We start from the raw sequence: 263990 nt of genomic DNA, 5'->3' as shown, positions 1-263990 counted from the left end.
CTCTATGGTTTTTTGTGCAATTGTGAATGGGATCACTTTCTTGATTTCTCTTTCTGTTGCTTCATTGTTGGTGTATAAATACGCAACCGATTTCTGTATGTTGATTTTGTACCCTGCAATTTGCTGAATTTCGGGATCAATTCTAGTAGGCTTCTGGTGGAGTCTGTCGGGTTTTCTATGTAGAGTATCATGTCATCTGCGAAAAGTGAAAGTTTGACTTCTTCTTTGCCAATTTTGATGCCTTTGATTTCCTTTTGTTGTCTGATGGCTGATGCTAGGACTTCCAGCACTTTGTTAAACCGCAGTGGTGAGAGTGGACATCCCTGTCGTGTTCCTGATCTCAGGGGGAAAGCTCTCAGTTTTTCCCCGTTGAGGATGATGTTAGCTGAAGGCCTCTCATAGATGGCTTTTATGATGTTTAAGTAAGTTCCTCCTATCCCGACTTTCTTGAGGGTCTTTATTTAGAAGAGATGCTGTATTTTGTCAAATGCTTTTTCTGCATCTATTGACAGGATCATATGGTTTTTATCTTTTCTTTTGTTGATGTGATGTATCACGTTGATTGATTTGCGAATATTGAACCAGCCCTGTAACCCAGGAATGAATCCCACTTGATTTTGGTGGATGATTCTTTTTATGTGCTGCTGGATTCGATTTGCAAGTATCTTGTTGAGGATTTTTGCATCTGTATTCATCAAGGATATTGGCCTGTAGTTCTCTTTTTGCTGGATCTCTGTCTGGCTTGAGAATCAGAGTGATGCTGGCTTCATAAAATGAGTCTGGAAGTTTTCCTTCGATTTCTATTTTTTGGATTAGCTTGAGAAGAATTGGTATTAATTCCGTTTTAAATGTCTGGTAGAACTCCCCTGGGAAGCCATCAGGTCCAGGGGTTTTATTTGTTGGGAGATTTTTGATAGCTGATTCGATTTCTTCACTCGTTATGGGTCTGTTCAGGTTTTCTATCTCTTCCCGTGTGAATTTTGGTAGTGAGTGTGTGTTTAGAAATTTGTCCATTTCTTCTAAGTTGTCCAATTTGTTGGCATATAATTTTTCATAGTATTCCCTGATAATTACTTGTATTTCTGAGGGGTTGGTTTTAATAAGTCCATTTTAATTCAAGATTTTGTCTATATGGGTGCTCTCTCTTTTCTTTTTGAGAAGCCTAGATAGAGGTTTGTCAATTTTGTTTATTTTTTCAAAAAACCAACTCTTGGTTTCATTGATCTGTTCAATTGTTTCTTTGGTCTCTTTGTTGTTTGCTTCTGCTCTGATTTTTACTGTTTTCTTCTTCTACTGGGTTTGCGGTGCTCTTGTTGCTCTGCCTCTAGTTCCTTTAGGCGAGTAGTTAGATTTTGCACTTGCACTTTCTCTACCTTCTTAAAATAGGCCTGGAGTGCAATGTACTTTTCTCTTTGGACTACCTTTCCCACATCGCATAGAGTTTGGATTGTTGTATTTTCATTTTCATTTGTTTCCATATATTTTTTAATTTCTTCTCTAATTGCCTGATTGGCCCATTCATTCTTTAGTAGTGTGTTCTTTTACCTCCATGTTTTTGGAGGTTTTCCAGACTTCTTCCTGTGATTGATTTCAAGTTTCAAAGCATTATGATCTGAAAGTGTGCATGGTATGATCTCAATTATTTATATTTATGGAGGGCTGATTTATGTCCCAGTATATGATCTATCTTGGAGAATGTGCCACGCGCACTTGAGAAGAAAGTGAATTCCTTGGCCTTCAGGATGCAGAGTTCTAAAAATATCTGTCAGATCCATCTGGTCCATTGTGTCATACAAGTCCATTGTTTCTTTAATGATATTCTGTCATGTTGATCTATCCATTGCTGTAAGCAGAGTATTAAAGTCCCCTGCTATTAGCACATTCTTATCTAAAAGGTTGTTTCTGTTTGTGATTAATTGGTTTAAATATTTAGGTGCTTCCATATTCGGTCCATAGACATTTATCATTGTTAGTTCTTCCTGATGGAAGGGGCCTGTAATTATTATATAATGCCATTCTTCATCCCTTGTTATTTTCTTTAAAGTCCAGTTTGTCCGATATAAGTATAGCTACTCCAGCTTTCTTTTAAATTCCCGTAGCATGATAGATATTTCTCCATCCCCTTACTTTTAATCTGAAAGCATCTTCCAATCTAAAATGTGTTTCTTGTAGACAGCAAATCGATGGAATTTTTTTTTTATCCATTCTGCTACCCTATGTCTTTTGATTGGAGCATTCAGCCCATTGACATTCAGTGTTATTATTGAAATATGTGGGTTTCAAGTCATTGTGTCCTTTGTGGGATTCATGCTTCTAGTGGTGTCTCTGGTATCTTCATTCCTTGCAACACTTCCCTCAGAGAGTCCCCGTCAGGATTTCTTGTAGGGCTGGCTAATGGTGACAAATTCTTTGAATTTTTGTTTATTTGGAAACACTTTCATCTCTCCTTCTATTTTGAATGTGAGGCTTGCTGGATAGAGGATTCTTGGCTGCATATTTTTTCTGTACATCACATTGAAGATCTCCTGCCATTCCTTTCTGGCCTGCCAAGTTTCAGTAGATACGTCTGTCACCACTCTGTTAGGTTTACCTTTGTATGTTAGGGCCCTTTTCTCCCTAGCTGCTTTCAAAATTCTCTCTTTGTCTTTATATTTTGCCATTTTCATTATGATATTTTGTGCAGAAGATCGATTCAAATTACGTCTGAGGGGAGTTCTCTGTGCCTCTTGTATTTCAACATTACTTCCTTCCCCAGGTAGGGGAAGTTCCCTGCTATAATTTGTTCCAGGACTCCTTCAGCACCTTTCCCTCTCTCTTCCTCTTCTGGGATTCCTATGATATGGATATTGTTGCGTTTGACTGTATCACTGAGCTCTCGAACTCTTCTTTCATGTTCCTGGATCATTTTGTCATTTTTTTTTGTCAGCTTCTTGTTTTTCTATAATGGTTTCTTCTAAATCACTTATTCTCTTTTCTACCTCTTCAACCCATGCATTGGACACCTACAGTTTATTATTATTTCATTTATCACATTTTTAAATTCATCATGCCTATTTTTGTTCTCCATGTTGTTTGTAGCCATAGTTTCTTGGATGTCCTGTATGCTTTTTGCCAGCTCAGCGATTAATTTTATGATTATTGTTCTCAAATCTTGTTCAGTTTTGCTGCTTATATCTGTTTTGAGCAGTTCATTAGCTGTCAATTCTTCTTGGAATTTCTTTGGAGGAGAGCTCTTTCGTTTCATCATTTTGGTTAGCTTTCTGTCTCTTGCTATTTTTAAAGACTTGTTATGCTCTCTGCAGTTGTGAGCGCTAGTGTACCCAATAAGACTCTTTGCTTGTCCAGGGCCTATCCTTTTCAAAAAGTGTTCTTTGAATGGTATCTCATGGTCTCTCTTGTTGAGACCTTGGTTATTTTATTTTCCTACTCGTAGTGGTATTTGGGACTCTCCACCATGGGTACTTTGGCTTGTTTCTTCAGGTAGCCCTGGAGAAGAAAACAGACAAACACACAGGGAACAGAGGGACACAAACTCACATACTAATCCAACAATCACTCTAACTTAGAGGGTAAACTTAAATTTAATTATAAAAGATTGAGGATGGAAGGTGAATGATAGAAAATAAAAATACATAAAAAGGTCAAAAAGAAGAAAATAAAAGGAAAAAAGAAGAAAACCGATAGACAAAGATCGATTTAAAGCATATAACCAGATTTCCCAGCTACAATTAAATAGCTGGGTGTATGCAGTGCTTGTGGAAGAGCATAGAGAAAGATATGATAGGGCGGAGATGAGGCAAAATTGGAAATTAGAATGAACAGGCAGAAGGTATAAGAAGCTATTTTCAAAGAGCTAACGGGTGGAATAGGGTTGGAGAGGTGAGAGAAAGATGGTGGTGTTATCCAGAGAAACTAGTGTGATTACTCCTGAGAGGCTTTGTTATACCGCCATTAACAGTTCCGCTGGTCGCTGCTTCCCTGTTGCCGGGGGTTGAGTGGAGTGGTAGGGAAGTGTCGCAGCCTCAGATCCGCTGGGGTCAAGCAGCAATACAACCCGAGTGTGTTTGGGGAACGTGGCAACTTAAGGTCTGCAAAGTCCGCGTCGCCTCACCCCGCCGCAACAGCTTTACTGGCCGCCGTCGCTTCAGCAGGCAACTTTTCGTTCACGTAGCCGCCGCTTCACTGGGCCCCGGCGTCACTTCACCAGGTCGCCAACACCGCCACTTCAGCGAGCCAATGTCGCGCGCGACTCTGCCGCTTTACCCAGCGCCGGGACCGCCACCGAGGCGTTGCCGCTGCTTCACTGGCCACCGCTGCTTCAGCAGACAGCTTTCGCTCTCGCAGCTGCCACTTCACCCGGCGCCGGCGCCACTTCAGCGGGGCGCAGCTGCTGCGGCTTTAGTGGGCCGATGTCGCACGTGCCGATGCTGCTTTACCCAGCGCCGGGACCGCCTCCGTAGGCGTTGCTGCCGGTTCACCGGGCCGCCGCCGCCATGTATGGTGCCAGGCGTGCCGCAGTTCAGTTTTTCCTGGCGCATTCTGGGACCAGGGCACCTAGTTTAAAGTCAGCACCCCAGCCAGAGCTAAAAAAAATACGGTCTTTCCAAGCCGAGGTTTTTTTTCCCCCCTCTTCTCCAGGGAAGGTTCTATGAGTAATCTCAGCTTTTCTTTTCTTTCCCCTGACCTGGCGGCAGCTCCCCACCACTCGCCTATCGCAGTTGCACCCAAGCCGGGTTTCCTCCCCTCCGTCCGTATCTCTGGGTCCCGTCCCGTTTTTATCTGCCCCAGTTCGCACTCACGCACTTATGAGTTTTCCTTCCCAATGTACTCTCTCTCCTTCTCTTCCCAAACTACTGTGGCTCAGTGTCCTACGACTTCAGGCCTTCTCTGTTTGAGAGATAAGGGCATGCGAAATGTCAGGTGCTCCCTACTTCTCCGCCATCTTGCCTCCACACTCGGTATTTTATGTTTTTTGATGCAATCTCCTTGTGCTGCTTCATTATTGGTATATAGAAATGCAACCGATTTCTGTGACTTGATTTCATATCCTGCTACTTTGCTGAATTCATGGGTCTGTTCTAGCATTTTTTTAGTGCGATCTTTTGGGTTTTCCGTATAGAGTATCATGTCATCCGGGAATAGTGAAAGTTTGACCTCTTCCTTGCCGATTTGGATACCTTTTATTTCTTTGTGCTGTCTGATTGCTGAGGCTAGGACTTGAAATATTATGTTGAATAACAGTGGTGATTGTGGACATCCCTGTCATGTTCCTGACTTTAGGGGAAAGCTCTCAGGTTTTCCCTATTGAGGATGATATTAGTGGTGGGTCTTTCATGTGTGACTTTCATGAGCTTGAGGTATGATCCCTCTATCCCTACTTTCTTGAGCGCTTTTATCAAGAAAAGATGCTATGTTTTGTCAAATGCTTTCTCTGCATCTATTGAGAGGATCATGTGGTTCTTGTCCTTTCTTTTATTAATGTGATTTATCACATTGATTGATGTGTGAATATTGAACCAACCCTGTATCCCAGGTATAAATCCCCTAGATTGTGGTGAATAATTCTTTTAATGTATTGTTGGGTCCAGCTGGCTAGTATCTTGTTCAGAATTTTTTCATCCATGTTAATCAGGGAAATTGTTTTGTAGTTCTCCTTTTTAGTGGGGTCTTTGTCTGGTTTTGGAATCAAGGTAATGCCTCATAGAATGAGTTTGAAAGTTTTCGTTCTATTTCTATTTTTTAGAATAGCTTCAAAATAATAAGTGTTAATTCTTCTTTAAATGTTTGGCAGAATTCCCTTGGAAAGCCATCTTTAGTACGATGTTTTTCTTTTTAAAAATTTTAAAATGTTTTTTATGTATTTCTGAGAGATACAGCATGACCAGGGGAGGGTCAGAGAGAGAGGGAGACACAGAATCTGAAACAGGCTCCAGGCTCTGAGAAAGCTGTCAGCAAAGAGCTTGATGTGGGACTCGAACCAGTGAACCGTGAGATTATGACCTGAGCCAAAGTTGGATGCTTAACTGACTGAGCTACCCAGGCAGCCCTAGTAGGATGTTCTTTAATCTCCCAGTATTTGTTGTCTTTCTAAATTTTTTCCTTTGGTTGATTTTGAGTTTCATAACGTTGTGGTCTGAAAATATGCATAGTATGATCTCAATCTTTTGTACTGTTGAGGGCTAATTTGTGCCCCAGTATGTGATCTATTCTGGGGACTGTTCCATGCGCACTTGAGAAGCATGTGTATTCTGCTGCTTTAGGATGAAATGTTCTGAATATATCTGTTAAGTCCATGTGGTCCAGTGTGTCATTCTGAGCCATTGTTTCCTTGTTGATTTTCTGCTTTGATGATCTGTCCATTGCTGTAAGTGGGATGCTGAAGTCCCCTACTATTATGGTATTATTGTCAATAAGTTTCTTTATGTTTGTGATTAATTGATTTATATATTTGGGTGTGTCATGTCGGGGGAATAAATGTTTGCAGTTGTTAGATCTTGATGGATAGACCCCTTAATTATTATATAATGCCTTCTTTATCTCTTGTTACATTCTTTATTTAAAAATGTAGACTGTGTGATATAAATATGGCTACTCTAGCTTTCTTTTGGCGACCATTAGCATGATAGATGTTTCTCCATCCCCTTACTTGCAATCTGAAGGTGTCTTTAGGTCTAAAACACGTCTTTTGTAAACAGTATATAGATGGATCTTGTTTTATTATTCATTCTGTTACTCTATGTCTTTTGATTGGAGTGTTTGCTCCATTGACATTTAGAGTGAGTACTGAAAGATATGAATTTATTACCATTGTGTTGCCTGTAAAGTTGGAGTTTGTGGTGGTGTTCTCTGGTCCTATATCTAGTCTGTGTTGCTTTTGATCCTTTTTGTTTTCTTTTATCTTTTCTCCCCGCAGAGAGGCCCCCTTAAAATTTCTTGCAAAGGTTGTTATTGGTCAGGAACTCCCTTAGGTTTTATTTGTCTGGGAAACTCCTTATCTCTCCTTCCATTTTGAATGACATCCTTGCTGGATAAGGAATTCTTGGAAGCATATTTTTCTGATTCAGCACATTGACTATAACCTGACAAGTTTCTGTGGTAGGTCTTCTGCGAACCTCATCTGTCTTCCTTTATAGGTTACAGGCTTTTTTCCCTTGCTGATTTCATAATTCTTTCGTTGTCTGTGTCTTGTGAATTTGACTATAATATGCCTTGTTGATCATAGGTTTTTACTGAATCTAATGGGATTTCTCTGTGCTTCTTGGATTTTGATGTCTGTGTCTTTTCCCAAGTTAGGAAAATTTTCCTCTATGTTTTGCTCACATATACATTTTACCCCCTTTTCTCTCTCTTCATCTTCTCAGATATCATTCTTTTTTAATGAGTCACTGAATTGTCTATTTCTTATATAATACTCTTTTGCCTTAGTTTTACTCATTTTTCTCTGCTTCATTATTCTCCATAATTTTGTCTTCTATATTATTCACTTGCTGCTCTGCTTCATGGATCCTTGCCACCACAGCATCGATTTGAGATTGCATTCAGTTATAGTATTTTTAATTTCGTCCTGACTATATTTTACTTCTTTTATCCCTGCAGAAAGGGATTCTGTACTTTTCTCAACCCCAGCTAGTATTCTTATTATTGTGATTCTAAATTCTAGTTCAGACATCTTGCTTATATCTGTGTTGATTAGGCCATGGCTGTCATTTCTTCCTGTTCTTTCTTTTGGGGGAAATTCCTTATTTTCATCATTTTGGAGGAAGGGAAAGAATCAATAAAATAAAACGTTAAAATTAAAAAAATTAAAAAACAACACAAAAAATCAAATAATGGAAGCTGGATCCTAGGTGTGGTTTGGTGTGGTTGTTGAAAGAAGCTTGATAAAATAGAGAAAAAAGGGAAAGAAAATAAAAGAAAAAATAAGAAAACGTTTCAAATTGTATACAATAAGATAGAATAAAATAAAATAAAGTAAAATAGACTAAAAATTTTTACAAAAACTATATAGTAAAATTTTTTTAAAAATTTAATGAAAATGGGAAATAAAATGTTTTTCTCTTTCTGTATCTAAGAATAAGAAAAGGAAAAAGGAGAAAAAATTAATAAATGGACCAGGGAAGATAATGAAATCTGAATGAAATTTCATCCAGTTTACCCTAGAAGTCAAACTATGAAGCCCTTTATAGTCCTTACACTAAGCAGGGGGAAAGGCTTATGGTCATCCTCTAGGGCTTGTTTGGCGCAATTGGACAGGGCTTGGTGTAATGGCTCTGTTCTCAACAAGGTGGCACTGGTTAGCTTATTGATGTGGATCAGGGTGGTGCATGTGTGCGCGCGTGTATGCACAGGCATGGGAGATGTGAAAATGGCCTCACCGAGCTTTCCAGTTTGTAGCTTCAGAACTCTGTGCTCTCACCGACAGGCCCTCAGGCACCTCTCCTTTTTCTCCAACTTCTGTCCACTCTCTGTTTCTACACTGTCCATGACCAAGCTGTCAGCCTGCCAAGTGGTACCTCCCATCATATGGAGCTGTGTTTCCAAACTCCTCATTTCTGAGAGCCCTGTGGCTTGGACCCACTCTGACCTATGGGGGAGGGTCTCACTGAGCAATGGATGAGTTCTGGCTTGCCCCTGGGAACACTCATGCAACCATACCTTTGCAGAAGCCCAGAGATTGCATCTGGGTGCCAGCCTGCCCCAGAAGGTTTGTGTGATTGTGTAGCAGCAGCAGTTTGAGGGACTATGGCAAATCACAACACACAAGTGGTGCCAGGTTTCACTACACCCTAGCGTCCTTGTTCCAACACCAGCAAACATTGCTGTTCTCCAGGGTCCACTGGGACCTTTTCCCATGGGGATGTCCCATGGCCTCTACCAAAATGTCCTTCCAGCAGGGGAACCACCTCTCCCTATGTGGCCCGAGTACTCCTCAGACATCACTGTCTTCTCCCAGGGAAATCCCCTTCCTTCTTTTCTGCTTTGTTCATCTTACCCAGCCAAGGCCTATTGTCTTTTCTTCCTATGGTTGCTACTATAGGTTGTGTCTCTGTTATTTTATATATGGACAAGGTTGACAGCCTCATTAATTCATTCTTTAAATTCAACAAACATTCATTGAGCACACACTATGTGTCAGGTACTGAGCATACAAAACTATTTATGACCCAGTTTCTATCTTTTAGGAATTCACAATCTCATTGGGACATATAATAGTTGCTAATGGAATATAGTAGGGCTAAAAGAGGAACTGTGTTGAAATAGAGAGTAGAGCAACAAACTGAGAGATTGGGAAATGTGGAAGAGACAAGAGTGGAGACGTTTCAGGGTAGTGAGTCAGAAATGAATGGTAGAACAAAAGAAATTACATTTGAACTGAGTCTTGAAGGAAAACAAGTTCAACCAGTGATCAAGGAGAAGAAATGTATGAAACATTGGGAAAACATATATAAAGTCATGAAGGTATGAGAAATCAAGGTATTCAATATGGCTAGAACACAAAATATGCAGGAAGGAGAGAGGGAAGATGAGGCAGAGAATCTAAATTAGGGCCATAATTCTAAAGAGCCACGTAGGGCATACTATTTGTTAGCAGTTCTGCACTTGAATTAAGGGATTTTATTTTATTTTATTTTATTTTATTTTTTCTTTTATAGTTTATTGTCAAGTTGGTTTCCATATAACACACAGTGCTCATCCAAACAAGAGCCCTCCTCCATGCCCAACACCCTTTTTCTCCTCTCCACCACCCCCTTCAACCCTCAGTTTGTTCTCAGTATTTAAGAGTCTCTTATGGTTTGCCTCCCTCCCTCTCCTTAACTATATTTCCCCTTCCCCTCCCCCATGGTCCTCTGTTAGGTTTCTCCTGTTCCACATATGAGTGAAAACCTACAATATCTGTCCTTCTCTGCCTGACTTATTTCACTTAGCATAACACCCTTGAGTTCATTCCACATTGCTACAAATGGCCAGATTTCATTTTCTCATTGCCATGTAGTATTCCATCATATATATAAGCCACATCTTCTTGATACATTAGTTAATTGATGGACATTTAGGCCCTTTCCATGATTTGGCTATTGTGGAAAGTGCTGCTATAAACATTGGATTAAGGGATTTTAAGCAGAGCAATAACATGGTTAGATTTACATTTTAGAATATTCACTCTTATAGCCAGTGGGAAGAATAGATTGGAGATGGTAAAACTGGAGAAAGGAGATTAATACAGACAAGCAACATGGGAATGTGAAGTAAAATAATTGTATGGAAGCTAAGAATAAGAAAACGCAGTGGAAAAGTGACAAGGAGAAGACTGGAAGCAGAGAGACTAGGTGGTATGAGGACTGAAAAACGATTTGTCAATTTGGTGGCTTTAGCAAATGTGGTGTCATGTAGTGGTAGAGACTAAAACCAGGTTTCAATGAGAGAGCTGAGAAATTAGAGGAAGGATAGAAAAATATGTACAGGCATGTGGAATAAAGAATACAAATTAGGATGAGATTTATAGGGAAAAACTTTGGTGAAATTGGCCTTTTTGTTGTCTTGATATTATTTATTAGATGAGAATTTAGGGTATACATTCACTGAGAGGAAAAGTCCATGGAAGCAAAGAGGTTGGCTTTACAAAAGAGAAACGGGAGAGTTGCAGGAGAAGGACTACAAAGAGGTGGGAGGAGATAGTTGAAATGGAGCCCTCTCAGGATAGTGGTGCAGATACTGCTTACTCTCAGACTATACTAGTTATAAGGTGATCTCGTAATCAAATAACACTAGGTTCAAATCCCAAATCTGCCACTTGCTATCTGGGAGAACTTGACAAGTGCTTAACCACTCCAAGCCTCAATTTTCTGTTACAAATTGTGGATAACTAAAACTTTCTCACAATGTAGTTGTAAGGATTACATGAGACAGTAAGTGCTCAAAATTGTACTTATCATTACTAGGGAGGACAGGATAGGGGCAAGCTAGATATATATTTAGCAATAGAGAGAAAAATGGAAGGCATTCCTAGATAAGTCCTTTACCTTTCTTTCAATAAAGGTCGGTTGCTGAAAGCAAGCGGTGGGGGTGGGTTAGGGGCTGAAGAAATTTGTTAAAAACCTTGGAACCTGCTGAGATGAAGGAGAGAGGGATGTGCTGAGGAACAAGATTGCTGAGCAGCATCAATGGCTCTGACTTGTCTCCTGCCCTTCAGTCCTTTACCCTCATATCCATCTTGCACAATGGTACATGATTAATATTCTCAAAAGGATACATCCATCATGTCACTCCTATATATGTTTGCTGAATAGAGTCCATACTTCTCTGTGTGGCATTTCAGGCCATCTGCATTCAGATATCTTTCTACTCTGCCAGCTTCTGCAAGTCTACAAGCCAGCTGAACTCTTTATTGTTTCTCCTACATGTATTGTGTTCTCAGATCTGCACTACTGTTTATGCTGTTCATTATATTTCCAATATGAAGTTCATTCCAAAAGTTTATAAAGTACAGACTTCAGAGTCCTAAGGAACTGACTTTTAATTCAGATTCTACTACTTACCAATATATGTCCTTGGGCAAGGGGTGTTGCTATGCCTCAGTTACCTTGTATAAAATAGGGATAATAATAGTACAATTTGTGTAGGATTATGGACAGGGTTGCACTAAAAGATGTAAAAAAAAAAAAGGCAATAGTAGAGTACCCTGCATAATAGAAACTCAATAAATGGTAGCTAGCATTCATGTACTTATTAAACATTTACAGAGCATGTCTTATATACTAGGCACTGGGTTAGGCTTCATGGGTACAGATTTGAACAATACACTTGGAAACCCACAGGTCCAGTGAAGAAGCAAATGCTTAATTGAGTATAGGAGTGTCAAGGATGGCCTCACAGAGGAGTTGGTATTGGAAGTGAATCTTGAAGAATTTGTAGCTATTGTCAAGTAGTCAAAATATGTAAGTGGGATACTGTAACTTCCTGAAGAGCTTCTGAAAAGATTATGGGGCAATCAAAACCTGGCTTATCTGCTATGTAACACAAACAGATCATGGATTTGTTGGAATTGTTATTGTAACAAAATGAAACTTAATATAAAGCAGAAAATATGTTTATTAAAAGAGTACTCTTGGTTTCGTTGGTCTGTTCAACTGTATTTTTGGTTTCTATATTGTTTATTTCTGCCTTGATTTTTATTATTTCTCTCTTCCTACTGGTTTTGGCGAGCTCCTGAGTTGGTTTTTTGAACAAATAAACAAAATTGACATACCTCTAGCCAGGCTTCTTAAAAAGAAAAGAGAGAGCACTCAAATAGACAAAATCATGAATGAAAAATGACTTATTACAACGAACCCCTCAGAAATACAAGCAATTATCAGGGAATACTATGAAAAATTATATGCCAGTAAACTAGACAACCTACAGAAATTCCTAAACACTCATGCAGTACCAAAATGCACACGGGAAGAGATAGAAAATCTAAACAGATCCATAACTAATGAGGAAATCAAATCAGTTATCAAAAATCTCCCAACAAATAAGAGCCCTGGGCCAGATGGCTTCCCTGGGATATTCTACCAGACATTTAAAACAGAATTAATACCCATTGTTCTCAAGCTATTCCAAAAAGTAGAAATCGAAGGAAAACTTCCGGATTCATTTTACGAATCCAGCATCACGTGGATTCCCATGCCAGACAGAGGCCCAGCAAAAAAAGAGAACTACAGACCAATATCCTTGATGAATACGGATGCAAAACTCCTCAACAAGATACTTGCAGATGGAATCCAACAGCACATAGAAAGAATTATCCACCATGATCAGGTGGGATTCATTCCCGGGCTACAGGGCTGGTTCAATATTCCCAAATCAGTCAATGTGATACAGCACAATAACAAAAGAAAAGATAAAAACCATATGATCCTGTCGATAGATGCAGAGAAAGCATTTGACAAGATACAGCATACCTTCTTAATAAAGACCCTCGAGAAAGTCGGGATAGAAGGAACTTACCTAAACATCATAAAAGCCATCTATGAGAAGCCCTCAACTAACATCATCCTCAATGGGGAAAAACTGAGAGCTTTCGTCCTGAGATCAGGAACACGACAGGGATGTCCACTCTCACCACTGTTGTTTAACATAGTGCTGGAAGTCCTAGCATCAGCTATCAGACAACAAAAGGAAATCAAAGGCATCAGAATTGGTAAAGAAGAAGTCAAACTTTCACTTTTCGCAGACGACATGATACTCTACATAGAAAACCCGACAGACTCCACCAGAAGCCTACTAGAACTGATCCATGAGATCAGCAAAGTTGCAAGGTACAAAATCAACGTACAGATATCGGTTGCATTTTTATACACCAACAATGAAGCAACAGAAAGAGAAATCAAGAAACTGATCCCATTCACAATTGCACAAAAAACCATAAAATACCTCGGAATAAACCTAACCAAGGATACAAGAGATCTGTATGATGAAAACTATAGAAAATTAATGAGGGAAATTGAAGAAGACACAAAAAATGGAAAAACTTTCCATGCTCATGGGTCAGAAGAATAAATGTTGTTAAAGTGTTATTACTACCCAAAGCAATATACACATTCAATGCAATCCCAATCAACATTGCACCAGCATTCTTCTCAAAGCTAGAACAAACAATCCTAAAATTTGTATGGAACCACAAAAGACCCCGAATAGCCAGTCATATTGAAGAAGGAAACCAAAACGGGAGGCATCACCATCCCAGACTTTAGCCTCTACTACAAAGCTGTAGTCATCAAGACAGTATGCTTTGGCACAAAAACAGGCACATAGACCAATGGAATAGAGTAGGAAACTCAGAACTGGACCCACAAATGTATGGCCAACGAATCTTTGACAAAGCGGGAAAGAGTATCCAATGGAAAAAAGACAGCCTGTTTAACAAATGGTGCTGGGAGAACTGGACAGCAACATGCAGATGAATGAAACTAGATCATTTTCTCACACCATACACAAAAATAAACTCAAAATGGATAAAGGACCTGAATGTGAGACAGAAAACCATCAAAACCCTAGAGGAGAGAGCAGGAAATAACTTCCTTGACCTCAACTGCAGCAATTTCGTACTTGACACATCCCCACAGGCAAGGGAATCAAGAGCAAAAGTGAACTATTGGGACCTAATCTAAATACAAAGTTTATGCACGGCACAGGAAACAATCAAGAAATCTAATAGGCAACTGAAGAAATGGGAAAAGATAGTTGCAAATGACATATCAGACAAAGGGTTAATATCCAAAATCTATAAGGAACTCACCAAACTCCACACCGAAAAACAAACAATCCAGTGAAGAAATGGGCAGAAGATATGAACAGACACTTCTCCAAAGAGGACATGCAAATGGCCAATAGACACATGAAATGGTGCTCAGTGTCCCTCATCATCAGGGAAATAGAAATCAAAACCAGACTGAGATACCACCTCATGCCAGTCAGAGTGGCTCAAATGAACAAATCAGGAGACCCTAGATGCTGGTGAGGATGTGGAGAAATGGGCATCCTCCTACACTGCTGGTGGGAATGTAAGCTAGTGCAACCCCTCTGGAAAACAGTATGGAAGTTCGTCAAAAAATTAACAATAGAACTCCCCTATGACCCAGCAGTAGCACTGCTAGGAATTTACCTAAGGGATACAGGAGTGCTGATGCATATTGTCACATGTACCTCAATGTTCATAGCAGCACTCTCAACAAGAGCCAAAACATGGAAAGAGCCTAAGTGTCCATCAACGGACAAATGGATCAAGAAGATATGGTTTATCCGTACAATGGAATACTACAGGGCAATGAGAAAGAATGAAATCTGGCCATGTGTAGCAACATGGATGGAACTAGATGGTGTTATGCTGAGCGAAAAAAGTCAGGCAGAGAAGGACAAATACCCTATGTTTGCACATATACGTGGATTAGGTGGACGTTAACAGAGGGCAAAGCAGAAGAAGGGAGGAAGTAGTTGGAGAGAGGGAGGGAGGCAAACCATGAGAGACTCTTGAATGCTGAGAACAAACTGAGGGCTGAAGGGGGTGGAGGGGAGGGGGGAGATGGGCATTTGTGGGGATGAGCACTGGGCGTTATAGGTAAACCAACTTGACAATAAACTATTAAAAAAATAAAGTTTACTGACCTCAGAATTGTAATGTTTTTAAAAATTTTGATTAAAGTATAATGTGCATACAGAAAAGCATATGGGTGATAAAGTCATTAAACAATCACAAGTTGAACACATCTATGTAACCAAAATTCATATTAAGAAATAGAACATTGGGGCACCTGGGTAGTTGAGTTGGTTAAGCGCCTGACTCTTGATTTCTGCTCATATCATGATCTCATGGTTGGTGAGACTGGGCCTTGCGTTGGGCTCCATACTGACAACACAGAACCTGCCTGGGATTTTCTTTCTCCCTCTCTCTCTCTGTTCCTTACCTGCTCACATACTGTCTCTCAAAATAAATGAATGAATGAGGGAATGAATGAATGAATGAATGAATGAATAAACAAATAAATAAATACACAAACTAATTAACTAAAAAAAAAGAAATAGAACATTATCTTTCCCCATACCCGATTCCCAGAAGGCCTCCTGTGCCCTTTTTTGGCACTATTACTGACTAAGGAAAACCACTCTTTTATTTTGAGACCATATATTAATTTTGCCCACTTCTAAACTTTATATAAATGAAATTATATACTGTGTACTTTTTTATGTCTTGTAGCTTTTGATCAATTTTTTTTTTTGAGTTCTATCCATTTGTTTCAGGCGGGTGTATATGTCTCCATTTTCATAATCAGGTTAGTATTACAGTGTATGGCTAACAATATATGTGTCTGTTCCATTATTGATTGTAATGAGTTTAGAGCTGTTACAAATACACTGTTATGAACATTCTTGTGTGTTCTTGTCTTTGGGTAAAAGTGATTATATTTTTTGCTTGTATAATTTTCACTGAGTGGTTGGAGCCGATGACAAGGCAGAGGAATAGAGGTAGAGAGAGCAGGTAGACTGTGACAAAATACCAAGCATAACATATTGATGGTAAATAAAAGTATGGTAATAGTGGAACTGGAAAGAAAGGGGTATGAAAGGAAGAGATAAAAATGACCCAAAAATAGCGCTGCTAGGAATTTACCCAAGGAATACAGGAGTGCTGATGCATAGGGGCACATGGACCCCAATGTTCATAGCAGCACTCTCAACAATAGCCAAAACATGGAAAGAACCTAAGTGTCCATCAACTGACGAATGGATCAAGAAGATGTGATTTATCTACACAATGGAATACTACATGGCAATGAGAAAGAATGAAATTTGACTCTTTGTACCAACATGGATGGAACTAGAGGGTGTTATGCTGAGTGAAGTAAGTCAGGCAGAGAAGGACAGATACCATATGTTTGCATGTATAGGTGGATTAGGAGGAACTTAACGGAGGACCATGGGGGAGAAGAAGGGGAAAAATAGTTGGGGAGAGGGAGGGAGGCAAACCATGAGAGACTTTTGAATGCTAAGGACAAACTGAGGGCTGATGGGGGTGGGGAAGAGGGGAAGAGGGGTGATGGGCATGGAGTAGGGCACTTGTGGGGATGAGTAGTGGGCGTTATATGGAAACCAACTTGACAATAAACTATTTAAGGAAAAAAATGCTTATATATAGATATCAATTGGCACTAGAGACTAAAGGCAATAGAGAAGTCAAAGATGACACTAACATTTTAAATCCTCTTTTAAAGAGGAAAGAAAGTTGGCTGAGAATGCTTATTTGCAGGGGGAGCTTACAAGTCTGGTTCTGAAATGTTCAGTGGATGAGGAGGAAATGAATATCTACATGGAGTGTCTATGGGAAATCTGGAATCAGAGAAATAAAGCTGAGAGGAAAGGGGGTGAAGAAATAAAACCATAAGACAGAAAATTTTCTGGAGTGTGGTGATTATGATGTAGCGGGCCAAGATCATACGTGGGGTATCATCACCAATCTGAGGAGAGACCAAAGAGATGACCGTGAAGAAGGCAAAGAGGCAGGAGGATCTGGATAGGGTTCTATTATGGAAGACTAGAAAGGGAAGAATTGGGAAAGTGTGTGTGTAAGGAGGGGGTTTGTTAAATTAGATTCAGGATAGACTAACAAAGAACAAGTTTCTGAGGAAGGGCCTTTGAATTTTACTGCAGGAAAACTTTCAAAAGAGCAGTTTCCATAGAGTTCTGGTAGCCTTGCAGAATTCTGAAAGCAGTGGGTGATGAGAGAATGCCTATGGGTGCTCCAAAGACTCATTTAAAAAGAGTGGTAAGAAAAGTCAGTAGGCTAAAGGAAAGATTCAATGGAAAGGAAGAATAAATGATGTGTATGGGATCTGAGAGGGTAAGGTAACCGATGGAGCAAGGTCTCTGATAACATATAATAAGATGGGATATGACCGAGTTGATTTATTCATTTAACACATATTTATTGAAAATTCTTATAAGACAGGTACTGTGCTAGGAGCTGGAGATACAGAGATTAAGAAATGATGTCTCTACCTTCAAGTTACTTGTATAGTGGGAAAAACACTAAGGTATAGTGTGGTAAGTACAAAATAAGAGTAGAGGATGCTATAGAATTTTACATAAGAGATAGTCCTATAAAGGTTTCATGGAGGTGCAGACATCTGAGCTGATACTTGAAATTGTCAAAGAAAGATGAGGAAATGGCATTCCGAAGGAGAAGGGCGTAGCTTTTGCAAAGACATAGAATTTTTGGAAAGCTCTTCATAATTAAGGAAATGCAAGGATATCAGCATGGACAAAGGTTAAATTCCAAAGAATAGTGCCATGACTAGCACAGGCAGAACCTGAGAAAGAAGGCAGGAGGCAGATTCTGGAGATCTCAGAGGCCAGTCTGTTTTACATGTCTTTAGACTTAACTTGTGTAGGCATTTGTGAGCAACTAAAGAGTTATTATTTTAGCCTTTATTGAGATATAATTCACATTGTATACAATTTACCCATTTAAAGTATACAAATCAATAGTTTTTAGTAAATTCACAGATGTGTACAGCCATCATCACAGTAAATTTTAGAACATTTTTGTCACCTCAAAAAGAAACTTTGCACACTTTATAACCATCCTGTCTCTCCATCTCCCTCACACCATGAAGTGTAAAGAACAACTAATACGTTTCTTGTGTCTACAGATTTTCCAAATTTGAACTTTCATATGAATGAATCATACATATGGTCTTTTGTAAGTAGCTTCTTTCACACAGCACAGTGGTTTTGATATTCATCCATGCTGTAACATGTACTTCATCCTTTTTATGGTTGAATAATATTCTATTGGGTGGTTATATCACATTTTGCTTATTCACTTATAATTTAATGAGCATTTGGGGTTTTTACATCTTGACCTTTTTCAGTAATACAACTCTAACATTCATGTACAAATTTTTGTGTGGGGATATTTGCTAACCCTATTTAATCATTTGAAGAACTACCAGACTGACTTCCAAAATGGCTGAATAATTTTACATCTCTACCAGCAGTGCATGAGGGTTCCAAGTTCTTCACATCTTCATCTACACTAGCTTTTAAAAAATTTTCTAATCTGTTTTATTTTATTTTTAAAATTTATTTATTTAAATTCAAGTTAGTTAACATACAGTGTAATATTAGTTCCAGGAGTAGAACCCAGTGATTCATCACTTAGATATAACACCCAGTGCTCATGCCAACAAGTGCCTTCCTTTAATGCCCATCACCCATTTAATGTACCCCCGCACCCATCTTCCTCCAGAAACCTTCAGTTTGTTCTCTGTATTTAAGAATCTGTTATAGTTTGCCTCCCTCTCTGTTTTTATTTTATTTTTTCCTTCCCTTCCCCTATGTTCATCTGTTGTGCTTATTAAATTCCACATATAACTGAAATCATATGATATTTTTCTTTTTCTGCCTATTTTGCTTAGCATAATACACTCTAGTTCCATCCACGTTGTTGCAAATGGCAAGATTACATTCTTTTTGATTGTCAAATAGTATTCCATTGTATATATGTATATGTATATATACACATTTTCTTTATGTATATATGATATGTATGATATATGATATATATGATATGTATATATATCACATTTTCTTTATCCATTCATCAGTTGATGGACATTTGGGCTCTTTCCATAATTTGGATATTGTTGATAATGCTGCTATAAACATTGGGGTGCATGTGCTCCTTCGAATCAGCATTTTCATATCATTTGGATAAATACCTAATAGTGCAGTTGCTGGGTTGTACGGTGATTCTATTTTTAATTTTTTGAGGAACCTCCATACTTATTTCCAGAATGACTGCACCAGTATGCACTTCCATCAACAGTGTAAAAGGGTTTCCTTTTCTCCACATCCTTGCCAACATCTGTTGTTTCCTGTGTTGTTAATTTTAGCCATTCTGACCGGTGTGAGATGGTATTCCATTGCGATTTTGATTTGTATTTCCCTGGTGATGAGTGATGTTGAACATCTTTTCAATGTGTCTGTTCACCATCTGGATGTCTTCTTTGGAGAAGTGCCTATTCATGTCTACTGCCCATTTCTTCACTGGATTAATTGTTTTTTGGGTGTTGAATTTGGTAAACTCATAGATTTGGTTAATAGATTTTGTATAATAACCCTTTATTCGATATATCATCAGCAAATATCTTCTTCCATTCCATAGGTTGCCTTTTAGTTTTGTTAATTGTTTCCTTTGCTGCGCAGAAGCTTTCTCTCTTGATGAGTTCCCAATAGTTCATTTTTGCTTTTATTTCCCTTGCCTCCAGAGACATGTCAAATAAGAAATTGCTGTGGCGTAGGTCAAAGAAGTTGCCACTTGTTTTCTCTTGTAGGATTTAAATTTTTTTTAATATTTATTTATTTTTGAGGGGGAGAGAAACAGAGCTTCACAAGCCGTGAGATCATGACCTTAGTCAAAGTCAGAGGCTTAACTGGCTAAGCCACCCAGGTGCCCTACTCCTGTAGGATTTTGATAGTTTCCTGTCTCACATTAAGGTGTTTCATTCATTTTGAGTTTATTTTTGTGTATAGAGTAAGAAGTGGTCCAGTTTCATTCTTCTGCATGTTGCTGTCCAGTTCTCCCAGGAACATTTGCTGAAGAGACTGTCTTTTTTTCCATTGGAAATTCTTTCGTTTTGTCAAAGATTAGTTTGCCATATATTTGTGGGTACATTTCTGGGTTCTGTATTGTATTGCATTGATCTATGTGTATGTTTTTGTGCCAATACCATACTCTCTTGATGATTACAGCTTTTTAACACAGCTTAAATTCCAGAATTGTGATGCTTCCAGCTTTGGATTTTTTTTTCAATATTACTTTGGCTATTCAGGGACTTTTTTCATTCAAAACAAATTTTAGGATGGTTTGTTCTAGTTTTATGAAGAATACTGATGTTTTTTTGATAAGGATAGAATGTGTAGATTACTTTTGGTAGTATCAGCATTTTAACAATATTTATTCTTCCAATCCATGAACACGGAATCTTTTTCTACTTCTTTGTGTCTTCTTCAATTTCTTTCATAAGTTTTCTATAGTTTTCAGTGTACACTAGATTTTATCTGACTTTTTTTTTCTAGTCATCTTAGTGGAAATGAAGTGGTAATTCGTTGTGTGTCTTTTTAAAAAATATTTCTTGATGACTAAGGATGCTGAGCATCCTTTCATGTGCTTATTGGACATTTGTATATCGTCCTTGGAGAAATGTCTATTCAGATCTTTTGTCCATTTTTAGTTAAATATTTTGTCTTTTTATTATAGCATTGTAGGAGTTCTTTATATATTCCTGATACAGGTCCCTTATCGTATATATAATCTACAAATATTTTCTCCTATTCTCTTGGCTATATTTTCACTTTATTTATATCCTCTGAAGCACAAAAGTTTAAATTTGGATAAAGTTTATTTTTATATTTTTTTCCTTTTGTTGCTTATGTTTTGGTGTTATACCTAGGAATCTTTTACCAATCCAAGTTCATTAAGATTTATTCCTGTTTTCTTCTTGTAGTTTTATTTGTTACGTTTACATCTTTGATCTATTTTGAATTAATTTTTAAAATATGGTGTGAGGCAAAGATCCAAAACCATTCTTTTTCATGTAGCTATCCAGTTGTCCCAGCACCATTTTTTGAAAAGACCACTTTTCCCCCATAGGATGTCTTTGTAACTCTAGTGAAAAATCAGTAGATCATAAATATATGGGTTTACTTTTGGATTCTAGATTCTATTCCATTGATATATAGGTCTACCCCTGCACCAGTGCCATACGGCCTTGATTATCATTGCTTTATTTATTTATTTATTTATTATTATTTTTTAAATGTTTATTCCTGAGAGAGAGAGAGAGAGACAGCGTGAGCAGGGGAAGGTCAGAGAGAGGGAGACACAGAATCTGAAGCAGGCTCCAGGCTCTGAGCTAGCTGTCAGCACAGAGCCCGATGTGGGGCTCGAACCCACAAACCATGAGATCATGACCTGAGCCGAAGTCGGATGCTCAACCGACTGAGCCACCCAGGCACCTCTTATTCTTATTTTTTAATAATCATTCTAATTTATAAGTCAGTTTTTGTGTACATAACTGTCAGAGTGATATCTTAAGTTATTTTTTTTCCAAATAGTTCATTGTCAATTTGGTTTCCATATAACACCCAGTGCTCATCCCCACAAGTGCCCTCTTCCATGCTCATCTCCCCCCTTCTCCCCCCACACCCATCAGTCCTCAGTTTGTTCTCAGCATCAAGAGTCTCATGGTTTGCCTCTCTCCCTCTCCCCCACTATTTCCCCCCTTCTTCTCCCCCATGGTCCTCCATTAAGTTCCTCCTAATCCTCCTATATGTGCAAACATATGGCATTTGTCGTTCTGTGCCTGACTTACTTCACTCAGCATAACACCCTCAAGGTCCATCCATGTTGCTACACATGGCCAGATTTTTCTTTCTCATTGCCATGTAGTATTCCATCGTATAGATAAACCACATCTTCTTGATCCATTTGTCCGTTGATGGACACTTAGGCTCTTTCCATGTTTTGGCTTTTGTTGAGAGTGCTGCTATTAACACTGGGATACATGTGCTCCTATGCATCAGCACGCCTGTATCCCTTGGGTAAATTCCTAGCAGCGCTATTGCTGGGTCATAGGGGAGTTCTATTGTTAATTTCCTGAGGAACCTCCACACTGTTTTCCAGTGGGGTGCACCAGTTTCCATTCCCACCAACAGTGTAGGAGGGTGCCCGTTTCTCCACATCCTCGTCAGCATCTAGAGTTCTCTGATTTGTTCATTTGAGCCACTCTGACCAGCATGAGGTGGTATCTCAGTGTGGTTTTGATTTGTATTTCCCTGATGAGGAGGGATGCTGAGCATCGTTTCATGTGTCTGTTGGCCATCTGGATGTCCTCTTTGGAGAAGTGTCTGTTCATCTGTTCTGCCCATTTCTTCACTGGATTGTTTGTTTTTCGGGTGTGGAATTTGGTGAGTTCCTTATAGATTTTGGATATTAACCCTTTATCTGATATGTCATTGGCAATATCTTTTCCCATTCTGTCAGTTTCTTTTTACTTTTGTTGAATGCTTCTTTTGCAGTGCAGAAGCTTTTTATCTTGACGAGGTCCCAATAGTTCATTTTTGCTTTTAATTCTCTTGTCTTTGGAGATGTGTAGAGTAAGAAATTGCTGTGGCTAAGGTCCCGCTTTCTCCTCTATGGTTTTGATGGTTTCCTGTCTCACATTCAGGTCCTTCATCCATTTTGAGTTTATTTTTGTGTATGATGTAAGAAAGTAGTCTAGCTTCATTCTTCTGCATGTTGATGTCCAGTTCTTCCAGCAGCATTGGTTAAAGAGACTGTCTTTTTTCATTGGATATTCTTTCCTACTTTGTCAAAGATTAATTGTCCATACATTTGTGGGTCCAATTCTGGGATCTCTATTCTATTCCATTCGTCTATGTGTTTGTTTTTGTCCCAATACCATACTGTCTTGATGATTACAGATTTGAAGTGGAGGCTAAAGTCTGGGATAGTGATGCCTCCTGTTTTGGTTTTCTTCTTCATTATTACTTTGGCTATTTGGGTCTTTTGAGGTTCCATACACATTTTAGGATAGTTTCTTCTAGCTTTGAGAAGAATGCTGGTACAATTTTCACTGGGATTCCATTGAATGTGTAGATTGCTTTGGGTAGTATTGACATTTTAACAATATTTATTCTTCCAATCCATGAGCATGGAATGTTTTTCCATTTCTTTGTGTCTTCTTCAATTTCCTTCATCTTTTGACTTCCAGTAGCATAATAGACAATTCTCCATCCACACACTTCCTGTCCTCAGGTCTAAAATGAGTCACTTGTAGATAGCCAATAGATGGGTCTTTTTTTTTTTTTATCCATTCTTATACCCTATATCTTTTGATTGAAGCATTCATTCAGTGTTATTATTGAAAAAGATGGGTTTAGAATCATTGTGTTCTCTGTAGGTTTCATGCTTTTAGTGATGTCTCTGGTACTTTGTGTTCCTTGCAACATCCCCTTAGAATCTCTTGTAGTGTTGGTTTAGTGGTGATGAATTCCTTCAGTTTTTGTTTATTTGGGAAAACTTTATCTCTTCTTCTATTCTGAATGACAGGCTTGCTGGATAAATGATTCTTGGTTGCATATTTTTTCTATTCATCACATTGAAGATTTCCTGCCATTCCTTTCTGGTTTGCCAAGTTTCAGTAGATAGGTCTGCTACTACCCTTATGTTTCTACCTTTGTATGCTAAGGCCCATTTATCCCTAGCTGCTTTCAGAATTCTCTCTATACTTGTATTTTGCCAGTTTCACTATGATATGTCGTGCAGAAGATCGATTCAGGTTACGTCTGAGAGGAGTTCTCTGTACCTCTTGGATTTCAATGTCCATTTCCTTCCCCAGATTGGGGAAGTTCTCAGCTATGATTTGTTCAAGTACCCCTTCAGCCCCTTTCTCTCTCTTCTTCTTCTTCTTCTAGAATTCCTATGGTATGGATATTGTTCTGTTTGATTGTATCACTTATTTCTCTAAATCTCCCTTCATACACTGGATATTTTTATCTCTCTTTTTCTCAGCTTCCTGTTTTTCCATCATTGTATCTTCTAATTCACCTATTCTCCTCTCTGCCTCCTCAATCCATGCTGTGGCCACGTTCATTTTATTTTGCACCTCAATTATAGCATTTTTAAATTCATTCTGGCTTTTTTTTTAAGATCCTGGATCTCTGCAGGAATAGAGTCTCTGCTGTCTTCTATGCTTTTTTCAAGCCCATAGATTAATTTTATGACTATTATTCTAAATTCTTGCTCGGTTATGTTGCTTATATATGTTTTGATCAATTCTTTAGCTGTCACTTCTTCCTGGAATTTTTTTAAGGAGAATTCTTCTGTTTCATCATTTTTGGTAGTTTTTTGTCCCTTTTGAGTTTTAAAAGCTTGTTATGTTCTCTGCCCCTGCGAACACTGCTATATTAAAGGGGGATCATGCACCTTTCAGGGCCAGGCCATTCAGGAGGTATTTTTTGGAGAGTGTTTCTTGCTCTCTCTTGTTGTGACTTTGGTTATTTTATTTCCCTACTTGTAGTAATGTTTTGGACCCTCCACAAGGTATGCTTCTTTTTCTTCTTTGAAGTAGCCCTGAAAAGAAAAACAAACAGACAAACAGGAAACAAAAACACACAAACACACAAACAAATAAAACAAAGAAACAAAAACAAAAAAGCAAAAACCAGCAACACCAGCTACAAGTAAAGAACAGAGTGGAGGTGGTGCTGATGGGAGAGCACATACAAAGAGAGAAATGACAGGAGTGGGGAAAAAGAGAAAATAAACATTAACTAGACAGAGAGACTAAAAGGTTTAATCCACAGAGAGAGAAAGGAAAATAAGGAAGAAGGCAAGGAAAAATAAATGAAGATAAAGTTGCTCAGAGAGAGAAACTATATGTCTTGATTATTCCATGGAGAGGGAGAAAGGAAAGTAAAGAAGGAGGTGTAGAGCATGTATCAAGAGAATGGGTTAGATATGTCTGTTTAAGCAAACTAATAACAAGATTAACTAGCCTAGAGGAGGAAAGAGATAAGAAGGAGAAAAGGAAGAATATATTTAAATAACAGGAATTGTCCTAGAATTAATCCAAGCAATGGCACTGTACTGTCTGGAGGAGGAGATTGTCTGGTTCCTCAGCGTCTGTCCTGCTGTAGTAGATAATGCAAATCCCAGATGAAGAGGGGCATGGTTTGGTGTAGGCTAGTTCTGCCTCCACTGTGGGCCCTTTGGACTGATCCCTGAGGCCCCATGTTGGTGGTGATGGGGAGAAAAATGACGACCACCCAGTCTCTTTTTCATGGACCAATTGACTCCGTTAAGCTGTCTTCACTGTGCCACAGGTGCAGACTGGGCAGTCTTTCTCAGTCTGCTGACTCCCATGCCCCACCACTTGGCTGGAATTTAATCTCCTGCTCCATGCGCCCTGGCACTGGGGAAGTGCTTCCCTATGCCTCTCGATATGTTTTCCTGGCTGGTTTTGTCCTGTGCTGAAGCATTTCAAGGGGAAGGGACTGGTTTCTTCTGCTGCATACTGCGCCTCTGACCTACCACCGAACCTGGAGGTGGCTCCCCTACTCCCCCGATGTGTGAACATGGCAGCAGACCCCAGTTGCAGAAAGCTCTGCAGTTAGAGATGAGATCCCTCTCCAAAAGCCCTGCAGTTAGAGATGGGATCCCTCTCCGTCCTGGTCTAAGGTTTTTCTCTTGTCCAGACGTAGTCTTATATTTCCCCAGCCAGTCTTTCTCATCCCTTTGTCTCTCCACAGAAGGGGATCCCTCCCCTCTGTGCCCACAAAGCCCATTGTATCTCCCCTAGTTTGCAATCATGCACCTAGGGGCTGTTAGGTTGTTCCAGTTTCTTTCCTTTAGACTCGGTCTCTTTTCCTCCCAGACTCTTGCGGTTCAAAGTCCTTTGGCTTTAACCTTTCTTTGTTTGAGAGACTTGGGAAGTACGGATCCCCCTACTTCTCCACCATGTTGGCCCCTCCTCTCACCAAGAGCCAAATTCTACATTTAAAAGACAGAGTGTTTGAGTGGATTAAAAAAAGTGAATCTATATATTTCCTACAAAGGATTCACTTCAGAAGTAAAGACAGCAATAAAAAGATATTCTATGCAAATGAAAATTCAAAGAAAGCTGTTGTAGCTATACACATATCAGAATGAATAGAATTCAATACAAAGATTGTAATAAAAGACAAAGAGGTACACTACATAATGAAAAAGGGGTTCGGCCAGCAAGATGATATAACATTTATAAATATATATGCACCCAACATAGGAGAACCAAAATACATAGAGAAAATATTAACAGACCTAAATGGAGAAATTGACACCAATACAATAATATTAGGGTTTTTTTTTTCCACTTACATCTAGACAGAAAATCAATAAGAAGACATCAACTTTAAAAGAAACATTAGACCAGATCACCTTAATAGATACATATAGAACATTCCATTCAAAAAGCAGCAGAATACACATTTTCAAGTGTACATGGAACATTCTCCAGGATAGATCACATGTTAGGTCACAAAAAGTCTTAGTAAATTTGAGAAAACTGAAATATCCAGCCTCTTTTCTGACCACAATAGAATGAAACTAGAAAATAATTACAAGAACAAAATTAGAAAAAAAAAAAAAGGAGATTTAACATTACATTAGTGAACAACTTCTGGGTCATAGAAGATATAAAAAAAATGCCTGGAGACAAATGGAAGCAGAAATATGACACACCAGAATTTATGGGATATAGCAAAAACAGTTGTAAGAAGGAAGTTTGTAGAAATACAGGTCTACCTCAAGGGGCGCCTGGGTGGCACAGTAGGTTAAGTGTCTGACTTCAGCTCAGGTCATGATCTCATGGTTCATGAGTTCAACCCCTGCACTGGGCTGTGCAGTGCCTGCTTGGAATTCTCTCTCTCTCCCTCTCTCTCTGGCCTTCCCCTGCTCGCTCGCTCTCTCTCTCAAAATAAATAAATAAACTTAAGAAATAAGTGAACTGCAGCCTACCTCATGAAATAAGAGCTATATGAAATAAACAATTTAACTTTACACCAAAAGAAACTAAGACAAGAACAAAAAGAGCCTAAAGTTAGTAGAAGGAAGGAAATAATAAAAGTCAGAGTAAAAATAAATGAAATAGTAAAAAGATAATATAAAAGATTGATGAGACCAAGGTTGATTCCTTGAAAAGATAAACAAAATAGACATTGATTTAACTAGACTCATCAAGAAAAAAGAGAGGGCTCAAATAAATAAAATCAGAAATGAAAGAGAAGTTATCACTGATAACAGACATACAAAGGATCATAAGAGAATACAATGAACAATCGTATGCCAACAAATTAGAAAATCTAGAAGAAATGAATAAATTCCTAGAAACATGCAATCTTCTAAGACTGAATCATGAAGAAATAAAAAATTTTAATAAACCAATTACTAGTAAGAACATTGGATCAGTAACAAAAAACTTCCCAAGAAACAAAATTCCAGGACCAGATGGCTTCAATGGTGAATTCTAACAAAGATTCAAAGGAGATTTAATACCTATATTTTTCATGTCCTTCTAAAAACACTTCAAAACTCATCTTATGGGGCTAGAATTACCCTGATACCCAAATCAGACAAGGACACCACATTAAAAAAAGAAAGAAAGAAAGAAAAAGACAAAGAAAGAAAATAAAATTATAGGCCAATATATCTCTGATGAACATAGATGCAAAACTTCTCAACAAAATATTAGCAAACTAAATTAAAGAGTGCCTTAAAAGGGGCGCCTGGGTGGCTTAGTCGGTTAAGCGTCCGACTTTCGCTTAGGTCATGATCTCGCGGTTCGTGGGTTTGAACCCCGGGTCGGGCTGTGTGCTGACTGCCAGCTCAGAGCCTGGAGCCTGTTTCAGAGTCTGTCACTCCCTCTCTCTCTGACCCTCCCCTGCTCATGCTCTGTCTCTCTCCTAGAAATAAATAAAAAAATATTTTAAAAAAAGAATGCCTTAAAAGTGTATCAAATACCATAATCAAGTGGGATTTATTCCAGATATGCAAGAATGATTTAATATCTGTAGATCAAGCAACATGATACACCACATCAACTAAATGAAAGATAAAAATAATATAATCATCTCAGTAGATGCAGAAAAAGCATTTTACACAATTTTGTATCCATTTATGATTTAAAAAAAAAACTCTGAACAAAGTGAGAATAGAGGAAATGTGACTCAACGTAATAAAGGCCATGTATGACAAAGCTACAGGTAACATAATACTAAATGATGAAAATCCAAAAGCTTTTCCTCTACGATTAGGAACAAGACAAGAATGCCAATTTGTACCACTTTTATTCAACATAGTATTAGAAGTCAGAGCCACAGCAATTTGGCAAGAAATAGAAATAAAAGACATTAAATTGGAAAGGCAGAAGTAAAACTGTCACTATTTGCAGATGAAATGATACTATATATAAAAAATCCTAAAGACTCTACCAATCCTAAAGACTCTCTGTATCATGGAATACTACTCAGTCATAAGATTGAATGAAATCTTGCCATGTGCAACAACAAGGACAGACCTTGAGTGGATTTTGCTAAGTGAAGTAGATCAGACAGAGAACAATAAATACTGCATAATTTCACTTATAGGTGGAATCTAAAAATAAAACAAAAATGAGACATAATTATCAAAGTAAACATATTATGAATCATGTGTTGTACACTTGAGACTAATGTAATACTGTATGTCATTTCTGCCTCAATAAAAGGTAGATTTTTAAAAATGTTTTGTAGTTTTCAAAATATGTTTTGCACTTCTTTTGTTAAATTTATTCCTAAGTATTCTATTCTTTTTGGTGCCGTTTCTTTAATTTAATTTTTGGAATGTTTGTTACAGATGCAGTAGAAATACAACTGATTTTTGTATATTGATCTTGTATCTTGCAACTTTGTTGAACATATTTATTGTTCTATTTATTTTTTAATGGATTCCTTAGGATTTTCTATGTATAAGTTCATATCTTCTGGGAATAGAGATAGTTTGCTTCTTCTTTTTCAATCTGGTTGCCTTTTTTTTCTTAAATAGCTTATTGTCAAGTTGGTTTCCATTTAACACCCAGTGCTCATCCCAACAAGTGCCCTCCTCCATGTCCATCTCGCCCCTCCCCTCCCACACCCATCAGTCCTCAGTTTGTTCTCATCATTAAAGATTCCGTGCCCATCACTCCCATTCCCATTGCCCCCACCCCCATTAGCCCTCAGTTTGTTCTCAGCATTTAAGAGTCTCTCATGGTTTGCCTTTTACTTCTTATGCTTGTCTAATCTCCTTGGATAGTAAATTTTGAATAAAGGTAGTGAGAGCAAACATCTTTGTCTCATTCTTGATCTTAGAGAAAAAGGATCTAGACTTTCACCATTAAGTATGATGTTAGCTGTGGGATTTTCATAGATACTCTTTTTTATATTGGGAATACTCCTATTTTCAAAATTCCTGTTTGTTGAGAAAGTTGGATTTGGACAAATGCTTTTCTGTTTCTAGTTTCTTATTCTTTTGATCTGGTGCATTATATTAATTTATTTTGGGATGTTAACCTAATCTTGTATACCTGGGGTATATCCAACTTGGTTATGGTATATTATTATTTTTTGTGCTTCTGGATTAGGTTTGCTTCTATTTTGTATCCATTTTCATAAGAGATGTTGGGCTGTAGTTTCTTTTTCTTTGATATTTTTGTCAGGATTTAGAATCAGGACAATCTGGCTTCATAAAATGAGTTGAGAATTGTTCCCCCCTTCTATTTCTTAGAAGAGCTTCAGAATAATTGACATTCTTTAATTGTTTGGTAAAATTCAGCATTAAATCCATCTCAGCCTGGGATTTTCTTAGTAGGTAACATTTTTTATTAGTAATTCAATCTTTTCACTTGCTATAAGCCTATTCAGATTATCTATCTCTTCTTGAGTCAGTTTCAGTAGTTTATGTTTTGCTAGAAAATTTCCATCTAATATTTTATGGGTGGAATTGCATCCTCAAAAAAGATATGCTGAAGTCCTAACTTCTGGAACCTGTGAAGATGACCTTATTTGGAAATAGGGTTTTGCAGATGGAATCAATTAAGATGAGATAGTACTGGATTTGGATGAGTGCGAAGTCAATTACTGGTGTCCTTATAAAAGGAAGAAAATGTGGACACAAACACACAGGGAGAATCCTATGTGATGCCAGAAGGGGACATTAGTGACACGTCTATAAACCAAGAGGCATCAAAGGTTGCAGGCAACAACAAGAAGCTAGAAAGAAGCAAGTAAGGATCCACCCCCTAGAGCTTTAAAAGCATGGCCCTGCTGACACCTCAATTTCAGGCTTCTATTCTCCAAAGAGTAAATTTTATTGTTTTAAGCCACCCAGTTTGTAATACCTTGTCACAGTAGTACTAGGAAACTAATACATAATCTAAGTTTTCTAAGTTGTTTGCGTTCATATTATTACTTCTTAATCTTTTTTATTTCTGTAAGGTCTTCTGTATATCCTCTCATTTCTGATTCTAGTAATTTGACTTTTTTTCTTGGTCAGTCTAGCCAAAATTTTGTTAATTTTGTTGATTTTTCTAAAGAAACAGCTTTGGCTTTATTGATTTTCTCTATTGTTTTCTATTTTATACTTTATTAATTTTTATTCTGACATTATTATTTCCTTCCTTATTCTTGCTTTAGGTTTATGTTGCTCATCTTTTGTCAATGTTTTAAGGTGGAAGGTTAGGATAATAATTGTAGATTTCTTTTTTCTTTAATTCCAATGTAGTTAACATACAGTGTTATATTAATTTCAAGTGTATGATATACCGATAAAACAATTCCATATATTACTCAGTGCTCATCAAGAAATGTTATTCTTAATACCCTTCACCGATTTCACCCATCCCCCCACCTACTTCCCCTTTGGTAACCATCTGTTTGTTCTCTATACTTAAGAGTCTGTTTTTTGGTTTGTCTTTTTTTCCCCTTTGTTTCTCTTGCTTCTTAAATTCCACATATGAGTGAAGTCATGTTTTTCTCTTACTGAGGTATTTCACTTAGCATTATATCCTCTAGGTCCATCCATGTTTTTACAGATGACAAGATGTTATTCTTTTTACAGATGAGTAATATTCCATTGTATATATATCACAATTCATTATTCATTCATTTGTCAATAGACATTTGGGTTGCTTTCATATCTTGGCTACTGTAAATAATGCTGTAATAAACATAGGGGTGCATACATCTTTTTCAATTAGATCTTATGGCCTGTTGATGGGAATGTAAACTGGTGCAGCCCCTCTGGAAAACAGTGTGGAGGTCCTCAAAAAATTAACAATAGTACTCCCCTATGACCCAGCAAGAGCACTGCTAGGAATTTACCCAAGGGATACAGTAGTGCTGATGCATAGGGGCACATGTACCCCCGATGTTCATAGCAGCACTTTCCACAATAGCCAAATCATGGAAAGAGCCTAAGCATCCATCAACTGATGAATGGATCCATCAACGAACGAATGGATCAAGAAGATGTGGTTTATCTATACTATGGATTATTACATGGCAATGAGAAATAATGAAATCTGGCCATGTGTAGCAACATGGATGGACCTTGAGGGTGTTATGCTTAGCGAAATAAGTCAGGCAGAGAAGGACAAATATCACATGTTTGCACGTATGGGAGGATTAGGAAGAACTTAACTGAGGACCATGGGGGAGAAGAAGAGGGGAAATGGTGAGGGAAATGGAGAGAGGCAAACCATGAGATACTCTTGAATGCTGAGAAACAAACTGAGGACTGATGGATGTGGGGGGCAGGGGGGAGATGGGCATGGAGGAGGGCACTTCTGGGGATGAGCACTGGGTGTTATATGGAAACCAATTTGACAATAAACTATTTGTAAAAATAAATAAATAAATAAAAATAAAAAACAAACAAAAGAAAGAAGATGTGGTTTATCTATATAATGGAATACTACATGGCAATGAGAAAGAATGAAATCTGGCCATTTGTAGCAACGTGGATGGAACTTGAGGGTGTTATGCTGAGCGAAATAAGTCAGAGAAGGACAGATACCATAAGTTTTCACTTATAAGTGGATCAGGAGAAACTTAATAGAGGACCATGGGGGAGAAGAAGGGGAAAAAATAGTTGGGTAGAGGGAGGGAGGCAAACCATGAGAGGCTCTTGAATACTGAGAACAAACTGAGGGCTGATGGGGGTGGGAGAGAGGGGAAGGGGTGTGATGGATATGGAGGAGGGCACTTTTGGGGATGAGCACTGGGTGTTATAGGGAAACCTACTTGACAATAAACTATGAAAGAAAAATAAATAAACTTAAAAAATAAATTTAAAAAATTAGATCTTATGGCAATTCTATTTTTAATTTTTTGAGGAACCTTCATTCTGTTTTTCACAATGGCTACACCAATTTCCATTCTCATCAGTAGGGCATGAGAGTTCCTATTTGTCCACATCTTTGCCATCATTTGTTATTTCTTCTCTTTCTATTTTAAGCATTCTGACAGGTGTGAGGTCATATCTCATTGTGGTTTTGAGTTGCATTTCCCTGATGATTAATGATGTTGAGAATCTTTTCATGTGTCTGTTGGCCATCTGTATATCTTCTTTGAAAAAAATCTAATCAGATTATTTGTTTTTCTGATGTTGAGTTATATAAGTTCTTCCAATATTTTGGATATTAACCCCTTATTGGATATATCACTTGCAAATATCTTCTCCCATTCAATAGGTTTCTTTGTTTTGTTAATAATTTACTTCTCTGTGCAGAAGTGCAGAAACTTCATTTTGGTGTAGTCTCATTAGTTTAATTTTTCCTTTGTTTCTCTTGCCAGAGGAGGAATATCTTGAAAAATGTTTCTGTGGCAAATGTGAAAGAAATTACTGCCTATATTTTCTTCTAGTTTTATGGTTTTAAGACTCACATTTAGGGTTTTAATCCATTTTGAGTTTATGTTTGTATATGGTGTAAGAAAGTGGTCCAATTTCATTCTTTTGCATGTAGTTATTCAGTTTCTCAAACACCATTTGTTGAAGAGATTTTCTTTTTCCCATTGGATATTCTTAATTCTTTTGTCTTAGATTAATTGACCATAAAAGTGTGGGTTTATTTCTGGACTCTATTCTATTCCATTGACCTATGTATCTATTTTTTTGCCATTACTATACTGTTTTGATTACTATAGCTTTGTAGTGTATCTTGAAATCTGGTACTGTGATATCTCTAGCTTTGTTATACTTTTTCAAGATTGTTTTGATTATTCAGGGCCTTTTGTGGTTTCATACAAATTTTAGGTATACTTGTTCCATTTCTGTGAAAAATGTTGTTGGTATTTTGATAAGAGATTGCATTAAATCTGTAGATACCTTTAAGTAGTATGAAAATTTTAACAATATTTGTTCTTCCAATCCACGATCATAGAATAGCCTTCCATTTGTTTGTGTTGTCTTCAATTTCTTTTATCGATGTTTTATGATTTTTGGAGTACAGATATTTCACCTCCTAGGTTAAATTTATTCCTACATATTTTATTATTTTTGTTGAAATTATAAATTAGGATTATTTTCTTAATTTCCCCTTCTGCTACTTTATTATTACTGTACAGAATGCAACAGATTTCTGTATGTTGATTTTATACCCCATGAATTTACTGAATTAATTTATCAGTTTTAGTAGTTTTTTAAAAAAAATTTAATGTTCATTTATTTTTGAGAGAGAGAGGGAGAGAGTGTGAGTGGGGGAGAGGCATACACAGAATGCAAAGCAGGCTCCAGGTCTGAACTGTCAGCACAGAGCCTGATGCGGGGCTCAAACTCACGAATAGTGAGATCATGACCTGAGCTGAAGTCGGATGCTTAACCGACTGAGCAACCCAGGCGCCCCCAGTTCTAGTAGTTTTTTTTTCTTTTTTTTAAAAATATTTTTATTTATTTCTAGGAGAGAGAGAGAGAGACAGCGTGAGCAGGGGAGGGTCAGAGAGAGAGAGGGAGATACAGACTCTGAAATAGGATGCAGGCTCTGAGCTGGCAGTCAGCACAGGGCCCAACGCGGGGCTTGAACCCACGAACGGCAAGATCATGACCTAAGCGAAAGTCGTACGCTTAACCAACTAAGCCACCCAGGCGCCCCCCAGTTCTAGTAGTTTTTAAATGGAGTTGTTAGAGATGTCTATCTACAGTGTCATGTCATCTGCTAATAGTGGAAGTTTGACTTCTTCCTTACCAATTTAGGTGCCTTTTACTTATTTCTGTTATCTGATTTCTGTGGCTAATTGCATAGGACTTCCAGAACTATGTTAAATAAAAGGGGTGAGAATGAACATCCTTGTTTTGTGCCTAATCTTACAGGAAACTTGATCATGAATATTTTTAATGTATTATAGGCTTGGTTTGCTAATACTTTATTGAGAATTTTTGCATGTATGTACATCAGAGATACTGTATTTTCTTTTTTGTAATGTCTTTATGTGGATTTGGTATCAGGGTAATGCTGATCTTGTGGAATGAATTTGGAACCTTTCTTTCCTCTTCTATTTTTTGGAATAGTTTGAGAAGGATAGGTATTAACTCTTCTGTAAATGTTCAGTAGAATTCACCAGTGAAGCTATCTGGTTCTAGATGTTTATTTGTTGAAAAAAAAATTTTTGAGTACTGATTCAATTTCATTGCTAATAATTGGTGTGTTCAAATTTTCTATTTCTTCTTGATTGAGTGTTAGGTCATATGTTTCTAGGGATTTATCCATTTCTTCTAGTTTGTCCAATTTATTGGTATATAATTTTTATAATATTCCAATTCTTTGTATTTCTGTGGTGTCAGTTGTTATTTATCCTCATTCACTTTTGATTTCATTTCTCTGAGTCCTGTCTCTTATTTTGTTGTTGTTGTTGTTGAGTCTAACGGTTTATCAAATTTTTTTTAACTTTTCAAAGAACGAGTTTTTGCTTTCATTGTTTTGTTCTATTGTTGCTGGAGTCCAGCTCCAGCCAGTCCAGGGGTCCCTGAAGGATGGACAGTGTTGGTGAGAGAGTGATAAGAGAGCCCTAAGATTCTTTCTGATCACCAGGCCGGCATCTCTGCTCAGTCTGGGTTCTCAACTTTATTTATATGTGAAGGTACAGGGAACAAGTAAAGTGGCATTTGCCTTAGTAGATGAATAACATAGATTTTCCAACATTTACGCAAAAGTAAGATATACAATGTTTCCAGCATAGCCTTGAGAAAAACCTTTTACCAAGAAGCAAACAGAATTGTATACGTAAAGGTCAATTTTTTTATGAGTAAGGGTCATTAGCCTGTTTATAGCTCAAGAGAAGTATCGAGGAAAACAGGATCTGCCAGAGACACAATGTCTGCTCTCACAACCTCAAAAGAAGATATTTTTAGCATTAGCCATAGGGCCCATAGTTCCTACATCGTCATCCATATACCCAGGAATAGCATGTTACTCTATATGGGAATATTATTTTATTAATTGTTAAACAAAGGGTGGGATCTGACCTTTTAGAGTAATCAATTGCTCAGCTCTAGTCATAATTCCCAGGCCACTGAACATCAATGTCACTCCATATCACAACAAGTCCCTAACCAGGTGCAATCATCATACCAGGGCCAGAACGAGGGGACAAGTCATTCCTGATCTCAACCAACAAAGCACTCCGGGGTACGGTGCTCAAGCAGAAACGTTAAGAACAAAGGGGCAGCTACCGGTCGCCATCTGACGGCATGAGACCTTGCAAAGTCTGCCTTAACTTCACAAGGAGTATTCTCAGCTAGTGAGTTCAGAATGCCTCCCAACATATTTTTTTTTAGGCTCTGTTTCATTTATTTCTACTCTAATCTTTGTTATTTCCCTCCTTGTACCTGCTTTGGGTTTTGTTTGCTCTCTTTTTTCTAGCTCCTTTAGGTGTAAGATTAGGTTGTTTATATGAGACTTTTCTTGCTTCTTGAGATAGATCTGTATTGCTATAATCTTCCCTCTTAGAACAGCTTTTGCTGTATGCCAAAGATTTTGGACCATTTTGTTTTCACTTTTATTTGTCTTCACGTGTACTTTATTTCCTCTATGATTTCTTCAATGACCATTGTTTATAGTAGTATGTTATTTAGCCTCCATGTGTTTGTGTTCTTCCCACATTTTTTGTGATTGATTTCTAGTTTCCATTATGGTTGGAAAAGATGCATGATATGATTTCAATCTTTTTGAGCTATTGAGACTTATTTTGTGGCCTAACATGTGATCTATTCTAGAGAATGTTTCATGTGCACTTGAAAATGTGTATTCTGCTGTTTTAGAAGGAAGGTTCTGAATATATCCATTAGGTCCCTCTGGTCCTATGTGTCATTCAAAACCACTGTTTCCTTGGTTTTCTGTCTGGATGTTGTATCCATGTAAGTGGGGTGTTAAAGACCCCTACTATTATTGTATTACCATCAAATTATTCCTTTATATAAATTAGTAGTTACTTATTTAAATAAATACTTTTAAATAAATACTTTCATGTTGGGTGCATAAATTTTTTTTTACAAATAGTTTATTGTCAAATTAGTTTATCACTAGTTTTTGCCACTTTAATTATTATGTGTCTTGGTATGAACCTCCTTAAGTTGAGTTTCTGGGAGGCTTTTTATGCCTCCTGGATCTGGCTGTCTGTTTCCATCCCCAGATTAGGAAAGTTTTCAGCTATTATTTCTTTAAATCTATTTTATGCTCCCTTTTCTCCCCCTTTCTCCTTCTGAGGTTTCTATAATGTGAATGTTATTATGTTTGATGTTGTCTCTGCATTCCCTTAACCTATTTTCATTTTTATTGTATATATATACATATATTTGCTGTTCAGCTTAGTTGCTTTCCATTACTTTGTCTTCCAGCTTGCTGATCTGTTCTTCTGCATCCTCTAATTAATTATTGATTTCCTCTTAGTATTTTTAATTTCAGCTCTTAAGCTCTTTATCTCTGGTTCTTATTTATATTTATATTATATCTATCTCTTTGCTGAAGGTCTCATAGAGATCCTCCACCCTTTTCTGAAGTCCAGTAAGTATGTTTAGGATCATTACTTTTAATTCTTTATCATACATATTGGTTATCTTCATTTCATATAGCTTCATTGCTATGTTTTTGTTCTTTTTTATTTGGAACATATTCCTATTTCTCCTTATTTTGTCTCATTGTCTGTGTTTGTTTCTATGTATTAGGAACATCAGTTATGGCTCCTGATCTTGAATGTAGTGACCTTATGAAGAAGAGATCTGCTGGTGCCCTATGGTACAATGTCCCTTGTTCACCAGAACCAGGCCGTTCAGGGGTGTGACCTATGTAGATTGCATGGGCCTACTGTTGTGGTTAAATACTGTTTGCCTTCATTCTAGTAGGCTGCAATGACCCACTTTGCTTGTTGTGAGCCTGGGTGGTCTCTGTGCTGTTAAAGGACCAGTATGGGGCTGCTGTGGCCTTGTAGTTGTGTGGTGTCAGCAGTCAGACCAAATGCCTGCCTTCAGCTCCAATTATCTTTCTGTTATTAACTTTTAGTCTTACTCTGCTGTGGTCCGAGTACTGACATTGTATGATTTAAATAGTTTGTTTTTTAACTTGTTAGGGTGTATTTTATGGCCCAATATGTGGTATATCTTGGTGAATAATCCATGTGAGCTTGAGAAAAATGTGTATTCTGCTACTGTTAGATGAAGTAGTATGTAGATGTTAGTTACATCTGGTTGATGATGCTGTTGAATACCTGTGTGTCCTCACTGATATTCTGCCTGCTTTATCTGCCCATTACTGGGAGAGGGTTGCTGAAGCCTCCAACTATGATAGTAGGTTCATCTATTTTTCTTTGTAATTCTCTCAGTTTTTGCTTCATGTGATTTCATATTGTGATATTAGGAACATACATGTTAAGAATTGTTGTCTTCTCAAAGAACTGACTCCTTTGTCTTGATGTAATGGCTTTCTTTATCCCTGACAATTTTACTTTGAATTTTGCTCTGCTCGAAATTAATATACCTGTTTATATTTTCATTTTTATTTTAAAATTTTTAATGTTTATTTATTTTGGGAAGAGAGAGAGAGAGTAGGGGAGGGACAGAGAGAGAGGGAAACACAGAATCTTAAGCAGGTTCCAGACTCTGAGCTGTCAGCACAGAGCCCAATATGGGACTTGAACCAACGAACTGTGAGATCATGACCTGAGACAAAGTCAGATGCTTAACTGACTGAGCCACCCAGGCACCCCCCCTATTTTCTTTTGATTAGTGTTAGCATGGTATATTTTTCTCCATCCATTTACTTTTGATCATTATGTATCATTATATTTAAAGTGGGTTTCTTATAGTCAACATATAGTTATGTTGTGTTGTGTTTTTTGATACACTGACAATCTTTGTATTTGGTGCATTTGGACCATTGATATTCAAAGTGATTATTGACATAGTTGTATTAATATTTATTATCTTAATCATTATTTTCTATCTGTTGCCTTTGTTTCTCTTTTTGTCTTCCACTCTTTTTCTGCCTTTTATTGCTTTATTTGAGCATTTTATGTAATTCAATTTTCTCTCCTTTCTTAGCATATCAGTCATACCTTTTTCTTATTTGGCAGAAATTTATTAATTTTTTAATCTACATCCAAGTTAGCATATAGTGCAACGATTTCAAGAGTAGATTCCTTAATGCCCCTTACCCATTTAGCCCATCTCCCCTCCCACAACCTCTCCAGTAATCCTCTGTTTGTTCTCCATATTTAAGAGTCTCTTATGTTTTTGTTCCCATCTCTATTTTTATATTATTTTTCTTCCCTTCCCTTGTGTTCGTCTGTTTTGTATCTTTAAGTCCTCATATGAGTGAAGTCATATGATATTTGTCTTTCTCTGACTGACTAATTTCGTTTAGTACGATACCCTCTAGTTCCATCCATGTAGTTGCAAATGAAGATTTCATTTTTTTGATTGCTGAGTAATATTCCATTGTATATATATACACTAATCTTCTTATCAATTCATCCATCGATGGACATTTGGGCTCTTTCCATACTTTGGCTATTGTTGATAGTGCTGCTATAATCATTGGGGTGCATGTGTCCCTTTGGAACAGCATACCTGTATCCTTTGGATAAATACCTAGTAGTGCAATTGCTGGCTCATAGGGTAGTTCTATTTTTAATATTTTGAGGAAGCTCCATACTGTTTTTCAGAGTGGCTGTACCAGTTTGCATTCCCACCAGCAATGCAAAAGAAATGCTTTTTCCCCACATCCTTGCCAACATCTATTTTTGCCTGACTTGTTGATGTTAGCCATTCTGATGGCTGTGACGTGGTATCTCATTGTGGTTTTGATTTGTATTTCCCTGATTATGAGTGATGTTGTGCATCGTTTCATGTGTCTGTTGGCCATATGGATGTCTTCTTTGGAGAAGTGTCTGTTCATGTCTTTAGCCCATTTCTTCACTGGATTTATTTGTATTTTGGATGTTGAGTTTGATAAGTTCTTTATAGATTTTGGATACCAACCCTTCATCTGATATGTCGATTGCAAATATCTTCTCCCATTCCATTCTGTCAGTTGCCTTTTAGTTTTGCTGATTGTTTCCTTCGCTGTGCAGAAGTTTTTATTTTGATGAGGTCCCAATATTTCATTTTTGTTTTTGTTTCCCTTGCCTCTGGAGATGTGCTGAGTATGAAGCTGCTGTAGCCAAGATCAAAGAGGTGCTTGCTTGCTTTCTCCTCGAGGATTTGGATGGCTTCCTGTCTTACATTTAGGTCTTTTATCCATTTTGAGTTTATTTTTGTGTATGGTGTAAGAAAGTGATCTAGGTTCATTTTTCTGCATGTTGCTGCCCACTCTTGCCACTGTTATCTAAGATAGTATTGGAAGTCTTAGCCTCAGCAATCAGACAACACAAAGAAATAAACTCAGCTAAGAGGAGGTCAAACTTTCACTCTTCGCAGATGACATGATACTCTACATGGAAAACCCAAAAGATTCACCAAAAAGCTGCTAGACCTGATCCAAGAATTCAGCAAAGTGGCCGGATATAAAATCAATGCACAGAAATTGGCTGCATTCCTATATACCAACAATGAAGCAACAGAAAGAGAAACCAAGGAACTGATCCCATTTACGATTGCACCAAGAACCATAAAATACCTAGGAATAAACATAACCAAAGACGTGAAAAATCCATACACTGAAAACTATAGAAAGCTTGTGAAAGAAATTGAAGAAAACACAACAAAATGGAAATATATTCCATGCTCTTGGTTAGGAAGAACAAATATTGTTAGAATGTCAATACTACCCAAAGCAATCTACATATTCAATGCAATCTCTATCAAAATAACACCAGCATTCTTCACAGAGCTAGAACAAACAATCCTAAAATTTGTTTGGAACCAGAAAAGACCCTGAATAGCCAAAGAAATCTTGAATAAGAAAACCAAAGCAGGATTCATCACAATCCCAGACTTTAAGCTATATTACCAAGCTGTAATCTTCAACACAGTATGGATGGTACTGGCACAAGAACAGACACTCAGATTAATGGAACAGAATTGAGTTATACTTCTTTAAAATTTTTTTAGTGGTTTCCCTAGAGTTGGCAATATACATTTACAACTAATCCAAGTCTACTTTCAAACAACACTATACCACTTCATAGGCAGTGTACCTTATAATAACAAAATATAATCCTAATTCCTTCTTCCTAGTCTTTGTTTCAATATTGTCATTATTTACTTATAAGCATACATAAGTATATATATATATATATATATATATATATATACACATAAGACACATAAATTAACATACATAGTTAAACACTGTTGCTATTTTTATTTTGAATAAGCTGTTACTTCTTAAATCAATTAAGAAAAATAAAAAAGTTTTATTTTACCTTCACTTATTCCTTCTTCAGTGCTTTTTCTTTCTTTATGTAGATCTGAGTTTCTGACCTATGCTATTTACCTTCTCTCCATAAAACTTCTTTTATCATTTCTTGCAACCAGGTCTATTGGTAACAAATACTCTCAATTTTTCTTTGTCTGATAAAGCTCTTATTTCTCCTTCAGTTTTGAGGGATAATTTTGCAATGTGCAGAATTCTAAGTTGGTGGCTATTTTCTCTTCATACTTTACGTACATATTTGACTCTTCTTTCAACTTCTTTCATGGTTTCTGAAGAGAAATTGCATGTAATTCTTATCTGTGGTCTTCTACAGGTAAGAGTCCCCTCCCCCCACTTTGGCTTCTTTCAGGATATTTCTTTATCTTTGATTTTCTGTAATTTAAATATGATATGTTTAGGTATAACTTTGTACATTTATCCTGCTTGGTGTTCTTTGAGCTCTCTGGATCTGTGGTTTGGTGTCTGACATTAATTTGAGGAAATTCTCAAACATTATTTTTTTAAATATTTCTTCTATTCTTTTCTTTTTTCTTCTTCTGATATTCCCATTATGTGTATGTTATACTTTTGGTAATTGTTCTACAGTCCTTTGCTATTCTGTTCTGTTTTTTCAGTCTTGGTTTTCTTTTCTAGGTTTTTAAGTATTCTATTCATATATTCTCAAGCACTGAGGTTCTTTCCTCAGCTACATCCAGTCTACAAATTAACCTATCAAAAACATTTATTTTTAGTAGTGTTTTCTTATCTCTAGCATCTTTTCCCTTAGGACTTCCATCACTCTGCTCATATTGCTCGTTTGTTCTTGCATGATATCTACTTTATCCATTTAAAGTCCTTAACAAATTAATTTTAGTAGTTTTAAATTCCCAGCCTGATAATTCCAGAATTCCCTCCATGTCTCATTCTGTTGCTTGATCTGTCTCTTCAAATTGTGTTTTTTACTTCTGTGCCTTGTATTTTTCCCTTGATAGCAGAATATAATGTACCAGGTAAAGTAAACAGCAGCTAACAGGACTTTAGTATTGTGGTAGTGAGGTGTGAGGGGAAGGGGATGCATTCTATAGTTCTATGATTAGGTCTCAGTCTTGTAGTAAGCTTATACCTCTGGACTTTGAATTTCACAAATGTTACTCAGTTTTTGTCTCCTTTCTTAGTTGGGAGAGGATGGCTAGACATAGGTAGATTTGGATATTTCCCTTCCCCTGCAAAGCTTAACTTTTCAGTTAAGCTCTGATATACTCCAGCAGCTTAGACTCTGGTTAACTAGATTCTCCTGAGGGCGGACTTTGTTTAGAGGAATAGAATTCTCTGGTGTATTTCAAAATGGTCCCTTTTCCCGTCTCCCTGCAGAAGCCTAAGGGAATTTTTCTTTGATACTTACCAAGGAAACTGGTCCAGCTCCTGGAAGTATGTCTCACAATATTGCGAAACCCTATAACTGGGTCCTTGTGGACTTTTTAACTCTCAGAGATTTAAACACTTGGCCTCCAGCAATTCATCAATTACAGTTCAAAATTTCCTATCAGTACTCGTTCTCCTGGTGATTTCAGCTCATGAGTCTCTACTCTGGAAGGTTGTGCCTATCTGTCTCTATGACCTTGGGGGAAGCAGTTTGCCTATGTTCTCATATCTCTTATGAATCCAAGATTTGTTGATTTTTCAGTCTGTCCAGATTTTTGTTGCTAGGATGGAGTGGCAATTTCTCAGTTCCCTATAAGAAACTGGAAACAGGAAATCCAATTATACTTTTTTAAAGTTTATTTATTTTGAGATGAACAGAGAGATCATGAGTGGGGGAGGGGCAGAGAGAAAGAGAGGAGACAAATGATCTAAAGCAGACTCCTTGATGCCAGTGCAGAGCCGAAAGTGGGGCTCAAACTCAAGAACTGTAAGACCATGACATAGCTGAAACCAAGAGTTAGACACTTAACTGATGGAGCCACCCAGCTGCCCCAAATTATTTATTATACATTAAAAAAATTTTTTTGTTTTATTTTTGAGACACAGAGAGACAGAGCATGAGCTGGGAAGGGGCTGAGAGAGGGAGACACAGAATCTGAAACAGGCTCCAGGCTCTGAGCTACTGTCAGCACAGATCCCGATGCAGGGCTTGAACCCACAAACCGTGTGATCATGACCTGAGCCAAAGTCGGATGCTCAACTGACTGAGCTACCCAGACACCCCCAAATTATTATACTTTTAATGTCCAGAATTTCCATTTTCTCAGAAGCAATAGTTTCTGAGTTTAGTGCTTGATATTTGTTCTGATCTCAGGAGAGCTCCTGCCAGCTGTCTTATTCTCCAATTCTCTCCTGAAAACTATCTGGCCTACAGTCTAGACTGTATCTTTATTATATCCATGAACCTCTTCCCAATCACTTTTCATCACATCCTCCACTGTTCTTGAGAGTTTCCTTAAGCTTGTACCTCTTCAAGCTCTGTTGAAATAAATTCAGTCCTTTGGTAAGAGATTAGGTTCTCTGAGCCAATGTTCTGGAGCTGGGAATGAGAAGATGACCAGTTTCTCTCTAAGTAATATTCCCACTCTAGGAGCTGATCCCTTGGTGTGGGGAGGTAGTTAGTAACCTGAGATTCTCTTAGCTTTCCTCTCCTGCCATGTAACTACCACCTCATGAGGCAGGGAAATGGTGATCAAGGTCTTAGTATTCTTAGCATGCCTCACCCAAGGCAGTCTTCATTCCATGAGTGGAGACTGGGTAGAAGATGTGAGACACCTCTTGACCATAGTCACCCAGACTTGGCCTTAGCAATAGGTAGCTGGAAATAGGATGAGAAATGCTGAAGTCCTACTTTTCATGGGAAGAGAACCCTCTGATTGGGGGCTGGTGGAAAAGGAGCTGTTTTTCTCAGCTGCAGAGGTCTGAAGTGGAAATCTCCTGCTGAGCTGGGAGGAGGATGGAGGGAGCAGTCTTGGTTCAAACACCACAGACTCCCTCCTTTCTTACTGAATTTTTGCAGATTTTCTTTAATAGATTTTTTTCATTTGCTGTTTGCTCTTAGAACAATTTACAGAGATTTAAATGATTGTTTTAAAAACATTTTTTTACCAGTTTCCCTGGGTTAGTGGAGCTCTTCATACTGTCACAATGGAAGTCAACTTTCATGGAAGAGTTTTTAAGTTTGATAATGACATGGTGAATTTTGAATTTCATTCTAGTTATTTTGTGTGGAATAGATTCGTAGGGAGTTATGGTGGAAATACTGGGAGACCAGTTAGGAGATTGTCATTATGTTCTCAGGATGAGAGAAAGAAGCCTAAACTAAGGCAATAGAGGGGAAAAGAGGATAATAAGTTAGACTTTAAAAAGCTTAGGAATGTTGGGTAACTTAGAAAGAGAGAGAAGCCAAAGGTAATTCACAGGTTTTGGATTGAGAGACTAGTGGTGCCATGTATTGAGATAAGGAAAGCAAAGTGTGAAGTAGACTTTAGACAGTGGGAATTGATGGAAAATATAGTTATTGAAATGTGTTGGAGATGCCTGTTAAAAATTAAAGTAGAGTTGAATTGTTGTCATTTGTGTACATATGTCTGATATTTAGGAGAACAATCTGGGCTGGAGACATACGTTTGGGAGATAGTCACATGGGAGCATTGGTGCTGGAGCCTACTTGTAATGGCTCATGAGATACTGCTAAATTTTCAAAGATTAATGAGCTTGTTGTCATACATAGCAACTATTAAAAATTAAGTTATATAAAATTATAATTAAATAAATTATATTAAAAACAAGGTAAATACTCAAAACTCATCACCTCCTATTTATTTTATCATTATCTATGCTCTTGAGGTAATTTAAATGTATCACATTTATATAGTGGAAATGTTATATAATGTTATGCTATTGTACATCTCCTCCCATCTCTGTGCTCAGTGATATCATGCTGATAACTTGAAATCTGCCATGGTGGAAATATTTACACAAGGGAAATTAGCAAACACTACATATAAATCAGGAAGTATTTTTTCCTCAGAGCCACTGTTTAAATGTTTAACAGTGCACCACTGCATGGGAGCCATTCACATAGAAGCTCTAATTAAAATTATGTGAATGGATGTGATCCCCTAGGTAGAGTACAGGGTGGGATGGGAAGAGGGACCATGAATTGGACTAGGAAGAGAAGCTTCAAAACCTTAAGTCAGAGTCTTCCAGTAGTTCTCAGACCAGTAAAAAGGAGGAAAGTTACACTTTTCCCCCTATATAGCTAAGGCATCTGGTCAGGAAGGCAAAGTGTTAGCAACTTAGGTTAATCAGTGAGTGAGAAATGAGCAATTTACCTGGGGAAAAAAAAATCCCACTGTGAAACTGAAGTCTTGTTAAGCTAAGCTATTAAAGAGCAAGAATGCCTGTATTGCCTAATTAGGCAGGAGGGCAGCTGGAAAGAGTCTTTATGTATGAAAAACAGCTAGCAATATGACTTCTTTATTCACAAACTTGTATGTCTCCACAAGGATTTATTGAGCACCTTCTAGGTTCCAGGCATAGGTCAGAGACTGTGAACACACAGTGAGTAATATGTTCAGACAGGAAATAATGGCAAATTGTGATGATCAGATAAATCTTTTTTTAATTTAAATTTTCATTTTAATTCCAGTTAGTTAACATACACTGTTATATTAGTTTCAGGTGCACAATATACTAATTAAACACTTCCATATATCACCCTTTGCTCATCATGACAAGTGCACTTCTTAATCCTCATCACCTATGTAACCCATTCCTCCACTTACCTCCCCTCTGGTAACCATCGGAATGTTCTCTATAGTTAAGAATTTGTTTCTTACTTTGTCTCTCTCTTTCTTTTTTTCCCTTTGCTTGTTTGTTTTGTTTCTTGAATTCTACATATGAATGAAATCATATGGGTTTTTCTTTCTCTGACTGACTTATTTTGCTCAGCATTATGCTCTGTAACTCCATCCATGCCATTGCCAATAGTAAGATTTCATTCTTTTTTATAGATGAATTGCATTCCATTGTGTGTGTGTGTGTGTGTGTGTGTGTACATACATACATACCACAACTTCTTTACTCATTCATCAATGAGTGGACACTTACGCTGCCTTCATATCTTATGTAAATAAGATATGTAAATAAAGCTGCTATAAACATAAAGGTGGGTGCACATTTTTAAATTAATGTTTTTGTATTCCTTAGGTCAATATAAGGTGATTGCTGGATATTAAGGTAGTTCTGTTTTTAACTTTTTGAAGAACCTCTTTACTGTTTTCTCAAGTGGCTGCACCAGTTTTTATTCCTACCAACAGTGCATGAGTGTTCCTTTCCCTCTGCATCCTCACCAATACCTGTTGTTTCTTGCGTTGTTGATTTTAGCCATTCTGACAGGTGTGAGGTGATATGTCATTGTAGTTTTTTAAGTTGATGTATTTATTTTTGTATTATGAGAGAGAGAGAGAGAGAGAGAGAGAGAGAGAGAGAGCTCACGCACCATGAGATCTTGACCTGAGCCAAAATCAGGAGTCAGATGCTTAACTGACTGAGTCACTCAGATGCTCCTGTCACTCAGATGCTCCTGTCATTGTAGTTTTGATTTGCATTTCTCTATCGGTAAGTAATGATGAGCATCTTTTCATGTGTGTCTTGGTCATCTGTATGTATTCTTTGGAAAAATGTCTATTCATGTTTTCTGCTCATTTTTAATTGGATTATTTGGTTCTTTGGGGGGTGTTGAGTTTTATAAGTTCTTTACATATTTTGGATACTAGCTTTTTGTCAGATATGTCACTTGCAAATATCTTCTCCCATTCCATAGTTTATCTTTTAGTTTTCTTGATTGTTTCCTTCGCTTTGCAGAAGGATTTTATTTTGATGAAGTCCCAATAGTTTATTTTTGCTTTTAGTTCCCTTGCCTCAGGATACATATCTAGAAGGAAGTTTCTCTGGCCAATGTCAAAGAGGTTACTGCCTGTATTCTCTGCTAGAGTTTTTATGGTTTCATGTCTTACATTTAGGCCTTTAATTAATTTTGAATTTATTTTTTTTGTATGGTGTAAGAAAGTGGTTAGGTTTCATTCTTTTGCATTTAGCTGACCAATTTTCCCAACACCATTTGTTGAAGCCTGCTTTGTTGAAGATTTATTGACCATAAAATTGTGGATTCATTTCTGGATTTTCTATTCTGTTCTATTGACCTATGTATCTATTTTTGTCCCAGTACCATACTGTTTTGACCACTACAGCTTTGTTATATATCTTGAAATCCAGAAATGTAATACCTCCAGCTCTTCTTTTCTTTTTCAATGTTGCTTTGGTTATTCGTGGTCTTTTGTGGTTCTATACAAATTTTAGGATTGTTTTTTCTAGCACTGTGAAAAAAAATGTTCGTATTTTGATAAGGATTGCATTAATGTGTAGATTGCTTTGGGTAGTATAGACGTTTTGACACAATGTTTGTTCTTCCAATCCATGAGCATGGAATGTCTTTCCCTTTCTTTGTGTCATCTTCAATTTCTTTCATCGGTGTTTTATAGTTTTCAGAGTACAAGTCTTTCATCTCTTTGGTTAGGTTTATTCCTATGTATTTTTGTTTTTTGGGTGCAATTGTAAATGGAATTCTGTTCTTAATTTCTCTTTCGGCTGCTTCATTATTGGTGTATAGAAATGCAATAATTTCTTTACATTAATCTTTGTATCCTGAGACTTTACTGAATTCATTTATCAGTTCTAGCAGATTTTTGATGGAGTCTTTAGGGTTTTCTATTTATGGTATCATGTTATCTGCAAATAGTGAAAGTTTTACTTTTTTCATAAGCAATTTAGATTCCTTTCATTTCTTTTGTTGTTTGATTGCAGTGACTAAGACTTCTAGTACTCTGTTAAACAAAAGTGGTGAGACAGGACATTCTTGTCTTGTTCCTGACCTTAAAGGAAAAAGTCAAAGAAATCTTAAAGGATGCAGGGTTTGAGGTGGGCTTCATGAGTTAGCTAAGAAGCACCTGACTAGAAAGAAGAGGGTGGGGACTATTCTTCAAATAACGTGTAACAGAAATAGGAAAATCTCAGAGCTAGGAATAATAATTAACACTTCAATAATTCTTACTCTATTCCAAACATCATTCTAAGATATATGTACACTATCTCATTTAATCCTCAAAACAACCCTGTGATCTAGAGACTATTATTATCCAGATTTTACAGATGAGGAAACAAATTATCCCAATTCACACAAGGAAGTGACAAAATATAACATCATGAATCCAGACAACCTGGTTCCAGCACCTACAGCCTTAATTAATAATCCACCTACCTACTGGAGTGTGCATGGTTTTTTAATGAAGACGTGTGCTGTTAAAAGCACAACTAGAGTACAGACACTGGGAAGCCATGAGACAGGAGAGGGTGATAGGTAAGGAGGGAGCCAATCTCAAAGGATCTTGATTTCTAGAGACAGTTATATCAATTGTAGAACAAGAATGGCAGATATACCTTTAAATCCTGAATCTGACATTGATTAGTTATGTGACATAAGACAAAATCAGTGGTAGCCTCCATTTCCTAACCTTTCCAATGGGTACGTCATGCCATTCTGTAAGGCTGCTTTGAGGAACAGATTGCTACCCCCACTCATCCTCTCTCTCTCTCAAAAATAAAATAATAAAAATAAAAACCATTTCTTCTCCTCATAGCTTGTGGACAATTGGACATTCTGCAGCCTTGGGTTGCTGGTACTTTTCAGTTGGTTTGAGTTAGGGGAATTGTTCCATATGTGTACTCACCATTCCTAAGAGGTAATGCTCCCTTTGGGGTGCTACCATTGGGGTGAGGACAGATAGAGGGGAAGGAAGCTATGTCTTAACTTCTCTTCTTGATATTGGTCCACATGTCACTGCTAGACTCTAGAGATGTCTGCATTGCTCAGTCTCTTTTATCAAGATCAGTCTAGTTCTGGGAAGATAGCAATGAATAACTGTGAAACACATGGTCTGGCATCTTGCTGGAACTTTGGCCTCTCCCCATTTGCTAGTACATCTTCTTTCCTCCTTAATGAAGTGTCATTTTATTTTTTGGTTTTGCCAAGGAAACTCTTAGTCTGCCTGATATCTTCCTGGAAATGCAATTGTTAGAGGTACATAATTGAAAGCATGACTAGAATTAGCTGCTATTCTCAAGAACCTTAAAACTGCAAATCCTAGTAGTCAAAACCAAAACTCAGAGAGAGGAGGAGCAAAACCTTTTACTTTTCACGTGTCTCCAAATATCTCAGTGTACAGCTGTCACCTAAATTAGAAAACCAAAAGGTTTTCTCTTTTGTAGGTTCTAAATGTCTGTCACAGGATCTAAGGGACTTCCTAAAGATGACCTATAACTGAAGTAGGGTGAATTCTTTCCTCTGAGATTCTGTCTGCACACTGTCAGATAGGTCTCTGATGACCATCTACAAGAGATTCCAGGAGAGCCACACTATTTCCTACTCGGGCCATAATGGCTGCTTCACCCAGGAGGCAAATGAGCACATATGGCCTCCAATTTCAGAATTTTCTCCTTTCTTGCAGTGGTCCTGGGGCAGGTAATGAAGGTTAGGATAGGGAACACTAGGCCACATTGCTCACCTTCACTACAGTGACTCAATGATTCTACTGGCTTTAGCTCTTTCCCATGATTCCCTACAGGGCAGTAGTCTCCCTGGAGGATCCATGGAGTTGGATTAAAACTGGGACAAGAAGGGAGGATGAAAATTAATGGCAGATGCTTGGTCAAAACAATTTTTGGGCCCAAAAGAGAGAGTGCTAGAGGAGTGTGAACCAGACATTCTTGACTCCTCTCTCTCTCACGCCTCACAACTCTTCTTCCCTTACAACTGGGTAATTTTCTACCTTCAAATTTTCTCATAAATTGATCACTTTTTCATCCTTTTCACAACTATCACTTTGTTCTAAGGTACTGTTCACTCATTATAGCCTCTATATTCATCCCTCTCTTTCTACCATTGCCCCTCTACCATCTGTTTTCCTTATAGTACTCAGAGGAATGCTTTTATTTCTCAAGTCAGATCATATCACTCCTCTACTACAAATCCTCCAATGACTTATTATCTCACTCAGAGAAAAATCAAAGACCTTAAAGTTGCTTACAAACCCCTGCATGATCTTTGCTCTATAACATTGGCTTCTACTACTTTGTCTCATGCTCACTCTGTTCTAGCCATCTTGCCATCTTGGTTTCCTTGCTGGTCCTTGGACATACCAGACTTTCACTGCCACAGGGGCTCTGACCAGCTGTTTTCTCTGTCTGGAAAAAAAAATCTTCCCCCAAATACTTAAATAATTAACCCCTTCACATTCATATATTAATAAAAACAATGCCCTTTCAGTGAGATCTTCCCTGACTGTTCTATTTAAAGTTGAAGCTACCCCTATACTCCTTTTTCCTCTTCTCCAGTTTATTTTTCTTATAGTACTTATCAACTTTTAATATATTATATTTATTTTATTAATTTCTTTATAATCCATCCCTTCCCTGCAGAATAAGCTTTATTAGGGTAAGAGTTTTTGTGTTTTTTTAAACTATTTATCTCTAGCACCTAGCACAGGGCCTAGCATTAGTAGGTACTCAATAAATATTTGTTAAATGAATTTTTTAAAAGATTCCCATGGTTCAGAAAAATGTTCCTTTCCCTAGATAAGTCTTAGTTTCCCCCATTGATAACATAAGAGGGTTGTAATGGGTGGTTTCTCAGGTCTTCTGCATCTCTATGACAAAGTCTAGAGATCTGGGTAAAAGCACAATCTCTGGAGCCATATTTCTTACGATCCTTTACCTACTACTTTGAGACAAGTTACTTTTTACCTTTCTGGGTCTCTTAGTTTTCTTCCTTAAAAATAAAGATGATAAAAATAGACCCTGTCTCCAAAAGTTGCTCTGGAAGTTAAATAAGATCACCCCTATATAAGTGCTTTAAGACAGTACATGACATCCAATAAATATTAACTAGTGTTTTCAGGGTGATCATTAGCAAATAGCCACATTAACAGCCTTTTAAGGAAGGCCTAAAGGCTCAAAAACAGGTTTGGTAGCTGATGGTATAAAAAAAGCAAAACACCCTCCATAATAACAAACTCACCTGAGGTTCATATGCAGCTCATATGCAACTCATATGCATACAGCTGGTCTCTTCCCCTTCCCCCATCCCATTACTAAGACAGAAAAACAGCTTGTTCTCTTGTAACCTGATGTCCCTGGATAAGAAGGAGGGGGAGAGAGGCAATGTGTGATTGCCATGGCCACCCGCTGCATCTCTGATTCCACAGAGAGAAGCAAGGAATTGGGGCTTATTCACAATCACCCACAAACCTGACCCTGAGTGGTTTCAAACCAGGGTGTATGGAATATGTGCGGTCCCAGTGTCAGGGGCTCTTTACAGAGGTTCTGCTAAGAGGGCAAAGGATAATGTGCAAAGCCATCATCAGAAAACATGATTCAGACAGCTGGCCTGGTCTTTGGGGCCAGTGATGCGTGGGCTTGCCAGAGTAAGAGGTTGTGGATAGGTTACCAGAATGGAAACTAGAAAAGGTAACCAATGAATAGGTCTAATAGTAATGATGATAATATTAATAATAGCTTACATTTCTTGTGTATTTATTGTGTACCAGGTGCTTTATACATGCTTTCATTTAATTCTCCAGTGAACTCATTAATTCTCAACCTTAGCTACACATTGGAAAACTTGAAAAACACTGAGGACTGATGGGTGTGTGTGTGGGGGGAGATGGGCATGGAGGAGGGCACTTGTGAGGATGAGCACTGGGTGTTATATGGAAACCAACTTGACAATAAACTATTTGTAAAAAAAAAATAAACAAATAAACATTTAAAAAATAAAAAAAGAAAAGAAAAACAATATCAGTGCCTAGTCTTCACTATACCAATTAAATCAGAATTTCTGGCAAAAAAATTAATATCCACAGATAATCATAATGTATAACCAGGGCTGAGAACCACTGCATGAAGGGTATATATATATATATATATATATATATAAAATTTTACAGATGAGAAAAATTAAGTTCAGAAAATATGCACCAGGTCACCCAGTTAAGAACCAACAATAGGCTACACTGCCTTGCATTCCATACCACATACTGTGTGCCACAAGGAAAAAGCTTGCACTCAGGACTTGGAGGCAAAAACTCAATTTTATCAGAACAGGTGCATTGTGATGGGGCCACGTGTGGCTTGGGATGAGCCTCTTGTACCACATAGGCATCCTGAGGTCAAGTCTGGGATGCCATATTCCAGAGACTGGTCATGCAGTACCATGAGAAACTGCTGCTGTTTAGGGACTTCCTGTCTCAGTCAAATACCTGCCTTAGTGGTAATAATCCCAAAGATATCCCACTGCCATTCACTCTCCCTTACTCCTCTGCCCATCAGATCCAGGCTTCATGCAACAGCATCAGTATCATTAGATAATTATTTCCTTACACGTGGTATATATACCACTGGAGGTTCACAAGATGATTTAGGTGGTAAACTGATGAGCGTTTTTATTAGAATAGTTATGTATTCATCTTAATACATATATATAATATTTATATATCTCCAGTACATACAAGCCATAATTTAACAAATACTGCTGGGGCGCCTGGGTGACTCAGTCAGTTAAGTGTCCGACTTTGGCTCAGGTCATGATCTCACAGTTCGTGGGTTCGAGCCCCGCGTCAGGCTCTGTGCTGACAGCCAGCTCAGAGCCTGGAGCCTGCTTCAGATTCTGTATCTCCCTCTTTCTCTGACCCTCCCCTGCTCATGCTGTCTCTCTGTCTCTATGTCCCTCTCTCTCTCTCAGAAATAAATAAAATATTTAAAAATTTAAAAAAACAAAAAACCAAATACTGCTTAGAACAAGACTAAATTGATTTAAAATATTGCAAGTGACTTGAGTTAGGAAAAATATTAAGCAAATAATCAGTGAAGGCAATTAGTACAAAAACAGGTCTCCAAAATTCAGAACAGGAGAAGTGAATGGCTGAAGAGGAAAAAAAAAAATCACTGCTTAGAGTCATTCATTCATTCATTCATTCGTTCAATCATTTATTTATTCAACAAGCATTTTCTGGATAACAAGTATGTACCAGGAATTATGTTAGACACAATATAGATGAATAAGAAATGGTTTTTGCCTTCAAAGAGTTCACATAAATGTAAATATACATTGGCAATTCAATATAAATAAGCACAGGGAATAAGTAGGAGTTATAAGGGTGCCTGAGTTATGGAGACATGGACAGGGGAGATTTCCCAAAAGAGGTGATTTAGCCATGTAAATGGGAGAGGAAGAGTGGGCCAAATTGAGGACAGTAGGAACAAAGTATAGAAGTGAGAAACAGCAGGGTATAAATGTCTAATGGTTGGCTGAGGGAAGTAGAAGATAGACGCTCAAATCCTAGTTCAGCTACCTTTTTCTTTCTTTCTTTCTTTCTTTCTTTCTTTCTTTCTTTCTTTCTTTCTTTCTTTCTTTCTCTCTCTCTCTCTCTCTCTCTCTCTCTCTCTTTTTCTGTGTATCAGCCGGCAAGTTACCTAACCTTTCTGAGCCTTAATTTTTTCATCTGTCAAGTGGGAAAATTAATAGTACTACTTTCTTTTTTTTTTAATGTTTTATTATTTATTTCTAGGAGAGAGAGAGAGAGACAGCGTGAGCAGGGGAGGGTCAGAGAGAGAGGGAGATACAGACTCTGAAACAGGGTCCAGGCTCTGAGCTGGTAGTCAGCACAGAGCCCGACGCGGGGCTCAAACCCACAAACCGCGAGATCATGACCTAAGCGAAAGTCGGACGCCCAACCGACTAAGCCACCCAGGCGCCCCAATAGTACTACTTTCTTAGCACTAACTGTAGAAGGTTAAATGATATCTCATTTATAAATCACTTTTCATAGTGCTTGGCACACAAAGTAAGTCCTACTCTTTGACTGTTCTTCCCTAGGTTTCCTCTTTAGAGAGCAGCATGTGTTTATAATATGAGCAAGACTGTATTACTCTCTCATTTCATCTCCATATTCAACAAACTTTTAAAGAACATCTACCATATAGCAAACCCTTTACCTATTTTATTTTATTTCACTTAATTTGCACAACAGTCCTGATGACAGGGTGACTGTGTGGTGAAAAGTCAAGTAAAAAGAGCAGGGCTGCTACACTGCCCTGAGTTCAACTAGAGCAGTTATGCTTTGCTTTTCCCACAACACTTAAGGTGCAATGGGTGCCACATTTCTTTTTTTTTTCTTTATAGCTAATAAAACATGAAGAACTATTTTCCCAAATATGTAGGAGGAAAAGGAGCTAAAGACATAGGGTCTATATGCTAGGAATTTGCTCCAGTGATTTCTGCTAGCCTGTGAGTCTGGAGTCATTGTTGGTATTTTTCAGAATTTAGCTGTTTTGTCTCCCCAGATTCATTTTTTAAAATTTGGTAAAAAACACGTAACATAAAATTTATTTTCTTAACCATTTTTAAGTGTATAGTTCAGTATCATTAAGTATTTTCACACTTTTGTGGAATAGATCTCCAGATTATTTTTTAAGCAAATAAAATACTATATGAGAATGCTCATTTTGTTCATTTACTAGTGTATAAACTTAAGATTCGTTCACTTTTCTGTGTGTTATACCTCAACAACTTTTTCTTTTTGTAAGTGACAATATTGAACAAAACCTCAATGTCTCTCAGTTAACTTATTGGTGAATAATTCAGCTGGTGATAGAAATGGGAAATGATGTTAAGTTTCTTAACTGGAAAATATGAACAATATGTTCTAAAATGTTTTATACAATTTAGAAGAGGCACGAGATTTGTTCAATGCTAAGACATCTTAACTAGCATAAAAAGGAGTACAGAGGTCTTCTGGTCCAAATAAGATGGAATAGAATCATTTTCCCTACTCCTACTTACTAGATACAACTATAAATAGTGGAAATAAAACACTTTATTCCTGTGGTCCTTGAGACCCCCCGTTCTCCACTGAGAGGCCTTGGGTAGCCAGGGAATGTCCTGCAATTGGAATCCCTTCAGAACCATCCTGGAAGTGAGCCATCCTGGAAGTTTTTTGTGTTCAATGGTCTAGTAATCACTTCCCCCACACAGAATGGCCAGGCTGCCCTAGGAGGAGGGCTCTGCCACAAAAATGGCCAAGTGCAGAATGTGCTCCTCATGGAAACTCCCTTTCCCCACCTAGAGGCACCACACAACCTAGCCTCAGGAAGCATCTTCTGCCTTCACAGGCAGACCAGCACAGACCAGTGGGAGCCCCAGAGATACCAGATAGCCTAAGCAGATCAAAGCACAGCAAAGGCTCTGAAAATTAAACTGTTACTGAGACCACAGCACATAAAAGTAGGCCAGGATCTATGTGCTAAACCTAAACAAGGAGATTGCCTGCTAAAATAGAGGATTTATATAGAACTAAAGTTTCCTAACACAATAGCCAAAATATTCAGGATACATTAAAAAATCACCTGTCATACCAAGAATCAGGAAAATAACTCGAATGAGGAAAAGACAATCGAATGACGCCAACACTGAGATGAATCATGTTGGAATTATCTGAAGAAGATTTTAAAGAAGCCATTATAAAAATGCTTCAGCGAGCAATATGAACATGCTAGAAACAAATGAAAAAAAAAAAGAAAATCTCAGCAAAGAAATTGAAGTTATAACAAAAGAGCCTAAAGCAAACTTAAAAATATATTAATAGGGAAAAAACCACCAGGTAATTATGTTGAATGAAAAAAAAAAGCCAATCCACCAAAGTTACATACTGTGTGATTCCAGTTAGTTAAATGGTTGAAGTGGCAGTATCATAGATATTGGGAATAGTTTAGTGGTTGTCAGAGCTTAGGGTTTTAGTTCAGGGAAGGATTACTGAAAAGATAAAGAGCAAGGTAGTAGGACATTAATTGAGTAGAGTATTGCCCTGCCACACACATAAAAATTTCATTTAAAAAATGGGGGTGTCCAATGCCACAGAAATCTTGAAAAATATCAATCCCGATGATGCTAAATATCCATTTTTGACTATAGCTGAGTTTTCCTAGTAGGTGTTTGGTTGTTCAGCTTAGGTTCTAAGTCAAGCATCATGGGTCTCCAGGCCCTGAAACATAAAGATAAGCTGAAAATGTTATTGGAGGAAATGTTGCACAATTGCAGAGGAGTAAATTCAGAGGTAATTGTCAATATATGTAACAATTGGTTTAGCCTGGGCAGTAATCAATCGGAACAGATATTAGTGCTAGAGTAAGGTTCCTTAAGCCCCTATTGAACTGGATCATGGCAGAGTCTAGGAGATACATATGGGAGGCCCTAGGATAGTGTTGGAGGCAGTTGGAGAGCTTGAGTATTAAATAGATATTTACTGGTTGCTATGAAAATGTTTCAATATTTTTACAATCAGTATGGCTACAATACTGCATGCCAGCTTCATATAAGCCCTGGATATATTTATCATTTTCTTCCTCTCTGCTGGTGCTACTTGTTAAACAGTGTTTGCTACTATTAACAGTCATAAGAGGATTTCTGTAAAACCATTTCCTATCTTGAAGTTAGTGTAGAATTTTTCCTTTGCTGAGGTCAGTTCAGCTCAGACAGGTACTTTGATAGGTGCTGAGGACACTGAATATCTGCTTTTAAGGAGCTTGTAGTCAGTGGGGGAAGCTAATGTATAAACAGACAATGATCATAGAGTGTTATAATAAGTGCTATAATCAAGGAAAGGATTCGTAGACCAGCCTGGGGTTGAGGGTCAAGGTTCAGAGTAACCTTCCTAAAGCAATTGTTTGAATGTAGTTCTGAAGCAGAAATAGAAATTACACCGATGAAAAGGATTAAGGAAAAGGAGGCCAAGGAAAGGGCATTACAGGCAGAGAAAAAAAGCATAGTGTGGACAGGGAATTCTGAGCATTGGTCTTTGTTGATAGAACATAAGATGAAGGAAAGGAGTTGTTGAGGCCTAGATCATGGCGTACTTGAATGGAATGTAAAGAGCTTGGAATTTATCCTTTAGCTGATGGGGTGCTATTGAAGAGTTTTAAGTAGGGTATTAACATAACCATATTTGCATTTAAATAACAAAATCAGTTTTGTTATTAGGGCCACTACATTGCACCTTATGAGTAATGTTACTTGGAGTTATGCAACGTGACAGCCCTGCTTTGCAACATTATGAAGGATGGGTTTGAAAGACTAGAAGCAGGATAAACTTTTAAAGAGGATTACTGCAACATTCTATACAAAAGATAATGAGGAGCAGAACTAGCAGCAGTAATGGAGATAAAAAAACAATTTAAGGAAATAATTTTAAGGAAAAGGTAGAAAGTTTAGGTGGCGGGACTGAGTGTAGAAAGGAGGTGAAATGAAAGACGGCTCTGGGTTGGGTTCTGGGTTGGGTGACCAGATTTTACCATTGACTAATGTAGAGAAGAGATGTTACCATTGACTGAATGTAGAGAGGAGATGAAATAAAGGATGGCTCTGGGTTGGGTGACCAGATGTTACCATTGATTAAAGATAAGAATATCAGAATATTAGGGACATTGAGATAGAAGGATATGAGTGCAGATTTGGACAAAGAGAGATGGAAGTGTTCAATGCGAAGTTGGATATATGTCAGAAACTTAGGCAGGACTAACTGTATAATTTGTAAGCCCTAGTGTAAAATTAAAATGTGAAGCCACTTGTTCAAAAATTATTAAGAATTTTAAGGCTGTGACAGCAGAGCTTTAAACCAAGCACAAGGCCTTTCTGAACACGGATCCCTGTGAACCAGTACAGGGTTCAGACCCATGAGACCAGTCCTGAATTTAGCAGAAAAGTCAGAGTAGTAGGTATGGATTTGGAAATAATTGGCATATAGATAGTCTTTTAAAATCATGAGAGTGGACAAGGTTATCTAAAGAGCAGAGGGTTAAGGATAAATTCCAGGGAATGCCAACAGTTAAAGAATGACAGAAGAAAAAAAGCCCTCAATGGTGAATGTGTAGGCAAGGGAGATAGAAATTAAAAGAACAGATTTTGGATTCAGAATATCTAGTTTCAAATTCCACCTCTGCCACTTAGCTTGGTGACCTTAGGTGTTTTCATTACTTTATTTCTAAAGATGCTGGCAATAGTATCTATTGTATAAGGTTGTATGAGGATTAAATAATTTAATATATGTAAGTGCTTAGAATTGCCTAGGATGTAGAAATATATATATTGTTAGATATATAATATATATATTCTTGTTAGCTAAAAATATATTCCTTTTTGTAGTAGTAACATTAGAAGCAAAAAGAAGCCAAGGGAAGAGCAGTGCTTTTACTATTTTTTTTAAATTTATTTTATTTTAAATTTTTTTACAAGTAGTTTATTGTCAAATAAGTTTCCATATAACACCCAGTGCTCATCCCCACAAATGCCCTCCTCCATACCCATCCCCCCCACATCCATCAGTCCTCAGTTTTTGTCAGTATTCAAGAGTCTCTCATGGTTTGCCTCCTTCCCTCTCCCCCCTATTTTCCCCCTTCTTCTCCCGCATCATCCTGCATTAAGGTCCTCCTAATCCTCCTATACGTGCAAACATATGATATTTGTCCTTCTCTGCCTGACTTATTTCACTCAGTATAACTCCCTCAAGGTCCATCCATGTTGCTACACATGGCCAGATTTCATTGTTCTCATTGCCATGTAGTATTCCATGGTATAGATAAACCACATCTTCTTGATCCATTTGTCTGTTGATGGACGCTTAGGCTCTTTCCATGTTTTGGCTATTGTTGAGAGTGCTGCTATGAACATTGGGGTACATGTGCTCCTATGCATCAGCATTTCTGTATCCCTTGGGTAAATTCCTAGCAGTGCTATTGCTGGGTCATAGGGGAGTTCTAGTGCTAATTTTTTGAGGAACCTCCACACTGTTTTCCAGAGGGGCTGTACCAGTTTACATTCCCACCAACAGTGTAGGAGGATGCTCGTTTCTCCACATCCTCGCCAGCATCTAGAGTTCTCTGATTTGCTCATTTTAGCCACTCTGACTGGCGTGAGGTGGTATCTCACTGTGGTTTTGATGTGTATTTCCCTGATGAGGAGGGATGCTGAGCATCGTTTCATGTGTCTGTTGGCCATCCGGATGTCCTCTTTGGAGAAGAGTCTGTTCATATCTTCTGCCCATTTCTTCACTGGGTTGTTTGTTTTTCAGGGGTGGAGTTTGGTGAGTTCCTTATAGATTCTGGATATTAACCCTTTATCTGATATGTCATTTGCAACTATCTTTTCCCATTCCGTTGGTTGCCTATTAATTTTCTGGGTTGTTTCCTTGGCTGTGCAGAAGCTTTTAATCTTGATGAGGTCCCAACAGTTTATTTTTGCTCTTGATTCCCTTGCTTTTGGGGATGTGTCAAGTAAGAAGTTGCTGCGGTGGAGGTCAAGGAGGTTGTTTCCTGCTTTCTCCTCTAGGGTGTTGATAGTTTCCTGTCTCACGTTCAGGTCCTTTATCCATTTTGAGTTGATTTTTGTGCATGGTGTGAGAAAATGATCTAGTTTCATTCTTCTGCATGTTGCTGTCCAGTTCTCCCAACACCATCTGTTAAAAAGGCTGTCTTTTTTCCATTGGATATTCTTTCCTGCTTTGTCAAAGATCAGTTGGCTGTATACTTTTGGGTCCACTTCTGAGTTCTCAATTCTGTTCCATTGGTCTATGTGTCTGTTTTTGTGCCAATACCATACTGTCTTGATGATGACAGCTTTGTAGTAGAGGCTAAAGTCTGGGATGGTGATACCTCCCGTTTTGGTTTTATTTTTCAGTATTACTTTGGCTATTCGGGGTCTTTTGTGGTTCCATACAAATTTTTGGATAGTTTGTTCTAGTTTTGAGAAGTATGCTGGTGCAATTTTGATTGGAATTGCATTGAATGTGTAGAGTGCTTTAGGTAGTAATGACATCTTAACTATATTTATTCTTCCTATCCATGAGCATGGAATGTTTTTCCATTTCTTTGTGTCTTCTTCAATTTCCTTCATAAGTTTTCTATAGTTTTCATCATACAGATCTCTTGTATCCTTGGTTAGGTTTATTCCGAGGTATTTTATGGTTTTTTGTGCAATTGTGAATGGGATCAGTTTCTTGATTTCTCTTTCTGTTGCTTCATTGTTGGTGTATAAAAATGCAACCGATTTCTGTACGTTGATTTTGTACCCTGCAACTTGGCTGAATTCTTGGATCAGTTCTAGTAGGCTTCTGGTGGAGTCTGTCGGGTTTTCTATGTAGAGTATCATGTCATCTGCGAAGAGTGAAAGTTTGACTTCCTCTTTGCCAATTCTGATGCCTTTGATTTCCTTTTGTTGTCTGATGGCTGATGCTAGGACTTCCAGCACTATGTTAAACAACAGTGGTGAGAGTGGACATCCCTGTCGTGTTCCTGATCTCAGGGGGAAAGCTCTCAGTTTTTCCCCGTTGAGGATGATGTTAGCTGAAGGCTTCTCATAGATGGCTTTGATGATGTTTAAGTAGGTTCCTTCTATCCCAACTTTCTCGAGAGTCTTTATTAAGAAGGGATGCTGTATTTTGTCAAATGCTTTTTCTGCATCTATTGACAGGATCATATGGTTTTTATCTTTTCTTTTATTGATATGATGGATCACATTGATTGATTTGCGAATGTTGAACCAGCCCTGTAACCCAGGAATGAATCCCACTTGATCTTGGTGGATGATTCTTTTGATATGCTGCTGGATTCGATTTGCAAGGATCTTGTTGAGAATTTTTGCATCCGTATTCATCAAGGATATTGGCCTATAGTTCTCTTTTTTTGTTGGATCTCTGTCTGGCTTGGGAATCAGAGTGATGCTGGCTTCATAAAATGAGTCCGGGAGTTTTCCTTCGACTTCTATTTTTTGGAATAGCTTGAGAAGAATTGGGATTAATTCTGTTTTAAATGTCTGGTAGAATTCCCCAGGGAAACCATCAGGTCCAGGGCTCTTATTTGTTGGGAGATTTTTGATCACTGATTCGATTTCTTCACTCGTTATGGGTCTGTTCAGGTTTTCTATTTCTTCCCGTGTGAATTTTGGTAGTGAGTGTGTGTTTAGGAATTTGTCCATTTCTTCTAAGTTGTCCAATTTGTTGGCATATAATTTTTCATAGTATTCCCTGATAATTGCTTGTATTTCTGAGGGGTTGGTTGTAATAAGTCCATTTTCATTCATAATTTTGTCTATTTGGGTGCTCTCTCTTTTCTTTTTGATAAGCCTGGCTAGAGGTTTGTCAATTTTGTTTACTTTTTCAAAAAACCAACTCTTGGTTTCATTGATCTGTTCAATTGTTTCTTTGGTCTCTATGTTGTTTATTTCTGCTCTAATTTTTACTATTTCTCTTCTTCTACTGGGTTTAGGGCGTTCTTGTTGCTCTGCCTCTAGCTCCTTTAGGTGAGCTGTTAGATTTTGGACTTGTGCTTTTTCTAATCTCTTGAAATAGGCCTGGAGAGCAATGTACTTTCCTCTTAGGACTGCCTTGGCCGCATCCCATAGATTTTGAATTGTTGTGTTTTCATTTTCATTTGTTTCCATATATTTTTTAATTTCCTCTCTAATTGCCTGATTGGCCCATTCATTCTTTAGAAGGGTGTTCTTTAACCTCCATGTTTTTGGCGGTTTTCCAGACTTCTTCCTGTAATTGATTTCAAGTTTCAAAGCATTGTGATCTGACAGTGTGCATGGTATGATCTCTATTCTTTTATATTTATTGAGGGCTGCTTTATGTCCCAGTATGTGATCTATCTTGGAGAATGTGCCATGCGCACTTGAGAAGAAAGTAAATTCCCTGGCCTCAGGATGTAAAGTTCTAAATATATCCGTCAGATCCATCTGGTCCAATGTGTCTTTCAAGTCCATTATTTCTTTAGTGATTTTCTGTCTGGTTGACCTATCCATTGCTGTAAGCGGAGTATTAAAGTCCCCTGCTATTAGCACATTCTTATCTATAAGCTTGTTTCTGTTTGTGATTAATTGTTTTAGATATTTAGGTGCTCCCATATTCGGTGCGTAGACATTTATGATTGTTAGTTCTTCCTGATGGATGGACCCTGTAATTATTATGTAGTGCCCTTCTTCATCTCTTGTGATTGTCTTTAATTTAAAGTCCAGTTTGTCTGATATAAGTATCGCTACTCCGGCTTTCTTTTGATTTCCTGTAGCATGATATATATTTCTCCATCCCCTTACTTTTAATCTGAAGGTATCTTCCCGTCTAAAATGAGTTTCTTGTAGACAGCATATTGATGGATTTTGTTTCTTAATCCATTCTGCTACCCTATGTCTTTTGATTGGAGCATTCAGCCCATTTACATTCAGTGTTATTATTGAAATATGTGGGTTTAGAGTCTTTGTATCTTTTGTAGGGTTCATGTTTGTGGTGGTGTCTCTGGTATCTTTGTTCCTTGCAACCTTTCCTTCAGAGCATCCCCCTCAGGATTTCTTGTAGGGCTGGCTTCGTGGTGACGAATTCTTTCAATTTCTGTTTATTTGGAAAGGTTTTTATCTCTCCTTCTATTTTGAATGACAGGCTTGCTGGATAGAGGATTCTTGGCTGCATATTTTTACTGTTCATCACATTGAAGATTTCCTACCATTCCTTTCTGGCCTGCCACGTTTCAGTAGATAGGTCTGTCACCACTCTGATAGGTTTCCCTTTGTATGTTAGGGCCCTTTTGTCCCTAGCTGCTTTCCAAATGCTCTCTTTGTCCTTGTATTTTGCCATTTTTACTATGATATGCCGTGCAGAATATCGATTCAAGTTACGTCTGAGGGGAGTCCTCTGAGCCTCTTGTATTTCCACATTGACTTCCTTCCCCAGGTCGGGGAAGTTCTCTGCTATAATTTGTTCCAGGACTCCTTCAGCACCTTTCCCTGTCTCTTCCTCTTCTGGGATTCCTATGATACAGATATTGTTGCGTTTGACCGTATCGCTGAGCTCTCGAATTCTTCTTTCCTGTTCCTGGATCAGTTTGTCTCTTTTTTTTGTCAGGTTCTTGTTTTTCTATAATGGTGTCTTTTAAATCACTTATTCTCCTTTCTGCCTCTTCAATCTGTGCATTGGAGGCCTCTAATTTATTATGTATCTCATTTATCGCATTTTTAAATTCTTCATGCCTATTTTTATTTTCCATTCTGTCTGTAGCCATAGTTTCTTTGATGTCCCCTATGTTTTTTTCAAGCCCAGCTATTAATTTTACCATTATTCTTCTAAAATCTTGTTCAGTGATGCTGCTGATATCTGTTTTGAGCAGTTCATTTGCTGTCATTTCTTCTTGGAGTTTCTTTGGAGGAGAGCTCTTTCGTTTTGTCATTTTAGTTAGCTTTCCGGCTCTTGTTGATTTTAAAGACCTGTTAATGCTCTGTGTATCTATGGGCGCTGCTATATCCAAGAAGACTCTTTGACTGTCCAGGGCCTATCCTTTCAGAGAGTGTTTTTTGAATGGTATCTCTTGGTCTCTCTTGTTGGGACCTCGGATATTTTATTTTCCTATTTGTAGTGATATTTGGGACTCTCAACCTTGTGTACTCTGGCTTGTTTCTTGAGGTAGCCCTGGAAATGAAACAGACAGACAAACACATAGGGAGCAGGAGCACACAAACGCACAGGCTAATTCAACTAACATGAAAAGCGAGTGGGAAAACGAAAAAGTTAAAAGAAAAGTCGGAGGAGGGAGGGCGAATAATAGGGAGTATAAAATACATAAAAGGGTCAAAAAGGAGAAAAAAGGAAAAAAGAAGAAAACCGATGGATAAAGAAAGGTTTAAAGCATATAACCCGATTTCCCAGCTACAGTTAAATAGCCGTGTGTATGCAGTGCTGGTTGAAGGGCATAGAGAAAGAGAGAGAAGACAGAGCGGGGATGAGGCAACATTGGAAATAGAATGAACAGGCAGAAGGGATAAGAAACTTTTTTCAAAGAGGTAAAGGGTAGAATATGGTTGGATAGGTGAGAGAAGGATGCTGGTATTATCCAGAGAAACTATATAGTCTAATTACTCCTGAGAGAAAGAGATGAAAATGTCGATAGGTGTAGAATTTACATCTACAGAATGGACTCGTTGTGATTGTTTAAGCAAGCTGACGACCAGAGTTAATCAGGTCAGTGTTCTGGGGAAAAAAGAGAGAAAAAAGAAGAAGAAAAAAAGAAAAAATAAAAGGGAGGAGGGCAGCTTTCAAGCAGGGATGGGTGTGGCGTGATCCAATGCCTCAGGCGGGAGTTCTGCCTTGGCGGTTGTGGGGAGGAGAGTGACGGTGCTCCAGTCCCTTCTTGAACCAAGCGCTGCACATCGCTTTTTTGGGTGTGTAAACTCCCCGTACCAGGGGCGCAGCCGAAGTTGGTTGCACTCTTCAACCCAGGCCAGTTCCAGTCTACAAATCCCTGTCCGCGTGCCCCGCTGAAATTGCCTTAGACACAGCTTCCCAGGCAACCCCCTCGGGGCAATTCCAGAGCTCCCGTCTCGCTCTGGGGGCGGAGTCAGAATTGCTGCTTCCTTCTCTGGGTCGGGCTGGTGAGCATGGGCGGGGGCTTGCCTGCCGGGGGCGCCGAGCCGGCTGGAGTGAGGAAAACCAGGTCCCTCTATGGCTCGTCACCCGAAACACGAACTCACAGGCAAATTTCCCAGTGTTTAGCTCTTTGCCTTCCCTCCAGAGCCCCAGCCAGCCAGGAGCGCGGATGCCCCGTGCCTGTGCGGCGCTTCCAGGGGCCCAAGCCCGCCGGGAGGACAATGGCGGCAGGCGTGCCGCTACTCTGAAGTCCAGCCAGCCAGAAGCCAGCAGAAAGAAGCAGTCTGTGCGCTCAGCGCCCCCCCACCCCCTCCGGGACCAGTTGGTGCGAGGGGACCTGGCGTGCACGTATTTGGCAAGTACGGTCTTTCTATGCCCCCGAGCGGAGGTTTTTCCCCAGAGTGGAGGTTTTTTCTGTTTCAAATTCTCTCTTTTTCCCCTCTCACTCCCCGCAGAGGGGGATCGCCTCCTACCCTGGAGTCTCCGATCCTGGCCCGATTTTATCTTCCCCAGTTCGCACTCATGTTAGAAGGCTTTCTCAGTGGATTCTTCATCCTTTTTCTCCCAATCTCTCAGGTTTTGTAAGGTTTCCAATGGCTTCAGATCTTTTCCGTGTGAGGTATGGGCGGGAGTGCAAGTATAGAGCTCCTTACTTCTCCGCCATCTTGCCCCCTCCTTACTAATTTCTTTTTAATGTTTTATTTATTTCTGAGAGAGAGAGGGAGGGGCAGTGTGAGCAGGGAGGGTCAGAGAGAGAGAGGGAGACACAGAATCTGAAACAGGCTCCAGGCTCTGAGCCCGACATGGGGCTCGAACCCACGAACCGTGAGATCATGACCTGAGCCGAAGTCGGACGCTTAGCTGACTGAGCCACCCACTCGCCCCAAAAGAGCAGTGCTTTGGAAACCAAAGAAAGAGAAGATATAAAGAAATTTGAAAACTATTATCAAATACATGGGGCACCTGGGTGACTCAGTCGGTTAGGCGTCCGACTTGAGCTCAGGTCCTGATCTCACAGTTTGTGGGTTCGAGCCCCGCGTCGGGCTCTGTGCTGACAGCTCAAGCCTGGAGCCTGCTTCCGATTCTGTGTCTCCCTCTCTCTCTGACCCTCCCCTGCTCACGCTGCCCCCCACTCAGAAATTTAAAAAAAAACTATTATCGAACACAATAAAAAAGGGCCAAAAAGATGACACCTGAATCTTAGCCATTGGACTTGACAATTAGGAAAGAGGTCATTGTTGAACTTTAAAAACGGGGCAGTAAGATGAAGTGTGAAAACCAGACTTTAACTGAGAAATGAAAATGAAGAAAGTGTGTGTGTGTGTAAATTAATCTTTTAACGTTTGTGAAAGGAGGAGGGAGGTGGAAAGGCAAAAAGAAGAAGGAATAAAAAGAGATGGGGCATACTAGATTGTTTTAGGGTACTTATAGAATGAATCAGTGGAATGAGGGTGGTCGAAGATGTTGGAGAAAGAGGAATAATTGGTGATGAAAGGACTCAGGACACAAGAGATACCTTATTCTTTTTTTTTTTTTTTTTTTTTTACAAATAGTTTATTGTCAAATTAGTTTCCACATAACACTCAGTGCTCATCCCCACATGTGCCCTCCTCCATGCCCATCCCCCCCCCCCCCCCCATCCATCAGTCCTCAGTTTTTGTCAGCATTCAAGAGTCTCTCATGGTTTGCCTCTCTCCCTTTCCCCCACCATTTCCGCCCTTCTTCTCCCCCTTGTTCCTCCGTCAAGTTCCTCCTAATCCTCCTATACGTGCAAACATATGGCATTTGTCCTTCTCTGCCTGACTTATTTCGCTCATCAGAACACCCTCAAGGTCCATCCATGTTGCTACACATGGCCAGATTTCATTGTTTCTCATTGCCATGTAGTATTCCATGGTATAGATAAACCACATCTTCTTGATCCATTCGTCTGTTGATGGACTCTTAGGCTCTTTCCATGTTTTAGCTATTGTGGAGAGTGCTGCTATGAACATTGGGGTCCATGTGCTCCTATGCATCAGCACTCCTGTATCCCTTGGGTAAATTCCTAGCAGTGCTATTGCTGGGTCATAGGGGAGTTCTAGTGTTAGTTTCCTGAGGAACCTCCACACTGTTTTCCAGAGGGGCTGTACCAGTTTACATTCCTACCAACAGTGTAGGAGGGTGCCCGTTTCTCCACATCCTTGCCAGCATCTAGAGTTCTCTGATTTGTTCATTTTAGCCACTCTGACTGGCGTGAGGTGGGAGATACCTTATTCTTGAAGGTAGAAGGGAAAAGGCAAGTATTGGTATAGATATAGATGCATTTAGCAGTCAGGGAGTGGCAAGCTGAGAAAGTTTATATCAGATCACCTCCATTGTTTCTTTCAAAGGTTTTTAAAATAGTGAAATTTGAGTATCATACAGCAAATTAACATAAATCATATAACTTATTGAATGGTCACAAAGTGAATACATATGTGTAACCATCACTCAGGATAAGAAATAAAACAGCACCCATAAAGGGCCTTCTACCTGTACCTCTTTCTATCACACATTCCTCCATACTACTAAAAGAAAAATAAAGAAAAATATGATGTGACTTTTGTGGTAATCGCTTCCTAGCATTTCTTTATACCTTTAGCACCTAGGTGTGCATCTCCCAACACTACAGTTAAATTTTGTATTTTGAAATTTTTATGATTGGAATAGTATACACTGTCTTCTTTTGTAGCTGACTTCTCTTGTGCAAGATTACATTTGTGAAATTTATCCATGTTTTGTGTACTGTAGTATCTTTATTTTCTCAGCTATATAGTAGTTTATTATATGAATACATAAAAGTTTATCCTTTGACATTGAAAGAAATTTAGATTGTATTTAGTTTTGGGCTGTTATTAGTAAAGGAGTATAGAATTTTTGTGTATTTTCACACATTTCTGTCTTGTTTATTCACCAGGATAAACCTTTTGGGTTATAGTGTAACTATATCTTCTATTTTAATTGGTAATGCCAAACTGTTTTAGAAGGTGTTTGTACCAATTTACAGTCCTACCAAAGTGTATGAAAGTTACCGTTGATCCACATTCTCTCCTATATTTGGCATTTTTCATACTTTTAAGTTTTAGACCTATAGATGGGTTTAGTCTTATGTTTATTGATTATTTGGATTTCTTCCTTTGTGAAGTGATTTCTTAAGCCTTTCATTTTTCTATTGGGCTATTTGTCTCTTATTGATGTGCAGGAAATTTGTATTTATCTCTCTATCTATTTGTCTCTCTGTCTCTCTCTCTCTCTCTATCAATCATCTTCTGAATACAAATCCTTTATGGATTATATGTTTTGCAAATATTTTATTCCCATTCCAAGGATATGAAGATATTCTTCTATATAATTTTTAAAAGCTTTCTAGTTTTTCCACTTGCTTTTGGGTTTTTAATCAATCTGATGTTGGTGTGAAATAAGCTTCCATTTGATTTTGTGTCATATATGAATATCTCATTGCCCAGCACTATTTATTAAATAAAATTTCTTCATCCACTGCTTTGTAGTGCCATTTTGTCATAAAACAAGGGTCCACATATGTGGAAGTGCTTTGGTGTGTTCTGTTGTGTCTCATTGGTTTAATTGGTTTACTTGCTACTTGTGTCAATACCTCACTATAATGACAATAGCTCTATAACAAATCTTGGTATCTGGTAAAGCAAGTCTTCCCACTTCATTCTTCTATGTTAAGATTGTTTTGGATTTTTTTGTCCCTTTTCATTTCCATGTGTATTTTAGAATCAGAGTGTCAATATCTCAAACACACCAACCAAAAATTCTGATGGTATTCTTATCGGATTTTCTGTACATCTATAGATCAATTTGGGGAGAACTGACATCTTTACAGAGTGATGCAATTAATGAATATGGTGTATCTTTACTTAATGAGGATTTTTAAGTTTATTTATGTATCTTGAGAGAGAGAGAGAGAGAGAATTTCAAGCAGGTTCCACGCTTTTAGCATGGAGCCCGAGGCAGGGCTTCATCTCACAAACATGAGATTATGACCTGAGCCGAAATCAAGAGTTGGACACTTAATCAACTGAGCCACCCAGGTGCCCCCATAAGGATTTTTATTATGCCTGTCTTAGTCTATTGGGGTTGCTATAACAGAATACCATAGGCTGATTGACTTATAAACAACAGAATTTTATTTCTCATAGTTCTGGTGGTTAGGAAGACCAAGATCAAGGTGCTAGCAGATTCAGTGTCTAGTGAGATATAACTTCCTGGTTATCTATCTACTGTCTTTGGTCCCATATGACAGAAGGGGTAAGAGAGATCTCTGGGGCTTCTTTTTATAAGGGTGCTAGTCCCATTCATGAGGGCTCCACCTTCATGACCTTATAATTTCTCAAAGGCCCCATCTCCTAATGCCATCACATTAGGGATTAGATTCCAACATATAAATATTGGGGGAACACATTCAGTTCCATAGGAATACTTCCCAATTAATTTTCATAATTTTCCCTTAAGTGTTACTGCATATCATTTGTTAAGTTGGGTACTATGTCTTCAGTATTTTTTGATCCTGTCATAAGGGTATCTTCTAAGAATTTTGTTTTTTAACACTTTGTTGATGGAATATAGAAATGTAGGGGTGCCTGGGTGCTCAATAGGTTTAGTGTCCAACTCTTCATTTTGGCTCAGGTCATGATCCCAGGGTCATGAGCTTGAGCCCTACATGGGGCTCTTTGCTGAGCATGGAGCCTGCTTGGGATTCTCTCTCCCTCTGCCCATCTTCCTTGCGCACTCTCTCTCTCTCTAAAAAATTTAATTGATTTGGGAGTGTTAGTCTTAATGTAGATACAATAAAAGTTACTATTTTTGGTGTACAGTTCTATGAATTATGGCAAATGTATAGTGTCTAACCACCATCACAATGAAGATACAGAACAATTCCATCACCCCCCAAAAATATCCTTGAGCCTCTTCTTGTAGTTCCACCTTCCTCCCCAACATTTAACCTCTGTCACTAAGTAATACATTCTCCATTCCTACAGTCATGCCTTTTTCAGAAGATTATGTATGTGGAATAGTACAGCATGTAGCCTTTTAAATATGATTCCTTTTATGTATCACTAGTTTCTTCTTTTTTTATTGATGAGTGATATTCTATTATATGGGTGTACCACTGTTTGTTTATCTATTAAAAATTTGAGAGATAGTTGGATTGTTTTCAGTTTGGGGCAATTAAGAATAAATCTGCAATACACACTTGTATACAGATTTTTGTGCAAACATAGGCTTTCATTTCACTTAGGCAATTACCCAGAAGTGGAAATGCTGGGTTGTGTGGTAAGTAAATGTTTGATATTAAAAGAAATTGCCAAAATGTTTTTCAAAATAACTATCACTATTGAGGCACCTGGATGGCACAGATAGTTAATTGTCCAACTCTAAATTTCAGCTCAGGTCATGATCTCACGGTCAGGGGGCTTTGAGCCCCACAATGGGTTCCTCCTCATTGGAAGTGTGGAGTTTGCTTGGGATTCTCTCTGTCTCTCTCTCTCTCTCTCTCAAAATAAATATATAAACTTAAAAAATATCACTTTTTCATTCCGACTAACAATGTGTAAGAGAGTCTAGTTGCTCTTCAGCCTTGCACTACTTGGTATTATTAGGTTTTTAAGTTAGCCATTCTAATAGGTGTAGAGTGGTATTACCACTGGTTTTAATTTGCATATCCCTAATGACTACTGGTATTGAATTTTTTTTTCACTTTGCCAAACACCCTTATAGAAAGGCTTCAAAGGTAGGGGCACCTGGGTGGCTTAGTCGGTTAAGGCTCCGACATCATTTCAGGTCGTGATCTCATGGTCCCTGAGTTTGAGCACCACATCAAGCTTTGTCCTAACAGCTCAGAGCCTGGAGCCTACCTCAGATTCTGTGTCTCCCTCTTTCAGCCCCTCCCCTGCTCACACTCTGTCTCTCTCTCAAAAATAAATAAACATTAAAAGAATTTGTTTTTAAAGTTGTCAAGGTAGTACGGAGGATTCCCATATGTTCCATACCTAGTTTCCCCTACGATTGACATCTTACATTAGAAGGATACATTTGTTACAATTAATGACTTAACAGTGACACATTATTTGTAGGTAAAGTCCTTACTTTATTCAGATTGTCTTAGTTTTTGACTAATGTCTCCTTCGGTTCCAGGATATCATCTAGGATACATTTTATTCAGTCATTTAGGTTCCTCCTGGTTGTGATAGTTTCTTAGATTTTCCTTGTTTTTGATGAAGTTATCCATTTTGACGAGTACTGGTCAGATATTTTATAGAATGTCCCTCAGTTGGGATTTGTCTGATGTTTTTCTAATGATCACATAGTTTAGTTTTATTTCTTCCTTTACATTCTGTATGCCTTTTATTTCTTTCCCTTGCATTATTGCACTAGTTAGGACTTTCAATAAGATGTTAAATGGGAGTGTAAAATTAAGAATGCTTGACTTTTTTGTGATGTTCAAAGTATTCAATCTTTTCTAAGAATGATTTTAGCTATAGATGCACTTTATGAGGTTCAAGAAATTCCTTCTCTTCTTAGCTGTGAGTTTTAAAAAACAGTTTTGTTGGGGCGCCTGGGTGGCTTAGTCAGTTAAATGTCTGACTTCAGCTCAGGACATGATCACACGGTTTGTGGGTTTGAGCCCCGTGTTGGGCTTTGCGCTGCTGGCTAGCTCAAAGCCTGAAGCCTGCTTCAGATTCTGTGTCTCCCTCTGTCTCTGACCCTCCCTTGCTCATGCTCTCTCTCTCTCAGAAATAAATAAAAAACATTAAAATTTTTTAAATAAATAAACACAGTTTTATTGAGGTGTAATTTGTATACCATTAAAATCTACTTATTATAGTATACATTTCAATAATATTTAGTAGACTTATAAAGTCATATAACCATCACCAAATCTAGTTTTAGAATATTTCCCAACACTCCCAAGTCCCATTTTTGAATCCATTTGTAGTCATACTCTGCTTCCATCTCCAATCTCAGGCTATCTACTTTCTTCTCTAATAATTTGCCCTTTTCTGGATATTTTATACAAAAAGGGAAATATTGCCTATACTTCCTGTATTTGGTCCTTGTGGTAGGATTCCCCACTCCCAGTGTTGCGAAGACTTTTAGTGTCTCTAGATGGATGAAGAGGATCTTCAACCAGAGAATACAAAGAATGTTTTCTAGGATGGGCCACTTGTTGTGGTGGTATTCCCCCTACTGGTGCCACTGTGGCCATTGAGACTCTCTAGGTAAGAGAAGGAACTCTCTGGCTCACAGAAATAAAGAGTAGTTTACCTGGCAACTTATCATTGGAGGTTTCACTTGATCACCCACTGTGCCACTGGGCCTAACTGGAGTTGTCAGCGGGATTCCCATTAGATCTGGAGAAGGCCTGAGCCTACAAGAGTCAACATCATCTAATATATTAAGGTCAGGAGATGCTAGGCCTAGGTCACCTTCTGTTGCTGGGTGAGGGGTTGTAAGATGCTTAGCTGCTGTATTTTTCCTTCACTACTGGGATCTCTGGCAGTCCACTTCCTCTCTCTACCATTCAGAGTCCTCTTATGGTTGTTTCTTGTGTTATGTTACAGTTAATTACAACTGGTAGCAAGGAGAAGTAGGGAGAGATGGGCCTATGCCATCTTGTGGATCAAAGTCCCTAGACCATTTTTATTTATTTATTTATTGCCTTTCTTTTTTAAAATTTTTTAAATTTTTTTACAAATAGTTTATTGTCAAGTTGGTTTCCATATAACAACCAGTGCTCATCCCCAGAAGTGCCCTCCTCCATGCCCATCTCCTTCCTCCCTCCCACATCCATCAGTCCTCAGTTTGTTTCTCAGTATTCAAGAGTCTCTCATGGTTTGCCTCTCTCCCTTTCCCCCACCATTTTCCCCCTTCTTCTCCCCCATGGTCCTCAGTTAAGTTCCTCCTAATCCTCCTATACGTGCAAACATACAATATTTGTCCTCTGCCTGACTTATTTCGCTAAGCATAACACCCTCAAGGTCCATCCATGTTGCTACACATGGCCAGATTTCATTGTTTCTCATTGCCGTGTAGTATTCCATGGTATAGATAAATCACATCTTCTTGGTCCATTTGTCCGTTGATGGACACTTAGGCTCTTTCCATGTTTAATTTAATGTAACTATTGATATGTTAAGGCTTAAGTCCTTCATTTAGTGTTTGTGTTCTTTTTGTTCCCTCTGCTCTTCACGTCAGTTTTCTTTTTGCTGATTTCCTGTGGGTTATGTCAAGATTTTTTAGAATTCCATTTTGATTTATCTAGTATTTTTGAGTACATTTCTTTATATAGCACTTTTAGTGTTTGCTATAGGTATTACAGTATACGTACATAACTTATCAAAGTCCACATGTTGTGTAGACATTTAATTAGTTCAAATGCGTTACAGAAAACTATTTTCTTTTAAATTCCTGCACCTTCCCCATTTATAATTTCCCCAAATATTTTCTCTATATACCTTGAGAATCACATCAGACAATATTATAATTTTTATTTCAACTATAAAACATAATTTAGAAAACTCAAAAGAAGGAAAGTCCACTGCATTTACTTATAATTTTATTCTTTCATTGTTCTTTCTTCCTGATATTTAAGGTTTCCTTTCTCATCATTTCTTTTATACTTCAACTTCCTTTAGACAGAGCATAAGTCTACTGGTGGAAAATTCCCTTAGTTTTCTATCGTCCAAGAATGTCTTGATTTCTGCTTCATTCCTGAAGGATATGTTCACTAGATAATAGAGATCAGCCTGTGATTTCCCTATCTTGTCATGTAATTGTCTTAATTTTCCTTTGAAGTGGAACTCAAAGTCTTTTCAGGGCTGTAGTCTAGAATATCTAGAGATATAATTTTAACCATGCTTTATGTTGTATTCTAGGATGGCCATTCTTATATGAGAAAGTTCCTCTGGAGATGTACAAGGTGTTATTTCTCAGTCCATTGCTGAAAATAAGAGGGTTTGGAGGGGCTTGATGAGTACGGTGGAGATTTGAATAGATACTTAACAGATAGAAGGGAAAGCTGAGGAGTAAAGAGCTGAGTGGTACTGAGAGCCCAGGTGAGAAAAGAAGCCATCTGTTTGTGGCAGCTTCAATTTGCTAACTGTGTGGTTTTCTTTAGCAGCCTGGAACAGAGAGCAGTTGGAGGCAGTAGTGAGAGGATACATTTAAGGAAAGCTTTTGAAGTTTGCTCTTGTATTTCCTCTAATTGTCCCAGTATTTACTTTATCTACCCCTTCACTACAGAAATCAGTGGAAACATCCCAAACCACAGTTACCAGTGTCTGCAAGTATATTAGAGTATATCAGGGTAGCAAGAACTCTGTTTGGTTGAGTAGGAGGTTGTTTAAAATAAATGGGGACTACCTCGTTGGATATTCACTCTTCCATCCCTTTCAGATCTCCGAGACTGGTAGATTATGACTTAGGGCATTGACTTCTCACAGTGCTGCTTCTTTCAAAGGGTTTCAAGATGAAAACTTGATCATAGTAGTTGCCTATGGAGTTGCAGCAAATGGGATGATCAGCTTCTGTGGTACCTGGTGTTCTTGCCATTCCTCAAAAACATTGTGGCTGACACTGACTAGGAAATATAAGACATATATATGTATATGTATTTACAAACACACATACACATATTATAATAAAATTTAATAATATCAGAGACTTATCAAAGCTCCCAGATAGAAAAATAAGATTCTCAGGGCACCTGGATGGGTCAGTCAGTCAAGCAGCCAACTTTGGCTCAGGTCATGATCACATGGTTCATGAGTTTGAGCCCTGCATCAGGCTCTGTGCTAACAACTCAGAGTCTGGAGCCTGCTTTGGGTTCTGTGTCTCCCTCTCTCTCTGCCCTCCCCCCACCCACTATATGCCTCTCTCTAAAAAATAAATAAACATGAAAAACCAAAATTCTCTAAAGGAAATAATTAAATTGATAAGATTTCTTATCAGCAAATTTGAATATAAGAAGATAACAGTAATATTTTAAGGACTGGACCTATAATTTTAAAAGAACTTTGAACTTATAATTTTACTTTCAGCCATTTTTCATTTAAATGTAATAAATAATAAAAAAATATTTGAAACATACATTGTCTCAGAAAGTTTGGCACACCTTCTGCCCAGGAAATTGTTGAAGACAATTTTGGAAGAGGTCTTTAAGTGAGAATAGAGAAAAGAGATGCTACAAGAGATATGGAGGTAACATTGATTAAATATCATGGTATGGTTTATTGCTGATATGAAACAATACTGGACAGAAAAGAAGAAAAAGCATACTATGGAGTAATCCAGATCTAAATATTTAAATATGATCAGAATGATAGGGAAGGTGTGATGGGACCCAAAGGACATAGAACAGATTCAAATAGTTGTATTGTTAACAGAAAAATACAGATATTGATAAACTGACAGTTAAATATACATGGATGTTGAAGGAAACCACAGTAAGAAAAAAAATAGAATGTGTAACTTTTAAACCAAAAGTAGAAAATTCCATCTATCCTAAAGAAAGCAGGAAAGAAGACATAATAAATTGGTCAAAAAAGATATACAATGTGGACTTCCTCTAGGTATTGAAAACATCCACTGTATGGTCATGGGTACTGGCGGCTAGAGTGAAATAGAATTGAGACATTCAACAGAACCGAGATGCTAAGGTGCTGAATCATGACATGTCTGCATGGATCTAACTGCCAGAGATGAGACATTTTATCTTCTCTCAAGACTTCTGTTTTTGGGTTTTCCCATCTTCTACCCTTTTTGCCAACGCTTATAATTTATGGGTAATAGAAAATAAACAGATTTCCTAGAAGGGGGAGTAAAGAAGGTAGAATCCTCAGGGGAATACCAGTTCTCAGTTAAGGAATGATTAATAAAGAGAAACAGCAACAATATTTCTATATATTTCCATGGGCTGAGCTTACTTTACTGTGCAACAGGGTTTCAGGGAGGACTGTGAAAAAGTTTTAAAATTGGAAAGTCAATAATAGGAAAAGAATGGAATAAGGAATTCATGATTAGAATTGGAGGGTAGGAAGAGTATAGGTGATGGTGCAGGGAGGTGCTTGCTTTTGGGTGGTGTCTGGCGATTATAAGGATGAAAAGCATAGATGAAATTGGTTGCCCCAAAACTCTCCAACATTGGAGTACATTGTTGAGCTGAATTGCTAGATAGTAACCTACCTGATACCAGTACCCCTGAACCACCCCTCCTACTCCCTCACCTAGCTAACTTGCTATGTTCAAAGCAGCAATAAAGCCCCCTCCAGACTTATTTCTCATTCCATCTCTTTTCTTCCTCTACCATTTCCCACTTCTCTCTCACATCCTTATATCACATTACTACCTACTACTTTTTACAGTTAGATCACTAGACCAGATGTACTTATAACCATTGGTCAACTCATAGGACTTTAGACAAAGGTTGCCACCTTGTGGTTGGAAACCAAAATAACCAAGATGGGGCTTGGATAAAACAGATTGTGACTTGAGTTTGGGGTCTTATATTTGAGAGTGTGTCAGAATCACCTAGAGGGCTTGGTAAAACACAGTGTTGGACCCCATCTCCATTGATTCTGATTCATTAAGTCTGAGATGAGACTCAAAAACTTGCATTTCTAACATGTTGCCAGGGGATGCTGCTGTTGCTGCTTCAAGGAGGACAATTTGAAAACTGCTTTAGACAAACCTCATTCAGGATAGGCAGACCCCCATTTTGGCCATCCAAGATTAGTAAAATTAGAGTTTGAACCCAGATCTATTTAACTCCAAAATACATTAGGTTTTTGCTACACTATTATTAGGAAATGCAGGTGGTACTCCTTGGTCAGCAGTCTGGTTTGTATTCTGTGTCTCTGGGAAAGGTAATTACCTACAAGAGGAAGAAATGGTATCCATTATTCCTGCATGGATTAAATTTACCATGGTATAATTAACAATTCCCCTACAGTTGGAAATTTAGGTTGCTTCCAAATTTGCACAATTATTTAAAAATTTTAAAGTGAACTTCTATGTTCATAAACCCTTCTCTTGCTATTTACTGATCCCCTCTGATAGAATAATTCTGATATAGTTTTAGGATGTTAACAGTCTCTCTTCTCACGAGGGATGAGGATATGTGGGTACAAGGGGGATGTGGGAACTAAGAGTCCTATTCCACCAAATGTACTACTATGAGCAGAACTGGACATAGGCTCTTGTTCTTCTGGAGATTACAGTCTGGCATAAGACTCAAACATTAATCAATTAGTCATACAAATAAATGTGAAATTGCATCTGTATAAATGTTATGAAGGAAAGGTCAACAGTGTGGTAGGCAGTGTGACAGTGCTTGGGAATTTTGTTCCCAGATTATAATGATAAACTTTAAAAAATTACTAACATTTTAATAATTTTATTATGTTTAATATTTTGATAAAATTTCCAATTTATTATTGTATTCTAGAATTTGAAAATATATGAAGATTTTTGGATTTGGTCATAGCTTTGACTGAATATTGATTTTGATATCTGTCCAAGCAGCATTTGGCTAAACTGGATTAGGTGAACCTCTACCACTGACCTGGCACCACCATGCCTCTCTGTGATGGACAGATTTTGAGGTGGCCCCTTATGATCCCCATCTCCTGGTATTCACACCTGTGTATAACCCCCTTCACTAGAACATGAGCAGAAACTGTGGCTTGCTTCTAACCAATAGAAGATGGCAAAAGTGATGGGAAGTTACTTCTTTGAATACATTATGTTATGTGAAACTCCATCTTGCTAGCCAACTTGTTTTAGAGTGCCTCTCTCTCTTTTCATTGCTGGTCTTGAAGAAGCAACCTGCAATGGTTCCTAAAGCCACAGGAAAAGGAACTCTGACAAAAACTGGAATGAGCATGGAAATGGATCATTCCTTAGTTACTGAGCCTTTAGATTAGAGCCCAGTTCTGATTATGACCTTGATTGCAGCCTTACAGAGAACTCAGCTAAACTTTGACTCTTGACACATAGAAACTATGAGATAGTAAATGAGTGTTGTTTCAACTCATTAAATTGTGGTTGCATTGTAAGTGAATTCACCTTCCCTGCAGCACTTCAGCCCCTCTATACTATGACCTTCCCATTCTTTTATATGCCACTCCCTCTACCTGGGATCTTTCTCCACCTTCTTTACTCCACTTCTGCCTGGATAACTCCTTTGGGTCTTAGCTGAATCATCACTTCCCTTGGAAATGTTTCATTAACCTTCATTTTGTATATTTTTCTTCCCTGAAAAATTTGAGGTGGCAAAGTTGGCTTACAGGTTTTAAGCCATCGTCATAAGTTGTGAAAAATTCCCACATAAGTTTTTTTCTTGAAAGAATAATGAAATTAATTACTAAAAGTTAAATATATATTTAAAGGTTATTTTGTTTAGTGTTATAAATATTAATATCTTAAGAAAGCATACAGTTTAGAATTATAATATACTTGGATCTTTGTTTATGAAAATTAAAAACATACTGTGCAAAATTGATATCGTATTTTTCCTAAGGTTTTCTAGCGAGTACTCTCTTGAGTGTTTATATTAACTACCAATCTACTTCCCTATTTACTGTTTTAAAGCTTTTAAGTTTTATGGAGATAAAATTAATAGTTCTTATAATCACCATTAATTTTTGTTGTATTTTGATTTAGCAATACTAGATACACATTTATCATTCAACAGACAGATAGAATTAAAACACATAGAACATATGATGATATTTTCTTTCCATGTTACCTCTAGAATTCTTATCTACATTTAAAGTTAATATTAAGATATTAACAATAAATCCAGATGACTTCCTTTGTCCATATTGTTGTCATTGCTATGCTAACAATGAACTGGACCTTTCTTACACCAAACAGAAAATAAAATAAATTAAAGGTGGATTAAAGACATAAATGTGAGACCTGAAACCATAAAAATACTAGAAGAGAACACAGACTGTAACTTCTTTGACATTAGTCATATCAAATGTGAGATAATAAATATGTATTGTTGTAAGGAACTGTTTTTGGTAATTTGTTAGAAAGCAATATATAACTAATATAGCAGACATAATATACCCCAACATCAAAGCAGAAGTTTTAAATATCCTTTCATGGTTTGGTTCTGTATCTCTTGAACTTTAACTTTCCAACAAGAAAAGAGTGTGCCCAAGAGAGTGGCAGTTATTTTAGCTAGGGTCCCTAAATGAAAAGATTCATGAAGCCACCTGAACCCAAAAAAGTTCAGCAAAGCTATAGGTAACACTTAGCCCCCATATAAGATGAACAGGAAATGTTTGTTGTAACAAACTGAAATCTAGGAATTATTTGTTGCTGCAACAAAAGCTAAGCAATTCAAAGTTGAAGAAGATATTTGGCTATTCAGCCTTTAAATATCAAAGCCAAAGCTGAGGAATGATATCACCAAGATAATGAAGTAGGAGACCCCAGACTCTGTCCTTCCACAAAAATCAACAAATTACATCCAAATTCATGAAGCTAATGGGTTATCCCATAATTTCAATCTAAATCAATATTCTCTAAGACATATTATAATAAAATTATCTAAAATTTAATACAGAAGAAAATTTTTAAAAAGTAAGAGAAAAAAATCTCATACAAGGGGATCCCCATAAGGCTATCTCAGCAGAAACCTTCCAAGTCGGGAGAAAGTGAGATGATCTATTTAAAGTGCTGAAAGAGAGGTGCCTGGGTGGCTCAGTTAGTTAAGTGTCCAATTCTTGATTTCAGCTCAGGTCATGATATCACGGTTTGTGAATTCAAGCCCCACATTGAGTTCTGCTGAAAGTGAAGAGCCTGCTTGGGATTCTCTCTTTCTCTCTCTTTCTGCCTTTTCTCCACTCCCTTTTTTTTTCCCTCTCTCTCTCTTATTCTCAAAATAAATAAACATTTGCAAAAAATAAACTGCTGAAAGAAAAAAAACTGCCAACCAATAGGAGTGTACCCAGCAATGCTGTCCTTCAGAAATTAAGGCAAGATAGACTTTCCCAAAAAACAAAAGTTTACAGAGTGTATCTCCACTAGACATGCCTTACAGGAAATGCTAAAACTTTAAGACATTGATGAAAGAAATTAAAGGAGATGAAAATAGATGGAATGACATTCCATGTTTACAGATCAGTGTAGTTAATGTTAAAATATCCATACTATTCAAAGTAATCTATAGGTTCAACGCAATCCCTATCAAAATTCCAATGGCATTTTTCACAGAAAGATAAAAAAAAAAATCCTAGGAAACATATGGAGTTACAAAAGAGACCAAATAGCCAAAGCAATCTTCAGAAAGAACAAAGCTAGAGAGGAGCCATCACATTTCCTGATTTCAAACTATATTACAAAGCTTACTATATGAACATAGTATGGTATTGGCATAAAAGCAAGACACATAGACCAATGAAACAGAATCAAGATACAAGAAATAAGCCCATGGGTATATGATCAACTAATATTTGACAAGGGAGCCAAGAATAATCAATGGAGAAAGGATAGTCTCTTTCATAAATGGAGCTGGGAAAATTGGATATTCACATGCAGATAAATGAAATTGGACCCCTATATTATACCACTTACAAAAATTAACTTGAAATGGTTTAAGGACTAAAACATAAGGCCTAAAACCATAAAACTTGTATAAGAAAACATAGGCAGTCAGCTCTTAGACATCAATCTTGGCAATGATATTTTTGGATTTGATGCCAAAACCAAAGGCAACAAAAGCAAAAAATAACAAGTGGGACTGTAGCAAGCTAAAAATCTTCTACACAGCACAGGAAATAATCAATACAATGAAAAGGCAACCTATGGAATGGGAGAAAATATCTGCAAATCATATATCTGATAATGGATTAATATTCAAAACATGTAAGGAACTCATACCACTCAATAGCCCCAAAGCAAACAATCTGATTAAAAAATGGGCAGAGGGCTTGAATAGACAGTTCCCTAAAGAAAACATACAAATGGCCGGCAAGTACATTTAAAAGTGCTCAGTATCACTAATCATGAGGGAAATGCAAATCAAGACCACAATGAGATATCATCTCACACCTGTTAGAGTGTCTATTATCCAAAAGACAGGAGATAACAAATGCTGGCAAGGATGGGGAGAAAAGATAATTTTAGTACACCGTTGGTGGGAATGTAAATTGGTGTAGCCACTATGGAAAGCAGTATGGAGCGTCTTCAAAAAATTAAAAATTGAACTACCATATGATCCAGCAATCCCATTTCTAGGAATATATCCAAAGGAAATGAAAACGCCATCTTCAAACGGTATCTACATCCCCATGTTCACCACAGCATTATTTACAATAGCCAAGAAATGGAGACAAACTAGTGTCCATTGATGGATACTATGGAAACAATGGATAAAGAAAATGTGATAGGGTTATATCTGTGATAAGATATGAATCTTATTTTTTTAATGTTTTATTTATTTCTAGGAGAGAGAGAGAGAGAGAGAGAACGTGAGCAGGGGAGGGTCAGAGAGAGAGGGAGTCACAGACTGAAACAAGCTCCAGGCTCTGAGCTGGCAGTCAGCACAGAGCCTGACGTGGGGCTCGAACCCAGGAACCACGAGATCATGACCTAAGTGAAAGTCGGACGCTTAACCGACTAAGCCACCCAGGTGCTCCAAATCTTATTAAGCCAAAAAAAAAAAAAAAAAAAAAAAAGAAGAAGAAGAAGAAGAAAAATCTTGCCATTTACAACAACATGGATGGATCTTGAGGGCATTATGCTACATGAAAAAAGTCGGAGAAAGACAAATTCTGTACAATCCCACTTATATGTGGAATCTAAAACCATCAAACTCATAGAAATAGAGAGTGGAATGGTAGAGTAGAGGAAATCGGGAGATGTTCAAAGGGTACAAACATTCTGTTGTAAAATGAATAAGTTACAGAGATCCAAGGCACAGCATGTTGATTATAGTTGATAGTACAATATTGTATACTTGAAAGTTACTATGAGAGTAGAGTTTTAATGTTTTCAGCATAACAATAGCAACAGCAAGATGGTAAATGTGTAAGGTAAAGAATGTGTTAACTAACTTTATTGTGGTAAACATTTCACAATATATACATTTATCAGATCATCACATTGTACACCTTAAACTTACACAATGTTATATGTCTATTATATCTTGATAACTTGGGTGGGTGGGTGGGAGTGTGAAAGCCATAGCTGAGCCTATAAAGAAGATTAGGCCAGATAATGAGGTTGAAGCTGAAGTGATGCATCCTTAGACATAAGAGCATGAAGGGCCTCATAAGTATTGGAAAGGGCTTTGGAAATTATTAAAATTATTTAAGCATGAGATGGGGTGACATGGTCATATTTAGATTTTGGCAAGTTCACTCTGGCTACAGCATGAAGAATAGACTATAAATGGCAAGAGATGATATAGGAAAAATAGTGAATGCTGTAGTTTAGAAGGTAATAATTGTGGAAAGAGAAGTGAATAGATTTGAGACATATTTAGGAAATAGAATTGACAGCACTTGGTGATGGATTCTATATGGAAGGAGTGAGACAGAGGAGGATATCTAGAATCAGTCTAATATGTCTGGCTTTCCTACCTGGTTGGATAGAAGTATCATTCACTTAAATATAAAGAACACTGGAAGGAATTAGGTTTGGGAGGGAAAGATCACATGTTGCATTTTGGACACATGGGGTTTAGTGTCATTGAGTCAAAGATATAAAGCTTTGGAAACTAAGAGAAGATGTAAACTATAAATATAAATTTGAAAGTCAGCTTTATGTGGGAGGCAAACTGTAAACATGGTATGGATGAATTTTCTGAAGGGAGCAGGGTGGGACCAGGCTTAAAGATACTCCAACATTTAACAATTGTGTCAAGAAGGAGAAGTTAGTGTAAAGTATCTCCAGAATATGAAGCCCACAGCAAAGGCATCATGAATGCAGGTCTCTCATAAAATATTACCACCTTATATTCCTGAAATGTTTACAATGAGCTAGGGTCACTGTGCTAGTGTTGTAAATGAGTTTCTGCTTTCAAGAAACCCATAGCCTAAAGAGAGAGGTAGAAAGCATAAATACTTAACTTACCCAAATATCATATGCTGTTATTAGTATAATAAAGGGATGTTTCTGAAGGAGGTGAAGTCTTAGTTGACACCAAAGGGCAAGCTGGAATTAGTCAAATAGGGGAAGCTGGAGTAGGGATTTTCAGGCAGAAGAACCTACATCTCTGAAAGCAGAGGGATGATATTGTCATGGTATTATTTGTAAAAACTGGCTGGAGCTAAGGATGAGTGTGGGGAGGTGTCAGGAGTCGTAGCTGGAGAAGTACATGGGAGATAAATCACAAAGTGTCTTGTGTGCAAGGAGTCAGGACTTTATCCTGTGGGCAGTGAGTCCAGTTAGAGGATGTTAGCCTTGGATGCTATTTGGGGACCAGGTTTGGAGAGTGTTATGTGTACCCTATGCTCAGAACCTGGAGCTAAGAGGGATATTACTTCTTCACTTTAATAACCACATAAGTATCCCCATCATAGAACTGATAAAGGAACACTAGGTCTCAAAGCGAGGACAGAGATGATTCTAAGTATAAGGGTGTTGAGTGTCATTCCAGCAAGGTCCAGAAGACACAATTTTCTTCATTTTCAGATTATTTAACTATGTTTGGCCAAAACTGGATTTGATTGCAGAAGGTTTTAGTAACTGATTCTCACAACAGGCTTACTTATTAGCTACAAGGCTCTGGGAAAGTGACCAAAATTTTGTTCTAAATGCATAGTATTACTTAATTTATCCAGTCTCATTATTCTCCTCTATCTGCTTCTTACTCTTACCACTGCCTACTTTTCTAAAAGAAAACTAAAGCTTTCCAGTTTGTAAAAGGCATTTAAATGCATAGTCATTTATGAAACTTCTAAACAGGAGTGGTTTAAGCTTAGCCAAAATAGGAGTTTTCTCTCAATTAGAAGTTATCATTTGATGCATTTACTAATGGGTTTGGTCTGCTATTATGCTTTTATCAAACTAAAAAATGTGTACAAATCAGGGTACAAATTGTTATTTTCTAGGCACTTTAACTTATTCACATTTAACCTAATGCATTTTCAAGTTAGAAAGATTTTTCACTTGTGGCCTTTTCTCAAATTATTTCCCCTGCAAAAAAAAAAAAAAAAATACAACCAACTCAGCACCTGAGGAAGTGAATTCCATTAATTACTCTCTTTTAGATAGAAAAGCAGTAGCTGGTAGGAAAATGGGAATTCAAAACCATATGGTTTTACTCAGTTAACAGCAGTGAGCAAATACTGGATGAAGGGCCATATTTAAGAAACTTAAAAGGTTGGGATGGGGGGGCACTTGTGGGGATGAGCACTGGGTGTTATATGGAACCAACCTGACAATAAACTATTTGTAAAAAAAAAAGAAATTTAAAAGGTTGAAAAATAGAGCGTGGTCTCTAAAAACAAACTCTGAAGGTTTACATTACCCAGTTGGGGAGAAATTTTTGCCAAAGCTCTTTAGCTTGTGGTCATGTTTGAACCATGCAAAAATGGACAAGATTTCCACGTGATATAAGTTGGTTGTCATTATTATTAAGTACGGAATTCAACCTTTCTGTTTAAATGATTTTTAAATTCAACTTCTTCAGTGACAAGGGATTTCCATCATTTTACTAGACATTAAAAAAGTTCCATTACAAATTCTATTTAGTGAGAAAATAAGAATATCTCTGCTGAAAATTAATGTAAAAATATTTTAGTTATTGCAGTAACAAACTTTAGCCTATTGCTAATGGCTGTGTAATCAAGGAGAAATCTGTTTTGCTGGGATGTACTAGGGTAAAAATTGATTATCTATGTGTGTGTATTTTTTAATGTTTTTAATGTTTTATTTATTTCTTTTTTTTTATTTTTATTTATTTTTATTTTTTTTTATTTATTTATTTATTTTTTTTTACAAATAGTTTATTGTCAAATTAGTTTTTACATAACACTCAGTGCTCATCCCCAAAGTGCCCTCCTTCATGCCCATCACCCCCTCCCCCCACATCCATCAGTCCTCAGTTTTTGTCAGCATTCAAGAGTCTCTCATGGTTTGCCTCTCTCCCTTTCCCCCACCATTTCCGCCCTTCTTCTCCCCCTTGTTCCTCCGTCAAGTTCCTCCTAATCCTCCTATACGTGCAAACATATGATATTTGTCCTTCTCTGCCTGACTTATTTCGCTCAGCATAACACCCTCAAGGTCCATCCATGTTGCTACACATGGCCAGATTTCATTGTTTCTCATTGCCATGTAGTATTCCATGGTATAGATAAACCACATCTTCTTGATCCATTCATCTGTTGATGGACACTTAGGCTCTTTCCATGTTTTAGCTATTGTGGAGAGTGCTGCTATGAACATTGGGGTACATGTGCTCCTATGCCTCAGCATTTCTGTATCCCTTGGGTAAATTCCTAGCAGTGCTATTGCTGGGTCATAAGGGAGTTCTATTGTTAGTTTCCTGAGGAACCTCCACACTGTTTTCCAGAGGGGCTGTACCAGTTTACATTCCCACCAACAGTGTAGGAGGGTGCCCGTTTCTCCACATCCTCGCCAGCATCTAGAGTTCTCTGATTTGCTCATTTTAGCCACTCTGACTGGCGTGAGGTGGTATCTCAGTGTGGTTTTGATTTGTATTTCCCTGATGAGGAGGGATGCTGAGCATCGTTTCATGTGTCTGTTGGCCATCTGGATGTCCTCTTTGGAGAAGTGTCTGTTCATGTCTTCTGCCCATTTCTTCACTGGGTTGTTTGTTTTTCGGGCGTGTAGTTTGGTGAGTTCCTTATAGATTCTGGATATTAACCCTTTATCTGATATGTCATTTGCAACTATCTTTTCCCATTCCGTTGGTTGCCTATTAATTTTCTGGGTTGTTTCCTTGGCTGTGCAGAAGCTTTTAATCTTGATGAGGTCCCAACAGTTTATTTTTGCTCTTGATTCCCTTGCTTTTGGGGATGTGTCAAGTAAGAAGTTGCTGCGGTGGAGGTCAAGGAGGTTGTTTCCTGCTTTCTCCTCTAGGGTGTTGATAGTTTCCTGTCTCACGTTCAGGTCCTTTATCCATTTTGAGTTGATTTTTGTGCATGGTGTGAGAAAATGATCTAGTTTCATTCTTCTGCATGTTGCTGTCCAGTTCTCCCAACACCATCTGTTAAAAAGGCTGTCTTTTTTCCATTGGATATTCTTTCCTGCTTTGTCAAAGATCAGTTGGCTGTATACTTTTGGGTCCACTTCTGAGTTCTCAATTCTGTTCCATTGGTCTATGTGTCTGTTTTTGTGCCAATACCATACTGTCTTGAGGATGACAGCTTTGTAGTAGAGGCTGAAGTCTGGGATGGTGATACCTCCCGTTTTGGTTTTATTTTTCAGTATTACTTTGGCTATTCGGGGTCTTTTGTGGTTCCATACAAATTTTTGGATAGTTTGTTCTAGTTTTGAGAAGTATGCTGGTGCAATTTTGATTGGAATTGCATTGAATGTGTAGAGTGCTTTAGGTAGTAATGACATCTTAACTATATTTATTCTTCCTATCCATGAGCATGGAATGTTTTTCCATTTCTTTGTGTCTTCTTCAATTTCCTTCATAAGTTTTCTATAGTTTTCATCATACAGATCTCTTGTATCCTTGGTTAGGTTTATTCCGAGGTATTTTATGGTTTTTTGTGCAATTGTGAATGGGATCAGTTTCTTGATTTCTCTTTCTGTTGCTTCATTATTGGTGTATAAAAATGCAACCGATTTCTGTACGTTGATTTTGTACCCTGCAACTTGGCTGAATTCTTGGATCAGTTCTAGTAGGCTTCTGGTGGAGTCTGTCGGGTTTTCTATGTAGAGTATCATGTCATCTGCGAAGAGTGAAAGTTTGACTTCCTCTTTGCCAATTCTGATGCCTTTGATTTCCTTTTGTTGTCTGATGGCTGATGCTAGGACTTCCAGCACTATGTTAAACAACAGTGGTGAGAGTGGACATCCCTGTCGTGTTCCTGATCTCAGGGGGAAAGCTCTCAGTTTTTCCCCGTTGAGGATGATGTTAGCTGAAGGCTTCTCATAGATGGCTTTGATGATGTTTAAGTAGGTTCCTTCTATCCCAACTTTCTCGAGAGTCTTTATTAAGAAGGGATGCTGTATTTTGTCAAATGCTTTTTCTGCATCTATTGACAGGATCATATGGTTTTTATCTTTTCTTTTATTGATATGATGGATCACATTGATTGATTTGCGAATGTTGAACCAGCCCTGTAACCCAGGAATGAATCCCACTTGATCTTGGTGGATGATTCTTTTGATATGCTGCTGGATTCGATTTGCAAGGATCTTGTTGAGAATTTTTGCATCCGTATTCATCAAGGATATTGGCCTATAGTTCTCTTTTTTTGCTGGATCTCTGTCTGGCTTGGGAATCAGAGTGATGCTGGCTTCATAAAATGAGTCCGGGAGTTTTCCTTCGACTTCTATTTTTTGGAATAGCTTGAGAAGAATTGGGATTAATTCTGTTTTAAATGTCTGGTAGAATTCCCCAGGGAAACCATCAGGTCCAGGGCTCTTATTTGTTGGGAGATTTTTGATCACTGATTCGATTTCTTCACTCGTTATGGGTCTGTTCAGGTTTTCTATTTCTTCCCGTGTGAATTTTGGTAGTGAGTGTGTGTTTAGGAATTTGTCCATTTCTTCTAAGTTGTCCAATTTGTTGGCATATAATTTTTCATAGTATTCCCTGATAATTGCTTGTATTTCTGAGGGGTTGGTTGTAATAAGTCCATTTTCATTCATAATTTTGTCTATTTGGGTGCTCTCTCTTTTCTTTTTGATAAGCCTGGCTAGAGGTTTGTCAATTTTGTTTACTTTTTCAAAAAACCAACTCTTGGTTTCATTGATCTGTTCAATTGTTTCTTTGGTCTCTATGTTGTTTATTTCTGCTCTAATTTTTACTATTTCTCTTCTTCTACTGGGTTTAGGGCGTTCTTGTTGCTCTGCCTCTAGCTCCTTTAGGTGAGCTGTTAGATTTTGGACTTGTGCTTTTTCTAATCTCTTGAAATAGGCCTGGAGAGCAATGTACTTTCCTCTTAGGACTGCCTTGGCCGCATCCCATAGATTTTGAATTGTTGTGTTTTCATTTTCATTTGTTTCCATATATTTTTTAATTTCCTCTCTAATTGCCTGATTGGCCCATTCATTCTTTAGAAGGGTGTTCTTTAACCTCCATGTTTTTGGCGGTTTTCCAGACTTCTTCCTGTAATTGATTTCAAGTTTCAAAGCATTGTGATCTGACAGTGTGCATGGTATGATCTCTATTCTTTTATATTTATTGAGGGCTGCTTTATGTCCCAGTATGTGATCTATCTTGGAGAATGTGCCATGCGCACTTGAGAAGAAAGTAAATTCCCTGGCCTCAGGATGTAAAGTTCTAAATATATCCGTCAGATCCATCTGGTCCAATGTGTCTTTCAAGTCCATTATTTCTTTAGTGATTTTCTGTCTGGTTGACCTATCCATTGCTGTAAGCGGAGTATTAAAGTCCCCTGCTATTAGCACATTCTTATCTATAAGCTTGTTTCTGTTTGTGATTAATTGTTTTAGATATTTAGGTGCTCCCATATTCGGTGCGTAGACATTTATGATTGTTAGTTCTTCCTGATGGATGGACCCTGTAATTATTATGTAGTGCCCTTCTTCATCTCTTGTGATTGTCTTTAATTTAAAGTCCAGTTTGTCTGATATAAGTATCGCTACTCCGGCTTTCTTTTGATTTCCTGTAGCATGATATATATTTCTCCATCCCCTTACTTTTAATCTGAAGGTATCTTCCCGTCTAAAATGAGTTTCTTGTAGACAGCATATTGATGGATTTTGTTTTTTAATCCATTCTGCTACCCTATGTCTTTTGATTGGAGCATTCAGCCCATTTACATTCAGTGTTATTATTGAAATATGTGGGTTTAGAGTCTTTGTATCTTTTGTAGGGTTCATGTTTGTGGTGGTGTCTCTGGTATCTTTGTTCCTTGCAACCTTTCCTTCAGAGCATCCCCCTCAGGATTTCTTGTAGGGCTGGCTTCGTGGTGACAAATTCTTTCAATTTCTGTTTATTTGGAAAGGTTTTTATCTCTCCTTCTATTTTGAATGACAGGCTTGCTGGATAGAGGATTCTTGGCTGCATATTTTTACCGTTCATCACATTGAAGATTTCCTGCCATTCCTTTCTAGCCTGCCAAGTTTCAGTAGATAGGTCTGTCACCACTCTGATAGGTTTCCCTTTGTATGTTAGGGCCCTTTTCTCCCTAGCTGCTTTCAAAATTCTCTCTTTGTCCTTGTATTTGGCCATTTTCACTATGATATGTCGTGCAGAAGATCGATTCAGGTTACGTCTGAGGGGAGTCCTCTGAGCCTCTTGTACTTCCACATTGACTTCCTTCCCCAGGTCGGGGAAGTTCTCTGCTATAATTTGTTCCAGGACTCCTTCAGCACCTTTCCCTCTCTCTTCCTCTTCTGGGATTCCTATGATACGGATATTGTTGCGTTTGACCGTATCGCTGAGCTCTCGAATTCTTCTTTCCTGTTCCTGGATCAGTTTGTCTCTTTTTTTGTCAGCTTCTTGTTTTTCTATAATGGTGTTTTATTTATTTCTGAGGAGAGAGAAAGAGAGAGAGAGAGAGAGCGTGAGCAGGGGAGTGTCAGAGAGAGAAGGAGATACAGAATCTGAAACAGGCTCCAGGCTCTGAGCTAGCTGTCAGCACAAGGCCCGACGTGGGGCTCAAACCCATGAACCGTGAGATCATGACCTGAGCTGAAGTCAGACGCCTAACCGACTGAGCCACCCAGGCACCCCAATGTGTGTGTATTTTTATATATAAAGTATTATGTCATTGTTTAAATCTCTTTCATTAGGACAGAAGTCCCATGAAAGTGAGGCACTTCTCCTATTTTGATTAATTCTGAATCTCCTGAGCATAAAACAATATCTGATATATTAGTTGAATAAATGAATGGATGGCATTACGCACTTACACCCCTTTTGTTTAATTTACAAACAGGAAAAATGCTGCTCCATAACGTTACAGAGCTGTTGTAAAGATTACATTAGAATTTTTGTTTAAAAAGTTGTATGTCTAGGGGTGCCTGGGTGGTTCAGTCAGTTAAGCAGCTGACTCTTGATCGTGGCTCAAGTCATGGTCTCACGGTTTGTGGGACCGAGCCCCACGTTGGGCTCTGTGCTGACAGAGTGGAGCCTGCTTGGGATTCTTTCTTCTTTTCTCTCTGACCCTTACCCATGTATGTGTGTGCTCTGTCTCTTTCTCTCTCTCAAAATGAATGAATGAATAAATTTTAAAAATTGTATATTTAGACTTTAAAAAAATAGTGGGAAGTAAAGCTATGTGAAAAGTAAGGAATTCAATAACACTTAAGTTGACCCCAAATCTAAAGATATTTGAGAAAATTAGAGTTCCTTAAACCACCCTCAAATTCAAGCCCAAGTAATATACAGCTGAAATAGTTCCCTACTGTTCTGAATGCAGCGTTTTCTTGGGACTACAGGTAGTCATCTTGCTGGCAGGTAATAGATGACATTGTCCTGAAACATTTTCTCTGCAGGCCCCCCAAAATCTTGGTGCACAGAAAGGTCAGGCAAGGAGAGGAATCACCATTTACTGAGGACCTACCACATGTCCAGCTTTACTAAGGATCTCATTTGTTTCCTACTTTAGCTTTATAATAATAGTTAATACTCATTGAGCACTTACTCTATGTTAGGTACTTTACATGGATTAACTCAATAATTCCTCACACCAACACAGGGAAGTATTTTTGTCACCTCCAATTGACAGAAGAGGGTATCCAAGGCCCATAGAAGTTAAATATGCTCTAAGTCACACAACTTGTAATTCGTGGGGCCGGTATTCAAACTCAGGTGGTGTGGATTCCAGAGTATAGGTTTTAAACCGCCTCCCTAGAGGAAAATTATTATCTTTATTATTACATAGGAGCTAAGGTTTGATAAATAAAGTGACTTCCCAAAGGCGCTTAGATGGCTCAGTCAGTTAAGCATCTGACTTCAGCTCAGGTCATTATCTTATGATTTGTGGGTTTGAGCCCCACGTTGAGCTTTCTGCTGCCAGTGCAGAGCCTGGAGCCTGCTTCAGATTCTGTGTCTTCCTTTCTCTCTGCCCCTTCTCCATTCATTCTCTCTCTCTCTCTCTCTCTCCCTCTCAAAAATAAATTACATAAAATAAAATAAATAAAAATAATGTGACTTCCCAAGGTCATACTAACAGAACTGTCTGACTCCAAAGTTGAGGGTGCTTTAGTTTTCCTTATATTGTTTTGGTTCAATCTCACCTCAATACATACAGTAAATATAGCAGCTAATTTTTATTGACTACTTACTGTATGGCAGGCATTATTTTAAGTGCTTCACATGGATTATCTCATTGAATCTTCATACTAACAATTTAGGTGGTGCTTTTATTAGCCCCCTTATACAGCAAAGGTTGAGAGGGTCAAGTAATTTATAAAGGTGACATACTAAGTTGGTGGAGTCAAGATTTAAAACCTGGTTTATTTGCCTAACGAGTTGAAGTTCTTAACCACTCTACCATACTACCTGCCTAGAAAGATTGTCCCTCTTCACCAACAGGGCCTGTCCCTATTATTCATGCTGAAGTCAGGAGACAGAGCTGAGACCACTCTTAATCCTTTTCTTGCTTGGTTGTCCAGATCTGAAAGGGGAAGGAAGTGATGACAGGCTCTCTCCCAAAATTCAAATGATCTGAATATTGTACCTTTTGGGCTCAGGCACGAACTACATCCTTATCATCAATTCAAACTTTGTCAAGAGGAACGAGACTAAAAATAAGGAAAAGTTTTTTTTAAACACCTTTATTAAGAAATCAAATATACAGCTCACCCATTTAAAGTATACAATTCAATGCTTTATGGTACATTCAGAGTTGGGCAATCATGATGACAATCTAATTTTAGAATGTTTTTATCATCCCAAAAAGAAACCCTACACTCATTAGCAACTGCTGATGATTTTCCCCACCTCTTGAGCCCTTGGCAACCATTAATCTGCTTTCTGTCTTTATGCATTTGCCAATTTTAGACATTTTATATCAGTGGAATCATACAATACGTGGTCTTTGTTGACTTACTTCACTCAGCATAATGTTTTCAGGGTTTATCCCTGTTGCAGTATGTATCAGTACTTCATCCCTTTTTATGGCTGAATAGCATTCTGTTTTATGGCTAGACAAAAGTTTATCCATTACTCAATTGATGGACATTTAGGTTGTTTCCACTTTTTGGCTGTTATGAGTAATGCCACTTTGAGCGTTTGTGTACATGTGTTTTTTTTTTTTTTTAATGCCTGTTTTTTTTCCATGCTAAGCTTTATTCTTTTAAAAAAGTTTTTATTGTAATTCCAGTTAGTTAACATACAGTGTTATATTAATTTCAGTTGTACAGCATAGTGATTCAGCATTTCCATACATCCCCCCGTGCTCATCAAGACAAGTGCACTCCCTTAATCCTTATCACCTATTTAACCCATCCTCCCACCCGTCTCCCTACTGGTAACCATCAGTTTGTTCTAAGAGTCTATATCTTGGTTTTTTTCTCTTTCTTTCTTTTTTCCATTGGCTCATTTGTTTTGTGTCTTAAATACCACACAGGAATGAAATTACATGGTATTTATCTTCTTCTGACTGACTTATTTTGCTTAGCATTATACTCTCTAGTTCCGTCCATGTCATTGCAAATGGCAAGATTTCATTCCTTTTTATGGCTGAATAATATTCTATTGTATATACATATACCACATCTTCTTTATCCATTCATTAGTCGATGGACATTTAGGCTGCTTCCATAATTTGGCTATTGTAGCTAGTGCTTCTATAAACATTGGGGTGCATGTATCCCTTTGAATTAGTGTTCTTGTATTCTTTAGGTAAATGCCCAGTAGTGCAATCCAGTGGATTGCTGGATTCTAAGGTAGTTCTATTTTATTAAATTTTTATTTAAATTCCTGTTAATAAACAGTATAATATTAGTTTCAGGTGTAGAATATGGTGATTCAACACTTCCATACAATACCCAGTGCTCATCACAGCAGGTGCACTCCTTAATCTTCCTCATCTATTTTTCCCATCCCCCACCCACTTCCTCCCTGATAACCATCAGCTTGATCTCTACAGTTAAGAATCTGCTAAGGAGCACCAGGATGGCTCAGTCAGTTGAGCATCTGACTCTTGATTTCAGCTCAGGTCATGATCACAGGATTTTGGGATCGAGCCCTGCATTAGGCTCTGTGCTGAGCATGAAGCCTACTTAAGATTCTCTCTCTCTCTCTCTCTCTCTCTCTCTCTCTCTCTCTCTCTCTCCCTCCTTCTACCCCTCTCCCCCACCTGTGCTCTCTCTTCCTCTCTCTAAAATAAAACAAGTCTGTTTTTGTTTTGCATCCTGCTCTCTCCCCCCACCTTGGCTCATTTGTTTTGTTTTTTTAAATTGCACATGAATCATATTGTACTTGCATTTCTCTGATGGACTTATTTCACTTAGCATAATATACTCTAGCTCCATCTGCATCACTGCAAATGGCAAGATTTCATTCTTTTTGTATGGTTGAGTAATATCCATTATATATAAATATAAATATATATCATTTCTTCTTTATCCATTCTTCAATCAATGGACATTTGGGCTACTTTAATATTATGGCTATTATAAATAATGCTTCTATAAACATAGGGATGCATGTATCCCTTTGAATTAAAATTTTTGTATTTTGGGTAAATACTGAGTAGCACAATTGCTGAATCATAGGGTAGTTCTACTTTTAAATTTTGAGGAACCTCCAGATTGTTTTCCAGAGTGGCTGCATAAGTTTTTGTTCCCACCAACAGTGCAAAGAGGGTTCCTCTTTCTCCACATCCTCACCAGGACCTCATTTCTTGTATTGTTGATTTTAGCCATCCTTATAGTTGTGAAGTGATATTTCATTGTGGTTTTAATTTGTATTTCCCTGATAATCGGTGACGTTGAGTATATTTTCATGTGTCTGTTGGCCATCTGGATGTCTTCTTCGGAAAAGTGTCTATTTATGTCTTCTGCCTATTTTTAATTGGATTATTAATATTTTGGATGTTGAGTCTTATACATTCTTCATATATTTTGGATACTAGCCCTTTAGTGCATATGTCATTTGGAAATATCTTTTCCCATACTGTAAGGTGTATTTTAATTTTTTTAATATTTATTTTTTTTGAGAGAGAGAAAGACTGTGCAAATGAATGGAGGCAGGGCAGAGAGAGAAAAGGAGACAGAGAATCCCAAGCAGGCTCTGAGCTGACAGACCCAACATGGGTCTTGAACTCACAAACTGTGAGATCATGACCTGATCAAAACTCAAGAGTCAAATGCTTAACCCATGGAGCCACTTAGGTGTCCCACCTTTTAGTTTTGTTGATTGTTTCCTTTGCTGTGCAGAAGCTTTTCATTTTTATGTAGACTTAATAGTTTAATTTTTCTTGTGTTTACCTTGCTTAGGAGACATATCTAGAAAAAAGTTGCTATGGCCAATGTCAAAGAGGTTACTGCCTGAATTGAACGCCTGTTTTCAGTTCTGTTTAGTATATGTCTAGGAGAAGAATGCTAAATCACATGGAAACTATGTGTCTAACATTTTAAGGAACTGTCAAATTATTTTCCAGTGTGGCCACAACATTTTACATTCCCACCAGCAATGTAGGACTGTTTCAATTTCTTTGCATCTTCACCAACACTTGTTACTGTCTTTTTGATCATAGTGTATGAAGTGGTATCTCATTGTTGTTTGATTTGTATTTCCTCAGTGTTGAGTATCTTTGCCTGTGCTTATTGTCCATTTGAATTATTCTTTGTAGAAGTGTCTATTCTGATTCTTTGCCCATTTTGTAGTTATTTATTTTTATTATTGAGTTATAACAGTTATATGTTATAAATAAAATATATTTATATATTAGATATGTGCTATATAAATATTTTCCTGATTATTTGGATTATTTTTTCACTTTTTTGATGGCATTGTTTGCAGCATAGAAGTTTTTACTTTTAATGTACTCCAATTTATTTATATTTTCTTTTGCCACTTGTGCTCTTGGAGTTCTAATTAATCATTGCCAAGATTATTTACTCCTATGTTTTCATTTTAGCATTTTGTAATTCTTTTGTGAAAGTAATTCTTTAAGTGTTTGTTTGTTTATTTTTGAGAGAGGAAACACAAGCAGGGGAGGGGCGGAGAAAGAGAGAGAGAGGGAGACACAGAATCTGAAGCAGGCTCCAGCCTCCAAGCTGTCAGCACAGAACCTGATGCAGGGTTTGAACCCATGAATCATGAGATCATGACCTGAGCCAAAGTTGGATCCTTAACCAACTGAGCTACCCAGGTGCTCCATGTGAATGTAATTCTCACATTTAGGTTTATAATCCCTTTTTAGTTGATTTTTGTGTGTTATAAGGAAACAGGTCAACTTCATATTTTCTTTTCTTTAAAAATTTTTTAAACATTTATTTATTATTGAGAAACAGAGAGAGACAGAGCATGAGCATGGGAGGCACAGAGAGAGGGGGAGACACAGAATCTGAAGCAGGCTCCATACTCTGAGCTGTCAGCACACAGCCTGATGCGGGGCTCGAACCCACGAACTGTGAGATCATGACCTGAGCTGAAGTGGGATGCTCAACCAACTGAGCCATCGAGGTGCCCCAAACTTCATTTTTTTCTATGTGGATACCCAGTTGTCCCCACATCATTTGTTGAAAACCTATTCTTTCTTTATTTTTTTTTGTCTTGGCACCTTTATAAAAAATTAACTGATTATACATATAGGGCTTATTTCTGTACTCTCAATACAATTCCATTTATTTACATGTCTACCCTTGTATGTCTACCACACTGTCTTGATTAGCTTCATAATAACTTTTGAAATTGAGAAGTGTGAGTTCTCCAAGTTAGTTCTTTTTAAAGATTGTTTTGACTATTCTGGGTCCCTTGCAATTTCATATGAATTTTAAGTTTGACTTTTCAATTTATGCAAAAAAGACAGCTAAGATTCTTATAAATATTGGATTGAATGTGTAGCTCAATTTGGGGAATATTGTTATCTAACTACTATATATAGATTTTAATCTAAGTACTTTTTTAAAAAAGATTTTAATTTTTTTCAACAATATTTTTGTAGTTTTCTGTGTGAAATTCTTACACTTCTTTAATTAAATGTATTCTTATTTTGTTCTTATCGATGCTATTGTAAGCTAAATTAAGTTTTATAATTAAAAAAATATTTATTGTGAGAGAGAGAAAGAGAAAACACAGTGTGCTGGAGTGCATGAGTGGGGAAGGGTCAGAGAGAGAGGAAGAGAGAGAATCCCAAGCAGGCTCTGTGATGTCAGCATGAGGCTTCATCTCAAAACTCTGAAATCATAACCTGAGCCAAAATCAAGACTTGGATGCTCAACGGACTGAGCCACTTAGGTGTCCCTATTTTCATAATTTTTAAAAATGGAGTTGTTTTCTTAATTTTGTTTCCAAATTGTTGATTACTAGTGTGTAGAAATACAAGTGATTTTATGTATCAACCTTGTATCCTGCAACGTTGCTGATGTCATTTAGGCAGGTAGTTGTGAACAGTATGAAAAGATTAAAAATGTCCCTGGGATTAGAAAATAATGAATTGGAATAAATCAGGACTAGAATATTAGGTTGTTACTATGTACTGAGCAAGTTTATGACAGGTTAGTGCTTCTCAACCTTTAATATGCATATAAATCTTCTGGGAATCTAGTTAAAATGCAGATTGTAATTAGTGGTCTTGGGGTGGAGCTGCGTTTCTGTCTTTCTAACCATTTCTCAGTAGACTGCTGGTAGTTTTCATTTATTATTTTTAAGCCACAACTATGCAAGGTACATATTATTATTCTCATTTTACAGATAAGAAAATGAACCCAAAAGTTGAGCAAATAACTCAGGTTCATAGAATAAGTGGCAAAACCAGAATTTGAACATAGTTCATTTTAATGACAAACCTGGGCTCTTTCCGCTCTACCACACTGGAAATTTAGAATGGGAGATCAGTTGGAATATAAACAATTTGTAGACTGAGAGAAAATGTATAGTTTTCAGGGTCAGAGTTGCTGCCTGGAGTGCATTTAGGTCTGAGGCTTGAGGTTATATTGGAGAGCTGGTCAGTGAGAACCTTGTTTTCCAGGTTGCTAAGAGGGAAGATAAAAGACTGGACTATCAGGTAGAAGATAATAATAGTAGAACTCAAGATTGGAGGAGGTCTAGAAAGTGCCTCAGCTCTCTGACTAGGCTAGACTCCAGAACAGGACTCTGTATACTGCTGAGGTCTATACTTGAGATTACACTTATTGTTGAGTTTTCCTGAATTCTGAATTATTTTACTAGGCATATGAATGGTATAGCATCAGTGCTATCCCTGAAGGGCCAGGGTGAGAGTTTAGGGATGCGGGTAAGGCTCTGGTCATATGGTTACATATGAAGGATTATTGATAGGTGACCAAATTGTTTTCTAATATTTTTCAGCAGAATATTAGAGAATTTGTATCACCTCAGTCAAAATACACAAGATAGATCTTTTTTGTCCTTAGCACCTTTTATTGAAGTATAACCCTTGATGACAATCGGCAGGCATATCAATGTCAGCCAAGAAGGGAGTGGTGGAGGACACAATTTCAGAAACAGTAAGATTCAGAAAAATAATAACTTCACATGGCATAGATGACCCCTAACAGTTGTACAACAAACACTGGTTTTTTTATCTATAGAAACTGCCCCCTGCCCCACCCCCCTCTAAAGATCTACTAATCTTCAAAAAATACAATAGGCTGCTACAGAAATATTATTGGCATAGACAACTCCTTTGCAAAGACAGTGGGAGTCACCAAGCTCCAGACAGGAGGAGGTGACCATAAATGTGCCCAGCTTCCTCCATCTGGGACTTGCTACTGACAGAGAAGCACCTCCAGGGAGAAGGGGGGTTAAAGGTTGTGGCTCTAATGCCTGGGCAACTTTTTGACACTTGAAGTTAAATGGAAAACAGAACCTGACCCTGGCCTTTAAAAAGACTTTTCATCTTTCACCCCCTCAGTTCCTCTGTTTCCAGTCTCTCCCTTCCTAGGGCTTTTAGTGTGTCTGCCTCTTTCTCTTGGATTCCCCTTGAGCATTTACCACTATACCTTGGCTGAGTCTGCAGTCAGTGGGACTCAAGGAGACTCAATTACCCAGGGTTGGGGAGGGGGAGTAAGAAGGGACAAGTGATAGTAACTCTTGTACTGATTCCTCTCTCTAGATCAACCTATTACCCACTGGGGCCTATCCAAGTATTTGAAGAGAGAGGGTAAAAGTTAAGACCAATAACTGTCTTTGGGGAAATCCCTTGGCCTGCCTTCCAAACTGCTTACCCCTGGTAGGTTTTGCAAGAGGGCTGAGCCCAGGAAACGAGATCAGAGGAGAGACACTGCTTCGCAGCTCTGAAGCACTATCAGTCACGATGGCACTGCCACTTCAGGAGCATTATTTCCCTTTTGGAGTTCACTCTTTTTCTGTGTGAAAATGAGCATCCTTGTGCTCTGATTCCAACTCTAATTTTTGGTGGAATGAGGGACAAAAATTACACAATCAATAGTACTTTTAGTGTGAGAAATTTAATGTACAACCAGTCTAACACTGACTAGAAAAACCCAGACCACAATCATCATGCCCGGGCAAGTGACCACTCTTTCCTGGGCCGGTGTTCCCCAAAACAGTTCCGGCCCCAGAAAAATCTTAGAAAAATGGACTACATTGGCCTCAACCCCCAGTACCGGACATCTCAACTTACTCATTGTTTATCCTAGAGCCTGTTTAAGGAAAAATTTAAAAAAAGATGGCAACCACAGCCTCTATTCATAGCACTCCCCCACCTTCCTCAATCTTGCTAGCATAAGCCTAGCCATTTACAAGCCATCAGCCTTCCTGAATAGAGTAGACCCCCCCCCCCCCACTTTAGAGAAGAATGGCAGGTTAACATTTTACAGTGGTTCTGACAGCAGCAGTGTACTAACAGCATAGCCAGGGCTCCCCTCAGGACACCCTGCTGGCCAAGATTCTTCCATTGTTTCCAAATACAATGAAGAGGAAACGGAAGCTAGAGACCAGTATTTGTAGCAGCTGCAAAGTTCTTTGGCAAATTCTTTGGTTGAATGAAGCATCCCTGCTGCTACAGTTAACCTAAAAAGGACCCCAAGGAACTCAGCAGTAACTAGAAGAGATGCCCAGGTTTGTTGGGCAGAGCTGTGCAATACCAACTGCCGGTGCCAGTGAGCAAGGAATGGGGAATTAAGCTGAATAAGAGGCCAGAGTTTGGCCACAACTCCCTTCCTGCCATCACCCTTCTGAGGGATTTTCCAGGACAGAAACTGGCTAGTGGTGTCAGGGCGTTGGCAACAACAGCAGCATTAGTTGTTTGTGTGCCTAAGATACTGGCTGGATCATAATTTGCTCTGGGGGGCTAGCTTCCAGCTACCATGACTTTCTGTTCCCTGAGTCAGGCCATAGGCTGAGAAAGCAATTGTGAGATAGAGGATCTTCTCCTGAGCTCACGTCTACCCATTTCCCTAGATGGGAGATGGTAGAGAAATGGGTGATGAACCTTTGTCAGTTTTGGATTTCTTTGGTTTTGAGAAAAAATATGTAAGAAAAAACTGAAATCTACTGGGGAATGCTAAACTTATGGTCATTGCTGACTTCAGTATAGGGTCAGGCCATAGTAAACTGAGTTCAAGATGAGAACTCCTTTCTTAGATACTTGTAGACTTCAAGGCCTTGGCATTTGCTCATCTAACCATGGTGAATTCAGGCTGATCTGCAGAACATGCTTTCCTTCTGGGATTACTTTTCCCTTTCCACCTCCCCTCTTCTCGCCTTATTAGTTAAAAAAAGGGGAAAAAATAAAAAATAAAAATAAATAAAATCAAATGGCCATTTAAAATACAACAAACAACCCCTCACCCCAATAATGAAATGTGTATCCAGAAGTTAGTTTTAGCAGAGCTATTAATGGCCCATAGTGTCAAGCCCTTAGGGTAGGCACTGGTGACCCCTGGTAATGAAAAGGCAAGATGGGACAGGAAGTGGTAAGCCAGAAGTATGAGGACAGGAGGAGGGCCACACTAGCCAGAGTAGGCCTCTTCCCCCTCAACTAGATGCTGGGGCCGGTGGAGGTGGAGCCCATTTGTTTAAACCCAGCCTTCAGTAGGGCACCTAGGGATTCCCGATCTTTGCTCACATTCTGTTTAGTGTAATTTCTCCTTCTGTGCTTCCCACTATAAAACTTAGGTAAGGACCATCACTGGTGGGAAGTGATGACCTCAAGACAGCCAGACCTCTCTGGGAAATGGCTGGGCTGCAAGCCTTGGGCAAAACGGAGCTGCACAGGCAGCTTCTCTCTGATCCTTGAGAGGCTGATTGTGGTGTGGGTGGGTGGTAAATGCATGGTGTCTTTGCAGTCCTTGGGCCAAAAAGAATGAAGTCACATTGTTGGTTCTGCATGCAGTGAGCGCTTGCCTGTGCAAACTGTGGGAAGGGAAGTGTGGCTGTATGGTCACCCCTTGCTGCAGGCAGCTCCTAGATCTTGCATCTATTCCCTAGGGTAGAGGCTTGGAGGCCTCCTCAGGAACTTCTAGCTGGTTGGGAGCAATGCTAGGTAAGGGGCAGTGAGAAATGTCCAAGGAAGAGGATATGGAACAAATTGCTAACTAAACTGATATCTACTTGCTAACAAACTTCTAACGAAGACTGAAAGCACTTCCCATTGTGGCTGGGCAGGGATTGTGTGGCAGTCTGCTGGTGGAATTAGAAATTGCTGGGCCCCAGGAGTAGGCTCTCCCTGAGACATTTGAGCTGCTCTTCCCCAAGCTTGATCTTCTCTTCCAGCTCTCTCTGTTCGATGATGAGAGCAGATTTCATCTTCACAAAGTGCTGGTAATCTTGGAGCTGGTCCTGAGGCAGGTAGCGTGAAACCATGCCAAACACCAACTTCTCCCGGCGGTCTACATGCTCCTTCAGCTCCTTGGCATCTGCCAACTGCCCTGTCAGCTGCTGCTTCTTCTCTATCAGCACCAGCTGGGGAATCAGATAGACCAGTTAAGAGCCATCCCAGTTACTAGTCATCTGCCTAACCCACTGCTCCACAGTGGAGCATAGCAGCTCCCCACTATGCTAACTGATCAGTCCTAGATTTCCTGCCCTGAAGTTCGCCTTCAGGCAAAAGCCCTTTTGTCCTATAGCAGGGGGGGAGGATAAACACAACAGTGACTCTGGGCAGGGGTATATGCATTTACCTCTTTTCATCTCTAAGCTGTCTTTAATCCATGGACCACCACTGGGGTTAGGGTGGAGGAGGGCTCTGACAAAGCTCAGGCCCCTTCCACCTGGAGAAGAGGTATCACTGTGACAGTGCTTTCAAGATGGTGTCTCTATGTGGATGTACATGTGTGAGTGTATGTGTCCATGTGTGTATGTACATGCATGAGTGCTTCTTATTGTGGATTCAAATTTATGTCCCAAACCACTTGAATATAGAAAGGGGATGCAGGTTTGGTTTGGGAATGTACGCAGCACAACCCATGGCCTTACCCATGTAACTGACAGACTCCCAATCTCAACTACTTGGTGAGACCTCCTCCTCCACCTCAGAGAGAATGTGAGGTGAAATTGCTGCTGCTGCTGCTGCTGCTACTACTACTACTACTACTACTACCACTACTATTATTACCACTACTACCACCACCAATATTCCCACCACTATTCTACTACTGTTACTACCACCATCAGTACCAATACCACTACTACTATTACTACTATTATTGCTATCACCACCAATACTACTACCACCACCACTTTGCTATTATTATCATTATCACCTCCAATACCCCCACCACAATTACTACTACTACTATTATTGTCGCCTTCAGTACCAATAGCACTAGTACTACTATTACCACTATTACCACCACCACCACTACCACTACTACTACTACTACTACTACTACTACTACTATTACCACCACTATCACTATCAATACTGCCACCCACTACTACTGCTACTACTACTACTGGCAGCTAGAACTGATTCAGTGTTTGCCCCATTCCAGGCCCTGTTTTGAGTAATTACTGTGTGCTAACTAATTTAATTCTCACAACCCCAAGAATTAGGTAGTGTGTTCACGCCATTTTTGAAGAGAATGAGATAGAGTAAGGTTAAGTAAGATGCCCATAGTCACAGAGCTAATTATTGGTAGAGCCAGAACTGCAAGGCAGTTAAGAGTGCCCACACTATTAACACTATGCTTTACTATCTCCAAGATGAGCCAAACTTGAAAGAGGGAGCCCTTAGAATAAACCAGTGACATTTCCCTCCATCTACACCCCAGAGAACCCAATTCTACCTTCTCCTGATTGGCCTCTGAATCGATGCTATTGAGAGCATTCTCCACCCGGGCCAGTCGTCCAGAAAGTGACAGCAACAGGTTAACTACTTTGTCCAGGTCCCCGATAAACAAACGATATTTTTCAAACTCATTGGATTTACAGACAGCTTTCAGGTTGGCCTCCACCTCCTCCCCAAGGGCAGAATTGGCACTGATATCCTCTAGCAGTCCTCGCTGGGCCTCCCGCAGGACAGACAGTTTTCTGCCAATGCTTTCAATAAGCTGTATCTAGGAGAAATAAACAGGAGAAGGCAAAGGATGAGAATGGGGACTGGTAGAAACTGATCTGTGCCTGTAACCTCTGTTTTGGGATCCACAGAACAGATGGCAGGCTCTACCCATCACCAGAAAGAAAGGAAACCCAAGCAAGTCATGAGCAATTCCAGTTTTCTGGACAGCCACCCTCTTTCCCATTTCTTCAGATCTGGTAGGAATCAGTTACCACCAAATTTCTTGGCATTAGATAATGGTACCCATGGGCTAATTCTCATTTGCCAGATGTAACTTAATAAACACTTGCGAGACTATTTTTTAATAGCTAGTCTTATTTAATTTATACTTACTGAAATCTGCTATATTTAATTTATACTTACTGAAATCTGCTATATTTTCAGAATAAAATTGAATCAGCATATATATGTATATATATATATATTTGTTTTTTCTTTATATACTTTGTATTCTTTATTTTTTATTCTCTTTTTAATTTAAATCCAAGTTAGTTAATATGTAGTGTAATAATGATTTCAGGAGTAGAATTTAGTGATTCGTCACATATACATATAACACCCAGTGCTCATCCCAACAAGTATCCTCCTTAATGCCCATCACCCATTTAGCCCATCCCCCTACCCAACATTCCTACCAGCAACTTTCAGTTTGTTCTCTGTAGTTAAGAGTATCTTATGAATTGCCTCCCTTTCTTTTTATCTTATTTGTCCTTCCCTTCCCCTATGTTCATCTGTTGTATTTCTTAAATTCCACATATAAGTGAAATCATATGATATTTATTTTTCTCTGATTTATCTTACTTACTCTAATACACTCTAGTTCCATCGACATTGTTGCAAATGGAAAGATTTCATCCTTTTTGATCACCACACACACACACACACACACACACACACACACACACAAAACATCTCCTTTATCCATTAGTCAGTCAATGGACATTTGTTTGGGCTATCGTCATAATTTGGCTATTGTTGATAGCGCTGCTATAAACATTGGGGTGCGTGTGCCCCTTTGAATCAGCATTTTTGTATCCTTTGGATAAATAAGTAGTAGTGCAATTGCTGGGCCATAGGGTAGTTCTATTTTTAACTTTTTGAGGAACCTCCATACTGTTTTCCAGAGTGGCTGCACCAATTTGCATTCCCACTAACAATGTGAAACAGTTTCTCTTTCTCTGCATCCTCACCAACACCTGTTCTTGCCTGAATTGTTAATTTTAGCCATTCTAACAGGTGTGAGGTGGTATCTCATTGGGGTTTTGATTTGTATTTCCTTGATGATGAGTGATGTTGAGCATCTTTTCATGTGTCTGTTAGCCACCTGGATGTCTTCTTTGGAAAAGAGAGTATTTAATAAATAGGAATTGGAATGCTTATGAGAGTGCAGGTTGGAAAAGCATTGTTGTCAAATATTTGCCCACAGCTTCATTCATTCGCCTTCAATCCACTGAACTATCTCTAGTGTGTATGGCACTGTGCTAGATCTTCACTCCCTCCATTTGTCCTCTGAGGCCTTTTGGATAAGGCTGTGAGTTCTGAAGTCCTGATGACTAGCTTGGACTACTAGCTCTGCCAATTTCCTGGCTGTGTGACCTGTGTGAATGTCTTGGTGGAATTTTACTTTCTTTATCTGAAGAATGGGTACAAATTGCAGTACCCACTTCGCTGAACTATAATAAGGACTGAATGAGATGATGCATGCAAAGGACTTAGCATGGATTAATGTTTAATAAAGGCTGGCTGCTATTGTTATTATTCAGCCTAGCCCCACCCTGCCATTCCAATCTCAGGACTCTGAACCTTTCAGCATTAGCTCCTCTTTCTCCTATTTGTTCACCACATTGCCCTGGTGTTCCTGATTTGCATTATGCAGTTCTATCTGCTCTCAATCTCTTCTTTCACTTTAGCTATTCCTATTCTTTTTTCAGAGCCCAGCTCTCCTCCCAACCTCCCTGCTGGAAGCTTCTGCTTCCCTACCCGTTTCCTGAATGATTTCTTTCTTTTATGAACTCTCCCACCTTTAAGAAATAGAACCTATAGTGTAATTTGAAGTGGCTCATTCCCTGTTTCATGTGGGTATGTCTGATCCCTCTCCTATTGATGCTAAATTTCTTAAGGGAAGCATTGCCTGTGTCTCCTGATTTGTCTTCTCTGTAGGTATAACAAGTTCTAGAACTCCACTCCCAGGAAGGTAGTGTGGTAGAGTGGATGAATGGAGTCAGAGATGCCTGGATTCCAATTCTGCCTCCTCCAAACTGTGACCTTGGGCAAGATACCCAACTGCACTGAGATTTCTGTTTCCTCATCTATAAACTGAAGAAGTGTCTCTCCTCCCCCACCCTGCCAGTGTGGTGAGGGTTAAATGAGATCATAGAAGTAAAATGCTTAGTCTTTTGCCTGACACATTAAGTGCTCAATACCTGTTTGCTGCTGCTGCTGCTGCTGTTATTATTATTACCAGGCACTCTGAGATAATAGATGCTTGTCTAGTGCAAAGTCCTAATGAGAATTGACCTGCCCCAGTAGGTCAGCATCACATCGTAGTTAAGACCATGAACTCTAGTACAAGACTACTTGGGTTTGAACCCTAGTTCTGCCGCAAAGCACTGGTGTGACCTTGAGCAAATTACTCAATCATTCTGTGTCTCAATTTCCCCATCTAATTTTTTAAATGTTTATTCATTTTTGAGCGAGAGAGAAAGAGCGAGAGCAAGAGAGAGAGAGAGAGAGGGAGAGAGAGAGAGGAAGAGAGAGAGAGTAGGAGCAGGGGAAGGGCAGACTGAGAGGGAGACACATAATCTGAAGCAGGCTCCAGGCTCTGAGCTGTAAGCACAGAGCCTGATTCAGGGCTCAAACTCACAAACTGCAAGATCATGACCTGAGTTGGAGTCAGATGCTCAACAAACCGAGCCACCCAGGTGCCCCTCAATTTCCCCATCTAAAAAATAGGACAACAATAGCACCTACCTCATAGTATTGTTCTAATACAGGTTACATGCTTAGAATAGTATTCTGTATCTTGTATGTATGTACTGAAGTTTGCTTCGGTGTTTGTTTTAGTATTCCTGCCCAGGGACTCTGGGACCATACATAGGCCTGTAGTTTTCTGGCAGGTGCTCCTTTCTAATAGTTTATTTAGACATGTCCAAGGTGACCAAGACCAAGAGAGACTGCTCTGGGTCCAGGGCCTGTTATCATATTTGAGAACTGGCCAAAAGTCAGTAGATCACCATGATCTTAAATCTGAAGTGTCATAGGTTTACATTTAGGGGAAATTCTAAAACCTACTAGGAATTAAGAATCAATGATATGAATGAGGCAACACAATTAGATACCACAAGGCTCCCAGTTGTATACCTACCCTCTGCTCTCCCAAACAAAAGTCAGTGCCAGGGACAAGGGAGGACTGAGGGCCAAATGATCAACTTGGAAAATCACCTACCCACCCCAGCTCTTCAGTTCCTAAGATCTGAAGGGATGCAAAAAAAGAGCCTTTTATTTCTCGGCACCTGGGCTTTGCAACCTGAACTTCAACCCTGGGGTAAGTATACTGGATAGAGCTGAAGAGTCATCACAGACCCTGTCAGAGTTGAGTTACTTTTCTAGGATATTGCAAATCAGTGACCTTCTTTACCTGCCCTCAGAGACAAAAAATGTCCTAGCCGCCCCGTCCCCACCCCAATCACTTCAAATCATTATCTGCTGTTCTGTGCTTTGCCATTTCTGATCATTTTTCTCTTTTCCTCATCAGACTCTTGTTAGTTTTGCTCCTAATAAAAAGGTCCTGAGTAAGCTGGGAGCAGCCTTGCCATGCTCAGGGAACATGGAATCCAAGGAGGCAGGCATCTGGATCAATAAAACGTTGATACCCACGCGTTCAATTCTTTTCCTGACATTTTGCTTCAGATTTGAAAGTGGTGGGTGGTCTCTTGCAAATGGCTTTGAGCTTTCCTACAGGTCATGTCCTGAATGAGAATTATGGGCAGAGGAGCAATTTGTGTTGAGTTTAGATGTCCACAAAGTGGTAAATTGGGCCTTTGGAGTTGCCATGGAAACCCTATTTGCTTATGAAATAAAATGGGTAAGTGCAGGGAGGGCAAAGTGATTCCAGGAATTTGATTAGAAAACTAGCCTAGTGATGCTTAGAGGAAGAACGGGCGGGCTTTGGAACAACAACATCATGTCTGTTGATTATTCTAGTGTTTTAAAGAGATTATTGATTATTCTTGTAAATAAATACTAAAGTTTACCAGGCTATAATTTCTCCTTCTTTTGGTTAGTCAATCTATTCCATCTTCTAGAAAGTTATACAGGGAGTACAATCAGTGGCTGCTATTGATTAGAGCTCATTGGCAAAAACTCTGAGTGTCAAGGGCAGCAAGTTACTTGCAAGGCTGACTTATTTCATAGGGGGATGTAACAATAAAGTAGACAGTGAGAGAGTCTTGACTTCAAGTCTTAGATCTACCACTTAGTCTGTAAACCTGGGCAACCTAATCCTCTCAACTGGTAAAAAGGGGATTGTTGTTGAATTGAGAGACACAGTGATGATGATTATGATTTCTACTATCATTACTGTTATTGGCTGGGTCAAAAAGAGACTGGAGTCGCATTTCTGAGAAAACTGGAGAGGCTATTTGATTTCCATACTGAAAATATGGGAATATACCAAGTTGTTCTGGAGAAAGGTAGAGGGCAGATCAACTTCCAGATAATCAAACAGACTGCTGAAAATCTATGGCATATCAAAAAATGTCACCTTTTTTTGAGCCAGCTCATGGTCAACTTCTTCTCCCAGGCCAATCTCTGCCATCTCAGGTTGGTCTTTCAACTTGTTCAACAGCTCTGCCTTAGCCACCGAAATATTATAATAAGCTGAGTAAGAGGTAGGGATCCCTGGGGCCCCCAGAGGAGGCGAGAAGTGCTGAAATTCTTGTCTGTGGAAACAAAGAATGACCATTTGAGCACCTCCATTGAGAGGCTCCTGACCTTTATACTTCTTGATTTCCCCATTTGTAAAAATGGGACCTTGCTTCGCCAATGGAGCTATGAAATAAGGAAATAATGGACCAGGAAGCACTGTTGAAATGTAAACAGGCCACATGAAGGTTTCCTAGAAGCCAAGTCAAGGCCAACTTTGAGAATGAGGGAGGCTATTTCTATACCCATGACTTCCACAGGTAGGGGAACTTCTTAGGAGATGATTTGGTTTGGTCATCACACCACTAGGATCCAAAAAAACTGGAAGGTCCCCAAAATTCTGGGCTTCTGATTTTCCATGATTCCCCTGGGTTCATGGCTCCAGAGTATGAATCTCCAGGGAAGGAGTAGGTGGTAGAGATATGGCTGAGACCTCAGCTATTCATCCTCCAAGACTGTTGACCTCCCTCTTACCCACCCCAGACCCCCACCTGCTCCTGCTGTATCTAGTCTGCTTGCTTACAAAGGCACCCTGTAGCTTTCCTGGACACTCTCATCATTTCTTCTTTCTTGATGGTGCCATTTCTGCTTGAAACGGCCCCTCCATTGCAGATCTCCCACAGCAAAGAGGTCACCCATGACCTCAGCAGTGGTCACCATGTTGGAGGCTGGGGTTAACACCCCTGCCAGGGACTTATCACGGCCTACCACATCTCTCATGAGCTCTTCTGAGACTCCCTGTGAGGCAGGCCTTCGGCCTGGGAAGGGATAGCATCTCTCCACTTCTGGCATATCCCCAGTGGCCCCAGCCTCCTCCATGGTTGCAGAATGAAATGGGGAAAAATTGGAACCAGTGGCACCCAGGGGCTTGACAAGTGGAGTGGCAGACCCTGTTGTCTTGGGTTCACTGAAGCCCGTGGGGCTAAGGTGCTGTTTCTCAGAGCCCCAGCCCGTGAAAGAGAACTGCTCCTCAGGGAAGAAGTAGCTCTGGCTCCATGCTGGCTTGGGTTTAGAATCTTCTGCCATCAAGGCTTCTGGTCTGGCGTGAGGAAGGAAATAAAAAAGAAATACTTCAATGTCAGGTTTCAGTGATGGAAGGGCAAATAATTCCACCCATGGTTTATGCAAGAGGGATGCCCACCCTCAATATATTCTTGTTGTCTACCAGTCACCCCTACCCTCCACCTGTCTGTGTCACTGCCCCTTTGCTAACCTCTAGCTGTTTGAAAGGAAAAATAGGAGAAACTCATTAGTCATTTTTGCAGCTACTTGCAGCTCTTAGATGAAGGTCAAAAATAATGGTTTAAAAGGCGCCACAGCTGTTTACGGATTCATGCTATGCTGTTTCCTAATTCATCACACAAAAGAAACTTGGATATGCCAATATTTCTCATCTGAGGTATTCATTTTACATGTAGGTTTTTAAGCTAATAACACTAATAGATGAGCAATAGTAGCTACTATTCACACAGTGTGTACCATGCCCTAGAAGCTGTCCTAAGGTGTGTGTGTGTGTGTGTGTGTGTGTGTGTGTGTGTAGATATAGCTATAAAATTTAATGGTCATGACAACCATTTTATAGATAAGGAACATGAGACACTGAGAGGGAAAGTGAGTTCACCACCGTCACCAGACACTAAATGATAGACCCATGATTTAGACTAGGTGACCTAACTCCAGAATCTATGTTTTTAGCCACAATGATATACTGCCAAAGGGACAACTTGATATCATATAAAACTTTTCATGTAAGGGCTTTTCTGGCTGGACTATATCTATGTTAGCAGACAAGAAAGAACATTCTGGAGGCAATATGAATGTATGAACTTAAGGAGTTCTTATCTCTAAGAAAAAATACTTAGGACATGTGTGAGAGTTCTGGCTCAGAAATTCCTGAAGGAAAGCACAGAATTAAGGGGAAAAGGATGAGGCTGTATGTCAATTATATCTCAATAAAACTGGAATTTTGTTTTGTTTTGTTTTTGGTGCACCTGGGTAGCTCAGTCAGCTAAGCATCTGACTTCTGTTCAGGTCGCAATCTCACAGTGAGTTCAAGCCCCACGTTGGGCTCTGTACTGACAGCTCAGAGCCTGGAGCCTGCTTTGGATTCTGTGTCTCCCTCTCTCTGCCCCTCCGCCACTCACCTCTCTCTCTCTTCTTTCTCTCTCTCCCTCTCTCAAAAATAAACATTAAAATTTTTTTAAAAACTGGAAATATTTTTAAAAGGATATGCTAATTATAGACTCAGTTCACAGCAGACACAGCTCTGCACCATGTTACAGTGTATCATATTAGGCACCACGTGTCCTAGTGCTACTTTCCTCATAGTATCCACTAATAGGGCAGGGGTTACAGGAGATCTTTGAGACCATAATCTGCATTTGATAATGAACATTGAAGCAAAAATCAGATTCCTCCTGCAGAATATTGAAAGGAAATACATGGAGTTCAGGAAGCATACTATACCTATACTTGAACCAGAGTTATGAGACTTAAGCAACACTTGGGAATTCCACTAACCCGCTCCTACATGTATCATAGTGTTTTGTAACTCAGTAGTAGGTGGGTTACAGAGATACTCTGGTTTGATTTGGCTGAACTTTGGATGTTTTTGGATTTTTTTTTTTTTTTTGCATTTTAGATTCAAAATATGTATCTACTTGATCCTAACATTTCTCTCTTATGGAAGCTTTTTTGTTTAGTTTTTTAAAAATGTTTACTTATTCTTGAGAGAGAGAGAGACAGAGCACAAGTGGGAGAGGGGCAAAGGGAGGGAGACACAGAATCCGAAGCAAGCTCCAGGCTCTGAGCTCTCAGCACAGAGCCCAACACAGGGCTTGAACTCACAGACTGCGAGATCATGACCTGAGCCAAAGCTGTACACTTAACTGACAGAGCCACCCAGGTGCCCAACAATTTTTTTAAAAATTTTAAATTATTATTTTCAGAGAGAGAGAGAGAGAAGGCAAGCACAGGTGGGGGAGGAGTGGTGAGAGAGGGAGACAGAGAATCTGAAGCAGGCTCCTGGTTCTGAGCTGTCAGCACAGAGCCTGATGCGGGGCTCGAACTCAAAGACTGTGAGATCATGACCTGAGCGGAAGACAGACACTTAACTGACTGAACCACTCAGGTGCCCCTCCTTTACAAAATCTTTTTTTTTAATTTTTTAAAAATTTCTGAGAGAGAGAGAGACAGACAGCATGAGTAGGGGAGGCTCAGAGAGAGAGAGAGATACAGAATCTGAAACAGGCTCTAGGCTCTGAGCTAGCTGTCAGCACAGAGCCCGATGCGGGGCTTGAACTCACAAACTGAGGTCATGACCTGAGCCACAGTCGGATGCTTAACCTACTGAGCCACCCAGGTGCCCCCCTCCCTTACAAAATCTTAAAGCCACTTCCTTCTGTTTAGAACCCTATGTTCTCCAAGGGTCTGGAATAAGATCTTGAAGAGCCCAGAGATCCTATGAGGATGCAATGGGCACAGTGAACCAGACGGCCTGGGTTCTGGCTACCAGCAATCTTCTGCAGGGTCCTTGTAATTCCTCATTCTAAAAGATGTAGCACACCAATGATATCTATTTCATAGGTTAGTTGTGAAGATTAAATCGATCAACACATAAAAGTGCTTACTTTTAGAACAATGCTTAGCACATAGTAAGCAGGCCAAAAATATTAGTTATGTTGGGAATATTGCTGTTCCTTAAATCTACAGCATTGAAAGAAGCATCTATAATTGAATTTTTTGCAGCCACAAGCGAGGGCTGTGTGCAAACAAATGTTTCCCCTCACATCCCATAGTCATTAAAAGAAATAAATCTCTGGAACAAGTTATAAGATCTCTAGTAACAGCAGTTTTCTTCTCTCTGGCCAAGGGGCCAAGGTGAATGGAGGTACATGAAGCAGGAAGGACTAGGAGGCTCAAAGGGGCAAGTCTGGGGCCTGCAACTACTACCTGTTATACGCACTGCCCTATAGGAGGCACGAAAGCCTGGTGAAGTCCCAGCCTACTGCAAGAACAAGATCTCTCTGAGAGAGGCTGCCTAGGGTGGCAAATTAAGCATAGATTTTTGAGCCATACAGATCTAGCTTTGGAATTTTGTCATGCAATTTTGAGTTAGTTAGTCCCTTAACTTCCTTAGCTTTAGTTTTCTCCTCTGTCAAATATGAATAATTAATGGTCCACAGTCATATGAAATGACTAGCAGTGTCTGGCACACAGCAAATGCTTAATACATATTCGACCATTCATTTATTCATTCTTTCTTCTGAAATGTTAAGTGCCTACTATGTGCTAGGTCACCTTCCCCTCTCTCTGCTGTGGCCATAACAATCACAATCACTTTCCACAAAATGTTTTCTAATTACAGTAAGAACACTTCCTGGCTAGATGGACACTTGAGAAGCAGCTGCTAGGGATCTGATAAGAGATTCTCACAGTGTCTAGGAGCCAAGCCCTGTAGTGCCTTGCTGGTGGCACCTTATGCCAGAAAACTTCTCACCTAGCTCTAGATAGCCCAGATCCCAGTAAAGGATTTGTGTGTCAGTAAAAGACATGATAACAAGGTACTTCTAAATGTTTTATTTATTTTTGAGAGAGTGCAAGAGGGGGAGGGGCAGAGAGAGAGGGGACAGAGGATCTGAAGCAGGCTCTGCGCTATCATCACAGAGCCTGATGCAGGGCTTGAACTCACAAACCTTGAGATCATGACCTGAGCTGAAGACGGAAGCTCAATGGACTGAGCCACCCAGGTGCCCCAACAAGGTACTTCTAATAGCAACAAGTCTCAGGCAAATTCCTTCTGTAAAGGGATTTAAAGAAAGCACTTCTGGGATAGATACTGGACACCCCCACCCCCACTGGAGCATGGGCTGAGTTTTCAGCAGGATGACTGTCAGAGTTGAGGCCCAAGCTATTCTGCTTTGGACCCAAGCAGACAACCAGGCATTACAGGGCATGCAGATGAGCACTGGCACAGAGAAGTGGACACCAGTAGTCCTGGGGCTAGACTACACTTCTGCTTTGGCCTCCCTGCCCAGGCAGCTCACCCCATCAACTACCACCTATTGCCCACTGAGGTAAATGCAAATAGGTGGGGGTACAATGGTGGGGGGGAGAGTGGAGAACATGGAAGAGGAAAAGAGTGCCCTTAACTGTTATAAGGAATAAGCAGGGCATAAAGGGTACAGCCCCAGGCACACCTTTGCTGCTGGGGATTGGGGAAGAGCTTAGAAGCAGAGGCAGGTCAGGTTGTGAGCTGGTCTCTTGTTCTAGAGAGCAAGCAAAAGAAAAAGGCAGAAAAGGGCTTGAGCCAGGTTTTTGGGAAATGCCATGAGAAAACAAGGGTTTATGCCCTCTGACTCAGGGTCACCTGGGTGGCTCAGTTGAACATCTGACTTTTGATTTCGGTTCAGGTCATGGTCTCTCAGTTTGTGAGTTCGAGCCCTGCATTGAGCCCTGCATTGAGCTCTGCATTAAGTGTGGAGGGTGCTTGGGATTCTCTCTCTCTCCTTCTCTCTGCCCCTCCCCTGCTCTCTCTCTCAAAAATAAACAAACTAAAAAACTTAATGCTTAAAGCCTGAAACTGATGCATACCTTAAAGACAAACTAAGGAATAAGATAGCATTTTGATAGTGATATTTAATAACACCAGCAACCACCATTTACTGAGCACCTACTATGAGCTACATGTGGGGCTCTCTGCTTTATATAGATTATCCTCTATTTACAGCAACTGTGTAGAATAGGTATCGTCATGCCCATTTTCCTGGTGATAAAAATGAAGCTGGGAACAGTTTAATTCATTGACTAAAGGTCATACAGCCGGCAAATTATGGAGGTGAAAGGCAAACTCATGTTGCAGCCTCTTCTTTCATAAGCACTTACTTGGGGGAATCAGTGGTCTCCTTCTCTGATGTCCTCCAAAGCCCACCAATACCATAATAGCAAGGGTGCTGAGCCTTTTCAGGTTGAGAGCCCAAGTGGCCCCTTGTTGAAGGCAGGAAATCGCTGGAATGGAGACCAAAGGACTCTCGCTCTGTTGAGAGGCTTTGTGAGCCCTGCCTTGAAGCCTCCAGGTTGCCAAAGCCTGAGGGTTGTGGCTGCTCTAGGACCTCTTCAGGATTGAGGGCACCAGTACCAGTGGTTTCTGAACTGAAATACTGGGGTGGCAGCTCCTCCTCCTCTCCCTCCTCTGCCCCTTCCTCCTCTTCCTCCTCTTCTTCCTCCTCTTCCTCCTCCTCCTGTTGCTGCTGTTGTTGCTGCTGCTTCTGCTGCTGCTGGGCTGCACGGAAAAGCCTGTACTTCTCCCAGTTGGGAGGAGGAGGGCGAGGAGGAGGAAAGGCCTTCTTCCTGGCTCCCAGAGGATCTGGCTGGGTCTCAGCTTTGGTAAAGAGCTCCCTCCTATGCTGCCCCCAGGCCCGGGAGCTCTGGGGCTCCAAGCTGATATGGCTCTCTGAGAAAGCACGGTTGCGCAGCGGGCGGGGCATGGAGGCCATGGAGCTCCCCTCCTCATAAACAGAAGTTTCCTCTGTTTTTTTTGAGGAGTGCTTGAAATCTCCAAGAAGGTCAAGGGAAGACACTGCTCGGTAGCTTGACAAGTCCAGTGCTGGGTTTTCAAGGCAAGGATGGAAAGGAGTTGCCCACGAAAAGCTAGCCTTGGGATGAGCCATTTCCCTGCAAAACAGCAAGATGAGTATTGTGTAAAACAAGCAAGTTGCAGATGGCCCCGTATTTTGGATAAAATCATTTATTTATAGTTTACAAGGGCCTGAAAACAATGCAAATATACGTGGTAGATGCAATAATAAGAATAGTAATTCTAACACATAATATTGATAGCTAACACTTATTTTTTTTTTAATTTTTTAAATGTTTTATTTATTTCTAGGAGAGAGAGAGAGACAGCGTGAGCAAGGGAGGGTCAGAGAGAGAGGGAGTCACAGACTGAAACAGGCTCCAGGCTCTGAGCTGGCAGTCAGCACAGAGCCCGACGCGGGGCTCGAACCCACGAACCACGAGATCATGACCTAAGCGAAAGTTGGACGCTTAACCGACTAAGCCACCCAGGCGCCCCAGATAGCTAACACTTATTGAGTATGTACCAAATGCAGGTACTGTTTTAAGTGATTTCCCTGTTTTAACTTAGTTAATCCTCACAATAACCCTAGAAGGTAGCTATTATTATTGTCCTAATTATATAGCCAGGAAAACTGAGGCATGGGTTGTTTAAATTGCTCAAGGTCGTAAAGCTAGTAAGTGGTAGAGTTAGGATTTCAACCTGGACAGTCTAGCTCCAAAGTTTGGATACATACACTGTGCCCACTCTGTAGCACTCAGATGGAATGTGTTGTACAAGTCTGATTATCCTGTTATATTGTTTTTGTTTTCTTTGTTTTTAATCATAAAAATTTTTAAATATTTAGAAACAGAGATTGCTATAATAAATATTCATGTTCCCACCTACTGACCACGATTAGCACATTTTATACCCTACCATCTATACTTTATGATTTTTAAAGAAATTCTAATAGCCTTTGTTTCACTCCCCACTTCTATTCCCCTGCTGCCTCTCCAGATGCAAGCTATATCATGAATATGACGTTTTCTGTTCATGCTTTTTTTTTTTTTTTGATGTTTTATTTATTTCTAGGAGAGAGAGAGAGAGTGAGCAGGGGAGGGTCAGAGAGAGAGGGAATCACAGACTCTGAAACAGGCTCCAGGCTCTGAGCTGGCAGTCAGCACAGAGCCCGACGCGGGGCTCGAACCCACGAACCGCGAGATCATGACCTAAGCGAAAGTCGGACGCTTAAGCGACTAAGCCACCCAGGCGCCCCTGTTTATGCTTTTATATTAGCACCAAAAAATATTAAACAGACAATTCACAAATGTCTGTTACTTGGGGTTTAAAATAGATCCTCCTAATGCAATTCTCATTAGAATTCTCAACAGGAATTTTCAACTATAGCATTTTTTATTAACCTGCAAAATAAAGTAAGATATAATATTAAAAAGTATTTTGCTACAGAAGAAATGAGGGTAAAGGATTAAGCATATTATAAGGCAATTATAATTAAAACAGTGTGTACTGATGAACAGAATGAAAACTCCAGAAACATATCAAGCTATCTATAAAAACATAGTATATAATTCACCTTCCATAACAAGGAGATAAAGAATTATATTTTAAAAAATGTTTTGAGATAACTGCAGAGCAGTAATATTTAGAGCTGTACCTTCTATTATATACCAAAATAAATTGCGGCTTCAAGAATTAAGTGTGTGTGTGTGTGTGTGTGTGTGTGTGTGTGTTTTAGTAGATGTATGTGTATACATGTATATATAGTATATGTTTATAAGAAAGAAACACTATGAGAAAATTAAATCACGTGTGAGGCAAAATGAGATTCTTATAAGCAATAGAAAAAATATTCATAGGTAGGTCCCATTCTATTCACCTCTGTCAACTGCAGATTGTCTGGGAGCTACATTAAATATGGTAAAAGGAAAAAAGTAAAAAATTTATTGTAATAGACAAAATTGTACCACTTCAACATGTGTTGTTTTGAAAAATACATTGTTTGAAAAATCTCAAACAAATATTCAAAGAAAGAAGTACAGGTTTATTTAAATATGTGTAAAAAAATATTAAATATGTGTAAAAAAAATATAAAAAGGCAAACCTCTGCCTAATAAAGAGTGACTAAAGTCAAAGGACATCTCTTTAGTCTCAAAGTATAAAGAGTTAAGCACTCTATACCAGAAGATCTGGCTTCCTGCTGTAGCCTGTGAGCAATCAACATCATGCTAAGTAAGTACTGTCTAGTGACAGGAAATTCCAGCAGTTCAATTAAATCATCAGACAGAATACCCATTCAATAGTCATGTTGAAGACTGAGAATATTTCTTTAAAAAATAATAATACACAAGTTCAGATACAATGAAGAACAAAATTTCTTTCACTTAGCTAATCTCCAGTCCCCATCCTGGCTAGCTCATCACTCACATGGATCAGAAATTCACATCTATAGTCTCTTCTCATTTGGGCCTTTGCCACCCTATCATTATTTAGGATTATAACAACTCCTTATGTGCAAACTGTTCCACCTGCCATTTTCTCCATCGGAAACAAACAAACATAGTAGTGACTGGAAAATAAAAGAATGGCAAATGCTATAAGCAGCAGTCTTTCCTGACCACCTTATCTAAACTAGAGATGACTTATCCTTAACTATCCTTTTTCTATTTTGTTCTTTCTCAGGACATATATCCCCACCTAATATTATATCACATGCCTAATTTTACTGGTTTATTTTGTGCTCTACTAACTAAAATGTAAGCTTCACAAGAGCAGAGATCTTGTGTGTTTAATTTATCTAGTATCTAGTGCCTGGCACACGGTAGGTATTTAATAAATATTTAATAAATGAATTAATGAACAGGAATACCATATGATCCAGTAATTCTACTACTGGGTATTTATCCAAAGAAAATGAAAACACTAGTTTGTTTTCAATATATGTACCTTTATGTTCACTGTAGCATTATTTACAATAGCCAAGATATAGAAGCAAGCCAATTGTCTTCAGTATGTGAATGGATAATGAAAACAGATAAATGGATAAAGAAGATGAATGGATAAAAAAAGATGGTACGTGCACACACATACACACACACACACACACACACACAGGAATTTTACACAGCCATAGAAAAGGATGAGATCTTGTCGTTTGCAACAAGAGGGAGCTAGAGGGTATTATGCTGAGTAAACTATGTCATATAGAGAAAGATAAATATCATATGATTTTCTTCATATGTTGAATCTAAAAAACAAAACAAACAAAAAGCAGGAATTGACCCATAAGTACAGAAAACAACCTGATGGTTGCCAGAAGGGTGCAAGTGGGGGTTGAGGGGATGAGCAAAATGGGTGAAGGAAAGTGGGAGATACAGACTTCCAGTTACTTTTGTGAGCATACCATAATGTATAGACTTCTCAAATCACTTTGTTGTACACTTGAAGCTAATGTAACATTGTGTATCAACTATACTTCAATAAAAAATAAAATAAATTAATTCATGCCAAAAATGAAAAAACAACATCCATGATATACATAGCAAAAAAAGTTGAATTAAAGGGAAAAATCAACAAATAAGACAAAGAAGGGTGCTATAAATTAGTGGTTAGAATGTACGATTAACATCTAACTACCCTGAATATTTATGTATCAAATAACATAGGATCAAAATTCAGAAAGCAAAATCCATAGGAAATGAAAAGGCAGAAGAAATGAGAAACTATGAGACTGTTTCAGCTGATGACAGACATGGCAGTCAAAACAAAGATAATGGGAACATTTCAACTTCTTTATTTTCAAGGGTCAATTGAACCTTTTTTAAATTGACTACATATTAAGCCAAAAAGTGAAAGAAGTACGACTACAGCACCTACTCACAACACAATACTAGAAATTACTAACAAAAATGAGAAATTTTTCTATGTATTTCTAGTAATAGAAAATAAAAGGGAAAAAATATCCTCCCCTCTAGTCAAAGAAGTTCTCATCTGAAATTGTAGAATGCCTAGAAAATAACAACAAGGAAAATATCAGAACCTAGAGAATATGACCAATTAAAGCAGTGGTCAAAGGAAAATATGAAGCCTTTGATGCTTACACTAATAAATAAGAAGAATTTAAAATAATTGAATTAAGTATTGAGCAAAAGAAGTCAAGAGCCACAAAGATCAACCCAAATAAAGCAGAAAGAAAACTGATAGCAGAAATTAATACACTGGGAAATAAATGGTAGAATTAATAATTAAAGCCAAAAGCTACTTCTTCAAAAGAAAACATAAAACAATAAAAAAGATAAACCACTTGCTAATCTAATTAAAACCACCAAATGCACAAAATTAGAAATGGAGAAACAACCACGGTTACAGAGTAAATGAAAAGAGTAGGAGAATAACTTGCTCTACTCTCGAAAACAAATTTGAAAACTTAGAATGGTTTTCTAGGAAAACAAAAATTACCAAAATCGATTGCTGAAGAATGAGGGTATCTAAACCCACCTGTTAACCATAGGAAAAATGTTGATAAATTTGACAAAAGAAGATAGCACACTCATATAGTCTTGCTTTAATTCTATCAACCTTCAAGGAACAGACAACCTCAATACTATTTATACTTCCTAGACTCTGAAATCTATTGAGGGAGAAGAAAAGAATCCTGTGTAATGTCAGTACCCAAACCCAAAAACTAGAACATACATAATGAAAAACTGGAAACAATTTTTAGCTAAGAATATGAATGCAAAAGTCTCACCATTTTTTTCTATTTAAAAACATAAATATTAGCACATTAGTACATGTCAGGAATTTCTTTATAAAGTACCAACATATATTAAAAATGCATCCTCAAAAAATTCTTTCTGAAAAGAGTGCATGATCTAAAAGGCTGGAAAACACCAGTCTGGAACAGCTGTTCCTCATCAAAGTGGCTCCTGATCGAAATTACCTGGAAAGGTTGTTTAAAATGCAAATTCACAGGCCCTTCTCCCAGAAATTTGGATTAAGTACCTCTGTGGTGGGGCCCAGGGACTTGCATTTTTAAGAACTGCCCCCAAGAGATTCTAATACAAGTGTTTCAGGGACCAGCCTGTAGAAACAAAAATCCAGGGTAAAAAGAATGGGAGTGCTGTGGACTGGGCTGGAGGTTTGGGGGCAGAGTTGTTTGTTCCAGTTGGGTTGGTTTCCAATCTATACAGCCTGTCTTCCACCCCTCACCACACACATTCCCGTGTCCTTTCCCTGCCTCTCTCCCTCTTCTTCATCTTCATCTCCAATCTAGATCTTATGAAATGCAGGTGGCAGCCACATCGCCAAAGGCGCCTGATGGGCTGATGTCCTACAGCTGTGGTAAGAATCCTGCTGCATGATAGTACTCAAATTTACCACTCTTTCCTTTTCCCTTGCTAGGGCACAGGAAAGGCAATAGAGCAAAATGGAAAGAACACAGTGTCAGAAAGACTTGGGTCTGAATTCCAGTAAAAATTTAAAATCTGGCTCCATAACACAAAAGCTGCATGACCTTGAGCACAGTATTTAATTTATGTCAGTTTCAGTAAAATATTTATCTTACAAAGCTGCTGTCAGGATTAACTATATAAAAAGGACCTAGCAATCTGCTGGGTACGTGTAAAGGTGATTAATAATGACAGAACTATGTTATTGTTAAAATGAAGTCCCTTACTCAGGGCCACAGCATATTGTTGTGCAAGTTGTGCATTGTACAACCTTCACTGCTGTGTGCTTCAGCCTTGTTCCTCATTCTCATCAAAGGAGTTGGACTGCACTGTCCCCTGGTTAATAGCCAAGAAACCAGGAGATTTTGGGTCTCACCTGCTCAATAGCCAAGAAACCAGGAGATCTTGGGTCTCACCTCAGCCACATGGAGGCCAGGAGGCCCTCGCCAACCAAGAATTTTAACCCTGGGCTCATTCACTCACTTTTCTCATCTACTAAAAAGGGACAGATAATAAAAGGCAAGTTGAGGCTTAAGAGTAGTGTGAAAATCAAAAGGATTAGATATTCTAAGCTGTCTAATTTGGGCACCAATTGCTTATGTCAGCCTTACAGAATTTACCTATAGGTATCCAACTCCAAAATAAGTTGGAAGAAACATACAGTGCCCTTCTAGACATTTGATGTCTCAATTTGTGGCACTGTAACCTTATCTGGAGGCACTGGCTTCTGACAAGGCAACTGGGAAATTGCTATTCTCTGCATCAATCCTGATTTTAAAGGCACTCGCCTCTCCCTACTTACAGGGCCAACATGAGCCTTGCAGAGTCACTTCTGTCAGGGGAGCAGAAGTGGGCATGACTCCACAAAGGGAAAGGAGTACCTTCAATGGGATCAGCTGGGTCAATGAGCACATATTCTACTGTGCAAGGTGACCAGATCAAAGTGGAGCAAAACCGATGTAGCCCCTCCCTTCCAGGCAATACAGATGAAGCAGGCTGGTGAACACAATGCTGCCATTGAAATATGTCAGGCTTAAAGAAGGCTACTGGCCTCTAGAGGTCTTATTTTCAGCGGGCTCAAGCCATCTATATGCACAGAAATCTACAACTGTGCTTTGGGACTAAGTGGAGTAGAGTGAAGGATAAGGAGTTTCACGAAGGGAAAAATAACTGTGGTTTCTTACTTTCAAGTGTGTCTTAGGCACTGTTTTAGGCACTTTCATGTATGTATTTCTATTAGTCTTCCCATCAACCCATTGAAGTGGTTGCCATTATTGCCAGTTGGCAGATAAGAATCCTGAGGCTTTGAAGGGGTAAATCATTTTCCCAGCTAGTAAGAAGCAGTAGTGTCCAGACTGGAAATTGCCTTATCTGACTCCAAGGGACAATCCCATTGAAGCAAGGACTCCTAAGGTGAGGCAAAAGATACTTGCACAGCAGTCATCCCCAGGTATCCACAGAGACATTAGCTCTTTGCATGGAATCATGAAAGCTAAGTCTAAGAAAGGGCTTTGTTGACACCAGCAAGGAGACTATGTCTCAAAAACAAAAGCAAGTTGCCTGACAAGACCTGGGCTGTTCTGCTCTTTTCTTCTTGGCACAGGCTACCTGTGCAAAATAGATTTGCCACTTTGGCTAAAATCTTTTTTTTTGAGCCTAATAATGATCAAAAATGAAACCCAATATTTGTCAAGACTGAAAAATCTCCCCCTGCCTCTTCCTCAGCTCTTCTGAAGTTTTCTTGTTTGGAAATTTTACTTTTAAACCCACCACAATAGCTTGGCATTCCGGGATCTTGGCAGCAAGGGCACACAGGTCAACCCCTCTCCCCTTTCCCTTTCCTGGGCAGTCAAAAGATAAGACTGCTCCAAGAGAAACAGTCACTCCCAGGTTATTGCTGAAGGAAATATTTGCAAGATCCAGGAAGTGAGACACAAGGAGGCTTGCAGAGGGAGGGGAGAAGGGCCAGAGGGTTTGTTGTTGCCAACCTTCTCTGCCTCTGGGACCACAGAACTTCAAGTAAGGAACAATTCATCTGGCAATGACAAATGAAAGTGGCAAGCCTCACCCTGAACCTTCTACACCACCCCCCCGGGGGGCTGTTGCAAAGTGTCCTTTGAAGAGATCAGAGAAGTCCTTGGATTATTGGGGCTGTATTGGGTAAAGCCTAGTTCCCTTTCTCCAATCGCCCTAACACCAAATTTTCAAGAAGGTCTTCCCATTACTCCTCTGGATTTTACACAGTGTCATGGACATGGTGGCAAGGGATGATAACAATCGGTCTTGTTTACTGAGAGTCTGTCATGCATCCGGCACAGGGCTGGACAGCTGGACAGACCTGATTTCATTTAACTCTCGAGACAACCTTCTGGCATGGGTTTTCTCTTGCCCATGTTAGAAATGAGGCTCAGAGAGGTTAAACAACTGGGTGAACACAAAGGGAATAGGGTCCAGGAGAAGTTACAGCTGAGGTTTTTCTGACTCTGATGATACCCATGCTTTTGCTAATGCAACATGCTGCCTCATCAGGGTTCTGATAATCTCTCAAGAGATTTAATAAAAGGCATTGTAGGAGTAAATAACACAATGTCAAGGGACCTGGATGGTCTGATATCCACAAGAACAGTTCCGCTGAGGATCAAGCTGGCCAAAGTTATTAAGGCTCTATTCTCTGATATCCAGAGGTTCTGAAACTTGGGCATGCATCAGAGACACTTGGAGGGCTTATTTAAACACAGGTTGCTGGATTCTATCATCAGAATTTCTGGTAAGTCTGGGGCAGAGTGGAGAATTTTTGTTCCTAACAATTTCCCAGATGAGGATGGTACTGCTGGTCTGGGATCACACTTTGAGATCTACTCCTTTAATCAGTCATTACTATCAGGTTCCTAACTCATCAGGGTATCTTAAGAGGTATAAAAAAAGCACTTGAAAAAATCAATTTCTCAAAACAAAATTCATTCAATTAACTGGGCTGGAGTTAATATATATGTGTGTGTGTGTGTGTGTGTGTGTGTGTGTGTGTAACATCCATGTGACAACTGGGCTGGAGATTTACAAAATAAAATAATGGGAATACTGGAGGTCCAAAAAGTTCTAGGAATCCTAACGTCCTTCAAGGGAATTTGGTGCCCAACCATGGTTAAGCAATGGATGGGTTAGGGAAAGAGAGGGCATGTTGTATATTTGAGTCCTCATGTATACCAGACGTTAATACACTGAATTTTAAAGAATACAATGGGAGAGAGGCAAACCATGAGAGACTCTTGAATGCTGACAAAAACTGAGGACTGATGGATGTGGGGGGGAGGGGGGGATGGGCATGGAGGAGGGCACTTTGGGGATGAGCACTGAGTGTTATGTAGAAACTAATTTGACAATAAACTATTTGTAAAATAAATAAATAAATAAATAAATAAACATTAAAAAAATAAAGAATACAATGGGAAAGATTTAATATCAAAATTATAAAGAACATGATTCTATCTAGAACACTTTAAAAGACATTCTTGGGGCACCTGGGTGGCTCAGCCAGTTAAGCATTCAACTTCAGCTCAGGTCATGATCTCGACGTTTGTGAGTTCCAACCCCATGCCAGGCTCTGTGTGACAGCTCGGAGCCTGGAGACTGCTTTGGGCTCTGTGTCTCCCTCTCTCTCTGCCATTCCCCTGCTCACACTCTGTCTCAATCTCAATCTCTCTCTCTCTCTCTCAAAAATAAACAAACATAAAAAAAAATTAAAAATAAAAGGCATTCTAGTTGCTCAATTATTAAAGTGAATTATTATTATAGAGTATTTCTCTGGGATGCATGTATTTAAGATTTTAACCCTTTGAGAGGAACCCTAAAGATCCAGGAAATGTAGTAACTGGTTGTTGTGCAAAGGGTATGAATTTGACTTCAAAGGCATTACAATACTGGCTTATAGGACAAGTCATCTAGCAAAGGAGAGCCTAGTCAACCACTTGGCACTGCCATTTCAATGTGGATTGGTGGCTGTCTATTTGCTGTCAAAGTACACAGGGACAGTAACTATGGCAGAGAGAAAATGGGTTTCTTTTGAATAAGGGCACTGAAATGCAAACTATCTGCAAGCTAGTGCTGGTGACAGATGGAAAGGTCTTAAGAAAGTAATGCTTCTAAGCTAGATAATATAATGTTATTTGTGGGGGTGGGGAGGTTCCATGTTGGGGTGGTAGTGACAGATTTGGAAATTTGCAAAGGTCTCTTGATGTACACCCTCAGAAACGTCAAAGCTCTCATAGACTTAAGTAAGTGAAAATGTTGGTTGATGGAGAATTCTAGCAAACCCAATTCTAGTTAACAGTGAAATCAAACATGTTTAGTAAGTAACATTGTCTATCTGTCATTAGTATGTGGATCTTTCCAAAGTCCTTGATTTTTAACTTCCCAGGCCTATATCAAACCAACCAATCCTTTTCCTGAGGTTTTCTTTTTTATTATAAAAATCCAGCAATTTGACATGTACTAAAAAAACAACATGTGCATTCAATTCCAGCTACTTACAGTTTACCAGCTGCCTTTTTGAATTTTCTTTGTGTATGGCTACTATCAGATTCAACATGTGATTTAGGACTTAGCCTTTTTTTGGTTAATATTATTCCAAATACTAATTTCTGTGCAAGACCCAACATTTTACACCTACCATTGTTAATGGGTATATTCTGTTCCATCATGATGATACATTAGATTGGTAAATCTTCTTCCCAATTATAAGTAGCACTACTATGAACATCTTTAAACAAATCATTTTTTTCTTGTTTAGGTTATTTTCTTGAGAATATGCTGGGTCAAAGAGTATGAAAAAACAGCTTTATAACTCCTGTCATATATTTCTAGATTGTCCTCCAGGAAAACTGACCAACATATACTGCTCCAAGAACAGTTTCTCCACAAGCTTGTACTTTTCCATGCAGTGATTTTACTGCTTTTATGTTCTCACGTATAAAGTGCCTGCCCAGTTTCCTTGCCTTTTATGAATCTGAATCTGAAAGCTGACCTTCTATATATATATATATCCATTATTTGTATTTTTTGGACAGTCAACTCTTATCAGTGATTCTGGCCCCAGATTTTCCTCATTCTGTTGTTCAGCTTTTTATTACATTTTGTTGTCCAAAGGTTTCCATCACCCTCACCAACTTTCATATATTTAAAATCATCCATCTTGTCTCTGATGATATCCTCCATTTAACAGACACAAAATTATCTTCTATCCCAAGCTGGAATAAATACACTATTCCACTGTCTGCTTTCTGGAATTTACTACGGAGTAAAGTGTGTACTATGGATCTAGGTTAATCATTCTCGGGCACCTGGGTGGCTGAGTTGGTTAAGTGTCCTACTTGGGCTCAGGTCATGATCCCGCGGTTCATGAGTTCACGTCCCGGGTCGGGCTCTTTGCTGACAGCTCAGAGCCTAGAGCCTGCTTTGGATTCTGTGTCTCCCTCTCTCTGTCTCTCCCTTGCTCATGCTCTGTCTCTGTCCCTCAAAAATAAAATAAAAGTTAAAAATTTTTAAGTTAATTATTCTCCATATTGATACCTAAAATTCCAAAATTTATTAAAGAAAGAGTGATTGCTTTCCCCAGTTCAGGGATGCTTCTGGTGCTCTATATTCTTAGAATAGCTTGAACTATTCCTAGAATATCTTTTTTAAAACATTTCACTGTTTGCTTTTTTGCAACTCACTATCATATGGTTTTGATATTTGTCACTTTTATGACAGGCTTTAAATTCTGATAGGGTAAGTCTACCATCATTGCCTTTTTAAATAAATGTATTCTTTTTTTTTTTATTTTTTTTTAATGTTTTATTTTTATTTCTAGGAGGGAGAGAGAGACAGACAGACAGTGTGAGCAGGGGAGGGTCAGAGAGAGAGGGAGTCACAGACTGAAACAGGCTCCAGGCTCTGAGCTGGCAGTCAGCACAGAGCCCGACGCGGGGCTCGAACCCACGAACCGCGAGATCATGACCTAAGCGAAAGTCGGACGCTTAACCGACTAAGCCACCCAGGCACCCCTAAATAAATGTATTCTTTTATATTCTTGCCCACTTGTTCTTCCATATAAATTTCACTATGAATTTGACAAGTTCTATAAAGTATTCCACAGTGACTCTGATTGGTAGTGCATTACATCTATATATTAACTTAGGGAGTATTATAATCATTGCTATATTTAGTCTTCCCAAATTGAAGCAGAGTACAGCTATGCATTTATTCATGTCTTTATTTCTCCCATTAGAGTTTTATAATTTTTCTTCGACAAATTTTGTGTGCCCAGGATTAAATTAATACCCAAGTATCTAAATTTTCTTTGTCACGCTTTTGACAAATTCTTCCATGCCTTGGAAGACTGAATTCTTCTTAGGTGGCAAAGCCTTCCTGAAAAGTGTACTCTTCCTAATACAATGAGATTCAACTCTGAATCATCCATTTTCTTTCACTCAGTCGGCAAATAGGAAATATGTACTAGATATTCTACACTCTGCTCATGGTGTGGTTTGAAAAAAGGAAGGAAGAAAGCCCTAGGCTGAGAACTGAAACACCTGAGTAGTAGTCCAGTTTTGTCACGTACTTGCTTTATAATCCCAGAATCAAAGGGCTCTGGAGTCAGATGTCTGTTTGACCTTAGGCCAAGGACTTTAATCTATCTGTAAGTTCCCTTGTCTGTAGAATTGGGTCAATAAGTGGTAACTATATCGTGGGGACATGATAAATGAATAATGCAAGGGAAATGCTTATAGCAGTGCCTGACACATAAGAAACACTTAATAAATGTTAGCTACTATACTTTTCGTTGTCATTGCTAATAGTAGTATAATACTACCTGTCCTAAATCTCAGTCCTTATCAGTGAATTGGGAAAAAAATAAGGTTTAACTGCATAGGGTTGTTGTGAGGATTAACTGTGGCCATGTGTATAAAACACTCTACACATTTTAAAGCTCTGTGCAAAGTGGCAAAATGGAAAGAATCACAGGAATCAATCGTAGGTACAGAAAACCAAAAGAGATAATCTGGAAAATACTTTTTTTTTTTTGCTTTTAAATACATCACTTATGTATATAGCTTTTTCTCCCAGCAGAGCTACTCACCGCTGATTTTCCCTCCTGCTAATATTATAATGCATTTGCATTATCTGCACAGAAACCAAATAACAGTGGAGGGAGACAACCAAGAGTGTAACTACCTGGAATTAAAATTCATTGCAGGCTTCCAAGCAAAGAGAGTGGCTAAAGAAAATACATTTGATTTTCCCAGCTACACCCATCATTCCAATTGAGACAAAAATGACATAAGAAATGTTTAAAATGTGTGTTGTCGGGTTTGGAGGGGAAGGTGAGCAGAAACTCCATCAAGATTTCTCCTCTTAAATGTCACCTCTGCCCTTGACCTTCTCATTTTCCCTGAGGTCATAAGCTGCCATCCGTCTTAAGCACCAATACTCTTTTTCTTTCCATTGACCTCTCTTTTCTGGTTTTAAATTTAAACCAGTCTCCCAGATCCTGACCAAACCTTCACTAAAACCAGTGGTTCTCATCAGTAGCTGGAACCAGAATCGCTTGCATGGCTTGTTAAAACACAGACGTGGGGGGCACCGGGGTGGCTCAGTCAGTTGAGCATCTGACTTCAGGTCAGGGCATGATCTCAAGGCTTGTGAGTTAGAGCCCCTCATTGGGCTCTGTGCTGACAGCTCAGAGCCTGGAGCCTGCTTCAGATTCTCTCTCTCTCTTTGTCCCTCCCTTGCTCACACTCTCTGTCTCTCTGTCTCTCTCTCTCTCTCATATGTAAATAAACATTAAAAAATTTAAAAAGAAAGCACAGACTATGGGCGCCATCCTGGTTTCTGATTCAGTAGGTCTGAGTAGGGCCTGTGAATTTTCTTCCCTGACAAGTTCAGAGGTGATTCTGAGGTTGCTGGTCCTAGGAACACATTTTGAGAACCACAAACTTAAACCTCATTGCTCCCTCTAATTACCACCCCGTTTCTCTCCTTCCTTTCCCTAACCAACTTTTTCTTTTAGAGCATTTGAAGTGTTCAAATTCTTCTTTTAAAATGTTTTTAAAATCACATGGTCACCCTAACACATAATCATTGTATTAAAATTAATGAAAGGAAACATAAACCTTCCTATGGCGCTAGGAAATGTGAAATGGTACAGCCACCTTGAAAAACAGGCTGTTCCTCAGAAAGTTAATAAATTACAATATGGCTCCCAAAGCCCACTCCTAAGTATATACCCAAGAGAACTGAAAATATGTCCACACAGAAACTTGTACATGAATGGTCACAGCAGCATTATTCACAACAGCTAAAAGGTTAAAACAACCCAAATGTCCACTAATAGATAAGTGGATACATAAAAAGTGGTATATCCATACAGTGGACTATTATTTGGCAAAGAAAAGGCATAAAATACTGATACATGCTACAACATAATGAACCACTAAAGCATGCAAAGTGAAAGGAGCCAGACACAAAAGCCTTCATATTGTATCATTCCGTCTACAGGAAATGTACAGGGCAGGCAAATCCACAGGAATAGAAATTAGATTTGTGGTTGCTTGAGGTTGATGGTGGGAATGGGGAGTCACTGCAAATGGGCACAGGAGATCTTTGTAGGGAGATGGATAAGTCTAAAATTGGACTGTGGTGATGATTGCACAGCATCATGAATTTACCAAAGCTCACTGAATTCCACACTTAAAATAGGTGAATTTATGACGTGTAAAGTTCTGTATATTTCTCTTCTATGAATCTCCCTCACAGACCATCATGCCATCTACTTGCTATGCCCACCGCTTTACTAAGTTTGATTTCTTGAAGGTCACTTGCGAGTCCCAATTGTCACAGCCACTAGCGGTTCTCTCTGCATCTTCTGTGATAGTGCGGTGGCCAACTTTTTCTGCCATGCCAGCTGCTTGCCCATTCAGTTTCCTTTGCTGATTCTTCTTCCTCATCCTACCCCCTGCCTGGATGATTGACAAATATCCTGCAAAGAATCCACCGGTCTTCCTCACTAACTTCAAGTTCAACATATCTCAACTCGAACTTATCTTCTGCACCAAACTAGCTCCCCTCTCTCACCTGTCCCAGCTAAGTCAATAACTTTCTCCAGGTCCCCTGGGGCTCAGAGTGCTGTTTTTGTGCTCAGAGCTATTTTTGACTTATTTCCTTTCTTCCCCAAATTCCAGTCACCAGTTCTCTCTACTTTTCCCTCAAAAGGAGTCACTTATTTGTAAGCAAATCATTTGAACAGACAATTCACTTGAGAAACAATGCAAATATTAAATAAACACACGAAAGCATTTCAAACTAGAATAATCAAAGTAAGCCAATTAAAATTATAAAAGGTGCCATTTACACCCATTGCATTAGAAACATTTTCCACAGATGGCAAGATTTGGCGGAAACTGGTGTTCTTATATATTGCTAATGGCAGTGTAAAATGTCTCCTGGGAAAACAGTTTGGTGAAATCTATCAAGAACAAGAAGAATAGTCATATTGTTTCAACTAGTAATCCCAACTCTGGATAATTATTTTAATGAGATAATTCAAAATAAGAAAAAGGTTACAGCTACTCGAAATTTTTCTGCATTACTTTATAATAGGAAGACATTGGAAACAACTTAATTATCCAACAATCTGGGAATGATTAAGCAAATTACAGCACATTAAGCTGGTGAAATATGCAGCCATTAAAATTTATAATGATTGAGGAAGCCTGTATAGTAACATGAAAAATTGTTTACCAAGTAATGCCTAGTGGGGAAAAAAGAAGCCGGACACACAAAAATCACATCTACATAGTTTTTATATAACTATGCTCCCCCCCCCGCCAAAAATATCTTCATACCTATAGATAAAAGTTGGTAGGGGAATAAAAACAATCAGGGTGTTGGGTGGTAGGAATAAGGCTACTTTTTCTTCCGTTTTTAATTTCCTGTAATGTTGTTTTCACAATAAATATCCTCCCCAATATCACACATATTTATTTATCTCTTCTGCTTCATTCCTACTACACCTCCACCTTCCCAATCCAGGACCATCCTCTTTCATGCCTGGATCACTGACCCTAATTGTTCTTCCTTCAACCTATCTAGGCTACAAATGCAGCCAGGTTGCCTCAGTACCACGTTTATTATTTCACTTACCTGATTGACCACCTGCAATAGCTTCTGTATTTGTCATACTATATAGTTTTCAAGGTCTACCTATCCTGATCCAATACTTCACTCTTCACCCCTTTCCTCTACTGTTATTGCTGCTGCTCCCCCTATTCCTCTTTATTATTACAACTAACATTTACCGAGGGTTTGCTGTCCCAGGTTTTGTTCCAAATGCTTTGTATATATTTTCTAATTTAATCCTGGCAACAATCACCTGAGCTAGGTACTCTTACCCCATTTTACAAATAAGGAAACTGATGGGGAAGAAAAAGGGAGAGCCAGCCACTTGTCAAGTTCACACAAGCTAGAGAAAATAAGAATCTGGATTTGAACCCAGGCAGGCTGATTCCAAGGTCAGAACTGTTAACCCACAAAGTTTATTTCTCCAACATACTCTGCTTAGCCCCTCCTGGGTCTTTCCTCCTGTAGGTCCCAGCCTTCAGTTTTCTTACTCTCCAGCAAAATTAAATAGAAAACAATTTATCATGTATTGGCCCCTTACCATGTGCCAGATGCTTCTTGTTAAAACCATGTATTTGACACTTTTCATCTTACAACAACTCATCTGAGTAAGCAAAAGCTGAGTTTAAATCCTGGTTTGTTCCTTTGGTAGCTGTGAGACCTTTAGGAAATTACTATAACTTCTCTGAGCTTCATATCTTTCTCTGAGTCAGTGGTTCCCAAAGTGTGATCCCAGGACCAGCTGCAGCAGTATCACCTGGACAAGCTTGTCAGACATGCAGATTTTGAGCTTTATTCCATACCTATTGAATCACAGTCTCTGGAAGGGATTGGGCGGTAAGGGTAGGCTCCACTTATCTGTGTTTTAACAAGCCCTCCAGGTGTCTCTAAAGCACATTCAAGTTTGAAAACCACTGTTCTAGTTATAATAATATGTACCTGACAGAATCTTAGAAAATATAAAACATAACATAATATGTGTAACTTAGCTTGCAGCACATAGGTTGCTTTGTAAGTGGTAATTTATGATTATTGCTTCTTAACTTTGTGTGGGTTAGGCTTCCTTGCTCAAACTGTGGGTGGACAGGCATTGTGCTTCTTAATGCTCATTCTCTAATACTCCCCTGCTTGCCTAGAAAAAAGGCAGTGTGTACACCAGGGTTTGCATAAAGTCCTCTTACTTCCATGGCTGACTGGTAAGAGAACCATTTCGAAGAAGCACTATAGTTGAGTCTAATGTCTCTAAAGGTAAACTACCTGAGTCTAATAAACTTACACCTGTGGGATTTTAGGCAAGTGAATTTATCTGTGTATGCTTCAGTTTCTTCTGTCAGAGACACTAATAATAACTACCCCTTAAGGTTATGGTGATAAACACAGTTGACCTTTGAACAACATGGGGGTTAGGGATGCCAATCACCATCCCCCATGCAGTTGGAAATCCATGTATAACTCTCAACTCCCCCCAAAACTTAACTACTAACAGCCTACTCTTGAGTGGCAGCCTTACTGATAACATAGTCAATGAGCTCATATTTTGTACGCCCTATATATTGTATGTCATATTCTTATGAGAAAGTAAGCTAGGGAAAAAAATGTTATTAAGCAAATAATAAGGGGCAGGGGCACCTGAGTGGCTCAGTCAGTTGAGTGTTTGGCTCTTGATTTCAGCTCAGGTCACGATCTCATGGTTCTTGAGTTTGAGCCCCATGTAGGACTGTGCCCTGACAGCGTGGAGCCTGTTTGGGATTCTTTCTCCCTCTCTCTCTCGGCCCCTCCCTTACTTGCTCTGTCTCAAAATAAATAAACAAACATTTTAAAAAATCATAAGGGAGAGAAAATACATTTACAGTACTGTATTATATTCACTGGGGAAAGAAATCTATGTATAAGCAAACCCATGCAGTTCAAACCTGTGTCATTCAAGGATCAGCTGTAAATATTTGTAAAGGGCTTTGGATGGTGCCTAGAATAGGGCACTGTGTTCAAGAAATGCTATTTAGCATTACTATTTTTGTGTCATTCCACCATTCAATGGTGGCGGAGGCTCTGTTTCCTCAGTTGGTAAGCCAATGGTAAATACCTCTTGAAGGACTTTTCTGTGTCAGGCACTACATTAGGCACAGAGGATAAGTCTCTGTGGTAAGAGGATAAGGCCAAGACATGGTCTCCTCTCTCAAAGGTCTCAGTCTAATATGGGAAACTCAGCAGATCTACATCAGGGAATCAGACCAGCCAGAGAGTTCCATAGGCCTCAGACTTCTGAGACAGGATGCTGAGTGATCCTTTTGAAAGGTTTCCTTGGGGATCCTAATTGATGCAGTTGTTAGGAGAAAAGCATAAACTTTGGGTCAGACAAACCTGGGTCCAAATTCTGGCTCCATTGCTTATTGGTTGTGGGACCTCAGCTAAGTTATATACTCTCTCTGGACCTCATCTACAAAATAGGTAATTAAATGAATTGTTGTGGAGAATAAATGAGATTACGGGTTAAAAAAGATCCAGCCCAGTGACTGACATTTAGCAGATTATTCATAAATGTTGGGTTCCTCTCTTTTCTCATGGCCAGCCAGGAACCTGGTGGGTGTCCCAAACTTTGGAGTCAAAAGAAAGCCAAAATCATTCCTGACTGTATCATCAAATTACACGGGGTCAGGAAACCCAGATTCTAGTCCACTCCCTTGGTGCCTCTACAGAGGCATAGCTAAGGGCCTTCTTCCCCTTTCATTTCTAGAGTTTGAGTTAATCAATATAATTTTGGGGTATCTTGTATAATTTGGCCTAGAGAAGAACTGGCTAAAAGAACATATCAAGTAATTTCACAAAAAAGAAGATCATGCCAGGCTGATGGAGAGCAAACTGGAAAAGCTAACTGAAGCCACTCCTGCTAATCACCTATGGCAGGTGGGGTCATCTCTAGGGAGCATGAGCGCTGTGTGCCAGGCTCCTCACATTACAGGAGTGACTCTCCACTTTTTTTTCCTTAAGTGTTTTGCCCAAGAAACTCTGTTCCCTCTAGTCCAGGCCATATGTGCCATTTGAAAAAATGTTCCTACCTTCTTCCAGGAATTTTAATCTATTGTTAGCATGAACTGCCCCTGACTTGCCTTAAGTTCTTCACCCTTTAAGCCATGTAAAAAGAAAGGTGGCAGAGGCCAAAAAACAGGTGATTCCAGCAATGGAGGCAAAGGCACAGTGGTAGCTGGACAGTCTTACCTCCTCTCTGTCTTCTCCAATTAATTGTCCAGTGGCTGCTGGGGAGGTGAGTATAGTTTATGCCATCTCATCTTTATTTCAGCACAATCTGCTCCCACATGTCCTTGTGGACAGGCAAGTCTGCCCCAGGCCTCTGAGCTGATGGGCACACTGTCCCACAGTAAACTACCTGACTACTATGTATTCCAAAACGTCCTAGTGATCAGTTTGGTCTGTAGCCCAGCTGCCTGGGGGCAGGCTAGATTATATCTGTGGTATCAAGTTCTTGGTATGGACACATCAGGCCAGGCTCCTCAAAGGAAACTGAACAAACAGAAGATCTCAGTAATTCCTATAGAAGCCTCAGAGACATCAACGCACCCCAACTCCCTGAGTGATCACTTACCTCCCTGACTGGCTGGTCTTCCTGTTTCCTGTTATTGGTTTCCATTTGTCCCCAGGAAATTCCTGCAAAGCAAAATTCTGATAAGTTAGGGAGCTCCAAGCATTGAGGTATCCAGATGGCCTAAAAAATGTAAAGAGGTCAGAAGCCTGTCCCTGGCTAGACGCCCCCAAACACACACACACTTGGTTTATTCTACTCTCCCACATAGGCAAGAGAAATATGTACCTGGAGCACTGCCTTTCTGTCCGGAGGCCTGGTGAACTGCTGGGAGCATGCAGAGACTAATAGAGTACTCAGAGACCTGGATCCTGGATCATGTGCTCTAGAAACTCTGTATTTCTCTCTCTTTCTCCACTCCCCTCCCAAACTACCTTGTAAACCAGTTTAGCACGTTTGCTGTTTGCTCTGGCTCTTGTAAAGGAGGTCTTTTTGTTTGTTTTGCCAGGTGAACCTGCTCATTCCTCTTGCCTCTTCTAATATAGAAAGCATCTTCTTTGAAGTCCTCGCCCTTGAGGGGGCTTTCAGGCCTGGAACCCTCTGAAGCTGTAACCTTCTCCCAGGGTAAGGCACACAGAGAGCATGCATGCCAGCACACCTCTGTACTACAGGGGCCTTTCCTCCTCCTCCCAGATCCTCTGGCAGGGGCTGAGGTGGGCTCATCTCTGGGGAGCATGAGTCCCAGGTGCCATGGTTCCCATATTACAGGAGCATGCTCTCCACCCTGGCCATTTTTTCCTTAGGGAATTACCCAAGCAACCTGTAACTCAAGCCATATGTGCCATTTGTAAAAATGTTCCTCCCTTCCTATTCTAGCTCCAAACCTGATGCAAATTTGCATTCGACATTCTCTCTGACTTTGCATCCAGTATCCTCTACCCAGCAACCCAGAGCTTAGCTCAATAGGAAAGCACAATTTTTCCTAAACTTCACCGATTTCCCAAATTCCCTCTTCCTCCAATGCTATATCATTGATCCTATTCAAAGTTTTATTAACCTTCGCCCCAGTTAAAAAAAATTACTCCCTTTTGGGGTAAGATACTTGGTGTTAGTCATACTGGCAAGACACTTATTAGCTGTGTTGTCTGAGGGAAGTTACATCACCTTTCTGAACCTCAGCTTCCTATCTGGCAAATAAGGACTATGCCATCAAGCTTTGCTACCTTCCTGGGAGTGAGGACAAAATGGGATATGCATAGAGAAGGCCTAACACAGTGCTTGGCGTGCGGGAGGCTGTAGATGTTAGCAGTCAGGAAAGATGAGGTTTTATAGGTTTCCCAAAACCAGAGCGTTCCATGCCTGTACCTGTTATGTTAGAGCAGCTCTGACCACTTGTTAGACTTCAGACTCTGCCTCAACACCCTTCTGAGATGTCCCTGCCCTCAAAGACACTATTACTCATTCAGCCACAGTGGGAGCAGGATTTCCTGTCCATGCCCTGTGGAAAGTGCTCAGTAAATAGCAGTGGCTAAACCAAACAAAGTCCTGTCCCAATTTGCAACCTCCTTCTCAGCGCCCCAGTATCACCTTACTTTTCCTTGAGCCACTTAAGTTGCTGTAAATTGCCTGCACTCTATGAACCAACAAGGTAGGGATCCCTACAGCTTGTCACAGACGGGGTTCAATTGCTGCACCAATCAAAGTTATACTGCTAGAAGGCATCTTGTCATACTGGAGAGGGCCTAGGCTTTTCTTTTTCTTTTCTTTTCTTTCTTTCTTTTTTTTTTTTTTTTGTATTCCAATTTTCTCCTAATTTAATTACCCCAGGTAAAACTTAATGAAAATCCTAAATATTAACAAGGTTTTGGGGAAGATGAGCACTGTCTTCAGAAAGAGTTTGACAATATCCATCTAGGTTTTTAGTTTTTAAAATAGCATATTCTATTTATCTATTATTTTTAATATAATTTATTGTAAAGTTGGCTAACATAGAGTGTATACAGTGTGCTCTTGGTTTGGAGTAGATTCCCATGATTCATCACTTACATACAACACCCAGTGCTCATCCCAGCAAGTGACCTCCTCAATGCCCATCACCCATTTTCTCCTCTTCCCTGCACCCCCCACCCCATCAACCCTTAGTTTGGGCCTGGGATTTTCAATTATAATATGGAGAGGCAGTTTAGCACAACTAGGAGCTTGGCCTCTGAAGCTAGGTGACATGGATTCAAATTCCACACCTGCCCTTCCCTAGTGGTGTGATCTCAGGCAAACTACCCAGCTTCTCTTTAGCTCATCTCCCGCAGCTATTTAATAGTGACATCATCAATAATAACAGTACCTTATTCCCCAATTGCTTCCAGGGCTAAATGAATTGATACATGTAAAGCACCTAGAATAATACTGGGTGCACAGTGGATACTCAAATGTCTATTATGGTTATGTTGTTCAAGTTTTGCCTTTGCCACTTGCTAGATATGTCACCTCTGTGAGCCTCAGCTTCTTTGGCTATAAAATGGGGATCCTGCAGGCGCCTGGGTGGCTCAGTTGGTTGAGTGTCCAATTTCAGCTCAGGTCATGAACTTGTGGTTTGTGAGTTCAAGCCCAGCATCAGGATCTATGCTGACAGCTCAGAGCCTGGACGCTGCTTCAGATTCTGTGTCTCACTCTCTCTCTGCACCCCCCTCCCCCGCTTGCAGTCTGTCTCTTTCTCTCTCTCTCAAAATTAAGCATTGAAAATAAAAACATATTTAAAAATGGGGATCCTATTATACCTTAAACTCAAACAATTGGTAAATTAAATAATCTGATAATATGTGCAAAACTAACTGGTATGAAGTATTAGGAATGTAAGTACATGCTGATTTTAGTTCTTTTTATTTAAAAATTTTAAAAAATGTTTTATTTATTTCAGAGAGAGGGAGGGAGAGAGAGAGACAGTATGAGCAGGAGAGGGTCAGAGTGAGAGAGGGAGATACAGAATCTGAAGCAGGCTCCAGGCTCTGAGTGAGCTGTCAACACAGAGCCCAACATGGGGCTCGAACCCACGAACCATGACATCATGACCTGAGCTGAAATCAGATGCTTAACCGACTGAGCCACCCAAGCACCCCTGATTTTAGTACTCTTAACAGCAGTAAAGAGCTAATTATCTCCCTAACCTCTTCCAGGGGCCATAAGGAACAGGATCTCAGCCTTACTTCAGACAGCCACCATCACAACCACCTTAGTCATCTGAGCTGGGGTGTCTTATCCCATATTGCAAGTTTCCTTTTGTCTGCATGTATGCTTGTGTGTTCAGGTGGCTGGGGAAGAAACGGACATGAAGTGACTCCACATATCTGAAAGCCTAGTGTCTAAGCAGACCTGCCAAACTGGTCTAACTGGCATCAGGAACCCAATGTGTCCCCTTCCTTCAGAGTACAACAGGAGAGGCATGGTGTGGGCAAAGGCACACCTGCATTGCTGCTACCAACTGCTGCAACCTGCACATTTCACCTCCTTCTTTATGGAGCTACCAGCTCTGGGGCGACACTCCTGCAATCCATCATGTCCTTCCCCCCAACTTCAGCCTCTACTGTCTACTCGCAGGACCTTCTTTCAGCAAACATTTCAAGCTAAGCCCAAATCTCCCTTTACTTTAGGAAACAATAACTCACACTCAAAAGATGATAACTCTCTTTTAGTCACTGTTCTAAGCGCTTTACCCATGTTTCACCATTTAATCCTCTCAACCAACTTATGAAATAGGTAAAGTAGGTACTATATTACCTGCGTGTTTTTTTTTTTTTTTTTTTTTTTCAGATGGGGAAGCTTAGGAATTTGAATGGAGGCAGTCTGGTTCCAGCATCAGTGCCCTTTTAACCATTACATTATATTTCCTCTCCTCTTTGCTTCAATATTTTGTCATAAGTATTTTCAAGCATCCAGAAAAGTTGAACAAGTTTACAATTACCCATATACCCACCACTTAGATTCTACAATGATTATGTTACTACCTCTACCTGATTCCATACATATTCACTCCCCTACCCACCCACCAATCCATCTTACACTCTTGATGCATTTTTAAAGTGACAAAGAGCTTTATCGCCATAAATTTGAAAACTTAAAGGAAATAGATTTTTCTTGATGAATTAACAAAGCTCACTCAAGAAGGAAAAGGTAACCAAAATGACCTGTATCTATCAAAGAAATGGAATTCGTAGTTTAAAATTATTCCACAAACCAAACTCCAGGTTCCGATTACTTCAACGATAAATTCTAAACATTTAAGGAGGAAATGATACCAATTTTATGCAAACTCTTCTTGAAGATGGAAGGGGAGGGACTACCTCTTGACGTCTTTGGTAAGGCCAGCACCTTGTCATGAAAACCAGGCAAGGACATTAGAAGAAAACTACAGACTAAAATCCCTGATCATCATAAACAAAAATATCACTAACAAAATATTAGCAAATCAGATCTAGTAATATATAAAAAGGACACTATGTCATGACCAAGTAGGATTTAATCTGTCAATGCTAATCTTGTTCTTATTTCAAAAATCAATCAATAGAATTCACCATATCCATAGAGTAAAAGAGAAAACTTTAGGGTCATTTCAATAATATAGACAAAGCATTATAAGAAATCTAGCATCTGCTCCTGATGAAAGCTCTCAGCAAACTAGGAATGAAAGAAAACTTCCTCAACCCATCAAAGGGCATCTATGGCAAACCTATAGCTAACATCAAACTTAATAGGGAAAGATAGGGACAATGAAACACTAGCCACACTTAACTATTTCTACTATACATTGTGTTGGAGGTCCTAGACAGTGCAATAAGGCCCCCTTCCCCTAGAAAATGTATACACAATGGAAAGGAAGATAAAAATACAGTTTTGTTTGCAGATGACATGATTGTCTATGTAGGAAATCTTTTAAAATCTACCACAAAGCTACTAAAACTAGTGAGTTTGGCAAGGTTGAAGGATACAGGACCAATATACAAAATTAAATTATATTTCCATATAGTATTAACAATGAATTTTAACTTGACATTAAGAAAATGATACTATTTACAATAGCATCAAAAACGGGAAATTCTAGGGGTAAATAGCAAAATATGTGCAACATTTGTATGCTGAAAACTATAAGTTGTGTACATCAATATACTTCAAAAACTTCAGCATACATACTAAATAAAGTGTGATACTTGTTTATAATGTTTTTAGGTAAACTTTACTTGCAGGGAAATGCACAAATATTAAGTGCACATTTGTTGAGTTTCAGTGAATGCATACACCTGTGTAACTCAAACGCTTATCAAGATACAGAACATTATCACCATCTGATAAAGTTCCCTCATGCCTTTTCCCGCTCAATCTCTGTGGCACCTTCTGTAGGTAACCACTGTTTTCTTGTTTCCCACAGAATAGCTGTTATAGAATGTTACATAAAAGGAATAGCATATACTCTTGTGTAAAGCTTCTTTTAACCTTAAGGTTCCTTTTTTTTAAAGAATGTGTATTGAAAAACTCCATACACTAAGTTATTCAGAAGTGTCTACCTCTGCAACAATGGTTCAACACAGGAATTAACTTCTGATTTTAGTGCAGCAGCCAAAAGGTGGCACTAGGGAAGCCATGGGGAAGGAATCTGACAGTGAAGGACATAGGGGATCCTCCCAGTAGTCCCTTGGGGGATGGTGGTAGCCTGTGTTTGGGGGGGTGTAGGTCACAACCAGGGTATAGCAACAGCTAGTCTAGACCTGGGTCCATTACAAATGTAGGCTGGAGAAGGGCATAAGGATTTGTTCTTTAGAAAACCTGAAGGACATTTGCAAATTTTGCAGGTGCAAGTAGTTTTTTAAGCAGGAATGAGAAAAGAATAAATGCTATTTTCTGTCAGGCACTAGACCTGCTTGATCTTCACAACTGATCTATGAGGCAGCCATTATTTTCCTCCACTTTAGAGATGAGGTAATAAGACTTTTCTCAGTATTGGCCATTTTATAAGGTAAAAACTCTGTTCCCCCCCCCCCCATTAAAATCATTTAACTGGGGGACACCTGGGTGGCTCAGTTGGTTGACCATCTGACTTGTGGTTTTGGCTCGGGTTAGGATCCCATGGTTTGTGAGTTCAAGCCCCACATCGGGGTTTATGCTGACAAAGCAGAGCCTGCTTGGGATTCTCTCACCCCTCCATGCCCCTACCCTGCTCATGCTCTCTCTCTCTCTCTCAAAGTAAATAAATAACATTTTAAAAAATTCAGGTAATGCAAGTTTTGGTGGTTAAATGACTTGCTCAAGGTCACTCAGATACCAATTTTACAGTCAGGATATACATCCCAGTTCAGTCCATTTTGTGAGGCAAAAGTCATTTTCATCTAAAGATGGGTTAACTGTGATTTTGGTGGCTGAGTGTCTTGCCCAAGGTTACTAAGCTACCACTTGGAGAAGGAATAGCTTCAAGGAATTCTTATTCCTTATTCTTATTCCTTATTACAATTCTTCAAGGAATTGTAATTTTATTTTCCAATGATTTACCTTGCTTTCTCCTCACTGAGAGAATAATGGAAGCAAACCCATCTAAGAACCAAGTCCTCACCTGCACTGTTGGCTTCCTAGGTTTCCAAGTATTGCCAGGTGCCAAGCTGCCATCCTCAGGACTACTGTGCTGTGGATTATGATAGCAAGCTGAACACCGGATGCATTGGTGGTGGTGGCACCGACAGTTGTAGCAGTTTGGCATCATATTTCTCTTTCGCAAAGCAGGGCAGATTTCCCCAGAACAATACATGCAAGGGTCATGGACTACGGCGCCCTGGACACTGCAGGAGTAGGAGCAGGTCCTGCGGTAGTCAAAATCCCCACAGTGCAGCGGCTTACAGCACATGGATTGTTCTAGACCTTTGCTTGCAAAACATTCTGAGTATGTAGGAGTTTCTGACTGAAGGGGTGACATCGAATGATATGATTTGTCTGTGGCATGATATGGTTGGTCTGTGGAATGATATGATTGGTCCATTGGATGGTGCCTCAATTCCCTATAGCTAGAGCTCATTGGCTGGAAGTTTTGGTCTATAGGTTTTGGTCTCTGGGTAAAAGTCTTATTGCTATGAGTGGTTAAACCTGGCAAATGTGATGTAGATAAGGATTTGCTACTCTCTTCAAAGAACTTTCTTCTGTCTGCAAAGGGCAGGAGGATGGCTTCATCACCAGCTTGGGCAGTAGAAGCCTTCAGTTCCTTGCTGTCACTTGGGTTAGAAGGGCCTTCCATGGCTAGTGCCACATGTGGCTGCAGGTTGTGCTCTGGAGACCATCTCCAGTGACCTCCATGGACTCCACGGTGAACATTTGTTTTCTCAGGGTCTGAGGAAGATGGGTCAGACGCTTTCCACCAGGCATTCAGGCCCAAAGAAGGCTGGCCAGGCCTCTGGCCAGGGCTTCTTTGTCCCTCTAATCCTGTCCTAGATTCATGGCTCTCAGGGGCTTGGCTGAGGCACTCTGAAGACCTAGCCCTGAGTATCATGCTCTTGTTGAAGAGCTTGTCCCTGGGGCTAGGTGGTTTTTTACATGAAGACAGAAGAGATGAGTTTGAGGCAGGAAATGAAGTACTTTCTAGGGGCTCCTCAGTCTCTTCCACTGGCTCCTTAGTGTCACACAGCTGTGACAAGGGATTCTTGCTCTTCTGAAGCTGGGCCTTCCTCCTCTGAATCTCATTACGCAGATTGGTAGCAAAACGCTCACTCTTCCGCCGGTTTTGGATTGAGCGGCCCCGGGGCCCACCATTTCGTCTCCCACCCACCCGGCCACATTCCTTTGGTTCACTGTCCCCTTCTTCAGTAGCCTCTGTGCTGTCAGCTACTTTAGTGGTTGAAGAACAATCCCTGGTTTGTTGAACAAGGGAGCCAGAGGCAGAGGGCTGCTGGCTGGCTAGTTCACTGCCTGCTCTGCAGGCTCTGTTTGGGTCCTGGAAACCTCTCTCTGGAGGGTGTCCATCAGCCTCTCCATGTGGGGAACTGCTCAAACTCTGGTGCCCTGAACCCAGAGGCCTGTCATCCACTTGCCTGGTCTTTCTCTCTTTGATGGGCTGGTCCTGAGTTCCTCTTGTGGGGTGACATGGACTTTTCTTCCCTGTGTGACTGTTATGCAAAGGTGACAGAGTCCACTCATGCCCATCCTGTCCAGTTGGGAGCTCCATCCCCTTGCTGCCCCTCATATCAAGGTGTACATGCTGTAAGTGGGATGCCAGAAGCTGTTCAGGGGCACTATGGCGATGCCCCATGGGTCCTGTGAGGTGTGAAGGGCTGCCAACAGAAGCAGCCTTAGCTGGCTCTGGTGAAGCCTTGTTGAGTGGGCTGGAATCTATGCTGAAAGTTTTGTCATACACTTTTGGGAATCCAACAGCTTTGGCTGAGGCCTCCATCAGTAGATTCTCAGAGTCTTGCTGGCTAGATTCAGGAGCTTGGCTGAGCTCACAGTTCTCATGGCCCTCATTTGTCACTTGGTCTTGCCCGCTGAGGCAGCAGAATCTGTTAGGGTTCCTTGGGGATAGCACAGTGCCTAAGCTCACTATCTCTTTCTGTTGCAAGGAGTCCACAGGCTCAGAGGCCTGGCGCTGTTCTCCATTGAGGAGCTGGGCTCTGGAGGCCTGAAGACTGTCTCGCCTCACTGGAGGCTGTGGTGGGCCTCTGGTAGCCTTGGCAGGCCCAGAGTGGTGGGACTCCTGTGGGCGGGATGACATCTGGGAGCTTGGAGTCATGTAGCCCCCATTGGTGCGCCGGCTACCTCCGGAGGTCTCAGCTACATTGGGCCGGCCATTGGGGGCTTTCGTTGGCCCCGGGCCTTGCATGATGCAGTCTGCAGAGCCTGGGTCCTCTGGCCTGAGGGAAAGGGCACAGTCAGAGGCATTTGAGCTGGCTGAGAAGGAGCTATAGGCTGAGTCACGCTGGTTGGGGTACATGTTCTGATCCATGGGCAAGAGGTGGCCCTCGTAGGAAGTTTGGCCTGGTTGTTCCAGGCTCTCCATGCTGCCAATGGAGCTGCTTTTCTCAGTGCTGCAGTGCCGGGAGAGTGGACACCACTGCACACACACGTCACTGCAAGACACAGGGCATACTGGTTAGTTAGCCAAATTACCACATCCCTCTCCCGCCTTGGCCAGCCCTGCCATGGGAGAAGGCAGAACAACCCAGAGGCACCCGTGCCACAAATAAGAAGGAGATAAGGCCAAAAAGAAAGAAGGGAAACAGTGAAAAATATGGACACTGGGGCACTGGAGAGATGTGGTAAAATGGGAGACAAGACAACATATGGAAACGGGAGTGGGCAGGATCCCAAAGACTAAAAGTGTAAGAACTCCACTGGGGCTTATGTTCTGTTTCCCTGCCGCCAGTGAGTCTAGAATTGTTTCTGGCCTGTCACTGTCCTTAGGGAGTCAGCATGTGGCTCTCTGCCAGGAGAGACAATCACAGAATATTAGTATTAGAGAGGGACTCTAAAGGGTTGATTCAATTTCAGCCAGCCCATTTTGTAAATCAGTGGCTGTCAAATTTGAGTGTGCATCAGAAGCACAGGGAGGGCTTGTCCAAACAACACAGGTTTCTGGGCCCCATCCCCAGAATGTTAGGTCTGGGTGGATCTTGGGAATTTTTGCCTTTGACGAGTCCTCAGGTGATGCTGGTATTCTTTGTTGGTCCAGGGACCACACTTTTGAGAACCCCTGAAGTAAAGCGAGCCCTGCAAAAGGAAGTGATTTTGAGGAGGTGATTTTCTCAAGATCACCCAGCTGTAGCTTGTGACCCAGACAGGCCCAGAATTTAGGCAACACCCAGTTCTCTTCTTGGTAGCAGTGATCCTGACCATTTACCAAGGACCTACAATGTGCCAGGCACTTTACAATGTCTCATTTCAGACTGAAGGGGATAGATTATTATCCGCACCTCCCCCCCACACACACAACTGAGAAAACAAGCTTAGCAAGGTAAACTGACAAGCTTACAAAGCTGCTAAAGAAGCAAAGCTGGAATTTGAACCCAAGCCTCTGTGAGTACAATGTCTTAGCTCTTCTGCTATACTATTTGTTAAATGGGAATTATAATAATATCTGTATTAATAATAATAACATAATACCGGTTGCTTTGTGTGTGACAGCAATTAATAAATGTAAAACTCTTGTCGCAGCCCAGACACCTAGCAAAGGTTCAATACACAGTTAACTGCTCCTTTCTTGCTTTTTGTTTTAATTGCTGATAACAATAGCAATTAAAACAAAAAGCAAGAGAGGAGCCACTAGTGTTGATATTACAGTTGGCCTTGTGTACCCATCCCTCCCTCTTCCCTCATAGCAAAGCCAAACCAGGGAGACCAAAGAAGGGACCGGGATCAGACACAATCTTGAATTTTAAGTACCATTTCCCACAAACAAAGTCAAAGTGAGCCAAGTCATGCCAGTAACTCCCTATGCCTAGAACTCCTGAAGTCACAGACTGTTCTCAGAAAGGCCACAGTTCAGAGAGCCATAACTGAGTGGTGGCAGGGGCTCCCAAGACTCTCAGATCAGCCACCCTTCATACTTGCTTCCTGCCTTGCCCCTTAGCCACTCTGCTCACTTGACTTCTGGGCTAAGAATCCATCAATTCCTTGTTGGCAAGGGAACCTGCCACCCACTCTACCACCCTTCCTGCTGCAGGCAACCACACCCCCACTCAAACAGGAGCCAAGCTCAGAATGTGTTTCAGTGTATTCTTCCAGAATAAAACTGCCTCTGCCTGGAACTCCTGTATTTTGGTGCCAAATAAAGTCATTGACTGGGGGCAAATTCAACCCTTAGATTCCCTGAGCCTCATCATCAGAAATTCCTTCTTAGAGGGCAGTTCTTTTTGTGGAAGGGAAAAGGTAGCTGAGGCCAGCAGCCCTCTTGGCTCTGAGTTTGCAGAAAAAGTTATCTGTCCCTTTTGGGCAGCTATTTTGACAACAGACAATACCAGGCCCCCCAAATTGAGAGAGCCTCATGGCAAATAGACCCTGTTCTTCAGGGAGGTGCCCATTCTGAGGGCTTTGGCCCTGTGACAGAGCTGATGAACTCTGGATGAGATCATCAGTGAGTCACTGTAGCTAGAGAAGAGAACCAGAACCGAGCCACGGTGCCCTCCTGCATTAAGAGACCCGGGGGAGGGGGTGGTGGGCAGTGATGATGAGGAACCAGGGAAATAGACTGCAAAGGAGCAGCCACTGAAATAGGATGAAAAGCAGGGGAGTGTGGTGTCTTGCAAGGCAAGTGCGATGAGTATTTCAAGGAAACATTTTCTAGAAGGAAAGGGACTGTCCCAAAGTCACAGAGAATTAGCAGTAAGTAGCCTAGGACTAGAACCCAGGTACTATGGGTTCCCACTCCATTTTCCATTATAGTATTCTGGGTTCTATAGCGTGCAGCTGGGGACTTTAGTAGACGAGGAGTGGCCAGGTCATCTACCCTCCAGTCCATCTTGAGGGGGAAGGTTCTAGACTCACCTTGTGTTGCAGCCGGAATGCCAGGATAAACTGAAGGCTTCAGAAGGGAAATGCATGGTGGTGGCTGCTTCAGGGCATCCCTCCAGCAGCTTGGCCACATGCCATGAGTGTGGCCTACTGACAGGGGCGTTTCTCCTACAGCAAGAAAGGGACAGGAAGTCAGCTTAGGGAACCAGAGCTGAAATCACTTCCTATGCAACTTCCACCCCCACCCCCTCTTTCCCTTAAATGAAGTAGAACATCTTGCAAGGAGCTGGTATGGGAATCTTAGTGGCCCTCCTCGGCTCCCAGCACTTAAATCTCCTTTGTGCTGATGATGAGGCGTGTATATATAGAATGTTAGCTTCACAGGGCTGTCTTGCTCATGGGTGTATCCCAGGCACACACAGCAGTTCCAGACCCATAGTAGATGCTTAGTAAGTATTTGTGGAATAAATGAGTACTGCTGCCCAATCAACAGTGAGCCTACCCTAAGTTTTCTTTGAGAAAAAAAAAAAATCAATCTGGCCAAACTTCCCATTTTTCTCTAAGAAAAGAATAGGCAAATGATTGAGTAGTTCAAAGAAGTCAACACTAGGTTGCAAATCCTCCAATTTTCACTTGTTCATTTGATAAACATTTGTTATATGTTTACTTCTTCACTATGTACCGTCTGTGCATAGCTCTGGGGATACAGAGATGAATCAAACATAGTCTTTGCACTTGAGGGCTTACAGATTAGTGGGAGAGAGAGCTAGTTCAAATAAAGCATGGTGAAGGCACTGAGAGAGTGAAGGACAAGATGGGCACGGAGGTGAGATGCCTGAGTTTACAGGCAAAGAGGAGGGCAAGGAGCCCCAACTCCTGCCAGGGAAAACAGCATGAAATGGTGAATGTTGCAGTGCTAGGCTGACACAGAGACTGGCTGCTTTGCGTGGCAGGGGTACATAGAAGGAAACAGGTCTCAGGCCAATGCCCTGAAAGCAACCACAGGATCTGTCTGGTGCTGGAGGCTGAAGCCATACTCTTGCACTGACTGAATTAGACAAGACCCATCCCTGTCCTCTGGTATATTCTCCATGAATACATGCCACCCTTGCAAATGAGGAAGAATAATATGGGGAAGAGCACACGTGGAGCCTGGGTAATGGAGCAGAAGATAAGGAGAAGATTGATGAGGAAGAGAGGGAGGGTGGGATGGGGAAAGGAAAGAAAGAAAGAAAGAAAGAAAGAAAGAAAGAAAGAAAGAAAGAAAGAAAGAAAGAAAGAAGGAAGGAAGGAAGGAAGGAAGGAAGGAAGGAAGGAAGGAAGGAAGGGAGGAAAGACAGACTAGAGATAAGAGTGGGGGGGGGCATCTGGGTGGCTCAGTCAGTTAAGTGTCCAACTTCAGCTCGGGTCATGATTTCACAGTTCATGAGTTCAAGCCCCACGTCAGGCTCTGTCCTGATAGCTCAGAGCCTGGAGCCTGCTTCAGATTCCCATTCTCTCTCTCTCTCTCTCTCTCTCTCTCTCCATCCTTCCCCCACTCATTCTCTGTCTCTCTCTCAAAAATAAATAAACATTAAAAAATTTAAAAAAGAGCGAGAAGGGAAACAAATGACAGAACAGGAGAAAACAGAGAGATTACAGAGAAATACATAGTAGAGAGAAATGGGTGATAAAGAGATGAATGACAGAGTAAGAGGATGACAAATAATTAGATGAGAGAGAGAGAGATGATGATGATGATGATGATGATAACTTCCTTAACTTATTCAATCATTTACTGCTGCAAGCTCCATACAAGGGTGCAGAGCTGACTAAGATAAGGGCCCCTGTTTTGAACGAGCTTGTCATCTAGTGAGATGATCAGCTCTCTACCTCCCAGGAGCAGTAGTGGATAGACTTGAGCTGAATTCCATCCTAGCTGGGAATGCCCCTCACCCTAACAGAAACACAGAAAATCCCAGCAGTGCAAGGCTCTAGAGGCCCAAGGCCCAAATAGGCAGTCCTGAGGGGAACAACCTTGCTAGGGAAAATAAGGGTAGAGTGGTAACAGGCCAGACACGGACAAGGAGTTGTAAGAGGAAGGGCAAGGGAAGCTGCTTATCAAAGGTCAGGAACCAGAGCCACAGGTCAGCAGTGCTGGCTAGGATTTATGGGAAGGAAAGCCAAGTGGGGCCCCCACTTTTAACCATAGTGTTCTATAATGGGTTTCAGAGTGCCCAGCAGGGAATCTGGAGGCACAAGAAGACCTCAGAGCAGGAGGAGGAAGGGTGCCTGTTCCAGAGTCTCACACACAAAGCCATGTTGGTAGAAATCTTTCCAACCACTATTACCTGGTAGTCATCCAATAACAACTGTGGATAAAGCAGCTCACAGAAGTACTATGTACTGCTACATACTATGAACCATGTGTGTCTACTGTGTGCTATGCTTCCAGGCACTGAGGATACAGTGGAGAACAAGGCACCTCTCATATTTTGAGCTCTTCTTCCACATCCAGAATTTCTGAAAAGTCCAGGGTTTAAAATGTGGGTGGTCACCCTTAATACCACCTTCCCTCCAGCCATCCAATCCTTCATTGAGTTCTACTGGGTCTTCTTTTGTATCTTGCTGGCTTTACCTCTCTCTCTCTTTCTTTCCCTCTCTCTCTCTCCCCATTTCATTGACACTATTCTATATAATCACACTTCTCCACAGAGCTCACCACCAACACCTTCTGTTATAGTCCAGGCCCTTAACACTATAATGTCCAAAATCCTGTAAGTCTGCCAGCCAGTCTCTCTTTGTTCCATCTCCAGTCATTGCTTTTGGATCCAATCATGTCAAACACCAATTGAATTGTGGCACTTGCCCATTCAAGAATCTTTCCTGGCTCCCTAATTCTTCCCCTGTCCTGCCTCAAATATAAACTGGGTGAGATGTTCAAAGCTGTAAATAAGCTATCTTTACCCACCCAGCCCAATTTCCCATGTCTGTGCTCCAGTCATGTCCTGCAACCAACTTTGTGCCTTTGCTGTTGGTTTTCCAATAGAATCTAACACAGACTCTGGAGATGGGCCACCTTGGTTTGAATCCCAGCTCTCTCACTTATGAGTTCCATTACTTTGCCCAGGTGACTTCACTTCTCAGAGCTCTAGTTTCCATGGCAGTAAAACAGGGATAAAATACCTAATTCATGGGGTTGAAAAGATCACATGAGACAATGCATTTCAACTGCTTAGAAAAAGGTCTGGTAAGCCATCAGCCTATTTAGTTATTACTCTGACTATTCCCTTCATCTGGAATCCCCCTCTCATTTTTTTTTCAATCTGCATCCCACCTATTCTTCAAGGTGCTGTTCAAGTACCATATCCTCCAGGGTGCTTGTCCTTAGTTATGTAGTCCTCACAATTTATCCCATAATAATATGATGTTTTATATTGCACATCACCATTTCATGTATGTCAGTCTCATCCCACCACCTGTATCAGGCTGGTAAGGAAGGAGACAAACATGAGTGAGATGGATCTCATTTCATATCCTAATCCTACCACTTTGGATGTATGATTCTATGCAAGGCATTTAACCCATCTGAGCTTTGGTTTTCTTATCTGAAAAAAAAAAAAAAGGAACAATAATCTACCTGGCTGGGTTATTGTGAGGATTAGGAATAATATTCTCAAAGCATCTGAGACACAGCCTGATAGATAACAAGTGGTCAATAAATAGTACAAACTATAATAAAGGTTATTGGCTCAGACTTGTCGCTCTGGATTGTTCAACAGTACTCCCACCGGATTTGTCTACACGCTATCAAGGTTCGGCTACTTGCTACTCCCTTGCCACACGTTGAAATGTAGCTTACAAAGGCCCCTACTCTCAAGGTTGTCTTCAGGAGTAGGAAACAATCCCAAAGGAGACAGAAGCAAGGCAATAGGGCTTTGGGACCACTGGGAGAAAACCAGAAGCTACTGGAAGGAAAATCCTAGCAGAGAAACTGTAGCAAGAGCTGAAGTCTTCTAGCCCTAATTTGGGAAAGGAGAGGAAACTATCAATAGGGTCTAATACTCGGTCTAGTATTATTGTTAAACCTCCCTAGACTTGGAGACAGTCTGCACTGATATTCTACGCCTAGCTGTGTGACCTTGGGCAAGTCACTTTTCTGAGTTGTAGGTTCTTTGTCTGTAAAATGAGGAAGAGAACTATCCCTTACTAATTATAGCCTGGATTAAATGCAATCCTGTGTGTGAATGCAATCCTATGTCAGCTTAATGCCTGACATACCATGAACTTTATAAAAACAGAACAGGGACCATTCACTGACCACTTTAGACGTGCCAGGCACTAAGCACTTTGCATATATTAGTTAATTCAGTCCTTACTCCAACCTTATCAGTAAGAGCGATTAGTATCCCCAGTTTAGAGACGAGGAAACAGACACACAGCTGAATTGCTTTGCCAAGAGCACACATAATGAAGATGAGGCTCAGAATCTCCAGCCCTTTCTAGGATATCACAAGACCTCTCCTCCCCAAAGAGGGACTTGGCTCAACAAGCTTGTATATCTGAGGCTTCTCCTAGCCATTTCTACAAGAAGCGGTCAGAAAGGGAAAGTCTCAGTGGTCCTTGAGTTTAAACCAAACCTTCTCCAGGCAGTGGGGAAGAGGGATGAAGAGAAGGAAGCAGAGAGGCGAGAAAATGCCAACCACCAACCATGTAGCTCAAGGCCTAGCCATGGAGGGAATGGCGCCAGTGCCTACCCTTTCTCCCAAGGCTGGCTCAGTTACTGTCATTAACACATACCTTACCATTCTCATTACCTCAAAGTTCCTTTCTTAGGAAGCAAAAAGAGGGGTGCCTGGGTGGCTCAGTTGGTTAAGCGTCTGAATTCAGCTCCGGTCATGATCTCACAGTTCGTGGGTTCGAGCCTTACATCGGGCTCTGTGCTGACAGCTCACTTGGAGCCTTGAGCCTGCTTCAGATTCTGTTATCTCCCCCTCTCTGACCCGCTCATGCTCTCTCTCTCTCTCTCTCTCTCTGTCTCTGTATCTCTCTCAGAAATAAACATTTAAAAAAAGGAAGCAAAAAGAAAGGGATACTGAAGAAAGAAAGCAGAAGGGGGAAGAGGGGCAGCAGCCATGGCTACCAGCAGTACCTACCATGGAAGTTGCTCCTGGTGGAGAGATGGCTTAGGAGGAAAGCTGGGTATCCAGCCAGCTCAGGTGCTAAAAAACCCCTCCAACCAGCCCCCAGAGCTTCTGCAGGCTGGATCTTCCCCTAGCTGAGACCCATCTGCCTTCCCGTTAAGACCTCCTGAGATGAGGGGCCATCAGCCCAAGCTCCTGAGTGTGATCCAAGAGGCTCAGGCACAGTCAGGTCCCAGTTCCAAGAATAGAGAGGAGTATTATTGAAGGCAAAGTATGGCCATCAACTGTTGGACCCAGATGTGGCCACAGCCGTAGGAAGGAGAGCCAGGAGTGAAGACACTGCTCCAGAAACCAGCCAGCACCCTGGTGGCACAGGGAAGGATGAAAGGCAGTGCCAGCAGCATAAACAGCCCCCCTGTTCCCTACTCCAGCCTCCTCTGAGTCCTGGCCCACCCCCTTCCACAGCTCAGGGGCCAATAAGGAAGCTGGGTCCCCAGCCACTGCTAGAACTCAGGAAAGGAGTAAGGAAATGATGTTTGGGAAAGATAAAGCGAGTGTCTAAAAAGAATTTTTAAAAATACACGTAAGTGAGAGAGAAAAATACCCCAGACACATACACTTAAAAGAATTCCTGTGCTTCCTGAACTGAGCTGACCCCACCCAGCCATCTCTGTAGGTCCTCTGGACCCCAGAAAAGGAAAGTCCAGAGCAGCCAAGCCTAACAGACTCCAGATCCAGAAGAGCAAGTAGTAAGAACAACAGCTTATTTTACATGGCTGAGGGCAAGTAACCTAGATATTTTCCAGGGTGAAGGTCCTGCTGAGCTATACAGACTTACAAACCAGTCTTGGTCACATTTACAGGGTCTGCACTTCCTATGGGCACCTGAGCAGATCCAAAGAAAACTTCACTTTACAGCTGAGACTCCAACTCCAGAATAGTAGTGCTTGGAGTCAGCATCCCTGGCCCTGCCATGAATTTGCTCTGGCCTCTGACAACTTACTCCCCCTCTCTGAGCTTCTGTTTCCTCTCTGCAAAATAAAACATTGGACTCCACTGTCACAAACAACCCTTCCAGCTATAGCATGTTATGATGTAATAGTCCTAGGCCCCAATATGGGACTTCAAATGATGTCCTTATTGACCTGTGTGACAGCCAGAAACCAGAGTGGCCCCACATGATTTTGTTGCATATCCCAAGCCCAAAGTCAGGCATTAGGGTTTAATTTCTCTCAGGGATTTAGGGTTGGGGGTTCCTTTTGTAATACTCCTGATCCCCACCTCAGGTTCCCTTGGCCTCTGATCCTAATTTCAGCAATTTCTGGCCAAAGAAGGCTTAAGTGATATCCCTCAGGACAAGAAGAATGCTTAGGCCATTCCTCTCTGGGGAAATCATGCCTTGAGGCCCCTTCCCTTCTCTTTTCTCTGTACTGCCTAGGGAAGTCTGGTTGACTTTTGTCTGTTCCCTAAAAGGCAGGTGTCATCCAAGTAAGCCCATAGGCCCTCCTTTGGTAGTACTGTATGGGGAAAGTTTTGGGATTTTATGGGCATATCAATCTGGCTTAGAGTTTCAGATTTGTCACTCACTGCTTGTTTGGCCTTGGGCATGTCATAGAGCCTTCATTTTCTCATCTGCATGCATTCAACAAATGGTACCTGCTGTTAATATTATCTTCTACCCAAAATAATAATGGGCAAAGTATTGTTAACAGCAAGAAAAAAAAAATGACTTCTTCAATCCAAATGAAGTTTAAAGAGAAAGGACTAGTTAAAAGAAGGTTCAACACTGATGGTTACCAGAGGGGACGTGGGGGGATGGGTTAAACAGGAGATGAGGATTAAGGGGTGCACTTGTTAGGATGAACACTGGGTTATGTATGGAAGTGTTGAGTCACTATATTCTACACCTTAAGCTCACATAAGGCTGTATGTTAACTATGCTGGAATTAAATTAAAAAGCTTAATTAAAACATTTAAAAGAAATAAAGAAATTTCAAAAGCCAAACATAGTACTCTAGAGCAGAGCTTCTCAAACTTTAGTGGGCATACTAATTACTGTGATCTTGCTAAATTGAAGATTCTGATTCAGTAGGTCTAGAGCAGTCTCCAAATCTGACTTTGTAACAAGCTCTACTGTAACGCAAATGCTGCTGGTGTGATCACCATTCTTTGATTATACACTTAGACAATACAGTACCATTAACAGTATACTAAAGAATAACCCCTGGTCTGAAAACGCATAAGGATAAACGGTCTCTTCTAATGTCATCCCTCAGGCCTGGGTGCCCAGCCTTCTCTAATCTTCTGGTTACCATATGCCTTCCTCCTTCCACTCAGCAACCCAGTGTGAAACAGTGCTTCCCTGATGAGGCCTGCTGATCCCTACTTCCTAACAAAATAAAGAACAATGAGTTTGATAGCAGTTGGACCCTGTCTGTAGCCAGGTGAGGCTGAGAAAATTATGAGCAGAGGAGCAAGCATGTTCATGGGACTTGCTGAGGTACAGGTGGGGTGGGCAGATAAGATGTGGAATCACCAGATGAGGTGATATGACAGGCAGGTGGGCACAGGTGGCATATACTTGAAAAATTCTTGGGCAAAGGAAGATAAAATAGGAACACAAGCAGTGTGGCCAATTTAGGATTTGGAAATGAGGCTGGGGGCTGGGGTGGGGATAAAAGGGACACCCTCTCATTTAGCAATGCTGAGTTCCAAATTACATGACCAAGTATAACCTCTTATGTTTGGGTGAAGGTAAAGATGACTGCTTCTTCCCAAGCACTCAGAAAATAAGAACTTGGCAAGGGTGCAAGAGGAGGATGGGCACATGAAGGTAAAAGCTAGCTCCCAGAAGAGTCCTCTGGTAAAGACTTGTGAGAGATGAGGAGAGGGAGACACAAAAATTCTGGAAGGAGTGGCCTAGTGCACTGTTGCCCCAGTATCTTCTGACAGAATTACCCATCTCTGATTCTGGCTCCCAGCAGATCCATTAAGTGAGACTTAGAGGCAAATGGGGAAAGAGAACCATGGCTCTGTCCCAACCCAGGGAAAGAAGGAAAATATGGCCTGTGTTGCTTGAGATTGTGCTTAATCCGAGGTCTGGGCCATAAGTTACTGTAGGCTTTTTCCTCTTTTGAAAGTGTTTAGATAAGGAGAAGCACAAAAGAGTGTCCTTGATTAGCTCTGTTTACTTTCTGTGGTTCTTCCAGCCTCCCCCTGAACAGCACATTCCACCTGCCCCACATGAAGGAGTCCAAGCTCATTCTGGCCAGCTCTACAGGAAGGGAAGCCTGCACACAGACCGGTGGAGAGAACAATGCATGGCTTGTTTATCTGACAAAATAGGGGAAAAGCTGCTTGATCACCATGGAGGTATACAGAGCTACTAAGGCCCCACAGTTAGTGGGGGAGCTTACATCCTGGTGATCCAGAGACCCTTTCTTATTATAGACCAAACCAAGGGGGAACATGTATATATGTATGTATGCATGTATGCGTGTGTGTGTGTGTGTGTGTGTGTGTGTGTGTGTGTGTAATTTTAAAGACAACTTTTACAACAGTGGCTTTCTTGTCAGTCTGGGAAAGTCATAGTTTTGGTCATCTGAAATGTGGGTATTTTATGTAGAAGCGGCTTTGGTTTAGTTCTGCCTCCCTACCTCCTCCAACCTCCCCTTGTCTCTCTGAACAGTCAGGTCAAGCTCCTTCATGGAAATCTGCTGGATCCTCCCTCTCCACCCTCCACCTCAGGATCCATCCCTGGCTAAAAGAAAATCCAGGGCAAGGAATAAGAAAGGGAATGTTGCAGTGGAAATAAAGACTCCCTCAAATGCTGTTGTGTGTGTAAGGAGGTACCTTTGGGCTCTCCAATTAGAGAATGATAACTTTATCTGATTAGGGTCTTTATATTTGACCTTCTGTTTTCATGTACCCATTTTCACATTGGAGTATTTAAAACATGGGGACACTTCTTTTTCTAAAAAAGGCTGGAAAGAGGCAACCTATGAATGATACAGGAGAGCTTTGCAAATATTAGGGGCTAAAAATGCTTAGTATTTTAGAAACACAGTACTTGGCATTCTCTTTCAGAGTGGGGTAGAGAGCATATTTTAGTTTTTCTATGTACAGTCTAGTAAGACATAGCCATCATAGACTGTTTCTTGACAGTGATTCCAAAGGCAAGGAGACTGACAGTGCATATTTCATGGCTTGCAGAAGCAAGGAGAGCAAATAAAGAATCTGAATAATGAAAGAAAGTTTTTCTCACTTCCCTGTATATACAAAAGCTAAGAGTGCAACACCAGAGGGCTGAGGTAGAATTCAGGAGAGCACATAGGAAAAATGACAACAGGTTCACAGAGAACCATCTGTTGAGTCAGCTTCTGCTGTGATGCCCAATTTCCTAAACCAACACCCAGAGTGATAAAGAAGGTGGAGGATGTTTGTCCTCCGGCTCTGGTTTCTATTAATAATATTCGTAGTATCCTTTGGGAAGGAGGATATGGGAATAATACAAGATTTCCTTTCTTCTCCCTTTAAGCCAAATATTTTCTTCAGCTTAAACTCAGTATTGGAGATGTCACTTTTTCAGGGGGATGGTGGAACCCACAAAGGTTTTTCCCAAAGTCAAGTCTCAAAGCCCTTACAATTACTTCTGGGTAGTCTTCAACTCACCTCCACTACTAAAGACATGGAACCCTACAACAATAGCCAACAATAGTAAGAACCCTGGTAGAACCAACAGTACCGACTCCCTCTGCTTTGTGCAAACATGACAATGAGGAAGGGCCAATGCTCAGCAGAGCTGGACCACAGTGAGCTAGGTGGACAGTAGCGGGAGATGAGGTTGGGAAAATGCCAAGACCACATTGTGGAGTTTTCAAAGGCCAAGGTAAGAGGTATGCATATAATTCTCAGTGCAATGGGAAGCTGCTGGACATTGTTAAGCAGGGGACTACCATGATCGAAGTTCTATAAAGATATAACTTGGATGATGGATTTAAGCAGGATGAGAGTAGAAACCAGGCAACCATTCAAAATGGCTCTTGTCAGTAAGAGATAACAGTGGTTTGTTCTAGGGAAGAAGCAGTAGGGTTGAGAAAAGTTTGATTTGAGAGATCTTAAAGAGGTAAAGCTGACAGTACTTGTTGATGGACTGAATGTGGAGAGTGAGGGAAAAAGAAGAAGCCATGACATTTGGGTCACCTGGCATCTGTACTTTCTTAGCACAGAATTCATTCCCGAAACTGAGTCATTAGTAGTTCTTTAAAAAAAAAAAAAGTTGGAAGTCTTCACCATTCTTTTATTCAAGCATTTATGGAGCTTCCATCCACATTTAAGGTGCTTGAAGAGGTACTATGGAGCATACTAAAATGAAAATGATATAATCCCTGTGCTTAAAGAATTTACAGTGTGAGAGGGAGTGAATAGAAATACCTAAGTAACCACTAAACCCTAACCAGAATGTCATGTCTGAAGGGAATGCTAACAAAATGAGGTTTTAAAAAAGGAGAAAGCACAGCTGGTTAATTAAGGAAGACTTCACAGTGCCTTTGAGCTAAATCTTGAAGACTCAGTTTATTTATTGGTGTTTTTTTAAATACAATTTATTGTCAAGTTAGCTAACATATAGCGTATACATTGTGCTCTTGGTTTCAGGAATAGATTCCCATGACTCATCGCTTACATAACGACACTCAGTGCTCATCCCAACAAGTGCCCATCGCCCACGTTCCCCTCTCTGCCACCCGCCCCCGCATCAGCCCTCAGTTTGTTCTCTGTATTTAAGAGTCTCTTATGGGTTTTCCTCTCTCTCTGTTTGAAACAATTTTTCCCCTTCCCTTCCCCCTGGTCTTCTATTAAGTTTCTCAGCTTCCACATATGAGTGAAAACAAATGATATCTGTCTTTCTCTGACTAACTTATTTCACTTAGCATAATACCCTCCATCCAGTTCCATCTGTATTGTTGCAAATGGCAGGATTTCATTCTTTCTCATTGCCAAGTAGTATTCCATTGTATATATAAACCGCCAGGTTTTGCATAAACAAGAGTGGAAAAGCCAGAATATTCTGAATGAAGAACAGATAGTTTCTATAAGGCACACAGGAAGTAAAGTCAAAATGATGCAAGAAAACGGTGGGCTTTAAGTGTCAGGGTAAAGTATTTACCTCACATAACCCAATAGGCAAGAGAGAGGCTTCAGAAGATCCAGGATAGGAGAGCAACATGGTAAAAGAAGTATGTTGGTAAGGTTATTTTGGTAGCCATGTGTAGATTGAATCGTGTGGATAAATACTGAAAACATGAAGTGAGGAGGCTTGAGCAATAGATACAATAAAAGGTAGAGCTAGAGCATGACAGTGGGGATAGAGCAGAAGGGAAAGACGGAGAGAGGACATGAGACACAGAACCAATAAGGTTGGACTACTCATTAAATATGGAAGAGAGAACCGGGTTAACATGACCATGAAGCACATGGAAGAAAAGTGGTAGCACTAATCTAGATAGGGAAATTGGAGTAGGAGCTGGGGAAATGTTTGATTTTAGACATGAATTTGTTTCAAATGCTGTCAAATTATGTAGCTAGACATGCCCAGCAAGCAGCTCAATGTCTGTGCCACAGTGCTAGAAAGAGGTTAGGGCAGGGTATGGACATGTGGTCATTATCCTGAGAGGAGGCAGCCAATGCTGCTGCATTGGTTGTGATTACCCATGATAAATGTGTCCAAGGAAAGACAGTGGATGACAGATGCCCATGGAACAGCTAGATTTCAGGTGGGAGAAGAAGAAACCCTAATCAAACAGGCAAAACAATAAAATGTCATTTTCTTTTATAAAAAATTTTCAAATTTATTTTTGAGAGAGAGAGAGTGAGTGCAAGTGGGTAGGGGCAGAGAGAGAGGGAGACACAGAATGCGAAGGAGGCTCCAGGCTCTGAGCTGTCAGCACAGAGCCCAACAGAGGGCTTGAACCCATGAACTGTGATACCATGACCTGAGCTAAAGACAGACGCCCAACTAACTGAGCCACCCAGGTGCCTTGTCATTTTCACTGATATTAGCAATATATATTTTTAAATTAAGTATCAAGTTGCAGGGAAATAGGCATTCTTGTACATTGCTGGGTGGGAAGGGATATTGGTACGCATTTGCTAGAAAGAAATTTGCCATATCAAGAGACATCAAAATGTTCCTAATGGGGGCGCCTGGGTGGCTTAGTCGGTTAAGCGTCCGACTTTCACTTAGGTCATGATCTCGCGGTTCGTGGGTTCGAGCCCCGCGTCGGGCTCTGTGCTGACTGCCAGCTCAGAGCCTGGAGCCTGTTTCAGTCTGTGACTACCTCTCTCTCTGACCCTCCCCTGCTCACACTGTCTCTCTCTCTCTCCTAGAAAAAAATAAAACATAAAAAAAAATTTAAAAAAAATGTTCCTAATGTGCTTGCTTCAGCCAACATATATAAAAATTGGAATGATACAGAGATTAGCATGGCCCCTGCAAAGAATGACATGCAAATTTATGAAGCATTCAATTTTTTTCTCTCCTGGAATTAGACAGTATTACTGGTTGTACAACCTTGTGAATATACTAAAATGCACTGAATTACACACTTGAAGATAATGCATTTTATGGTATGTGAATTATATCTGTTTTAAAAAATGTTTCTGCCCTTTGATCCAGTCTTTCCATTCCTAAGATTCTACAGTAAGAGAGCAATTAGAGATGCACACATTGATCTACATGAAGTGTCATCCACTGCAGGGTTATTACAGTGGTAAAAACAAGAATATCCTAGCTGTCCAACATTTAGGAAGACTTAAGTGAGGTGTTGCACATCTACATGAAGGAAAAATAATCTGCCATTAAAAATCATGTTTCTCAAGACTACTTAATGATCCTGGAAAAGGCTCACAATATAATGGTAAATGAAAGAAAAAGCATACAAAACTATACACAGTATCAGCCCATTTCAAAAAATATATATGTATTTACATATATATTCATATATAAGCATACACATATTAAAGGGCTGAATGCAAATACATCACTATCTTACCAGCAGGTGTTTATCTCTACGTGGCAGAATTAAGGGTCATTCTTATTTTTTATACCTTAAAAAATTTCAAAGCTTTCTATATTACACAGGTATTAGAGCTGAATGAGAAAGTTTTCAAAGAAAAAAGACATCATTCTATATAGGCATATCATTTACCCTTACAATCATCTGATGCAACTGTCTGATACATTCCTAAGTTAGGAATCTGCAATGCTCATAATACTTGTATAGTTGTATAGTTGTATAATTGTAACACTTGTATACTTAACTATTTCAAACATCTGGATTTTGCCCTCAAATAAATGAGCCTAGAGCCCACCAACCTAGCAAAATGCTTCCCCAAAAAATGCTTTGCTATTTGGTGGTGGATTCCTCTGTTTATTGTACTAATTAAAAGAACTCCATCTGACAGGGTTTTTTGTACCCCAACACTAGCAAGGGGAGCTGTTCTTTGCTGTCAGAGGTATCCAGGGCTGGAAGGACAAGGGGCAAGTTGAAGGGAGACCAGGCAAAGGAAAAAAAAGGTCAAGTCAAGGTCAGCATCAAGGCTGTGCCCAGTGGATTGAAAACAATTGCTACTCAAGGTCTTTTTGGCTCTAGTTTCTTCCCAGGTGCCTGATGAACTTGGTGGGACAAAATTGCATGGAGAGGGGACAAGCCACAGGAAAATCTGGTAGGGGGTGTGGCAGCAAATACCATGTGTAAAGCCATCTGATTGCTAATATTTGTATACAACATTTACAGTTCACAAAGAACTTTTTTTTTATTTTTTGTTTCTTCTTTTTTAATTTATTTTATTTTTTTCTCAAATAGTTTATTGTCAAATTAGTTTCCACATAACACCCAGTGCTCATCCCCACAAGTGCCCTCCTCCATGCCCATCCTTCCCCCCCCACATCCATCAGTCCTCAGTTTTTGTCAGCATTCAAGAGTCTCTCATGGTTTGCCTCTCTCCCTTTCCCCCACNGTCAGCATTCAAGAGTCTCTCATGGTTTGCCTCTCTCCCTTTCCCCCACCATTTCCCCCCTTCTTCTCCCCCTTGTTCTTCCGTTAGGTTCCTCCTAATCCTCCTATACGTGCAAACATATGATATTTGTCCTTCTCTGCCTGGCTTATTTCGCTAAGCATAACACCCTCAAGGTCCATCCATGTTGCTACACAGAGAGCCATTGCTTTAAAGAATGCTACCATATATTTTTAAAAACAGATTTTTATTTTTTTAATTTTTAATTTTTTCAAAAAAATTTTAATGTTTATTTATTCTTGAGGGAGAGATAGAGCATGAGGGAGGGAGGGACAGAGAGAGAGGGAAACACAGAACCCGAAGCAGGCTTCAGGCTGTCAGCACAGAGCCTGACTCGGGCCGAACCCACAAGCCATGAGATCAGGACCTGAGACGAAGTCGGACGCTTAACCGACTGAGCCACCCAGGCGCCCCTAAAACATTTTTAAATGGCTTCTTTAAAATACTGGCTGCTGATGCTTTGACTTACGTGGGGTTTTGTCTTCCACGGCAGACTGGGAGCCTTTCTTCAACTATCAGTGGCTGTATACACAGTCAACGGGGTTGCCTGAATAGAATGTGGGCTCCAGGGGCAGGTGGGAACATACTACTTCATGGTGAGAAAGGTCCCAGAACCAAGAGGGCAATCCATTGCTCGCATCTTCCTTGTTTGGTGGGGATATGAGCTGGCGAGTAGCTGCCATATATTTATCTCCTCTTCTAAAGTTTCACTTCATAAAAGCTTTCACATGGTTCTGCAATGTCCTACATGAGCCCCTGGGAAATTTCCTGATCTGATATATTTACATTTACAAACCTCTGGTTGATCAAGCTTTTCATTTCTTTGGTTTTCATTTTGTTTTGTTTTGTTTTGCTTTTACAGGATTTTCAAGCGACAATTTAGGGGAAAAATGCAGCAATTGAAACAAAATTATTTTCCTTCTGGGGAATATGAACTCCCCTACTCATGCCTCTCCAAACCACTCCCTATCCAATTTCCTCACTGCAGGTAACTGTTCTCTCTCTCATTCTCATTCTCTCTCTCTCTCTCTCATGCGTGAATACATTCATGCACTCAATCATACACATTCCTTTCCCTTGAGATGGAGAATAAATAGATCAGGTATTTTTTTAAAATTGGACTTGACTTAAATTGGATTTTAAATTTTGTCAGGGTAATGCTTGTAAAATTGAAACAAAACTCATACATAAACATAGATTTATTTTGAAAATGCTAAAGCTAAAAGACAGAATCATGGAATGAAAACTATATTCAAAATTCTAGGAGTGAACAGAATTTGTTTTTATTCCCTTTTCTTCATGGGTACTAGCATTGAATTCATTCATTTATTCATTCATTCATTCATTCGTTAGTTATTGAGAGCCAAGCAAGCACTACTCTGGGGTGCTGGGGACAAAGCAATGAACAAAACAGACAAGACCTCAGTCCTCATGGGGTTCAACTCAATAAGTATAAAATATGAAATATGTGTCAGATCGTAATAAATGTTCTGAAGACAGAGAAAGCAGGGTAAAGGGTGGACTAACTGACAGGAGTGTGTGGAGGCCAATGCTATTTCAGAGAGTGTGGTCAGGGAAGGCCTCTGTTGGGAGGTGATATTCGAGCAGTGGCCTAAATGAAGTCTGGGAAGTAGCCAGGCACATATCTGAGGAAAGAATGTTCTAGGCAAGGGTGTCAGCAAAGGTGATGGTCCTGAGATAGGATCAGCCTGCCATAGTCCAAGAACAGCATGAAAGCCAATATGACTGGAGTGGAAGGAGCAAGACAAAAGAAGGGGAGGAAATGAGGTTGAGGAAGGAGCCTGGGGCCAGATGAGTGGCTCATTCTAAGGACTCTGGATTTAATTTTAAGAGTGATGGAAATAAATCCTGTGTCTGACATGTGTCTAGTGAGGGCCAAAGAGTCTAAAAGTCTGCATTATAATCCTTGCCTTCAAGAAGCTTTCAATCCAGGGCTCTTGGGTGGCTCAGTCAGTTAAGCATCCAACTCTTGATTTTGGCTCAGGTCATGATTTCATGGTTCCATAAGTTTGAGCCCTGCATCTGGCTCCAAACTGCCGACTGCTTGGGATTCTCTTTCTCTCCCTCTCTCTCTGCCGTTCCCCAACTTCCACTCTCTCACATTCTTTCTCTCTATCAAAACTAAATAAATAAAGGTTAAAGAAAAGAGAAGCTTTCAATCCATCAGTTTGGAGAAACAAACCAGAATTACAGGAGACTTAAGAAAAGGTGGGTATTCTTGATGCCTTACCTATACTTAGTCCTAATCTTAAGGAGCCACCTTTAGTAGAAAAGAGCTCCAAAGGAGAAAGAGGCTTGCCTCCTATACCAATTTGATAAGATTCTCCCACTTCATAATTTAGGCATTTTAATCTCAAAAACACAATATTTACTATGTGTTCCAAATATTAAAACATTTTATATTTATAAAAAAACCTATGAGACAGGCACTACTATTGTCATCCCCATTTTACAGAGGAGAATATCAGCAGCTCAGAGAGGCTGAGTAACTTGCCTAAGATCACAGAACTAAAAAGTCACAGAGATAGTATTGAAACCCAGGGAGCCTGGCTCCAGAGCCCACATTTTTAACCACTATTCTCATGGGGATGGGGAGGGGAGGATGATGAATCTAAAGTTGAGAATGAAAGGAAAAGTCTCTCAAATGTCCCAGGTGACCAAGAAGAGTGTTGGAGGCCTAAGGAGACCTGGGGGGAAAAAATCCCTGAACTAGCCATGGGGAGGAGAGCTAGAGGAGCAGGCTGAAGGATACTGCATCCATGTTGGGAGTCTGGAAAGAGTGTGAATGCACAGCATTCAGGTAGGAGGGCTTAGACACTGAGACATTTCCTGTGGGACACTGAGAGACCATGGAACTTTAGGAGATCCTGACCTTCCCAGTATAGAATATACAACGTCTAATAACCTGCAGGCAGAGAAATCTACATAAACGAGGTTGTGCTTGAGGTCTGGTCTTGCAAGAAGGGTAGGGATTGACCCAGATAAAAGGTACTTCTATAGAAGGAATAGCATGTGAAAATTATAGAAATGTGAGGGGGAAATGGTGTCCTGAGGATAGGATGTGAGAGGAGGGGTGGTAAGAGGTAAGGCTCGAGAAGCAGGCTGGGGCAGAACATGAAAGAATTAGGTTGCCAAGATAATGAATTTGGACTTTCCCCACAGGCACTGAGGGGCCAGTGTAAGATTTTAAGCACAAGAGTGGCAGAACCAGATTTGCATTTTGGAAAGACGTTATCAGTTGACATTTTGTAGGGAGAAAAGGGGCAGGTGGGCCACTCAGGAAATAAATGTTACAGTCCAAGTCATCTGTGATTCCAGGATAGAGTGGAGAGGTATATCTAAGAATTGTCCTGTCTGGGAGGTAGAACCAATAAATCTTGGTGCCAGATTGTACAGATGTGAGGAGTAAAGAAGAGGAGGGAGTCCAGAATGTCTGCCAGATTTCTCACTTCAGTAAATTACTCAGCCTGTCACCAATACCAGAAGAGTGAGGAGGGAAATCAATCCAATTTTGGACAAGTTGATTTTTAATTATTTTTAAAGCAATACTCGCAGAAGGCAAACCATTCAAACAGTACAAAGACATAGAATTAAAAATGAGTCCCCCATACTCCTGGGGAAACCACTATTAACAGTTTCTTATTTATCCCCAGGTAGCAGTATGGTATCGTATTAAAAGCATAAGCTATAGAACCAGACTGGATCTGAATCCATTATCGCTAGATGTATGGGCACTTTGGGTTAGTTATTTAATATCTGTGCCTCACTTACATCATCTGTAAGATGGGAATTATAATAATAGCACACAAAAAAGCATACTAGAATACTGTTCAGAAACTTGATGTTTGCGCTTAACTATATCTCGGAGATAATTTCATATCTGCGTGTACTTTTCCACATATTTTTTAATAACTGCATACTATTGCACCATGCAAATTTTGTTCAGTTTATTTAACCTTTACCCAATTAATGAATATTGAGGTTGTTTCTATTTCTTTTTTGCTATTACCAATGATACTGCAGTGAATATCTCTGTACATCTTCGCATACACAGGTGATTGTATCTATTAGATAATTCCACTGCAATTATGGTTCACAGAATATGTGAATGTTTGTGATAAAATCTCCTAAAATCCAAAGAGGTTATGCTAATTTGCACTTCCACCAACAATGTATTACAGCAATGCTTTTCAAACGTTCATGTACAAACAAATTGCCTGGGGAGCTCATTAAAATGCAGATTCTGATTTAGTAGATCTGGGTTGGGACTGCATTTCTTACAAGCTCTGGGTTGATACAGATACTGCTGGTCCAAGGATCACACTTTAAGTAGCAAGGTATATAGCAAGGTGTAAGAGTGCGTTTCTCTGCATGCTTGCAGAAAAAATAATGTATACTAAACGCCCTGATTTTTGCCACTAAGATAGGTGAAAGTTGTATCTTCCGGTAAGAGTTGTTGCTTAAATAAATCTATATTTATTTAATTATGAGTGTTGTTGAGCATCTTTCCATTTATTTTTATAAGCTGACTTTCTTTTTCTGTGGACTTCCTATTTAGGTCCTTTTTTCTCTTTTATAATGGTTTGCTGGTATTTTCCTTACTGATTCTCAATCTCAGCAGCTCTTTATATATAAAGCCTTTTCCCATACCAGGTGCAAAACCTTCTTTTCAGTTTTTTGTCTTTAGATATTGTTTATGTATTTTTGCAGTGCCATACATTGTTTTATGTAGTCGAATTTAACAATGTTCCCCTTTTTGGCTTCCTCTGTGTCTTGTTTAGAAAGACCTTTAAGGGGCGCCTGGGTGGCTCAGCCAGTTGGGCATCCGACTTCGGCTCAGGTCATGATCTCATGGGTTTGTGGGTTCGAGCCCCGCGTCGGGCTCTGTGCTGACAGCTAGCTCAGAGCCTGGAGCCTGCCTCGGATTCTCTCTCTTTGTCTCTCTCTCTCTCAGAAATAAATAAAACATTAAAAAAATTAGAAAGACCTTTAGTATTGCAAGATAAAATGATATATTAAAAATCATATACTAAGCTATGTTTTTGGGTAAATGTCTAGATCCAGTTATGGTCCATTGATCTGTCTATTCATGTGCCAGTTGAAATTAAACTATTTTAATTACTGTAGTTTTATAATATGTTTCAAAAGGACTGATCCCTTTCTCCCTTATTACTCTTATTTTTCAGACCTTTCCTGGCTAATCTTACAGATGTATATTTCCATATGTACTTTGGAATCACCCTGAGCATGTTGGATTAGAATGTGTCTGTGAGACAGTTTGTGGAGATGTGTAACACACAGTTGAATCTGGAATATAGGAGTGTGCTCTTCTCTGGATATAGATATCTAGGAGTTATCAGCAGTACCTGAAGTCTCTCAAGAAAAGTTTATAGAATGAGAAAGACGGTCTGAGATAGAACTTTAGGTTAGTGGTTCTCAAAGTTCAGTACTCAGACCAGCAGCACCAGCACTACCTGAGAACTTCTTGTGCCCTGATTGGATCAGAAACTCTATGGGGAAGAGGGCAACAATACGATCCTTAAATCCTCCAGAGAATTCTAATGCACACTTAAATTTGAGTACCACTGTTTTAGGGTAGTTAGGAGACAGATTAAGGGAAAAGAGCTGAAAATAAGCAGTAGGAAGAAACCTAGAAGAGAAAGGTGTTTAATAATCAAAGATAAGAAATTTCAAAATGAAGCATTCAACCAGGCTAATATTTATTAGGCAACAAATACTTCCAAAGAGCTTTATACATATCATCTCATTTATTTGTATGATTCCATAAAGCTATAGAAATCTTCCAAATGAAGAAATTGTGATTAGGTAACTTGTTAAAGGTTGGCCAATTGGTAAATTATTTGACACCAGTACAATTATATACCAAATGACTACATTCCTTCTCCTATACTACACTGCTGAAAAAAACTCAATTGGAAAATCGCCCATTGGAAAAGAAGGAAAGATGCGCCTTCATCTTTTTTCAACCTCAAGCACACTAATTCATCTTGGAGCTACACAGAGAAGAATGTTGTGGTAGTGGAAGAAGCCAGACTGCAGTGAGGAAATGTGAGGGAATAAAGGGAGACAATGAATATAAGAATACTTTTCAAGAGCCTAAGGAGCTGGTCTGTGAAGGGAAAGAGATTGGTAGTTGGAGAAGGATGAAGGTAAAGGGCAGGTGATGTTTTTAGGAGGAAGTGACTACCTAAAGATACTTACATGTAATTGAGACTAATTTATATTGGGAATAATATTATATGGATCTAGAATAATCTTTGGTTCTGATATACCTATACTCTACAACTGCCAGTTGAATCTCTACAGATCTCATCAGTCACCTCAAACTCAATAGAAAACCAAAGAAAAACCAAACAAACACTGACACCAAGCCCAACTATTCCTAATTTATCTTTTTAACAATCTTGTTTATTTGTTTTCTTTAAATCTTTAAAGGTCTGACTGGCTCAAACCTTGTAACCAGTTTACTTCTCCTCTTCTTTAGCCTGTGTATTGAATCAGTCACCAAGTCCTGGCTTTGAAATATCTCCCCCATTAACTCTTCCTGTCTATTCCTACTGTCACTACTCAATACAAGCAATCACACCATGTGTCCTCCTTACATTCAATCCAACCCACACCAATCTCCCACAAACACCAATTTCATTCCTATTCACCTAATCACAATCCTGCAATAGTTCTCTGCTGCCTACTAGGTAAAGTTTGCTTTTCTGGGCTTTCTATAGATTGTCCAAATTTTCCTCTTACTGATTCCCTACACAAATCTTATGTTGTATGGGCTTCCTTAATAGTCCCCAAACCTACATTTCTCTTTATCTTCTCTTTATGCCTTCCCATATACCATTTAGGAGTTTGGACAAGCTCTCCCCCCCCCCTTTTTTGGAAGCTCCTTGTGATGTTCTTCCAGTGTTCACAATCATTTGTTGCTTGTGATCACTCATTTTGACAATCATCTATTTCCTTGCTCAACCATTCTACCTATACACATTCATCTTCCTCCCCCAGAGTTCAGGGCTAGAGAATGCTTTTTAAAAATTTTTTTAATGTTTATTTATTTTTGAGAAAGAGAAACAGAGTGTGAGCAGGGGAGGGGCAGAGAGAGAGGGAGACACAGAATTTGAAGCAGGCTCTAGCCTCTGACCTGTCAGCACAGAGAGCCCGACATGAGGCTCAAACTCATGATCCATGAGATCATGACCTGAGTCCAAGTCAGACACTCAACCAACTGAGCCACACAGGCACCCCTAGAGCGTACTTCTGCTATGATCACCATGACATTGTTTAACATATTGCTAAGTACGTGCTAAACACTCACACTCAAAAATATTTATGGAATCAGTGAAATTGTACCATCAGAACTTGCTATTTAAAGAGATATTTGGTGAATTAATGTTTAGAAAATGCCCATTTCTTTTCAACTTTCAAATGCCATATTAAAAACAGTATGCATTCACCAGTAATGTACCTGGTATCAGGTATTGTTCTAGGAATTTTCTCATGAAGTACTTATTTAATCTTTACCAGATCCCTGTCAGGTGGGAATTACAGCCCTGAATTCCCCATAAGGACAAGACTACGAGATGGTTAGAGGCTTGCTTAGTATTTCAACTGTTTTCTTTTTTTTTAAATTTTTAATGTTTTATTTATTTCTGAGAGAGAGAGAGAGACAGCGTGAGCAGGGGAGGGTCAGAGAGAGAAGGAGATACAGAAACTGATACAGGCTCCAGGCTTTGAGCTAGCTGTCAGCACAGAGCCTGACACGGGGCTTGAACCCACAAACAGTGAGATCATGACCTGAGCCGAAGTTGGACGCTTAACTGACTGAGCCACCCAGGCACCCCTCAACTATTTTCACTGAGTACTCAAAGTCTGTACTTAAAACCCCAAGTTCACTGCTCTATTCTTCATAACACAGATTCCTTTCTTTCCATTTTTATTTTTTAAACAGGGTCCCATGGATCTTAGCTGAATATTTTTCTAGAGTCTTGGAGTAAGGAAAATTCTAGTTAACAAAATAGGTAAATAATGAATATATTTACATCTCAAGTTTAGTATCTAATTACAGTCCCTATGAATAATGAGAGAAAGTACCTTTGTGTCCCCAAAGTAAACCTGTGCTATAATGCAAAGAGAGATGAGATGCAGCAGGGTGCTGTATTAACATTCATAATTACGCATCTTATGTTCCAAAAATGAATTGTTGTTTGACAGCAAGTGAAAATGACAATAATAAAAATTATGGCAAAAGCACATAAGGTTAATCAACATATAATCGACTTACAAATATGCACATTTTAGATGTTTTATTGGTGTTTATGATTTATTATTTAGAAACACCGTAAACTAATCTACCAGAATATATTTCCCTATTAAAGATGTCTGAAATGAAAACATGCACACATAAAGTGAATTAATTTTTTATGACACATAGTAGATATATCACTTAAGGGAGATTTTATTCCACAAACGCAATAACCTACACATAATGAGGTGTCGACTTCTTCAGTGATACTTAGCCTAAAACAAACACATACACACACAAACACATATTTTGGGGGCAATTTAAACCTATCGGGGAAAAAAAGACTAGATTAATAAGTCTTATTTTCAGTATCTCCTAATGCATGCTTTATTAAACAGAGCACACCCCACAGAAACAGGAGGAATGAATACAAATGACAATATTTTCCCACTGACTGACCCAGCTTCAGGTCAGAAAAAAAAGATTCCTTCAGGAGCGCCTGGGTGGCTCAGTCGGTTAAGCGTCCAGCTTGGGCTCAGGTCAAGATCTCACGGTTCCTGGGTTTGAGCCCCGCGTCAGGCTCTGTGCTGGTAGCTAGCTCAGATCCTGGAGCCTGCTTCAGATTCTGTGTCTCCGTCTCTCTCTGACTCTACCCTGCTCGTGCTCTCTGTCTCTCTCTCTAAGAAATAAACTTAAAAAAGACATTTAAAACATTAAAAAAAAAACCAAAAAACAGATTCCTTCACCTGGCAGATGGCTACTGAATATCTTAACATAAGAAGCCAACAGCCATCAGTTCAGTTGCACAGAACCACACCTAGAACTTTAACTCACCCTATCCAAGAACTAATTAATTCAGTTTATTCTACTTTTGAAACTAACGAGCATTCCAGGTCAAGGCAAAGCTAAAGCCTGGGTGACTGAGAAAGGCTCATTTATGCTCTCAGGCCAGTTTACACTTGATTTTTCTCTGGGCTTTACTGGGATGCAAGGTTACAGCTGAGGATAATACTCACAGGATGAGGCAAGGGAGAAAGCATGCTCAGCCTAAGAATTTGTAAGGTCATACAAGGATTTCTTGAATATTTCAACTAAAATATTCAATTTAAAGCTTCTGAAGGTATTACTGAGACAGAAACAAGTAGGTGGGTAGGCAGGAACCAGCTTGAGAGAAAACTATATCCAGAGTCAGACAGACCTGGTTACAAGATAGTGGATGTGCCAGTCACCTGATTTCTTTGTCCGTCAATCTCTTTATCTGTACGATGGGGGCATATTCATCCCTATACCTCATAAGAGAGCTGTGATGATTAAATGACATGATGTACTTGAGAGCTGCTAGCACTGTATCTGACCCATAGTAGGTGCTGGGATAGAGGGACAAAAACTAACATTTACAGCATGTTTATTAGATCTGAAAGGAATCATATTTCTGCCTCAACCTCTTCTCAACTTAGGTGGGAAGGCTCCTTGGTGGACCCTATCACCTGACTCCAACTTCCTAAAGAGAACTCCATTCTTCCTTTGCTAGTATTTTTAAATGTATGTATGTATGTATATATGTTTGTTTGTTTGTTTGTTTTTAATATAGTTTACTGTCAAGTTGGTTTCCATATAACACCCAGTGCTCACCCCAACAGGTGCCCTCTTCCATTCCCATCACTCATTTTCCCTTCTCCCCTACTCCCTATCAACTCTCAGTTTGTTCTCAGTATTTAAGAGTCTCTTGTGGTTTGTCTCCCTCCTCCTCCTTAACTGTTTTTTCCCCTTCCCTTCCCTTATTGTCTTCTATTACGTTTCTCCTATTCCATATATGAGTGAAAACGTATGGTATCTGTCTTTCTCTGCCTGATTTATTTCACTTAACATAATACCCTCAAGTTCCATCTATGTTGCTACAAATGGCCAGATTTCATTCTTTCTCATTGCCATGTAGTATTCCATTGTATAGATTAAACCACATCTTGATCTATTCATCAGTAGATGGCCATTTAAGCTCTTTCCATGATTTAGCTATTGTTGAAAGGGCTGCTCTGAACATTGGGGAACATGTGCCCCTATGCATCAGCACTCTTGTATCCCTTGGGTAAATTCCTAGCAGTGCTATTACTGGGTCATAGGAGAGCTTTATTGTTAATTTTCTGAGGAACCTCCTCACTGTTTTCCAGAATGGCTGTACCAGTTTACATTCCCACCAACAGTGTAAGAGGGTGCTTGTTTCTCCACATCCTCGCCAGCATCTACAGTCTCCTGATTTGTTCATTTTAGCCACTCTGACCGGTGTGAGGTGGTATCTCAGTGTGGTTTTGATTTGTATTTCCCTGCTGAGGAGGGATGCTGAGCATTGTTTCATGTGTCTGTTGGCCATCTGGATGTCCTCTTTTTCCCTTACTAGTATTAACATTTCAAACTAACTACTCAGGAGAGGACTAATACAGCATTATCCAATGGAACTATGGAACTATGATAGTCTCAAAGACTGGAATTCATAAAAACTCAGAAATACAGGGAAAATGGATGGGTTCTGGAGTCTCACACAGAGACTGGATTTCAGTTCCAGCTCTGACACTCATTAGTTATTTGGCCTTAGACAACTGACACATCCATTCTGACCCTTGGTTTCCTCAGATAATACAGACTTTGTAGAACTGTGGTGAGAATGTAAGGTGTTATCACTATTATATTCTCATGATAACACAAGGCCTCCGGCCAAGAAAACTAATCAGATCCTGGGATATAATACACAAGCAACACAAAGCTACTTTCCCTGTCCAGCTGTGGCAAACCAATGGCAATTGTAAGTGACCACCCCTGATAAGCAACTGGGAGGAGAGAAGACATTATTTTAACTGTGGCATTAAAAGAGGCTTCTAGCAATTCTTCCTCTTTTGGGGGATTCATCATAATAGTGATCCTGAATCACATATAAGAGATTAGCCATACTCCTTATACTTCATGAGCACCCTCTCCCATTCAACCTTAAACTTTCCTTTATCAAGCATCAAGCTTATTCCAAGAAGTACAGAGTAGCAAGTAGCAAAAAATCACACACACACACAACACACACACACATAAGAGGGAGGGAAGAGGGAGAGAAGGAAAAAAAATCATAATCTCATACAAAATTTATGCACCAAAACTAGTTTCTAATTTTTATTAAAAACTTATTCTATTCTATTCTGTTGGAAAGGCCATGGGTACTTTAAGAAATGTATTCCTGAAGTGCAAAGAGGGTCAACTTCAGTTAAGTAACTTTCATTGTGTGAAAACTTACATCAAACAAATTTTATGACTGAGAAAAAGAGGGCAGGTGATGTTCTACTCTTTCACTTAGAGAGAAAACATACACTGTATAACTTTTCAAAGACTATTCAAAGGTATACATTAACTTTATACTTCACAAAATTGAAGGATATTCTGCATCCTCATCACAGGGGAAAACAAGAAAGAATATATCTTTGCATTAGGAGCCAGAGGCATAATAATTTTTAGCTGAACAAGGATACTAGAATGGCCAACCAATGCTTTCCCTTTGATTAGTTGGAACACAATCAATGCACTCTTGCTAGATTGGAGTTTTCACTCAAAATAGAAACTGGCCTGAAGTCCAGAAAGCTGGAAATTCAGAGACAAATCCCCAGGAGGGATCTTGACACCTGCACTAAGATCTAGGTTTGGCATACCTATCAGGACCTAAGTTTAAGACTAGGGTTTGAAGAAGCTGTTAAGTAAAAAGAGCTGGTAAAACTTCTGACCATCTTTAGGATTCATATGTTTCTTTCATCAGCTAAAAGAAACACCTTTGGTGCTTAAGGTTTGCTTAGGTTAGCAGTTTTTAATAATGACTTTAGATTTTTAAATAGACTATTTTGGGGAGGTGTAGCTTTAGGTTTACAGAAAAATTAAGAGGAAGGTACAGAGATTTCCCATTTATCCCCGGTCTACACACATGGCATAACCTCTCCCGTTATCTACATCCCCCACTAGCATGGTACATTTTTTTACAACTGATAAACCTACATGGATACATCATAATCAACCAAAATCCATAGTTTACACAAGAGTTCACTCTTAGTGCTGTACATTCTATTGGTTTGGACAAATGTGTAATGGCATGTATCCACCATCAGAGTATCATACAGAATAGTTTCACTACGCTAAAAATCCTCTGTGCTCTGCCTTTTCATCCCTACCTCCCTTCTCACTAACTCCTGGCAACCGCTGATATTTTTACTATCTCCATTCTTTTGCCTTTTCCAGAATGTCATATAGATAGAATCAAATAATATGGAGACTTTTCAGATCAGCTTCTTTCATTTAATAATATGTATTTAAGATTCATGGCTTGATAGTTTATTTCTATTTAATACTGAATAATATTCTATTGCCTGGATATGCCATGGTTAAGCTACCATTTATCTACTGAAGAACATCTTGGCTGCTTCCAAGTTATGGAAAATATAAATAAAGCCGCTATAAACACTCATGTACATGTTTTTGTATGGTGTCAAGGGAAGCCATAGTGGGTATAGCAAGGAGGCATCCTACCCCTCCCAGTAAGGGAGGTATCAGTGGGGACTTAGTAGGAAAAAGGAGCTTCCTTCCTTGTTATTAGTAAATGCCAAATAGGGAACCTGGACTTCTACTTCCATGTGGCAGTAATGAAGTAGCAAACCCCTTTCCCCTGCCAGAGTGGTATCAGAGGAAGCCAGAAAACAGAAATTTTAAATATGATTCACAGTTTCATAATATAATACTCAAAATTTCTAGATTTGAATTGAAAATCGCTTGTCATACTAAGAACAAGGAAGATCTCAAACTACAAGAAAAAAGAGAATCAGAGGAGACCATTATCAAGATGACAGAAATGTTAGAATCATATGACAAAGGAGCCATCATAGAAAGAAAAAAAAACATTCCAATGACCAATTACAGACATACATGAAACAAATAAAAAGCATAAATTTTAAGCAAAGAAATAGCAAGCTTTGGCAAATAAATAGAAGATGTGAAGAAGAATCAAATTGATTTTTAGAATTTAAAAAAAGGAAAAAATTAGAATTTAGAATTTAAAAATATGAAAAAAACCTAAGTGAACAGTCTCAACTGCAAAATAGAGGGGACTTAAGAATCAGTGAACCTAAAGACAGAACAATAAAAATTACCCAATAAGAAAAACAGAAAGAAATTAGGCTGAAAAAAATGAACAGAGACCCAGGGACCTGTGGGACTATAATGAAAGATCTAACATTAACAGCATTGGTGTCCCAGAAGGAGAGAGGAAAGTAGGACTAAAAAACCAATACTAGAACAATGTGTGAAAACTCCCCCAAATTTGACAAAAGACATAAACCTGCAAATTCAAAGCTAAGCAAACTCCAATAGGATAAACTCAAAGAAATTCAATACCAAGACACATCTTAGCCAAATGTCTGAAAGCTAAAGACAAAAATCTTGAAGGTGGGGGGATACCTCTCCATATAGGAAAGGTAACTTAAAAGGCATGATTCCACCAGAAGCCTACTAGAACTGATCCAAGAATTCAGCCAAGTTGCAGGGTACAAAATCAACGTACAGAAATCGGTTGCATTTTTATACACCAATAATGAAGCAACAGAAAGAGAAATCAAGAAACTGATCCCATTCACAATTGCACAAAAAACCATAAAATACCTCGGAATAAACCTAACCAAGGATACAAGAGATCTGTATGATGAAAACTATAGAAAACTTATGAAGGAAATTGAAGAAGACACAAAGAAATGGAAAAACATTCCATGCTCATGGATAGGAAGAATAAATATAGTTAAGATGTCATTACTACCTAAAGCACTCTACACATTCAATGCAATTCCAATCAAAATTGCACCAGCATACTTCTCAAAACTAGAACAAACTATCCAAAAATTTGTATGGAACCACAAAAGACCCCGAATAGCCAAAGTAATACTGAAAAATAAAACCAAAACGGGAGGTATCACCATCCCAGACTTCAGCCTCTACTACAAAGCTGTCATCCTCAAGACAGTATGGTATTGGCACAAAAACAGACCCATAGACCAATGGAACAGAATTGAGAACTCAGAAGTGGACCCAAAAGTATACAGCCAACTGATCTTTGACAAAGCAGGAAAGAATATCCAATGGAAAAAAGACAGCCTTTTTAACAGATGGTGTTGGGAGAACTGGACAGCAACATGCAGAAGAATGAAACTAGATCATTTTCTCACACCATGCACAAAAATCAACTCAAAATGGATAAAGGACCTGAACGTGAGACAGGAAACTATCAACACCCTAGAGGAGAAAGCAGGAAACAACCTCCTTGACCTCCACCGCAGCAACTTCTTACTTGACACATCCCCAAAAGCAAGGGAATCAAGAGCAAAAATAAACTGTTGGGACCTCTTCAAGATTAAAAGCTTCTGCACAGCCAAGGAAACAACCCAGAAAACTAATAGGCAACCAACGGAATGGGAAAAGATAGTTGCAAATGACATATCAGATAAAGGGTTAATATCCAGAATCTATAAGGAACTCACCAAACTACACGCCTGAAAAACAAACAACCCAGTGAAGAAATGGCCAGAGTCACATTTAAAAAGAAGACTCTGTTTGCAGAGTAAAGAATGGATTCAGGAAGAAAGGAACATGGCAAGAATGGAGATAGATAAACTAGTTGAGAGACTACTGTAGTGAACAAACAAGAGAGGGGAAATTTGAGAAAAGGTGAATAGGTAAAAATTGCCAAGACTTGATCAATAGATACAGAAGTGAGTAGTTAAAAAAAAAATTGAGTTCACTTTGAACTATTTACTTATATAGGGGTAAATAGGAGGAGAATCAGGTGTTGGAGGTAGAGATTAATGAGTTTAATATGAATGTGTAGAGATTGAGATAATCAATGGAGATATCGAGAAAGAAGTGGGATATATGGGAGGGTAGCATGGAATGAAATGAGATTTAAAAGTCTTACTTGCTAAGTAAAATCATGAGAATGAATTAAAATCACCCAGAATGTGTAGTGTGAGAGGAGTAGAGAACCTTGAGCTTAACTTTGTAGAATATAATACATAAGGGAAAGGTAGAGGAAGAGGAACAATAGGAAAAAAAATAGACAAGAGAAACCAAAGAAACAATAGGGGAAGCATAGTATTACTGGAGCCAAAGGAAGAAAAAATTTTGAGCAGGAAGCAGTGGTCAACAGTGTTAAGTGCTGAGGAAAGGATGTACTGAGTAGACTGTTGTGCCCCACCCCACCCCCAAATTCATGTCTTTTCAGGACCTCAACCTCATTTGGAAAGAGTGACTTTGCAGATGTAATTAGGTAAGAGGAAGTCATACTAGATTCAAGCAGGCCTTAAATCCAATGAATGGTGTTCTTATAAAAAGGTCATGCAGATTCAGAGGTACAGGAAAAATGCTGTGATGCAGATGGTGAGCAAAGGTTGAAGTGATGCATATATAGGCCAAGAAATGCCAAGGGTTGCTGACAACCACCAGAAGCTAGGAAAAGGCAAGAAGGGACTCTATCCTAGAGCCTTGAGAAGGGGAATGGCCTTGTCAACACTTTGACTTTCAGACATCTAGCCCCCAGAACTATGACAGGATTTCTGTTGTTTTAAGGTCCTCAGTTTGTGATATTTGATTGCAGCAGCCCTAGTACACTAACCCAGAATTGAAGTAAGACAGGAACTGGAAAAAGTTTATTATTTTAAATAATTATTGGTAATGTTGACCAGAGTCACTTGAGGAATGGGGAACAGAATTAGATGGTTATGGGTTGTAGTTGTGAATGGAAGGTGCTAGAGTAAAAACAGTGACTGTAGACAACTTTTCAAAGTTGTTTAGTTATGAAAGAAATGAGAGTACTGTCTAAAGATGAACCTAGGTCTGAGAAAGGTTGTTTTCAAGACTATAAAGACCTGAGCCAGTCTGTAAACATAGAAGATGGAAGTAGGGCAAAGGTAAGGATAACAGGCTGACAATACATGAAAAAGGAAAAGTGGGAATCAAAGGAGCAAGATTTCTTCAGAAGTAGAGGAGAATGAGGTCCAGGCCACAAATGAAAGAATCAGGATAAACTCTCAATACATAACCGTTTTGGTTTCTAAAAGATAAGGATGGGGGTGGGCGGGGCAAGTCATTTAGACCTATTTATGCAGGGTGTTTAATGCTGGCATGAAGTTTTTGGACTTAATTCTGGGGGCAATTGGGACTTTTTTTTTTCTTTTTGATAAAGGGAATGATATGACCCAGGCTAAACACAATCAAGATCACATAACTCATGAGGTTTACCCAGAGCACAATTACTGCTGATTGAAATGAATACAGAAATGTGCTTTGGGGAGATTCACTTGCCAGAATTGCAGAGAATGGGTTGGAGGGCATCCAGACAAGGACTAATGAGTCCCTGGCAGTAGCAGCAAGGAGGCAAAGGAGATATATGAGTGGATAATAGAAACACTGCAGAAGGAGCTCAGAAAGGTCTTAAAGACTATTTGGACTTAAGAGGGAATTGAAGAGAAGAAAATTCTACAGTCATGAGCTTGACCTACAGGGATGGGAAATGTTCCACAGACAGAAATAGAGATATCAGGAAGGGAGGTTGGATTAGGGGTAATGCACATTTTGGAATGAAAGTTTGTACCTGAGGAATAAGATGAGGCTGGGCAGAGCAATCTGGCAGTCTCCTGTATACAGGAGAGGTGAATCCCTTGGAAAGGGATCAGTTCATAAAGGAAGAGTTGGCAGAAGAAAAAGATAAGGTAAAGGATAGAATCATGAATGTACTTTGGGGTGTAAGAAGAAGACATTTCCCTCAAGTGCAGAAAGGCTTCCTACAGGAGTAGCCAATGTGAGACATCCCAGAAGTAGGGCAAAGAATGCTTGACTGGTAAGCAGAAGCTGCTGGTTTAGTCCTATCCCTATCACTTCCAAGCTGTGTGGCCTTAGGAAAGTTCTTTCTTGTCCTGGGCCTCAGGTTTTCACCTATAAAATGGGGTCTCTGAATACAGTGATTACAGAGACCACTTTAGTTCTGACATTACATTTTCCTTTGTTGGGGCACCTGGGTGGCTCAATTAGTTGAGCATCCGACTTCGGCTCAGGTCATGATCTTGTGGTCTCTGAGTTAAAGCCCCATATCGGGGTCTGTGCTGACAGCCTGGAGCCTGCTTCAGATTCTGTGTCTCCACCTCTATCTGCCCCTCCCCCACTCATGCTCTGTCTCTTTCTTAAAAATAAACATTAAAAAAAGATGCATGTTTGGAAAACAATTCCTCAAAAAATTAACAATGGAACTCCCCTTTGACCCAGCAATAGCACTGCTGGGAATTTACCCAAGGGATACAGGAATGCTGATGCATAGGAGCACATGTACCCCAATGTTCATAGCAGCACTCTCAACAATAGCCAAAACATAGAAAGAGCCTAAGTGTCCATCAACTGACGAATGGATCCAGAAGATGTGGTTTATCTATACAATGGAATACTACATGGCAATGAGAAAGAATGAAATCTGACCATTGTAGCAACATGGATGGACCTTGAGGGTGTTATGCTGAGCGAAATAAGTGAGGCAGAGAAGGACAGCTACCATATGTTTGCACATATAGGAGGATTAGGAGGAACTTAACGGAGGACCATGGGGGAGAAGAAGGGGAAAAATAGTGTGGGAGAGGGAGGGAGGCAAACCATGAGAGACTCTTGACTGCCGAGAACAAACTGAAGGCAGATGGCGGGGAGGGGAAGGGGAGTGATGGGCATGGAGGAGGGCACTTGTTGGGAGAAGCACTGGGTGTTATATGGAAACCAACTTGACAATAAACTATTTTTAAAAAAGATACATTTTTCTTTGCAACTTGCCTTTAGTGTATGCCCAGTCTTTGTATTGGTAGAGAGGGATGGAAAATGTTCTCGGTCAAGGGGAAACATAGAAAAGGTAGAGGTGAATATAATAAATGAGAAGTAAACCAACTTGGAACTAGTTGTTTTTCACACCTTGAAATAACCCACTTAACAATTACTCCGATTCACAATTATTAAGGTACTAAATGATTGATAATAATATCTAATCTATGCTGTCAAAAGTGCTAGCTATTCAAGGGAATTTGTATAATGAGGTTTTAACCAGTATTGTACTCCCGCTAAAGTCAGTACTAAAGAATACACATTGTCTATCTCTTATTAATTCAGGAAAAGGAAAATAACAGTTACCAAATGCCTACTTTTTAATTTCAGGTACTTTCAATTATTGGACTAAGAGGCAATTTCCATGAGGGCAAGATTTTCTTTTTAAATCTGTTTTATTAACTGCTGTGTCACCTATACCTGGAACAGTGCCTAAAACATTAATTGGAAGTCAATAAATATTCTTTGCATGACTTGGAAAAATATACAAAATTCTATTTAATCCTTATGACAAATTTACAAAAGAGGCATAGTATTCTCATTATAAAGTTGGGAAAATAATGGCTAAAAGAGGTTCTATACACTCAAAGTCACACAACCAGTAGGGTAGTACCAGGTGAAATACAGTACATTATAAGCTCAATATGGGCAGGGGATGTGGCAGTTTTATTCTCCATAATATTCCCAGCAGGCATCTCAGTATCTAGATTATAGTAGTACTCAAGAAATATCTTTTAATAGGAGGAAGCAAGCAAGAAAGTACATACTCATGTGAACACAAATACCACTCATTTTGCCTTATACTAACCACACCATCACCCAAATTCAAAAGAAAAGTACAGCATAAGGAATAGAGTCAATAATATTGCGACTTTTTTTTATGGCAGCAGATGGTAACTACATTTATTTTTATAAATGTTACATGCTAGTGTATGCAAGTGTTAATTCATTATGTTGTACACCTGATACTACCGTTGTATGCCAACTATACTTCAATAAAGAGAAGAATACTACAATCTCAAAAATTCATTAGTATTCCTCATCTGTTCGTTGGTTTAAATATTCTGTGATTTTTTTTAATTCCGTCTCACTTATAGACTATGATGGTTCTCTTTCTGTATTTTTAGCCCTTATATATAGTCTTAAGGTCTTCTTTTTGGAGGATGCTTATATCAAGAGCCAACAAACTTTTTCTGTAAAGGGCCAGGTAGTAAATATTTTCAGCTTGGGGGCCATTGGTTTGTGTTGCAACAACTCAACTCTTTAACAGTGGTATAAAAGCAGCCACAGACAACACATAGATGGCTGAGCAGGTGGCAAGCCAGATTTGACAATAGTTTACCTACCCTTGCTTTATATTACTTTGATTCTTCCACCAATAGCCTTTCCAGGACATCTCTAAAACTGTGTCAACTGTGAAACTCCTCCTATCCATGAAATCATATATATATATTTTTAATATGATTTTAAATTTATATTAATTTCATGTATACAACATATGAATTTTATATTTGTATACACTGAGAAACGGTCATCACAGTACGTTTATTTACCATTTGTCACCATACAAAATTACAAAAATAACTTTTTTTTTCTTGTTGAGAAATTTTAAGATTTTCTTAGCAACTTTCAAATACACAATACATTTTTTTAAAAATTTAATGTTTTATTTATTTTTTTCTTAAATAGTTTATTGTCAAGTTGGTTTACATATAACACCCAGTGCCATCCCCACAAGTGCCCTCCTCCATGCCCATCATCCCCCTTCCCCTCTCCCCCATTCCCATCAGCCCTCACTCAGTTTGTTCTCAGCATTCAAGAGTCTCTCATGGTTTGTCTCCCTCCCTCTTCCCAACTGTTTTTACCCTTCTTCTCCCGCATTGTCCTCCATTATTTCAGAGAGAGAGAGAGAGAGACAGCGTAAGCAGGAGGAGGGTCAGAGAGAGAGAGGGAGACACAGAATCTGAAGCAGGCTCCAGGCTCTGAGCTTGCTGTCAGCACAGAGCCCGACGCAGGGCTCGAACCCACGAACCATGAGATCATGACCTGAACCAAAGTCGGACGCTTAACTGAGCCACCCAGACACCCCCACAATACAATATTATTGACTGTAGTCACCATGCTATACATTACATCCCTAAGACTGATTGATTTTATAACTAGAATACTGTCCCTCTTGACTCCCTTCACCTATTTTGCCAAACCCCCAAACGTCTTACCCCATGACAACCACCATTCTGTTCTCTGTGTCTATTACTTTTTGTTTGTTCATTTGTTTTCTTTTCAGATTCCACATATAAGTGAAATCATATGGTATTTGTCTTTCTCTGTGTGACTTATTTAACTTAGCTAAATACCTTTGGAGTCTATCTATGTTGTTGCAGATAGCAAGATTTCATTTTTTATGGCTGAGTAGTATTCTATTGTACATATATACCACTTCTTTTCCATTCATCTGCTGATAGATGCTTAAGTTGTTTCTGTAGGTTGGCTAGTGTAAATAATGCTGCAATAAACATGGGGGTGCATGTATGTTTTCAAATTAGTGTTTTGATTTTCCTTAGGTTAAGTACTCAGAAGTGGAATTCCTGAAACATACGGGAGTTCTATTTTAAGTATTTTGAGAAGCCTCTATGCTGTTTCCCATAGTGGCTGCACCAATTACATTTCTCTTAACAGTGAACTAGAGTTCCCTTTTCTCCACACCCTTCCAACATTTATTATTTCTTGTCTTTTTGATAATAGCCATTCTAACAAGTGTGGGGTGATATCACTTTGTGGTTTTCATTTGTATTTTCCTGATGATTTGTGATGTTGAACAACTTTTCATGTGCCTGTTTGCCATCTGTATGTCTTTTTTGGAAAAATGTCTACTCAGATTCTCAGCCCATTCTTTAATCAGAATTTATTTTGCTGTTGAGTTGTATGAGTTCTTTATATGTTTTAGATATGAATCCCTTATCAGATATATAATATGCAAATAGTTTCTCTCATTTCAGTAAGTTGTCTTTCCATTTTGTTGAGGGCTCCCTTTGCTGTGTTAAATATTTAGTTTGATGTAGTGCTACTTATTTATATTTGCTTTTGCTGCCTTTGCTCTTGGAGTCAGATGCAAAAGATCTAGGCAAAGATTGATGTCAAAGAACTTATCATCTATGTTTTCTTCTAGGAGTTTTATGGTTTCAGGTCTTACATTTGAGTCTTTAATCCATTTTGAGTTAACTTTTGTATATGGTAAAAGACAGTAGTTTAGTCTTCATTCCTTCATTCCTGGACATGTGGCTGTCCAAATTTCCCAGCATCATTTATTAAAGAGACTGCCCTTTCTTCATTCTATATTCTTGGTGCTTTTGTCATAATTTAATTTACCATATATGTATGGGTTTATTTCCGGACTCTGTTCTAGTATATTGATCCATGTGTCTGTTTTTATGCCAAAACCATACTGTTTTGATTACTATAGCTTTGCAATATAGTTTGAAATCAAGGCGTGTGATGCCTCCTGCTATATTCTTCTTTCTCAAAATTGCTTTGGCTATTCAGGGTCTTGTGGTTCTATTGAACTATTAGTACAATTTTTTCTATTTCTGGGAAAAAAAAAGTCATTGGAATTTTGATAAGGATTATACTGAATCTGTAGATATCTTTGAGTAAATGGACATTTTAAATATTAATTATTCTAATCCATAACCATGGAATTACTTTCTATTCATCTGTGTCATCTTTGATTTATTTCATCAATATAATTTTCAGTATATAGATCTTCACCTCCTACATAAAATTTATTTCTAGATAGTTTATTCTTTCTGATGCAATTGTAAATTAGATGATTATCTTAATTTCTCCTTCTGATAGTTTATTGTCAGTGTGTAGAAATTTAACCTATATTTTGTATGTTGATTTTGTACCCCATAACTTCACTGAATATTTTAAACTGTTTTAACAGTTTTTTGGTGACATCTTTAGATTTTCTATATATAAAATCATATTGTCCACAAATAGTGACAGTTTTACTTTTTCCTTTCCAATTTGGATGCCTTTTATTTCTTTTCCTGAGTTATTGTTCTGGTTAGGGCTTCCAAAACAGGAATGCTTCATTTTATTGTACTTTGTTTTATTATGCTTCACAGATACTGTGTTTTTGTTTTTGTTTGTTTTTTGTTTTTACAAATTGAAGGTTTATGGAAATCTTGTGTTGGGCAAGTTTATTGGTGTCATTTTTCCAACAGCATTTGCTTACTTCATGTCTCTGTGTCACAATTTGGTAATTCTTAAAATATGCCAAACATTTTCATTATTGTTATATTTTTTATGGTAATCTGTGATCAGTTATCTTTAATGTTACTATTGTAATTGTTTTGGGTTCCATGAATCATGCCAATATAAGATGGCAAATTTAATCAGTAAATATATGTGCTCCAATTACTCCACTGACCAGCTATTATCCACTATCTATCTCCTTGTAACTCCTTGAGACAACTATACTGAAATGAGACCAATTAATAATCCTAAAATGAAAGTATTCACTTCCTTTAAGTGAAAGGAAGAGTCATGTGTCTCTTACCTTATTTATTTATTTTTTACTTTAGATAGAGAAAAAAAAGTGTGAGCAGGGGAGGGGTCAGGGGGAGAGAGAGAGAGAGAGAGAGAGAGAGAGAGAGAGAGAGAATCTTAAGCAGGCTCCCTGCTCAGAGTGGAGCCCAAGGCGGGGCTCAATCCCATGACCCTGGAATCATGACCTGAACTGAAATCAAGAGGTGGACACTCAACTGCCAGAGCCACTCAGACGTCCAATATGTCTTTCACTTTAAATCAAGCTAGAAATGATTAAGCTTAATGAGGACGGCATGTCAAAAGCTGAGATAGGCCAAAATCTAGGCTTTGTAAACCAAACAGTTGACCAAGTTATGAATACTAAGGAAAAGTTCTTGTAGAAATTAAAAATGCTACTCCAGTAGCACACAGATAATAAGAAAGCAAAAGAATCTTATTGCTTATATGGAGAAAGTCTTAGTGGTCTGGAAAGAATATCAAACCAGTCACAATATTCCCTTAAACCAAAGCCTAATCTAGAATAAGACCCTGAGTGTCTTCAGGTCTATGAAGGCTGAGAAAGGTGAGGAAGCTAAAGAAGAAAAGTTTGAAGCTAGCAGACGTTAGTTCATGAGGTTAAAGGAAAGGAGCCATTTCCATAACATTAAAGTGCAAGGTGAAACAGCAAGTGCTCATGTAGAAACTGCACCAAATTATCCAGAAGATCTAGCTAAGATGATTAATGAAGGTGGCCACAATAAAAAACAGATTTTTGATGTAGATGAAACAGCCTTGTATTGGAAGAAGATGACATCTAGGACTTTATAGCTCATTAGAAGCCACTCTCTAGCTTGAAAGGTAGAAAGGACAGGCTAACTCTCTTGTTAGGCACTGCTCGTGAATACGTTAAAGCCAAGGCTCACTTACCATTCTGAAATTCCTAGAGCCCCTAAAAATTATAGTTTTTTCTCTTTCGTAGTTTATTGTCAAGTTGGTTTCCATATAACACCCAAATCTCATCCCAACAAGTGCCCTCCTCCATTCCCATCACTCCCCTTCCCCTCTCTCCTATGCCCAACAGCCCTGAGAACAGTTTGTTCTCAGCATTCAAGAGTCTCTCATGGTTCTTGAATGCTGACAAAAACTGAGGACTGATGGATGTGGGGGGGAGGGGGGATGGGCATAGAGGAGGACACTTATGGGGATGAGCACTGAGTGTTATGTGGAAACTAATTTGACAATAAACTATTTGTAAAAAAAAAAAAAAAAAAAGAGTCTCTCATGGTTTGCCTCCCTCCCTCTCCCCAACTATTTTCCCCTTCTTCTAACCCATGATCCTCCATTAAGTTTCTCCTAATCCACCTATAAGTGAAAACATATGGTATCTGTCTTTCTCTGCCTGATTTAGTTGGCTCAGCATAACATCCTCAAGTTCCATCCACATCACTGCAATTGGCCAGATTTCATTCTTTCTTATTGCCATGTAGTATTCCATTGTATAGATTAAACCACATCTTCTTGATCCATTCATCAGTTGATGGACATTTAGGCTCTTTCCATAATTTGGCTATTGTGGAAAGTGCTACTATGAACATTGGAGTACATATGCCCCTATGTGTCAGCACTCCTGTATCCCTTGGGTAAATTCCTAGCAGTGATATTCCTTGGTCATAGGGGAGTTCTGTTGTTAATATTCTGAGGAATCTCAACACTGTTTTCCAGAGGGGCTGCACCAGTTTACATTCCCACCTACAGTGAAGGAAGGTGCCCATTTCTCCACATCCTCACCAGCATCTATAATCTCCTGATTTCTTCATTTTAGCCACTCTGACTGGTGTGACATGGTATCTCAGTGTGGTTTTGATCTGCATTTCTCTGATGATGAGGGACGCTGAGCATCGTTTCCTGTGTCTGTTGGCCATCTGGATGTCGTCTTTGGAGAAGTGGCTTCTCAAGTCTTCTGCCCATTTCTTCACTGGATTATTTGTTTTTCGGGTGTGGAGTTTGGTGAGTTCCTTATAGATTTTGGATACTAGCCCTTTATCTGATATGTCATTTGCAACTATCTTTTCCCATTCTGTCGGTTGCCTACTAGTTTTATGGATTGTTTCCTTTGCCATGCTGAAGGTTTTTATCTTGATGAGGTCCCAATAGCTCATTTTTGCTCTTGGTTCCCTTGCCTTTGGGGATGTGTCAAGTAAGAAATTGTTGCGATTGAGGCCAAGGAGGTAGTTTCATGCATTCTCCTCTAAGGTTTGATGGTTTCCTGTGTCACATTCAGGTCCTTTATTCATTCTGAGTTTACTTTTGTGTATAGTGTGAGAAAGCGATCTAGTTTCATTCTTCTGCATGTTGCTGTCCAGTTCTCCCAGCACCATCTGTTAAAGAGGCTTTTTTTCCCCATTGGATACTCTTTCCTGCTTTGTCAAACATTAGTTGGCCATACGTTTTTGGGTCCAATTCTGACTTCTCTATTCCATTCCATTGATCTATGTGTCTGTTTTTGTGACAATATCATACTGTCTTGATGATTACAGCTTTGTAGTAGAGGCTAAAGTCTGGGATTGTGATGCCTCCCGTTTTTGGTTTTCTTCTTCAATATTACTTTGGATATTCGGGGTCATTTGTGGTTCCATACAAATTTTAGGATAGTTTGTTCTAGTTATGAGAAGAATGCTGGTGCAATTTTGATTGGGATTGCATTGAATGTGCAGATTTCTTTGGGTAGTAATGACATTTTAACAGTAATTATTCTTTCAATGCATGAGCATTGGATGTTTTTCCATTTCTTTGTGTCTTCTTCAATTTCCTTCATAAGTTTTCTACAGTTTTCATCATACACATCTCTTATATCTTTGGTTAGGTTTACTCCGAGGTATTTTATGGTTGGTTTTTTGTTTTGTTTTTGTTTTTGTTTTTGTGCAGTTGTGAATGGGATCAGTTTCTTGATTTATCTTTCTGTTGCTTCATTATTGGTGTATAAAAATGAGGGGCGCCTGGGTGGCTTAGTCGGTTAAGCGTCTGACTTCCCTTAGGTCATGATCTCATGGTTCGTGGGTTCGAGCCCCGCGTCGGGCTCTGTGCTGACTGCCAGCTCAGAGCCTGGAGCCTGTTTCAGTCTGTGACTCCCTCTCTCTCTGACCCTCCCCTGCTCACGCTCTCTCTCTGTCCTAGGAAAAAAAAAACCTGTTTATAAAAATGAAACCGATTTCTGTATGTTGATTTTGTACCCTGCAACTTTGCTGAATTGTTGGATCAGTTCTAGTAGGCTTCTGGTGGAGTCTGTCGGGTTTTCTATGTAGAGTATCATGTCTGCGAAAAGTGTTAGTTTGACTTCTTCTTTGCCAATTCTAATGCCTTTAATTTCCTTTTGTTGTCTGATGGCTGATGCTAGGACTTCCAGCACTGTGTTAAACAACAGTGGTGAGAGTGGACTTCCCAGCCATGTTCCTGATCTCAGGGGGAAAGTTCTCAGTTTTTTCTCATTGAGGATGATGTTAGCTGGGGGCTTCCCATAGATGGATTTTATGATGGTTAAGTAAGTTCCCTCTATCCTGACTTTCGCGAGGCTCTTAATGAAGAAGAGATGCTGTATTTTGTCAAATCCTTTTTCTGCATCTACTGACAAGATCGCATGGTTTTTATCTTTTCTTTTGTTGATGTGATGTGTCACATTGATTGATTTGCGAATATTGAACCAGCTCTGTAACCCAGGAATGAATCTCACTTGACCTTGGTGGATAATTCTTTTTATGTGTTGTAGAATTTGATTTGCAAGTATCTTGTTGACGACTGTTGCATCCTTATTCATCAAGGATATTGACCTCTAGTTCTCTCTCTCTCTCTCTCTTTTTTTTGCTGGGTCTCTAGCTTAGGAATCAAAGTGATACTGGCTTCATAGAATGAGTCCAGAAGTTTTCCTTCCATTTCTATTTTTTTGGAACAGCTTGAGAAGAATGGGTATTAACTCTGATTTAAGTGTCTAGTAGAATTCCCCAGGGAAGCCATCTGGCCCAGGGCTCTTATTTGTAGGGAAATTTTTGATAACTGATTCAATTTCGTCACTACTCATTGGTCTGTTCAGATTTTCTGTCTCTTCCCATGTGAATTTTGGTAGTGCGTGCCTGTTTAGGAATTTGTCCATTTCTTCCACATTGTCCATTTTGTTGACATATAATTTTTCATAGTATTCCCTGATAATTGCTTGTAGTTCTGAGGGATTGGTTGTAATAAATATATTTTCATTTATGATTTTGTCTATTTGGGTGCTCTCTCTTTTGTTTTTGAGAAGCCTGGCTAGAGGTTTATCAAACTTGTTTATTTTTTCAAAAAACCAACTCTTGTATTCATAGATCTGTTTGACTGTTTTTTTGGATTCTATATTTTTTTGTTTCTGCCCTCATTTTTGTTATTTCTCTTCTTTTTCTGGGTTTGGGATGCTCCTGTTTCTCTCCCTCTAGTTCCTTTAGGTGAGCTGTTAAATTTTTCACTTGCACTTTTTCTAATTTCTTGAAGTAAGCCTGGAGTGCAATGTACTTTGCTCTTAGGACGGCCTTTGCCACATCCCCAAATTAGGATTGTTGTATTTTGATTTTCATTTGTTTCCATATATTTTTTTTAATTTCTTCTCTAATTGCCTGATTGGCCCATTCATTCTTTAGTAGGGTGTTCTTTAACCTCCATGTTTTTGGAGGTTTTCCAGGCTTTTTCCTGTGGTTGGTTTCAAGTTTCATAGCAGTGTGATCTGAAAGTGTGCATGGTATGATTTCATTTCTTTTATATTTATTGAGGGCTGCTTTATTGACCCAGTATGTGATCTATCTTGGAGAATGTGCCATGAGCACTTGAGAAGAAAGTGAATTCCATGGCCTCAGGATGTAGAGTTCTAAATATATTTGTCAGATCCATCTGGTCCAATGTGTCTTTCAAGTCCATTGTTTCTTTAGTGATTTTCTGTCTAGCTGATCTATACATTGCTGTAAGTGGAGTATTACAGTCCCCTGCTATTAGCACATTCTTATCCATAAGAATGTTTCTCTTTGTGATTAATTGTTTTATGTATTTTGGTGCTCCCATATTTGGTGCGTAGATATTTATAATTGTGAGCTCTTCCTGCGGGATAGACCCTGTAATTGTTATATAATGCCCGTCTTCATTCCTGTTTACTGCCTTTACTTTATTTTTTATTCATTTTTATTTACAAATAGTTTATTGTCAAGTTGGTTTCCATATAACACCCAGTGCTCATCCCCACAAGTGCCCTCCTCCATGCCCATCTCCCCCCTCCCCCCACACACACCCATGAGTCCTCAGTTTGTTCTCAGCATTCAAGAGTCTCTCATGGTTTCCCTTTCTCCCTTTCCCCCACCATTTCCCCCCTTCTTCTCCCCCATGGTTTTCTGTTAAGTTCCTCCTAATCCTTCTATATGTGCAAACATATGATATTTGTCATTCTCTGCCTGACTTATTTTGCTCAGCATAACACACTCAAGGTCCATCCATGTTGCTACACATAGACAGATTTCATTCTTTTTCATTGCCATGTAGTATTCCATCGTATAGATAAACCATGTCTTCTTGATCCATTCGTCCTTTGATGGACACTTAGGCTCTTTCATGTTTTGGCTATTGTTGAGAGTGTTGCTATGAACATTGGGGTACATGTGCTTTTATGCATCATCACTCCTATATACCTTGGGTAAATTCCTAGTAGTGCTATTGCTGGGTCATAGGGGAGTTCTATTGTTAATTTTGTGAGGAACCACCACACTGTTTTCCAGAGGGGCTGCACCAGTTTACATTCCCACCAAAAGTGTAGGAGGATGCCCGTTTCTCCACATCCTCGCCAACATCTAGAGTTCTCTGATAAGTTTTCTTTAGTTTTCATCATACAGATCTCTTGTATCCTTGGTTAGGTTTATTCCTGAGTATTTTATGGTTTTTTGTGCAATTGTGAATGGGATCAGTTTCTTGATTTCTCTCTCTGTTGCTTCATTGTTGGTGTATAAAAATGCAACCGATTTCTGTATGTTAATTTTGTACCCTGCAACTTGGGTGAATTCATGGATCAGTTCTTGTAGGCTTCTGGTGGAGTCTGTCAGGTTTTCTATGTAGAGTATCATGTCATCTGTGAAAAGTGCAAGTTTGACTTCTTCTTTGCCAATTCTGATGCCTTTGATTTCCTTTTGTTGTGTGATAGCTGATGCTAGGACTTCCAGCACTCTGTTAAACAGCAGTGGTGAGAGTGGACATCCCTGTCGTGTTCCTGATCTCAGGCGGAAAGCTCTCAGTTTTTCCCTGTTGAGGATGATGTTAGCTGAAGGCTTCTCATAGATGGCTTTTATTATGTTTAAGTAGGTTCCTTTTATCCCGACTTTCTCTAGCGTCTTTATTAAGAAGGGATGCTGTATTGTGTCAAATGCTTTTTCTGCATCTATCGACAGGATCATATGGTTTTTATCTTTTCTTTTGTTGATGTGATGTGTGACATTGATTGATTTGTGAATATTGAACCAGTCCTGTAACCCAGGAATGAATGCCACTTAATCTTGGTGGATGATTCTTTTTATGTGGTGTTGGATTCAATTTGCAAGTATCTTGTTGAGGATTTTTCCATCTGTACTCATCAAGGATATTGACCTGTAGTTCTCTTTTTTTGCTGGATCTCTCTCTGGCTTGGGAATCAGAGTGATGCTGGCTTCATAAAATGAGTCTGGGAGTTTTCCTTCGATTTCTATTTTTTGGAATAGCTTGAGAAGAATTGGTATTAATTCTGTTTTAAACGTCTGGTAGAATTCCCAAGGGAAGCCATCAGGTCCAGGGCTCTTATTTGTTGGGAGATTTTTTATAACCTATTTGAATTCTTCACTAGTTATGGGTCTGTTCAGATTTCCCATCTCTTCCCATGTTGTTTGTAGCCATAGTTTCTTTGATGTCCTCTATGCTTTTTGCAAGCCCAGCGATTAATTTTACGATTATTGTTCTAAAATCTTGTTCAGTTATGCTGCTTATATCTGTTTTGAGCAGTTCATTAGCTGTCAATTCTTCTTGGAATTTCTTTCGAGGAGAGCTCTTTCGTTTCATCATTTTAGTTAGCTTTCTGGCTCTTGTTAGTTTTAAAGACTTGTTATGCTCTCTGCACCTGTGAGCGCTGCTGCATTCAAGAAGACTCTTTGACTGTCCAGGGCCTATCCTTTCAGAGAGTGTTTTTTGAATTGTATCTCTTGGTCTCTTTTGTTGAGACCTTGGTTATTTTATTTTCCTACTCGTAGTGGTATTTGGGACTCTCCACCATGTGTACTTTGGCTTGTTTCTTGAGGTAGCCCTGGAGAAGAAAACAGACAGACAAACACACAGGGAGCAGAGGCACACAAACGCACAGACAAATCCAACTAACATGGAAACTGAGAGGGAAAACGAAAAAGTTAAGAGAAAAGACGGAGGAGGGAAGGCGGATAATAGAGAATAAAAATTACATAAAAAGGTCAAAAAGAAGAAAAGAAAAGGACAAAAGAAGGAAACCGACGGACAAAGAAGGGTTTAAAGCATGTAACCAGATTTCCCAGCTACAATAAAATAGCCGGGTGTATTGCAGTGGTTGTTGAAGAGCATAGAGAAAGAGAGAGAAGACAGGGTGGGATGAGGGAAAATTGGAAATAGAATGAATAGGCAGAAGGGATAAGAAGCTTTTTTCAAAGAGCTGAAGGGTGGAATATGGTTGAATAGGTGAGAGAAGGACACTGGTGTTATCCAGAGAAACTATATAGTCTAATTACTCCTGAGAGAAAGAGATGAAAAGGTCAGTAGGTGTAGAATTTACATCTACAGAATGGACTAGATGTGACTGTTTAAGCAAGCCAGTAACCAGAGTTAATCAGGTCAGTGTTCTGGGAAAAAAAGAAAAAGAAAAAGAAAAAAGAAAAAAAAGAGAGAAAAAAAAAGGGAGGAGGGCAGCTCTCTAGCAGGGATGGGCGTGGTGTGATCCAATGCTTCAGGTGAGAGTTCTGTGTTGGTGGTTGTGGGGAGGAGAGTGGCGGTGCTCCAGTCCCTTCTTAAACCAAGCGCTGCACCTCGCTTTTTTGGGTGTGTAAACTCCCCGTGCTGGGGGCGCAGCCACTGTGGGTTGCGCTCTTTAACCCAGGCCAGGCCTAGTTTCCATGTACCAGTCCGCGCACCCCACTGAAATTGCCGTAGACACAACCTTGCAGGCGAGCCCCTAGGGGCAATTCCAAGCCTCTTGCCTAGCCCTGGGGGTGGAGCCAGAATCGCTATTCCCTTCTCCTCCAGGTCGGGTTGGTGAGCAAGGACGGGGGTTTGTCTGGGGGGCATGCAGGCCCACTGGAGAGAGGGAAACCAGGTCCCTCTGTGTCTCATCACCCAAAACACGAACTCGCAGGCAAATCTCCCAGTTTTAAGCCCTTCTCCTTCTCCCTAGAGGTCCAGCCATCCAGGAGCACGGAGGTACATGCGCGGTTCCTCCAGGGATCCAGCCGTTCCAGGAGTACAAAGGAGCAGTGGCGTGCAGCCCCTCTGGGAGTTGGCGCGCTGGGACCTCCCGCGTAGGGATTTGGTGCGCAGGGTCCTTCTGTGCCCCTAGCTGAGGTGTTTCTGTTTCCAAGCGACAGGGACCGTATCTTGAGTAGTTTTGGACTCTCTCTTTTCCCTCTCTCACTCCCCGCAGAAGGGGATAGCCCTGGTCCCTCGAGTTTCCGATCCCAGCCAGATTTTATCTTCCCCAATTCGCACTTACGTTAGGAGGCTTTCTCAGTGGATTCTGCGTCCTTTTTCTCCCAATCTCTTGGGTTCTGTAAGGTTTCCTATGGCTTCAGATCTTTTCCGTATGAGATATGGGGGTGAGTGCAATGCACGGAGCTCCCTACTTCTCCGCCATCTTGCCCCTGATTGCTGCCTTTACTTTAAAGTCCAGTTTGTCTGATATATGTATGGCTACTCCAGCTTTCTTTTGACTTCCTGTAGCATGCTAAATATTTTCCATCCCCTTACTTTCAATCTGAAGGTGTCTTTAGGTCTAAAAGGAGTCTCTTGTAGACAGCAAATAGATGGATTTTGTCTTTTTATCCATTCTGCTACCCTATGTCTTTTGATTAGAGCATTTAGTCTATTTACACTCAGTGTTATTATTGAAAAATATGTGTTTAGAGTCATTGTGTTCTTTGTAGGGTTGATGCTTATAGTGGTGTCTCTGGTACTTCGCGTTCCTTGCAATATTTTCCTCATAGAGTACCCTCAGGATTTCTTGTAGGGCTGGTTTAGTGGTGATGAATTCTTTCATTTTTTCGTTTATTTGGGAAAACCTTTATCTCTCCTTCTATTCTGAATAACAGGTTTGCTGGATAGAGGATTCTTGGCTGCACATTTTTTTCTGTTCATTACATTGAAGATTTCCTGCCATTCTTTTCTGGCCTGCCTAGTTTCAGTAGATAGGTCTGTCACCACTCTGATAGGTTTCCCTTTGTATGTTAGGGTGCTTTTCTCCCTAGCTGCTTTCAGAATTCTCTCTTTCTCCTTATATTTTTGCCAGTTTCACTAGGATATTTCGTGCAGAAGGTCGATTCAAGTTACGTCTGAGGGGAGTTCTCTGTGCCTCTTGGATTTCACTGTTTCCTTCCCCAGAGTGGGGACGTTCTCAGGTATAATTTGTTAAAGGACTCCTTCAGTGCGTGTCCCTCTCTCTTCCTCTTCTGGAATTCCTATGATACAGATATTGTTCTGTTTGATTGTATCACTCAGTTCTCGAACTCTCTTTTCACGTTCCTGTATCAGTTTATCTCTCTTTTTCTTGGCTTTTTCTTTTTGTGTAACTGTGTCTTCGAATTCACCTATTCTCCTCTCTGCCTCTCAATCCGTGCATTAGACGTCTCCATTTTATTATGCACCTCATTTATAGCATTGTTTAATTCATTGCAACTATTTTTAAACTCCATAGTCTTTGTTGCAATAGCTTTTGTGATGTATTCCATGCCTTTTTCAAGCCAGCGATTAATTTTGCGACTATTGTTCTAAATTCTTGGTCAGTTATGTTGCTTATATCTGTTTTGAGCAGTTCTTTAGCTGTCATATCTTCCTGGCATTTCTTTAGAGGAGCGTTCTTCCTTTTTGTCATTTTGGCTAGCTTTCTGTCTCTTGTTCGTTTTGAAAGCTTGTTATGTGCTCTGCACCTGTGAGTACCACTGTACCAAAGAAAGCTCATTGACTGTCCAGGGTCTTTCCATTCAGGAAATGTTCTTTGAATGGTGTCTCTTGGTCTCTCTTGTTGAGACTTTGGTTATTTTATTTCCCTTCTCGTAGTGGTATTTGGGACTCTTCACCATGTGTACTTTGGCTTGTTTCTTGAGGTAGCCCAGCTCTGCCTCTGCTGTGGTTCTGCTGCTTGGCTCTTGGATCCTGCATTTCATTGTCTCAAGTTTCTCACCATTAGCAGCAGACAGAGGCAGGGTCACCACTTATAAACATGGCAACAGGTGTGGTTCAGAATGACTGTGTACAGGTGACACATTACCCTGACCTCCTCCTTGGCTCAATTAATTTGCTAGATCCCTGGTTTATTTTAAAAAGCTGGAACTCAGGAAGAGCCAGACGGAAGAAAAGCAAAGGGCAAAGGGTCAATAATTATGTTAAATCTACTCTGCCTGTGCTCTGTAAGTGGGACAATAAAGCCTGGATGACAGCACATCTATTAAAGCATGGTTTACTGAATATTTTTATTGAATATATATATATATATGTATATACATATACATATATAGTCAATTTTAAGTTGATAGCAAGTTCATTTTTAACACATTCTAAAACCCTACTTTTTTATTCCACCCCCTCATTTTATATTTCTGATGTTACTTTATACTTCTGATGTTACTTCTGATGTATACTTCTTATGTACTTTTGTGTCTCTTTGCTAATTATTGTAGCCATCATTATTTTACTCTTTTTGTGTTTTAATCTTCATATTAGCTATATAAGTGATTAACTCACTACCTTTACTATATATTTACCTTTACAAATAAGATTTTTACTTTCATACATTTCTCGGTACTAATTAGTACCCTTTTATTCAGCTTTTTAAAAAATGTTTTTTATTTATTTTTGAGAGCCAGAGTGAGACAGTGTGAGCAGGGGACGGTCAGAGAGGGAGGGAGACACAGAATCTGAAACAGACTCCAGGCTCTGAGCTAGCTGTCAGCACAGAATCCGATGCGGGGCTCAAACCCATGGACCCTGAGATCATGACCTGAGCCGAAGTCGGTCGCTCAACCAACTGAGCCACCCAGGCGCCCCTTTTTTCAGCTTAAAGAAGCCCCTTTCACCTTTCTTATAAAGCCAGTTTAGGGGTAATAACTCCTTTAGCTTTTATTTGTCTAGAAAACTCTTCCTCTCCTTCAATTCTCCATGATAACCATACCAGGTAGAATATTGTTGGTTGAAAGATTTTTCCTTTCAGCACTTTGAATATATCATACCACTCTCTTCTAGTCTGCAAAATTTCTGCTGAAAAATCTGCTGATAACCTTACTGGGGTTCCCTTGTGTGTGAAAGCTTTCTTTTTCTTGCTGCTTTTAAGATTTTCTATTTAACTTTTGATATTTTCATTATAATGTGTCTTGGTGTGGATCTTTTGGGGTTTATTTTATTTTAAACTCTCTGAGCTCTCTGTATCTGGATGTCTATTTCCTTCTCCAGGTTAGGGAGGTTTTCAGCCATTATTTGTTCAAATATGTTTTCTTCCCTTTTCTCACTCTCTTCTCCGTATGGAACCTATAATGTAAATGTTATTCTGTTTGGTGTTTCCCCATAAGTCCTTTACATAATCTTCACTTTCTAAAATTCTTCTTTTCACTGTTTTGTTTGGGTGAATTCCACTGCTCTGTTTTCCAGATCACTGATCCTTTCTTCTGCTTCATCAATCTACCACTGAACCCCTCTAGTGTACTTTTCAGTTCAGTTATTGTATTCTTCAGCTCTGTGACTTCTGTTTGGTACAGTCTTACACTTTCTATCTCTTTGTTAAAGTTCTCATTGTGTTTATCCATTATTCTCTCAAGTTTGGTGAACATATTTCTGACTCCATCTCAGTCAGCACCTTGTTTCAGGCTGATTAGAAGCCTGGTATTAAAGAATGCAAATATATACAAGCATGTGGGACTGCAGTCATAATCCCTGCTGGCCTCCTGTCCTAGCAATCTGGAGGTTTCCCCTAGGCAACTGTTGCAAAAATCAGGGCTCTAAATAATGCATAAACTCCTTTCTGGAGGGTACCAGCAAACTGTAGAGTATCTCCTTAGCCTCTATATGTATGGGAAACCTGACACCTATCCCTCAGGTTGAAGCTCCAGACAAGTAAATAGGCTTTTTTCACAGGAAGATTTAGGGTGTGTCTCAGCCTGCTGCTTGGTAGTGGTAGCCTGTTAAGAACTGTGTCTCTGATTCTTTCAGTCCTATTGGCCTACAGATGCAGAGCCCCTGGCCATAAGATCCAGAGATCAAGGTTTTCTCCTGTGTGGACTGCACATGTCCAGTAGTTTTAGCAAGGCGGAGAAAGATTGAAGGACCAGGCCATGCCCACTGGCTTTAATGGAGCAGTGGAAAAGCACAGGGCTGGGACATGCCTACTGGCTTTAGTGAGACAGTATATCACTGGTATATTAATACTCAACAGGGTAATTATAGTTTTAATCAGTTTTAACAGTTTAACTGCTTCCATTTAATTGTAGATTAGATGGCATAATGACAACAACAGAGAGAGGTCAACTAGGGAAGTTGGCAGATAGCCTGGACAAAGCCCCAATATATGGTAGTTTCTTTTCATATTCATGTTGATTCAAGATCTGGACATCAGTTTTGCAGGACAAAAACTAGTTTGTTAGTTTGTTTTTTAATCAGTGTGTCTAGAGATGATCAGTTACCGAAAAACAAGAGTCACAAATAAGCATACTCATAAGAGACTGAATACAATCTCACTTGCCAGTTCAGACGACCATGACAATATAACTACCAAGTGGACTAGTTACTCATATTCTCTGCTTCCCTATATCAAGATGTGTAAATTTAAAATTCTGAATCTTTCCAATGGGCCATACATGTATTAGATGCTAGGGATACAACAATGCATACCAAGCAGCACCTCCTCTCATGCCTCCAAGACTTGACAAAATGTTTTATCTGTAGAGGCCCACATAAAAAGCACTTTTAGGCTTTTCAGGTCATAGAATTTAGATCAGACCTACTAAATTGTGTGGTCATGTATCTATATACCATGGAGGGTATATATATATATATACCAGAGGCACACATACACACACACACACACACACACACACACACACACACCATGCCTCTGGGCAATGATGACCACTGACATATTTTCAGCAGGGGATTGATATAATTGAATCTGTATTTTAGATTTATGTCTGTGGCAACACTTTGGCAGACAGATCTGAGACAGCTGAGAGGCTACGGAAATAGTCCAAGGGCAAGATGATGAGGGACTGAACCAGGGCAAAAGTAGTGGAATGAAGAGAAGAGGATAAATTCTAGAAGCATCTAAAAGGTAAAATTAACATGGCTTAGTGAGGAGAACAAGAAGTCAAAAATGACTCAGGTTTCTCATTTGGATGGCAAGGTGGATGAAAATACCACCAAGTGCTATTGGAAGCAGAATTTTATAAGCTAGATAATGAATTCAGATTTATACACATTGCACTGCATTTACTGTTGGGTTTTCCCATAGAGATTTTTACCAGGCCACTGTACATATGAATTTTGGGGATAGATTAAAACTAGAGATGCAGTTATGAACACAGAGGTGATAGTTAAAACCATGAATGAATGTACTTGCTCAGATTCAGTGAGTAAGGAGAGTCATGGGCCATGGAAGAATAGGAGAAAATGATATTTGAGGCTTTGATGATATTAAAGAGTAGTTGTACAGGGGCGCCTGGGTGTCTCAGTGTATTAAGCGTCCGACTTCGGCTCAGGTCATGATCTCGTGTCCGACTTCTGTGCAGGTCATGACCTCACGGTTCGTGGGTTAGAGCCCCATGTCGGGCTCTGTGCTGACAGCTAGCTCAGAGCCTGGAGCTTGTCTTTGGATTCTGTGACTCCCTCTCTCTCTCTGACCCTCCCCTGCTCACGCTCTCTCTCTCTCTCTCTCTCTCTCTCTTAAAAATAAATAAAGCATTTTAAAAATTTAAAAAAAAAAGAGTAGCTGTGCAGAGAATGGAGTATGAGAAACCTAAAAGAAGAGATTGCTGACAGAAAGGTGAATTTAGTCTTTCACAATGGATTCCTGAAAATGAATCCTTTAATGCCTCGAGGCGGCCATTCTCAAACTATATGCTTTTCACCTGGAAAGCTTGTTAAAACACATTGCTAGGCACCCCCCCACCCCAGAGATTTGATTCAGTACGTCTCTGGTGGTATCCAATAATTTGCATTTTTTTAAAATGTTTTATTCATTTTTAGGAGAGAGAGAGAGAGACAGCGTGAGCAGGGGAGGGTCAGAGAGAGAGGGAGTCACAGACTGAAGCAGGCTCCAGGCTCTGAACTGGCAGTCAGCACAGAGCCCGACGCGGGGCTTGAACCCACGAACCGCGAGATCATGACCCAAGCGAAAGTCGGACGCTTAACCGACTAAGCCACCCAGGCGCCCCCAATAATTTGCATTTTAACGAATTCCTAAGTGATGCTCACCAGTGAGAAACAGGACCAATAGCATACATTGTATGCAATAAATTAACTTCTTTTTATGCATTTAGAATGCTTCTAGTTATGTGTCCTCCTTGGAGATACTAAGATAATAGACACTCAGCTGGCTTTCTTTGTCTTTTTCCCTGTCAGAAAGATTGGAAGGTGTCAGAGGCCATGAGAGCAGAGAGCATGTTATTCATTATTTATTCTCCAGATTCTAGCATAGGTTAGACATTCAATTAATACATGTTGACTGAAAGATTGGCAAGGTCCATAGTACAGTCAGAGGAGTAAGCTGCTGCTATAGAGGGTTTATTGCTGAAGCTATGATCAATGACCCATAAAACTAAAGTTTGTGATCCTTTACAAGGACAATGAAATCTTTCAGTAGGACAGTATGAATTGGGATAGGAAAGATGATGGTGAAGCAGGTGCCAAAGTATAAAATGGAGGGCGCCTGGGTGGCTTAGTCGGTTAAGCGTCCGACGTTCACTTAGGTCATGATCTCGCGGTTCGTGGGTTCGAGCCCCGCATCGGGCTCTGTGCTGACTGCCAGCTCAGAGCCTGGAGCCTGTTTCAGTCTGTGACTCCCTCTCTCTCTGACCCTCCCCTGCTCACACTGTGTCAATCTCTCTCTCTCCTAGAAATAAATAAAAACATTTTAAAAAATTAAAAAAAAAAAAACAAAAAACAAAGTATAAAATGGAAGTGGGAGAATGACCTGGAGGCTGATAGATGCCAGTGGTAGGGAAAGGAAAATGCTAACGCCTGCATATTTGGATTTCAAAAGTGAAGAGATTTTGCATGAGGGTGGAGGAATAATGCTTTGGAAGTTGTATATAGAGAGCATGCCTAAATCAGGCCATATGAACACACTGTCCATTAAATTGTGTATTGGCTTTTTTATTTCATCATTTAATAGAGTGCCTTGTGACTTTACCCACATGATCAAAAGTTACTTATATACATTTTCTCTTTCTGTATAGTTATGTAATTTCTACCATATACATCCTCTTTCTGTCATACATATTTCTTCTTAAGGCCATTCCTAAAAAACTTTTTTGTGTTTGGTTGCTATCATGAATAGGATATATTTCTCCTTATAGCTTCTAATTGTTTTTTCTGGTCTATTGTCATTTTAAATTAAATTTGTGCTTCTTTGACTTATCCTTTGAACTCGTTGTAACATCTTACAATCTCCTTAATAAAATCTTTAACATATGTTCATTTTTATATCATTATGAGTTAATATTTTTACCTTTTAAAAAATTATCTTTTAATATTGGTAATTACTTGTTATTGTGCAGTTTTGTTGAAGTAGATTTGATAGAATTCATTTATAGGTTTTGCATATAAGCTCACAAACTGAAGAGAATATTCTTTTGGGAATAGTCTGTCAGAACTTGGTATTAGAATGATGCTAGTTTCAAAACTTATGTGAATAACTCTGAAAGATTTTCATTTCTATAACAGTGTTCTTTAACAATTCTATAATATTGTTATAGAATTAATTATTCCTAGAAAATTTGAAGGAAAAAACTTGTGGCCTTAAAGTATTTTTGGAAGTTTCTCTCTGATAATTGTTTTCAAGGTTTCTACAGTTGCAGGCCCATTTAAGTTTTGAATTTCTTACTAATGCTTGGTGTTTAACATATTATATTTCAAACATGCTGAGATTTTCAAATTTATTAAGGTACAATTACAGTAGTTTCCTATAATTTAGGAAAATTTCTTTGTACTTGTTGTTATATTCCATTTATCATTTAAATTTATTTATAATTCATCTTTGTTTCCTTAATTAAATTTGCTAGAGGCTTATCTATTTAAGTCATCTCCCCATATAAACAACACACCTCTCAGCTTAATATTATATTGGATTCTTAATCATGTAATTTCATTCTTCATTTTTAATAATGAAATATTTAAGATTATGAATTTACTTCTGAATATTGCTTTCAAAGTTTTGATAAGTCATGATCTCATTTTTGTTATTTTTTATTAGTTGCTAGTGTTTCTTTTGGCTAATACTTGCATATAAATGTGTTCTGAAATATTAAAGCAATGGAAGACTTTTGTTTAACTTTGTTTCTAAATTTGTAGAAGTTTTACATTATCATCAGAGAACAAGGCGAGTATGATTTCTACTTGTAAGAGTATGCAAAGATTTTCTTTGTTGTATACCATATGATTATTTAAAAAATATTCTCTAGATATTTGAAAAGAGGGCATATTCACTGTCCATCAAATACAATTTTTGGTATTAATTAAGTCTGATGAATTTTGTTTTTCACATATTCTAAGTACTTATTTTTACTTACTTTATCTGTCATAGCTAAATTGTGTGGAAGTCTTCCATAAAGACATTTCTGTTAGTTTTCTTCTTGTATTGCCAATAGTTATTTACTTAAATATTTTTAAAAATGTATTTCATGAATATAATATCCTTAAATATAAGGATATAAATATAAAATAAATCTCATGGGACCAACATAATTCTATGGTTATTGTTCCTGTTTTGTTTTGTTTCCAAATAGATGAATGACATAGTCAGATGCCTTATTTGGAGAATGGATTGATTAGAAGGAGGTGAGACCAAAAGATGAGAAGCCAGTGAAAAGACTCTTACAATAGCTTAGGTAAAAAATCATGAGTGATTTGATTGAGACAGAGGTTGCATAGAGGTTTATAGCAAGTAGAATCATCAAGACTTGGAATTACTTAGACTGGACAAGTGAGAGGAGTTGAGGGTTAACACCTAAATTTCTGACCTAGTTGACCATTATCTAAAGGGCAATATAGGAGAAAAAGCTGGCCTGGCTTTTCAGAATAGGCCATTTTCTAAAGTTCTTCTTTCTCATTATATTCATCCCAAAGGGTTTAAGTACAGACCTAAAGCTGAGTGTTGAATCTTTGCCAGTTGATTGCTTACTCAAACCAACATCTTTCTACATTAGTATAAAACACTAGGCTAAACATTAAATCTCAGGGAGATCACATTTATTTTATGTGCTAAGAGCTCCTTCATAAATCCAAGGAATCATTTGGACTAATAAAGAGGGAATAAATAAGTGATTTATACTGTTCCTGGGGTAATCCATACATGAAGGTTAGGTTTTCCACAAGAGGGCAGCATCACCTAATAAATTATGTCATTGAGCCTCCCCTCCAAGAGGGGTTGAGTGGGGAGGCTGAAAGGGTAGAGTGTAGGTTCAGGGAGTATAAGACCTGCCACACCATGAAAATCCAAGGGCACTACTATCTCCAAGACAGAATTACAACCATTCCTGAGTGAATGGTAGTGGTAGATGTTGCTACAGCAGGAACACAGAGAATATGGAGTTTACCAAGAGAAGATGAGTAGGTGACACACCCAGATACTCTCATTTTTAAGACTGGCTCAGAAGCCACCATGGATGGTATCTACAGTCCCTCCAAGTGCTGGTATCTCTGTATAACCAGTATCTCATAGGGACCTTTAGTTCATGTTCAGATCTTTTTCACCCCTAATGGTTTCCCTGCAAATCTTGTGCTTTGAAGGTTAGGCTGCAAAGCGCACTACAGTTCTGATGTTCTCCTTATTTAATAATGCTTGGTTACTCCAATTATGCTTCTTTTATACCCCAGGGAAAGGAATGAGAATGACATTCCTTGAGAATCCTCTAAGTGAAAGGCATTTTATATACATTGCCTTATTTAATCATCACAACAACGCCATTATATAGGGGCTATTATTTCCCATATGACGGAACTAGGCAGTGCCATATATGGATCTGTCTCTAAAGAAAAAACTACCAAGCGACCTCTGCAAGAAGCCTTATTTAAAACCTAAATCCCGACCAATTCAAGACTGAGTCAGTGACAATGTGTCTATTGTGTAAGGCATTTCTTAACATGTCCCTTCCTATTCAAGTACATGAGCAGGGATGGCTTAATCTTAGGTATCAACAAATTATCTGATAAATCAATGGGATCCTATGTAACCTCAACCTTACTAACTTAAAACCCTTTCTCCATTATGTATTCCCTCAAGATAAATCACTTGGATGTAGAGCATGAGAATAGTGGAAGATTAAAGATGGTTTCTGTGTTTCTGGTTTGGTTGACTAAGGGCATGGTTTGTCCTAGGCACAGAGATAAGGGGCTTAAGAGGAGAAGATGACAGGTTAGGTTTAAAGCATATTGTGCTTCAAATGCTTCTGAAACATCCAAGTATAGATGTCCAGTAGGAAGTTGACTATATAGGTCTGGGGCTCAAGAGATATAGTCATAGATATGTGTAAATGATAATTGAAGCTCTGGAACTGAGTAAGGTTTTCCATGGTATATTAATGAAGCTAGAAAGTGGAAATAGAGAAAACACTAACATTTAATAGATGATCAGAGGAAGAGCAGGTAGTAGAGAAGGCTGGTTTTAAAAAGCAAATGATATATATATATCACATCTTTTTTTTCATTCATCCATTCATCAAGCAGAGAAGTAGGGAAACCATAAGAGACTCTTAAATACAGAGAACAAATTGAAGGTTGCTGGAGGTGGAGTAGGGAGATGGGTTAAATGAGTGAAGGGCATTAAGGAGGGCACTCTTTGGGATAAACACTAGGAGTCATACGTAGGAGATGAATCACTGGGTTCTAGTCAACTTCTGGAGCCAAGATTATATTGTATATTAACTAACTTACATTTAAAATTTAAAAAATCTGACTCCTCTTGAAAGAAACTCTTAAAGAAAAAGGCAAACCATGAGAGACTATTAACTATAAGGAACAAACTGAGCATTCATGTAGGGAGGTGGGCAGGGAATGGGCTAAATGGGTGATGGGTATTAAGGAGGGTACTTGTGATGAGTGCTGGGTGTTGTATGTAAGTGATGAATCACCAAGTTCTACACCTAAACTAATTTTACCATATATGTTAACTAATTAGAATTTAAATAGAAATTTGAAACAAAAAGAAAGATTTTAACTTCTACAGAGGGCTTATCTGCTAATCACGGTTCAACATATTTTACATCTATTAACTTATTAATGTCTAGAACAATCTTCCCCTACTGGGCTCTTGTGAGAAATATAAACCCTATAAAATGTCATTTGAGTGATGATTTTTCTCAGTTCTCCCAAAGATGGTACATAGATAGTACCAGCTTGGTGCACTGTACAAAAGTTAACTCATTACATACAATGAATCCTTTAGGGAAGCCATTCTCAAATAATTTGCGCTAAGGATGCTTTTACATACTTTAAAAATAATGAGTATCTCAAACACTTTTGTTTATTTGAGTTACACTTACTAATATTTACCATATTCAAAACTAAAACTGGAAAAAAATTAACGTTTATTTAAAATAATGGCAAATCCATTACATTCTAACATAGCATTTTTATGAAAAGTGGCTATATATTCTAGAAAAAAATATCTAATTGGAAGACTGGCCTTGTTTTACATGCTTACAAATCTATTTGATGTTCACCTTAATAGAAAACAGCTGGATTCTCATATCTGCTTTATTCTGTTGCAATATGTAATTTTAGTTGAAGTATATAAAAAATTTTTGACTTCACACAGATATATAGTTAGAAAAGAGTAGAAAATAGAAAACTGAGTTTTTCAGATATTTACTGATAATGTTTGATACTACAATGAAACTCAAACAAATTGTAGTTTCTTAAAGGTTTGTTGTGATGTGAAACTTGAAAAAAGACCAATGAATTTATTGTACTTTGTTATATTGGAACTCATTGATCATGCTAATTTCTTAGTTTTGATCAATATGCCATGGTATAATAAAAGGTTTCCATTTGGGAAAGCTGGGTGAAGATTATATAGGAATTCTCTGTGTCACTTTGCAACTCTTCCCTAAGTCTAAAGTGATTTCAAAATAAAAAGCTTAAAATTTTAAAAAGCAAAATAAAAAAAAATGAGCAGAGAGGTAAGAAAAGAACAAGAAAATGTATCTTTCAAGCAAGAAAGAATTTCACCAGGGAGGACATAATCCAGAGCAACAGTGTCAAATGCCATATACCAGTCATACATGATAAGGACTGAAAATAATCCATTGACTTTGACAATTAGGAAGTAATATGTAGCTTTTGACATAGTAGTTTCAGTGGGGTTCTGGAAGTCCAATTCAGACCGCAGTGGGCGGAAAGCCAAACTGTACACGAAAGCAGTGAATACACACTTTTCTTTTAAGAGACTAAGTATGAACAAAAGGAGAAATATGGAGCAGTAGCCTGGGAGTGGATTATGATGACGGGAAGATGCTTTAGAAATATTTTTTCTAATAAAAATAAATAAGATGGAGAAACTCAGACATGTGTAAAGGATGCAGGAAACTAATAGAAGGAAGAAGGATGAGCTCCAGTAATACAGAGCAAAGATACAGCAGCAAAATGAAAGAGAAGTCATATGGAAAGCTTACTAACAAGCAGATGTGTAGTAGCAACAGAATAACTATGCCCAAATATGTCTTTACCTTCCTTCGGCTTATGCCATTCTACTTCTCTCGAGTGCCTTTCTCCTCCTGATGTCTTATTTGTCCAATTTTTCCCAACCTTTAGCTCAAATTCCACCTCCTCTCTGTACTTTTACCCTATCAATCTCTCCTGAAATACTTTTTCTTGAATTTTAGTAGCAAGTTTTCTCAACAATCTATTTGACAATCACCCTTCACCCTGTGAAATCTCCTTTATTTCTTTTTTTCAAAAATGTATCGCTAATTAATTTGTCACATGTGTGTCTTTTCTCCCTTATCAGACTCTATATTCTTTAAGGGCAGTATTTCTATCTTAGATTTTGCCACAGCTTCCAGAATGCCTATCATGGCTGGTAGTAGGGTCTCTTTAAATCTGTATTGTTGATTTAAATAAAAATTTGAAAAAAAATCTATGTGGTTGAGCAGTGGCAGCCTGTTATGAAGGAGACAGAAAAACATCAGGTTATATAGACTCTTAGTGTGTATGGAGCCATTTAGTTCTCGCAGTAGCAAACAGGAAGACCAAGTCTTGCAGATGTAAAACAAATTTAACCAAGGTGACACAGGTAGTGTCATGGATTTGAACCAAGGTGACATGGCTAATATCATGTGGCAGTGGTAGGAGTTGAACCAAAGACCCTTTCTCCATGCCACTCTGGCTTCAGCTGTCTGCAAAATTTGTTTTATATGAAACACCTCTTTCTTTGATGATACTGATAAAAGACATAACTGTATTGAGGCTTTAGTAGCAACCAAATGGTTTCAGTGGCCCCTGTGCCTTACAGCCAATCTCCCTGTGCCTTACCTCCTGACAATCAGCTTGAGGATCCGGAAGGAGCCTTTGATGAGGATGAGGGCCTCTTGGCGGGATCCATACAGAGGAGTGCCATTGATATTCACCAGTTCATCACCGGTCCTCATCTTCTGGGACAAGGCTGCCTTGCCCCCATCTTCAATCTGTGTTGTAGAGAACAAAACATAAAGCAGGTGGTAAGATGACCTCTTACGCAAAATTCAACATCTTGGTTCCTCCCAACTTCTGAGCCACAAGTAGTACTGGTGGATGGCTCCAGGAAGCTCCAATAAACTTCTAAGAAGCTCATCACAGGTCATTACATACTGAAGGCAAATCTTGGGCAAACCTTTGAGGAAGGAAGCAACACAGAAATAATGCAATTTCTGCTCTGGAGGAATCCACAGTCCATCTGGGGAGATAAGCGCTTCTAAATAAGAATGATGCTTGTAAGGAATGGGACAGTGTGAGCTGACGGAGCAGTGTGGTATAGCAAAATATGCATACAAATTAGTGCCAGAAAAGCCAGGCTGCTGCAAAATGAGCTTTGGAAAGTCATTTCCTATCAGCCTTTGAAATCTGATAAATTTGAGTTTGAAACTTGGTTCTAGTACTTCCTAGCTCTGTGATGCTGAACAAGCTACCTGACCTCTTTGTGTCTCAATTACCTGATACATGAAGTATAAATAACAAGAATACCTACCTCACAGGGTTGTAAACACATGATATATCTGAGAGCAGTTAAGCCCTCAATCATTGTGAGCTCTGATGATTATAGCAGGAGAGTTGATTCTGAAGACCTTGAGCTTCCAGCTCAATATTCTGTGAGTGGAATTGTGAATTCAAAAAAGTATGTACAAACAAAGTACCTGATCATTTATGTATGTCTCTTCAACAAATGCCTAGAAGATTGCTTCTAGGGTTCTGGAACATAGTGGGGATTCACCAAAATCTGAAAATATGGGTGTTCACTATTCCACCACAGCCTACAGAATTTCCATTAACCAGGGCAATCTTGGCAGGAAGGTATTCAGGCTGTAGGACATTGAAAGCAAAGGGAGAAATAATAGCAGGTAGGGTAGGCAAAAGAAAAGAAAAGCAGAATGTCCCCCACTGGGGGCGGTGGGGCCTTGATTATGCCTACTTTTGTATTCCTTCTACCACCAAGGTGAGGTTTACCTATCAGAACATCAATTCCATCCATGGTCGTAGGAGTCATCTCATCCATCCATTAATCATTCCTCAACTTTTTAGTGAATTTCTGGCATGCAGAGGTCAGTATGACCGTAAGAGATATGGAAATGAACAAAGCACATATGGTGCCTGGCCTTAAGGTTAGGATACTGTCTGAATTTCATATGCAGAAATGGTTAGGTTAAAAAAGAAAAAGGTCCACCCCACTGATGGAATCAAGAAGAGATGTTTGCTTGTTAGTTCTTTTCCTTGGGGCAAATGAGGTGAGGAAGATTAAACCATAAGATGTTTAGGGAAAGGCAGATTCTAAGTGGGGCAACTAAAGGCTGGTCCTTGCTGCAGGTGTTTTCACATTTCTTCTCTTCTTCCAATATTTTTCTCAGTCTTTTATAGCATCCCTCCAATCTATCCCCCACCACGCAAGTCAGAATATTGCTGAGATTTAGATTGGCCAGTTCATGTACAATGTGGAAGCTGAGACCTCCTGAGTACAGAGAAAAATGTTAAATCAGGATTTTAAGAGCCCCATCAAATAAATTGAAATTCTAATTTAAATCACAGACTGCCATTAAATTTATTGCTGCTAACCCAACAGTTGTGTTTTTTTTTTAATTAACCTTTGTCTGACAAATCATAGGTTAGCCAAGTGATTTTGAATATATATACCATTGTTCCAGTACCTGGGCCACCACTCAAGATAAAACAAGCCAATATTGGTAAATGGGGAACAACTCTCAGCAAATTAATTAGGATCACATTCTTATTTCCATTGTCATTATCATTATTACTTCACAGTCACTGCTGCCTGCTGCCAAAAAAAAAAAAAAAAAAAAAGGCAAAGTGCTGTACTTGAATTTCAGAAGTTCTATTTGAATGACTCATTCCTTTGGCATCCGCAGAAGGCCCTCTGCATCAGGCAGGACTTTCAGCAGAGATCAGCCATCTAAAAGGGTTTTCTTAGGCTAACAAAGAGTCACAAACAGGAGCCTAACTAATGAATGCTAATAGATTTTTTCCTGTTGATGTATGTTAGTCTTAATTCACTCTACCCATTTTTTATTCATGCAACTCAATTATCCATATTACTGTTACCAACAGCAAGTCTCCCCTTCAATATGTATTGATATTAAGCACCACCTTGAGTTAATTAAGCACTTTGTTACATCAACAAGATCTCTGTTTATTCTAGGCCAGAAAATGAAAGGTGGTGGGTGGGGGGAACCTTTTAAACTAAAATGCTTAATAATTGCTGAAGACAAGCTTAAGCATTTTGCATTCTCTTCTGCCATTGGGGCTGCCACTGAGTCCTTGCAGGGACTCTTTCTTGAACTATAAGCCTCAGTCCAACTACACATGCCCCTTTTCTGTTTACTGCCCTTTCTCAGTCACTAGCAGCATCCTCCACAAGACAGATGTGTTGAATGTAATAATACCACTTTAGCACAAGTGCAAAAATCTGCAGACAACAAACCAGTAAATTATGGGTACCCAGCACAATCCTAGGGTCCAGCTGAGTCTGGATCAGGAGATGAAATTGATTGAAGGTCCCTCAGACTATACTCCAAACCAGCCCTTTACCAAACCCCGGGCACTTACTGAGCTATGCAACTGATTCTTTCTTCTCCTGACTTTTTGATGATTTTAAAAATTATTGTTTACTAGTCTTTCCTTCACTTTACTCCTACATTCCAGTATGTCTTCCATTAATTGTTTTGCCTCCTGATAGCCAGTTCTCCAGGTCAATGGCGCAACCACATATTTGTTTATATAGAAGATAAAGCAGCCACTCATTTTTCTATCGAGGAAAAAGAAGGAAAAGAAAATGAATGAGGAAAGGATGGAAGGAGGGAGGAAAAGAGGGAGGCAGGGAGAGAAGAAGATGTATATATTCTTTTATAAAATGTTTTGTTTTCCCTTTCCACCACCCCATTCAAAAGTCTGGCTGATGCCCAGGTTTCGAAAGTGTGAATCAACAGACTTGCTGAGAATAACATGCCCTGCTTGAGAGGCTGTGTACCATCATTTGATGCTGCCCGCTGAGTAAGACTGATCAACTTCCCAGCCTTTCCTGAATCAGACTTTTAGGATGGCCTTCTTGTTTCATTTCAAGTGTTGGGAATTCTCAGATTGGACCCAGACACACTGGAATGTCAGTATAAACACACATCACAAGGCACAATCTAAATGATGGTTACCTTAGGTGTCATTTTGGATTATTCAAACAATTGCTGGGCTACCAGTGAGTGGCCCAAGTAATTGAAAATGGATTTCATAAAGGTCATATAACCAAAAGTCAGCCGGTATATGGAAAAATGGGAAGAGCTGAATGACCTTATACAAGTCCCTTTCCTCTCTTATGGTTTCTTTTACCCTTACTGGTAAAACATAGGGGGGGTCTAACTAGATGATCTCTGAGGAACTTGGAACTCTGGCATTCAGTGACCTGTGAACAGTTAACAAAATTATGCATTATCTTTCTGCTAGCACAGATAATCCCAGCTTTTCACCCCATTGTACTTTGCCTTCACCCATGTTTCACTCCATTAAGACTGACTAATTAACATCCATCTCTCATTTCCCTGTGGTCTTTACTCATTGTTTCAGAGCTGGCCACCAAGATTGGAACACTTTGAAAAGCACAGTTGGGGCACTGAGAGAAAGAGATTCCTGAAAGAAGCCCCATTTTGTGCTAATGAGCTGGCAATTTGGAAATTTTTGATGCATCTCCAGTGAAGCATGAAGTGCTCTGATACCTGTCAACAAAGTGACAAGCTGGCCCCTTGGGAGTCAAGGCAAAGAAAAATAGACTTAGCAACACTTACTGGCTTTTTAGTAGTAGCTTTTATTTAGTCACATTCTAGCAGGTACTTGCTTAGGGCTTTTGAATAAATTTAGGAGATAGAAGAGAGTGAAGGAAAAATAAGTTAAATAAGGTTTATCTTTAAAAATGTGTTCAGTAAGAGAAACATCATCTGTAACAATAACCAACAGATATTGAATGCTTACTATAATAGTGTAAAAGCAGCACTAAAAAATCAATGGCATGACTGTGAATACCTCAGCCTACTACACGAAATTTATTGGAAAAAATAGGCATTGACTGAAACTTTCCTTGCCAGTTCTAGGAGCTTCTGGCTAAATTACCAACCCACACTCCTACCTCCACCAGCTTGTTTATAGTCTAAGAAGGCAAACAATGTATTTAATTGCTTAACTATGTGAAACATAGCTTAACATAGTCAATTGTTACATTGGTTTATTTTTTTGCAAATAGACAGAAAAGATCCACCTGGAATAGTGGTTGTACTGCTTAAAAAAAATGGAACCTCCTCTGAATGTCTTATTAACACTCTTTGAAAGATTTTCAAGTTTTTGGGGCGCCTGGGTGGCTTAGTCGGTTGAGCGTCCGACTTTCGCTTAGGTCATGATCTCGCGGTTCGTGGGTTCGAGCCCCGCGTCGGGCTCTGTGCTGACTGCCAGCTCAGAGCCTGGAGCCTGTTTCAGTCTGTGACTCCCTCTCTCTCTGACCCTCCCCTGCTCACGCTGTCTCTCTCTATCTCTCTCCTAGAAATAAATAAAACATTTAAAAAAAAAAGAAAGAAAAAATGAAAGATTTTCAAGTTTTTTAGTAACACTTTAGACACTTCAGTATCTAAAGTAACGTCTAAGTAACTTCAGTAACCCTTCAGTAATTCAGACTTTTCTGAGCAATCAACTGAGAGATCGTGTAGAAAGGGGAAGAAAAGGTGGATTTAAGAGATTTTGGGGCGCCTGGGTAGCTCAGTCGGTTAAGCATTCAACTTCCACTCAGGTCATGATCTCATGGTTTGTGAGTTCAAGCCCCACATCAGTCTCTCTGCTGACAGCTCAGAGCCTGGAGCCTGCTTCTGATTCTGTGTCTCCCTCTCTCTGCCCTTCTCGTGTTCATTCTCTCTCTCTCAAAAATAAAGAAACATTAAAAAAAAAGAATTTTAACTATTAAGATTATCAAATAATATACAAAATCCATGCTTATTCTGAAACTTAGTTTGAAATCTTGAGCTATCTGTTTCCTGATCTGCCCTCTCTCCTGTATTGGTATCCCTTAGAATTTGATCATGCTAGGAAAGATTCATCAGAGTGCCCTGAGCATGGAAGACAGAGGCTTCCAAAGTAATCTCTTTGCCATGGCTTTCAACACTCTGATGTCAGGCTGTGGATATACTGGCTGCCCTAACTCCTCTTTCAAAGAAACTCTCTTCGTTCTAAGTCTCTGTCAAATTTCCAAAGTAGTCTAGATTGGAACAACAAGAAACTCTGCTTTTCCTCATCTTCCTTACTTTTCCCAAAGGAAAATCAGAAAACAAAACCTGTCTCTTAAACGAGAATTCAGAAGCAACCACCAATTACAAAGGTACAAGTGGGCCTGGTTCTATGTGGTAATCCCTGTATGCAGATAGATTGAGGAGGTGGACACCAAGTGAGGAGATTTTTTTCCCCTCTCCTAGCTCAGAAGCAGATGCCCAAATCCTACACAGGGCTGCTCCAAGAGTGTAAAGTTCTGTAGATCAAGCCCAGGATCTCCTCTGACCTTGGACCAATGGAACTATGCTATGCCACACAGCATAACCTATCCTTACAGACAGTGCCTTCCTCCCAGATGCTTAATCACCATCTAGTTAACTAATCCTTACAACAAAGGTTCTCTAAGCTCTGAATCATTAAATTTCCCTAGGGATTAGCCCAAGTCAAATTCTAAGTATCTTTGCCAAAAAGTCAGTCAGTCCAGAGCCAAGCTCAGTTCTAGGAATTTGGTAATGAAGAAAGGAGTAGATTCAAAAGCATTGCATCCTACATCAGCAACCAAAAGCAAGTTTGTCTTTACTCCTACCAAGTCAGATCATCCTGCTGTCTCCATGAATCAAGTAAAGGAAAACCACCATCACTGTGCAAGAGTAAGCTCAGGGTTTCTTATATTATCAGCAGATATGCTCATTGAGGTCCTGGTCACACTTTGTCCACTCTAGCTACTTATTTACACTGAAGTCTTTTGCTGACATTAACAATATTATCAGTGTTCATCAAAAAAGTCAGCCTTTGGTGGTTCAGAACAATGATCTCCAGAGTAGGGTGTATATGCCCCAGGTTATGCACAAGATAATCTACTGAAAGGGGAGATATTTGAACTTCTGTTTATGTTTACCTTTATCCAAAGTAATTTAAGGGTACCTGGGTAGTTGCCATGCTCCCAAGTTGCCAGGAGGGCACACTCTCTTAGAGCTGGCCTGCCAAGGTCCCACTAAAACCACAGACAGCAAGGCACCACAACTGGTAGAGAGTCAGTGCAGACAACTGCACTGAAAGGAAAAGGGACTTGGAAAAACACCAGGGTGTAAGCAACACACAGGATACTCTCCTTAAGTGCCAAGTATTGGTGAACAGAGGATGCTGCAATGTACAGCATTCCAGGCCCTCCTCTTCATGAAGTCAATACTTTAAAGGCAGAAGACACAGTCAACATTCTTAACACACAGAAACAGACACATAGAGGCAGACAAATGAGGAGACAGAGAAAATTATCCCAAATGAAAGAACAGGACAAGGCAATGACCAGAGATCTGAGGGATACAGATATAAGTACCATGCCTTATAGAGACTTTAAAGCAATGATCATAAGGATACTCACTGGACCTGAGAAAAGAGTGGAAGACATGAGAGAGACCCTTAACACGGAGATAAGGAATAATATAGCAGACATAAAGGACTCAATAAACAAAAAGAGAGACATGCTTGATGGAATGAATAGCAAGGTAGAAGAAGCAAGGAATGGATTAGTGACCTAGAAGCCAGAGTAATGGAAAGCAATCAACTTGAAAAGAGAGAAGAAAGAATTACACAAAAGAAAAGTAGACTCAGGGAACTCAGTAACTCCACCAAAGGTAATAGCATTCATATTATAGGAATCTCAGAAGAAGAAGAGAGAGAAAAGGAGGCAGAAAATTTATTGGAAGAAACACTAGTTGAAAACTGTAATCCAGGGAAGGAAACAGACATCCAGATCCAGGTGGCACAGAGAATTCCTATCCAAACCAATAAAAGAAGGCCAACACCTAGATGTACTGTAATTAAATTGGCAAAATATAGTGATAAAGAAAAAATCTTAAAAGCAGCAAGAGAAAAGAAGTCACTAACTTACAAGGGAAAGCCTATAAGTCTAGCAGGAAATTTTTCAACAGAAACTTGGCAAGCCAGAAGGGAGTGGCATGATATATTCAAAGTGCTGAGTGGGAAAAATCTGCAGCCAAGAATACACTATCCAACAAGGCTGTCATTCAGAATAGAAGGAGAGATAAAGAGTTTTCCAGAAAACAAAAACTAAAGGAGTTTTTGACCACTAAACCAGCCCAACAAGTATTAAACGGGATCTGGGTGGAAAGAAGAAACCAAAAATGACACTATAGAGGTAAGAAACACAAAAGCATCAAAAATGAATATTTCTCGGCCACCTAGGTGGCTCAGTCGGTTAAGCCTCTGACTTCAGCTAAGTCATGATCTCATAGTTCATGAGTTCAAGCCCCTCTGGCTCTGTGCTTGGAGCCTGGATCCTGCTTCAGATTCTGTGTCTCCCTCTCTCTCTGTCCCTCCCCTGTTCACACTCTGTCTCTCTCTCTCAAAAATAAACATTAAAACATTTTAAAATGAATATTTCTGTAAAAAACAATCAAGGACATCACAAAAATGGATATACAATATAGTAACATATATCTAAAATGTGGGAATGAGAGGAGAAAAGAATGAGTTCAAACTTAAATCACCATCAAATTAATATAGTCTTCTATATGCATAAAAGGTTATATAAAAACCTAATGGTAATCATATATCAAAAACCACTACTAAACATGCAAAGAATAAAGAGAAAGAAATCCAGAGATATCACTAAAGAAAATCAGCAAATCATGAAGGAGAGAAACAAAAGGCAGAGGAAAAGTTCAGAAATAACCACAAAACAAGTAATAAAATGGCAATAAATATACATCTATCAATGATTACTTTGAATGTAAATGGACCAAATGGGCCAATCAAAAACATAGGGTATCAGAATGGATTTTGAAAAGGGCCCATCTATATGTTGCTTACAAGAGACTCATTTTAGACCTAAAGACATGCAGATTGAAAATGAGGGGATGGAGAAACATCTATTTTGCAAATTTATGTTAAAAGAAAGAGTCACAATACTTGTATCACACAGAATAGACTTTAAAACAAAGACTGTAACATGAGACAAAGAACACTATATAATCAGAAAGGAGACAATACAACAAGATGTAACAATTGCAAATATTTATGCACCCAATACAAAGCACCCAAACAGATAAAAACAGTAACAAACATAAAGGAACTAATTGATATAATAACATTAGAGAACTTTAACACCTGATGTTCATCAATGAACAGATCATCTAAAAAGAATATCTACAAAGAAACTATAGCTTTGAATGACACATGGGAACAGATGAACTTAACAGATATATTCTGAATATTCCATCCTAAAAAAGCAGAATACATATTCTTTTCAAGTGCACATGGAACATTCTCCAGAATAGATCACACTTCAGCCTGCAAAACCAGCCCCAACAAATACAAAAAGACTGAAATCATACCATGCACCTTTTTTGACCACAACACTACAGTGTCAAACCTAGAAGTCGACCACAAGAAAAAATCTGGAAAGACCACACATAAGCAACATCCTACTAAACAATGAACGAGTCAATGGTAAATCCAAGAAAAAATTAAAAAGTACATGGAAATAAATTAAAATGAAAATAAAATGGTCCAAAACTTCTGGGATGCAGCAAAAGCAATTCTAAAATGGAAGTTTATAGCAATACAGGCCTATCTCAAGAAGCAAGAAAAATCTCAAACGAACAACCTAACCTTATACCTAAAAGATCCTAAAGAACAACAAACAAAACCTAAAACCAGAAGAAGGAAGGAGATAATAAAGATTAGAGCAGAAATAAATAATACAGAAACTAAAAACAACAACAACAACAACAAAACAATAGAACAAATCAATGAAACCAGAGCTGGTTCTCTGAAAAAATTAACAAAATTGATAAACCGCTATCAAGACTTACAAAGGAAAAAAGAGAAAGGATTCAAATAAATAAAATTAGAAAAGAGAGAGGAGAAATAACAACAAACACCACAGAAATACAATCATAAGAGAATATTATGAAAAACTATATGCCAAAAAATTGGACAACCTAGAATAAGTGGATAAATTCCTAGAAACATAGACTACCAAAATGGAAACAAGAAGAAATAGGAAATTTGAACAGACTGATAACCAGCCAAGAAATTAAAGCAGTAATCAAAAAACTCCCAACAAACAAAAAGTCCAGGACCAGATGGCTTCACAGACAAATTCTGCCAAATATTTAAAGAAGAGTTAATACCTATTTTTCTCAAACTATTCCAAAAAACAGAAAAGCAAGGAAAACTTCCAAATACATTCTATGAGGCCAGGATTAGCTTGATACCAAAACCAGATAAAGACAACACTAAAAAAGAGAACTGCAGGCCAATATCCCTGATTAACATGGCTGTAAATATCCTCAACAAAATACTAGCAAACCTAATTCAATAATACATTCCAGAAATCATTCACCACAATCAAGTGGGATTTGTTTCTGGGTTGCAAGTGTGGTTAAATATTCACAAATCAATCAACATGATACATCTACTCAACAAGAGAAAGGATAAGAATCATACATGATCACTTCAATAGACACAGAAAAAGCATTGGACAAAGTACAACATCCATTCATGATTAAAAAAAAAAAAAACTTAACAAAGTAGGTTTAGAGGGGACATACCTCAACATAATAAAGGTCATACATGAAAACCCCACAGCTAACATCATCCTTAATGAGAAAAAACTGAGAGCTTTTCCACAAGGTCAGGAACAAGGATGTCTACTCTTACCTTTATTGAACATACATAGTACTGGAAGTCCTAGCCATAGCAGTCAAAGTGCAAAAGGAAATAAACAGAATACAAATCATTAAAGAAAAAGTACAACTTTCATTATTTGCAGATGACATGATATTCTATATAGAAAACCTGAAACACTCCACCAAAAAACTGCTAGAAATGATAAATTAATTCAGTAAAGTAACAGGATACAAAATCAATACACAGAAATCTCTTGCATTTCTAAACACCAAAGTGAAGCAGCATATAGACAAATTAAGAAAACAATCTCATTTATAATTGCACCAAAAATAATAAGATACCTAGGAATAAACTTAACCAATGAGGTGAAAGACCTGTACTCTGAAAACCATAAAACACTCATGAAAGAAATTGAAGAGGACACAAAGAAGGGGAAAAACATTCCAAGTTCATGGATTGGAAGAACAAATATTGTTAAGATGTCTATACTACCCATGGCTCAGTCAGTTGAGTGTCTGACTTTGGCTCAGGTCATGATATTACGGTTCTCATGAATTTGAGCCCTGCATCAGGCTCGCTGCTGTCAGCCTGTCAGCACATAGCCCTCTTCAGATCCTCTGTCCCCCCACCTGCCCTTCCCCTGCTTGTGCTCTCTCAAAACTAAATAAATATTTTTACAAAAAGACATTTATACTACCCAAAGCAATCTACACATTTAATGCAATCCCAATCAAGATACCATCAGCATTTTTCACAGAACTAGAAGAAACAATCTTGAAATTTGTGTGAAACGACAAAAAGACCCTGAATAGGCAAAGCAACCTTGAAAAAGAAAAGCAAAGCTGGAGGCATTACAATTCCAGACTTCGAGTTTTATTACAAAGGTAGTGATTATGACAGTGTGGTACTGAGGGCGCCTGGGTGGCTGAGTCAGTTGAGCATCCGACTCTTGATTTCACCTCAGGTCATGATCCCAGGATTGTGAGATTGAGCCCCACATTGGGCACCATGCTGAGCATGGAGCCTGCTTAAAATTCTCTCTCTCTCTCTCTCTCTAATATAAAATAAAATAAAATAAATATTTTAAAAAGACCGTATGGTACTGGCAAAAAAAAAATTGGCAAATAGACCCACAACTATGTGGACAATTAATCATTGACAAGTTATGAAAGAATGGAAAAGACAGTGGGAAAAAGTCTCCTCAACATATGGTCTTTGGAAAACTGGACAGCAGCATGCAAAATAATGGAACTGTACCACTTTCTTACACCATACACAAAAATAAATTCAAAATGGATGAAACACCTAAATGTGAGACAGGAAACCATCAAAATCCATCAATGAACATCGTTTCATGTGTCTGTTGGCCATCTGGATGTCTTCGTTCTTCATTGGAGAAGTGTCTGTTCATGTCTTTAGCAGGAAAGAATATTCAATGGAATAAAGACAGTCTCTTTCAGCAAATGGTGCTGAGAAAACTGGACAGCAACATGTGGAAAAATGAACCTGGATTACTTTCTTACACCATACACAAAAATAAACTCAAAATGGATGAAAGACCTAAATGTGAGACAGGAAACCATCAAAATCCTACAGGAGAAAGCAGGCAAGAACCTCTTTGACCTTGGCTGCAGCAACTTCTTACTTCAACTCATCTCCAGAGGCAAGGGAAACAAAAGCAAAAGTGAACTATTGGGACTTCATCAAAATAAAAAGCTTCTGCACAGCGAAGGAAACAATCAACAAAATTAAAGGGCAACTGACCTAATGGGAGAAGATATTTGCAAATGACATATCAGATAAAGGGTTGGTATCCAAAATCTATAAAGAACTTATCAAACCCAACACCTCCCCCCAAAAAATCCAGTGAAGAAATGGGCTAAAGACATGAACAGACACTTCCCAAAGAAGACATTCAGATGGCAAACAGACACATGAAAAGATGTTCATTGTCACTTTGCATGAGGGAAATATAAATCAAAACTACAATGAGATATCACTTTACACCTGTCAGAAGAGCTAAAATCAACAACACAAGAAACAACAGGTACTGTCAAAGATGTGGAGAAAAAGAACTCTCTTGCACTGTTGGTGGGAATGCAAACTGGTGCAGCCACTCTGGAAAACAGTGTGCAGACTCTTCAAAACATTAAGAATAGAACTACTTTATGATCCAGCAATGGCACTATGGGGGTATTTACCCAAAGAATACAAGAACACTAATTCAAAGGGATATATGCACTTCTATGATTTCACTCATATGTGGAATTTAGGAAACGAAACAAATGAGCAAAGGGGAAAAGAGAAGAGAGACAGAAATCAAGAAATAGACTCATTACAGAGAACAAACTGATGGGTACCAGAGGGGCAGGGATGGAAGGATAGGTTAAATAGGTGATGAGGTTAATGAGCACACCTGTAGTGATAAGGGCAGGGTGTTGTAGGAAAGTGTCGAATCACTATATTGTACTCCTGAAACTAATAGAACATTATATCTTAACTGGAATTAAAATTAAAACTTTAAAAATACCCATACATACACAAAATTATACACTACACTGGAATAAGAACAAGCTATTGATACATGCAAAAAATGGATGAATCTCAAAAATATTATGCTGAGTAAAAGAGAGTAGACTACAAAAATATATACTGTGTAATTCCATTTCAGATATAGGTCAAGAACAGAAAAGGCTAATCTATGTTGATAAAACTCAGAATATTGGCTACCTCTGGAGTGGGTGTTCTGACTGTGAAGGCACATGAACATTATTTTCAGTGGTACTGGAATGTTTCACAGGTTGATCTGTGTGCTGATTACCTGGAACTATACATATCTAAAAATCATTGAGATTTGTGCATTTTACTATATATATGTTATTCCTTAAGAATTTTTAAAATAAAGACCACTAGACTACAGATTATATTTCTAAGGTAGGGATCAACAATCAGCCACTCATAGCTGATCACATACTCTTAGCTTTAATCAAGGCAAAGCATTTCACTTTAAAGGGTAATCCTTCAGGATAGGGCTATAATTTGTGAATGTCCCCATCATTCCTCTCTGCTTTGAGACAGTGTTCATAAGGTGAATGATTTCAGTAGGAAATGAAAATGAAGACAAACACTTCATTTTTTTTAATCTGCCAACTGGTTACCATAAAAAGTTTTTTTTTTTAAATCACCAACCCATTTCTATCTTGATATATCATAAAAATGGAACCAATCCTTTATCTTATCTAGGAGCCATCTACTTCTGCTCTGCCTGTCTATCCCAGATATGTCTCTTTTTCTTGTGGTCCTCAGAATTCCTAATATTCACTCTGAGAAGTAGAGCTTCTGGTGAGGCCAAGGCCATATAGGCAACTATTTCTTCTTCAGTCATCAATCATTATTGCCTCCTATTAGATTACCTATGAACTTGTCTGTCTAATAAACTCTGCATTTCAGTGGTACAAGTGAGCAAAGAACCTTGCAAAGCTATGTAGCAGAGATTCAGGGAGGGTGGGTGCAAGGAAGTAGAGGAAATGCTATGGTAGTGTGTTAAAGACTTTGTTCCTGACTTCTAGAGGCGGTTGCTAGCAATGGAATTCACTATATACAACCATGATACAAGCTTCCTCTCATAGGCTTAAAACAGTCAAATACAAACCAGAAGGCCCATGTGATGCCTCCAGTATTAAGAGAGCATGGTGTGCAAATCTAGTGGGTAAGTCTACATGACTGGAAAGACAAGAGGTTTTATTTTTTTTTCATACCACCTAATATAAACCTGCTAGAAATAGGCTATATTAAGTTATTGGCATTTATGAACTGTACAATGCCCCAATGTAAGAAATGCCCAATATAAGAAATGCCCCAATTAAAAGAAAAATGGACATTAAATTCCAACAGATTACTAGTGATAGATGGAAATAATTCTACTTGGATTAACAAAATCTTTATTTCTCCAGCATCAACCCATTATTGATGTTAAAAGTATTCAAGTTTATCCAAAGAATCTTTTGAACTTTCCAGCTGAATGAGAATGAGTTAGATACAGCCTTTCAGCCCAAGACGATGTGATTAACTATCCGGAATCTGAACCATCCCCAAGCCAGGTTGACTCAATAACTCATTGCTGGTTCCCTGAAGCCATTTATTTACAACCCATCATGCAAAAAGCCAAAGACAGTTTATAAAGAGTGCACATATCCAATATTAGTCATTTCTGACTGGAAAAAGACCAAAGGACTAACACCATTCAGAAAAGGGAAAAAAGGCTGCCTCTGGAAACCACTCAGCTTGCTCTACTGTCTGGAAACCACTTGTCAAGCTTACTGGGCACCTATGTGCCCTCTACCAGATGTGGACAAAGGGAGAGGGAGTTTGATTTCTATTTTTCACAGATGGGCCCCTTCATTCTGCTCCCAGAACATTGTTTGCCTTTGCCCAAGCCCCCTTTCTCCAGCAGTGGTTTTAATCTTTGGTCTTCACTGAGCCCTCTGAACAATGTTAGATTAAGAAGGAGGAAAGGGGACATTTAATTTCCTCCCATGCTTCTGCATAACTGATATAAAAGCCAACAGTTCCCACAGAAATAACCTACCAAGGTATACATGTATGTTACAAAGGAAATAACAATAATATGCTTAACTGACCCTAGGGTAGATCCAATTTTAAATTAAACTGGCCCACTTACTGTTGTTTTAACATAGTGCTACAAATATGGGAACAAATAAGCCATCACACTGTCCTGTTCCAGGCTACTGTCCTGTTCACATGGTGACTGAGAAGTGACATACTATCTTTTACCCTGCCCAGCAATATGTATCAAACAACATGAAACAAAACTGTGCTTTCACAGTTGAAGAAAAAGGGAGAGAAGATACAGTCAATTGTCTGCATGTTAGTGGTGGGGAAAGACTCTTACATCAGAGTGCATTTCCCTTTGCAATGCTAGGATTCATCTGAGAAGCAAAGGAAGCAGAACATGGTGGGCATTTGAGTTCAAGGTCTAGGGAATTGATAAGCGTAAAGCAGTATAGAAGCCTTTCTCCTGGTAGCAGGCTTGCTTTACAGGTTAAGGCTGGATGAAAAGAAAGAAGCAGATTTTTAAATTATTATTTGAGTATAGTTGACACACAATGTTACATTGGTTACATTAGATCTTGGGTGTACAACATCATGATTCAACATCTATGTTATGCTGTGCTCACAAGTGTAGCTACCATCTGTCACACACACAACACTATTACAAGAACATTGGCCATATTCCCTATGCTATGTCTTATTCATTCCAGAGCTGAAAGCCTCTACCTCCCATTAGCCTTCACCCATTTTGCCCACCCCCCTCTAACTCCCCCCGCCGGCAGATTTTTAGCTCCTGTCCCTGCTCATCCCCACTTTCTAATCTTAAACACAAAGACAGAGCCCTGCACCTTCTCCTGTAATGGTTGACACCTTCTGACAGCAGACTCCACAAACCTTGGCACTGAGGATGTTCCTCATAGCCAAGGTCACTCTGGAGCCTTCCCTCCTCCCTCTGACTTCCTGCAGCTTTCCCTAACCACCTCTCCTGAGCACACACTCTCCTCCATCCATACTTATTTCTCCCCCAGGCATCTGAGCTTGTTTTGTCTGTCTCAGCATCTCCCCCACCCCCCACCAGCACCTCTTCCTGGGTTTCTTATGGGCAAACATTAAGCACCCCTATCATTAACATCTGGCACTTATGTTCACTAATTGAATCAGACAGGGAGACCAAGGAATGATTCTTACAATGTAAATAGCAGAAGATTAGAAGTGCTGCATGGTCTGGTCATGCCTGCCTTTTTGGCCTCGTTTCCTACACACACTGCAGTCATATTGAATTTTCTGTTCCTCAGAGAGGTCAAAGCCATCTTCACCTAGGACCTTTGCATTTGCTGTTCTCTCTGTTGAGAACATTCTTTTTCTATGTCCTTATATAGCTCACTTCATCATGCAAGGGTCAGCTCAAGTGCTACCTCCATAGAGAGGTCTTCCCTGGCCACCAATATAAAGTAGACACCTTCTCTCTTTCCCCATCCCTGATCCCCATCATTGTTCCTCACATTATCTTGTTTTATTTTCTTCACATTATCTTGTTTTATTTTCTTCACAGAATTTATCATTTTACATTAGCTCATTTATTTCTGGATATGTTCACTTTCTGGCAGGATACTTACACTACAGTAGGAAAGACAAACCATCTTTTTATAGCTCTATCGCTGGCACCTATAAAAACAAATGTCTGCATCGAACTATGTAGTAGTTGCTCAATAAGTATTTGTTGAAAGTAGAATTCAAATAATTTCAGGATGTCATCCTACTCATTTGCCTGCTTCCGAACAAGTAACATTTTCACATCACTGATCATATGACTGAGGTTCATGGATGTTCTGTGACTTGCCCACAATAGAGAATCTATGAGGTTTAAGATATTTTCTTCCGTGAAGAGGCAACAAAACATTTTGCTTTTCATGGGTATATTGCTACTCATGATCCTTAACTAGCAATGCAAAGAGCTCTGGGTAAAGAGGGAATTTAAGTCACCAAGCCTTTTAAAAAGCATTATTATTAAACTAGAACAAACTATCCAAAAATTTGTATGGAACCACAAAAGACCCCGAATAGCCAAAGTAATACTGAAAAATAAAACCAAAACGGGAGGTATCACCATCCCAGACTTTAGCCTCTACTACAAAGCTGTCATCATCAAGACAGTATGGTATTGGCACAAAAACAGACACATAGACCAATGGAACAGAATTGAGAACTCAGAAGTGGACCCAAAAGTATAGAGCCAACTGATCTTTGACAAAGCAGGAAAGAATATCCAATGGAAAAAAGACAGCCTTTTTAACAGATGGTGTTGGGAGAATTGGACAGCAACATGCAGAAGAATGAAACTAGATCATTTTCTCACACCATGCACAAAAATCAACTCAAAATGGATAAAGGACCTGAACGTGAGACAGGAAACTATCAACACCCTAGAGGAGAAAGCAGGAAACAACCTCCTTGACCTCCACCGCAGCAACTTCTTACTTGACACGTCCCCAAAAGCAAGGGAATCGAGAGCAAAAATAAACTGTTGGGACCTCATCAAGATTAAAAGCTTCTGCACAGCCAAGGAAACAACCCAGAAAATTAATAGGCAACCAACGGAATGGGAAAAGATAGTTGCAAATGACATATCAGATAAAGGGTTAATATCCAGAATCTACAAGGAACTCACCAAACTCCACGCCCGAAAAACAAACAACCCAGTGAAGAAATGGGCAGAAGACATGAACAGACACTTCTCCAAAGAGGACATCCAGATGGCCAACAGACACATGAAATGATGCTCAGCATCCCTCCTCATCAGGGAAATACAAATCAAAACCACACTGAGATACCACCTCACGCCAGTCAGAGTGGCTAAAATGAGCAAATCAGAGAACTCTAGATGCTGGCGAGGATGTGGAGAAACGGGCACCCTCCTACACTGTTGGTGGGAATGTAAACTGGTACAGCCCCTCTGGAAAACAGTGTGGAGGTTCCTCAGGAAACTAACACTAGAACTCCCCTATGACCCAGCAATAGCACTGCTAGGAATTTACCCAAGGGATACAGAAATGCTGAGGCATAGGAGCACATGGACCCCAATGTTCATAGCAGCACTCTCCACAATAGCTAAAACATGGAAAGAGCCTAAGTGTCCATCAACAGATGAATGGATCAAGAAGATGTGGTTTATCTATACCATGGAATACTACATGGCAATGAGAAACAATGAAATCTGGCCATGTGTAGCAACATGGATGGACCTTGAGGGGGTTATGCTGAGCGAAATAAGTCAGGCAGAGAAGGACAAATATCATATGTTTGCACGTATAGGAGGATTAGGAGGAACTTAACAGAGGACCAAGGGGGAGAAGAAGGGGGGAAATGGTGGGGGAAAGGGAGAGAGGCAAACCATGAGAGACTCTTGAATGCTGACAAAAACTGAGGACTGATGGATGTGGGGGGGAGGAGGGATGGGCATGGAGGAGGACACTTGTGGGGATGAGCACTGAGTGTTATGTGGAAACTAATTTGACAATAAACTATTTGTAAAAAAAAATAAAAAAAAATAAATTTAAATTATTTAAATAAAAAAAAAAGCATTATTCTTATTGGCTCAGAGTATTCTAAAATAATTATCCTTTGAGCTAACTATCCCCTGTTTGTGGTGAGTGCCCAGAGGTGACTGTTAGACTCTTAATTTGATAGGAGGAATGAAGCTTTTAAGTAAACATAGGTACATGGTAACAATACCTTGTCTCTATATAGGATTCTCCTTAGTTTTTAACATTCTCAGCCGTAGGAAGTTAATTTAAAACACACACAAGCCCTCACAAACAGGCCATGAATACTGGGAGACTTAACTGCTCCCAGCATCTGGGAATTCAAAGTAACATCTACTCCACCTTCCTGTGTACAGACATTACAACAGGCCCTTTCAATCTACCATCCCAGAAAATTTTAAGAGCAAATCCAGACCATGAGTTTAAAACAGATTCTAATTTGATTTAGTGCTTAGTTAACCAGTTCCCTCAGACTCCTAAAAAGGTGTATGGCAGCAGGCAGTGGGGGGCTCACCAATGCCTGAATGAGAGTTTGCGCTAACACAATTTCATGTGACTATAGTTCCTTCCTTAAAGGCCATTTGTTCAGTGTTTAAGCACAGTTTAGTGTTTATGACTTTGTGAGGCTTTTCATATAAACAAATTCACAAGTCAGGGGAAAAATTCTTTGTCAAGGCAGGTTTCCTGATTTGGGGTTTGGAAAATATGGCCACCATGATATGACTAAAAAAGTAACTGTAGATATGCATTTAGCACTAATGGACACTAAATGATAGGGAAGTTTTGTCAGGTCTGATTCTGATTACCTGTGGCTGCTGTGAATTCTATGGAATTACACAGAGTTTAATGGTTCTCTGGCAATTTGCCTTGGCTCAGTGCCAAGGCAGCTGATGCTTCAATCAAACTGCTCTCCGCACCCCCAACCCAAGACAATTTCTGTTCCTGTCTGTGTCTTGAGTTTGTCTGTTGATGAAGCCTTCAATGACACCCTCATACAAATGCCAACTTTTTTTTCTTCTTGGTCACTTCTTCTTCCGTCCTTATGCGCAGGTCCACAAATTGCTCCTGTAGCTTTGCCAAGACAAACTGCCTGGCTAGCCTTTATGAAGAGAAGAGATTTTAAGGTTTGATTAAAAAGGAGGAGCCAACAGTGAGAAGATGAGAACAGGACAAATAGGGGTTGGCCCTATCCCTTTCTTCTGCAGGGCCACCAGCTCGATCTAGTTCACTGTGATTGGCCTACAGTATGACCTAAGATAGCAGTCCACCCACAGCATGCAAACAGTTCAGGAACTCATCCCACCAAAGGCAGGTAACCCACCAGACAAAAGAGAATCCCATCACATGGGCAAGTGACCTCCTCTCTTTAGGAACTTAATGGGCTCTGAGGCTGTACTTCTGCCACAGATTGCAGGCATCACTTTTACCACGTTGGTGCAGTGGACCAAGGCCAAGTCCCCCAAGAAAGCCAGACAAGTCCTCTGCAAAGTTGCAAATCTGGCATGTACAACTCTGAGGTGCAAACATCCTGTAGATGGCAAACATGCTGGGTCCAATTTTTCACTCATGGATCCCTGTTCACCCCTGTCCCCCTCCTAAAGTTCACATGGAGCTTCAGCGCTATTAGCACCTCCTACTTTTCGGCTAACGTGATTCCTAGACTCCATGCCCATCTGATTCTAAAGTCACATTTACCGGCCATACTAAGGAGAAAGCTCATTTTAAAGAGACTAGCTGCCATTGAACCAGCAGGAGGGAAGGGCAGAAACCACAGGATTCCTACTCTGCGCTGATTGCCACTAACTCATTTCAGCTGCTAAGGGGAGGCCCTGTTGGGGGAGCCAGGAGAGGAAATGGGTTCCATGTACAGTCCACTTTAAATTGTTCACAATTGCATGCTCAAAAATAGTCTCCACTAAGCATTTAGCACGTCCATTAGCACAAGTAATAAAGCTTTAGACTTTGCTGCACTGTTGGCCCAAACTGCCTAAGTTGCTTCCCTATGGCAAAGATCATCAAATGGTTGGCAAGTCAGATACATGAAGGAAGGAAAAAGGAGCTCCAAGGATGGTTAAACCTGGTACCAGGAAGGATGGTTTACTAGAACTTTTGATGCACATAAATAACATAGAGGGTGAGGACCAGCTGTTGTTAATTTCAATTGAAAGCACAGTAAGGGAAAATAAACTGAAATTGCAATGATGTTAGCAAGAATAACTGGTGTTAGCAAGAAGGAAGAACTTCCTGCCAGAGAAGGTAGGTAAATACTAGGCTGAGCAGTCGGCCAATGAAGGCTGTGGAACTTCCTTCTTTGGAGTGGCTCTTCTGTCTGGGCTATTTCTGTGTGGTGAGAGTGGGGGTAGGGAGGGAGAGGAAGAAAGAGAGGCAGTCAGAGGTCCAAATCACCTCCTTTTCAGGACCGAATCTCACATTTGTAACATTCAAGGATCTTTAACTGGGATCACTGAGAGACACATTAAAAAAAAAAAAAAAAAAAAAAGGAACAAGCAGCTTGTTGCTTATCTCAAATGTTTAGATTTACCACAGCTCTGTAGCCCTTTCCAAGAGCCACGCTTTTACCCTGGTCCCCACAATCTCAATAAAGAAAGCAAAGACTTGCTTTTGGCTCCCTGGGGCCATGCATGCATATGGGAACAATCTTTTCTGAACCCAAAAGCAGGACATGGTCTGACAATTATATTTATGGGGACAAGAGGACAGAATATGTGAAATCAGAGCTGTCCTAGGAAATATGGGATGTATGGTCTCCATGGCTACATATTATCTCTTTCTAAGGGTCCTGACACAGGAGGGAGTTAATTAAAACTGTGCCATGTGGTTTGGGGCCTGGGTTCTTTCCTCGTCTGTGGCAAGATCAGTTAGAACTGTGAAAAAAACAGGATCATTGTAAGCCAAGCACAAATTCTTGCTGTGTAGGTTGGAGAAAGAGGTAGTGTACATATTCTCCCTAGCATCCCCCAACTCTAAAATTTAGCAGGAGCAGACACATGCTACACAGGGGGTGCCCATTATCACTCAACTATATTAATGCCAATAATAAATAATGCCAGGGTTATAGTGGGGAAGAAATGTGGTCTTGCACAAGGGATTTCATTCATTCATTCATTCATTCATTCATTCATTCATTCAAGCAGTGGTTCTCAAAAGTGTTGTTCCTGAACCAGCAACAGCATCTCCAGGGAGCTTATTAGCAATGCCAAGTTTCCAGGAGGTACCTAGGTGGCTCAGCCTGGTAACTATCTGACTCTTGGTTTAGGCTCTATCATGATCTCATGGTTCATGAGTTCAAGCCCCATGTCTGGGTCTGTGCTGACAGTGCAGAGCCTGCTTGAAATTCTCTCCTTCTCTCTCTCTCTCAAAAGAAATAAATAAACTTTAAAAAATGCAAATTTCCAGGACCGACTCTAAGTCTACTAACTCTGGTTGGGGGGCAGGGCAGCAATCTGTTTTAATCCATTGGGGGGCCATTCTGATAAACTTTAAACTGTGAAAATCCCTAGATAAGAAGTCTTAAATAAAACATTAAAAAAAGGGGGGGCACCTGGGTGGCTCAGTCGGTTAAGCGTCCAACTTCGGCTCAGGTCATGATCTCACGGTTCATGGGTTCGAGGCCCTCAGAGCCTGGTGCCTGTTTCAGATTCTGTCTCCCTCTCTCTCTGACCCTCCCTTGCTCATGCTGTCTCTACCTCTCTCTCAAAAATAAATAAAACATTAAAAAAAAAAGAAGTCTTAGTGGCAATGCTCACTGCCAACCAGCAACAGTACCATTAACCAAAAGGACTTAAGCCACAGATATGTTTGGTAGGCCCATCATTATCTCTGCCAATACAACCTACAATACTTCACACAGTCCCCAAACCATGGAATTGGCAGAATTTTAATACAAAGTAAATTACTCGAAGCCTGGGTTTACAGGAGGTAACACAGTTTATCTGCTTCAATATGCCTTTTTCAAATAGGCAAAAGGCCCTTTGGGTTATCTAAATCCTACTCAGGCACACACTCTTCTTTGAGTATTGTGTGTATATTTCAGCTCTTAGCCCTGAACTGAGTATCAATGAACTGACCGGAGCTCACGTTGAGGACCTAGCTGGGAACATTTTATGTTTAGCAGCATTATTTTTACTTTTAAACAAACACAGATGAAAGAATCCCTGCTGAAAAGAGCAGCCATTAATACTAGCATTTGTGCATTTACTCACATTAAATAACAATAAAATGAAACAAATTCATTGTTTCACCTCAGTTTAAACTGATAAAGTTAATTGCAGTAATCAACAGGCAATCTTTCACAAACGTTTACTTGAAAGGAGAAGAAATGCTTACATGTGAAATTTATCAAAGTGAAAGGCCCCAAGGACCAAATCTTGTTAAAAGCCACCTGGTTCTCCCCCAGAGTATCAGTCAATGAAGGCAAAGCAATTTCAACAGTTTCCCTGTTAGAATCATTGTTGACTTCTGGCTGCCAACAAAGCCCCTGGTTCATTTAGGGAAGTTGCACAGCGTTTAAGAACAACATACATAAGGGAAATTTCTGGGTTGATGGTGATGTTCTTTTTTTTAATGTTTATTTATTTATTTTTAATACAGTTTACTGTCAAGTTGTTTTCCTTATAACACCCAGTGCTCATCCCAACAAGTGGCCTCCTCCATGTCCATCACCCTCCCGTCCCCTCTTTCACACCCCACCGTCCACCCTCAGTTTGTTCTCAGTATTTAAGAGTCTAGGGGCGCCTGGGTGGCTCAGTCAGTTAAGCGACTGACTTCGGCTCAGGTCGTGATCTCACAGTTGGTGGGTTCGAGCCCCGTGTCGGACTCTGCGCTGACAGCCAGCTCACAGCCTGGAGCCTGTTTCAGATTCTGTATCTCCCTCTCTCTCTGACCCTCCCCTGCTCATGCTGCCTCTCTCTCTCTCAGAAATAAATGAAACATTAAAAAATTTTAAGAGTCTCTTATGGTTTGCCTCCCTCCATCTCAACTATTTTTCCCCTTTCCCTCCCCCATGGTCCTCCATTAAGTTTCTCCTGTTCCACATATGGGTGAAAACATATGGTATCTGTCTTTCTCTGCCTGACTTATTTCACTCAGCATAACGCCCTCGAGTTCCATCCACATTGCTACAAATGGCCAGATTTCATTCTTTCTCATTGCCATGTAGTATTCCAATGTATATATAAATTACATCGTCTTGATCCATTCATCAGTTGATGGACATTTAGGCTCTTTCCATGATTTGGCTATTGTGGAAAGTGCTTCTATAAATATTGGGGTACATGTGCTCCTTTGCATCAGCACTCCTGTATCCCTTGGTAAATTCCTAGCAGTGCTACTGCTGGGTCATAGGGGAGTTCTATTGTTAATTTTTTGAGGAACCTCCACACTGTTTTCCGGAGGGGCTGCAACAGTTTGCATTCCCACCGATAGTGTCAGAGGGTGCCTGTTTCTCCACATCCTCACCAGCATCTATAGTCTCCTGATTTGTTCATTTTAGCCACTCTGACTGGCATGAGGTGGTATCTCAGTGTGATTTTGATCTGCATTTCCCTGATGATGAGGGATGCTGAACATCATTTCATGTGTCTGTTGGCCATCTGGATGTCCTCTTTGGAGAAGTGTCTGTTCATGTCTTCTGCCCATTTCTTCACTGGATTATTTGTTTTTTAGGTGTGGAGTTTGGTGAGTTCCTTATAGATTTTGGATACTAGCCCTTTACCTGATGTGTCATTTGCAATTATCTTTCCCCATTCCTTTTCCCATTCCGTTTCCCATTCCCATCCCATATTAGTTTTGTTGATTGTTTCCTTTGCAGTGCAGAAGCTTTTTATCTTGATGAGGTCCCAATAGCTCTTTTTTGCTTTTGATTCCCTTGCCTTTGGAGATGTGTCGAGTAAGAAATTGCTGTGGCTGAAGTCAAGGAGGTTTTTTCCTGCTTTCTGCTCTAGAGTTTTGATGGTTTCTTGTCTCACATTCATTCATTTTGAGTTTATTTTTGTTTATAGTGTAAGAAAGTGGTCTAGTTTAATTCTTCTGCATGTTGCTGTCCAGTTCTCTTAGTTTTGAGAGAGAGAGAGAGAGAGCAGGAGAGGGCAAAAAGAGAGGGAGACAGAATCTGAAGCAGGCTCCAGGCTCTGCACTGTCAGCACAGAGCTCAACATGGGGATCGAACTCATGAACCTTGAGATCAGGCCCTGAGCCGAAGTACAACACTTAACTGACTGAGCCACAGAAGCGCCCCGATATTGATGTTCTATATACTGATAGGGACTTGGGATACACAGGGGCTGGGTGTGTCAAAACATACCCAGAGATTTAGTAAGATGTGTGTGTTTCATTGTATGTAAATTTTACCTAAAAAAATAAGAATAAACTGTAAACTATTAGTTATATTAGTTATATGCATGCTGAAATATTTATAGGGATCTGTACTGATCTCCTCAATTTACTTTGAAATGTATCAGAAAATAATAGGGAGTGATGAATAGACAGGGGGAATCAATAAATGAATAGATAATGTTATAAAGCATATATAGTAAAATGTTAATAGAATCTAAATGATGGGCATGTAAGTGTAATGTAAAATTCTTTAAACTTTTCTCTATGTTTGAAAATTGTGTTATAAAATGTGTTATGAAACACATACAGGCAAGAAAAATGCTACTGGATACAATTATCAGAAATAACTTTCATTAATTTAGTCATTTCACAAACAACATACATGAGATGATACTACTATGTGCTAGGATCTAGTTCAAATCCTGCATCTGTTCTGCCCTTTAGTAGTATTAACCTTGGGCAAGTCAATCCACCACTCTGAAACTTGCTTCTTTCTCTGTTAAATGGGGAGAATAACATCATCCTCACAGAGTGGTTATTGTTGGAATTACATTAAAATTGCTGAGTCTTAATGAGAACTATATTGAGTAGTGAACTCTCAATGAATTGCTCCTTGTTCCTTACTCCCTTGAGACCCACAGGGTCTCAAACTTGGAAATCCTTTTAGGACAGCTTCAACTTAATTTCTGAGCACTTTTTGTTTCTTAGAAATTGTTTGCAGCTTGGTCCAAGACCTTAGATTATGGTGTTTGTATAGGACTCAAATGTTTTTAACTGATTCACCTGATATTCAACCATGTTTTGGTTTGCAAACTCTGTTTTGCAAACAAATAAAGAAACAAAAAAGCTAGAAAACAACTTATTTTTTTGAAAAGAGTAGAAGGCAAAAGTTAAGAAAAATAGTGAAGTTGGAATGTAGTCTAAGATAATTCTGCCACACCTATTTGAACCCACTGTCAAAATCCTAGATAGTTATCTCACTTGCTCATCCTCTCCCACAGCTCTGGCATCTTTTCCAGCTCCTTGATGAGTCCCAAAAGTAAAGGAGCCTTACCATTTGGAGAAAGTGCACACCGCTTCTTGTTTTCTGTTTATATTCTGGAAGGATTCTCTCAGCACTCTTCCATTTAATGCAGATTATGATTCACTAACTGGTGTGCGAGAGGTGAAGCATTCCACTTTTCAAGGCCAGGCCCCTGCAAGTGGTTGCCTCTGGCTTTTGTGAGTCCCCTCACTAGTCTGGGGCAACAGGGAGAATAACTGTGTCCCCAAGGAAAGCACTATCAAATTTTGGGCCTGGGGATGCAACCTGAGAACAGGCAGGTGGCTAGGTACCTCAGGAGGTAATAAAGCACAGAGTCTGCCAAAGAGCAGAAATTTGGGCCTGAGAAGCTGTCCAGGAGGGTGCTTTATGAGCCTACTGAGCAGCAATGCTCTTCATAGCACAGGAAACCATGCACCAAAAGTGCAGCAGACTTTCTAGTGGTCAAATCCAATCAGACTTTAATTAAGATGTTTTAGGAGGCAGCTTTGGGCAGCCAAGATCTCCACAGAAGAGTGATCGAAAAGACCTTTCATTCATTTATTCTATAAACAATATACATGAGCTGAGACTCTAGTGTGTGCTAGGCCATATCTTAAATCTTAGTTCTGCCACTTAGTAGCAGTATGACCTTGGGCAAGACATTGTCACTGGGACTCAACCTCTACCCCTAAGGTTTGGTTCAAGGATTAGATCCTATAGACTTTATATATCCTATCACCACAGCACCTCCAGCAGGTCTTTACACAGTTCAAGGAATGGATAAGGTCAATGAGAACAGCAGGTGAAGAAACTAAAAGCTTGCTTTATATGTAAAGTATATCTTGTTTTAAAAAATGTACAAAAACCATTTATAAATATAGTTTTATTTATTATTTACTTTTAGTGAATATAATTTATTGTCAAATTGGCTTACATACAACACCCAGTGCTCATCCCAACAAGTGCCCTCCTCAATGCCTATCACCCATTTTCCCCTCTCCCTCAACCTGCATCAACCCTCAGTTTGTTCTCTGTATTTCAGAGTCTCTTTCAGTTTGCCTCCCTCCCTCTCTGTTAGTATCTATTTTTTCCCCTTCCCCTACCCCATGGTCTTCTGTTCAGTTTTTCAAGATCCACATATGAGTGAAAACATATATCTGTCCTTCTCTGACTGGCTTATTTCACTCAGCATAATACCTTCCAGTTCCATCCATGTTGTTGCAAATGGCATGATTTAAATGTCCATCAACTGACGAATGGATAAAGAAGATGTGATTTATACATTCAATGGAATACTACTTGGCTATGAGAAAGAATAAATATAGTTTTAAAGTAGGTTAAGATAGCAATGTATGATAGGAGATGGTAATTTTTAATGGTAGGATATGTGATACTTGCAGTCCTAAATAATATTTTCTAAAAAAAAGTTGATACACATGCCCCAGCCAGTTAGCAGGGGCCTAATCTTCTGCAATTCCCAGAGGACATGCTATGGAAGATCATGAAGTGCCTTCAGAGGATACTGTTCTTCCAGTGAGGGTCAGTGTTCAATGACAATTTGAGACCCTATCATACATGGAGATGCTTAGATTTTAGACTGTAAATGTGGATAAGAAGCTAGAGAGCATGTGTGGGTTAACCACAACATATGGAGAGGAGGAAAGAATTCATCACCCCATTGTTTACTCATTGTTTTCTACAGACTCTACTTAGTTTTCTCCCGAAGTACAAATTAAGAAGGCTGTTTGGAAATTCTGCTATACATGTGTCTATGTTATATGGCACTTTTCTTATCTTCTTATTGCTTTATAAGTTTCTGACACTACCCCTATCTCTTCCCTATGTAACCTGGATAGTTCAGTAACTCCTGTGTACTCCCAATGTACTTTTCACACACCTCCACCGTTCCATGGACTTACCAAATTTTATTGAAACTGTTCATGGGCCTGTCTCCTGCTCTACTGAAAGCTCCCTGAGGGCATAGACTAGGTCTTTCTCCTATCTTTGTCCCCGGTACCCATGAGTGCTTAGTAGATGTTTGTTGAACTGTTTAGGGGAATTTGAGGTTATTTTTTAAAGTTTTTATTTCAATGCAAGTTAGTTTACAGTGTTATATTAGTTTCAGGTGTACAATATAGTAGTTCAACACCTCCATAGAAGATCCAGTGCTCATCAACAAGTGGACTTTAATCCCCATCACCTATTTCACTCATTGCTCCACCTACCTCCCCTCTGGTAATCATCACTTTGTTCTCTATGGTTAAGAGTCTGTTTTTTGCTTTGTCTTTCTCTTTTTTCCCCTTTGCTCATTGGTTTCTTAAATTCCACATATGAGTGAAATCATATGTTATTTTTCTTTCTCTAACTGACTTATTTCACTTAGCATTATACTCTCTAGCTCCATCCATGTCCATATATATATATATATATATGTATATATATATATATATCTCACATCTTCGTTGTCCATTCATCTATCAATGGACACTTGGGCTGCTTCCATATCTTGGCTATTATAAATACTGCTGCTATAAACATAGGGGTACTTATGCATACCTTTGAATTGGTGTTTTTGTATTTTCTGGGTAAATACCCAGTAGCACAATTGCTGAATCATAAGGTAATTCTTCTTTTAACTTTTTCAGGAACCTCCATACTGTTTTCCATGGTGGCTGTACCAGTTTACATTCCCTCCATAATGAAAGAGGGGGAACTTGAGGTTATCAAGTAGGTTTTATTCTAACTTTGTAACCTAATAGTCCCTTGAACACAGTAGGTGTTCCGTGTACATCTTCTCTGATGATAGTAGCTTTAAAAAGTCTCAAATGAAAAAAATAAATAAATAAATAAATAAAAAGTCTCAAATGTATATGGCACTTTATATGGCTTACCAAATGCTTTCACATTAACTCATATGATCCCCACTGCAAGCCTGTTAGGAGGCAAGTCAGATACTATAATGATTGTCATTTGACACATGAAGGAACTGGCTCAGAGCAGTTAATTGACTTGTGCAAGGCTACACAGTTAATATGAGCTCAGTGGATACTCTGAATCTACCTTATTTTCTCCAGTGTCCATGTTTCTCTATTATCTATAAAGACGAAACTGAGTATATTTGGTGCCAATGTGGCTTCCTGGACTTACTAGTTATTAGATTCCTCTCTCCTACTAGATGAGAACAAGGTAACTAATTATACTAGTACCTGCTGACAGTCATGAGCAGATGAACACCCAACCTCTCCCTGGACTTCCTGTTATGTAAGATAATTTCCTGTCAGAGTTAGACTGTCAATACTTGCAGCCTAAGTCATACTTGATGTATGAGGACTGCTTCCCAAGGAAGACTAAGTTCTTTGAAGATATGGCTCACCCGTTTTCCCAGTCTGGACTTCTCAACAAAACTCACAATTTGGCTGGCTACCACTGACTATTCTTATGGGGGTATGAAAGATGGAAAGGTTGTCGAGAGATTCCTGAAACAAAAGTTAGCTTGTTGCTCAAGGGACCACCAGTTATGAGCCATGTTAATGAGGCAGAAGCTGGCAACAAAATCAAGAAAGACATAGTGTATTCTCCACCCCAGCTCCACAGGCCAGTGTCTGTCCTGGCAGTGCTGGAGGAGAAGGAGCAAGAACATTTATATCACTTCCAACAGATAGTCCTCAGGTTCCCTTAGAGAGATTGCAAGCCAATAACTCCCCAGAAGGCAGCTGTCTACAATTACTCACATTAGGGCAGCAGTTTTCACCCCCAAATCCCAAAGGGCTTTATAGCACTGTGGGTAAGGAAAAGTTCCAGAGACATGACTTTATGTCTCAGTTCTATTAAGCATTCATTGTATGGTTGAGACACACTCTTGAAATATTTCCATCTCCCCAGTAATAGAATGGAAATAGAACTTTCTCTTTCTCTTTTAAGGATACTGGAAATGTGAATAGCATTCATGAGGTATGTATTAAGACCAGGAAATTGCCTTGCACCAGCTTCAGATCTGGACCCTGGAGTGGTTTATAAGATTGGAAACAGAATGGTCCCATCTACTAGCATTCTTTATGTTAAAAAACAAACATAGTGTCCACTATGTGTTCAGTCTTAAGATGGGCTTTTGTGGTACTTCAGTAAGGGAGCCACTGTCTCTGCCCTCAAAGAGTTTCCAGTATGGTGAGAGAGACAGGTGTATAAATCCAGACACAGAATTTAAGAATTTCCGTGTTGTTGACATATGTCTAGAGAACTTGTTAAAGATGAGGCCAGGAAGATAAGCTGGGATAAGATGAATGATGAATGTAGAGGTAATCCTAAAAATATCTAAAAACCCAAAGAGCAGGAGCACTGACCAAACAGAATGGATGCAGGTCAACTCATGGAATAGTGACCAGCAGGCTCCCTGCTGTGTTGGGTATTATCCGTTTAGTTGCTGGGTCCTGAAGAGGTCAAAAAAAGGTTCAGGAGTGGAGAACAAGGCAGCAGAAGAGGTCGTGAGGGGACTCAAAGGAGCATCTGGTATCAAAGTATTCCACAATTTTAACAAAATGTGTGGCTGTATCCATGTCCTCTTTCAATGTCACCTGAATGAGCACGAATGTTACCCTTGGCATCCAGTAGCACAGGGATTCCATGTTTGTTGGAAAGAACACTTTAGCAGCAGTGTGGTGGATAGACTGGATTAGAGTAGCAAGAAGTCAGGGAGTAGTAGAAAGACTTTGCAATACACCAAGGAAGAGAGATAACGGGGCTTAGTGCAGTTGCAACAGGGCATGTTCTTTCTGTAGGAGGCCCAAAGATGCTTGCACAAATAACCATCTCTGTCTATCACCTTTGTTCCTAATAGTTCTCCAGTCTTTTTGCTGCCGTGGCTCCACTATCCCAGCCCAATGTGAGCTTACACACATTACACACACACACAGGTGTATACTTATGTGACAGATTCTGTTTAAGTATGCACACTGAACTAGTGGCTGGCAGGCTATAATTATGGCAGGCAAGAGACTGCCAAGAAAAATTCATTCAAATACTGAGGTCATCCTATTCCCAGCTGTAGGAGAGTGGCTAGAGTATAAACACCTGCTTTCATAATACCACCCTATGTTATGGATAGTCCCGTCTACTTTTTCAAGCAGTCACACAATTATTTTATTTGTTTTCTTAACAATGGTCCTAGGAGACAGGTAAGACTAGTATTATTTAGTTACAATGTATGGCTGGGGAAACTGAGGTTCAGAACAATGTACTTGCCCAACATCATTCACATCACTTAGTCAGTGGTGGCACAAGGACTAAGATGCCTTCTGCCTCTTAGTCTCGTGTTCCCTTCAACTTTCTATATGGCCTCCTTCAGAATAATTCCAGATTGTTCTTATTATCACCTCCTACAAACTAATACTCATTCAATCCATTGTTTTTCAAAAAGAAGTTTTCATTTTTAAGTAATTTCTACACCTAATGTGGGAGTCGAACTCACAACCCCGAGATCAAGAGTCACATACTTCACTGACTGAGCCAGCCAGGTCCCCTTCATTCAATCCATTCCAATGGACATTTCTAACAGAATACTGCAGATGACTCCAGTCCTATTCTTCAAAGCATTGCTCTGGTCTCGGCATACCCTCCAGGAAATTTGCCTTGGGGTTCCAGTTCAGTAACCTCAAGCCCTTCTCTTTTAGTATTTAGGCTGTATTATTGTCTTAGTGTTTTCTTTATGCTCTCCGATTGTGTTCTCATTACCACATCTATGACTTCTGCTTCTCTGGCTTTTCTTCTTTCTGCCTAGCACAATACTTGGCACAGAAGGGAACACTTAGTAAAGTGTTAATGGATGACTTGATCCAATAAAGCCTTACTTCAGCATCAGAATGCCTGAAATTCTCAGTTCACAGCAAAGCACTCTGAATGTGTGTATGTGTGTGTGTGTGTGTGTGTGTCCATGCACCACTCATCTAGTGACCCTGAGGATAACTAAATCAATGCTGTCAAAGTGCAGCATCAGCACATAGCTATTTTACATTCCAGTAGGAACTGAAGCAAGGAAACGTTTCCCCCTAATTTTAGAAAATAAATACTGCTCTGATTCCAAGTGGTATATTTTTGACATCTTGTGTACATTTCTGAAATAGAGTCCAGATGAGAAACCAGCTCATGTGCATGTTCATCCCAATCTTTAGAATGGTAGATTCCCACTCGTGGATATTTTCATTTCTGAAATCCCAATTGCAGAAAAAGGACTAGGGAGCCAGGTTGTAGAAAAGAGCAAGGCCAACATGGGAGTGACTGCTAGACAATCTCTTTGAGGCATGGGGGCAAGACTAGGGCATGAGAAAGAGAAGAAAGGGGTGCTAAAATTTCATCTTTCCTCCCCCATACCTGCCCATACAGATTTTTAAAGGATATGAATGGGAAAGAGCTGATAGCTGCTCCCAGTAAGCATGATACTTACAAAATACCTTTTAGACATAGGTGTGGCCAAAGGCAGGTGAACCCCAAGAAGACAACTAGGTAAAGCAGGTCCCAGTGAACACCACCCACTGGGTTGCCTGGTGAGAAAACCCTCCTGAGAGTCCCAACTAAGGATGAAGGAATCATTTTTCTATTTCTTTAACAACATGCAACATTACCTAAGTAAGTACCTAACATGTACCGGGCACTATGCTTGGCACTTATCATCATCTGCTCTTTTGCCCTTTTGGGAACCATATTCCCATTTTACAGATGAAGAAACAAACTCAGACAGAGATTGAGTCATTTACCCCTTATTACACAGTCTGACTGACTCTGTATTCTGGGCTCTTTCCATGGCACCACTCTGCCTTTCTGAGGTATACTCATGGAGCCCTGGCAACAAGAAGGAAGCTGAAAACCCCTCCCCAGTTAATGTAAGATTTCACAGAGTCACTTGGTCTTAAATGATGAGTGGGACATGCCTTATTGGAGAAAAAGAGGAAAAGATTATTCATTATTGGCTGAAGGGATGGCAGATGCAAAGGGGCTGATGCAGGAAAGAAAAAAGCATGTTCAGGAAAATGGTAAATTGTTTTTTGGGGTTACCTGAAGGTGAGGATAGGTTATGGAACATGAGGCCAGTTTATACGGGGTCTCATATATCATAATAAGAATTGCAGGTTTTCTCCTGAAGGAGATGAGAGACTAGAAGGGAGCAGAGACTAGATATCTATTATGGAAAGAGCATTGTGGCAGCCACGTGGGCAGAAAGTTTAGAAAAGGTACTCCTGGCTGCAGGGACGCTGAGTTGGAAAAGCATGGCAATAGTGAAGGCAAAAGTCAGAGTGGTGAAGGAAATGGAGGCTCAGCTTAGAAAATGCTGTCTCCAGGGGCACCTGGGTGGCTCAGTCGGTTAAGTGTCCGACTTCAGCTCAGGTCATGATCACACAGTTCATGGGTTCGAGCTCCGCATTGGGTTCTGTGCTGACAGCTAGCTCAGAGCCCAGAGCTTGCTTCGGATTCTGTGTCTCCCTCTCTCCCTGCCCTTCCCCTGGTTCATGCTCTGTCTCTCTCTGTCTCAAAAATAAATAAGCTATAAAAAATTAAAAAGAAAAAAAAAAGAAAATGCTGCCTCCAGAGCAGTCACCGCAAGTCAGCCTCAGTTTAACTTCAAAGCTGGGATTCAAGGCTGTGCAGCACCTACCCCCATGGCCCTTAAACACTGCTTGTGTAGCTCTGGCCTCAAGACTAGTAACAAGTCTTGCTCCGTCCTTTGGGGCCTCCCCATTTCTCTCCATCTTCTAAGCTAGCAGCTTTGTAGCTCCCCTGGGCCTAGCCTAGCCCAGCTGCCTGGGGAAGGTGAGGAGAAGTCAGGTAGACTCCAAGTAGAAAGGGCCTTGATTAGCACATGTTTCACATTCCCCACATTGCATGGCAATTCAAAGCCAAATCCTACAGGATTGTTTTCTTAAAGATTTGGCATGAGTTTGGGGCTTCTTCGCTTTCTTTTTCTTCTTCCTCTTCTTCTTATTTTTTTTTTAAGTATGTTTCTGGACTACAGCTATTTCCTCTGTCCTTGAGTTAAGTAATAGCGGAGGGGAAAAGAAAATGAAGGTTTGCAGCAATGCAGAAAACATGTTTCTGGAAAAGTCCGGAGGAGGGAGGGAAATCCAGTGCGGGGGCCCACAGCAATGTTCAGGGAAGGCCAGGGAATGTGGCTATTGAGGGGCAGGTTTTCAGCTAGTGCAAGTGTATAGAAGTCAGGCAAAAGCTTACCTAAGGGAAGTGGGCCCTGACACCCTGGCCAGCTCCAGCCCTTGGCTTCTCTGCCATCAGCACTCAGACTGACTTTGCTCTGGTCATCAGCAGCTGCCAGTGTCAGCACAACCCCAAGGTGTGGGCTCCCCCTGCCCTTAGCCAAGAAAATTAAAGCCCTGAAATGTATCAAAAGCACTTCACAGGCAAAGGCAGCTGGCATTGCACTCCTGGGAAGCCTACACTCCCAAAGAACAGGAGGGTCTTAGAAAAACGTCCCAGGCTTCCCTCTTTTATGTATATGTACAATTCTGAAACCACCCAAATGAGAAACCTGGTCATGTGTATATTTATCTCAGTCTGAGAACCTTCTCACAGACAATTTCAGTCTTGAAATCCCAATTACAGAAAAAAGACTAGGGGAGCAGATTTTATTTTCTATCTTGCTCCCTTCCTATTGTTTCTTCTCTCTCTATATACATATATAGACAGATAGAGATAGAGACATATATCTTAAAGTACAATGAAGTCTTGTGACAATATGTAGCATTTAGGGAAACATTTATAATATTTTAGTTAACAGCTTTATTGACATAATTTACATACCGTATAATCATACCATAAAACTCGTCAATTTTAAGTTTAATTCAATGATTTTTAGTGCGTTTGTAAAGTTGTGCAACCATCACTACATCTAATTTTAGAACATGTTGGTCACTCTCTAAAAGAAACCTTGAGCTCATACACACTCCATGTTGCTGCTCCCAGCCCTAGGCAACCACTAATCACTTTTTGTCTATATAGATTTGCCTTTCTTGTAAGTGGAATCATAAAACATATGGTCTTTTATGTCTGATTTCCTTCCCTTAGCATAATGATTTTAAGGCTCACCCGTGTTGTGACATGTATCAGCACTTCAATTCTTTTTATTGTCAAATAGTTCACCGTTGTATGGATATATCACATTTTGTTTATACAAATGATGGATATTTGGGACATTTCCACACTTTGGCTATTAGGAATAACATTCATGTACAAGTTTCTGTATGGACAAATGTTTTCATTTCTTTCTGGGTAGAATTGTTAGATCATACGGTAATAAGCCATAGATGTACGGGTTTATTGCTGGACTCTCAATTCTAGTGTATTTATCTATATATGCCTTTCCTTATATTACATTGTCTTGATCACTGTGGCTTTGTACTAAATTTTAATTTAAGAGGAGTGAGTCCTTCAACTTTGTTCTTCTTTGTCAAGATTGTTTTGGCCAAAAAAAGTACATGTAACTTAATGTGGATTTCAGAATTGACATTAAATGAATATGAATGAATGAAATGAATACCCAGCTTGTCAATTTCTGCCCCAAAAAAGGCCATTGGAATTTTCATAGGAATTGCATTGAATCTGCAGATCACTTTGGAAAGTATTGTCATCTTAACAATATTAAGTCTTCTAATCCATGAACATAGGGTGTCTTTCAATTTATTTTAGGTTTTCCTTAATTATTTTCAACATTGTGTAGTTTTCAGTGTACAAGTCTTACACTTCCTTGGTTAAATTTATTCCTAAGTGCTCTTTTTGATAGTATTGGAAATGGAATTTTCTTAATTTCATATGTGAATTGTTCATTGCGTGCATGTATAAATACAATTATATATTTATTTATTTAATTTATTTTTTACCATTTTTTTAATGTTTTATTTATTTCTAGGAGAGAGAGAGACAGCGTGAGCAGGGGAGGGTCAGAGAGAGAGGGAGTGACAGACTCTGAAACAGGCTCCAGGCTCTGTGCTGGCAATTAGCACAGAGCCCGATGCGGGGCTCGAACCCACGAACCGCGAGATCATGACCTAAGCGAAAGTCGGACGCTTAACCGACTAAGCCACCCAGGCGCCCCATGGTTTTTCTTTTTTTTTTAATATAACATTGTCAAATTGGCTAACATAAAGTGTGTAAAGTGTGCTCTTGGTTTTTGGGGTAGATTCCATTGTTCATCATTAAACAATTAATACTTTAAATGTTGATTATGTATCCTGCAAATTTGATTTCATTCACAGTCTCTAATAGATTATTTCTTATTGCTTAAAATTTTCTATGTAAACAATCATGTCATCTGTGTATGAATGACCTCTATTTCTTTTTCTTGCCTAATTCTCCTGGCTAAAAATTCTAGAACAATGTTGAATAGAAGTGGCAAGAATGGACATCTCTGTCTTATTCCTGAATAAGGTAAATTTTTCAGTTTTTCACAATTAGGTATGCTGTTACTTGTGAATTTTTCATAGATGCCCTTTTATTCAGTGTTTTCTCATGAAAGTTTGTTGAATTTTATCAAGTCTTTCTTCATCAGTTGAACTAATTGTATGGTTTTCTTCCTTCATATATCATCTGGTCAAAAAATCAATTCACTGTAAATGTAAGAGTTTCTTTCTGAAATGCCAAATCCATTCCAGTGTCTTGATTACAGTAGTTTTATAGTAAGTTTTGAGATCAATAAGTTTAAATCATCTTTCATCTTTATCAAGATAGTTTTCACTGTTTTGTGTATCTTTTAAATATGAATTTTGGTATCAACTTTTCAATTTCTAAAAAAAAAAATCTTGGACTTTGATATAGTTTGCATTGAACCAAACTGTGGACTGCTGCTGTCTTAACAACACTGACACTTCTGATCCATTAAATTGGGATGTTTTTCTATTTACTGAGGTTTTCTTTAATTTTTTGGCCAACATTTTGTAGTTTTTAATGTGTGATATTTGTACTCCTTTTGTTATATTTATTAATAATATTTTATTTTTTATGCTACTATGAATATAGTTGTTTTCTTAATTTATTGTTGGATTGTTCATTGCTAGTGTATAGAACTACAATACACTTTTGTACACTTACCTTGTATTTTGTTGTCTTGTTTAACTTATTTACTAGTTTTAGGTGTTTTTTTAAGTCCTTAGAGTTTTCTATATACAGATCATGTCATCTACAAATAGAGTTAAACCTCTTTTTTTCCAATCTGGAATCAAAAGCAAAAATGAACTATTGGGACCTCATCAAGATAAAAAACTTCTGCACTGCAAAGGAAGCATCGACAAAACAACTGAAGGAATGGAAAAAGTGTTGCAAATGACAAATTGGATAAAGGGCTAGTATCCAAAATCTATAAAGAACAGGAGTGCTGATGTATAGGGGCATGTACCCCAATGTTTATAGCAGCACTTTCAACAATAGCCAAATCATGAAAAGAGCCTAAATGTCCATCAACTGATGAATGGATCAAGATGATATGGTTTATATATACAATGGAACACTATTTGGCAACGAGAAAGAATGAAATCTGGCCATTTGTAGCATAGTGGATGGAACTGGAAAGTACTATGCTGAGTGAAATAAGTCAATCAGAGAAGGACAGATATCATATATTTTCACTCATATGTGGATATTGAGAAAGTTAACAGAAGACCATGGGGGAAGGGAAGGGGAAAAATAATTACAAATAGAGGAGGGAGGCAAGCCATAAGAGACTCTTAAATACAAAGAACAAACTGAGGGTGGATGGGGGTGTGAGGGAGAGGGGAAAATGGGTGATGGGCATTGAAGAGGGCACTTGTTGAGATGAACACAGGGTATTGTGTGTAAACGATGAACCACGGAATCTACCCCAGAAACCAAGAGGACACTTTACAAGCAATTTGACAATAAATTATATTTGAAAAAATAAATAAAATTTTAAAAAGACAAGGAAGGAGAAAATATATTTATTTTTGAATTAACATTTTTATTTATAATTTCCATTATTTCTCATTTCTTCCTGTGCATGAAGTTACTCTCTGGTATCATTTCCTTGCTCTAATCTAACTTCTTTCCCTTCCTCTGCCTTGTGCTGTTATTGCCAATATTATAGATATTGTACTATGCTATTGCTTTTTAAAAGTATTTTAGATTTTAGAGGAGCTTTAGGATCACAGCAAAATTGATAGAAAACAATGATAATTTTCCCATATACCCCTTGCCCCATACATTTATGGCCTCTCCACTATTTACATCCCCCTAGAGTGGTACTTTTGTTACAATTAATGAAACTACACTGATACATCACAATTACCCCAAATCCATAGTTATACGTTAGGGTTCATTCTTAGTGTTGAACATTCTATAAGTTGGACAAATATATAATGACATTTATCCATCATTATAGTATCACAAAGTGTATTTTCACTGTCCTAAAAATCCTTGTGCTCTGATTATTCATCCCAACATCACTCACCCCCAACTCCTAGCAACCACAGATCTTTTTACTTTGTCCATAGTTTTGCCTTTCATATAGTTGGAATCACACAGTATGTAAAGTTTTCAGAGTAGGTACTTTTACGTATTAATATGCATTTAAGAGTCTCTCGTGGTCTGGGATAGTGATACCTCCCGTTTTGGTTTTATTCTGCAATATTACTTTGGCTATTCGGGGTCTTTTGTGGTTCCATACATATTTTAGAATAGTTTGTTCTAGTTTTGAGAAGTATGCTGGTGAGATTTTGATTGGGATTGCATTGAATGTGTAGATTGCTTGGGGTACTAATGACATTTTAACTATATTTATTCTTCCAATCCAGGAGCATGGAATGTTTTTCCATTTCTTTGTGTCTTCTTCAATTTCCTTCATAAGTTTTCTATAGTTTTCATCATACAGATCTCTTATGTCCTTGGTTAGGTTTATTCCTAGGTACTTTATGGTTTTTTGTGCAATTGTGAATGGGATCAGTTTCTTGATTTCTCTTTCTGTTGCTTATTATTGGTGTATAAAAATGCAACCGATTTCTGTACGTTGATTTTGTATCCTGCAACTTTGGTGAATTCATGGATCAGTTCTAGTAGGCTTCTCGTGGAGTCTCTCAGGTTTTCTATGTAGAGTATCAAGTCGTCTGCAAAAAGTGCAAGTTTGACTTCTTCTTTGCCAATTCTGATGCCTTTGATTTCCTTTTGTTGTCTGATGGCTGATGCTAGGACTTCCAGCACTATGTGAAACAACAGTGGTGAGAGTGGACATCCCTGTCGTGTTCCTGATCTCAGGGGGAAAGCTCTCAGTTTTTCTCCGTTGAGGAGGATGTGAGCTGAGGGCTTCTCTTAGATGGCTTTTATGATGTTTAAGTAAGTTCCTTCTATCCCGACTTTCTCGAGGGTCTTTATTAAGAAGGGATACTGTATCTTGTCAAATGCTTTTTCTGCATCTATCGACAGGATCATATGGTTTTTATCTCTTGTTAATGTGATGTATCGCATTGACTGATTTGCGAATATTGAACCAGCCCAGTAGCCCAGGAATGAATCACACTTAATCATGGTGGATAATTCTTTTTATGTGCTATTGGATTCGATTTGCAAGTATCTAGTTGAGGATTTTTGCATCCGTATTCATCAAGGATATTGGACTGTAGCTCTCTTTTTTTGCTGGGTCTCTGTCTGATTTGGGAATGAAAATGATGCTGGCTTTGTAATATGAGTCTGGAAGTTTTCCTTTGATTTCTATTTTTTTGAATAGCTTGAGAATAATGGGTATTAATTCTGTTTTAAATGTCTGGTAGAATTCACCAGGGAAGCCATATGGCCCAGGACTCTTATTTGTTGGGAGATTTAATTTTTATAACTTTGAATATGTCACTCTCTTGTCTCATGATATCCATAGTTTCTCATGAAAGTTAGTTTTTCTTTCTTTTCTTTTCTTTTTTAAGTTAAGGCTTATTTATTATAAAAAAACAGTTTTCAAACTTACTGTGGTTCTTTTTTGTGATGGGTCATTTTTCTCTTGCTGCTCTCAAGACTTTCTCTTTTGCTTTAGATTCAACATTTTGATTATATATAAGTGCGGATCTGTTTAAGTTTATCCTACTTGGAGCTCACTGAACCTCTTGGAAGTTTAGATAAACATATTTTATCATATTTGGGAACTTTTAAGTCATCATTTCTATGAATAATTTTTCTGTCCCTTTCTCTCCTCTCCCTTTGGTATTTCCATTACATATATGTTGGTGAGTTTAATTGTATTCTAGATGTGTCTGTTTATTTTTCTTCACTCATTTTACTTTCTCTGTTTCAGTATGAATACTTTCTATTGTTCTGTTTTCCAGTTCAGCAATTCTATCTTCTGCCATGTCAAATATATTGTTGACGTACTCATTAATTTTTCATTTAGCTTATTATAATTTTCTTTTTTAATATTTATTTATTTATTTAGAAACAGAGAGTGCACATGCAAGCAGGGGATGGGCAGAGAGAGAGAATCCCAAGCAGACTCTGTGCTGTCAGCACAGACTGTGAGATTATGACCTGAGCTGAAATCAAGAGTCACCCAGGGGCCCCTATTATACTTTTCAAATCCAGAATTTCCATATGGTTCTCTATCTTTTTAAAATATTTTCTGCCTTTTCACTTAATATTCTATATTTGATTACCATGGTCAGCATACTTTTCTTTACATGATAAAACATGCTTTCCTTTAGTTCGTTGAGCATCTTTATAATAACTGCTTATAAGTCTTTATCTGACAAGTACAACATCTGGGCTCCCTCAAAAGTAATTTCTATTGCCTGATTTGTTTTTTTTTCCCCATGGTCATACTTGCCTGCTGTTTGTCTTTCGTATTTTTTTTTTGACATCATTGTTGCAAACTAGATATTTAAATATATTATGTAGTATCTCTGGATTCTGTTTACCCACCCACAAGTCCTGTTTGTGTTTGTTCTGCTTTATTTTGCTCTATTTGTTTAATGATTTTCTGTTTGTTTAATTCTCTCAGAAATCTAGTTTCTCTGCAGTGTGCAGCCCCTGACATCACACTCATTTTCCTTCTTGTTTTATTTTTAAGTTTGGCTTTCTAGAAGTCACCTTTAGTTCAGCATAGTGTTTAACCTGTGATCAAACAGTCACAAGTTTTTCTTAAGCTCCTAGGTCCAGTAAAGTTTGTACCCTTTCCCAGTATATCTTTGTATGGCTTGGGGACTGCTTTCACAGTTCAGGGAGATTTGGTTCTACCCTGCATTCAAACAGAGTTTAGCAGTTCACAAATGATATCTCTAGTGCATGTGTATAGCCTTACAGTCTACTAGAGATGATTTTGATCTTAGCAGGGCTACTTTTGATGTTTTTTTTTTTCCTTAGGTCTGTCGGAGAAGAATCTTGCTAGTCTGCTCTTTTCTGTTGCTATTAACATATAATTGATTTTTTTATTTTCACTACTATGATCTCCATGGTTTTCTTTCTTTTTTTATTTATTGAAAAAAATTTTAATTTTTATTTATTTTCGAGAGACAGAGAGACAGAGTGCAAGCGGGGGAGGGGCAGAGACACACACACACACACACACACACACACACACACACACACACAGAATCCGAAGCAGGCTCCTGGCTCTGAGTACAGAGCCTGACGTGGGGCTCAAACCCACGAACTGCTAGATCATGACCTGAGCTGAAGTCGGAGGCTTATCCTACTGAGCCACCCAGGTGCCCCTCTATGGTTTTCAACACCTTTAGGCATGAGTTCCTTCATGCTCCGTGTTAAAAACAAAAAGCCTCCATAGGCTGTGCGACTAAACTGGAGCTAGATGGGGAGAGGATGCTACGGCAGCCTGCTTCTTCTGGAATGACACTATGAGCCCTTGAAATCCTTGTCTGACAAGTACATCTGGGCCCTGACCCTGAAAGGGAGAAAATGGTAGCCCCCAGTTTTCTCTAAATACCACTCAGAGTTTGCTGCACCTTTCTAAGATATGGACTCCATCTTAAGAGTAGGAGCTTGGCAAAGGATGGGAGCCCTCAATCTTCTTGGCCATGCTCACCCAAAACAAATTGCCTACAGTACAGATCTAGAGGGTGAAATGACAGGCACTAGCAGCCTCCCCATTCTGAAGTGTAATAGTAGCTCTACAACCTGGACCTGGTTAAAAGGAGAACCCCTGTTGTTTTGTTTTGTTTTGTTTTGTTCTGTTCTGTTTTGTTTTTGGTTGCATCCACCTGAAATAAATCTGCAATATAAAGCAAAATGAGGAGTAGGAGCAAGTCCTGGCTCAAATGTCACAGATGTCAACTGTTCTTACCAAGATTCCATAAATTTTCTTGAATAAATGCTTTTCAATTTGTTGCATGCTCTTAAACCAATTTCCAGATACTTTAAATGGCTGTTTTTGATAACTTTTACCAGTTTAAATTTGTTTCACTGATGAGAGGCTCTGCTGAGCTCCTCACACAGCCATTCCAGATGTTGGCCCATCATAATTATTTATCTTAATTCACCACCTATTTAGCAAGCACCTACTATGTACCAGATGTTATGTGCACTGAGTTTGTTCTAAGTAACAGCTTTGTTAAGGCACAGTTGATGTACATTAAACTGAACATATTTAAAGTGTACAATTTGATGAGCTTTGACATATGTACGTACCATCAGCATAATCAGGATAGTGAACATATATATACATTAACCCCAAATTGATTTCTGACCTTTGTACTGCCACTACCTTTCCCTCCTTCATTTCCTCAGGCAACCATTGATCATCTTTCTGTCACTACTGCTTAGTTTGCAGGCCTATTTCTAACTTGTAAAGATGACTGGTGATGAAGTTTATCCTTCACTAAGGAACCCATCTCAGCCAGATTGCTCTTTTTTTGTCAGCAGAATATTTTAGAGATTTTCTTTTTTTCTTTAAGTCAAGATCCCTTAACAGGAAACAAATATTCCAGTCACCTCCCTCCTCTCCAAAGGGAGCCTTGGTGATTAGCTCACCAGATTCATGAATATATATTTATAGACATCTAAAAAGGGCAGCAGCATTTCACTCTTGTTTGGGTTAAAAGTTTAACCCAAAACTTTTTACCCAAGTAAACCCAAGTTTTTGTATCTAAAGAATTGTGGGCCATAGCATAAGAGGTGCCTTAACTCCCCAGGGTTCTTCTCACGATCTTTGTCCATATGCCACCAAAGGCTATTAAGCAAACCAGTGTATTCCCATTGCCCTTCAGAAAAAAATGATTATAAACTTCTAGCAGAATCTGAAGGACCTAGGGTGATTCAGTTTCTACATGAATCCAGATATTAAATCCCCAAATCCTGGACATATTACTCTTTTCATTCTCCAACAGGGAAATGATACTCTAGCTCCAAGTGCTTAGTTGCTATTAACTGGAATTGATCCTAAGAGAAATGATTAATGTTTGCCTACCGGGCGCCAAGCACTGTGTTAAGTGGTACAGAATTGTTAACCTCATTTATAACACTTACAGTAAGCCTCAAGATTGATATAATTGTTTCTCATTTTACATAAGACAAAGCTGTGGTAACATGAAGTCAGAGGACTTGTCCTAGACCATACAACTAGTGAATGGCAGAGATAAATTCCAAACTTAGATCTAACACCAAGATGACCCTCTGTTAATTCTACTATAATGTCTAATTGACAAGCTTAGGAACTTTCCTCCACATCCTCAAATCCTCTCATAGAAGAGAATTCCAATAATATGGCCTTTTATAAGTTTGGCACTGGGGCGCCTGGGTGGCTTAGTCGGTTAAGCGTCCGACTTTCGCTTAGGTCATGATCTCGCGGTTCGTGGGTTCGGGCCCCGCGTCAGGCTCTGTGCTGACTGCCAGCTCAGAGCCTGGAGCCTGTTTCAGTCTGTGACTCCCTCTCTCTCTGACCCTCCCCTGCTCACACTGTCTCTCTCTCTCCTAGAAATAAATAAAACATTAAAAAAAATTTATAAGTCTGGCACTGAGTACAATTTTGGTCTCTATATTTTTATTGATTTTATTCAAATCTATGTCATCCTTTCAGAGGAATTAAAAGCATCAAGACATATAAACGTCCTTCCTCAAAAAATGTAGGAATAATATGATTCCAGAAAACCTATGAATGAATTCAGATTCGGGGTATGATTTTGACTGTTTACATGACAATGAACAACACAAACTGTATTGGTTAGATTCCAAGCATCCATGATTAGCATCTTGGAATCTTATGATATTAAAAAGTTCTCACTAATAACTATCCATGCAATAAAAACTCTAACTCAGTTGTGCTGTGTCAGATATTGGCAAAAATACTTACCAAAATATTTTTACAAGGACTACTTTACAAAATTGGAGCCAGTCTGTCAGTTTGTGTAATATTTCACGCAAGATTGACATTCACTAAAGGGCTAAAAGAGATTAATTGGAACACAGCTACTTGGCTCAAACCAGAAATTCAAGTTCAAAGCAGTTACTGACTCTTCTCAGTAGAGGGCAGTGGTGGGCAGGGCAAAGATGGCAGTAAAAGAGAGGGACATTAACTTCTGTCCTGCACCCTCTAAGGACAGTTGAGGGACAGTGCATAATGCCTTATAGACAGTATCTAATGAATCCTGACAATGATCCTCTGAAGGGGATTATCATCACTATTTTAGTCTCAAAGAGGTTAAATGAATTAAGCAAAGATCTGGTGCCATCCAATTCAGCTATATACCATGCTGTTTTGTGAGAAGTACTAGTCCAAAGTCCCATAACGGAAAACTTATACTGGTAAACTAAAAGAGCAATCTCAATGAAGACATAGTAGGTCCTACATATGATGGGATCCTAAACATATGGACTGGCTGGAAAGATGGGAAGCATTTAACAAGGATAACATGAAAGAAGTTATAAACTTTGGAGCCAGTGACAAGATGGAAATTATCTAGAAGTGATTCAAAGGACTGGAAACCTGACATATGGGAAACTGTTGAGGGACCTGGACCTGGAGATTAGACCAGGTTGCTTAGCACTAGGAAGGTGCTCATAAATGTAAAATAAATAAATAAATAAAGTTAAAAAAAAACACTTGAATGTAAAAAAGTCATTAAAATCCAAAGGGAAGTTAGTTATTCGGAAGGTACAGACTATTTTGTATGGCTCCAAAGGCTAGGCTTTGGAACGGTTGGAGGCATATTTTAGTTCCTCAAAAGGAAGCTTCATCTAAAATACAAAGAAACCTCTAGAAGGCAGCAACTCAAAACTGGCATGAGTTGCTTTGTGAAATTTGGTTATGAAGATAACCTCTAGGAGCCCTTTCAGCTCTAGGATGCTCAGATTTTGAGCTGGTCAGGATTCCCAGAATGGCTTGTCAAGTGAAGGTCTTAACCTTTCCCAAGAAGGAACTAGTTGGTTCACAACACTTAGGAGCCAAAGCATTCAGACTACTGGAACAACTCTACTAAGAGGCACTTGTCCACAGATCTCCTTAAAAATTAGTTATAGGAGAAAACCTGAGACTACATCACAAGAGGGAGTCAGTGGTGTTCCATTGGAATCTGGGCATTGGACCAATTCACTTGAAGCCAACTAATGAACATTTTTCTCAAGGAAACAAACAAACAAAAATGTCAAAAAGTTTAACCATTTCATTAAACAAGAGGTCCCTGAAATACATAGATAGATACAAGGTATGATACCAAGTCAAGCCTAAGGATGACAGAACCCAGAAATATGTAACACAAGCTGACTCTGAATAAATAATTCAATTACTCAATCAGAATTTACTTGGTTTATCCTGATGTATGCCACTCTCTGTTATGGCTATTGGAGATAGTAGAGATAATAAGACATTAATTTCCACTTTTGAAAGGGTGACAGTTTAACAGAGAGGTATCCTCATAGATAACTTACTCCTTCATATTAGCAATGCTAGAATAGAGATGTATTGGGTTGTCAGGACCACAGAAAGGGTAGGGTGGGAATGAGGGAAAGGCATACGGATGATATATCATTTGAGCTGGACCTTGAAGAAGGTTGAACAGTGGACCTTGAAGAATTGACATTCTAGAAAAGGGTGCAACATGTGCAAAGACAAAGAAGTAGGAAAGATCTCAGTATGTTTGAATAAGACTGTTTTTCAGATATGGATTGGTTAGGATGTAGGATGTGTAAGGATGTGGTGAATCAACTTCTCAGCATTCTTGCTACAGGGAGATTCTCTCTAAAATTAGAATTTCAGCCAGCTTACCAATTGCTGATACAATGACATGCCTCCTACTGCTGATCCCAGACTGGGCAACCAGAAATCTGATTTTTAGAAGACAGATCTCCATCTTCTCTTTCTTGAGGGTTATCAAAGCCACAGTGAACTAGTAACAGACAGCAGAGATTATTCTTGAAAAATTTAAGCTGGTCATAAATCAGCAACACAAAAAGACCTGCCAAGCCATTAAAACACCATTTCATATGTTATTCCATATTTAACAGTAAAACTCTTTTTTTTTTTGAAAAAAATTTTATTGAAGTATAGTTGACATATAATGTTACATTAGTTTCAGGTGTGTGACAGTGATTCAATAGCTCTATACATTATGCTATGTTCATCACAAGTATAGCTGTCTTGCTCCATAAAAATAGGATGAAATTTTAACACTTGCCTTCATTTATCTTCACCCATGTTTTCATAAAGACAAACATATAGAAGAATGTATTTTTGGAAACATGCTAATTAAACCTATCTTTATTCATTTATAACAAGGTAGTTGTTGTTATCAAGAGTTATGAGGCAATAATAGAATCCTGTCACTCTAGAGGCACCTGGATGGCTCAGTAGGTTAAGCATCTGACTCTCTATTTTGGCTCAGGTCATAATCTCACAGTTGGTGACTTTGAGCCCTGCATCAGGCTCCTCATTGACAATGCAGAGGATGTTTGGGATTCTCTCTCTTTTGCTCTCGCTTTCTCTCTCTCTGCCCCTCCCTCACCCTCTCTATTCTCTCTCTCAAAATAAATAGATAGATAGATAGATAGATAGATAGATAGATAGATAAAAAGAATCCTGTCACTCTAACTGAAATCACATACTCCATGCTAAACATGGATGTTGAGAATATAGATGGGTCCGTGTGGTACCACCACTTTGACCAACTGTGAAATTGTTGCTCCTAGAGTGATGTGACAATAGAATAAAAGAATAATGGAACTTTTATATTCTAGAACTATGAGGCATTGAATCCTCAGCTATAGCTTCTGGGGGAACAATACAGGACTAGTATTTCTCCACCCACCGGTAGAAATCAGACCTAGTCTTATCCAAAGAGTGTCTATCACTATGGAAAATGTCAGCTAAAGAGCTAATGATACTCTGTCTATCAAGAAGAGCTGGGATTCATTGTTAGATTTTGGTGCACGTTTGTTTCTGAAGTAGTTTAAGGGGAGAGTTACCATAGTCACTTTCTTTAGGCAAGAGTGGGCTACATTATTGACAGCTCCTTGTCCACTTTTCCTACTACCCAACACGATACTAACTAATACTATCATGAAAATATAAAGTGTGCCCTGCCTGACTTTAGAACTATTTCTAATCATGTCAAATATATGTATTGTCTCTACTTCACATTATTATTAGAGTTTAATTATAGTTTACATATTACTTTCTTTCCTCTGATTGTGTCTTGAGAATAGAAGTTATATATCCCTAGCTAAACAGTAAGATTTAAGACAGGAGTGTAGGGCAGTGGGACGAATGGGCTTTGGAATAAAGCATATCTGGTTTTAACTCCCTTCCTCACTAGATATAAATCATATAAGTCCTGTCAGTCTTAGTCCCCTTATCTATAAAATGTGGAATATGACATCTACCCCACAGGATGGCCGTAAGAATCTGTAAAGTGCTTGGCACATCTCTGTAAATCAAAGTTACCTTCCTCTTTCTTCTCTATAATCACTACATCCAGCAAGATAACATGAAATGTTGTGATCAGGTGTTCAGTAAATCTTGACTAAATATAGAGGATAAACATTTTGTTTCATGCATTTTGCCCAATATTACAAGGATTCCTTATCCTGATCTCCCTCCAGCTTCAAAGCCAGGGTTAGTCACTGCTGGCTGCACATGGTTCTTCAACAAGCAGACTAAATCCTCTGGGAAATGTGGTCTATAAGCACTTCCTATTCTGATACAGCAGACAGGGTAAGTCTCACTCATACCTAAATCCTAAGGAATGTGCCTTTTTTCTTCTGTTTTGATGTGCTGGCTTAAAGCAACATCTTCTCTCTGGAGAAAGCAGACAACAATCTGTGATTGTGTCTGTTTCAGGGCAGCAAGATGGCCACCTGTCTTACTTCTCAGATGATTAACCCCATTAGCCAGAGTGCCTTCATAAGCAGTCTGAGGGAATGTCTAATGTAGCTCAAGGGATGCTGCAAACAATCCCTAATACAAAGTATTGCTGTCCCATTATGCCTTTCCATTCTACTCCAAAAGGTTAAAAAAAAGAAATCTGCCTTCTCAAACCAACCTCTTTATTTATTTATTTTTAAATAGTTTATTGTCAACTTGGCTTCCATATAACACCCAGTGCTCATCCCCACAAGTGCCCTCCTCCATGTCCATCACCCCCCACCCCCCCTCCCCCCATCCCATTTGCCCTCAGTTTGTTCTTGGCATTCAAGAGTCTTTCATGGTTTGCCTCCCTCCCTCTCCTCCACTATTTTTCCCCTTCTTCTCAAATCAGCCTCTTTAAAAACCATTTCTAGGGGCACTTGGGTGGCTCAGTCGGTTAAGCATTTGACTCTTGATTTCAGTTCAGGTCATGATCTCACAATTCATGGGTTTGAGCCCCGAATTGGGCTCTGCACTAACAGCACAGAGCCTGCTTAGGATATTCTCTCTCTCTCTCTCAAAAATAAATAAACACACATTTAAAAACCACATTTCTAAGTCTCTAATCAAAGAAAACCTCAGATCACCTAAGAGAACTTTAACAGTCATTTATGTGAGAAAACAGATTTAAAATATTGTCTTCCAAAGAAGAACCCAATTTCAGTTTTGAATCCTCCTTTGTGATAGACAGCCCAAGCAACTACAGGGAGAGTCTATCACTGGAAATTGTCTGGTGAGCACAGGGTCCAAACTCAGGCTCCATTAACTTGTGTCTCCTGCTTAGAGGACACAAACTAGAAAGATTTTTTTCCCTTGCTTATTTCTAGATACACTTTTGGGCTTATAAACTCATCCATCTACTCATTACTTACAAAGCTCAGCCATGATAGCACACATACAGTCATACGCCCTCACACAGTCACTGCATGACTGCATACTCTCCCACATACAGTTACACATTGCCCCCATCTCCCCCTGCCAGAGCATAGAGGAAATACAGGGAGTCTCTGAGAGATGGAATGTCCTCGGAGAAGAGACTGAGCAAGGTAAGAGTAGATAGAGAAATAAAAGAATTGTCAGACTGTTAGGTAATTCTTTGTTGGTCTTTCCCCTTGATCACTTGAAGGACTTGAGTGGCAGGGACCTCATCTTTGATGACCCTGAGGTCCCTACCTTAAATCGTTTCCTGCCTCAGTTCATGGCCACCCTGCAGAGTTCTGTGACCTCCATGCCTTGGAAAATGTTTGCAGAATCAAAATTATGTTCTTATTTAAGAGAATTACTCACCCAGAAGCAGTGGAAGAGACTTTGAAGGAGCTTAAAAGCGTTTAGAGTTACATGGGATTTTAACCTCCTGTCTTACAGCTCATGTAGGTAATAATTGAAAGAACGGATTTTTGCTAAACAAATTTTCAGACTCATTCCAGCTGATGTGCCTTTCCTCTTCACTACAGAAAGGTAGCTAATACATTTCAGTATCCATTAGAGGAAGGCCTAGCATTGAGTTGTCCAGTACAGTAGCTGCCTGCTAGCCAGGTGTGACTTTGAGCACTTAAATGTCACTAGTCCAAATTGAGACATGTTTGTAAGTTTAATATACACACCAGATTTCAAAGACTTACTATGAAAGAAAGGATATAAAATATCACATGAATAATTTTATAATGATTACATGCTGGAATATTAACATTTTAGATACATTGGGTTAAATAAAATATATTATTAAAATATATCACACTTGTTTCTTTCTGCCTTTTTAATATCACTACTTGAACATTTACAATGGCATATATGTAGCTCTCATTATATTTCTTTTGGGTAGCACTAGCCTAGCACCTTGCCTGCCACATAATTGGCATTCTATAAATGTTGGTTGAAGGAACAAAAGAACAACAGCAACGGCAAAAGTACAAGAACCTTAACAGCAGTGTCAAGGAACAATTGGTTCAGCCCTGGGTTTAACCCAATCTCTTTCTATGTCTTTCTGAGTCTCCAAGCCCAAGATGGAGAATTTGTGCTTCTGGACTTCTTATGTGACACTTTAAAGCCCCTTTTTACTAACATAAGTGTATTTAGCATGTTTGAAAGAACATTCTTGAAAGGAAAGATTGTATTTTTATGACCTTGACCCAATCTGATAGAAGGTAAGTATTTTGGAGGGGAGCATTTCAAGTTCTAAAATCAAAAAACAAAACTTTTGGGAGTTGGGCATAACAGAGTTTATAAAACCATTGCTTGAGATTTCATTCATCTTCTGGGACTAAATAAGACACTGTCACCCCAGTGAACTTGCTGAAGCATTTGGGAAGAGGAGGGATGAAGTTATTTAATGACCCCTGGTAATTCCAAATCACCAGTCAATAATAGCTATGGAAAAGAGGAGACATGGTGTTAGAAAATATAAGTGTTTTTTCATGACATTTCAGCAAAACAAGATTCCCCTTTCCCTTAAGTAGGTCTAAGTGTCTGGCATAGAGTAGAGCTTGGGACTTAAAATGTTCCCTGACTCACTGAATAAGTAGTAACACAGAAAAGGAGACAATGGAGTATAGTGGAATAAGAGCAGGATTAATAGTGGGGAAAAATTTGGTTTGATTACTCGCTCTTCCTCATACTAGCTGTGCAGCATTAGGCAACCTACTTAAACTCTTCAGGTCTCAATTTTCTCATCTGTAAAATGTGCCTAATTAAACATCTATTTCAGAAGGTCATTATGAGGATTTAATGGGTTAATGGATGTAAAGCACTTACCTCTCTACTAGGCACACAGTAACACTCAATAATTGGTAGCTATGCTATTCAAGGACAGTGAAGAGGGCTTCTCAAAGCAATTTTACACATCTCATCACCACATGACATCATTTGTTTTTACATAACTGCTAAAGGGATCCTTAGCTGGAAAAACTGTGAGAAACTTCAGTGTTCATCTCTTATGGATCTGAGAAAAAAACTTTGTTTCAGGTAGTAGCCAAATATGGAAAAGAGCTACAGGCCTGGATGCAAATCATCCATTCATCCATCCATTCATCCATCCAACATATTGCACTATTCTAGCAATGAAGAACACAAAGATTCCTGTTGTTAGGGAGTTTTATTTCCAGTAAAAAATAGACATAGACCTGTCTTCAGAAATTTGATTCAATCATTTATACCTCCTGACTTGGTAAACCACTACATCCAGAGACAGCACCACTCTCAAATGGACAAGTCTAGGCCTTGCCTGAGGCCAAAAAAGAATGTGCTACTTCAGCATCTCTTCCACTCCCCACAGAAAAGTTAGGAACTCCTAGCCATTCAACTCAGTCCCTCCTTAGACTCAAATCAATCACAGAGTTGAGAAGTTCTCTGCCCCACATCATGCACTGGTCTTAACTGCCTGCTGCTCAGAGGGATTACCCAAATACTCTCTAGCAAGACAAATTCACTATAAACGATGTCTTTATACTAAATCCTCAGAAGGTGAACAATATCCAGAGCACTAGCACTGGAAAAGTTCATTCTCTCATTATCTCCATTGCTAACTTTGCCCTAGGAAATATCATGGTTCAATGAAAGTAGCATCAGATTTGGCATTCTAATGATTAGGATTCAAATCCTAGCTCAGAAGTGTACTGTTTGGCTTTGGGCAGACTATTTTAACTCTCTTAACATCTATCTACTCACCTGTGAAATGGGTATCTTCCTCACAGTGTTATGAAAAGGATTATTTAAAGAGCACAGTGCCTAGCACAGAGTTGCTACTGTAAAAGCATTAGTTCTCTGCTTTCCAAAGTCCTTCCAATACCAAGTTGGGTGGTATCTCGGGGACAGTATGATGGCTATTCTTGGGGGGATTAGGACCAAACAATTGCCTTTAAGTAGAGGACTCAAACTGGATAGCTTCCCAACTCTGCATTCAGTAATATCACATTAGTAAGTTGAAACTGGCTATGATGGGAGTATAGCCATTCTGGAAATCACAAATACTACAAATCAGATTTTATTTAATTTTCCATGGAGAGCCAGTACCAGCACTCCAGTGCCTTAAACCTTAAGACACAAGGACAACTCAGGGACAAAGAGAAGGCAATTAAACATTTGTCACATTTAAATAGAAAACCTTCTATTAGTTGAGTAAAAATTGCCATGAAATATAGTCATTGTACTGGCTTCTACACATAATATTTTATGTGACACATTAAAAGTTTGTATTTCTCCCAGATATAAGGATCAGCAACATAAGCCACAACAAGTATCATCATGGGGTCAAGTACACATCAGGTGTTCAGTAAATGTCTGTCAAATGCATAAACCCAAGAGAAACTACTTGCCACGTTTCCTCAAAGAGATAGAACCAGCAGTTTGAGAAAAACACTTGGGATTTGGAAATGAAATACACCTCAAGTAAAAAGGGCTTTAGGAGAGAAATGAGAGCACAAAACATGATGCTGGGGGTGAAAGAAGTTTTTGAAAGGTAAATAGGTTCAAGGCAAGTGAAAAGATGGAGCACAAAATTCAAAGCAAGAGTTCTATAGTAGGGTGCAGAAAGAGTACATGGGGAAAATTGACAAATGGAACAAGGTCTGGAAAAGGCAACAGGAATTTGAGAGTTATACTCTATCTGGGAATGGACTTTATAATTTAATTTGTTTTAGTGATCTTATTTTTTGTAAAACCATCCAAATTATTATCTTAAACCACTGAATTTTAACGCTTTGTTGATATATAATTTATACATGATAAATCTACCCATTCAAAATGTACAACTTAATTAATGTTAGCATATTCAGAGTTGTGCAACTATCAATCCAATCTAATTTTAGAACATGTTCATTTCCCAAAAAAATCCTTTTGCCATTTACAGTTTCCATTCCCACACCCAGCCTCAGGCAACCACCAATCACTTTTGTCTTTATAGATTTGCTTGAAAATTTTTTTTCATATAAACAAAATCATATACAGTGTGACCTTATGCGTCTGGCTTCTTTCATTGAGCATAATGTGTTAGAGGCTTATTCACATTAGCATGTAACAGTGCTGCATTTCTTTTCATCGTGGAACAATATTCCACTGTATAGATATACTTATTGTATTTATCTGTTCATCATTTGATGGACATTTGGGGTGTTTCTGCTTTGGAGCTAATGTGAATAATGATTTATGAACACTCATGTACAAGTTTTGATGAGGACATTATTTTCATTTCTCTTGGGTGAACAGAGACGTAGAAGGAGAATTGCTAAGTCACATGGTAATTCTATGTTTAACATTTTGTGGAGTTATGAAACTATTTTCCAAAAATTGCACCATTTTGCATCCCCAACAGCAATGTATGAAAGAGGTCCAATTTTTTCCACATCCTCACTAACACTTGTTATCGTCTTTATTAATATAGTCAGTCACTCTAGTGAGTAAGAAATGTTATCTAGTTGTGGTTTTGGTTTTCGTTTCCTTAATAACAAATGTTGAGTGTGTCTATTCATGTGCTTATTAGCCATTTGTATATATTCTTTGAAAAATATTTATTCAAATTCTTTTTCTTAATGTTTATTTGTTTTTGAAAGAGAGAGAGAGAGCGAGAGAGCGAGAGAGCTAGCGAGGATGCATGGGAGTGGGGGAGGGGCAAAAAAAATGGAGGGGACACAGAATCTGAAGCAGGCTCCAGGCTCTGACTGAGCTTGTCAGGCTCCAGGCTTGAGCCTGATGCCTGCTCAAACTCACGAGCTGTGAGATCATGACCTCATGACCTGAGCCTAAGTCTGATGCTTAACTGACTGAGTCACCCAGGCGCCTCAATTCACATTTTTATACTGTCTTTTAATGGGTAAGTTGTCTTTTAATTTTTTTAATGCTTATCTATTTTTTGAGAGAGAGAGAGAGAGAGAGAGAGAGAGCAGGGGAGGGGCAGAGAGAAAGGGAGACAGAAGCCCAAACACGCTCTGCTGCCAGCACAGAGCCTGATGTGGGGCTCAAACTCAGAATTGTAAGATCACGACCTGAGCCAAAATCAAGAGTCGGATGCTTAATTGACTGAGACACCCACGTGCCCCAATAATGGGTAAGTTGTCCTTTTAGTATTGAGTCGGAAGAGGCCTTTATATATTCTGAATCCAAATACTTTATAAAATAAATGATTTATAGGTATATTCTCCCAGAATTTGGGGTGACATTTCATTTTCATGGTGGTAGCTTTTGAAGTAAAAAAAAAAATAATTCTGATTACATCCAGTTTATCATTTTTTTTTTCTTTTATCACTTGCTTGGTATTATGTCTATAAATCTTTGTGTAACCTAAGATAACAAAAATTTACTCCATTTGGCTAAAAAGCAATCTTACTCAATCTTCGTGGGTAACCCCTATTAGTAAAACACATTTTTCCCCTTTGAACTTTCTAGGTAATTTTATCAAAAATCAATTATCATAAATGTAAGGGCTTATTTCTGAGATCTCAAATGATCTCCATGCATCTATATATATATACCTGTTACTATGCCAGTACCGCACTGACTTGACTACTGTAGCTTTGTAGTAAGTTTTGAAATGGGCAAGTGTAGGATCCTCCAAGTATGATCTTTCCCAAGAACTGTTTTGTCCCTGTATTTCCATGTGGATTTTAGGATTAGCTTATCATTTTCTGAAAAAAAATCTTCTAATTCATGGATGTGAGATGTCTATTTATCTAGGTCTTCTTTCTCATTGTGTTCACTAATGTTTTATAGTTTTCAGTATACAAGTCTTGTACTTTTTGGCCAAACATGTTCTTAATTATTTTATTTTTTTGTGCTATTGTGAATTGAATTTTTAAAATTCCCTTTTAGATTGTTTATTATTACTATAAAAATACAATTGCATTAAAACATTTTTAGTGTTTATTTTTTGAGAGAGAGAGATAGAGTGTGAGTGAGGCAGGTACAGAGAGAGAGGGAGACACAGAATCTGAAGCAGGCTCCGGTTCCAAACACCGAGCCTGACATGGGGCTTGAACCCACAAGCTGTGAAATCATGACCTGAGCTGAAGACAGCTGTTTAACCGACTGAGTCACCCAGGCACCCCCAAAAAATACAATTGCATTTTAAGGTCGATGTCATATTCTGCAAACATGATAAACTTGTTGATTAGTTCTAGTAGTTTTTAGTGGATTCCTTAGGGTTTCCTATGTATAAAGTTATGTTATCTACAAATAAAGACATTTACTTTTTCTTATCTAGTTGACCTGGCTACAACCTCCAGTACAATATTTAAAATAAAACTGGTGACAGCAGACATCTTTGTCTTGTTCCCATCTTAAAAAAAAAAAATCAATCTTTCCCTATCAAATATGATGTTACTTGTAGGTATTCACAGACGCCCTTTATCAGCTTGAGGAGCTTTCTCTTCCAAACTTGTTAAGGGTTTTTATCACAAACAGGTATTGGATTTTATCAAATGCTTTTTCTACATCTATTGAGTTGATCATGCTCTTGTTTCGCTTTATTTTACTAACACAATGTTCACATTGATTGATTTTTATGCTAATTTAGCCTTGTATTTCTAGGGTAAATCCCACTTGGTCATGATGTGTAATCCTTTTTATGCAGTTAGATTCAGTTTAAGTATTTTGTCCTGGATTTTTACATCTATATCCATAAAGGATATTGGTCTCTAGTTTTCTTTTCTTGTGATATCTTTGGCTTTAGTATCAAGGCAGTACTTGGAGAACACATGGGAATTTGTTCCCTTCTCTATTCTCTGGAAGAGTTTGTGAAGTGTTGGTATTAACTCTTTTTTAAGTAGAGCTGGTAAAATTCATTGGTAGAATTCACCAGTGAAGCTCTCTAAGCCTGAGTTTTTCTTTGTGGGACTATTTTGAAATACTAATCACTTTATTTCTTAGAAATCTTTTCAAATTTAGTATTTCTTCTTGAGCAATTTTGGAAATTTTTAATTTTCCATCAATTTGTCCATTTCATCTAAGTTATCTAATTTGTTGGCATACAGTTTTCTCTTATGATTTTTTAGTTACTTTTCTATAAGTTCAGTAGTGATACTCCATTGTCATTCTTTTTTTTTAATTTTTTTAAAAATATTTTTATTTATTTCTAGGAGAGAGAGAGAGAGAGACAGCGTGAGCAGGGGAGGGTCAGAGAGAGAGGGAGACACAGAATCTGAAACAGGCTCCAGGCTCTGAGCTGGCTGTCAGCACAGAGCCCGACGCGGGGCTCGAACCCACGAACCGGGAGATCATGACCTAAGCGAAAGTCGGACGCNAACAGGCTCCAGGCTCTGAGCTGGCTGTCAGCACAGAGCCCGACGCGGGGCTCGAACCCATGAACCGCGAGATCAGGACCTAAGCGAAAGTCGGACGCTTAACCGACTAAGCCACCCAGGCGCCCCTTTTTTTTTTTTTAATATTTTTATATGTCATTTTTTTTAATGTTTTGTTTATTTCTGAGAGAGAGAGAGAGAGAGCAAGAGAGAGAGAGAGAGCTTCAGCAGGGGACAGTCAGAGAGAGAGGGAGATAACAGAATCTGAAACAGTCTCCAGGCTATGAGCTGGCTGTCAGCACAGAGCCTGACACGGGGTTTGAACCCACAAACCGTGAGATCATGACCTGAGCCAAAGTCGGATGCTTAACTGAGCCACTCAGGCACCCTATGTCATTCTTGATATCAGTAATTTCAGTCTTCTTTTTCTCAATCAGTATTTTTAAAGTTTTGTTAATTGTTATGGCCTGAATTGTGTCTACTGACAATTCATTTATTGAAACCCTAACTCCCAGTTCCTCAGAATGTGACTGAATTTAGAGGTAATTAAATTAAAAGGATGTCTTTAGAGTGAGCCCTAATCCAATCTGACTGGTGTCCTTATAAGAATAGCGAGTTTGGACACAAGAGGCACCAGATTAATACATGTGCTCAAAAGAAAGACCATGTGAGGGCATAGCAAGAAGGAGGCCATTTGAAAGCCAGAGAAATGTCTCAGTAGAAACCAAACCTTGTCGACAACTTAATCTTTGACTTCTAGCCTTCTGAACTGTGAAATAATACATTTATGTTGTTTATATCACCTAATCTATGGTATTTCATTATGCCAGCCCTAGGAAACCAAAACACCATTTTTTTCCATATTTTCTAAGAACCAACTGTTGGTCTTATTGATTCTTCATGCTGTTTGTCTGTTTTCTATTTCATCTTTCCACTATAATTGTTATTTTTTCCCTTCTGCTTTCTTTGCATTTACTTTGCTTTTAATTTCCTAGTTTCTAGAGGTGGAAGTTTAGGTTATTGAATTTTAGCTTTTTCTTCTTTTTAATATAAGTATTTACAGCTCTTAATTTCCATGTAAATATGGTTTTAGCTGCATCCCATAACTATTGATGTCCTGTTTTCATTTTTACTCATCTCAATGTCTTTTCTAGGTTCTTCTCTGATTTATCCTTTGACCTATTGGCTACTTAAAAGTGTGTTGTTTAATATACACATATTTTTAAGTTCCCAAATTTTCATCTGTTGTTCATTTCTAAATCGTGGTATGTGAATGTACTTTGTAAGATTTCTATTATTTTAAGTAGTTTGAGACTTTTAAGTGTTTTATGGCCTAGCATATGATGTATTCTGGAAATGTTCCATACACATTTGAGATAAATGCATATTCTGCTCTTGGGTAGAGTGGCCTGCAAATGTCTGTATAGTTATTCAAGTCCTGTATTTCCTTATTGATTTTTATGTATTTTATCTATTACTGAAAATGGATTTGGAAGTCCCCAACTATTATTGTTGAACTGTCTATTTCGCTTTTCAATTCTATTAGTTTCTTTCATGTATTTTTTGGGCCCTGTTGTTAAGTTCATGTGTCTTTCATAGTTGTTTACTGATGAATTGACCCTTTTATCATTATACAATATCCCTTTTTATCTGTAATAACTTTTCTATCTTAATGTATATTTTGTCTGATATTGTATAGCTACTCCAGCTGTCTTCTGATTGCAGTTTGCATAATATATATCTTTTTACAAATAGTTTATTGTCAAGTTGGTTTCCATATAACACCCAGTGCTCATCCCCACAAGTGTCCTCCTCCATGTCCATCTCCCTCATCCCCTCCCTCACCCATGAGTCCTCAGTTTGTTCTCAGCATTCAAGAGTCTCTCATGGTTTGCCTCTTTCCCTTTCCCCCACCATTTCCCCCCTTCTTCTCCCCCATGGTCCTCTGTTAAGTTCCTCCTAATCCTCCTATACGTGCAAACATATGATATTTGTCTTTCTCTGCCTGACTTATTTCGCTCAGCATAACACCCTCAAGGTCCATCCATGTTGCTACACATGGCCAGATTTCATTGTTTCTCATTGCCATGTAGTATTCCATGGTATAGATAAACCACATCTTCTTGATCCATTCATCCATTGATGGGCACTTAGGTTCTTTCCATGTTTTAGCTATTGTTGAGAGTGCTGTTATGAACATTGGGGTACACGTGCTCCTATGCCTCAGCATTTCTGTATCCCTTGGGTAAATTCCTAGCAGTGCTATTGCTGGGTCATAGGGAAGTTCTATTGTCAATTTTTTGAGGAACCTTCACACTGTTTTCCAGAGGGGCTGCACCAGTTTACATTCCCACCAACAGTGTAGGAGGGGGCCCATTTCTCCACATTTGCCAGTATCTAGGGTCTCCTGATTTGTACATTTTAGTCACTCTGATGGTGTGAGTTGGTATCTCAGTGTGGTTTTGATTTGTATTTCCCTGATGATGAGGGACGCTGAGCATCATTTCATGGGTCTGTTGGCCATCTGGATGTCCTCTTTGGAGAAGTGTCTGTTCATATCTTCTGCCCATTTCTTCACTGGGTTGTTTGTTTTTCGGGTGTGGAGTTTGGTGAGTTCCTTATAGATTTTGGATACTAGCCCTTTATCTGATATGTCATTTGCAACTATCTTTTCCCATTCCGTCGGTTGCCTATTAGTTTTATGGATTGTTTCCTTTGCAGTGCAGAAGCTTTTAATCTTGATGAGGTCCCAATAGTTCATTTTTGCTCTTGGTTCCCTTGCCTTTGGGGATGTGTCAAGTAAGAAATTGCTGTGGTTGAGGTCAAGGAGGTTGTTTCCTGCTTTCTCCTCTAGGATTTTGATGGTTTCCTGTCTCACATTCAGGTCCGTTATCCATTTTGAGTTTATTTTTGTGTATGGTGTGAGAAAATGATTTAGTTTCATTCTGCATGTTGCTGTCCAGTTCTCCCAGCACCATCTGTTAAAGAGGCTGTCTTTTTTCCATTGGATACTCTTTCCTGCTCTGTCAAAGATTAGTTGGCCGTACATTTGTGGGTCCCCCTTGAGTTCTTAATTCTATTCCATTGGTCTATGTGTCTGTTTTTGTGCCATAACTTTTATTTATTTTTGAGAGACAGAGAGAGACACAACATGAATGGGGGAGGAGCAGAGAGGAAGGGAGACACAGAATCCAAAGCAGGCTCCAGGCTCTGAGCTGTCAGCACAGAGCCTGACGCAGGGATCGAACCCACAGACTATGAGATCATGATCTGAGCAGAAGTTGGATACATAACTGACTGAGCCACCCAGGTGCCCCAAGAATTTTCATTTGTTTCTTAAATATAATTTCTATACCTTTACTGATTCTCTCTTTTATGACTCATTGTTACATCTTCCTTTCATCATTTTTTTCAAACTGGCTCCTTCAGTTGCCTGAAAATAATTTATAATAGCTATTTTGAACTGTTTGTGTTTGTTTGATAAATATATCATGTGCCCCCCCTTCAAGAGTATTCTCTGTTGCCTGCTTTTTTCCTATATAATTGTCACATTATTTCTTTGCATTCATTGTATTTTTTTTGTTGAAAATTGGACATTTTTTATTGCTTATTTATTTTTCTTTTTATTTGTTTTTTAATTTGCATCTAAGTTGGCATATAGTGCATATTGTTTATTTATTTTCGAGAGAGAGAGAGAGAGGCAGATAGAGAAGGAGGGAGAGAATCCCAAGCAGGCTCCACACTGTCCATGCAGAGCCCATGTGGGGCTCGAATTCACAAACTGTGAGATCATGACCTAAGCCAAAATTAAGAGTCAGATACTTAACCAACTGAGCCACCCAGGAGCCTCTGAAATCAACATTTTACATAATATTTTGGAGTAGCTCTAGAATCTAATTAGTACCACCACCAACACCATGGACCTTGTTGTCTGGTGGCTTGCCTGAATTAAGGGTATGAACTTCATTTGTGCTGCATTTTACCTCTGATGTTACTACTAAGGTTTTCCTCCTTGTTTGTAGGTTAACTATCTCAGAGTGGCTCCTAGGTCAACATAACTTCATTATATTCAGCTAATGATTGGTCAGAGGTTATGCTTATGCCCCTTGATTTGGTAAGGCTTTGGAACTTGATGCTAGATCTCTGTGTGGCTTGGGAAATGCTTTGAAGTCAGCTTTGTGTTCAAGCAGTCACTATTAGCTCTCAAATGCCCACTCTGGTTGCTTTTTAGTGAATGCAATGTAGGATATGTGCACAGCCTTCCTGATCTCTAGGGATCAGTCTGATCTTTTTTTTTTTTTTTTTTTTTTTTACAAATATTTTATTGTCAAATTAGTTTCCACATAACACTCAGTGCTCATCCCCAAAGTGCCCTCCTCCATGCCCACCCCCCCTCCCCCCCACATCCATC

The 263990-nt window shown here is 39.3% G+C and overlaps 1 protein-coding gene and 1 pseudogene across 1 annotated transcript; one reads left to right on the top strand and one right to left on the bottom strand.

The window, feature by feature from the left end:
* Positions 1–97288: 97288 nt before the first annotated feature.
* On the bottom strand, positions 97289–223194 carry SHROOM4 (shroom family member 4). Its single transcript, XM_039224346.1, has 13 exons — positions 223046–223194; positions 222646–222748; positions 203414–203565; positions 202156–202287; positions 168217–168354; positions 144539–144673; positions 139632–142125; positions 133103–133164; positions 113206–113994; positions 108212–108361; positions 107162–107339; positions 102128–102397; positions 97289–100802 (listed from the first exon to the last, which is right to left on the bottom strand). The coding sequence occupies exons 1-13, from the start codon at positions 223192–223194 to the stop codon at positions 100533–100535; spliced, it is 5022 nt and encodes a 1673-aa protein (XP_039080277.1). The 3' UTR covers positions 97289–100532.
* Positions 157062–157161, top strand: LOC120226152 (annotated as a pseudogene).
* Positions 223195–263990: the final 40796 nt, after the last annotated feature.

The sequence above is a fragment of the Hyaena hyaena genome, unplaced genomic scaffold, assembly GCF_003009895.1.
Source record: "Hyaena hyaena isolate Hyena2069 unplaced genomic scaffold, ASM300989v1 scaffold_1620, whole genome shotgun sequence".
NCBI lineage: Eukaryota > Metazoa > Chordata > Mammalia > Carnivora > Hyaenidae > Hyaena > Hyaena hyaena.
Note: the sequence above shows the minus strand (reverse complement) of the source record. Positions and strands in the feature narration are given on the sequence as shown.

What these genes read in the sequence shown, in the direction of transcription:
- SHROOM4 (XM_039224346.1), bottom strand. Translation starts at nt 223,194, where the DNA reads ATGTTTGCCATCTACAGGATGTTTGCACCTCAGAGTTGTACATGCCAG. An exon ending in GAGACCACTGATTCCCCCAA is followed by an intron (nt 108,362 to 113,205) that starts GTAAGTGCTTAT and finishes TCCTCACGCCAG; the next exon opens with ACCAGAAGCCTTGATGGCAG. An exon ending in ATGAGCTGGCTCAAAAAAAG is followed by an intron (nt 102,398 to 107,161) that starts GTGACATTTTTT and finishes TATTTCTCCTAG; the next exon opens with ATACAGCTTATTGAAAGCAT.